The 288,358-nt window shown below is 45.8% G+C and overlaps 2 protein-coding genes across 3 annotated transcripts in view; both read left to right on the top strand.

The window, feature by feature from the left end:
* Nucleotides 1–50,792: 50,792 nt before the first annotated feature.
* On the top strand, nt 50,793–231,322 carry ITGA3 (integrin subunit alpha 3). Of its 2 annotated transcripts, XM_068263982.1 has the most exons (26): nt 50,794–51,285; nt 117,495–117,622; nt 123,236–123,315; nt 131,511–131,760; nt 146,361–146,462; nt 155,541–155,745; nt 158,738–158,931; nt 160,749–160,837; nt 163,626–163,756; nt 166,881–166,964; nt 172,226–172,293; nt 174,423–174,559; nt 180,323–180,469; nt 185,093–185,190; nt 187,329–187,494; nt 190,016–190,084; nt 195,997–196,076; nt 200,895–200,972; nt 203,894–203,996; nt 204,079–204,255; nt 207,932–208,024; nt 211,541–211,651; nt 215,342–215,440; nt 218,875–219,000; nt 222,857–223,009; nt 229,015–229,104. In XM_068263982.1, the coding sequence occupies exons 1-25, from the start codon at nt 51,128–51,130 to the stop codon at nt 222,965–222,967; spliced, it is 3,084 nt and encodes a 1,027-aa protein (XP_068120083.1). In that variant the 5' UTR covers nt 50,794–51,127; the 3' UTR covers nt 222,968–223,009; nt 229,015–229,104. The 2 variants fall into 2 exon arrangements, with proteins under 2 accessions (XP_068120082.1, XP_068120083.1); XM_068263981.1 differs by lacking the exon at nt 222,857–223,009 and having other exon boundaries at nt 50,793–51,285; nt 229,015–231,322.
* Nucleotides 231,323–281,039: 49,717 nt separating this feature from the next.
* Nucleotides 281,040–288,358, top strand: part of SLC25A39 (solute carrier family 25 member 39) — a 53,512-nt gene continuing 46,193 nt past the window's right edge. Inside the window, exon 1 of the mRNA XM_068262081.1 lies at nt 281,040–281,171. The gene's annotated coding sequence lies outside the window, so the exon portion shown is untranslated. The remainder of the gene's footprint in view (nt 281,172–288,358) is intronic.

Below are 288,358 nucleotides of genomic sequence, written 5' to 3' on the forward strand. Positions count from 1 at the left end.
GCCCACAGTCTTTCCCTGTGTACTGTAGTATATACTGTATGTTCCATCTCACATGTTGTCTGTGATGGAGCTGCGCAGGTAGTGATGCTGCGATTGGGAGGACAATGCAGCGTGGATATGTTTCTGCACCTGTTAGTTTGTAGTGTGTCAGTGAATTGGATGGGGTGCCCACATAGGCTTTCCCTGTGTACTGTATTATATACTGTATGTTCCATCTCACACATGTTGTCTGTGATGGAGCTGCGCAGGTAGCGGTGCTGTGATTGGGAGGACAATGCAGCGTGGATATGTTTCTGCACCTGTTAGTTTGTAGTGTGTCAGTGAATTGGATGGGGTGCCCACAGTCTTTCCCTGTGTACTGTAGTATATACTGTATGTTCCATCTCACATGTTGTCTGTGATGGAGCTGCGCAGGTAGTGATGCTGCGATTGGGAGGACAATGCAGCGTGGATATGTTTCTGCACCTGTTAGCTTGTAGTGTGTCAGTGAATTGGATGGGGTGCCCACCTAGGCTTTCCCTGTGTACTGTAGTATATACTGTGTTCCATCTCTCACATGTTGCCTGTGATGGAGCTGCGCAGGTAGCGGTGCTGTGATTGGGAGGACAATGCAGCGTGGATATGTTTCTGCACCTGTTAGCTTGTAGTGTGTCAGTGAATTGGATGGGGTGCCCACCTAGGCTTTCCCTGTGTACTGTAGTATATACTGTATGTTCCATCTCACACATGTTGTCTGTGATGGAGCTGCGCAGGTAGCGGTGCTGCGATTGGGAGGACAATGCAGCGTGGATATGTTTCTGCACCTGTTAGTTTGTAGTGTGTCAGTGAATTGGATGGGGTGACCACCTAGGCTTTCCCTGTGTACTGTAGTATATACTGTGTTCCATCACACATGTTGTCTGTGATGGAGCTGCGCAGGTAGCGGTGCTGCGATTGGGAAGACAATGCAGCGTGGATATGTTTCTGCACCTGTTAGTTTGTAGTGTGTCAGTGAATTGGATGGGGTGCCCACCTAGGCTTTCCCTGTGTACTGTAGTATATACTGTGTGTTCCATCTCACATGTTGCCTGTGTTGGAGTTGCGCAGGTAGCGGTGCTGTGATTGGGAGGACAATGCAGCGTGGATATGTTTCTGCACCTGTTAGTTTGTAGTGTCAGTGAATTGGATGGGGTGCCCACCTAGGCTTTCCCTGTGTACTGTAGTATATACTGTGTGTTACATCTCACACATGTTGCCTGTGATGGAGCTGCGCAGGTAGCGGTGCTGTGATTGGGAGGACAATGCAGCGTGGATATGTTTCTGCACCTGTTAGTTTGTAGTGTGTCAGTGAATTGGATGGGGTGCCCACCTAGTCTTTCCCTGTGTACTGTAGTATATACTGTGTGTTCCATCTCACACATGTCTGTGATGGAGCTGCGCAGGTAGCGGTGCTGTGATTGGGAGGACAATGCAGCGTGGATACGTTTCTGCACCTGTTAGTTTGTAGTGTGTCAGTATATTGGATGGGGTGCCCACCTAGGCTTTCCCTGTGTACTGTAGTATATACTGTGTTACATCTCACATATTGCCTGTGATGGAGCTGCGCAGGTAGCGGTGCTGTGATTGGGAGGACAATGCAGCGTGGATATGTTTCTGCACCTGTTAGTTTGTAGTGTGTCAGTATATTGGATGGGGTGCCCACCTAGGCTTTCCCTGTGTACTGTAGTATATACTGTATGTTCCATCTCACATGTTGTCTGTGATGGAGCTGCGCAGGTAGCAGTGCTGTGATTGGAGGACAATGCAGCGTGGATATGTTTCTGCACCTGTTAGTTTGTAGTGTCAGTGAATTGGATGGGGTGCCCACCTAGGCTTTCCCTGTGTACTGTAGTATATACTGTATGTTACATCTCTCACATGTTGCCTGTGATGGAGCTGCGCAGGTAGCGGTGCTGTGATTGGGAGGACAATGCAGCGTGGATATGTTTCTGTACCTGTTAGTTTGTAGTGTCAGTGAATTGGATGGGGTGCCCACCTAGGCTTTCCCTGTGTACTGTAGTATATACTGTGTGTTCCATCTCACATGTTGTCTGTGATGGAGCTGCGCAGGTAGCGGTGCTGTGATTGGGAGGACAATGCAGCGTGGATATGTTTCTGCACCTGTTAGTTTGTAGTGTGTCAGTGAATTGGATGGGGTGCCCACCTAGGCTTTCCCTGTGTACTGTAGTATATACTGTATGTTCCATCTCACATGTTGTCTGTGATGGAGCTGCGCAGGTAGCGGTGCTGTGATTGGGAGGACAATGCAGCGTGGATATGTTTCTGCACCTGTTAGTTTGTAGTGTGTCAGTATATTGGATGGGGTGCCCACCTAGGCTTTCCCTGTGTACTGTAGTATATACTGTATGTTCCATCTCACACATGTTGCCTGTGATGGAGCTGCGCAGGTAGCGGTGCTGTGATTGGGAGGACAATGCAGCGTGGATATGTTTCTGCACCTGTTAGTTTGTAGTGTCAGTGAATTGGATGGGATGCCCACCTAGGCTTTCCCTGTGTACTGTAGTATATACTGTATGTTCCATCTCACATGTTGTCTGTGATAGAGCTGCGCAGGTAGCGGTGCTGTGATTGGGAGGATAATGCAGAGTGGATATGTTTCTGCACCTGTTAGTTTGTAGTGTCAGTGAATTGGATGGGGTGCTCACCTAGGCTTTCCCTGTGTACTGTAGTATATACTGTGTGTTCCATCTCCCACATGTGGTCTGTGATGGAGCTGCGCAGGTAGCGGTGCTGTGATTGGGAGGACAATGCAGCGTGGATATGTTTCTGCACCTGTTAGTTTGTAGTGTGTCAGTGAATTGGATGGGGTGCCCACCTAGGCTTTCCCTGTGTACTGTAGTATATACTGTATGTTCCATCACACATGTTGTCTGTGATGGAGCTGCGCAGGTAGCGGTGCTGTGATTGGGAGGACAATGCAGCGTGGATATGTTTCTGCACCTGTTAGTTTGTAGTGTGTCAGTGAATTGGATGGGGTGCACACCTAGGCTTTCCCTGTGTACTGTAGTATATACTGTATGTTCCATCTCACATGTTGCCTGTGATGGAGCTGTGCAGGTAGCGGTGCTGTGATTGGGAGGACAATGCAGCGTGGATATGTTTCTGCACCTGTTAGTTTGTAGTGTGTCAGTATATTGGATGGGGTGCCCACCTAGGCTTTCCCTGTGTACTGTAGTATATACTGTGTTACATCTCACATATTGCCTGTGATGGAGCTGCGCAGGTAGCGGTGCTGCGATTGGGAGGACAATGCAGCGTGGATATGTTTCTGCACCTGTTAGTTTGTAGTGTGTCAGTATATTGGATGGGGTGCCCACCTAGGCTTTCCCTGTGTACTGTAGTATATACTGTATCCTCCATCTCACATGTTGTCTGTGATGGAGCTGCGCAGGTAGCGATGCTGTGATTGGCAGGAGAATGCAGCGAGGATATGTTTCTGCACCTGTTAGTTTGTAGTGTGTCAGTGAATTGGATGGGGTGCCCACCTAGGCTTTCCCTGTGTACTGTAGTATATACTGTATGTTCCATCTCACATGTTGTCTGTGATGGAGCTGCGCAGGTAGCGATGCTGGGATTGGGAGGATAATGCAGAGTGGATATGTTTCTGCACCTGTTAGTTTGTAGTGTGTCAGTGAATTGGATGGGGTGCCCACCTAGGCTTTCCCTGTGTACTGTAGTATATACTGTATGTTCCATCTCACATGTTGTCTGTGATGGAGCTGCGCAGGTAGCGGTGCTGCGATTGGGAGGACAATGCAGCGTGGATATGTTTCTGCACCTGTTAGTTTGTAGTGTGTCAGTGAATTGGATGGGGTGCCCACCTAGGCTTTCCCTGTGTACTGTAGTATATACTGTATGTTCCATCTCACACATGTTGTCTGTGATGGAGCTGCGCAGGTAGCGGTGCTGTGATTGGGAGGACAATGCAGCGTGGATATGTTTCTGCACCTGTTAGTTTGTAGTGTGTCAGTATATTGGATGGGGTGCCCACCTAGGCTTTCCCTGTGTACTGTAGTATATACTGTGTGTTACATCTCACATGTTGTCTGTGATGGAGCTGCGCAGGTAGCGGTGCTGTGATTGGGAGGACAATGCAGCGTGGATATGTTTCTGCACCTGTTGGTTTGTAGTGTGTCAGTGAATTGGATGGGGTGCCCACCTAGGCTTTCCCTGTGTACTGTAGTATATACTGTATGTTCCATGTCACATGTTGTCTGTGATGGAGCTGCGCAGGTAGCGGTGCTGTGATTGGGAGGACAATGCAGAGTGGATATGTTTCTGCACCTGTTAGTTTGTAGTGTGTCAGTGAATTGGATGGGGTGCCCATCTAGGCTTTCCCTGTGTACTGTAGTATATACTGTGTTCCGTCTCTCACATGTTGTCTGTGGTGGAGCTGCGCAGGTAGCGGTGCTGTGATTGGAGGACAATGCAGCGTGGATATGTTTCTGCACCTGTTAGTTTGTAGTGTGTCAGTGAATTGGATGGGGTGCCCACCTAGGCTTTCCCTGTGTACTGTAGTATATACTGTATGTTCCATATCTTACATGTTGTCTGTGATGGAGCTGCGCAGGTAGCGGTGCTGTGATTGGGAGGACAATGCAGCGTGGATATGTTTCTGCAGCTGTTAGTTTGTAGTGTGTCAGTGAATTGGATGGGGTGCCCACCTAGGCTTTCCCTGTGTACTGTAGTATATACTGTATGTTACATCTCACATGTTGTCTGTGATGGAGCTGCGCAGGTAGCGGTGCTGTGATTGGGAGGACAATGCAGCGTGGATATGTTTCTGCACCTGTTAGTTTGTAGTGTGTCAGTGAATTGGATGGGGTGCCCACCTAGGCTTTCCCTGTGTACTGTAGTATATACTGTATGTTCCATCTCACATGTTGCCTGTGATGGAGCTGCGCAGGTAGCGGTGCTGTGATTGGGAGGACAATGCAGCGTGGATATGTTTCTGCACCTGTTAGTTTGTAGTGTCAGTGAATTGGATGGGGTGCCCACCTAGTCTTTCCCTGTGTACTGTAGTATATACTGTATGTTCCCTCTCTCACATGTTGTCTGTGATGGAGCTGCGCAGGTAGCGGTGCTGTGATTGGGAGGACAATGCAGAGTGGATATGTTTCTGCACCTGTTAGTTTGTAGTGTGTCAGTGGATTGGATGGGGTGCCCACCTAGGCTTTCCCTGTGTACTGTAGTATATACTGTATGTTCCCTCTCTCACATGTTGTCTGTGATGGAGCTGTGCAGGTAGCGGTGCTGTGATTGGGAGGACAATGCAGAGTGGATATGTTTCTGCACCTGTTAGTTTGTAGTGTGTCAGTGGATTGGATGGGGTGCCCACCTAGGCTTTCCCTGTGTACTGTAGTATATACTGTATGTTCCCTCTCTCACATGTTGTCTGTGATGGAGCTGCGCAGGTAGCGGTGCTGTGATTGGGAGGACAATGCAGCGTGGATATGTTTCTGCACCTGTTAGTTTGTAGTGTGTCAGTGAATTGGATGGGGTGCCCACCTAGGCTTTCCCTGTGTACTGTAGTATATACTGTGTTCCATCTCACACATGTTGTCTGTGGTGGAGCTGCGCAGGTAGCGGTGCTGTGATTGGGAGGACAATGCAGCGTGGATATGTTTCTGCACCTGTTAGTTTGTAGTGTGTCAGTGAATAGGATGGGGTGCCCACCTAGGCTTTCCCTGTGTACTGTAGTATATACTGTGTGTTCCATCTCCCACATCTTGTCTGTGATGGAGCTGCGCAGGTAGCGGTGCTGTGATTGGGAGGACAATGCAGCGTGGATATATTTCTGCACCTGTTAGTTTGTAGTGTGTCAGTGAATTGGATGGGGTGCCCACCTAGGCTTTCCCTGTGTACTGTAGTATATACTGTGTGTTCCATCTCACACATGTTGTCTGTGATGGAGCTGCGCAGGTAGCGGTGCTGTGATTGGGAGGACAATGCAGCGTGGATATGTTTCTGCACCTGTTAGTTTGTAGTGTCAGTGAATTGGATGGGGTGCCCACCTAGGCTTTCCCTGTGTACTGTAGTATATACTGTGTGTTCCATCTCTCACATGTCTGTGGTGGAGCTGCGCAGGTAGCGGTGCTGTGATTGGGAGGACAATGCAGCGTGGATATGTTTCTGCACCTGTTAGTTTGTAGTGTCAGTGAATTGGATGGGGTGCCCACCTAGGCTTTCCCTGTGTACTGTAGTATATACTGTGTGTTCCATCTCACATCTTGTCTGTGATGGAGCTGCGCAGGTAGCGGTGCTGTGATTGGGAGGACAATGCAGTGTGGATATGTTTCTGCACCTGTTAGAGTGTCAGTGAATTGGATGGGGTGCCCACCTAGGCTTTCCCTGTGTACTGTAGTATATACTGTATGTAGCATCTCACATGTTGTCTGTGATGGAGCTGCGCAGGTAGCGGTGCTGTGATTGGGAGGACAATGCAGCGTGGATATGTTTCTGCACCTGTTAGTTTGTAGTGTGTCAGTGAATTGGATGGGGTGCCCACCTAGGCTTTCCCTGTGTACTGTAGTATATACTGTATGTTCCATCTCACATGTTGTCTGTGATGGAGCTGCGCAGGTAGCGGTGCTGCGATTGGGAGGACAATGCAGCGTGGATATGTTTCTGCACCTGTTAGTTTGTAGTGTGTCAGTGAATTGGATGGGGTGCCCACCTAGGCTTTCCCTGTGTACTGTAGTATATACTGTGTGTTCCATCTCACATGTTGTCTGTGATGGAGCTGCGCAGGTAGCGGTGCTGTGATTGGGAGGACAATGCAGCGTGGATATGTTTCTGCACCTGTTAGTTTGTAGTGTGTCAGTGAATTGGACGGGGTGCCCACCTAGGCTTTCCCTGTGTACTGTAGTATATACTGTGTGTTCCCTCTCTCACATGTTGTCTGTGATGGAGCTGCGCAGGTAGCGGTGCTGTGATTGGGAGGACAATGCAGTGTGGATATGTTTCTGCACCTGTTAGAGTGTCAGTGAATTGGATGGGGTGCCCACCTAGGCTTTCCCTGTGTACTGTAGTATATACTGTGTGTTCCATCTCACATGTTGTCTGTGATGGAGCTGCGCAGGTAGCGGTGCTGTGATTGGGAGGACAATGCAGTGTGGATATGTTTCTGCACCTGTTAGAGTGTCAGTGAATTGGATGGGGTGCCCACCTAGGCTTTCCCTGTGTACTGTAGTATATACTGTATGTAGCATCTCACACATGTTGTCTGTGATGGAGCTGCGCAGGTAGCGGTGCTGTGATTGGGAGGACAATGCAGCGTGGATATGTTTCTGCACCTGTTAGTTTGTAGTGTGTCAGTGAATTGGATGGGGTGCCCACCTAGGCTTTCCCTGTGTACTGTAGTATATACTGTATGTTCCATCACACATGTTGTCTGTGATGGAGCTGCGTAGGTAGCAGTGCTGTGATTGGGAGGACAATGCAGCGTGGATATGTTTCTGCACCTGTTGGTTTGTAGTGTGTCAGTGAATTGGATGGGGTGCCCACCTAGGCTTTCCCTGTGTACTGTAGTATATACTGTATGTTCCATCTCACATGTTGTCTGTGATGGAGCTGCGCAGGTAGCGGTGCTGTGATTGGAGGACAATGCAGCGTGGATATGTTTCTGCACCTGTTAGTTTGTAGTGTCAGTGAATTGGATGGGGTGCCCACCTAGGCTTTCCCTGTGTACTGTAGTATATACTGTGTGTTCCATCTCACATGTTGTCTGTGATGGAGCTGCGCAGGTAGCGTTGCAGCGATTGGGAGGACAATGCAGCGTGGATATGTTTCTGCACCTGTTAGTTTGTAGTGTGTCAGTGAATTGGATGGGGTGCCCACCTAGGCTTTCCCTGTGTACTGTAGTATATACTGTGTTACATCTCACATGTTGCCTGTGATGGAGCTGCGCAGGTAGCGGTGCTGTGATTGGGAGGACAATGCAGCGTGGATATGTTTCTGCACCTGTTAGTTAGTAGTGTGTCAGGGAATTGGATGGGGTGCCCACCTAGGCTTTCCCTGTGTACTGTAGTATATACTGTGTTACATCTCACATGTTGTCTGTGATGGAGCTGCGCAGGTAGCGGTGCTGTGATTGGGAGGACAATGCAGCGTGGATATGTTTCTGCACCTGTTAGTTAGTAGTGTGTCAGGGAATTGGATGGGGTGCCCACCTAGGCTTTCCCTGTGTACTGTAGTATATACTGTGTGTTACATCTCACACATGTTGCCTGTGATGGAGCTGCGCAGGTAGCGGTGCTGTGATTGGGAGGACAATGCAGCGTGGATATGTTTCTGCACCTGTTAGTTTGTAGTGTCAGTGAATTGGATGGGGTGCCCACCTAGGCTTTCCCTGTGTACTGTAGTATATACTGTATGTAGCATCTCTCACATGTTGTCTGTGATGGAACTGCGCAGGTAGCGATGCTGTGATTGGGAGGACAATGCAGCGTGGATATGTTTCTGCACCTGTTAGTTTGTAGTGTGTCAGTGAATTGGATGGGGTGCCCACCTAGGCTTTCCCTGTGTACTGTAGTATATACTGTATGTTCCATCTCACATGTTGCCTGTGATGGAGCTGTGCAGGTAGTGGTGCTGCGATTGGGAGGACAATGCAGCGTGGATATGTTTCTGTACCTGTTAGTTTGTAGTGTGTCAGTATATTGGATGGGGTGCCCACCTAGGCTTTCCCTGTGTACTGTAGTATATACTGTGTGTTACATCTCCCACATGTTGTCTGTGATGGAGCTGCGCAGGTAGCGGTGCTGTGATTGGAGGACAATGCAGCGTGGATATGTTTCTGTACCTGTTAGTCTGTAGTGTGTCAGTGAATTGGATGGGGTGCCCACCTAGGCTTTCCCTGTGTACTGTAGTATATACTGTATGTTCCATCTCACATGTTGCCTGTGATGGAGCTGTGCAGGTAGTGGTGCTGCGATTGGGAGGACAATGCAGCGTGGATATGTTTCTGTACCTGTTAGTTTGTAGTGTGTCAGTATATTGGATGGGGTGCCCACCTAGGCTTTCCCTGTGTACTGTAGTATATACTGTGTTCCATCTCTCACATGTTGTCTGTGATGGAGCTGTGCAGGTAGCGATGCTGTGATTGGGAGGACAATGCAGCGTGGATATGTTTCTGCACCTGTTAGTTTGTAGTGTGTCAGTGGATTGGATGGGATGCCCACCTAGGCTTTCCCTGTGTACTGTAGTATATACTGTGTTCCATCTCTCACATGTTGTCTGTGATGGAGCTGTGCAGGTAGCGATGCTGTGATTGGGAGGACAATGCAGCGAGGATATGTTTCTGCACCTGTTAGTTTGTAGTGTGTCAGTGAATTGGATGGGGTGCCCACCTAGGCTTTCCCTGTGTACTGTAGTATATACTGTATGTTCCATCTCACATGTTGCCTGTGATGGAGCTGTGCAGGTAGTGGTGCTGCGATTGGGAGGACAATGCAGCGTGGATATGTTTCTGTACCTGTTAGTTTGTAGTGTCAGTGAATTGGATGGGGTGCCCACCTAGGCTTTCCCTGTGTACTGTATTATATACTGTATGTTCCATCTCACATGTTGTCTGTGATGGAGCTGCGCAGGTAGCGGTGCTGTGATTGGGAGGACAATGCAGCGTGATATGTTTCTGCACCTGTTAGTTTGTAGTGTGTCAGTGAATTGGATGGGGTGCCCACCTAGGCTTTCCCTGTGTACTGTAGTATATACTGTATGTTCCATCTCACATGTTGTCTGTGATGGAGCTGCGCAGGTAGCGGTGCTGTGATTGGGAGGACAATGCAGCGTGGGTATGTTTCTGCACCAGTTAGCTTGTAGTGTCAGTGAATTGGATGGGGTGCCCACCTAGGCTTTCCCTGTGTACTGTAGTATATACTGTGTGTTCCATCACACATCATATTCCATCTCACATGTTGTCTGTGATGGAGCTGCGCAGGTAGCGGTGCTGTGATTGGGAGGACAATGCAGCGTGGATATGTTTCTGTACCTGTTAGTTTGTAGTGTGTCAGTATATTGGATGGGGTGCCCACCTAGGCTTTCCCTGTGTACTGTAGTATATACTGTGTGTTACATCTCACATGTTGTCTGTGATGGAGCTGCGCAGGTAGCGGTGCTGTGATTGGGAGGACAATGCAGCGTGGATATGTTTCTGCACCTGTTAGTTTGTAGTGTGTCAGTGAATTGGATGGGGTGCCCACCTAGGCTTTCCCTGTGTACTGTAGTATATACCGTGTATTCCATCTCACACATGTTGTCTGTGATGGAGCTGCGCAGTTAGCTTGTAGTGTCAGTGAATTGGATGGGGTGCCCACCTAGGCTTTCCCTGTGTACTGTAGTATATACTGTGTGTTCCATCACACATGTTGTCTGTGATGGAGCTGCGCAGGTAGCGGTGCTGTGATTGGGAGGACAATGCAGCGTGGATATGTTTCTGCACCTGTTAGTTTGTAGTGTGTCAGTGAATTGGATGGGGTGCCCACCTAGGCTTTCCCTGTGTACTGTAGTATATACTGTATGTTCCATCTCACATGTTGTCTGTGATGGAGCTGCGCAGGTAGCGGTGCTGTGATTGGGAGGACAATGCAGCGTGGATATGTTTCTGCACCTGTTAGTTTGTAGTGTGTCAGTGGATTGGATGGGGTGCCCACCTAGGCTTTCCCTGTGTACTGTAGTATATACTGTGTTCCATCTCTCACACATGCTGTCTGTGATGGAGCTGTGCAGGTAGCGGTGCTGTGATTGGGAGGAGAATGCAGCGTGGATATGTTTCTGCACCTGTTAGTGTGTCAGTATATTGGATGGGGTGCCCACCTAGGCTTTCCCTGTGTACTGTAGTATATACTGTGTTCCATCTCACACATGTTGTCTGTGATGGAGCTGCGCAGGTAGCGGTGCTGTGATTGGGAGGACAATGCAGCGTGGGTATGTTTCTGCACCTGTTAGTTTGTAGTGTGTCAGTGAATTGGATGGGGTGTCCACCTAGGCTTTCCCTGTGTACTGTAGTATATACTGTATGTAGCATCTCACACATGTTGCCTGTGATGGAGCTGCGCAGGTAGCGTTGCTGTGATTGGGAGGACAATGCAGCGTGGATATGTTTCTGCACCTGTTAGTTTGTAGTGTCAGTGAATTGGATGGGGTGCCCACCTAGGCTTTCCCTGTGTACTGTAGTATATACTGTGTGTTACATCTCACATGTTGTCTGTGATGGAGCTGCGCAGGTAGCGGTGCTGTGATTGGGAGGACAATGCAGCGTGGATATGTTTCTGCACCTGTTAGTTTGTAGTGTGTCAGTGAATTGGATGGGGTGCCCACCTAGGCTTTCCCTGTGTACTGTAGTATATACTGTGTGTTCCATCTCACATGTTGTCTGTGATGGAGCTGCGCAGGTAGCGGTGCTGTGATTGGGAGGACAATGCAGCGTGGATATGTTTCTGCACCTGTTAGTTTGTAGTGTCAGTGAATTGGATGGGGTGCCCACCTAGGCTTTCCCTGTGTACTGTAGTATATACTGTATGTTACATCTCACATGTTGCCTGTGATGGAGCTGCGCAGGTAGCGGTGCTGTGATTGGGAGGACAATGCAGCGTGGATATGTTTCTGCACCTGTTAGTTTGTAGTGTGTCAGTGGATTGGATGGGGTGCCCACCTAGGCTTTCCCTGTGTACTGTAGTATATACTGTATGTTCCATCTCTCACATGTTGTCTGTGATGGAGCTGCGCAGGTAGCGGTGCTGTGATTGGGAGGACAATGCAGCGTGGATATGTTTCTGCACCTGTTAGTTTGTAGTGTGTCAGTGAATTGCATGGGGTGCCCACATAGGCTTTCCCTGTGTACTGTAGTATATACTGTATGTTCCATCTCTCACATGTTGTCTGTGATGGAGCTGCGCAGGTAGCGGTGCTGTGATTGGGAGGACAATGCAGCGTGGATACGTTTCTGCACCTGTTAGTTTGTAGTGTGTCAGTGAATTGGATGGGGTGCCCACCTAGGCTTTCCCTGTGTACTGTAGTATATACTGTATGTTCCATCTCTCACATGTTGTCTGTGATGGAGCTGCGCAGGTAGCGGTGCTGTGATTGGGAGGACAATGCAGCGTGGATACGTTTCTGCACCTGTTAGTTTGTAGTGTGTCAGTGAATTGGATGGGGTGCCCACCTAGGCTTTCCCTGTGTACTGTAGTATATACTGTGTGTTCCCTCTCTCACATGTTGTCTGTGATGGAGCTGCGCAGGTAGCGGTGCTGTGATTGGGAGGACAATGCAGCGTGGATATGTTTCGGCACCTGTTAGTTAGTAGTGTGTCAGTGGATTGGATGGGGTGCCCACCTAGGCTTTCCCTGTGTACTGTAGTATATACTGTGTGTTCCATCTCTCACATGTTGTCTGTGATGGAGCTGCGCAGGTAGCGGTGCTGTGATTGGGAGGACAATGCAGCGTGGATATGTTTCTGCAGCTGTTAGTTTGTAGTGTGTCAGTGAATTGGATGGGGTGCCCACCTAGGCTTTCCCTGTGTACTGTAGTATATACTGTATGTTCCATCTCTCACATGTGGCCTGTGATGGAGCTGCGCAGGTAGCGGTGCTGTGATTGGGAGGATAATGCAGCGAGGATATGTTTCTGCACCTGTTAGTTTGTAGTGTGTCAGTGAATTGGATGGGGTGCCCACCTAGGCTTTCCCTGTGTACTGTAGTATATACTGTATGTAGCATCTCACATGTTGTCTGTGATGGAGCTGCGCAGGTAGCGATGCTGCGATTGGGAGGACAATGCAGCGTGGATATGTTTCTGCACCTGTTAGTTTGTAGTGTCAGTGAATTGGATGGGGTGCCCACCTAGGCTTTCCCTGTGTACTGTAGTATATACTGTGTTCCATCTCACATGTTGTCTGTGATGGAGCTGCGCAGGTAGCGGTGCTGTGATTGGAGGACAATGCAGCGTGGATATGTTTCTGCACCTGTTAGTTTGTAGTGTCAGTGAATTGGATGGGGTGCCCACCTAGGCTTTCCCTGTGTACTGTAGTATATACTGTATGTTCCATCACACATGTTGTCTGTGATGGAGCTGCGCAGGTAGCGGTGCTGTGATTGGGAGGACAATGCAGCGTGGATATGTTTCTGCACCTGTTAGTTTGTAGTGTGTCAGTGAATTGGATGGGGTGCCCACCTAGGCTTTCCCTGTGTACTGTAGTATATACTGTATGTTCCATCTCACATGTTGTCTGTGATGGAGCTGCGCAGGTAGCGATGCTGTGATTGGGAGGACAATGCAGCGTGGTATGTTTCTGCACCTGTTAGTTAGTAGTGTGTCAGGGAATTGGATGGGGTGCCCACCTAGGCTTTCCCTGTGTACTGTAGTATATACTGTATGTTACATCTCACATGTTGCCTGTGATGGAGTTGCGCAGGTAGCGATGCTGTGATTGGGAGGACAATGCAGCGTGGATATGTTTCTGCACCTGTTAGTTTGTAGTGTGTCAGTGAATTGGATGGGGTGCCCACCTAGGCTTTCCCTGTGTACTGTAGTATATACTGTGTTGCATCTCACATGTTGCCTGTGATGGAGCTGCGCAGATAGCGATGCTGCGATTGGGAGGACAATGCAGCGTGGATATGTTTCTGCACCTGTTAGTTTGTAGTGTGTCAGTGAATTGGATGGGGTGCCCACCTAGGCTTTCCCTGTGTACTGTAGTATATACTGTGTGTTCCATCTCTCACATGTTGTCTGTGATGGAGCTGTGCAGGTAGCGGTGCTGTGATTGGGAGGACAATGCAGCGTGGATATGTTTCTGCACCTGTTAGTCTGTAGTGTGTCAGTGAATTGGATGGGGTGCCCACCTAGGCTTTCCCTGTGTACTGTAGTATATACTGTGTGTTCCATCTCACATGTTGCCTGTGATGGAGCTGCGCAGGTAGCGGTGCTGTGATTGGGAGGACAATGCAGCGTGGATATGTTTCTGCACCTGTTAGTCTGTAGTGTCAGTATATTGGATGGGGTGCCCACCTAGGCTTTCCCTGTGTACTGTAGTATATACTGTATGTTCCATCTCTCACATGTTGTCTGTGATGGAGCTGCGCAGGTAGCGATGCTGTGATTGGGAGGACAATGCAGCGTGGATATGTTTCTGCACCTGTTAGTTTGTAGTGTGTCAGTATATTGGATGGGGTGCCCACCTAGGCTTTCCCTGTGTACTGTAGTATATACTGTGTGTTCCATCTCACATGTTGTCTGTGATGGAGCTGCGCAGGTAGCGGTGCTGTGATTGGGAGGACAATGCAGCGTGGATATGTTTCTGCACCTGTTAGTTTGTAGTGTGTCAGTGAATTGGATGGGGTGCCCACCTAGGCTTTCCCTGTGTACTGTAGTATATACTGTATGTTCCATCTCACATGTTGTCTGTGATGGAGCTGCGCAGGTAGCGATGCTGTGATTGGGAGGACAATGCAGCGTGGATATGTTTCTGCACCTGTTAGTTTGTAGTGTGTCAGTGAATTGGATGGGGTGCCCACCTAGGCTTTCCCTGTGTACTGTAGTATATACTGTGTGTTCCATCTCACACATGTTGCCTGTGATGGAGCTGCGCAGGTAGCAGTGCTGGGATTGGGAGGACAATGCAGCGTGGATAAGTTTCTGCACCTGTTAGTTTGTAGTGTCAGTGAATTGGATGGGGTGCCCACCTAGGCTTTCCCTGTGTACTGTAGTATATACTGTGTGTTCCATCTCTCACATGTTGTCTGTGATGGAGCTGTGCAGGTAGCGGTGCTGTGATTGGGAGGACAATGCAGCGTGGATATGTTTCTGCACCTGTTAGTCTGTAGTGTGTCAGTGAATTGGATGGGGTGCCCACCTAGGCTTTCCCTGTGTACTGTAGTATATACTGTATGTTCCATCTCTCACATGTTGTCTGTGATGGAGCTGCGCAGGTAGCGGTGCTGTGATTGGGAGGACAATGCAGCGTGGATATGTTTCTGCACCTGTTAGTTTGTAGTGTGTCAGTGAATTGGATGGGGTGCCCACCTAGGCTTTCCCTGTGTACTGTAGTATATACTGTATGTTCCATCTCACATGTTGTCTGTGATGGAGCTGCGCAGGTAGCGATGCTGTGATTGGGAGGACAATGCAGCGTGGATATGTTTCTGCACCTGTTAGTTTGTAGTGTGTCAGTGAATTGGATGGGGTGCCCACCTAGGCTTTCCCTGTGTACTGTAGTATATACTGTGTGTTCCATCTCACATGTTGTCTGTGATAGAGCTGCGCAGGTAGCGGTGCTGTGATTGGGAGGACAATGCAGCGTGGATATGTTTCTGCACCTGTTAGTTTGTAGTGTGTCAGTATATTGGATGGGGTGCCCACCTAGGCTTTCCCTGTGTACTGTAGTATATACTGTGTGTTACATCTCACATGTTGTCTGTGATGGAGCTGCGCAGGTAGCGATGCTGTGATTGGGAGGACAATGCAGCGTGGATATGTTTCTGCACCTGTTAGTTTGTAGTGTGTCAGTGAATTGGATGGGGTGCCCACCTAGGCTTTCCCTGTGTACTGTAGTATATACTGTATGTTCCATCTCACACATGTGGCCTGTGATGGAGCTGCGCAGGTAGCGGTGCTGTGATTGGGAGGACAATGCAGCGTGGATATGTTTCTGCACCTGTTAGTTTGTAGTGTGTCAGTATATTGGATGGGGTGCCCACCTAGGCTTTCCCTGTGTACTGTAGTATATACTGTGTGTTCCATCTCACATGTTGTCTGTGATGGAGCTGTGCGGGTAGCGGTGCTGCGATTGGGAGGACAATGCAGCGTGGATATATTTCTGCACCTGTTAGTTTGTAGTGTGTCAGTATATTGGATGGGGTGCCCACCTAGGCTTTCCCTGTGTACTGTAGTATATACTGTATGTTCCATCTCACACATGTTGTCTGTGATGGAGTTGCGCAGGTAGCGATGCTGTGATTGGGAGGACAATGCAGCGTGGATATGTTTCTGCACCTGTTAGTTTGTAGTGTGTCAGTGAATTGGATGGGGTGCCCACCTAGGCTTTCCCTGTGTACTGTAGTATATACTGTGTGTTCCATCTCACATGTTGTCTGTGATAGAGCTGCGCAGGTAGCGGTGCTGTGATTGGGAGGACAATGCAGCGTGGATATGTTTCTGCACCTGTTAGTTTGTAGTGTGTCAGTATATTGGATGGGGTGCCCACCTAGGCTTTCCCTGTGTACTGTAGTATATACTGTGTGTTACATCTCACATGTTGTCTGTGATGGAGCTGCGCAGGTAGCGATGCTGTGATTGGGAGGACAATGCAGCGTGGATATGTTTCTGCACCTGTTAGTTTGTAGTGTGTCAGTGAATTGGATGGGGTGCCCACCTAGGCTTTCCCTGTGTACTGTAGTATATACTGTATGTTCCATCTCACACATGTTGCCTGTGATGGAGCTGCGCAGGTAGCGGTGCTGTGATTGGGAGGACAATGCAGCGTGGATATGTTTCTGCACCTGTTAGTTTGTAGTGTGTCAGTATATTGGATGGAGTGCCCACCTAGGCTTTCCCTGTGTACTGTAGTATATACTGTATGTTACATCTCACATGTTGTCTGTGATGGAGCTGCGCAGGTAGCGGTGCTGTGATTGGGAGGAGAATGCAGCGTGGATATGTTTCTGTACCTGTTAGTTTGTAGTGTGTCAGTGAATTGGATGGGGTGCCCACCTAGGCTTTCCCTGTGTACTGTAGTATATACTGTATTAGAGTGACCAGACGTCCCGGATTGCCCGGGACACGTCCCGGATTCGGGGTCCGCTGTCCCAGGCTTAATGAGGTCCCGGGAAACGTCCCGCTTTCAGCAGCGGGACGTCCCGGCCTCGGGACTCTGGCCACTCTCTCCTCAATGAACTGGCAGCGGCGTCTATAGACGCCGTGCCAGTTCATTGCCCGCAGCCCCGCTCCAGCCTCCTCTTCCGGTGTCTGTTTCCGACACCGGCAGGCGAGCAGGGCTACGGCAAGATGGCTGCCGAAGCCCTGTACTGGAGACCTATTTGTGTCACTAGTACAGGGCTTCGGGCGCCATCTTGCCGTAGCCCTGTCAGCGCGGGAGAGAAGAGCAGGAGGAGGAAGACGGTCCCGGGACGGAGCAGCGCGCCAGAGGCCGGACACTTCTGCCAGGTGAGTAAATGCTTTCTTTTCCAGGTGAAATGTTTGCCCGCATTAGGTTTCTTTTCCAGGTGAAATGTTTGCCCGCATTGTTTCTTTTCTGGTGAAATGTTTGCCCGCATTGTTTCTTTTCCAGGTGAAATGTTTGCCCGCATTGTTTCTTTTCCAGGTGAAATGTTTGCCCGCATTGTTTCTTTTCCAGGTGAAATGTTTGCCCGCATTGTTTCTTTTCCAGGTGAAATGTTTGCCCGCATTGTTTCTTTTCCAGGTTAAATGTTTGCCCGCATTGTTTCTTTTCCAGGTGAAATGTTTGCCCGCATTGTTTCTTTTCCAGGTGAAATGTTTGCCCGCATTGTTTCTTTTCTGGTGAAATGTTTGCCCGCATTGTTTCTTTTCTGGTGAAATGTTTGCCCGCAGTGCGTTTCTTTTCTGTCGAAATGTTTGCCGCATTGCGTTTCTTTTCTGGTGAAATGTTTGCCCGCAGTGCGTTTCTTTTCTGGCGAAATGTTTGCCGCATTGCGTTTCTTTTCTGGTGAAATGTTTGCCCGCAGTGCGTTTCTTTTCTGGTGAAATGTTTGCCCGCAGTGCGTTTCTTTTCTGGCGAAATGTTTGCCTGCAGTGCGTTTCTTTTCTGGCGAAATGTTTGCCCGCAGTGCGTTTCTTTTCTGGCGAAATGTTTGCCGCATTGCGTTTCTTTTCTGGTGAAATGTTTGGCCGCAGTGCGTTTCTTTTCTGGTGAAATGTTTGGCCGCAGTGCGTTTCTTTTCTGGCGAAATGTTTGCCCGCATTGCGTTTCTTTTCTGGCGAAATGTTTGCCCGCAGTGCGTTTCTTTTCTGGCGAAATGTTTGCCCGCATTGCGTTTCTTTTCTGGTGAAATGTTTGGCCGCAGTGCGTTTCTTTTCCAGGTGAAATGTTTGCCCGCACTGCGTTTCTTTTCTGGTGAAATGTTTGGCCGCAGTGCGTTTCTTTTCTGGTGAAATGTTTGCCCGCAGTGCGTTTCTTTTCTGGTGAAATGTTTGGCCGCAGTGCATTTCTTTTCTGGTGAAATGTTTGCCCGCAGTGCGTTTATTTTGTACTGACATGTTGCCCGCATTGCGTTTATTTTGTACTGACATGTTTGCCCGCATTGCATTTATTTTATACTGACATGTTGCCTATTGCGTTTATTTTCTGGTGTCCGGGGTAACTGTTACTGCATTTATTATTTAATGGTCATAGATGGCTATGTTTGCTGCTTTGTGGTTACGGTATACTATTAGCATCACACAGTTTATGCACACCCATGATACAAAGTCTCGTTTGTCCACATCATGGCGTAAACACTGCTTTCTTATGCCTCGCTGTTACATCATTACGTTAGCTCCGCCCATACAATGTCATGGCCACGCCCATTTTTTCGGAGTATATACTGTGTGTAGCATCTCACATGTTGTCTGTGATGGAGCTGCGCAGGTAGCGATGCTGCGATTGGGAGGACAATGCAGCGTGGATATGTTTCTGCACCTGTTAGTTTGTAGTGTGTCAGTATATTGGATGGGGTGCCCACCTAGGCTTTCCCTGTGTACTGTAGTATATACTGTGTGTTCCATCTCTCACATGTTGTCTGTGATGGAGCTGCGCAGGTAGCGTTGCTGTGATTGGGAGGACAATGCAGCGTGGATATGTTTCTGCAGCTGTTAGTTTGTAGTGTGTCAGTGAATTGGATGGGGTGCCCACCTAGGCTTTCCCTGTGTACTGTATTATATACTGTATGTTCCATCTCACACATGTTGTCTGTGATGGAGCTGCGCAGGTAGTGATGCTGTGATTGGAGGACAATGCAGCGTGGATATGTTTCTGCACCTGTTAGTTTGTAGTGTGTCAGTGAATTGGATGGGGTGCCCACAGTCTTTCCCTGTGTACTGTAGTATATACTGTATGTTCCATCTCACATGTTGTCTGTGATGGAGCTGCGCAGGTAGTGATGCTGCGATTGGGAGGACAATGCAGCGTGGATATGTTTCTGCACCTGTTAGTTTGTAGTGTGTCAGTGAATTGGATGGGGTGCCCACATAGGCTTTCCCTGTGTACTGTATTATATACTGTATGTTCCATCTCACACATGTTGTCTGTGATGGAGCTGCGCAGGTAGCGGTGCTGTGATTGGGAGGACAATGCAGCGTGGATATGTTTCTGCACCTGTTAGTTTGTAGTGTGTCAGTGAATTGGATGGGGTGCCCACAGTCTTTCCCTGTGTACTGTAGTATATACTGTATGTTCCATCTCACATGTTGTCTGTGATGGAGCTGCGCAGGTAGTGATGCTGCGATTGGGAGGACAATGCAGCGTGGATATGTTTCTGCACCTGTTAGTTTGTAGTGTGTCAGTGGATTGGATGGGGTGCCCACCTAGGCTTTCCCTGTGTACTGTAGTATATACTGTGTTCCATCTCTCACATGTTGCCTGTGATGGAGCTGCGCAGGTAGCGGTGCTGTGATTGGGAGGACAATGCAGCGTGGATATGTTTCTGCACCTGTTAGTTTGTAGTGTGTCAGTGAATTGGATGGGGTGCCCACCTAGGCTTTCCCTGTGTACTGTAGTATATACTGTGTGTTCCATATCTCACACATGTTGCCTGTGATGGAGCTGCGCAGGTAGCGGTGCTGTGATTGGAGGACAATGCAGCGTGGATATGTTTCTGCACCTGTTAGTTTGTAGTGTCAGTGAATTGGATGGGGTGCCCACCTAGGCTTTCCCTGTGTACTGTAGTATATACTGTATGTTCCATCTCCCACATGTTGTCTGTGATGGAGCTGCGCAGGTAGCGGTGCTGCGATTGGGAGGACAATGCAGCGTGGATATGTTTCTGCACCTGTTAGTTTGTAGTGTGTCAGTGAATTGGATGGGGTGCCCACAGTCTTTCCCTGTGTACTGTAGTATATAATGTGTGTTACATCTCCCACATGTTGTCTGTGATGGAGCTGCGCAGGTAGCGGTGCTGTGATTGGGAGGACAATGCAGCGTGGATATGTTTCTGCACCTGTTAGTTTGTAGTGTGTCAGTGAATTGGATGGGGTGCCCACCTAGGCTTTCCCTGTGTACTGTAGTATATACTGTGTTCCATCTCACACATGTTGTCTGTGATGGAGCTGCGCAGGTAGCGGTGCTGTGATTGGGAGGACAATGCAGCGTGGATATGTTTCTGCACCTGTTAGTTTGTAGTGTGTCAGTGAATTGGATGGGGTGCCCACCTAGGCTTTCCCTGTGTACTGTAGTATATACTGTATGTTCCATCTCACATGTTGTCTGTGATGGAGCTGCGCAGGTAGCGGTGCTGTGATTGGGAGGACAATGCAGCGTGGATATGTTTCTGCACCTGTTAGTTTGTAGTGTGTCAGTGAATTGGATGGGGTGCCCACCTAGGCTTTCCCTGTGTACTGTAGTATATACTGTATGTTCCATCTCACATGTTGCCTGTGATGGAGCTGCGCAGGTAGCGGTGCTGTGATTGGAGGACAATGCAGCGTGGATATGTTTCTGCACCTGTTAGTCTGTAGTGTGTCAGTGAATTGGATGGGGTGCCCACCTAGGCTTTCCCTGTGTACTGTAGTATATACTGTATGTTACATCTCACATGTTGTCTGTGATGGAGCTGCGCAGGTAGCGGTGCTGTGATTGGGAGGACAATGCAGCGTGGATATGTTTCTGCACCTGTTAGTTTGTAGTGTCAGTGAATTGGATGGGGTGCCCACCTAGGCTTTCCCTGTGTACTGTAGTATATACTGTATGTTCCATCTCACATGTTGCCTGTGATGGAGCTGCGCAGGTAGCGGTGCTGTGATTGGGAGGACAATGCAGCGTGGATATGTTTCTGCACCTGTTAGTTTGTAGTGTGTCAGTGAATTGGATGGGGTGCCCACCTAGGCTTTCCCTGTGTACTGTAGTATATACTGTATGTTCCATCTCACATGTTGTCTGTGATGGAGCTGCGCAGGTAGCAGTGCTGTGATTGGGAGGACAATGCAGCGTGGATATGTTTCTGCACCTGTTAGTTTGTAGTGTCAGTGAATTGGATGGGGTGCCCACCTAGGCTTTCCCTGTGTACTGTAGTATATACTGTGTGTTCCATCTCTCACATGTTGCCTGTGATGGAGCTGCGCAGGTAGCGGTGCTGTGATTGGGAGGACAATGCAGCGTGGATATGTTTCTGCACCTGTTAGTTTGTAGTGTGTCAGTGAATTGGATGGGGTGCCCACCTAGGCTTTCCCTGTGTACTGTAGTATATACTGTATGTTCCATCTCACACATGTTGCCTGTGATGGAGCTGCGCAGGTAGCGGTGCTGTGATTGGGAGGACAATGCAGCGTGGATATGTTTCTGCACCTGTTAGTTTGTAGTGTGTCAGTGAATTGGATGGGGTGCCCACCTAGGCTTTCCCTGTGTACTGTAGTATATACTGTATGTTCCATCTCACATGTTGTCTGTGATGGAGCTGCGCAGGTAGCGGTGCTGTGATTGGGAGGACAATGCAGCGTGGATATGTTTCTGCACCTGTTAGTTTGTAGTGTGTCAGTGAATTGGATGGGGTGCCCACCTAGGCTTTCCCTGTGTACTGTATTATATACTGTATGTTCCATCTCACATGTTGTCTGTGGTGGAGCTGTGCAGGTAGCGATGCTGTGATTGGGAGGACAATGCAGAGTGGATATGTTTCTGCACCAGTTAGTTTGTAGTGTCAGTATATTGGATGGGGTGCCCACCTAGGCTTTCCCTGTGTACTGTAGTATATACTGTATGTTCATCACACATGTTGTCTGTGATGGAGCTGCGCAGGTAGCGGTGCTGCGATTGGGAAGACAATGCAGCGTGGATATGTTTCTGCACCTGTTAGTTTGTAGTGTGTCAGTGAATTGGATGGGGTGCCCACCTAGGCTTTCCCTGTGTACTGTAGTATATACTGTGTGTTCCATCTCACATGTTGTCTGTGATGGAGCTGCGCAGGTAGCGCTGCTGCGATTGGGAGGACAATGCAGCGTGGATATGTTTCTGCACCTGTTAGTTTGTAGTGTGTCAGTGAATTGGATGGGGTGCCCACCTAGGCTTTCCCTGTGTACTGTAGTATATACTGTATGTTCCATCTCACACATGTTGTCTGTGATGGAGCTGCGCAGGTAGCGGTGCTGTGATTGGGAGGACAATGCAGCGTGGATATGTTTCTGCACCTGTTAGTTTGTAGTGTGTCAGTGAATTGGATGGGGTGCCCACCTAGGCTTTCCCTGTGTACTGTAGTATATACTGTATGTTCCATCTCCCACATGTTGCCTGTGATGGAGCTGCGCAGGTAGCGGTGCTGTGATTGGGAGGACAATGCAGCGTGGATATGTTTCTGCACCTGATAGTTTGTAGTGTGTCAGTGAATTGGATGGGGTGCCCACCTAGGCTTTCCCTGTGTACTGTAGTATATACTGTATGTTCCATCTCACACATGTTGTCTGTGATGGAGCTGCGCAGGTAGCGGTGCTGTGATTGGGAGGACAATGCAGCGTGGATATGTTTCTGCACCTGTTAGTTTGTAGTGTGTCAGTGAATTGGATGGGGTGCCCACCTAGGCTTTCCCTGTGTACTGTAGTATATACTGTATGTTACATCTCACACATGTTGTCTGTGATGGAGCTGCGCAGGTAGCGGTGCTGCGATTGGGAGGACAATGCAGCGAGGATATGTTTCTGCACCTGTTAGTTTGTAGTGTGTCAGTGGATTGGATGGGGTGCCCACCTAGGCTTTCCCTGTGTACTGTAGTATATACTGTGTTCCCTCTCTCACATGTTGTCTGTGATGGAGCTGCGCAGGTAGCGGTGCTGTGATTGGGAGGACAATGCAGCGTGGATATGTTTCTGCACCTGTTAGTTTGTAGTGTGTCAGTGAATTGGATGGGGTGCCCACCTAGGCTTTCCCTGTGTACTGTAGTATTAACTGTATGTTCCATCTCACATGTTGTCTGTGGTGGTGCTGCGCAGGTAGCGATGCTGCGATTGGGAGGACAATGCAGCGTGGATATGTTTCTGCACCTGTTAGTTTGTAGTGTGTCAGTGAATTGGATGGAGTGCCCACCTAGGCTTTCCCTGTGTACTGTAGTATATACTGTATGTTACATCTCCCACATGTTGCCTGTGATGGAGCTGCGCAGGTAGCGGTGCTGTGATTGGGAGGACAATGCAGCGTGGATATGTTTCTGCACCTGTTAGTCTGTAGTGTGTCAGTGAATTGGATGGGGTGCCCACCTAGGCTTTCCCTGTGTACTGTAGTATATACTGTATGTTCCATATCTCACATGTTGTCTGTGATGGGGCTGCGCAGGTAGCAGTGCTGTGATTGGGAGGACAATGCAGCGTGGATATGTTTCTGCACCTGTTAGTTTGTAGTGTGTCAGTATATTGGATGGGGTGCCCACCTAGGCTTTCCCTGTGTACTGTAGTATATACTGTATGTTCCATCTCACACATGTTGTCTGTGATGGAGCTGCGCAGGTAGCGGTGCTGTGATTGGGAGGACAATGCAGCGTGGATATGTTTCTGCACCTGTTAGTTTGTAGTGTGTCAGTGAATTGGATGGGGTGCCCACCTAGGCTTTCCCTGTGTACTGTAGTATATACTGTGTGTTCCATCACACATGTTGCCTGTGATGGAGCTGCGCAGGTAGCGGTGCTGTGATTGGGAGGACAATGCAGCGTGGATATGTTTCTGCACCTGTTAGTTTGTAGTGTGTCAGTGGATTGGATGGGGTGCCCACCTAGGCTTTCCCTGTGTACTGTAGTATATACTGTATGTTCCATCTCCCGCATGTTGTCTGTGATGGAGCTGCGCAGGTAGTGGTGCTGTGATTGGGAGGAGAATGCAGCGAGGATATGTTTCTGCACCTGTTAGTTTGTAGTGTGTCAGTGAATTGGATGGGGTGCCCACCTAGGCTTTCCCTGTGTACTGTAGTATATACTGTATGTTCCATCTCCCACATGTTGTCTGTGATGGAGCTACGCAGGTAGCAGTGCTGTGATTGGGAGGACAATGCAGCGTGGATATGTTTCTGCACCTGATAGTTTGTAGTGTGTCAGTGAATTGGATGGGGTGCCCACCTAGGCTTTCCCTGTGTACTGTAGTATATACTGTATGTTACATCTCACATGTTGTCTGTGATGGAGCTGCGCAGGTAGCGGTGCTGTGATTGGGAGGACAATGCAGCGTGGATATGTTTCTGCACCTGTTAGTTTGTAGTGTGTCAGTGAATTGGATGGGGTGCCCACCTAGGCTTTCCCTGTGTACTGTAGTATATACTGTATGTTCCATATCTTACATGTTGTCTGTGATGGAGCTGCGCAGGTAGCGGTGCTGTGATTGGGAGGACAATGCAGCGTGGATATGTTTCTGCACCTGTTAGTTTGTAGTGTGTCAGTGAATTGGATGAGGTGCCCACCTAGGCTTTCCCTGTGTACTGTAGTATATACTGTATGTTCCATCTCACACATGTTGTCTGTGATGGAGCTGTGCAGGTAGCGGTGCTGTGATTGGGAGGACAATGCAGCGTGGATATGTTTCTGTACCTGTTAGTTTGTAGTGTGTCAGTGAATTGGATGGGGTGCCCACCTAGGCTTTCCCTGTGTACTGTAGTATATACTGTATGTTACATCTCACATGTTGTCTGTGATGGAGCTGCGCAGGTAGCGGTGCTGTGATTGGGAGGACAATGCAGCGTGGATATGTTTCTGCACCTGTTAGTGTGTAGTGTGTCAGTATATTGGATGGGGTGCCCACCTAGGCTTTCCCTGTGTACTGTAGTATATACTGTGTTACATCTCACATATTGCCTGTGATGGAGCTGCGCAGGTAGCGGTGCTGCGATTGGGAGGACAATGCAGCGTGGATATGTTTCTGCACCTGTTAGTCTGTAGTGTGTCAGTGAATTGGATGGGGTGCCCACCTAGGCTTTCCCTGTGTACTGTAGTATATACTGTGTGTTCCATCTCTCACACATGTTGTCTGTGATGGAGCTGCGCAGGTAGCGATGCTGTGATTGGGAGGACAATGCAGCGTGGATATGTTTCTGCACCTGTTAGTCTGTAGTGTGTCAGTGAATTGGATGGGGTGCCCACCTAGGCTTTCCCTGTGTACTGTAGTATATACTGTGTGTTCCATCTCTCACACATGTTGTCTGTGATGGAGCTGCGCAGGTAGCAGGTATTGGGAGGACAATGCAGCGTGGATATGTTTCTGCATATTCCCATGTGTAACCCTCCCTGACGCACATCCTGCACTTATATAATAAGAGGCCTGGGGCACTGCTGGCATCCTGTCTGCATGAGCTAGCAATATTACCATTACATGAATGGAGGAGGCAGATCTCATCCTCTTCTCTTCTTTATAGTGGACCTGAACTCAGAACTTCCTCTCTGCTCTAAAAAATAAGCAACAGCATAATAACCTTTCAACAAAAACATTTATTTGTTACAGCTGATACAAATCCTGCAATAAATCCGCAGTGTGTCTACTTCCTGCTTTCATGGAAGCAGACCCAAGGTTAACATCCTGTGTTTACAAATTAGCTGCTCTGCTGAGGCAGCCAGCTGACACAGCTGAGAGATCAAATACATTACAGTTCTGATTAGTCACAGATGAGGGAAAATTGGACAGGCTAAACTCTTTCAATACATATAAGGTGCATTTCTCTATTTTTCTTCTGTCATGTTCAAGAGTTCAGGTCCACTTTAAAACGGATCCGAGATGAAAAACTAACTATAACAAGTAACTTTTCTATATATATATCAACTAAAGTTTAGACAGCAAATCTAGCTGCAAGCAGTTTCAACAGAATATGATTATTTCTTCCTGTGATACAATGAGGGCAGCCATGTTCTGTTTGTAAATATTACACACAGGCAAGCTTATCTGCATCTTTAGCCCTCAGCCTGTGAAAAAAACCTAATTCCCCCCCCTCTCCTCCTCCCTCCTCCCCTCTGCCTCTGAAATCCCTTGCTAGTAACACCTCCCCCTCCTCCTGCCCAGACTGAGCTCCCATAAGCCATTGCTACTGTCTGAAAATGGCAAGGCACTGTGAAAAAGCTGTGGGCGGGGCTTGTTTAGTTTATAGGGAATTAAAACAAACAAAGTATTTGGCTTGAGGAATGCCCTATAAACTATAGGAAAGGAACACAATTATGCAATGAGTAAAAGTTTTATCTCTGATCCACTTTAAAGGAAATCTGATAAGTCAGAAAGCAAAAGTCCATTCTCACCTGGAGAATCCATTCATTACAGTCATTTTAGAGAGTGGGAATATGGAGACTATTTACGTGGTGTCATATGAAAACCGCCTGCTCAGCCAATACTCTGGTTACACTGGGCCTAATGCCTGAACTTATGGTAACCTTGCCGTGTGCAGCTAATGCCAGCTTGGTACTGCATGTGGTGGAATTAGCCTAATGCAAGCATTGCTTTGGTAGTGTGTGTACAGCACATATTATGCCACTAGTTGCCATAGCAACGCAGAACTTTGTTGGCATTGGTAATGGTAATTGCTGTGTACTACCTACGCATGCCAATATTACTGTAGGTTCGTACTTATATACCTGATATTTAACTCTTTCAGGCAGAGAAAGAAAAAAAGGAACACAGCCTAGTTATCTGTGTGCTAGGCACTGTACATACCCATGTCTATCTCATCATGTCACATGTCACTTCGGGTATCCTTTAAAGGCATACCCATGAGATGTGCTCGGAGTCTTTCTTGTGAATAGATCCCCTTTATAACACCGGCCTCCGTCCATCAGATTGTGCACTCTATGCAGTAACACCAGGCAGGATTTGTAGGATGAGGTCAGAGGTAATTTGCTGATGAATACATAGCATGCACTCTGATCACTTACACTCCGTGTGATAAATTCATATCAGCTATTTAGATGCAGCAGAGTCACCCCAGGATGCAGCCTCTAATGCATTCACTCTGTTAGTAGTGGCCCTGCCGCTGGCCCGCAATCACTCTGCAGCTCACAGAGGAGGAAGAAGCACTCTGTACAAGAGATGATGTATTATCCTGCTGAATAATGATACTGCTGAATAATGTACTCTAAGTAACTGGAGCATTTATATATAGCCAACATGTTAAGCTGGCCTGTCATAGCCTAGTAAATGGCACTCAAAGTGACAGCTTTAGCATCACAGAGGACATTGGGGCCGTGCAGGATAAGCAGCAGAGGAAGGAAATATGCGGTCTTCTTATATTTTGTTTGTTTTCAAGATAATACAAGACAAAAAACATTTATATTGTGCTTTTCTCCTGGCGGACTCAAAGCACTTGAGCTGCAGCCACTAGGGGGCACTCTACAGGCAGCAGCAGTGTTAGGGAGTCTAGCCCAAGGACTCCGCACTGAATAGGTACTGGCTTAACAAACAGGAATGCGAGATTTGAACCCAGGTCTCCTGAGTCAGAGGTAGAGCTCTTAAAGGGACTCCGAGCACCTCTCATGGGCATGCCTTTAAGCCAGACGACTTCCAACAAAGTCGTGCTATGACCCCTCTGGAGGAGCCTCTTGCAATGGCCATGCGTGTCACTTCCTCTTCCTGCTTCATTCAGTGATGCACTTCTTTAACAGAGAAAACAGGGGTGTTCTGGAAGTTATAACCTATCCAAGATGGCAGAAGCGATTTTTAAATTGAAATCGAATGAAAACTATTTGGTGTAGAACGGCGATTCAGGCATCAAATGAAAGAGGAGAGCACAAGCTACAGAATGGTATGCATCTTTAAGTACTTTGCAGTAATGGTCGGAGTCTTAAAGTATATTGACTAGATTTTTCTTGGCTCAACCTGGGACAGATGGGGGGGTGCTAGTGCCGCACCAAAAAATGAGTGTCCATGACCACTGTGGGAAAATGGGCGTGTCCATGATATGATGTGGGCGGAGGAAACTTTATTGTAATTTTGAGACAGTGGGCCAGAGTTTCCTTCCAAAACACAGGCAAAGTGACCCTAAAGGTACTTAGGCAATTTCCCCAAACACAAGTGCATCCATCTGAAAATGGCGCCTGCGAATAATGGCGCACGGTGTTGCCGCTAATCCGTTTGCCGCTTATCGCTATTTAACGTTAAAGCCTTATTGTTATTTAACGTTAAAGCCTTATTGTTATTTACCGTTAACACACAGAACCCTCTCTGTACCTATCCCTAACCCCTAAACCCCCCTGGTGGTGCCTAACCCTAAGACCCCCCCTGGTGGTGCCTAACCCTAACCACCCCCTGGTGGTGCCTAACCCTAACCACCCCCTGGTGGTGCCTAACCCTAACCACCCCCTGGTGGTGCCTAACCCTAACCACCCCCTGGTGGTGCCTAACCCTAAGACCACCCTGGTGTTGCCTAACCCTAAGACCCCCCTGGTGGTGCCTAACCCTAAGACCCCCCTGGTGGTGCCTAACCCTAACCACCCCCTGGTGGTGCCTAACCCTAACCACCCCCTGGTGGTGCCTAACCCTAAGACCCCCCTGGTGTTGCCTAACCCTAAGACCCCCCTGGTGTTGCCTAACCCTAAGACCCCCCTGGTGTTGCCTAACCCTAAGACCCCCCTGGTGGTGCCTAAGCCTAAGACCCCCCTGGTGGTGCCTAAGCCTAAGACCCCCCTAGTGGTGCCTAACCCTAAGACCCCCCTGGTGGTGCCTAACCTTAAGACCCCCCCCCCCAGTGGTGCCTAACCCTAACCTTGACAGTGTTACATTAAATCCATTCCCCGTTTTGCAGTTAAATAACATCTGCAGTTTGGCTTATGTAGGGCGCTATTAATAAATAACGTTAGTGTGTGCCACTATTGATAAATAACGTTAGTGTGTGCCACTATTGATAAATAACGTTAGTGTGTGCCGTTTTTCTTCTTTTTTCCCTGTGCGCCATAATTATGCAGTACTAACGATAAATAGCGATAAGCGTATCTTTTTAATGCGGCGCCATTGTTATGCATAGGCGCTGTGCGCCATTATTCACTGATCCCAAGAAAGCAAAGTTCCCAAAATGATGTGGTGAAATGGGAGATTTGCATGGATGTCAGTCCATGACATGACTATGTACTCTGTAAAGTGCTGCAGAAGATATAAGTGCTACAAAAATACATAATGATATGGCGGGACATTAGACTATGACTATGAGCGGGATTAGAATGTGAGCTCCACCTAGGACATGACTGCATTCTCTGTAAAGTGCTATGTTATATGCCAGTGCTATTTAAATACATAATAATATCGTAGGGCATTAGACTATAACTATGGTCAGATTAGATTGTCTAAGAAATCTGCAGAAGCTGTTGATGCTACAGTACTAGCATAAGATTTAATAATCCCCCAAAATGCCAAATGCTGCAACAATAACCCCAAAGTTTCAAATGAAGTCTCATCAAATAATAACTGCAGCAGCCGTTATCTCTGACACAATTGCAATAACCATTACCTGACAACTGAAATACAACTACCTTTACCTCTAACACATGAAATGCAGCAGAAAACGATTACTCCGACTCCGCAAATGGTAAATGAGGCAATCATTATGTAGACAGCCTGTTTCAGGCTTTTGGCCCTCATCAGTACATGGCAGGGATTGATATGGCTGTGTGGGATAGGGGCCTGGACCAGTACAACAGAGTAACCAAGCAGCTAGGGGTGACCCAAACCACTAGGAATGTATAGGGGGGTAAGAGACCGAAAAGCTCTATCCCATACAGTCATATCAATCCCTGCCATGTACTGATGAGGGCCAAAAGCCCGAAACAGGCTGTACATGTTGGGTTAATGTGGCTGTGTAATATTTAAAGCTATAGGCTTGCTATACACCAGCAGTTCTGGATGCTTGTCTTGCTTACAGGGGCGAAAGGAGATAATTTGCATATTCAGTAGCAGTGCATTGTGGGTAACCACAAATGTTCACTTATAGCTGAAGTATTGCAAATGTCCTTCTGTTTTAAGAAGGCAAAGTTCACCAAGTATTACCTAAGGAGAGGGAAGGTTCTGGGTCCTAGAGCCTTCCTGCTCTTCTCATGGTCCACTCGATCAATTAAACAAACTATCTATTCTAAGTCTGCAAATGCCTGGCTGAACAGGTGGTTTTTCAGTGTGGATTTGAATAACTCTAGGGATGGGGCTGTCTTTACTGGGTGTGAATGGGGATTCCAAAGGGTAGAGGCAGCATGACTGAAAGCTCTGGCTCCAAAGGTTTTGAGGCGAGTGACCAAGTTTACGGATCCTGCTGATCTGAGGTTATGAGAGGTGTGGTTCAATTTCTGCAAGTTCTTCATGTACCCAGGGCCCAAATCGTGAAGAGATTAGCATGTCAACAGTCCAATCATGAAGAGTAGTCTCCATTTTACAGGTAGCCAGTTCTGTGAGCGAAGAATCGGAGTAATGTGACAGTGGCGAGGCTGGTTTGTTAGCAATCTGGCAGCAGCATTCTGAGTACAGCATAAAATGAGATGAGAAGAGGGAATGTGACTCTAACTACTGGCAGCTTTCTGTGGGCAAAGTGCTGAAACATCCCTCCAACCACCAGGGTCCCCAATAGGTCCAGCATCCACCCAGAGTCAGCTGTAGGCGGAGCAATGCTTTATTAAAGGGGCACTATGGCAAAATATTGTAAAATATGCGCAAACGTAGACCAATAAGAAGTACGTTTTTTCCAGGGTAAAATGAGCCATAAATTACTTTTCTCCTATGTTGCTGTCACTTACAGTAGGTAGTAGAAATCTGACAGAAGTGACAGGTTTTGGACTAGTCCATCTCTTCATAGGGGATTCTCAGCAAGGCTTTTATTCTTTATAAAGATATTCCCTATAAAGGATTTAAACAACGATGCTGGCCAGCTTCCCTGCTCGCTACAGAGTTTTTTTTGGCAGATGGACGGAGCAACTGCCATTCACTAAATGCTTTTGAAAATAAATAAATCCCTGAGAATCCCCCATGAAGAGATGGACTAGTCCAAAACCTGTCGATTCCTACTACCTACTGCTACTGTAAGTGACAGCAACATAGGAGAAAAGTAATTTATGGCTCGTTTTACTTTGGAAGAAACATACTTCTTATTTGTATATGTTTGCACATGTTTAACATTGTACAATTTTTCACCATAATGCCCCTTTAAGCCTCTGTGTGTACAAAGCGCTATGACTGCTCTGCGGCTGCTTTGTACAAGGTGCCATTAAGATCTCCTTCCCATTCCATATTCATGAGATGGCTCTATTTATAATTCCGCAGCCACATTAAAGTTGTGAAAACAACATCTCAGAAATCACAGTTCATTGATTGGTCTCCAGCCCATCGTAGCTTGCTGAGTGTTTGCGCAGGCAGCATAAAGTGTCACACACATGTCTGCCACATCTGTAGACCTCTCGCTGGGAAGCCATCCTAATTAGGAGCAGAAGAATACAAACTGTATGCAAACTATCACTGATTTCGCTTAGTCTGAAGCCCGGTACACCCTTTCCATTCTGATTGATCAATCGCTAGCCAATTTTGCAGAGGGATGATGGTCTCTCGCGGGTGGGACCACAGCACAGTCAATGGGCCAAACACTGCACTCCATCAGACGCAGTGGCTACTGATCGAGTGCAGTGATTAGCCCATGAGACCATTGGCGCCAGTTAGGAAAAGGAGCAGTGGGTGGCTGTGATTATTGGCCTGTCTGCATGGGCGTAACAATAGACCCTGCAAGGGATGCAGCTGCAGGGGGCCCAGAAGCCTCAGGGGGCCCTGTCCTGAGAGACTAACAACTAAGAGCAAGGAGAGAAAAAACTTTCTGCTCTCTGCACAATTGTTCTAATGACTGCCTCTGCTCAGCCACTAATAACGAATCATACAAAGTTTTGTAGACAAAGATTTTTAGACAGTCCCTATTCAGTGTGCAGGGGGAGGGGGCCCCACTCAAAGTTTTGCAGGGGGGGCCCAGTGATTTCTAGTTACGCCCCTGCCTGTTTGGTGTGGTGCCCGATTGGTCGTGTACCAAAGCTTTCTCTCTGACTGGCCATGGTGATCTCTCCAGTGTGTATGTGTGTGTGTGTGTGTGTATATATGCACGCGTGCACGCACACACTATATAATGTGTGTGTATATCAGCGTTTCAGGGGGGGGGGGGGGGTTGATTGGCGCATCCTCCAAAGTTTGCTTCAGGCAGGAGAAAGTCTAGAACTGGCCCTGTTTACATCTGGCAGCGTTCTGTCAGTGAGAGTTATGCTCCTGCAGTGTTGGCACCTCACAGGCATCATCCTGCAGCAACCAGTTCTTCAGTACATTTTTACATTTCCCAGCCGTGTCTTGTATAGAGAATTCCGCACGATTACCAAACCCGCCAGAGATTCATAACCAGTGTGTAAGAACAAAGATAATAAAAGCTGTCCATTAGTTCTCAAATAATTATGATAAAATATTATCTCCTGAATAGGAGTATCTGCAACTTGGATACTACTTATAGCACATATAATCCTGGTACACATTTGTAAATCTTGCTAGCGGTAGTTAGTGATGGTCAATTAATCGTTACTAATCCCAGCTTGTGTACAGATTGCATGCAAATTGTAAGCAATTTGGAATTAGGCCAATCCAAATAAGGGCATTTGTAATAATAATAATAATAATAATTTAGTATTAATACAGCACTGATATCTAGAGTATATACAGTATAGTCTTGTCACTGACCGTCCCTCAGAGGGGATTATAAACTAGGCCAGGAGTCAGGAACCTTTTTGGCTGAGAGAGCCATAAACTCCACATATTTTAACCACTTGAGGACCACAGTCTTTTCGCCCCTTAAGGACCAGAGCCTTTTTCTCCATTCAGACCACTGCAGCTTTCACAGTTTATTGCTCGGTCATACAACCTACCACCTAAATGAATTTTACCTCCTTTTCTTGTCACTAATACAGCTTTCTTTTGCTGCTATTTGTTTGCTGCTGCGAGTTTTAGTTTTTATTATATTCATCAAAAAAGACATGAATTTTGGCAAAAAAAAGACTTTTTTAACTTTCTGTGCTGACATTTTTCAAATAAAGTAAAATTTCCTATACATTTGAGCGCGAAAGTTATTCTGCTACATGTCTTTGATAAAAAAAAAACCATTCAGTGTATATTTATTGGATTGGGTAAAAGTTATAGCGTTTACAAACTATGGTACCAAAAGTGAATTTTCCCATTTTCAAGCATCTCTGACTTTTCTGCGCACCTGTCAGGTTTCATGAGGGGCTAAAATTCCAGGATAGTACAAATACCCCCCAAATGACCCCATTTTGGAAAGAAGACATCCCAAAGTATTCAGTGAGAGGCATGGTGAGTTCATAGAAGATTTTATTTTTTGTCACAAGTTAGCGGAAAATGACACTTTCTGACAAAAAAAAGAAAAAAAAAAAGTTTCCATTTCTTCTAACTTGCGACAAAAAAAAATGAAATCTGCCACAGACTCACTATGCTCCTCTCTGAATACCTTGAAGTGTCTACTTTCCAAAATGGGGTCATTTGTGGGGTGTGTTCACTGTCCTGGCATTTTGGGGGGTGCCTAATTGTAAGCACCCCTGTAAAGCCTAAAGATGCTCATTGGACTTTTGGCCCCTTAGCGCAGTTAGGCTGTAAAAAAGTGCCACACATGTGGTATTGCCATACTCAGGAGAAGTAGTATAATGTGTTTTGGGGTGTATTTTTACACATACCCATGCTGGGTGGGAGAAATATCTCCGTAAATGACAATTGTTTAATTTTTTTTACACACAATTGTCTATTTATAGAGATATTTCTCCCACTCAGCATGGGTATGTGGAAAAATACACCCCAAAACACATTATACTACTTCTCCTGAGTACGGCGATACCACATGTGTGGCACTTTTTTGCACCCTAACTGCGCTAAGGGGCCCAAAGTTCAATGAGTACCTTTAGGATTTCACAGGTCATTTTGAGAAATTTCGTTTCAAGACTACTCCTCACGGTTTAGGGCCCCTAAAATGCCAGGACAGTATAGGAACCCCACAAATTACCCCATTTTAGAAAGAAGACACCCCAAGGTATTCCGTTAGGAGGATGGTGAGTTCATAGAAGATTTTTTTTTTTTGTCACAAGTTAGCGGAAATTGATTTTAATTGTTTTTTTTCACAAAGTGTCATTTTCCGCTAACTTGTGACAAAAAATAAAATCTTCTATGAACTCACCATACTCCTAACGGAATACCTTGGGGTGTCTTCTTTCTAAAATGGGGTCATTTGTGGGGTTCCTATACTGCCCTGGCATTTTAGGGGCCCTAAACCGTGAGGAGTAGTCTTGAAACCAAATGTCGCAAAATGACCTGTGAAATCCTAAAGATACTCATTGGACTTTGGGCCTCTTAGCGCACTTAGGGTGCAAAAAAGTGCCACACATGTGGTACCGCCGTACTCAGGAGAAGTAGTATAATGTGTTTTGGGGTGTATTTTTACACATACCCATGCTGGGTGGGAGAAATATCTCTGTAAATGACAATTGTTTGATTTTTTTTTACACACAATTGTCCATTTACAGAGAGATTTCTCCCACCCAGCATGGGTATGTGTAAAAATACACCCCAAAACACAATATACTACTTCTTCTGAGTACGGCGATACCACATGTGTGACACTTTTTTGCAACCTAGGTGCGCTAAGGGGCCTAACGTCCTATTCACAGGTCATTTTGAGGCATTTGGATTCTAGACTACTGCTCACGGTTTAGGGCCCCTAAAATGCCAGGGCAGTATAGGAACCCCACAAGTGACCCCATTTTAGAAAGAAGACACCCCAAGGTATTCTGTTAGGAGTATGGTGAGTTCATAGAAGATTTTTTTTTTTGTCACAAGTTAGCGGAAAATGACACTTTGTGAAAAAAAAAACAATACATATCAATTTCCGCTAACTTGTGACAAAAAATAAAATCTTCTATGAACTTATCATACACCTAACAGAATACCTTGGGTGTCTTCTTTCTAAAATGGGGTCACTTGTGGGGTTCCTATACTGCCCTGGCATTTTAGGGGCCCTAAACCGTGAGGAGTAGTCTTGAACCCAAATGTCTCAAAATGACCTGTGAAATCCTAAAGGTACTCATTGGACTTTGGGCCCCTTAGCACAGTTAGGCTGCAAAAAAGTGTCACACATGTGGTATCGCCGTACTCAGAAGAAGTAGTATAATGTGTTTTGTGGTGTATTTTTACATATAACCATGCTGGGTGGGAGAAATATCTCTGTAAATGACACATTTTTGATTTTTTTTACACACAATTGTCCATTTACAGAGAGATTTCTCCCACCCAGCATGGATATGTGTAAAAATACACCACAAAACACATTATACTACTTCTCCTGAGTATGGCGATACCACATGTGTGACACTTTTTTGCAGCCTAGGTGCGCTAAGGGGCCCAACGTCCTATTCACAGGTCATTTTGAGGCATTTGTTTTCTAGACTACTCCTCACGGTTTAGGGCCCCTAAAATGCCAGGGCAGTATAGGAACCCCACAAGTGACCCCATTTTAGAAAGAAGACACCCCAAGGTATTCCGTTAGGGGTATGGTGAGTTCATAGAAGATTTTATTTTTTGTCACAAGTTAGTGAAAAATGACACTTTGTGAAAAAAACAATAAAAATCCAATTTCCGCTAACTTTTGACAAAAGATAAAATCTTCTATGAACTCATCATACACCTAACAGAATACCTTGGGGTGTCTTCTTTCTAAAATGGGGTCACTTGTGGGGTTCCTATACTGCCCTGGCATTTTACGGGCCCAAAACTGTGAGTAGTCTGGAAACCAAATGTCTCAAAATGACTGTTCAGGGGTATAAGCATCTGCAAATTTTGATGACAGGTGGTCTATGAGGGGGCAAATTTTGTGGAACCTTTCATAAGCAGGGTGGCCTCTTAGATGACAGGATGTTTTGGGCCTGATCTGATGGATAGGAGTGCTAGGGGGGTGACAGGAGGTGATTGATAGGTGTCTCAGGGGGCGGTTAGAGGGGAAAATAGATGCAATCAATGCACTGGGGAGGTGATCGGAAGGGGGTCTGAGGGGGATCTGAGGGTTTGGCCGAGTGATCAGGAGCCCACACAGGGCAAACTAGGGCCTGATCTGATGGGTAGGTGTGCTAGGGGGTGACAGGAGGTGATTGATGGGTTTCTCAAGGTGTGATTAGAGGGGGGAAATAGATGCAAGCAATGCACTAGCGAGGTGATCAGGGCTGGGGTCTGAGGACGTTCTGAGGTGTGGGCGGGTGATTGGGTGCCCGCAAGGGGCAGATTAGGGTCTAATCTGATGGGTAACCGTGACAGGTGGTGATAGGGGGTGATTGATGGGTAATTAGTGGGTGTTTAGAGGAGAGAAGAGATGTATACACTGCACTTGGGAGGTGATCTGATGTCGGATCTGCGGGCGATCTATTGGTGTGGGTGGGTGATCAGATTGCCCGCAAGGGGCAGGTTAGGGGCTGATTGATGGGTGGCAGTGACAGGGGGTGATTGATGGGTGGCAGTGACAGGGGGTGATTGATAGGTGATTGACAGGTGATCAGTGGGTTATTACAGGGAATAACAGATGTAAATATTGCACTGGCGAATTGATAAGGGGGGGTCTGAGGGCAATCTGAGCGTGTGGGCGGGTGATTGGGTGCCCGCAAGGGGTAGATTAGGGTCTAATCTGATGGGTAACAGTGACAGGTGGTGATAGGGGGTGATTGATGGGTAATTAGTGGGTGTTTAGAGGAGAGAAGAGATGTATACACTGCACTTGGGAGGTGATCTGATGTCGGATCTGCGGGCGATCTATTGGTGTGGGTGGGTGATCAGATTGCCCGCAAGGGGCAGGTTAGGGGCTGATTGATGGGTGGCAGTGACAGGGGGTGATTGATGGGTGGCAGTGACAGGGGGTGATTGATAGGTGATTGACAGGTGATCAGTGGGTTATTACAGGGAATAACAGATGTAAATATTGCACTGGCGAATTGATAAGGGGGGGTCTGAGGGCAATCTGAGCGTGTGGGCGGGTGATTGGGTGCCCGCAAGGGGTAGATTAGGGTCTAATCTGATGGGTAACAGTGACAGGTGGTGATAGGGGGTGATTGATGGGTGATTGATGGGTAATTAGTGGGTGTTTAGAGGAGAGAATAGATGTAAACAATGGATTTGGGAGGTGATCTGATGTCGGATCTGCGGGCGATCTATTGGTGTGGGGGGGTGATCAGATTGCCCGCAAGGGGCAGGTTAGGGGCTGATTGATGGGTGGCAGTGACAGGGGGTGATTGACGGGTGATTGACAGGTGATTGACAGGTGATTGACAGGTGATTGACAGGTGATCAGGGGGGATAGATGCATATAGTACACGGGGGGGGGGGGGGTCTGGGGGGGGGGTCTGGGGAGAATCTGAGGGGTGGGGGGTGATCAGGAGGGGGCAGTGGGCAGGGGGGGGGGATAAAAAAAAAATAGCGTTGACAGATAGTGACAGGGAGTGATTGATGGGTGATTAGGGGGGTGACTGGGTGCAAACAGTGGTCTGGGGGGTGGGCAGGGGGGGGTCTGAGGGGTGCTGTGGGCGATCAGGGGGCAGGGGGGGGGAAATCAGTGTGCTTGGGTGCAGACTAGGGTGGCTGCAGCCTGCCCTGGTGGTCCCTCGGACACTGGGACCACCAGGGCAGGAGGCAGCCAGTATAATAGGCTTTGTATACATTACAAAGCCTATTATACATATGTGCAGCGGCGATCCGGGTGGTAGTAACCCGCCGGCGCTTCCGAACGGCCGGCGGGTTACTACGAGCGGTGGGCGGAGCCAGTCCCCGGCGGCTGATCGCGTCACGAATGACGCGATCGCCGCATAGCCACTCCCGCAGCCGCCCCCGCCGATGGGCGTATTGCGGTCGTTTGGGCCCGGACTTTGCCGCCGCCCATCGGCTGGGGGCGGTCCTCAAGTGGTTAAAATGTAATTCCGTGAGAGCCATACAGTATGTTTCAAACTGGCACAGTGCGCATCTTCAGCAGAGGGCTCACGCCCCTGTTGCCATGGTGATGTGTATACAGTTGATCCGCCTGGCAGCGGAAGTGTCGGACACATCTTCAGCTTCTCTTTGGTTTTAGCAACAGCAGCAATTTCCTCAAGAACCAGACAGGAGAAATGCAGACTAACAGCTTGTACAATTAGCTAGCTGACTTGGGGGTTGATTCACTTTGTAGGATGAGATCCCCACACTTTGGCCCAATAGGATGGCTGTCAAGTGACTGACAGCCTATTGGGCCAAAGTGCAGGGATCTCGTTCTACAAAGTCACTGGACCTGACAGGGTCCAGAGTGGGACAATTGGAGCAGCTGTTGGTTTTGGGGGTGGCGTGAGTAAGTTAGTAGTGCATGCTACAGGAGTAGTGTGCCTACTTTGAGAATGTTACTTGCGCTGCCACACTAAGCTGTGCTGCTTGAGCAGTGTAGCTTAGTTAATCAACCCTTACTGATTTGTATGTGAGCCAGATGTAGCCATCAAAGGAGCCACATCTGGCTCCCGAGCCATAGGTTCCCTACCCCTGTGCTAATTGCCACCATAGTCATATGTTTCTTGTAGTGTAGTGGCCTGCAATGGCACAATGCAGATTTTTGCGCACTTATAAATGTCAAAGGTGATGTCCACTGGCATGTAAAGAATACCAGAAACATGCATTGCTTTTAAAGGGCAAGCAGCAAAAAGTTTTAAAACTTAGTTGGTACGCTCGTATTTAAAGCGGGTTTGTTACCATAAAAATCGCATTTCAACAGCAACTGGTCTGAGGGCCAATTCACACTTGATCGCAAAAAGCTAGCGCTTTTGCTAGCATTTTGCTATGGCGATTTTGCACAATTAATGTGAACAAAAATCGCCATTTACACACGATTTTTTCACGATCGCGTTTAGCGCTTCTATAGTACTGAAACGCGATCGCCAGGAAATCGCCTGAAAATGGTGCAGGCCACGCGTTTGCGTTTAGCGGTTTTGGGTGATTTGCGGTGAGTAGCGCAAATCGCCCAAGTAAGAACAGGCACATAGGATTTCATTACACTAGTGCTTTCAAAAGCGCTAGCGTTTGAACATTTTGCCGAAATCGCCGGCAAAACGCTCAAGTATGAATGGGCCCTTAGTGTATTAACCTCCCTGGCGGTAAGCCCGTGCTGAGCACGGGCTATGCCGCGCAGGGGGATTTCTCAGGCCCTGCTGGGCCGATTTTGCTAATTTTTTTTTTTTGAAGCATGCAGCTAGCACTTTGCTAGCTGCGTGTGCCCTCTGATCGCCGCCGCTCTGCGCCGATTGCCCGCCGCTCGCCGCGCACCCGCAACGCCCCCCCCCCCCAGACCCCATGCGCTGCCTGGCCAATCAGTGCCAGGCAGCGCTGAGGGGTAGATCGGGTCTCCGAATGACGTCACGACGTCGATGATGTCGGTGACGTCATGCCGCCCGTCGCCATGGCGACGGGGGAAGCCCTCCAGGAAATCCCGTTCTTTGAACGGGATTTCCTGATCGGAGATCGCCGGAGGCGATCGAAGAGGGCGGGGGGATGCCGCTGCACAGCGGCTATCATGTAGCGAGCCCTGGGCTCACTACATGATTTAAAAAAAAAAAACCACAAAAAAAAAAAACTGCTCTGCTGCCCCCTGGCGGTTTTTAATAGACCGCCAGGGGGGTTAAGTGATAAAGATGCTAATCCTGCATTCAAAACTTTCAAAACTTTTTCTGCTGTTATGATTTGGAGTTATCACATACTTAAGGAGCACTGGCCCTTTATTAGCCAGTGCCAAACAGTTGCATGCTGGGTGTTCTTTTTATCTATAATATATTCCTCCTCTTCCATTTATTTCCTTGCCTAGCTGCATATCTGAAACACGATCCCCTGATCACTTGTGTTTACAAGCAAGGCTGAGGTGACTCAGTGATTGGAGGAGAAAAGAAAAAAAGTAAAGGGCAGAAATGACATCAGGATTTAGCCTCAAACTGTGGGCAAAATACATGGTTCCCACCAGGAACAGAATTCTCTTCATTTACTATATAACATTCACTGAAATCAAATAGTATGGCTAATCCTACTGCTTTAAGCCCTTGTTCAGGGTCTTTTTTTTGTATACATTTTATGTGGAATATAGCATAATTTGCAATGTACAAGGTTTCTGCATTGCACATAAACCAGTCTTGTGTTTTTTTTCTTTGTATTATTGCCTTGCTTACTGCATCTGTGAACAAAAGTTTTACAAGAATAGCAAGTTAAAAAATATAAGTCACTGTATATTAAGAAATGATTGATATTTCCCATGTAATTTGTTCAGGTTGTTTGGCCCACAATGAGCCTGCTAGTGATCACCAGTGCTGCTCGGAACCCCTTTTCAAAATCCGGTTCAGATTCGGATCTGGATACCCAGATATCCGATTCGGGTCGGATATCCGATTTCAAAAATTTCCGATCCGATGTCCGGGCAAATTTGGATATCCAGATAGAAAAACCGGAAGTGGCCTTTAAATAGCTTTAAAAACGTTTTTTAGGGTATATGAGGCATGTAGCATCATTATTTTGTAAAGGGGAACACTAATTGATGATGTGGGGACTTAAAATCCCCCCCCCCCCCCCAAAAAAAAATGGCTGTCAATTAACATGAGGCCTAGATTCCAGACAGCGGTCGTGCAGCCCACATTGTGTCCAAAGTCCAACCGCACAACTGGGACATGACAGTTTTCAGCCAAGACACCTCCAAAAACATTACGCATATATTTATGTTAAATATAGGTGGTATCAGTGGCCTGTGGCACCCTGGCCTGGCGGTGGGAGCTGCACAGGCAGCAGGAGCAGGGCAATGCAGCAGCAGAAGGTGTAACGTGTGCCAGGAGCATGCCGGACATGTCACATGGCACTTACCAGGTGCCACGTGACACGTGCCAAGTGATAGTCAGACAGCAGAGGAGAAGACACTAGTGCACACTAACTGTCACACTGCCACTGCTCACAGCACAGCAGTACTGTAGTAAGCTAACACAGTAGTACTACTACTCTAACAACTACTAGCACTGACTGCAGTACTACAGTACTAACTACACAATAACACAGTAATCCTATCCCCTAATCCCTAACCTAACCTATACCTAAGGCTAATAGCTGGCCAGCAGGCAGCAGCTGGCCTGGTCTGTGCACAGCACACACACAGACACATAGCAGCTGCCTGCAGCACACACTCTGACTGTCACACAAATGACATCAAGCTAATTAATGATTTAACAATAGTGTGGTGATAGTGAAGGGGTTTATCACTGTGTACAGCCCTTGCTAGGCCACCAGCACTGGAGCATGTCTCTCAGTGAGCATTCAGCAAGCAAGGACGATATGTCTCATCATGGCAGCCCTCCTTATTATACAGGGGGGCTGGCCAGTGTTCCTTTCTGTGATTGGGTGCCAGGGTTTAGGCTGGGAGCCCTCTGATTGGCTCAATGAGGTCAGGTGGGGCTGGCCAGAGTTCCCTTCTGTGATTGGTTGCTAGGGCTTCTGCTGGAAGCCCTCTGATTGGCTCCAGGATGTCATCTCCTTAGTTACAGTATTTCGGATCCGGATATCCACAATATCCGCGTTATGCGGCCAGACATCCGCAGATACCTAGACGGATTTCTAGAGAAATCCGGAATCCGATCCGGATAGCGTAAAACAGTTCTGATATCCGGGTTACCCAGATATCCGAAATCCTGATGAGCGGCCCTGGTGATCACCTTTACTACTGGCAGATGAAAAAAAGCTAGTCAGCACCAGCTGCCATTATTGATAACCACACCCACTAACAATGGGATGGGATAAATGGTTGATATGTTATATAGGCACAGAGGGAGATACTGCATGCTTGGCAGTTGGAGACATTTATTTCTTCACAATGCAACAAGGCTCACAGACAGGAAACTGTCAGTGTCATGGCCCTGACATCACACTGTGGGAGGGGTTTTACCCCAATATTGGCCACGTAGACCCCGCTGATGATCTATTAGAGAAAAGGTAAAGATTTTTCATGGAAAAGTTGGTATCAGCTACTGATGGGGGATAAAGTTCAATCCTGAGTTGAAGTTCCTTTTTCATTTTTCCATACTTTCACCAGTGTGTTTATGAAAAAGTTAAATAAAAGAGCAGCAAAGAGTGGCGTCGTCTTCTAGGCAGGGCAGGTGATTAAGTACACATGGCAGTGCTGGCCACAAGCAGTAAATCTCTGTTAGCAGTGGGAGGCGAGACAGGTAATTTGGGTTCTGCCCTCGCGATTTGGGGCTGCCATAGACAGTAATGTGAATAACCGCTATAGCAATGCTCACTGAGTAATTTGGGCAAAGTGCAATAAAAACAATAGCCGGAGCCCAAATTACACAGGGAACAAAATTGTTAGGTTATTAGTATGGGGTATAGTTTTTAAAGGGACCCCGAGCACCTATCATGGGTCCTTTTTAAAGAGACTCCGACTGTGACGAACATTACGGAAAGTCGTGCGCAAGCGCCAACGATTTTCGTATGGTCGTGCACAATTGCTGTCAGTCATGTGTCAATGTACAATAGATGTCCTTTTTCCTCTCTTCTTACTGAGAGCAACAGTAACCTTCCCCCACATCCTGTGTCAGGAAAGAATGTCACAAGTGGCCAGCTCTCCTGGGCAGAAGCCATTTGGCCACTCAGCTCATCTCCCCCAAGCCAGCTCAGACTGGCTGAAATAAAAATTCCCTCCAAGCTCATAGCCTCAAACAAAGGGAACGTTAATTTATTAATTCAAAATAGGTTTGGCACAGCAAGACAAAAATTACATTTCCTGATACCTAGAAATCAGTTCTATCATACACAGGAATTGCAATTTTCTAGCTGTTAGGGATCCGTAGGAAAACCACTTTATCCGGCCTGCGTAGAGCGAATGCGACAGACTAGGCATGTATAGCCTCGTTTAATACAGGGTCGCAAGCCTCTTATGAATATAGTCTCGGATTTGTGATGCGCCAATCTGGGGCGGAGTCACACCGGTTATTATTAATAAATTGGTACATTTCTTGCTCTGAGTCTGAGGGTGGCAACCTTGCCTCCAGGAGATAACCCTGACTTAAACACACCTACTTTCCAGGTAGTGACAGCCCCAAACTCAGGTCCTATAAAAGTGGGGCGGGACCAAACCTGCCCAGTTCTCCAAATTTCATCGACCAGGAAAGTCCAGGCATGCGTTCCAAGGAGAACCGCCGCATGCCGTGTGTTCAAAGGACTCTTAACCTGAATGCCTACATTTAAACTGGACTCTGTTTCTTCATTCTTCAAATGGACTGCTCAGCATAACTAAGTAAGAATTTTCTGATTTTATTCCCTTTTATTTTTAAGCTCTGTGTGTATATGTTAATTGGTGTATATAACTATATGTAATGCATTTTTGTAAACGTTTTAAAAATCGTTAAGCGGTTATGACCTGTTGCTGAACATACACAACCGTACCTATTCTCCTGAAATCGCTACGCTGTGTTTAATAGAAGTATACACTTATAACCCGCATGCGAGAACCCGGCCCAGATATAACGATCTGACCCAGGTTCCTGCATACTGCTAGGGGTTACTAAAGCGTTCTCCAAGTCCTAGTATAATTACAGTAGCGGGCTGTGTAACTCGCTTGGTGGCAGATCTTTGAATTGTATGTGTGTGGTGAATTCGTTAGTGGCAGAACGCTCCCTCCATTAGTCAGTTCATCAAATTGCGAACGCGGGTTACCCTTCGTGATGAACAAATGACAGTGTGAGAGGATTTCTGACGCTGATCGATTTACCCCATCCGCAGACCGGCCTTGCGGTCTGTGACACCGACCTGTACTGCAAAGTACATAAAGATGCATACCTTTCTGTAGCTTGTGCTCTCACTTTCATTTGGTGCCTAAATCACCATTCTACACAAATAGTTTTTTGTTTGATTTCAATTTAGAAATAGTGGCTGCCATCTTGGCTATGTTATAACTTCCGGGTCACCCCTGTCTTCTCTGTTAGAGAAGTGCATCACTGAATGAAGCAGAAAGAGGAAGTGACACGCATGGCCATTGCAAGAGGCTCCTCCAGAGGGGTCATAGCACGACTTTGTTGGAAGTCGTCTGTCTTAAAGGCATACCCATGAGAGGTGCTCGGAGTCCCTTTTATATAGGCAGCAGGCGAATAGCTACAGCAGCAGGATGAGCAATGAGCAGTGTTCGGCTTCATCCTGCTCTCTAATTTCCCTGCACCCTTTTTATATGAGTGTATGGAGGAGGCGGACTGGATCAGGTGATCTGCTTTATGCTGGGGAAGGAACTAACAGTTTCCGGACAATAAAAAGCTACTGGATGCAGACTGATAGATGCAATATAGCTGCTTTCAATATAGATTTACTGCAAAAAGAACAGATGCGCTATTAACCATGTCCCCTCCCGCAGGATGAGTATCTATGTCCCTGTCTCACTTCACTTTAGCTCCCAGGGACGTAGATGCTCGTCTCCGTGTTGACAAGCGGTGCGCGTGCGCACATGCACGCCCACGGCACCGTGCAGTAGTGTACAGATTGAATGAGAACATTTTCATGAGGTGATGTGCGAAACCTTCGCTCCATCTACCCCTGCCAATATTTATAAAAGAGGCAGAAACCCTCTTTTCTCCAATCTTAGTATGCATGCATGCTATTTAGCAGATATATTATGTTTTAGTAATAATAATTGTCTTTTGTGGGGTTGGCAAAAATTAATGAGCTCAAATCTGTGAAAACTCCCCAGATATTTTAGCGTAATGCCTTTTCTACCTCATATTTCTACTCTATTATTTTTGCATTGCGCAGAATATGAGGAAAGCAGCCAACCCATCCACCCCCACCCACCTTCCACAAAACAAAACAAAAAACTGGACATGGGCGATATATAAAGGAAAGGTGGATACAAAAGCATGGATGAAAACACCATAGAATTAGCAAAGTACTGATAAACATTGCTGATACTCTGCTTATTGGGTGTCGGCACAGTAGCGCAGCAGATAACACTGAATTTGTGCCAGGACACGATCATTTCACATAACTTCTCCCTATATTTTCACAGCTTACTTCTGGATGTTCTTCCACATCCCTAAAACATACCCATAAATGTAATGGCTTGTCCCAAGATTGGGCTGTGATGGACATGTGACTATGTCGGGGATTACCTTGTGAGCTACTCTGATAGACAGTAACTGTATGGCCACCTTAAAGGGGTTTTGTGGGGGCCGGGGGGGGGGGGGGAGAGTTGCTGAGGGTAAAAACAGACACTTACCTGGGGCTTCTATCAACCCCCTGTAGCAGTCATGTCCCACGCCGTCCTCCTCCGATCCGCCGTTTTCTGCCGTCGGCTCCGGTCTAGCACGGTATGCTTTCCAACTGCGGTTGCGTTGAGCACGCATTATTCGGCTGTGTTAGATGAATAATTGCCCGGTGCCGGCGGCAGGGAACGGCCGATCAGAGGAGGACAGCGTGGGAAATGACTGCTGCAGGGGGCTGATAGAAGCCCCAGGTAAGTGTCTGTTTTTACCCGCAGCACACCCCCACATAACTCCTTTAAGGCCCCGTTCACATCACAAACGCGGATGGCCATGCGTGCGGAACGCAACGCGTACGAACGCACGCCATCCGCGTTTGTGTGCGTTGCGTGGCTGATCCCATCACTGAAAAGTGAATTGGACAGCCATGCGTTTTTACAAAAAATGCATGCAGCATGCGTTCCCGGACCGCACAGGTCCGGAACGCATGCAGTGTGAACATCAGACATTGCACTCTATGCAATGTCTGATGTCGTGCGTATCGGCCACCTGCACGCGTTTCCAAAACGCGGCTGGAAACGCGTGCAGTGTGAACGGGGCCTTAGGCCCTTTGCTAACTTGTGTGCTGCAGATGCAGTTCTGCCAAAGTGTGCTGGCTAGAGTGATGAGGACTCCGCTACGGTTATACTCTGCAGGGGCCACAGGGATCACTGTTAGCTTACACAGGGGAGAGAGACCGAGTAGGGGGTGGTGGTGGAAATGTCTAACAGTACTGTGTACCGTGTTTCTCCGAAAATAAGACACTGTCTTATATTAATTTTTCAGAGGATGTCTTATTTTTGAGGAAGCACTGGTAGTTTTCCTATACAAACTGTGTATATACTGCATGCCATGCTGAAACACAAGCAGCATACACAGAGCTAGTGGTTTGCAGATATTGGCTCTCACTTACAAGAAACTGATTCTGCTGCTCATGTGGGTAAGAGTCTATTTCTTGCAGGCAGAGAACTCTGTCAGGCTCCCCAGAGCTATGATAGGATAAGCTGTGTGTCCTGGGAAGAGGTGAAGTGCTGCTGATGCTTATCAGGACAGATCAGGAGGGCCGGCTCCAACAACAACACAAATTGCCTGACACATATAAAGGACTGTAGAACTCACATTATACTGCTGCTCTCCTGTATCCAGGCTTTGTATTGAGCGTGACTTGCTGGTGTCATGTGGGCTGCTCCTAGGGCTTACATTCGGGGGATGTCTTATATTTCAAGCATGCTAGGAATTCCTGCTAGGGCTTATTCTCAGGGGATGTCTTGATGTCTTACTTTAGGGGAAACATGGGAACAGACCATAACCATATAAATACAAAATAAAAATTGCACAGATCCCATCTTATACTGTTTTGATTCCCTGTCCTGTACTGTAAGCTGATGAAGGCCGTGATATTCACCAGCGATTATTTTTTTCACGCTCTACAACTGTCACTTCTTCATGTATACATATGTACTATGTAGCCACCAATCTATATTTGTATAGTGCTCTATGCAGTGCCACAGAAAATGATGTTACTGTATGAGTATAGTAAGGCAGGGGTCACACTTGCGCCAAAGTATTTTTTGTGCGATTTCCAGTCTTCCAGCACTTTGCGATTGCATTTTTGCATATTGCAGCAAATTACATTGTAATTGGGAACTTGTACATCGTGTAGAAAAAAAGCAGTAAGCTGTCAGATTTTAAAACCTAGGAAAAAATGCGCAAAGAGAAAGCAAAATTCCAATATCTGAATGATTTATTTCTGATTGTGATCATTTGCTTTTTTTCCTTTTGCCGCAAAAATGCATGCGATTTCAGCAGGTGTGGCCTTACCTCACACTTGTCTGTAAGTTTTCTGTGTGCGCTTTTTTTGCATGCAGTTTTGCACACCGTGTGTGTCTGTATGGGGTAAAACTTGCATGTAATTGATAGAATAAACGCACATTGCTGCACTGCACTGTCAGTTATGTTTTCTGAATGCGAAAAACACATTCAAGTTTGAAGTAGCCCACTGAATATGGCTTCCACTTGTTGCAAAAATGTACCCGTCGGGCCAGGGCCAGATTTACCATAAGGCACGGTAGGCTTGTGCCTACAGGCCCCTGAGGATGGAAAGGCGGCTCACACCCCTCCCCTAGTGATTCCCTCCCACTTTAAAGAGACTCTGTAACAAAAAAAAGTTCCCCTGGGGGGTACTCACCTTGGGAGGGGGAAGCCACAGGGTCCCAATGAGGCTTCTCCCTCCCCTGTAGTTGCAGGCAATCCAGCCCTGGCTCCCCCCAAGTATCCGGCAATCCTGGCTCGACAAGGCTTGGTATATTCTCCTTCCCGGCTCCAGTGGGGGCGCTGTTGCGGCTCGCAGGACGGAGATTGGCGAAAATAGCCGATCTCTGTCAGAGCGGCCCGACAGCGATCTGCTATTTCTGCCCATCTCCAAGCAGAGAGCCGATACTGCGCCTGCGCTGGAGCTGGGAAGGTAAATATTTACATCCCCTCCATTCCCGGAGCTTTTTGGCCACTGCCGTGGGACACAGGAGGACGGGGGAAGCCTCAATAGGATCCGGAGGCTTCCCCCACCCGAGGCGAGTACCCCCCAGAGGAACTTTTTGTTGTTACAGGTTTTCTTTAACTATGCAGAGTGTAAATAGGAGGTTATTTACCTGGGTCTCGGGCTCTCGGCATTCCACTGACCAGATCTCCCTTCAGTTGGGGGCACCTCTAGCTAATTAATACTGAGGATAGCTTTGGCTACCCAATACTAAGGAGCACTTGTAGCAACCTATGATGGGCAAGGGAAGTAAGGGAGAAGTGACAGCTTGGCCAGCCAGCACACTTGGGGTGCAGTTCAACAGGGGTTTGTAAGGTCATGGAGGGCGGAGTCTGGACTGCCAGGGCATCTGTGCCTCCCGTGATGAAAATCTGGGCATGCGTCTGGCGCATTTTTGCAAGCTCCGCCTAAAGCATGAAGCTGAGCCTATTAAGGACAGATTCCGCTTCCACTTGTTAGAAAAAAATAAAATGGGACCTGTATGCAGCATTGCGGCAAACAGAACTTGCTGCATTTTTCCGGACAAACTGATGCACTACCTAGGGGCGTGACTAGAAGGGGGTAGCCCTTGCGGCCGCAGGGGGGGGGGGGGGGGGGGCAACAACTAACCTTCCCTTCCTCCGATACAAGGGAAAATACTTCACACCCATAACAAGTGTGGCCACAAGAAAGGTCATGATGGTCACACTTGTTTTATGACCCTTGTGAGATGGTCCCCCAGGCCACGAAGGGACACCAAGGGGGAGGCAAGGGGAGGGGTGTGAATATTGGGAGGGGCTATTAAAGTTTAACTGGGGGATCCATGAATTATAGTTACTGCCCATAGCCACCTATAGTGCAGCACATCCGCCCCACCCAGGTGCGCGCATGACGCTGCAAAAACGGTGTGGTCCAAGAACCGTCTGCTCCGCACCAAACATCCCTCGCAAATGGGAACCGATCCCAACAATGGTTTTCCTTTGCAGAAAATGTGCACAAATGCAGACAAGTGTGAGGCCTTGTTCAGACTATATGTGTTGCTGTGCGCATTTCAGCAGCGTGTATAGTGTGCGACGCGCAAGAACGGTAGCAGGGCACAGACAGCCCTTCTGCAATTCCCATCATATGCGCTGCTGCATGCATTTTTCAAGAATCTGACCTATTCACTGTAGTGAATGGGATCAGCAGCGCAGATGGCGTGCAATCGTACGCGTTGCGTTCCAATCGCACAGCCATCTGCGCTAAATGATATGAACGAGGTCTGAATGCCTACCTAATAACAGAACAGCCAGGAACTAAATTCTGGAGTTCATCATACCTCCCAACTTTTTGAGATGAGAAAGAGGGACACTTAAGCCACGCCCCTGATCACACCCCCATCACAACCCTAGTCACACATACCATAAAGATTTCATAAGAAAAATGTTGTTTTATAATTCAGACCACACTGGTGCTTTCTATCCTGGTTCATTTTTCTTCATATTAACATTTTACAATTAGTAATATATCAATTTAAAGGATATATATATATATATATATATATATATATATATATATATATATATTTACATAGAAAGAGGGACAAAGTCCTGAAAGAGGGACAAATGAGGAGGAAAGAGGGACACTTGGGAGCTATGCCTAATAGCAGTAGAGCTGGGAACTAATTTCTGGAGCTGATGTACATACAGGGATGCAAACTAAACAATACATGGCTTATTAGGAGGCTGATCTCTACTCCAGGAGTAACTCCAGAGTAAAAATAACAGTATACTGCACATAAACTATGAATGGCTGCTGGATTGTGTAAAACGGCAGTGTTTAGCTGAGGCTGGGTATTTGGACAGCTTTGTGTGTGCTCAGTGTGGGAGAGCTATTTGTAGTGTGCTACTTTTCAGCTTGTAGTGTGAGAAAGTTGGAGTCCCCCCTCCTCCTCCCTCTGCTCCCTCCTCCCCCCCCCCCCCCCCCCCCCCCCCCCTCCTCCATAGTTCCCAGCACAGGCAGGTGCAGGGGGGCGGCTCTCTGCTGCAGAGATCTGTACCGGGTTTAAAGGGACAAGTTCACCGGAAGAAAAAGGGAGAGAGAGGGCAGCCTGGCAGGGAAGGGAAGAGAGGGCACAGCCTGGCAGGGAAGAGGAGGGGGCACTGCCTGGTAGGGAAGGGAGGAGGGGGCACTGCCTGGTAGGGAGGAGGGGGCACAGCCTTGCAGGGAAGGGGGGGGGGGCACAGCCTGGCAGGGAAGGGAAGAGAGGGCAGCCTTGGCAGGGAGGTGAGGGCAAAGCCTGGCAGGGAGAGGGCACTGCCTGGCAGGGAGAGGGCACAGCCTGGCAGGGAGGTGAGGGCACAGCCTGGTAGGGAAGAGGGGGGGCACTGCCTGGCAGGGAAGGGAGGGCAGTGGGCACAGCCTGGCAGGGAAGGGAGGAGAGGGCACTGCCTGGCAGGGAACGGAGGGCAGTGGGCACAGCCTGGCAGGGAGGGGAGAGTGCACAGCCTGGCAGGGAAGGTGAACTTGTGCTGCTGGGGGGAGTAGAGGGAGGAGAGGGGCAGCCTTGGTAGGGAAGGGAGGAGGGGGCACTGCCTGGCAGGGAGGAAAGGGCACAGCCTGGCAGGGAGGAGAGTGCACAGCCTGGCAGGGAAGGTGAACTTGTGCTGCTGCTGGGGGGAGTAGAGGGAGGAGAGGGGCAGCCTTGGTAGGGAAGGGAGGAGGGGGCACTGCCTGGCAGGGAGGAGAGGGCACAGCCTGGCAGGGAAGGTGAACTTGTGCTGCTGGGGGGAGTAGAGGGAGGAGAGGGGCAGCCAGTGATGTTGGTGGGTGGGACAGGCAGGCAGTGCATGGACAGGAGGAGGGACTGATAAGGGGACAGGCAGAGGGAGGAGAGGGACAAGGCAATCACACAGGTCTCTGCACTGCTGGAGGTGACACGGATCCACTACTAGGAAGCAGCACTAGGCAGGCAGATCCACCATCGGGATCCAGCAGCGACTGGCTGGGAATACATTTGGGATCACCACTGAGCCGAGTGGGACGAGCGGGTAGAATCCGAGCTGCGGGACACAAGGCTGCGCGCTGGCACCAAGGCTGATCCGCGTGCCCGGGACAGGATCAGCACCAGGGACAGAACCAGAGGATGGGTCCGCTGATGGTCCTCCTGGGGCTGTGCTCGGCATGTTCTGCCTTCAATGTGGACACTCAGGTGCCGGTGATCAAGCAGGCGGGGGCAGCGGAGGGGCTGTTCGGCTTCTCGGTCTCCATGCACCAGCAGACTGAAGGGGAGAAGCGATACCTGTAAGTAACTTGCCTTGTGCTGGGGTGAGGTGGAGGCAGATTACCTCCTTATTGTATGAAAGGGCATTGCCCAACCATCACTTGTGCTGCTGCCTAGTGTGTGAGTAATACTATCTCCTATTCTGGTGACATGTACAGGTGTAGGACCAGGAGAGGGATTGGATCAGCACATATAGGACATCATGGGCATGTGCTAGTGTTTCTTAAAGGACACCCAAAGCGAACATAAACTTATGAAATAATTGTATCTATCTTCCTTCTCCTAAAAATGACTTTTTAAGATATTCCACAGTTTTATTTTATGTTTAAATCTTCTTTTTCTAAGTTTTAACTGTTTTATTGTTTTTGCTCATTGACACATTCATTGAAGTATGCCAGAGCTAAAATCTATGAACTACTGACCCTTTTTATCTCTTTCCTGCTCTCAGAAGCCATTTTCTGCTAGGAAAGTGTTTTATAGTTATCAGTGAGGGTCACGCTGTAGTCGCTTCCTGTCTGAGTCAGGACTGAGTCAGCCACTTACATACCTGATAGTTAAAGAGACACTGAAGCGAGACTAAATCTCGCTTCAGCTCTCATATGTAGCAGGGGCACGTGTGCCCCTGCTAAAACGCCGCTATCCCGCGGCTGAACGAGGGTCCCTGACCCCCCAACCCACCCCCCGCAAACCTTGGTTGCAGACTTGGTCGCTGATTTTGCTTCCTGGAGTCAGGGCTGACGGCTGCAGCCCTGCCTCTCAGCGCCGTCTATCAGACGCACATCGCCGCCTCTCCCCCGCCCCTCTCAGTGAAGGAAGACTGAGAGGGGCGGGGGAGAGGCGGAGATACGCGCTGACAGACGCGCGTGGGGCAGGGCTGCGGCGGTTAGCCCTGCCCCAACCAGGAAGCGCTCCCCCGCTGCACCGAGGGGATTTGGGGGATCAGGGACCCTCGGTAAGCCGCGGGATTGCGGCGTTTTAGCAGGGGCACACATGCCCCTGCTATATATGAGGTCTGAAGCGAGATTTAGTCTCGCTTCAGACTCTCTTTAACTCTTTCAGGCAGAGAAAAAAAAAGGAACACAGCCTAGTTATTTGTGTGCTAGGCACTGTACATACACATGTCTCTCTCATGTCACATGTCACTTCGGGCATCCTTTAACATTGTATTGGTATGTACCCCTTTTAGAACCCTGTGCTCATCAAGTACCCCCTAGCATAGTAAACATCACAAGTACCCCTTGCCAAATATATATTTAATCCTAGTACATGATCATTGGTGCTAAACTATTTCCAAGCATTTACTATTGCTTTTAATTAGCTAAAACACTCATTTGGTGTTGTTTAAGATTTCTAAATTTCTAAAACTCTAAATTTGTTATTTTTGGTTAAGTTTATCAAGCCTGAGTACCCCCTGGAACCATCAAAAGAACCCCCTTGGTACGCGTACCACACGTTGAGAACCACTGCTAGGGTACATGTGGAGGACCTTAATAAAGATGTAGAACAAGGATAGGGTATGTGCACAGGTAAGGGATATGAGCAGAGGGTGTGTACAGGTGTATAATGCAGGGCAGGGGGTATGTGTACATATGTGAGATATACAGAGGTGTATGTAATGCATTTGCCCATAACTGTGAAAAATGAAAAGATGTGTTTGTGTGAGATAAGGGATTGTGTGTACATTCAGCTGTAAGACTAGTTCAGTGGTATATGTAGAGGTCTGGCATAGGGCATGGTTATGTGTACAGATGTGAGATGGGTGCGAGGGATACATGTACATGTATTAGATAGGGGCAGGAGTATAAATATACATATGTGAGATAGGGGCAGGGGTATATACCTGTGTCAGATAGATTCAGGGGTCTATGTACCTTATTAGATAGGGGCAGGATTATATATGTACAGGTGTGAGTATGGGTAGGGTAGGGGGTATATGTACATGTGTCAGGGACAGAAGTATATGTACTTGTTTTAGATTAGAAGCAGGGATATATATGCAAAGGGATCAGATAGAGGTAGGTCTATATGATCAGATAGGGAAAGGGGTATATGTACGTACAGGTGTCAGGGAGAGTGATATATGTACAGGGGTCAGATAAGGACAGGGGTATATGTACAGGTGGGCAGGAGTACACGTACAGGTGTCAGATAGGAGTATATGTACAGGGTCAGATAGGGGTAGGTGTGTATTTACAGGTGTCAGATAGGGCAGGGATATATGTACATGTGTCAGATGAGGCAGAGGTAAAAGTACTAGTGTAGGCTGTTGGCAAGACTATCCTAAGACTATAACTATAGGAAATTTTGCTGGATTTGCACATTTAGGTGTGTATTCCCACAGCCTAGGAGATTCCATACAATGGCATTGAGAGATCTACCATTGGTACCTCAAGGGCAGGGCCGGCCTTTGCTATGAGCGACCTGTGCGGTCGCTCAGGGCGCCGTGCTCTCAAGGGCGCATGTGCCCTGTCGCCCCTCGCCGCCCCGCTGTCTCCCGGTGTCCTCTCAGTCTGTCTTTAGAGCAGGACTACAAGAAAATGGCCGCCGACGTCCACAAATGCAGACGGAGCTAGTCTACTTTAGGGGACCCACCGCAAATCCCCATAGAGAATTTGAGCTGCGCTGAAAACGGAAATAATTTCCGCTTTCAGCTCGTACAAAACCCCTTAAGTCATATATGTACGGATAGCTGAGAATCAGCTCTAACGAATGGTGCCACTTTCGGTGGGGAAAAAACGAAACTCACTCTGTACGAGGCGCCGAACGCCCGCTATCGCGGCTCTATCGGCCATCTTACTTCTGTGCTGGTAATATTTTTCTCTCTCCTCATTGGAGGGATTGTTAGCTGGGGGCGTGCCAGAACAAAACAAGCAGCTACCGGCTACAGTTCCCGGCCAGGCAGGTAGTTGCCATGCTGTGGATGTATGGACACTGCAGCCCGCTGCTCATTGTGGCTCTCACTATTCGTGTCAGTTCTCATATAACTATGCTGCTGACAGTGTAGTATTGTTATACTGCTTTATGTAAACAAGTATATCCAGCTCGGGGAATAGTCAACTTTAGGGGACCCACCTTAGACAAATTTACCTCAGTGATATACCATTACAAAGCTCAGAAACAGTTCGTGGACCAATGGGAGCTAGTCTACATGTAGTCACGCCCCCCCAGCACCAGCATTTCTCCAATCAGGATGAAGCACACATCAAAGCAAATGGCTGCTACAAACGGAAGCGCGGCGTTTCGGGGCTATTTATTTCTCCACTATGTATCACAGCCTGAAAAGGTTAAGATATTTCAATAGAGGAGATCCCGAGCTTTCTAACGATATAGCACATGTGGGGGTAGTGGCTGCGGGAAGGCGGACATTCGTTGCAGTATACACGGAGGTCAATTTGTCTATGGGGATTTGCGGTGGGTCCCCTAAAGTAGACTAGCTCCATGCAGACAAACGGCGGCCATTTTCTTGTAGCCTGCTCTAACTACAGATGGAGCAGGGAGAGAAGAGTGACGTCGGCGCTGGATGTCAGGTGAGTCAGTCTCTGCCCGGCCCGCTGCCACATAAAGGAGGGGGCATACTGGGGCAAGCTACCTACGCTGGGGGCAAGCTACTTACACTGGGGGCATACTGGGGCAAGCTACCTACGCTGGGGGCAAGCTACCTACGCTGGGGGCATACAGGGGCAAGCTACCTACGCTGGGGGCATACTGGGGCAAGCTACCTACACTGGGGGCATACAGGGGCAAGCTACCTACGCTGGGGGCATACTGGGGCAAGCTACCTACGCTGGGGGCATACTGGGGCAAGCTACCTACGCTGGGGGCATACAGGGGCAAGCTACCTACGCTGGGGGCATACAGGGGCAAGCTACCTACGCTGGGGGCATACTGGGGCAAGCTACCTACGCTGGGGGCATACAGGGGCAAGCTACCTACGCTGGGGGCATACAGGGGCAAGCTACCTACGCTGGGGGCATACTGGGGCAAGCTACCTACGCTGGGGGCATACTGGGGCAAGCTACCTACGCTGGGGGCATACTGGGGCAAGCTACCTACGCTGGGGGCATACTGGGGCAAGCTACCTACGCTGGGGGCATACTGGGGCAAGCTACCTACGCTGGGGGCAAGCTACCTACGCTGGGGGCATACTGGGGCAAGCTACCTACAGTGGTAGCATACTGGGGCAAGCTACCTATGCTGGGGGTATACTGGGGCAAGCTACCTACGCTGGGGGCATACTGGGGCAAGCTGCCTACGCTGGGGGCATACTGGGGCAAGCTACCTACGCTGGGGGCATACTGGGGCAAGCTACCTATGCTGGGGGCATACTGGGGCAAGCTACCTACGCTGGGGGCAAACTACCTACACTGGGGGCAAGCTACCTACGCTGGGGGCATACTGGGGCAAGCTACCTACGCTGGGAGCATACTGGGGCAAGCTACCTACGCTGGGGGCATACTGGGGCAAGCTACCTACGCTGGGGGCATACTGGGGCAAGCTACCTACGCTGGGGGCATACTGGGGCAAGCTACCTACGCTGGGGGCATACTGGGGCAAGCTACCTACGCTGGGGGCAAGCTACCTACGCTGGGGGCATACTGGGGCAAGCTACCTACAGTGGTAGCATACTGGGGCAAGCTACCTATGCTGGGGGTATACTGGGGCAAGCTACCTACGCTGGGGGCATACTGGGGCAAGCTGCCTACGCTGGGGGCATACTGGGGCAAGCTACCTACGCTGGGGGCATACTGGGGCAAGCTACCTATGCTGGGGGCATACTGGGGCAAGCTACCTACGCTGGGGGCAAACTACCTACACTGGGGGCAAGCTACCTACGCTGGGGGCATACTGGGGCAAGCTACCTACGCTGGGAGCATACTGGGGCAAGCTACCTACGCTGGGGGCATACTGGGGCAAGCTACCTACGCTGGGGGCATACTGGGGCAAGCTACCTACGCTGGGGGCATACTGGGGCAAGCTACCTACGCTGGGGGCATACTGGGGCAAGCTACCTATGCTGGGGGTATACTGGGGCAAGCTACCTACGCTGGGGGCAAGCTACCTACGCTGGGGTCATACTGGGGCAAGCTACCTACGTTGGGGGCATACTGGGGCAAGCTACCTACGCTGGGGGCATACTGGGGCAAGCTACCTACGCTGGGGGCATACTGGGGCAAGCTGCCTACGCTGGGGGCATACTGGGGCAAGCTACCTACGCTGGGGGCATACTGGGGCAAGCTACCTATGCTGGGGGCATACTGGGGCAAGCTACCTACGCTGGGGGCAAACTACCTACACTGGGGGCATACTGGGGCAAGCTACCTATGCTGGGGGTATACTGGGGCAAGCTACCTACGCTGGGGGCAAGCTACCTACGCTGGGGGCATACTGGGGCAAGCTACCTACGTTGGGGGCATACTGGGGCAAGCTACCTACGCTGGGGGCATACTGGGGCAAGCTACCTACGCTGGGGGCATACTGGGGCAAGCTACCTACGCTGGGGGCAAGCTACCTATGCTGGGGGCAAGCTACCTACGCTGGGGGCAAGCTACCTACACTGCTGGGGGCAAACTACCTACACTGGGGGAAACCATGCTACTACACTAGGGGAAACTGTACTAGCTACACTGAGGGCAGCTATGCTACCTATATGGGGCAACTATACTACCTACACTGGCGGCAACTATGCTACCTATATGGGGACAACTATGCTACTTATGGGGGGGGGCAACAAAATCCGGTTTCGCTCAGGGCGCTGTGAAACCTAAGGCCGGCTCTGCTCAAGGGCAAGACACTCCATATCACTTTGGATAAGCTAGGCAGCTTATTTGGCTCAGAGGTAGTTTAGACATGTAATCACACTTTAATAAAATTGTTTGAAGAGAGAACAGGTAATCCCTTTGCCAACGGAGGACTTGTTCATTGCATGGACAGAAGTACTGGTATAATTGCAGTTGGCAATGATCATGGCATACAGGGGCCTTCACAAATGTGTGACTTTGATTGATTTGTCCAAATAATTGGGGTGCCTAGACCTTGCTATGGTGATATGGGCAGAAGAGGTGGGACACTTGGAGGGAGTTTAGTGTAGAGGCTCCCGAAAGTAGAGCTAAAGGGTAGGAACACCTTAGGCAGAATCGCGTATGCGTTTTCCACTATGTGCTATGGAAACCGCATATGCGATTCTGCCTAGTGAGTTCCTACCTTTAGAGGTGTGAGACATGGCATTTTGTGTGTTGGTGGCATAAGCAGGTGTACACCACAGTTCCTTTACACATGGAGGTGTAATACAGGCCAGGTGGATGGCAATCCAGTTGACTAACCTAGGTTTTTAGCAGCATCTTACTAACTATTCCAATGATAACTATTCTTACTGACTTTCTTTGTTAGTAACATTTCCCAAAGTCTAATAGCTTTGTGTGGCCATCATTAGAATGGGATTTCAGCAATGGATGGCAACATTAATAGGAAACCAAGCAGTATGCCTGGGGTATAAAGAGCTCCTTAGAATGCTTTGAGGCCTAAACTGGTGATTCTTTTCAGGTAAGGATGTATTTGGGATTAGGCTAAGCCATAATGTTAGTAAGAGGCATTGATGGAATTTTTATACCAGCTGAGAACACTGACAGGAATACACTTTAGTGTGTAGCATAGATAAGTAGGACCATATCTGTTCCTTATGTTTAAATGGTGGGCACAAGTGGTTAAATATCTAAAGATGTTCCGTATTAGGGGGCATAGGTAGCGGTATATCTGAAGCTTATCTGCAAATGGTGGAAATAAGTGGTGGAATAGCCAGGGCTGAGGAGTTGAGGAGTGGGAGCAATTTTTGGGTACCTGGAGTCGGAGGTTTTTATAGGACGGAGGAGTCGGATACATTTTGTTTTGAACTCCACATCCCTGGTAAGTATTGGACTAAGGAGTGGGAGAAATTTGGGGTACCTGGAGTCGGAGGTTTCCTAAACGGAGAAGTCAGTTAGTCAAATGATTTTTGTGCTGACTCCACAGCCCTGGGAATATCTAAAGATCTTCTGTCTCTGGGCCCGTTTCCACTAGGGGCGAATGCGTCCTGAATCTACACCAAATCGGCAGGTGAGTCGAGCGAGGAAACGCTGTCTATACCTTCAAAGGTTTGCTCTCTGAATTGTGCTGTGTTGCGATTCTGGATAGCATGCTGCAGATTTCTGCTGCATGCATCCAAAACCCTACAGCCGTGCATGGCGCTCATCACTTCAAGTGCTCGGCAAGAGGCTTGCCGGCTAGTGGGAACAGGCCCTTAAGGGACATGGGTAGCAGTATGTCTGAATCTTATCTACAAATAGTGGAAATAATTAGTGGCGTATTGAAGATCTTCTGTATTGAGGAACAGTGGCATATCTAAAGTTTATCTAGAAAAAAAATTCTTTATATTAGGAGTCACAGATTATATAACTGAAGATAATCTAGAAATGGGGGCATCCGCAGTCTCATATCTGTAGATTAGCTATATTAGGGGTGTAGGTTGGGTTGTAGCTATGGCTTCTATACACATGGATGGTACAAGTGGTTTTTGAAATCTTCTGTATTGGAGGTAAAGGTATGGTTGTTAATGAAGCTCGTCTACATTAATATGTCACTATAGTGACGTATAGTAGAATGCTGTGAATTATTCAGGATAGCCACTTTTACGATAATTTTCCTGGTTTCTGCATCAAACACTTCCTATATCTATATATTGCTGTATATTGGTATGTAGTTCCGCCCTCCCAGTGTTGTCACAGCCGAGGCTGATTAGCTATGCCCCACCCCAGGCCAGGTATTATGTCTATTGGCTTCAGAACGCTCAGTAACCAAACATTCCGCTGAGCTAAAAAACGTAAATCGGGGTGAGGAAAAGTTGTACGATGGGCAAACACTGACAAAATAATTTATGAATACTGTAATAAATAAAATCGTATCTTTTACCTTATTTTCACTATAGTTCCTCTTTAAAGGGAACCTGAACTGAGTAAAATTATTTAATATAAACACATGACGTAGCTGCAAATGAATATTACAGACTTACCTCACCCTCAGCTCCTCTCAGAAGCTCACCATTTTCTTCTTACAGTGATCCCGTCCAGTTCTGACAAGATTTTGTCAGAACTGAAATATATCAGCAGCTGTCAGTTACAACTGAATGTGCAAGGTAATGTCCGTGTCTCCCTATGGCTCAAGTGGGTGATATTACAGCGTAACAGTGTGCTGACCCGGAAGCTGTTATGGGATAATGGCCATTTTAAAAAAATGGAGGACGGAGAATTCCATTGATCACAGTGGGCAAATGGGACGCAGGAGAAGAGAGAGAGATTGATGAGCAGACTACACAGGAGGGAAGTATGACCTGTGTATGGTTATTTTGACTTTTTATTTTCAGTTCAGGTTCTCTTTAAGGTCCTGGCTATTTGTTTATTTTCACTGCAGTTCCTCTTTAAGGGACACAGGAAGCGGTTGTTATGGAGTTGTGCAAGTTCTTTCTCTACAGCAGAGTGAGGCCAATATTGCTATTATTATTATTCCTACAGCGCTGACATGTCATCTTCATGATATTTGATATTATTCTGAGGAGCAACGCTAGTAGAAAGTCTATATTACAAATAGATGTGTAGGATATAATCAATAACTAACCCTTTAATAATGACAGTGTACACGGTTACGTTTAGAGCGATTTGCTGGCCATTTTTACAAATCAGACTTTCTTATATATGAACTGTAGTGAAAATGACATTATTAATTGCATATTTTGTACAATATTAATATATAAATGATTTAGTCAGTGTTTGCTCATTGTAAAATCTTTCCTCTCCCTTATTTACATTCTGAAATTTACTACTGATGGCGACCTCTTTAGTCCTGCCAGGTGATTTGTGTAGAATGTTCATTACTTAGGCCACAAACCCACCAGGAGCGATTGCCTGAGCGCTTTGCGATGTGAAAGCTCTTGCTAATGTAATGCTATGGGGTGTGACCAGAGCAGGGACAAGGTTCTCCAGCACCCAAGGCTGAGACACCAAATTGCGCCCCTCCATCCCTCCCACCCCAGCCCTCAAACATTGATTGCTATTAGACTAAGAGGGCCACAGGGCCCACAACCTCCCCAACACCTTACTATCTAGTTATCTGGCGTGCAGTCACTGCTATGTATCCCCTTTTCTATTTCTTTCTGCTTCATACACAATTAGGAATGACAGCTGAATGAATTGTGCGCCCCCTCCTACACTGCGCCCTGAGGCTGGAGCCTCTCCAGCCTATGCCTCGGCCCGGCCCTGGGTGTGACCCTATTTGAGCAATGTGATTTTATAAAAATCCCCCATAGCGTTGCATTAGCTAGAGCTTTTTCAAATCACTAGTGATTAGGAAACGTTCCTATTGGGTTTCTGGCCTAATGCTACGTACACACATGCGACAACGATCGTTCGTTGAGAACGACGAACGAACTTTTAATCGATGAATGAACGACCTAAGTAAAGATAGTTTTAAAAGGTGTGTAACGATCTGATCGTTAGAACGAACGTTACATCACGTAAAGCAACTATTGCGCCTGCGCATAAAAATGAGAAGTTTCACAGAGAAATAGCGAAATGCGCATGTCAAGCCTAGTACGAACGACCGTTTCCAACGATGTACTACTTTTGCAAACGATCGTCGTTGGTTAAAATCCGCCGAGACAGAACTTTCTTTTGTAGCGATTTGGCTCGTTCGTCGTTTGCCTTAATAGTCGGTGGTTCGTTTTTTGTAACGATCGTCGTTGGTAAAGATCGGGGGAACGATCGTTACAAACTACTATAGTCGCATGTGTGTACGCACCTTAAGACTTTGCACAGAGGGAGATATTGCTTACTTGACAGTTGAAAAAAACTGTAATTTCCCACAATGCAACAGGGTTCTCAGATAGCAAACTGTCAGGACCATGGTCATGACATCACACTGTGGAAGGGGTTTCACCACAATATCAGCCATACAGACCCTCCGGATGATCTATTCAAGAAAAGCAATAGATTTCTCATGGGAAAGGGGGTATCAGCTACTGATTGGGAGGAAGTTCAATTCTTGGTTACAGTTCCTCTTTAATATCTCTTGGGAACATATTTGTATAATGTACAATTTATTGGCCATTATCCTTTTATTTAAATAGCGCCTGCATATTACGCAAAGCTAAGGGAAGTAACTGACAAAATGAGATAAATAACATCTCTGACAAGACATTAAGTGAGTGGGATATGGAGGCTGCCATACTTATATTCTTTTAAACTGCCTGGCAGTCCTGCTGGTCCCTTTCCTCTAATACTTTTAGGCACAGACCCTGAACAAGCATGCAGCAGATCAGATGTTTCTGACAAAAATCTGACTAGATTAGCTGCATGCTTGTTTCAGGTGTGCGATTCAGATACTACTGATGCTGGAATGATCATCAGGACTGCCAGGCAACTAGTATTGTTAAAATCTATTAACCCTTCGCACTCTCGCATGCAAATGTTCAAACAAATGCATTCACAGATTCACTCATCCAGGCACAACTGTTATCCCTACAGCTAAGTTAAAAGCCGGGGTCTTAGTTCACAGAAGAATGCATTCTTATGCTTAGTCACCTATACTGCGCAGAAGTACCCAGGTAAACATAGGTGTCCTAACTCTGGCCCTGTAACATGCATAGTGCAGACATGCAAACACATTCATTGCATCAAACCTATCTAGGGATTAGGAGCACACATCCTAACTTCCTCTCCTGGGACAGACAGTGCATCTTACCAATCGCACAAGGGAGCTAACGTTATGTGTCCATGTGCACCATGCACATACACCAGCATAAGCTGTCTGCATGCTGACAAACACATACAGGGGAAGGAGGGAGTGCACTGAATTAGACCCTAGCCACAGGGGTCAGTAACAAGAAAAAATGTGTTTGCATGTCTGCACTATGCATGTTACAGGGCCAGAGTTAGGACACCTATGTTTACCTGGATACTTCTGCGCAGTATAGGGGACTAAGCATAAGCATGCATTCTTCTGTGAACTAAGACCCCGGGTTTTAACTTAGCTGTAGGGATAACAGTTGTGCCTGGATGAGTGAATCTGTGAATGCATTTGTCTGAACATTTGCATGCGAGAGTGCGAGGGGTTAATAGATTTTTGCTGTTTTCTAGCCACACCCCCTTCAGCACCTCCCTTTCCTTAATAACTTATTTAATGTCCTAACTAGATGCGATGTGCCTGGATATATGTATTTTTTTCTAGTATTGTTAAAAAGGAAATAAATATTGCCGTCTTTGTGCCTCTCACTTCATGTTCCCTTTAAAGCGGGAGTGTCAGCATAAAAATCAAATTTCAGCAGCAACTGGTCTGAGTGTATTAAGTGATAAAGATGCTAATCCTGCATTCAAAACTTTCACAACTTTTTCTGCTGTTATGATTTGGAGTTATTACATACTTTAGGAGCACTGGCCCTTTAGTAGTCAGTGCCAAACAGTTGCATGCTGGGAAATATAATATATTCATGCCCTTCCCTTTATTTCCCTGCCTAGCTGAAACATGATCCTCTGCTCACTTGTGTTTACAAGCAAGGCTGAGGTGACTCAGCAATTGGAGGAGAAAAGAAAAAAAAAGTAAAGGGCAGAAATGACATCAGGATTTAGCCTCAAACTGTGGGCAAAAGACATGGCCCCCACCAGGAACAGAATTCTCTTCATTTACTATATAACATTCACTGAAATAAAAATGTGGACAGTACAGTACATGTTATGTAAGTAGATCAAGTATTTATCTACTTATATATGTGTTTATTTTCCCTGGCATAGTATGGCTGATCCTACTGCTTTAAAATTGAGAAGTGTTTGTCCTAAAATAGCTTTATTTCACATCTCTAAAGTGGCCACAGCAGTTGTCATAGCAGTCAAATAAATCCCTGGTAACCAGGTAGGGAGGAGGCAGATTAATGGGGATGTGATGCTGTAAATATAGATGCCCTGTAGGCCTTTGTGCTGTTAAACTGACAGACGTCTGACCAATAAAGTTTAATTGTGCGCAGAGAAGAAGGTGTTAAGAGGCTGTGATTTGCTGCACAGGTTTATGTCAGTGACACCATTGCAGTTTATGGAGTGTGGCTGGCCAGGAAGAATAGATCCTGGCAAGGCTTGCAGTGAAGGGGTTAATCTGCGATGTTCTGCGAGGGGGGAGGAGCAGGGTGCGCAATCCTCTGCCTGCTGAAAGGCCTGACTTTCCTCCTCTGCCTTTGTTCATCACACCTGCAGATAAGAAAGTTTTCTATTCCTGCAGGGCGGGGTGTGCAAATATGTGTGCGTGTAGCGTGATGGTACACATTGACCCAGGCAGGCAGTGTACAGCAATATACAGTGACAAATCACAGCGCCCGCACCCTCTGCTGCTTTACTTGTAACACTAGAGTGGCAGGTGAAACCTAAACAGGCTGATCCGTAGCCAGGACTTTAACCTCCTTGCCGGTCTAATTCCCGCCGGCAAGGAGGCAGCGCAGAACTTTCTTTAAATTTTTTTTTTCTCGAATCATGTAGCGAGCCCAGGGCGACCGGGCGGGTGGATGTCGGGACGTCACAGGGAATCCCGATCCACCCCTCAGCGCTGCCTGGCACTCAGGGCCGGCGCCACCATTAAGGCAAAGTAGGCAGCTGCCCCAGGGCCCCAGAGCTTGTAGGGGCCCCCAGTGGCTACAAGAGGAAAAAAAAATTTCAAATCGGACTTATAGTTTTTGAGAAAATCGATTTTTAAAGTTTCAAAGGAAAAAAAAAACACATTTAAAGGGACTCCGAGCAGTGCAGAAACTATGGAAAGATGCATATCATTTTAAAGCTCTCTTTCTCCTCTTTCCAATGATATATAAACCGCCTCCCTACGCCTTTTAGTTTTCGCTATTTTCGCGATTGAAATTGCCGCGGCCGCGATTTCAATCGCGAAAATAGAGAAAACTAAAAGGCGTAGGGCGATGATTTAGGTGTCGCCAGAAAGAGGAGAAAGAGAGCTTTAAAATGATACCCATCTTTCCATAGTTACATTGTATTACACAGGGCGACTTTTTCCTAAAGTCAGCAGCTCCATTCTGCTGAATGGAGCTGCTAACACTGGGGAAAGTGTCGTCCTGTGTAATACAAGTAACTATGGAAAGATGGATATCATTTTAAAGCTCTCTTTCTCCTCTTTCTGGCGACACCTAAATCCGGCCGCGGCAATTTCAATCGCGAAAATAGTGAAAACTAAAAGGCGTAGGGCGGCGGTTTATATATCATTGGAAAGAGGAGAAAGAGAGTTTTAAAATGATATGCATCTTTCCATAGTTTCTGCACTGCTCGGAGTCACTTTAAAAACCTGCCGACTTTAATGGTTAATAGCAAATCCACTAGAAACCCTAAATTTGCAGGATATGTTAAGGAGATCATTGGGAATAAGAGGAAAAAACAATTTTTCAAAAAGACCTTATAGTTTTTGAGAAAATCGATTTTAAAGTTTAGAAGGAAAAAAGTATAGTTTTAAATGCGGTAAATGTAACTTTTAGTAGCAAACCTAACGGTAGTGTCATTTTACATACATCAAACGAAAGCGCAATAAATTTCCTGACGGGGTTTCCAGGAGGTCCATACGCAGCCGCAGCGCTTTGGCCAGGGATCGCTATACAGCCGCAATATGGCTGTATGAAGATCCCTGGCATTTTTTCCTATTTTCCCAATTTTTTTTTATGTTTAGAGTGTGGGAATTTAAAAAAAAAAAAAAATTATGTGGGGTTCCCCCTCCTGAAACTTTTTAACCCCTTGTCCCCCATGCAGGCTGGAATAGCCAGAATGTGGAGCTCTGACTGATTGGGACTTCACACCCTGACTATACCAGCTGCAAAAAAGGTCCCCTAATGCCGATTTTTCTTCTGGGGTATATGTTGGGGGGGCCCCCCAGGTTTATTTTGCCCTGGGGCCCCATTGTTGCTTAAACCGGCCCAGCTGGCACTGATTGACCAGGCTGCGCAGGGGTATGGGGCGGGGTGGGGGGGCGGCTCGACGCGGCGGGTAACGACGGATCGTTGACGAGCGGCGACGATCGAATGTTACAAGCAGCTAGCAAAGTGTTAGCTGCATGTAACAAAAAAAATATTATGCAAATCGGCCCAGCGGGGCCTGAGAAATCCTCCTGCGCAGGTTACCCCGAGCTGAGCTCGGGATAACCTGCAAGGAGGTTAAAGAGAACCTGAACTGAAAATAAAAAGTCAAAATAACCATGCACAGGTCATACTTACATTGGTGTAGTCTTCTAATCATCTCTCTCTCCTCTCCTGCGTCCCATTTGTCCACTGTGATCAATGGAATTCTCCGTCCTCCATTTTAAAAATGGCCATTACCCCCTAACCGCTTCCTGGTCAGCACACTGTTAAACTGTAATATCACCCACTTGAGCCATAGGAAAACATGGACATTACCTTGCACATTCAGTTGTAACTGATAGCAGCTGATATATAACTGACAGCAACTGGTATATTTCAGTTCTGACAAAATATTGTTAGAACTGGAAGGGTGAGCTTTTGAGAGGAACTGACGGTGAAGGTCAGTATGTAATATTCATTTGCAGCTATGTCATGTGTTTATTTTAAATAATTTTCTGTGCTTCAGGTTCCCTTTAAAGGACAGCTGAAGAGAGAGGTATATGGAGGCTGCCATATTTATTTCCTTTTAAACAATACCAGTTACCTGCAGTCCTGCTGATCCTCTGCCCTAATACTTTTAGCATGCAACAAGCATGCAGCAGATCAGGTGTTTCTGACATTATTGTCAAATCTGACAAGATTAGCTGCATGCTTGTTTCTGGTGTTATTGACTGCGTCTAATCTTGTCAGATTTGACAATAATGTCAGAAACCCCTGATCTGCTGCATGCTTGATTAGGGGCTGTGGCTGAAGTATTGGAGGCAGAGGATCAGCAGGGCAGCCAGGCAACTAGAATTGCTTAAAAGGAGATAAATATGGCAGCCTCCATATACCTCTCTCTTCAGTTTTCCTTTAAAATGCACCACATTTCTGGAAATATTGTACTTCTTAGCTGCAGTATAAAGTCCACTTTAATGGGGGTATCTCCCCTACAGCTGGGGTCTTGTATAACACTTGAGTAACTGTGTGGAGTGATGGAACAGGCGCAGGCAGGAGCAATGCCCAGGCAAGCTGATATCGCTCCTTATGTCATTCAGCGATCTCCTTGCTTGGGAGGTAACCACTAAATAAATATTCAGGCTCGCAGGGGATTACAGCATGTTGACTGGCTGATATTCATACACAATGGAACACTTCGATTTCTTCCATGGATGTAATGCACAAATGCCGCCGTCTGGGATTCGTGAGAATGTTTTACGCAATTCCTCCCTCCTGTTTACACCCGAAGCGAAAATAAACTAAAGAAATAAATGATTGTATTTATCCTCCTTCTCCTAAAAATTACTTTTTAAGATATCCCACAGTTTTATTTTATGTTTAAATCTACTTTTTAAGTTTTAACTGTTATATTGTTTTTGCTCAATGACACATTCATTGAAGTATGCCAGAGCTAAAATCTATGAACTATTGACCCTTTTTATGTCTTTCCTGCTCTCAGAATCCATTTTCTGCCAGGAAAGTGTTTTATAGTTGGAATTTCTTACCAGTGCGGGTCACACTGTAGTCACTTCCTGTCTGAGTCAGGACTGAGTCACCCACTTACATACCTGATAGTTAACTCTTTCAGGCAGAGAAAGAAAAAAAGGAACACAGCATAGTTATTTGTGTGCTAGGCACTGTACATACCCATGTCTATCTCATCATGTCACATGTCACTTCGCGTATCCTTTAAAGTGGACCTGAACTCTTGCACAGGGGAGAAGGAATACGTATAGAAATGCACCATGTATGTATTTAGAGAGCCTGTCTAATCCCCCCCCGAACTGTGACTAATCACCACTGTAATTTGATCAATTAGCTGTGTCCGTTCAGGAATCTTTGCCACGGCAGAGCAGCTAATTTGTAAACACAGGATGTAAACAATGTCTGCCTACAAGATAGACACAGTGCAGATTTATTGCAGGATTTGTATCAGCTGTAACAATGGTTTTCTTTAAACGTTATTATGCTGTTACTTATCTTTTAGTGCAGAGGGAAGTTCTGAGTTAAAGTGGATCCGAGATAAACTTTTACTCATTGCATAATTGTGTTCCTTTCATATAGTTTATAGGGCAAGCCAAATACTTTTTTTGTTTTGTTTTAATACTCTAATTCCCTATAGACTAAACAAGCCACGCCCACAGCTCCTTTTTTGCCTTGGCACTGTAGCAAGGGCTTATGGGAGCTCAGTCTGGGCAGGAGGAGGAGGTGTTACTAGCCATTGATTTCAGAGGCAGAGGGGAGGAGGGAGGAGGAGGGGGGGGGACTGAATTTACACACAGGCAAGCTGATAGCATCTCCAGCCCTCAGGCTGTGACAATGTGGCAAACAGAACCAGGGCTGTGGAGTCGGTACAAAAATCTTCCAACTCTGACTCCTCAGTTTATGAAACCATCAACTACGACTCCGGGTACCCAAAATGGCTCCGGCTCCTCGACTCCGACTCCCTAGTCTAACACTTACCAGGGCTGTGGATTTTTTTACAAAATCATCCGACTCCGACTCTCGATTCCGACTCCTCAGTTTATGAAATCACAGACTCCGGGTACTCAAAATTGCTCTGACTCCAACTCCGACTCCACAGCCCTGAACAGAACATGGCTGCCCTCATTGTATCACAGGAATAAATAATCATAAACTGTTGAAGCTGTTTGCAGATAGGTATGCTGTGTAAACTATCTAAACTTTAGATAATATATATATAGTCAAGTTACTTGTTATAGATAGTTTTTCATCTCGGGTCCGCTTTAAGGCCCATTTCACATGGGCAGCTGAAGGCGGTGAATCCTCCGCCTGTCATCTGCTCTGATGCACCCGCCTTGTGCCCGGGAAGTACTCGGTATGAGCAGTTAGGGCTGGTGCACACCGAGCGGCTTTTTCAGCGTTTCTGCAGCCGCTTGCGGCTGCGGATCCGCTTGGTCAATGTATCTCAATGGGGTGGTTCACACCAGAGCTGGAGTCGTTTTGCAGAAACGAAAAATGCCGGGGTGAGGCATTTTTTGGATTGCGGGTGCGTTTCTGCCTCAATGTTAAGTATAGGAAAAACGCAAACCGCTCTGAAAAACGGCACTTCAGAGCGGTTTTGCAGGCGTTTTTGTTACAGAAGCTGTTCAGTAACAGCTTTACTGTAACAATATATGAAATCTACTATACTGAAAACCGCAGCAGCAATCCGCAAAACGCTAGCAAAACGCCATAGAAAAATAAAAAAAGCGTTTCAAAATCTGCTAGCATTTTGCGGATCTGCTAGCGGTTTTTGGTGTGCACCAGGCCTCAAAAGGCGTTCATCTCATGGAGGCCACACTCACAGCCACACTCATGTAAGGCCATGCAACTGCTACGCGTGTCAAATGCCGGCATGTGGGGTTACAAACACTGCCATTCAGACAACCATTGCCAGCAGGCTTGTCCAGACACCTAAAAGAATAAACAATAACCATGAGAAGGAACCGCAGAACAGAGGTTATAAGCAATGAGTCACCCTTATTATCAAAGGCAGTGATAAAGGCCGACATTCGTGTGCCGTACCCAGCGCACCCTGAACTCCAATCGTAAAGTGACACTGCAGGAATACTGAAACTTAAAAACATCCAGTCAGGATAACCACTAGAGACACGCCTTTGATAATAAATGTGACATATTGCTTATATACTCTGTTTGTTTGTGGTTGCACAGACACCTCTGTCTCTAAGGCCACACCCTCATTGATAGCTTCAAGAGACTCTGTAACAAAATGTTCAGCCTTATTTCTTCTATCCTATAAGTTCCTATACCTGTTCTAATGTGGTCTGGATTACTGCAGCCTTTTCTAGTTGCACTGTCTCTGTAATATATCTTATCATCTTTTCTTTGTCAAACTTTGTCGACCCAGGGAGGAATGGGCTGCCTCTGCTGTGTTAGGGAGGAGTTATGCACGCCCCCTCCACGCCCCCTGCAGGCTCTGTGTGTGTACTTTGTTAATCCCTCACAGACAGGTCTCTGCTCTCAATTTCAGCTTGTCTGACGGGGAAGGGAGCTGCCTGTCACATGCTGAGAAACTGTGAGAATCCCTCACTGGAGTGCAGATGATTCCCTATGCAATAAAAACTTGTAGTATACTGTAACATGATGTATGGGGGGGGGGGGGCATAATAATTGGGGGAGAAGGTCCACAAGATGGCCTTCCACCATGGACACATCAGGTTTAGTATATTTTTGTCCCTGTTTTTTGTCCTGTAAACCTGGGTGCGTCTTATGGTCTGAAAAATAACGTCAATTAAGGTTTTTACACTGTCAGCCTTTATGCAGAATTAGTGGAATACTGATTACAAATCCAATATGATTGTGAAGCTATAATGCTTGCTAGCTTGGCTTTAGCAGACATTGTGACCTTCTCCCGAACTCCTCTTTGCTGGATAGACTTAGTAGTTTAATGAGGACCTGAAGTGAATCCAGATAGTTTCATCCACTATTCTATCCTTTCACAGGAGTCCGTCAGGGCCCATTTCCACTATCACGAATTCGCATGTGTTTTTCACATGCAAATTCGCATAGCTTATACGAGTGGATGGGGCTGTTTCCACTTGTCAGGATTCCTTTGCGTTTTTCTGTGCAGAAAAAATCTGCATGGCAGAGCCATCAGAATTTGCATACCGCATACCGCTATGCGAATCGCATACAATTCGCATGCGGTTTGGGTATGCGAATTTTCATGCGAATTCGCATAGAAACAATGGAAAAATCACACCAGCACTGCCATGGTTAAAATTGCATACATCATCATCCATGCGAATTCGCATGAAAATTCGCATAGACCCGCATGCGAAATTCGCATCCGCATGCGAATTTTTCCTGCGACGATTCCCACCGCACAAGTGGAAATGCAGCCTAAGACCCGGTTCACATTAGCGTTCGCTATCCGGATTTTCCGGATCTGATCCGGACCGTATACTGTACAAACGGAACGTACGTTCCGCATAGCAATGTAAAGTCTATGCGGACGTTCACACGCGTCCGTTCCGTACAGCCCGGAGCCGGATCGGATCCGGACTCCGGACTCTTTTCCAACATGCGCTATTTTTTGGGTCCGGATCTCCGGCCCACGCACCCGGACCGGAGCCGGACCTGAGCCTGACAGCACCTTTAGGAACACAGAAACCAATGGGAAACGGAAGGCACAGAACACACTGCCTACAAAAACCTGACGTTCTACCCCACTTCCTATGCGTATCCAAGCGGCCATTTCGGATGGGGACACATGGGCCAAGCATGTCTGAAGTGGAGCAGCAGTGACAGACGTGCTGGAGCTGTTTGGCAGAATGTCGGAGGTGGAGGTGAGGCCTACAGCGGAGGAACCTGATTCTACACATGCACCAGGTGCACCTTCTGCTGACCCCAACATTTTTTTCTTTAAATGTAACTATTTTTTGCCCACGGATCCGGATGGCAGCCTGATGCATGCCTGATACAAACGGACCGGATCCGGATCGGAACCGTACGGTTCTGATCAGGATCAGGTCAGGATCCGATCAGGATCCGGTCCGTTTATTTGCCAAAACGCAAGTGTGAACGGGGCCTAAGGTAAGCTTTTTTACCTGAAGCTTTCACCCTCTGGTACAGCACCAGGAAAGTTGCAGTGACATCCAACTATTGCAGCAAACCGATTGACAGAGCGTCACCTTGCTGCTCATGTGCTCTCTCCTAATCCCCTTCCTTCCACTGAGTCGTGCTGTCCTCTCTCAGCATTCAGCATTCAGAGCAGCAGCCTTGTTAGCTGAAATCAGTGAGGTGGGAATGACTCTTCAGGGGTCGGTAATGATCAGGCGAGCAGCGAAGGGGCACAGCACTGTTCAATCCACTGCAAAAGTCAGAGTTCAGGGAGGATTCACACTACAAGAGCTCTTTAAAGGGGAACTGCAGAGAGAGGTATATGGAGGCTGCCATGTTTATTTCCTTTTAAGCAATACGAGTTGCCTGGCAGCCCTGCTGGTCTATTTGGCTGAAGAAGTGTCTGAATCACACCAGGAACAAGCATGCAGCTAATCTTGTCATATCTGTCTAATTTATCAGAAACACCTGATCTCCTGCATGCTTGTTCAGGGCCTATGGCTGAAAGTATTAGAGGTAGAGTATTAGCTGAATAGCTGGGCAACTGGTATTGCTTCAAAGGAAATAAATATGGCAGCCTCCATATACCTCTCACTACAGTTCTCCTTTAAAGGGGAACTGAAGAAAGAGGTATATAGAGGCTGCCATGTTTATTTCCTTTTAAGCAATACCAGTTGCCTGGCAGCCCTGCTGATCCTCTGCCTCTAATACTATTAGCCATAGCCCCTGAACAAGCATGCAGCAGATCAGGTGTTTCAGACTTTAAAGTCAGATCTGACAAGACTAGCTGCATGCTTGTTTTTGGTGTTATTCAGATACTACTGCAGAGAAATAGACCAGCAGGGCTGCCAGGAAACTCGTATTGATTAAAAGGAAATAAATATGGCAGCCTCCATATACCTCTCTCTTCAGTTCCCCTTTAAGGGCCCATTCACACTTGCTGATCGCAAAACACTAGCGATTTTGCTGGCGTTTTGCTCTGGGGTTTTTTGGTGATTAACGCCCCAAAAAAATCACCATTCACACCTGGCGATTTTTTTAGCGAACGCGCTTTGCGCTTCTATAGCATTAAACCGCAATCGCCGGGAAATCGCCTGAAAATGGTACAGGCTACGCGTTTGCGTTTAACGGTTTTGGGCGATTTGCGGCGATTAGCGCAAATCGCCCAAATGAGAACGGGCCTATAGACTTTTATTACCCTAGCGCTTTGAAAAGCGCTAGCGGTTCTGAATGGGCCCTAAGGGCGTTTTTACCCTTTTTTCAAGTGCAGGCGATTTTCAAAAACGCTTGTGCAATGATTCCCTATGAGAGAGTTCACATCTGAGCGGTTTGTTTCCGATCTGCTCAGCAAAGCGTTGCCTGGACCATTTTTGAGGGTTTTTGCTATAATGCAAGGTATAGGAAAAACGCAAATGGCTCACAAAATCGCTTTGTGCAGTGATTGCATTCACGTTTTTAAGAATAAATGCATTTATTGTATTTATTCTTTTCCGGATCAAAGAGTTCACTTTCTGACTTGCGTCAGGGAGTGAATTAAAAAAACGCTCTAGAAAAGCACCTAGAAAAGCGACTTTAACAAAAAACGCACAGCCCACCTAAGCGCCGGGAATTGCAAAAAAATAAAATAAAATATAGCGTCAAAAAAAGCCCAATGCGAACGTTAAGGCAATCGGAATGCAATGTGAACAAGGCCTGAGCGCTGGTGACTTGAAAAGCTCTTCCAAATGCAATGCTATGGCGGATTTTTACAAAATCACATTGCTCCAGTGTGAACACACACATAGGATAACATTAGCAAGGGCTTTTACAATCACAAGAAAGCCCAGAACCAGCAGCGGACATGGGCAGGTAATGTGTACTGCGCTGGGCACCAGGAAGGGGCACATTGGACATTGGGGGGGGGAGGGGGGCAGCGTCGGGGGACTAGTCGTGTTCGTTGCTCATCTCAATACCGCTTGCCGTTACCGCTGTGCACCCGAATGACTAAGAGGGCTCTACATCTTGCACAATGTGCGATCGACATGCTCAGCCCGAAGTTGGTTGCATCGTCGATTTGGGCATGCACTTGGCTGCACCGATTTTTCATCCAATTTGATGGCAACTGATCGACCATCTGATTCGATAATTATTAAGTCAATAGATGTATGGCCACCTTTACTAATGAATCTCCCTGAGCGACTTCTGTTTACATTTCACCGTGTCTGGTGTCCACTTGTCTATTCCAAGTTCAAGTTCCATTTCAGCTGCGCGGATGTAAGGGAATGGGTTTCGTTTTGCAAAACTCTGATACAATTATATACAAACAAGCACTAGGTTTATTGTGATGGGAAATCATTTCAAAATAAAAAGTAACAAACAATAAACGTCGCCCTTTTTGTGCCCTTATGAATAGTATATTAGATCCTAATAAGCTAAATCCGGCTCACAAATGAATCCGTGTCACTTGTAATTCAATAAAGTAAATTTATCTCAATAATCCAGACTTCAAAGAGAGCTTCAGAGGCTGGCTTTGCCAGGACCACGTGAGCGGAGATCGCACAATATGTTCCGGGAAGAGCTGGAATCACAACCTATAGCTGGAGCAGGTCTACAATGTTACCGCTAATACTTGCTGAGAAGCTGATATGTTTAGCGCCGCTACTGGGTAAAAATGGCAACATTCTGCTGGTTCTGTAGTTATTTATCTGATGGCAGCAGAAAAAAGGGTACCTTCCGTAGGCTTCATGTAGAAGAATTGCTAGGAAATGACTTTCTTGAATATCTGCTGACAAAAAAGACTAGTCTGTCTTTCCTGACCAGACTAAGGCTACTTTCACACTGGGACGTTGCGTTTTGATGTGACGTTAAAGTCGCAACGCAAACTAACAACGCAACGTCCCAAAAATGTCCCAATGCAACTCTATGCCCTGTTATCGTCGCACACAGTAGAGCATACAGGTAATGAGAAGTATGTTTCCAGGTCATTACTGAGCATGTGCAAACAGTCCAACGCAGCTAATAACGTGTATAACGCACAGCATGCAGCACCTTCTAATAACACTACACGTTACACACAACACAACTCTATGCCCTGTTATGGTCGCATACAGTAGGCATACAGGCAATGAAAAGTATGCTTCCAGGTCATTACTGAGCATGTGCAAACAGTCCAACGCAGCTAATAACGTGTATAACGCACAGCATGCAGCACTTTCTAATAACGCTACACGTTACACACAACACAACTCTATGCCCTGTTATGGTCGCATACAGTAGGCATACAGGCAATGAAAAGTATGCTTCCAGGTCATTACTGAGCATGTGCAAACAGTCCACCGCAGTTAACGTGTATAACCCACAGCATGCAACACTTTCTAATAACGCTACACGTTACACACAAACGCAGTGTGTGCACTGTGACTGTTGCACAGACTTAGTACTGCTGTGTGTTAGTCTGCGTTAAAACTTTTTTTAACGTGTGACTTTACCGTCCCACTGTGAAAGAGGCCTAAGGGCCCGTTCACACTGCAGAACGCGGACCGCAACGCATGCGGACCGCAACGCGTACGAACGCACGCATGTCCGCGTTCGTATGCGTTGCGTGGCTGATCCCATCACTGAAAAGTGAATGGGACAGCCACGCGTTTCAGCAAAATCTGCGTGCAGCATGCGTTCCCGGACCGCACAGGTCCGGAACGCATGCAGTGTGAACATCAGACATTGCACTCTATGCACTGTCTGATGTCGTGCGTGTCAGCCTCCCGCACACGTTTCCAAAACGCGGCTGGAAACGCGTGCAGTGTGAACGGGGCCTAAGGGTCCTTTTCCACTGCAAAATGCAAAAGCATGCGTTTTTTATGCGTTTGCGTTTTTCTGATTGCCAAGTGTTCTTGATTTTTGGAAATAGATACTAGTGGTTAAATCAATACAAAACGCAAACGCATTTCTATGCGTTTTTCATGCGTTCCTATACTTTACATTGAAACGCAAAACGCATCATAATCGCACAGACATGCGTTTGTGTTTTTGTTTTTTGTTTTTTTATCGGAACGCAGCAGTGGAAAAGGCCACCCAAGATTCTTATTTTAAACAGGCTGCACTTAAGAATCGCCAAACTTATGCGTTTTGCGTTTTTTGCAAAAACGCAGCTAGTGGAAAAGTTCCCGTGCCGTTTCACACGGACACTTGGCGGGTGTTTACCGATAGCGCCAGGTGAATGGGAGTGTTTGTATAGCAGGACGTGTATTGATTACTGCCGTTTGCGCGAACGCGGCGTTCCAATCTTGATTTACCCTGTCATTTCAGGCGACGCCGGCAAAAGGGATGCAGCTAGAAGCCCGTGTGAACCCGGCCCTTAAAGGGCAATTGAAGTGAAAAGAATATGGGGGCTGCCATATTTATATCCTTTTAAACAATGTTAGTTGCCTGGCAGCCCTGCTGATTTATTTGGCAGCAGTAGTGTGTGAATAACACCAGAAACAAGCATGCAGCTAGTCTTGTCAGATCTGACAGTAATGTCAGAAACACCTGATCTGATGCATGCTTGTTCAGGGCCTATGGCTGAAAGTATTAGAGGCAGAGGATAAGCAGGACAGCCAGGCAACTGGTATTGCTTAAAAGGAAATAAGTATGTCATCCTCCATATACCTCTCACTTCAGTTGTCTTTTAAAGCGGACCTGAACTCAGAACTTTCTTTCTGCTCTAAAAGATAAGCAACATCATAATAACATTTTAAAGAAAAACATTAATGCCATGAATATTTGAGCAAGAGTGGAGGAGATGCTCAATTCCAAAGCTACGTACACACAATACAACTTTTTGTCAGATTAACGGGTTGAAATGATAATTTCCAACACTTTCTCCTGATCAATAATGGGAACGATTTTCCGATCACTACTGCACAAATTGATCTCGTTATTGGGAAGCAGATCGGACCTGACAGAAATGATCGTGTTTATCTGATGGAAAATTGCATTGTGTATGCCTAGCATTTGATTCTGATTGGTTGCTCTGAGCACCTGCTTTTACTTTTGCATCTAATTTGCTCCAACTTTCCTTGCGCTGGCTTTGATGTGAAGTAGTAGCTTTTAAGTTACTTGGACACTTTATATTGTTGTTCCTCAAAATGATCAAAATATAGTTTTGGACTGATTGGTGTATATATAGATAAAAAAGGTCAATAGTTCATAGATTTTAGCTCTGGCATACTTCAATGAATGTGTCATTGAGCAAAAACATTAAAACAGTTCAAACTTAAACAGTAAATTTAAACATAAAATAAAACTGTTGGATATCTTAAAAAGTCATTGTAGTAAAAGGAGGATAGATACCATCGTTTATATCATGAGTTTATTTTCTCTTTGGGTGTCCTTTTAATGTGTGCATTGTCTAACCATGTGTTTCCCTCCCCCTTACTGGGTAAATAGTTTGTGTTCCAAAATCAATACATAATCTGCAGAAATAGTGGCCCATTTCTGGCAACCATTGGACTGCCAGTGTTAAAAAATAGTCCCCTCCATATTTTTATGAATCAGTGGCTTAGAAAACCTTTTTTTTTTTATCAGTCATTTTGAAAATGAAAGCGAGCATCTCACTGATTGCTCCGGGTTGCAATATTACTTTCCTTTGAGCTAATCTTTATAAATGCTCTTCATTACATCTTCTGGATATTGGATTTGGTTTCTCGGTATTGATATACTGTACTATGTGCATTAGGGAGATACAGACCGTCTGAACAGACAGCTTATTAGCATGAGAGACGGTAGTGAATGCAGATGAGCTGGCAGCTCGATGGACGGACTAAACTGATCCATGCCTAATGCTGGGTACACCCGTTACGTTTTTTCGTACGATAGATGGCTCAGATATAGGGTGACCAGACATCCTCCAAAAGGAGGACATGTCCTCTTTTTTTTTAGCATGGTTTCCTCTGTCCTCCAGGCAATCCAAAAGTTCATTAAAATGTCCTCCTTTCACAGAATCCGAAACAGAGTTGACTGCATTTTACTTGTTACATATGTGATATACATATGAGATATGAGATACATATGCGTAGGGCCGGGCCGAGGCATAGGCTGGAGAGGCTCCAGCCTCAGGGCACAGTGTAGGAGCGGGCACACAATTCATTCAGTTGTCATTCCTAATTGTGTATGAAGCAGAAAGAAATAAGAAAAGGGGATACATAGCAGTGACTGCAAGCCAGATAACTAGATAATAAGGTGTTGGGGAGGTTGTGGGCCCTGTGGCCCTCTTAGTCTAATAGCAATCAGTGTGAGACAGCTGGGGTGGCAGGGATGGAGGGGCGCACTTTGGTGTCTCAGCCTTGGGTGCTGGAGGACCTTGTGCGATATACTGAGATTGAGCAGACTTCGGCTTCCGTTACCAGGTTATCAATATTTATAACCACTGTTTATATTCTAGTTCCATCCGACAGCGCAACTAACCAATATTTTTTGTAACGTGTCAAATGAAAAAGAAACAGATGTCTAAAACAGAGAAGTTGCAAGTTTTCTGATTGTCGCAAGACAAAATGTCCATGTTTTCCTAATCAGATAGATAAATTCCGTCATGTCCGATATTGCTCCCGAACGATTCCGCGCTCGAGTTCTCATAGCGGTGAATGGAAAAAGATACGGAAAACGAATGAAGTTCAGTCCTTAAAATTCCTATTTTTTTAAGTTTTTTGGGGGGGGTCTGGATTATAAATGGAATACTGGGGCCCTGTGTGGTATCCAGCAGCAGCCAATCAGATTTAAGCTTGCTGTAGTCACCAGAGCCCTTAGTTGCTGTAGGCCACTGCACTTGCTTGTTTCATATCTTACCACTGCATGATAGTTAGACGAGGTTGTGTATTGTGGAAATAGATTTCATTCTGCGCATTTAATCTGGAAAATAGCCTTTTAGAGCTGTGAGGGCTGAAGTCAGGGAGTCTTGCTGGCTCTCTGCGTATTACCTGTCAGTAGGAGTGGAATTTATATAGCATGTGTATAGGTGTGTTGTTCTGCCCTACTTCCCATTCCACATTCTTCAGATTCCTCAAGTGAGCGCTGGGCTGTTATTTGCAAGACATACCTCATCTCTTTACAAATCTGTACCCTGGGGGGGCAGAATTCATTCATTCCCCCTTCAGCTATAGAGAGCCTGCACAAGTCTCTAGTCTGGAAGCTTCTCTGAGTGTGGGAACAATAGGATTAAATCTGCCATGGATCCCAACAGTGCAGGCCGCCCGGCTAATCTCCAGGCTCTGTTCTTATGCGGACAACAGAAACGCTTTCATTAATCTTTTTATTTTATTCATTTAAGTATTTATAATGTTCTAATTAATGTTATGTTCTTTCTATATTCTGTATTTATATAGCACCTACATATTCCACAGCACTTAGCAGTGTGGTTATAAAGTCATATAGTAAAGCTAAGCACCGACGGGCAGATCACGGCCAGAAGGATCAGGGTTCTCTGCCAACGAACGACCGTTCCCCAATCCATGTGGCTGAATCTGCAAACGTTGTTTACGCCGTCGTAAACGAATTATAGCAGCAAAGTTATTGAGGATCGTAACTATCCTCTGCCATTTGATCCAACATGGAGGTCCTTTAAAATTATTGCCGCTGATGATAAACATCGTTTAGCAAATTTAATGATGTTGCACAATATTGTGGAAAAAAGTACAGACTGTCCCTCAGAGATGCTCCCATATAGTCCTATACAGACTGTCCCTCAGAGTGGCTCCCATATAGTCCTATACAGACTGTCCCTCAGAGAGGCTCCCATATAGTCCTATACAGGCTGTCCCTCAGAGAGGCTCCCATATAGTCATATACAGACTGTCCCTCAGAGAGGCTCCCATATAGTCCTATACAGACTGTCCCTCAGAGAGGCTCCCATATAGTCATATACAGACTGTCCCTCAGAGAGGCTCCCATATAGCCCTATACAGACTGTCCCTCAGAGAGGCTCCCATATAGTCCTATACAGACTGTCCCTCAGAGAGGCTCCCATATAGTCCTATACAGACTGTCCCTCAGAGAGGCTGCCATATAGTCCGATACAGACTGTCCCTCAGAGAGGCTGCCATATAGTCCGATACAGACTGTCCCTCAGAGAGGCTCCCATATAATCATATACAGACTGTCCCTCAGAGAGGCTCCCATATAGTCCTATACAGACTGTCCCTCAGAGAGGCTCCCATATAGTCATATACAGACTGTCCCTCAGAGAGGCTCCCATATAGTCCTATACAGACTGTCCCTCAGAGAGGATTCCATATAGTCATATACAGACTGTCCCTCAGAGCGGCTCCCATATAGTCCTATACAGACTGTCCCTCAGAGAGGCTCCCATATAGTCCTATACAGACTGTCCCTCAGAGAGGCTCCCATATAGTCCTATACAGACTGTCCCTCAGAGAGGCTTCCATATAGTCCTATACAGACTGTCCCTCAGAGAGGCTCCCATATAGTCCTATACTGACTGTCCCTCAGAGAGGTTCCCATATAGTCATATACAGACTGTCCCTCAGAGAGGTTCCCATATAGTCCTATACAGACTGTCCCTCAGAGAGGTTCCCATATAGTCCTATACAGACTGTCCCTCAGAGAGGCTCCCATATAGTCCTATACAGACTGTCCCTCAGAGAGGCTCTCATATAGTCATATACAGACTGTCCCTCAGAGAGGTTCCCATATAGTCCTATACAGACTGTCCCTCAGAGAGGCTCCCATATAGTCCTATACTGACTGTTCCTCAGAGAGGCTCTCATATAGTCATATACAGACTGTCCCTCAGAGAGGCTCTCATATAGTCCTATACAGACTGTCCCTCAGAGAGGCTCCCATATAGTCATATACAGACTGTCCCTCAGAGAGGCTCCCATATAGTCCTATACAGACTGTCCCTCAGAGAGGCTCCCATATAGTCCTATACAGACTGTCCCTCAGAGAGGCTCCCATATAGTCCGATACAGACTGTCCCTCAGAGAGGCTCCCATATAGTCATATACAGACAGTCCCTCAGAGAGGCTCGCATATAGTCCTATACGGACTGTCCCTCAGAGAGGCTCCCATATAGTCATATACAGACAGTCCCTCAGAGAGGCTCGCATATAGTCCTATACGGACTGTCCCTCAGAGAGGCTCCCATATAGTCCTATACTGACTGTTCCTCAGAGAGGCTCTCATATAGTCATATACAGACTGTCCCTCAGGCTCCCATATAGTCCTATACAGACTGTCCCTCAGAGTGGCTCCCATATAGTCATATACAGACTGTCCCTCAGAGAGGCTGCCATATAGTCCGATACAGACTGTCCCTCAGAGAGGCTCCCATATAGTCATATACAGACAGTCCCTCAGAGAGGCTCGCATATAGTCCTATACGGACTGTCCCTCAGAGAGGCTCCCATATAGTCATATACAGACAGTCCCTCAGAGAGGCTCCCATATAGTCCTATACAGACTGTCCCTCAGAGAGGCTCCCATATAGTCCTATACAGACTGTCCCTCAGAGAGGCTCCCATATAGTCATATACTGACTGTTCCTCAGAGAGGCTCTCATATAGTCATATACAGACTGTCCCTCAGGCTCCCATATAGTCCTATACAGACTGTCCCTCAGAGTGGCTCCCATATAGTCATATACAGACTGTCCCTCAGAGAGGCTGCCATATAGTCCGATACAGACTGTCCCTCAGAGAGGCTCCCATATAGTCATATACAGACAGTCCCTCAGAGAGGCTCGCATATAGTCCTATACAGACTGTCCCTCAGAGAGGCTCCCATATAGTCCTATACAGACTGTCCCTCAGAGAGGCTCGCATATAGTCCTATACGGACTGTCCCTCAGAGAGGCTCCCATATAGTCATATACAGACTGTCCCTCAGAGAGGCTCCCATATAGTCATATACAGACTGTCCCTCAGAGAGGCTCCCATATAGTCATATACAGACTGTCCCTCAGAGAGGCTCCCATATAGTCCTATACGGACTGTCCCTCAGAGAGGCTCCCATATAGTCATATACAGACAGTCCCTCAGAGAGGCTTCCATATAGTCCTATAGAGACTGTCCCTCAGAGAGGCTCCCATATAGTCCTATACAGACTGTCCCTCAGAGAGGCTCCCATATAGTCCTATACAGACTGTCCCTCAGAGAGGCTCCCATATAGTCATATACAGACTCTCCCTCAGAGAGACTCCCATATAGTCATATACAGACTGCCCCTCAGAGAGGCTCCCATATAGTCATATACAGACTGTCCCTCAGAGAGACTCCCATATAGTCCTATACAGACTGTCCCTCAGAGCGGCTCCCATATAGTCATATACTGACTGTCCCTCAGAGAGGTTCCCATATAGTCATATACAGACTGTCCCTCAGAGAGGCTGCCATATAGTCATATACAGACTGTCCCTCAGAGAGGCTCCCATATAGTCCTATACAGACTGTCCCTCAGGCTCCCATATAGTCCTATACAGACTGTCCCTCAGAGAGGCTTCCATATAGTCCTATACAGACTGTCCCTCAGAGAGGCTCCCATATAGTCATATACAGACTGTCCCTCAGAGAGGCTCCCATATAGTCATATACAGACTGTCCCTCAGAGAGGCTCCCATATAGTCATATACAGACTGTCCCTCATGCTCCCATATAGTCATATACAGACTGTCCCTCAGAGCGGCTCCCATATAGTCATATACAGACTGTTCCTGGGAGAGGCTCCCATATAGTCATATACAGACTGTCCCTGGGAGAGGCTCCCATATAGTCATATACGGAGTGTCCCTCAGAGAGGCTCCCATATAGCCATATACAGACAGTCCCTCAGAGAGGCTTCCATATAGTCCTATACAGACTGTCCCTCAGGCTCCCATATAGTCCTATACAGACTGTCCCTCAGAGAGGCTTCCATATAGTCCTATACAGACTGTCCCTCAGGCTCCCATATAGTCCTATACAGACTGTCCCTCAGAGAGGCTCCCATATAGTCATATACAGACTGTCCCTCATGCTCCCATATAGTCATATACAGACTGTCCCTCAGAGCGGCTCCCATATAGTCATATACAGACTGTTCCTGGGAGAGGCTCCCATATAGTCATATACAGACTGTCCCTCAGAGAGGCTCCCATATAGTCATATACGGAGTGTCCCTCAGAGAGGCTCCCATATAGCCATATACAGACAGTCCCTCAGAGAGGCTTCCATATAGTCCTATACAGACTGTCCCTCAGGCTCCCATATAGTCCTATACAGACTGTCCCTCAGAGAGGCTTCCATATAGTCCTATACAGACTGTCCCTCAGAGAGGCTCGCATATAGTCATATACAGACTGTCCCTCAGAGAGGCTCCCATATAGTCATATACAGACTGTCCCTCAGAGAGGCTCCCATATAGTCATATACAGACTGTCCCTCAGAGAGGCTTCCATATAGTCCTATACAGACTGTCCCTCAGAGAGGCTCGCATATAGTCATATACAGACTGTCCCTCAGAGAGGCCCCCATATAGTCATATACAGACTGTCCCTCAGAGAGGCCCCCATATAGTCATATACAGACTGTCCCTCAGAGAGGCTCCCATATAGTCATATACAGACTGTCCCTCAGAGAGGCTCCCATATAGTCATATACAGACTGTCCCTCAGAGAGGCCCCCATATAGTCATATACAGACTGTCCCTCAGAGAGGCTCCCATATAGTCATATACAGACTGTCCCTCAGAGAGGCTCCCATATAGTCATATACAGACTGTCCCTCAGAGAGGCTCGCATATAGTCCTATACAGACTGCCCCTCAGAGAGGCTCCCATATAGTCATATACAGACTGTCCCTCAGAGAGGCTCCCATATAGTCCTATACAGACTGTCCCTCAGAGAGGCTCGCATATAGTCATATACAGACTGTCCCTCAGAGAGGCCCCCATATAGTCATATACAGACTGTCCCTCAGAGAGGCTCCCATATAGTCATATACAGACTGTCCCTCAGAGAGGCTCCCATATAGTCATATACAGACTGTCCCTCAGAGAGGCTCCCATATAGTCATATACAGACTGTCCCTCAGAGAGGCTTCCATATAGTCCTATACAGACAGTCCCTCAGAGAGGCTCCCATATAGTCATATACTGACTGTCCCTCAGAGAGGCTCCCATATAGTCCTATACAGACAGTCCCTCAGAGAGGCTCCCATATAGTCATATACAGACTGTCCCTCAGGCTCCCATATAGTCCTATACAGACTGTCCCTCAGAGAGGCTCCCATATAGTCCTATACTGACTGTTCCTCAGAGAGGCTCTCATATAGTCATATACAGACTGTCCCTCAGGCTCCCATATAGTCCTATACAGACTGTCCCTCAGAGAGGCTCCCATATAGTCATATACAGACTGTCCCTCAGAGAGGCTCCCATATAGTCATATACAGACTGTCCCTCAGAGAGGCTCCCATATAGTCATATACAGACTGTCCCTCAGAGAGGCTCCCATATAGTCCTATACAGACTGTCCCTCAGAGAGGCTCCCATATAGTCCTATACAGACTGTCCCTCAGAGAGGCTTCCATATAGTCCTATACAGACTGTCCCTCAGAGAGGCTCCCATATAGTCATATACAGACTGTCCCTCAGAGAGGCTCCCATATAGTCATATACAGACTGTCCCTCAGAGAGGCTCCCATATAGTCATATACAGACTGTCCCTCAGAGAGGCTCCCATATAGTCCTATACAGACTGTCCCTCAGAGAGGCTCCCATATAGTCCTATACAGACTGTCCCTCAGAGAGGCTTCCATATAGTCCTATACAGACTGTCCCTCAGAGAGGCTCCCATATAGTCATATACAGACTGTCCCTCAGAGAGGCTCCCATATAGTCATATACAGACTGTCCCTCAGAGAGGCTCCCATATAGTCATATACAGACTGTCCCTCAGAGAGGCTCCCATATAGTCCTATACAGACTGTCCCTCAGAGAGGCTCCCATATAGTCCTATACAGACTGTCCCTCAGAGTGGCTCCATTATAGTCATATACTGACTGTTCCTCAGAGAGGCTCCCATATAGTCATATACAGACTGTCCCTCAGAGAGGCTCCCATATAGTCCTATACAGACTGTCCCTCAGAGAGGCTTCCATATAGTCCTATACAGACTGTCCCTCAGAGAGGCACCCATATAGTCCTATACAGACTGCCCCTCAGAGAGGCTCCCATATAGTCCTATACAGACTGTCCCTCAGAGAGGCTCACAATCTGATTCCTTCTCTAGCTTTGTGACCATCACAGCCTAGGACCATCTTTTGGGGAGAGACAATTAACGTATCTGTATGGTTTCAGAATGTGGGAGCAGGGGTGTAGTTTCAATACACTGGGTCCTCAGCACAGTTCTGCAGGCTGGGCCCCCCAACCACCCTTCCCGTCACTGCATGTCATGTGATGGGCATTGGGAGCCGCATGACGTGGCAACTGTGAGGAGTACCTGTCTCGCTGCTGGAATGTGGTAAAGTATGACGTTCTTCTAGCTCATGCATAATGCAGCATGCGAGCATACAGTGCATTTATCAAAAGATTAGTCGCACATATCCTAACGCTCCTCTCCTGGGGCAAGATTATGCATCAGAACTAACCTCATAAGGCCGGCACAGCATACTGTGTAATGCTGACAGTAGGTACAGGATAGAGAGGACACTGGAATTCACTCTGGCCACAGGGATTATAAATTACAGAATCTTCCTAATTGGAGGTGCTAAGGGTTAATCCCATCCATCTTAGGATAGTGTTCCTGCAAGTCCGCTACCCAGGTTGGAAGAAAACTGGACCTACATGGAGTCAGAATGTCAGTCTGTTAGAGATAAGCCGACTTTTCAGTGATGAGTGCATTTCGAGCGCACTTATTATTATGTAACTGGCCTGTGTGCATGTTTAAAGAAAAGGGAGAAAAAGCTATACTTGCCTCTGGTATTTCTGTGATTCTCTTCAAAACAAACAAGGTTGTTCCCTGTTCCAGCCAGCTGAAGCTAAGTGGGTATAAAGGAACTGTCTCTGCTGTAGTGCATGGGACCAGAACTGGGTCCTTTGCAGACCCACAGTTTCAGCTAATTTTCAGACAGTAGGTATAGGCCCCAACAGGGCGGATGACAGAGATCCTTAAAGAGACTCTGTAACAACATTTTCAGCCTTATTTCTTCTATTCTACAAGTTCCTATACCTGTTCTAATGTCGTCTGGATTACTGCAGCCTTTTCTAGTTGCACTGTCTCTGTAATATATCTGATCTTCTTTTCTTTGTCAAGCTTTGTCGACCCAGGGAGTAATGGGCTGCCTCTGTTGTGATAGGGAGAAGTTATGCACGCCCCCTGCAGGCTCTGTGTGCTTTTACTCCTCACAGACAGAGCTCTCTGAGGGGGAAGGGAGCTGCCTGTCACATGCTGAGAATTGTGAGAAATCTAGACTGGAGTGCAGATACAGTGGGTTGCAAAAGTATTCAGCCCCCTTGAAGTTTTCCACATTTTGTCACATTACTGCCACAAACATGCATCAATTTTATTTGAATTCCACGTGAAAGACCAATACAAAGTGTTGTACATGTGAGAAGTGGATCGAAAATTATACATGATTCCAAATATTTTTTACAAATAACTGCAAAGTGGGGTGTGCGTAATTATTCGGCCCCCTGAGTCAATACTTTGTAGAACCACCTTTTGCTGCAATTACAGCTGCCAGTCTTTTAGGGTATATCTCTACCAGCTTTGCACATCTAGAGACTGAAATCCTTGCCCATTCTTCTTTGCAAAACAGCTCCAGCTCAGTCAGATTAGATGGACAGCGTTTGTGAATAGCAGTTTTCAGATCTTTTCAGATCTTGCCACAGATTCTCGATTGGATTTAGAGCTGGACTTTGACTGGGCCATTCTAACACATAGATATGTTTTGTTTTAAACCATTCCATTGTTGCCCTGGCTTTATGTTTAGGGTCATTGTCCTGCTGGAAGGTGAACCTCCGCCCCAGTCTCAAGTCTTTTGCAGTCTCCAAGAGGTTTTCTTCCAAGTTTGACCTGTATTTGGCTCCATCCATCTTTCCATCAACTCTGACCAGCTTCCCTGTCCCTGCTGAAGAGAAGCACCCCCAGAGCATGATGCTGCCACCACCATATTTGACAGTGGGGATGGTGTGTTCAGAGTGATGTGCAGTGTTAGTTTTCCGCCACACATAGCATTTTGCATTTTGGCCAAAAAGTTCCATTTTGGTCTCATCTGACCAGAGCACCTTCTTCCACATGGTTGCTGTGTCCCCCACATGGCTTGTGGCAAACTGCAAACGGGACTTCTTATGCTTTCTGTTAACAATGCCTTTCTTCTTGCCACTCTTCCATAAAGGCCAACTTTGTGCAGTGCATGACTAATAGTTGTCCTATGGACAGAGTCTCCCACCTAAGCTGTAGATCTCTGCAGCTCGTCCATAGTCACCATGGACCTCTTGACTGCATTTCTGATCATCGCTCTCCTTGTTCGGCCTGTGAGTTTAGGTGGATGGCCTTGTCTTGGTAGGTGTACAGTTGTGCCATACTCCTTCCATTTCTGAATGATCGCTTGAACAGTGCTCCATGGGATGTTCAAGGCTTTGGAAATCTTTTTGTAGCCTAAAGGTGGGTACACACTTCAGATAAAAGTCTTTGGAAAATGAAAGATAACAGACCAATTTTACCACCTTCCATGTAGTATGAGAGCCATACTCTACACAGTCTATTCTATGGAGCTGCACTCCCCATCAGACAGAAATCTTTGCAAGATGCTGCACACAAAGATGCTGTGTACATGCAACAGATCAGTATCTGCAAAAGATCTGTTCCTGCAAAAGATCTGTTCCTGCAAAAGATCCGTTCCTGCAAACTGCATTCATAGTCTATGATATCTGCAGATCTCATACACACCTTGTTTAAAACAGACAATTATCTATAGATCAGATCCACCAGGTTGGATCTTCAGATCGGCAGATAATTGTCTGATCTGCAGATGAATGTCCAGTAAACAAGGTGTGTATGAGGATCTGCAGATGTCATAGACTATGAATGCAACTTGCAGGAACAGATCTTTTACAGGGATTGATCTTTTGCAGATACTGATCTGTTGTATGTGTACAGCATCTTTGTGTGCAGCATCTTGCAAAGATTTTATCTGATGGGGAGTGCAGCTCCATAGAATAGACTGTGTAGGTGTGGCTCTCATACTACATGGAAGGGGGTAAGATTTCTGTCTGATGGGGAGTGCAGCTCTATAGAATAGACTGTGTAGGTGTGGCTCTCATACTACATGGAAGGGTGGTAAGATTTCTGTCTGATGGGGAGTGCAGCTCCATAGAATAGACTGTGTAGGCATGGCTCTCATACTACATGGAAGGAGGTAAGATTTCTGTCTGATGGGGAGTGCAGCTCCATAGAATAGACTGTGTAGGTGTGGCTCTCATACTACATGGAAGGGGGTAAGATTTCTGTCTGATGGGGAGTGCAGCTCCATAGAATAGACTGTGTAGGTGTGGCTCTCATACTCCATGGAAGGGGGTAAGATTTCTGTCTGATGGGGAGTGCAGCTCCATAGAATAGACTGTGTAGGTATAGCTCTCATACTACATGGAAGGGGGTAAGATTTCTGTCTGATGGGGAGTGCAGCTCCATAGAATAGACTGTGTAGGTATGGCTCTCATACTACATGGAAGGGGGTAAGATTTCTGTCTGATGGGGAGTGCAGCTCCATAGAATAGACTGTGTAGGTGTGGCTCTCATACTACATGGAAGGGGGTAAGATGTCTGTCTGATGGGGAGTGCAGCTCCATAGAATAGACTGTGTAGGTGTGGCTCTCATACTACATGGAAGGGGGTAAGATGTCTGTCTGATGGGGAGTGCAGCTCCATAGAATAGACTGTGTAGGTGTGGCTCTCATACTACATGGAGGGTGGTAAGATCTCTGTCTGATGGGCAGTGCAGCTCCATAGAATAGACTGTGTAGGTGTGGCTCTCATACTACATGGAAGAGGGTAAGATTTCTGTCTGATGGGGAGTGCAGCTCCATAGAATAGACTGTGTAGGTGTGGCTCTCATACTACATGGAAGGGGGTAAGATTCCTGTCTGATGGGGAGTGCAGCTCCATAGAATAGACTGTGTAGGTATGGCTCTCATACTACATGGAAGGGGGTAAGATTTCTGTCTGATGGGGAGTGCAGCTCCATAGAATAGACTGTGTAGGTGTGGCTCTCATACTACATGGAAGGGGGTAAGATTCCTGTCTGATGGGGAGTGCAGCTCCATAGAATAGACTGTGTAGGTGTGGCTCTCATACTACATGGAAGGGGGTAAGATTTCTGTCTGATGGGGAGCTCAGCTCCATAGAATAGACTGTGTAGGTGTGGCTCTCATACTACATGGAAGGGGGTAAGATTTCTGTCTGATGTGGAGTGCAGCTCCATAGAATAGACTGTGTAGAGTATGGCTCTCATACTACATGGAAGGGGGTAAGATTTCTGTCTGATGGGGAGTGCAGCTCCATAGAATAGACTGTGAAGGTGTGGCTCTCATACTACATGGAAGGGGGTAAGATTTCTGTCTGATGGAGAGTGCAGCTCCATAGAATAGACTGTGTAGAGTATGGCTCTCATACTACATGGAAGGGGGTAAGATTTCTGTCTGATGGGGGAGTGCAGCTCCATAGAATAGACTGTGTAGGTGTGGCTCTCATACTACATGGAGGGTGGTAAGATCTCTGTCTGATGGGCAGTGCAGCTCCATAGAATAGACTGTGTAGGTGTGGCTCTCATACTACATGGAAGGGTGGTAAGATTTCTGTCTGATGGGGAGTGCAGCTCCATAGAATAGACTGTGTAGGTGTGGCTCTCATACTACATGAAAGGGGGTAAGATCTCTGTCTGATGGGGAGTGCAGCTCCATAGAATAGACTGTGTAGGTGTGGCTCTCATACTACATGGAAGGGGGTAAGATTTCTGTCTGATGGGGAGTGCAGCTCCATAGAATAGACTGTGTAGGTATGGCTCTTATACTACATGGAAGGGGGTAAAATTGGTCTGTGATCTTTCATTTTCCAAAGACTTTTATCTGACGTGTGTACCCACCTTTAGCCTGCTTTAAATTTCTCAATAACTTTATCCCTGACCTGTCTGGTGTGTTCTTTGGACTTCACGGTGTTGTTGCTCCCAATATTCTCTTAGACAACCTCTGAGGCCCTCACAGAGCAGCTGTATTCGTACTGACATTAGATTACACAGGTGCACTCTATTTAGTCATTAGCACTCATCAGGCAATGTCTATAGGCAACTGACTGCACTCAGATCAAAGGGGGCCAAATAATTATGCACACCCCACTTTGCAGTTATTTATTTGTAAAACATGTTTGGAATCCTGTATGATTTTCATTACACTTCCACATGAAAGACCAATACAAAGTGGTGTACATGTGAGAATTCCAATAAAATTGATTCATGTTTGTAGCAGTAATGTGACAAAATGTGGAAAACTTCAAGGGGGCCAAATACTTTTGCAACCCACTGTAATTAACTATGTAATAAAAACTTGTAGTATACTGTAACGGAGCTGACAGCAGCAGATCAGTGGACAGGCTTTCCAATGAGTGGGTTTACACATGTCCGATTTCACCGGGAATTAGTTTGTCTGTGATGTTACCCCGATGGACAAAACCGACCAGCACAATTATTTTCGGACAACAGATGTATTGCCATTCATCCAGTAGAATGGCACACATGTCACTTCTGTGGACCTCCAATGCATTTCACCAGATCTGGACTATTCAGATACGCCGCCACTCTTAGTCCATCTGACCTAGCTTGAGCCGACCCTAAAGAACATGCCGTTTTCTTAGGGTAATAGTTATCAGACTGTGTTTTTTGTAGTGAATGGAATAGAACGTCTGGTATGGGAACTTTCGTTGATGTTTTCGGCGTTCACAGGTTTTAGTCAAGTCAAGAATTTCAGACAAGTAAGAACCTGCGCGCCTCCAAATGTGTAAATTACAATGACAAGAGAATTCCAATCTCTCTAGATACTTTCAGCCATCATTCAAGTATTTACAAGGCGGTTGTGTCAGTGTTACGTTACATGCTTATCTCTAACCGCCCACCTCCTGAAAGATGCTGTGGTGTCTGTCTATTGACTTCTCATATCTAGCGCTACGTGTTCCGTTTCTTCTGTATTTGAGTTCTGAATAGTACTGGTTTGCCTTCCTCTATTTTACTCTATGCATTTCTTGTTTCTCGCTGTTGTAGGTGTCTATATATATATATATCAGTGAGTCATCATCTGAGAACAGCTGCTGAGATATCAGCTCTACATGTAGTCTACTGATAGCATTCAGTCAGAGAAGACTGATTGATAATACTGTATCAGGCCTTTATCTCAGCATAGGCCTCTTTGCAGATGAATATTCCTACAAGTTGCACCTGGCTCTCCTGACTTTTTGTGTGTTCTTTCGTAGCACCAGCAAAATGCCAGGATAATTTGAAGTTACAAATTTAGCCCCAGTCCCAGTCCTTCATCCTAAATGTCCCATCATTCTCCACCCCCCCCCCCCCCCCCCCCCCGGAATTCCCTCCAGGTAAACTTGTCCCAAACTTGCTTGGCTCTCTGTATTGTACACACCAGACCCTGTTCCTGCAGCTTCAGACTGCATACTTTTTGTTGGTTTTGGGGAAGGCTGCCTCCATCATGCCCTGGTCCGTCCATCCCCCTTAGCCACCTGCTGGGAGTATTAGGACAATCGGCACATTTTACATGAACACCATGATGGTGGGCAAGTGGGCAAGTTGTGCTGCCACATGTTAACCTTTCACTAGTGCAGGCTGGGGAATACCTGGCTTGGGTGAGAAAACACAACCACTTGGCCCGCAAGGTGTGAAGCAGGTGGATTTGGCACTCGGCGCCAAAGTTGGGTGCCGCTATCGCACTAAAGCTAAAGGTAATTTGAGGTTCCAGCAATCGTCAGACCCTTAATTACTTCTCCCTCCAAGTTGCTACGACTCGGAAGGGGAAAAGCATGTAACTCTGCTGGGTAATTACAGTAAGGCCGGGGGGCGCCGTCATTCACCCTGGGCCCGACTCACTGGTGGTTGAGCTATACGTATGAAGAAAAACTGGGTAAAATGAGTGCCAAGACGCTTGTGTGAATGAGCCCTGAAGCTGCCAGAGGGTTTGCCGATTACTCCAGTTACTTTTAAAGGGATAACATGGGCTTCTAAAGATGCGATTCGATGCCAACACGTTTCCATCATTTGTAGAACATTTCTAGTTGTCTTGACATGTTGTTCTGAGTCACACGCCTGGATCTAGAGAACACACAGAAAAAAACCCACTCTGCACACCTCTTCTGAGTTGGTAACCGAGAACTGGCCAAGCACTAAGAAAGTAAGACATTTTTTTTAAAGTTGGCCATGGTACCTTCTGTATTCATCTCTTTCAGGTTTACTTCAGGCAATCTATTTTATGTTAGTATCTCTCCTCGCTCTTTTCTGTATCGTGAACCTGTTTCGTTTCTGGACCTGCACCCTGCCAATCTTTTCCCAGGGATGGTTTTAAGGCAAAAGGGGCTTTGGGCAAAAATAAACGAAAGGCCCCTTACATTTTTATACTGTACTGACAGTAAATGCAGAGGTCACAAGTTTACAATCTTCCGGGCCCCCTAAGTAAGCTTGGTGACCTGGGCAGTTGCCTAGTTTGACCCTACGGAAGCACCAGCCTTGCCAATTCCTGTCTGCTGTTTTATGAACCCTATCCACCCCAGTGTTCTCCCCAGAATTTTTTTTCAGCCGGGTGGCATGAAAAAGTAGCCGGGTGGGGCGTGATAACAGAATGCAGGCGCTTCTCTGCATACAGCAGAGGAGAAGGTGAGCTAATTGTGGTCACCAAAACTAGCCAGGTGGAGCACCAGGCTAATAGAGCCTGGAGAGAACACTGCCACTCTGAACCTAATCATGATTTTCCTTGTCTGCATGAATTGCGCCATTCCTGTTCATACCTGCAGCAACCCTTACCTCACCCTTGCAGTGCGTTCTTCTCACTTCTGTCCTGTGTGTGCCGGCCCCACTATCATAGTCAGCTGTCACTGGCAGGGTCACATGACACCAAGGTCCTACTGCCATGCTGCCATCTGTGACAAAACTGTGTGGTTGCTTCCCAGTGGGTACCTTTTTTGTATCTATAAACTGCTTTTTCCTTTACACTGCATGCCGCAAGTAGGAGCACATGGCTGGACTGAGCACTGCTGCTTCAGATTGCAATGGAAAATCCCTCGGGGCAGTTGGTTTGATTTTCAGTTGTTTCCTGTTTTGCAACACAATAAGTCTTGCAACTGACTGTAGAGTCATATGACTGTATCTGCAATGCTGGTTCCCTATCAGATCTGTAATTCATAGGATCTATTCACATGTATTATTTTGCAACTGATGTTTTAGACACATTGTGGTCTGTAAATTTAAAGGGCACTTGGGTATTAAAGGGGAACTTCTGCCTAAACAAACATACTGTCATTAAGTTACATTAGTTATGTTAATTGAAATAGATAGGTAATATAATCTCTTACCCACCCTGCTTTAAAAGAACAGGCAATTGTTTGTGATTTCATGGGGGCAGCCATCTTTGTCATAGGGGCAGCCATCTTTTTCATGGGGACAGGGAGCATGAGACAGTTCCAACTGTCCTGTGTCCTGATCACCCCTCCCAGCTGCGCGCGCTAGGCTTCAAATCTCAAATTCAAAATTTAAAAAAGAAAAAAATTCTCCAAAACTGCAGAAGGAGAACATCAGAAATCCCATCATGCTTTGCTCAGCATCAGGGGAAGAATGCCTGGGCAGATTTCTTCTGTGCGGCTAAAAATGCGGCTTGGGTAAGAAAAACAAAATTCTGATGCTGTGTAACTGATAAAGAAACACCAGGCCTTTCCAGTGCTGCTGAGTAGATTTTTAGTCTGGAGGTTCACTGTAAGCCAGAATGGTTTGTCTACAGTGACTGAAGAGCAGCTGTTGCTTCTTGAATCCGCTGCTCCGCTCTATCTGCAACGGACGTCCGTGCAGTGGTGCTGCTCCCTGGCCAGTTGGAGAACAGGAGGGGTATCCACAGACTCACTGATGCAGAGGAGTGTAAAGCTCCATACACATGCACATGCTCAATCACCGTCTTTTAAAAAGTTAAACGACAGATGTCACGTGTAGACGTGCGGACGACTGAGTGAGAAAATAGATAAGAAACTGCAAACCACAGATAAGAAGAGGCTGAATCATTCCGGTTGTCGGATTGATTTTTAAAACGATTGGGGGAGAAGTCGTTTGAAACTTGGTAATGCGTACAGAAATCTAGAAACGTTTATGCTTCAGCCAAAGTCGTTCTGTCTCTCCGGAAGTTGCGTTGCAGCTCATTGCTATGTTTGTTATTGATTGCATGATGTGCGGACGTTTCTACATTATGGGTGGACGTCCTTTTGACTTTTTTTTCTTGTGATAGACTTATTTCTTTATTTATTGCTTTGGTGTTCTCATTTGGCATTTTGAAGTATTTGTTTTTTCTTTCACTGTTTATAGTGAAATTACAATGTAATTATACAATGCAACGTGTCACTATATATATATATATATATATATATCTCTATATATATATATATATATATATATAGATATATATATATATGAACTTTGTTATACGTGAAATACCTCCTATAATACGTTTTAAATTCCTTTCGGACGTATCACGGCGTGTCGTACAAAACGCAAACAGGAAACTCGTCATGACGTACGGAGTTTGTCCGCGACAGCGATCGCTTTGCCATCAGGTATGTACAATTATCGACAATGGTAAAAAGACATCACTATGGAATTTAAACGATATGGATATCAGGTGTCTTTAGACAGGTTGCCAGTTTTGTCATGCGGTGTGTATTATTGTTGCGTACACGTCACGGTGTATCTTTTTGTCGTTTAAATTTGTCTTGTCGTTTGTACTGAGTGTCTTTGGTTGGGCGTGTATGGGACTTAAAAACGCTGTTGTTCCCTGGATGAGCTGACTTGAGCTCTAGTGGCATATTTTAATTTTATAGTAATTACGGATTTTTCCCATACTGCAGCATTAATGTTACATTGAGCCACTGTTGCCAGTCAGATCAGCTGTTGATGGGCAACTTTAATTGCTAAGCAGCACAGAGTGGCCAGATCAGTGCTGCCACTGCAGATGGGGGTGGAGCAACTGGTTCAAGACGAATCGGCTGCTCTGCAGTCACAGTGTACCATCGAAAGTCCGAAACTGCACAATATTTCTAGGTAAGTGGATTGGATTCCCATAGAAGCTCATGTAGGAAACACACCTTGTACAGTGGGAGACATGGCAGCGCTTTCAAACAGAAGTTATACCTGTATGATCAATCTGCATGGATGTGCAGAGCTCCAGGAACTGGACAATATTACACACCTAGCACTCACTACAGGCAAAGGGGAAGGGGGGGGGGGGGGGTGTTAGCCTCAGTAAATAATGTGTGCACAGATTATTACCTAATAGACTTCCCCACGGTGATGACGGATCCTCCCTGGGAAGGCCTAACACTAGTCTAGCAATAAAAACATAATATTCCTTGTGCTGCTAATCATAAATGGTATAGCTTCAGTAAATAATGTGTGCACAGATTATTACCTAATAGACTTCCCCACACTTGCTCCACACTCAAAGTGGTCCACCAGTACACATTCTGCACTGCCTGCCGTGGCTGGCTATTGAAGATCTGTTTCTAGTGTGGGCCGAGCCTTATTTGCACGTGTGTGTGTGTGTGTGTCGTCCGTCCTTATGCAGAGCAGTGATTGAAGCAATCATGATGTGCTTTCAGCTCATAAGCTGGTGGCTAGCACTCATTGTCTGTGCGTTATCTTTATGACCTATGGCCCTTGCACATTCCTTCACCAGTGCATGACAGCTGTGAGCACATAGTCAGATAATGAAAGCTGTAAGGAAACAATAGTGGATAAGACATCAAAAGCTCTGTGCAGGCATTTTTCCCCTCTAGCCTTTCCTTCTTCCAGAATTGTGACTCAGAAAATATTAACATAATAGCCGGGCAACTAGCATTTTTTTGAAAAAAGGAATAAAGATGTCCATACAGCTAGCGTTCTCTCTCTGATCTAATGGAATCAGAGAGAGATCTGTTGTCTGCCCATATAATTCGAGAGTCTGCCTCGAGACTCCGTGTCTGCATCCTGGCCGTGTCCCCCATGTGCGCTGCACGTGGCGCATGTGTGCGGACAAGACCGGTAGCTGTTGGACCGTCGTGGCAGTACACAACGTCACAACTACGTAGTGCGCATGTCCTAGTCGCCGGGCAATGCCTGCGCTCTCCTCACTGACCCGACCAACTCAGAAGTAGCTACTGGGGGCCTTTAGAACATAACTGAGGAGAATGGGGGAGTGGCAGGCATGAGGAGAGCTTCCTACACATGCCTGTTACCCTCGTTTTTAAATGTTTTAACAGTGCTAAGATATCCTTTAAAGAGGACCTGAGGCGGTGCGAGTGGGGGCAGATGAGACCCATGTTCCCTGCCTCATGACATGCATCTGTCCCCCCCCCCCCCCCCCATGCTGCTCTCTGCCCCCGCCCTACCGCCATGCTATAGCCCCCCGAAATTAGCAACAATGATTGGAGGCTGTTTCGGAGGGTAATGGGAAGAAAGGGATTCCCGGCTCAAAACTCACACTAGGGCAGTTCCTGTAGGTTTTCTCCAACTGCCAGGGGGCAGCTGTCTCTCCCTGGCCACGCCCCCTGCCAAATCTCTCTCTCCTTCCAGCGTCACGACCCCAGAGGTCACAAAAGCGAAAGTCGGTCATAGCTGGCCAATGGAGCAGCGTGTATGGCGGCTACCTGATCCAGGTCAGGTAGCATAGTTTTTTTCTTAATTATATGTGACTTCCCACCTCGGGCTCGGACATTTAGAGGGACAGCGGCTGGGGTCCATTGCATTTGTTGATTGTCATGATATAGCACATGCCGTTACTGCTGTGCTCCCAATTGCCCTTGTTAACCTGAGATTTTTCAGCATGGTCAATCTATACATTCAACCTATTTCCAGTTAAAATCAATTGAATTGTCGATCAGGCGTGCTTGTTACACCACCGATTTTCAATCATCAGAAGTTCAAAACTCACAAACCAGCAGAGGTCCAAGTGGTGAGAAGACCCAGTCCATGGGCACTGTGAATGAGTTCATCCAAATCCTTCAATTCTTTTTTCGCCTCATTGTTTGAGAGTGGGAACAATTTGCGATTTCCATAGAACATGTAACAGGGTCCTAGCAGCATTAATTGGATGCAGTAGAATTGTTTTCTTACAAGCTCAAGACAAGAGCTTTACGTTTTTTAGGAGAAGAACATCTGGCGATAAGGAGATTTCTAGGCCTGTGTTATTTTTTGGATTTCTAAGTGAATGCTTCTCCAGAAGTTTGGCATTCCCAAGCCAAGTGTTTAAAGCTTCTATCGACCGCATCACCTCTCAAGCATTGGTTAGGTGTGTGGGTGAAAATATTTTGAAGGTGTTCGGGAGTCCTGTAATAGAATTTAAGGCTTTAGGACTAAGAATGGCGAGATGACTTATGCATGTTTATCTGTTATATTTAGGTATGGGATAGGTGTAGAAGAGGTCTGGCCAGTAGTAGTGAATAAGTCCATACTACCACATGTTGTGTTTTTGTTGTGCAAAACGGGCAGGTCTCGGTTTCGGAGTGGAGATGAAAGGCTTGATTTTAAAATATTGACATTTAGCAAGGTCGAGGGGAAGAGGGGTTTTTAATCTGACCATAGTATGTAATCCGGTTCTGAATTACAAAGTCATTTATTCAAGCACTGATGTTCCACCCCCTTAGTTTTGTCCTGCCCCCAAATAAAGTCTGAATTATCTAGATTTTGCGTTCAAAGGCCCTTCAGTGCTGATGATCGAGATTTAATCTATAGATGTGGGATGATTTTATCCAGGCTTGGCCCTGAACTGAGTATGTGTCATGGGCAGCACGTTGACGTAGCGGTTAGCGCTCTCGCCTTGCAGCGCTGGGTCCCCGGTTCGAATCCCAGCCAGGTCAACATCTGCAAGGAGTTTGTATGTTCTCCCCGTGTCTGCGTGGGTTCCCCCCGGGCACTCCGGTTTCCTCCCACACCCCAAAAACATACAAATAAGTTCATTGGCTTCCCCCTAAATTGGCACTGGACTATGATACATGCACTACACGATATAGACGTATGACAATGATAGGAATTAGATTGTGAGCTCCTTTGAGGGACAGTTAGTGACAAGACAATATATAAACTGTACAGCGCTGCGTAATATGTTGGCACTATATAAATACATAAATAAAAATACCTGTTGGCTTCATATGACTTTGTGATGGTCCCTTTTAATTTTGTTGTCCCCTTCAGTTGTTGCCCAATGTAATGCTGAATACACACCATGCGTTTCCGCGTTCGATGCGTCCGTCGATACGCATCGATTCGATTATTTCCGACATGTCCGATTCAAGCTTCGATGGATCGTTAGGTCGATTTGCCATACTTTACATGTAAAAATCATCGAAATGCGCTCGGAAATGCTCGGTAAATAATCTAATCGACGCGTATCGACGGACGCATTCGACGCGGAAACGCATGGTGTGTATCCAGCATAAGACTTCAAGGTTGCGTTTCCACATCCTGTGACTCCTTGTGTTTTTCTGCAGCGGAAAATCACACAGCACTGCAAGTTTATTGGCTGGCTTCTTTATTATGCAGTTTTTCGCACACATTTCAGCATGCTGTGTTTTTTCCGACACTGCGTCCTTTTCCCATGTAATGATTTGCCATTGAAATCTGAATAAAATAACGAGAAAATTCACTTTCAGAAAAATGCATGCAAAATGTAATATCCATGTGGAAACCCAGCCTATAGACCGGTACACACGCTAGATCAGGGTTCCCCAAACGTTTTGGGTGGAGTGCCGGGTCAACGTACTTCAGACTGCTGCGGGGGCGGAGTATACATAAAATGATGTGGAAGTCTTTGAGGGCCAGACAGTGAAGCATACCCAGGTGACAACCTGCAGTCTGATTGGACAGCAGTGTCACCTGATGTGGAATTTGATTGGAAACCAGCGAATGACTGCTTTCTGGCTTCCATGTGGATGGGAGGTGCCAGCACTGCTATTCTATATGCGGACCACCAATATTTAACGATGTAGCTGACCGCATCTATATGTAATACATTTTCTGTGTGGTGGTCAGTTAAAAAAAGCCTCGGGGTCACATTCGGCTCGCGGGCCTTATGCTACGTACAAACATGCGACAACGATCGTTCGTTATGAATGACGAACGAACTTTTAATTGATGAAAGAACGACATAAGTAAAGTTAGTTGTAAAAGGTGTGTAATGATCTGATCGTTAAAACGAACGTTACATCACGTAAAGCAACTATTGCGCTTGCGCATAAAAATAAAAAGTTCCATGGAGAAATAGCGAAATGCGCATGTCAAGCCTAGTACAAACGATCATTTCCAACGATGTACTACTTTTGCAAACGATCGTCGTTGGGAAAAATCCGCCAAGCTAGATAATTTGTTTTGAACGATCTAGCTCGTCCGTCGTTAGACTTAATGGTCGTTGGCTGCTTTTTTTCAAACGATCGTCTTTTGAAATGATCGGGGAACGATCGTTTCAAACGACTATAGTCGCATGTGTGTACGCACCTTCAGTCTGAGGAGCACTGCGCTAGATTGATGTCACCTGATGGGGATCCGGGCCCGAGGAGCGAGCCTACAGACTGGCGCCGCATTCTGTTGCAATGCGAAAGGGGTGACAGGCTGACAGAGTGGTGCAGATGCTGGATTATCATCAGAGGCAATCGATATCTGCTGCTACAGCCAACGTTAATCTATCACTTGTAAGGGCCTTTAGAATAGGAAAATAGGCCAATCTTTAGGGCAGATCTAGGATAAACAATAGCGCCAATATAAAATAACCTATGCCTGTCTAGTTTTTGGAGCTTTTTTCCCTTTTACAGGCCGATGTTTATGACCTTGCAACTTCTTTATGCACTGAATATATAGTTGTAGGTATCTAGTAATCTGTAAGGGTGCTTCCTCCATGCCCGTCTCTGTAGCCTGCGGCCCTGTCTGCTCCTCTCCTGCTGGGACATGTGAGGACTGGTGATGGAGGAGGCAGGAGGGGTCACTGGAGATATATGTGACTTTTATTCTGATTCGTTTCCTCTGTGCTCATACTGGATTGCCCAGGTTCATGAGCAGGTTAAAGTGAAAATGAAATGAAATTCAACTCATGACACAAACCGTTCCATCTGTGGAAATGATCCTAAATAAGAATTTACTGCACCCCTTCAGGGCTCAGTCACACTAGTGGGCGTTTTTGACATTTTTTTTAAGTGGTTACGATTTTCAAAATCGCCCTGAAAGCGCTTGTGAAATGATTGTCTTTGAGAGAGTTCACAACTGAGTGGTTAGTTACCGATCCGCTCAGAAAAGCGCTGCCGGGGCCATTTGTGAGGCGATTCTGCCTCAATGGAAAGTGTAGGAAAACGCTCACAAAATCGATTTCTGCAGCGATTGCGTGAGCGTTTTTAAGAATAAATACATTGTATTTATTCTTTTCCGGATCAAAGTGTTCAATTCGCTCTGCAAAAGTGCTTAGAAAAGCGCTTTGTAAAAACGTCCAATGCACAGAAAGAAACGTGTCAAAAACGCCCATTGTGGACACCATGCGGATAGAACGCAATGGCAACAAGGCTTATTCTTATTTTAGTTTAACCACTTTACCACTAAAGCCTCATCTACACGGTACAATTTTCCATCGAATCGGATCTATTAGATAATTTCCAACTGGTCTAATCGGATTGCGTTAGATTTTGCAATAGATTTTGGGTACATATCAAAGCAAAATCTATCGCAAAATTGATCTGAAACAATTTGGACGTCTACACACGATGCAATTTCTAATAGATCTGTCTATCTGATGGAAAATTGTGGTGTGTAGACTTAGGTTCTCAACGTGTGGTACGTGTACCCCAGTGGGTACTTTTGATGGTTCCAGGGGGTACTTCTGATGGTTCCAGGGGGCACTCGGGCTTGATATAGTATAACAAATTTAGAGATTTGGAAAAAGATAAATCTTATTTAAACAACACTAAATAAGTATTTTAGCTAATTAAAAGCAATAGTAAATGCTTGGAAATTGTTTAGAACCAATTATCATGTACTACGATTTAATACAGTATTTGTCAAGGAGTACTTGTGATAATATTTACTATGCTAGGTGCTAGGGGGTACTTGGTGAGTACAGGGTTTTAAAAGGGGTACATACCAATAAAATGTTGAGAAACACTGGCGTATATGAGGCGTAGAGTTTTTTCCCCTTATGGACTAGAGCAATTTTCACCTTTTAGCGCTGCTCCCATTCATTCGCCAATAACTTTATCACTACTTATCATGCCTAAATGATCTACATCCTATTTTTTCTGCACCAGTTAGGCTTTATTTGGGTGGTACTTGCTAATAATAATTTTATTGTATATGCATTTTAAAGGAAATGAGAAAAAAATGGAAAAAAAACATTTTCTCTCAGTTTTCAGTGTTTATGGTTTTTAAATAATACATACTACTGTAGTTAAAACCCGCACATTTTAGTAGCCCATTTGTCCCAGTTATTACAATGCTTAAATAATGTCCCTAGTGCATACATAGTAATAATGACCTATTGAACCTCTTATTTATCCCTGCTGTCTGGAATGTGTCAGCCACACAGAAGTTTTGTGACCCCTTATTAGTTATCAGGGAGAATTGCTCCACAGTCCCACTTCATTCAGCTTCAAGCTAGCTCCTTAAAGGGACTCCGAGCACCTCTCATGGGCATGCCTTTAAGACTCCGACCAGTACTGCAAAGTACTTAAAGATGCAAACCTTTCTGTAGCTTGTGTTCTCCTCTCATTTGATGCCTAAAATTCTAAAACAAATAGTTTTCGTTCAATTTCAATTTAAAAATTGCGGCTGCCATCTTGGCTATGTTATAACTTCCGGGTCACCCCTGTCTTCTCTGTTAGAGAAGTGCATCACTGAATAAAGCAGGAAGAGGAAGTGACACGCATGGCCATTGCAAGAGGCTCCTCCAGAGGGGTCATAGCACGACTTTGTTGGAAGTCATCTGGCTTAAAGGCATGCCCATGAGAGGTGCTCGGAGTCCCTTTAATTCTGAATATATTACAGAGCAGAGTTCCCCATTGTGATCATTTCGTGTGAAACCTCATTTGTGTAGCTAAAAACCTTGTTTTAATATCCTGGTCATGTGGCAGGAGGCACCCCAGCTGATTCCATTTCTGATTTGCAATTTTCACTGGATGCTAGGAAGAGAAAACTATAATGCAGGACTTTTTAAAATGACATCAAAATCAGAATTGCATTGGAATCTGATTGGAATCGTGTGTAGTGTAAAAGAACCCTCACTCCCATTACATCCTATGGGACAGAGGCATGGCTCGTCATCCATGGGTGGCATCTCGACAGAAGCCATTGAATCTTGGCCTGTCCACTTGACAGGATGTGACATCACAGTCTATAGGAATAGAGGTGTGGCTATAGGTGATCTGGCAGGTCTCGGAGGCCGAGAGAGGCAAGTATAATGTATATGGGACACTTAGGGCCCGTTCACACTATTGGCGTTTTCCGCCTTTTTTCAAGTGCAGGCGATTTTCAAAATCGCTCACAAAACGCTTGTGCAATGATTCCCTATGAGAGATTTCACAGCTGAGCGGTTTGTTTCCGATCCGCTTAGCAAAGCGGTGCCTGTACCATTTTTGAGGCTTTTTGAATAATGGAAGGTATAGGAAAAACGCAAGTCACTCAAAATCGCTTTATGCAGCGATTGCGTGAGCGTTTTTAAGTATAAATGCATTGTATTTATTATTTTCCGGGTCAAAGAGTTCACTTCCTGACTTGCATCAGGGAGTGAATTACAAAACCACTCTGAAAAATCGCTTAGAAAAGCACTTCTTACAAAATGCAGCGCGCAGTGGAGCGCCGGCAGGGGGAAAAAAAGTGCACAAAAGCGCAAAATGCTTGCGTTTGCGTTTTTAGGTGTGAATGGGGCCTTAATCCTACCACTTGGGGCCCTAGCAAAAGCCAAGCGCTGTAATTAAACCTCTCCACAGCTTTGGCCTGGGCCTCCAGGGGTGCCTGCGGAACCTTGCCATGGCGACAGTCAACAGCCTGTAAAGGAGTGTAGCACATACTTAAAGAATACGCGAACTGACATGTGACATGATGCGATAGACATGTGTATGTACAGTGCCTAGCACACAAATAACTATGCTGTGTTCCTTTTTTTCTTTCTCTGCCTGAAAGAGTTAAATATCAAGTATGTAAGTGGCTGACTCAGTCCTGACTCAAACAGGAAGTGACTACAGTGTGACCCTCACTGATAAGAAATTCCAACTATAAAACCCTTTCCAAGCAGAAAATGGCTTCTGAGAGGAAGAAAGAGGTAAAAAGACAGGAAGTGACTACAGTGTGACCCTCACTGATAAGAAATTCCAACTATAACACACTTTCCTAGCAAAAAATGGCTTCTGAGAGCAAGAAAGAGATAAATGGGAAATTTCTTATCAGTGAGGGTCACACTGTAGTCACTTCCTGTCTGAGTCAGGGCTGAGTCAGCCACTTACATACCTGATATTTAACTCTTTCAGACAGAGAAAGAAAAAAAGGAACACAGCATAGTTATTTGTGTGCTAGGCACTGTACATACCCATGTCTATCTCATCATGTCACATGTCAGTTCGGGTATCCTTTAAATTTCTGTTTCTGACATATAGTTGAATACAGTAAATTATTCAGGATACACACTTTATGTTCATTTTCCTTGTTTTAGCATCAGTAACGCTAGTCTGTATATTGCTGTATATTGGTAGCCCCGCCTTCCCAGTAATGCGTAGCCTAGGCTGTTTTGCTATGTGGTTAAATGATACATTTCAGAATGTAAATCTTGGGGAGGAAAAATATTATAACGGACTGACTGAGTCATTTATATAAAGTAATATTGTAAAGAAAAAAAAAGCCATTTTATTCATGATGAAGTTATTTTCAGTACAGTTCCCCTTTAACATGAATCGGGAGACTGCTGTTCTGTGATAATGGAGGAACTGCTAAATATATCTTTGTGGATTATATTGATGGCTTTTATGTGAAACAGTCTGTTTTTATGTTTAGTGGTCGCCCAATGGTTCCATTACCTGAAATGTTTGTCTGTTTTCACCCTCAGCTGACCTACTGTGCCAGCTTGGTTTATGAGAACAAACAATTACGGTAGCTATTACTGACGTGAATCAATGAAGGAGATTTCTCAGTCGCTTATTTTGCTACTGAGCTTAAAGGAATACTGTGGATCAGAAAAAGAACAAAAACTGACACTTACCCGGGGCTTCTATCGGCCCCCTGCAGTTGTCATGTCCCGCGCCGTCCTCCTACAATCTTTGGTTCCCCGCACCGGCACCGGTCTATTATTCCTTTAACAAGACAAATACTGCTTGCTCCCGCTCGCGTCTCACGGAGCTTACTGCACAGGCGCTGCATGAGGTTTTCTTGTACTGCGCCTCAGCAGTAAGCTTCCGATGACGCAGCGGGAGCAAGCATGTGCGCGGCCACGGTCGATCTTCTGGATCAATTGTACCGGGACTGGCGGCGGGAAACGGGTGATCGGAGGAGGATGGCTCGGGACAGGACAGCTACAGGGGGCTGTTAGAAGCCCCAGGTAAGTGGCAGTTTTTTTTTCTGCTCCACAGAACTAGCCATATGCTGCACTAATAAAGCCTTCCACACACACACACTAGATGATTCTTGAATGAAATGTCCATTCTTGGCCTCTGCCAAGCAGAGGCGACCTTTGGGGGTGGCAAGTGGGGCGATCGCCCCAGGCCCCGCACATGAAGAGGGCCCCGCATGCCATGCCTGCCATACCATGCTCATTTTGGTGGTGGTGAAGGAAAGGTCTACAGAAGTCTAGCTGTTTGTGTTCTGAGAAGTGTGTCATTTACAAATACTCAGATTTTCCTATTTTGTTTTACACACCTTATATTTTGCACCCCCCCCCTTTTATTGCTTAGGTTTTCGTCTTCAGCATGCTTTACTGTACTATGCCATTTGCATTTTTATAATGAATTTCTGCACTGACATGAAGCTTGCCAAATGTCAGATTAAGGTAACATGCAAGAGCCTCAGCCTGAGGGCCCCAGGGGCATTTAGGTCAGTCAAGCATGGACTGGAGCTAGAGGGGGCACAGGCTGGAGCTTCCAGACTGGCTGGGGATTGGTGCTAGGTTTCATGGGGAGCTAGGGATTGGCAGAGGCTGGCTGGGGAGCTAGGGATTGGTAGAGGCTGGCTGGGGAGCTAGGGATTGGTAGAGGCTGGCTGGGGAGCTAGGGATTGGTAGAGGCTGGCTGGGGAGCTAGGGATGGGTAGAGGCTGGCTGGGGAGCTAGGGATGGGTAGAGGCTGGCTTGGGAGCTAGGGATGGGTAGAGGCTGGCTGGGGAGCTAGGGATTGGTAGAGGTTGGCTGGGGAGCTAGGGATTGGTAGAGGCTGGCTGGGGAGCTAGGGATGGGTAGAGGCTGGCTGGGGAGCTAGGGATTGGTAGAGGTTGGCTGGGGAGCTAGGGATTGGTAGAGGCTGGCTGGGGAGCTAGGGACAAAATTTGGTACACAAAATAGGAAGTTGCAGGGCATGCTGGGTTGTCCTTTTTTGCTTCTGTACATTAGTTTAGTCTGAGGGGAAATAAAGAAGCGAAAAAAAGAACAACCCAGCATGCCCTGCAACTTCATTTGTGCGGCAGCGTACCAAATAAGAGTCAGGTAAACTGGGGAATGATCATTTATAAACAAGAAAAGTAATAGAGATTTTAACTTTTGGATTGCCTGGTTAGCATCTGTATTACTTGTTTACCAGATAAAAATAAAGAATTTATTTTTGATTTTCTTTTTTCCAACAATCATTTTTATTGAGTCAGATGCAAGAATTTACACAGGGGTTGACAGATACAGTTCAAGCTTTACCATATACTGATAATCAGGGCCGGGCCGAGGCATAGGCTGGAGAGGCTCCAGCCTCAGGGCGCAGTGTAGGAGGGGCGCACAATTCATTCAGTTGTCATTCCTAATTGTGTATTAAGCAGAAAGAAATAAGAAAAGGGGATACATGGGAGTGACTGCAAGCCAGATAACTAGATATTAAGGTGTTGGGGGCACTGGGGCGCCTCTCGTCTAATAGCAATCAGTGTGTGACGGCTGGGGTGGGAGGGATGGAGGGGCGCACTTTGGTGTCTCAGCCTTGGGTGCAGGAGGACCTTGTCCCGGCTCTGCTGATAATAACAAGTCTGATTGGTACATGTATATGAACAGAAGCATTATAATTACGATTAACCCTTTGTGTGGGGTAATAGTCTGCTAAACGAGTATATATTGATAGTAGAGTGACCAGATTTTTGTGGGTCCAACCTGGGACGGGGAGGGGGGCTTGGGGGGAAGGGAGGGGGGGCGGCGAAAAGTGGGGAGGACTGAGGAGCGTGTAGTGACTAAGACTGGGGGGGGGGGAGGGGGGGCTGTGGCGCACGCAGCATAAAAATGGGCGTGGCCATGACATTGTATGGGCGGAGCTAACGTAATGATGTAACAGCGAGGCATAAGAAAGCAGTGTTTACGCCATGATGTGGACAAACGAGACTTTGCATCATGGGTGTGCAGAAACTGTGTGATGCTAATAGTATACCGTAACCACAAAGCAGCAAACATAGCCATATGACCATTAAATAATAAATGCAGTAACAGTTACCCCGGACACCAGAAAATAAACGCAATAGGCAACATGTCAGCACAAAATAACCGCAATGCGGCAACATGTCAGTATAAAATAAATGCAATGCGGGCAAACATGTCAGTATAAAATAAATGCAATGCGGGCAAACATGTCAGTACAAAATAAACGCAATGCGGGCAAACATGTCAGTACAAAATAAACGCAATGCAGGCAAACATGTCAGTACAAAATAAACGCAATGCGGGCAAACATTTCACCAGAAAATAAACGCAATGCGGGCAAACATTTCACCAGAAAAGAAACGCAATGCGGGCAAACATTTCACCAGAAAAGAAACGCAATGCGGGCAAACATTTCACCAGAAAAGAAACGCAATGCGGGCAAACATTTCACCAGAAAAGAAACGCAATGCGGGCAAACATTTCACCAGACAAGAAACGCAATGCGGGCAAACATTTCACCAGACAAGAAACGCAATGCGGGCAAACATTTCACCAGAAAAGAAACGCAATGCGGGCAAACATTTCACCAGAAAAGAAACGCAATGCGGGCAAACATTTCACCAGACAAGAAACGCAATGCGGGCAAACATTTCACCAGAAAAGAAACGCAATGCAGGCAAACCTTTCACCAGACAAACGCAATGCGGGCAAACATTTCACCAGAAAAGAAACGCAATGCGGGCAAACATTTCACCAGAAAAGAAACGCAATGCGGGCAAACATTTCACCAGAAAAGAAACGCAATGCGGGCAAACATTTCACCAGAAAAGAAACGCAATGCGGGCAAACATTTCACCAGAAAAGAAACGCAATGCGGGCAAACATTTCACCAGAAAAGAAACGCAATGCGGGCAAACATTTCACCAGAAAAGAAACGCAATGCGGGCAAACATTTCACCAGACAAGAAACGCAATGCGGGCAAACATTTCATCAGAAAAGAAACGCAATGCGGGCAAACATTTCACCAGAAAAGAAACGCAATGCGGGCAAACATTTCACCAGAAAAGAAACGCAATGCGGGCAAACATTTCACCAGAAAAGAAGCGCAATGCGGGCAAACATTTCACCAGACAAGAAACGCAATGCGGGCAAACATTTCACCTGGAAAAGAAAGCATTACTCACCTGGCAGAAGTCTCCGGCCTCTGGGGCGCTGCTCCTGGGACCACATTCCTCCTGAAGTCTCCCGCGCTGACAGGCAGAGCAGGGCTACGGCAAGATGGCACCCGAAGCCCTGTACTGGAGACACATAGTCTCCAGTATAGGGCTTCGGCAGCCATCTTGCCGTAGCCCTGCTCGCCTGCCGGTGTCGGAACAGACACCGGAAGAGGAGGCTGGAGCGGGGCTGCAGGCAATGAACTGGCACGGCGTCTATAGACGCCGCTGCCAGTTCATGAGGAGAGAGTGGCCAGAGTCCCGAGGCCGGGACGTCCCGCTGCTGAAAGCGGGACGTTTCCCGGGACCTCATTAAGCCTGGGACAGCGGACCCCGAATCCGGGATGCGTCCCGGGCAATCCGGGACGTCTGGTCACTCTATTGATAGCCTGTAGGGTGCCAGGAGTAGACTTCCTAACCAGTCAATTTCTAACCTTAAAGGCTGACTGGTAGTGGAGTTTCCTTCTGGCTACTTTGTTCAATTGACGCAGTGGTCTGGTGACCTATCAATTGAGATCTGAGTACATGTTGATTCCTATCAGGAACAGGCTTAAGGTAGCCATACACTGGTCGATTTGCCATAAGATTCGACCAACAGATAGATCCCTCTCTGATCGAATCTGATCAGAGAGGGATCGAATGGCTGCCTTTACTGCAAACAGATTGTGAACCGATTTCAGCCTGAAACCGTTCACAATCTGTTGTGGTGGTGGTGATGGTGGTGCTGCCGCCGCTCCCCCCCCCCCCCCCCGCCCGCATACATTACCTGCTCCGCCGGCGCGACTGCCCCCGGTCACCGCTGCTCCGTCTCCGCTCTGGTCTCCGGCCCCGGCATGCTTTACTTCTTCCTGCCCGGCAGGAAGTTTAAACAGTAGAGCGCCCTCTACTGTTTAAACTTCCTGCCGGGCAGGAGGAACTGAAGCATGCCAGAGACCAGCGCGGACACGGAGCAGCGGTGACCGGGGGTAGTCGTGCCGGCGGAGCAGGTAATGTATTGGCGCTCTATTGCGTCGGTCGTCGGGCACTCGAACGCCGCTAGCGACGCGCTCCCTACCCGCGGGCGATCGACGGTAATTTTCCGCACGGAGCGATCGACGGGATCGGACGAAATGGATCGAAATTCGGCGTGTAGCGCGAACGATTGGCAGCAGATTAGATCCCAGTGATCGAATCTGCTGTCGAAACGGCGGCAAATCGGGCCAGTGTATGGCCAGCTTTAGAATATCTATTATCTATTGAAGCAGGCTGTTACTCAGGGATACAGGGTAAGGTAATAAACAGGTATATAAAGTATAACAAAACAGAACAAAACAAAATAGAACTTAGCTTGTGTTCTCAATTACTATTCAGATTATCGTTTAGTGCCAAAGTGATATGTTTACTATATGCATGTACTTATTCATTACTTATTCGTTAAGAGAGGATAGGCCTGGTTTTAGATAGTTTTCCATTATGATGTTACGCTTATATGTCGCTATGAGGTTGGCAAAGTCTAGCTTGTCAGTGGACCTCCAATTGGCAGTTATTGTGCTTTGAGAAGTTAGGAGTAAGTGGCAAACTTGCATACGGTACTTTAGGTCTATTTTTTTTACGTCTATGCATAGTAGTGTCAATTGTGGGGTTAAAGAGACACTGAAGCGAAAAAAAAATGATATTATGATTTGTATGTGTAGTACAGCTAAGAAATAAAACATTAAGATCAGATACATCAGTCTAATTCTTTCCAGTACAGGAAGATTTAAGAAACTCCAGTTGTTATCTCTATACAAAAAAGCCATTAAGCTCTACGACTTTCAAAGTCGTGGAAAGGGCTGTTATCTGACTTTTATTATCTCAACTGTTCCTGGATTATTTACTTTTTCTCTGCTAGAGGAGAGGTCATTACTTCACAGACTGCTCTGAAAGAATCATTTTGAATGCTGAGTGTTGTGTAATCTGCACCTATTATAGAATGATGCAATGTTAGAAAAAACACTATATACCTGAAAATAAAAATATGAGAATATTTTCTTTGCTGCTAATCTTCTAGTAATTATTCATAGTACACAACCAATTCACTATATCATATATTTTTTTTCGCTTCAGTGTCTCTTTAAGTGGAAAAATGGATCCCAATGCTGCTTTATGTAATGTTCTACTGTTTTCCAGAGGTTTGAAACTAATGGGCACTCCCAAAGCATGTGAATTAGACTACCTGTGTATTTTGAGCATTTCCAACACAATGGGGAGGAATCTGCTGAGAAAGTCGCTAGTTTCCTGGGCGTTATGTACCAACGTGTTAAAAAATTTTATGCATTGCTCCCAATGCGAGTTGCATTTGGATAGTTTCATTTTCTTCTTCGTTCTTGTTATTTGATCCACTGATAGGTTGATACCTGGGTCATATGACCAGGTTTGGATATATTTTTCGATGGGGGAACGTGGGCTGGATATGATATCGTTGTACCATAATGATATCCCCCCTTTGACTGGGATAGTTGAGTTTAGCATTGTAATAATCTGGCTATTCATTTCGGGGATTTTAATCTTATTTGACCTCAGGAAACTAGCCATTCTCTGCCATGTAAAGTGGTAAGTTGTGGGAAGATTATATTCCCTTTTAATATCTGGAAAGGATTTGAGAGTATCACCTTTATATAAGTCATTAAGGTTATTAAGACCTGCCACTCTCAGAGGTAATGTGTTAAGGTCTGGTATCATTATTTGTAAAGCAGTTATTGGGATTCTCGGAGTGATATATAAACCTTCGTGTGGTGGATGTTTTAAATAGTATTCCCAAGATAGGAGTGTGGACGTGATGGTTGGGTAAGAGTATTTAATTGGTTTGTATCCGAATGTCATACTCGAGATGAGGTCTCTTGGGCACAACGTTAATATATCTTGTTCCAATGAGACCCACTTTTTATCTTTAGGTTTGGACCACCATGCTTTAATAAAATCTAGATTGCTTACATGGTAGTACGCTTCTATATCTGGGAGGCCTATGCCACCCAAGTTTTTGGGCCATGTCATAGTTTTGTAGGCTATTCTGGGTTTTTTCCCTGCCTTGGTTTTTGATTTTATGCCCGACAGTTACTCCTTAAAAACGTGGCCGTCAGCGATTTCAATTTTAGATGTCAACAAAGCCTCAGTGTTTACATCTTGCTGTGGCCTTTAACATTTTCCATTGATCATCGTTCCTGCTTTCCTTTACCTTTCTCCTCTGTTTGTTTACGCACACCTTCCCCTGCATATAGTACTTCACGCTAACAACTGTCTAATCTTTCTTGCCCTGCAGAGTATATTGTTCCTGTGTTGCGGTATTGCGGGTGTGACTTGGCATCCACCATGCACACACATCAGTGATAAGACTGGCAGGGCTATATCCTGGCCCTGCCCGCGCTGTGTACCCACTTGTCATTGAATAGGAGATAGTCTGTGTATGTTGGCATGGAGTTCTTTTCTTAGCGTACTATTCTAGGTCATCGAAGCTTGGCACGGCGCCCGTGTGACCTGCCTGTGCTCGTCATTGCGCCTGAGCGAGTGTGCGTGTATGAATGGAGGCTGGCACTGCCCGCTGTGTGTGTCACTCAGGGTGTGGCGAGTGTTATCTGCAGTTTCCTCTGATTCACCTCCTACCCCCAGGCATTCCAGACATGCAGGTAGTGAGACTCCTGCTATTAGTCACAGCACAGGCACTTAACCGTTACCCAGCAGAAGGATTATAGGCATCATTAACCCCTTGCAGTGCCACAGGAGCATCATATGACGGCTCCCGGGTAGCAGATATGCACAATTACACTGATGGATGCAAAAAAATCAATTACGCCTCGCTTATACCGGGCTGAAGACAGTCAATTCATTTTGTTAATTTATAAAAACGAAATGGGACACTCCCAGGATTCCACAGGCTTTTAGGTATTAACCCCTGAGTGGCATTTGTATTTAGCTTAAAGCGGAATATAACCCTGCATTTCAACTTTGCTCTAAAACATTATTTACAGTATATTATATGCAACCAGCATTTTTTTTTTTACTAGACCAGCATTGGAAGGGTTACACAGGGCTTTAAAGTCCCTAGAGATTTCTGCAGACGCATCCGAACTTCAGTTAGATACTTTTTGTTTACAAATATGTATCTTTTAAGTGTTTATTGTGACTCATCTCTCTCACTGAGAAGGAGCTTGGAGGACAGCCAAAGAGTGTGTAACTGTTTATCAATAGATACATCTAACTAAATAGAATGTAACTATCTGAACGTCTGCACGGAACTTAAAACCTCTGTGTTTAACCCTTCCAATGCTGGTCTAGTAAAAAAAAAATGCTTTTTGCATATAATATGCTGTAAATAATGTTTTAGAGCAAAGTTGAAATGCAGGGTTATATTCCGCTTTAAGAGAGGGATATGGAGGCTGCCATATTTATTTCCTTGTAAAAAAAATACCAGTTGCCTGGCAGCCCTTTTGATCTTCTGGCATAAGTAGTTTCTAAGTAAAAACCCTGGAACAAGCTCAGTGTTCTCCCCAGGAATTTTTTGGAGCCGGGTGGCATGAAAAAGTAGCCGGGTGGGGCAAGATGGGAGAATGCAGGGCCGGTGCTTCTCTGCACAACTCTGCTTACAGCATAGGAGGAAGTGAGCCGATGACAGCCGGGTGCTCACCAAAACTAGCCGGGTGGAGCACCCAGCTAAAAGAGCCTGGAGAGAACACTGAAGCGTATGGCTAATCCAATAAAACCTGAGTCAGAGTACCTGATCTGCTGCATGCTTGTTCAGGGTCTATGGGTAAAAGTATTAAGGGGCCCATACACTTAACGATTTTCCCGCCGATATACAGCAGATTCGATCACTGTGATCGAATCTGCTGTGAAATCGCTGCGCAAACGCTGACCGAACGATCGATTTCCATCCGAAATCGATCGTTCCGGTCGATCCATCCGTGCGGAAGATTTCGCTCGATCGACGGCGGGTCAGGAGTGCATCGATGGCGGCGTTCGAATATCCGACGACCGGCGCTTGTGGCAATATAATACCTGCTCCGCCGATGCGTATCCCCGCTGTCACCGCTGTTCCTTCTCCACTGGGCTCCAGCAGGCTTCACTTCTTCCTGTCCTGACAGGAAGTTTAAACAGTAGAGCGCCCTCTACTGTTTAAACTTCCCCCGACAGGAAGTAAAGTGAAGCCGGAGCCCAGAGTGGAGAAGAAACAGCGGAGACCGGGGGACTCGCGCCGGCCGGAGCAGGTAATGTATGGGAGCTTCACAGATTGTGATCGGTTTCAGGCTGAAATCGGTTCACAATCTGTTTGCAGGAAAGGCGGCCATACGATCATTCTCTGATCAGATTCGATCAGAGAGGGATCTATCTGTTGGTCGAATCTGATGGGAAATCGACCAGTGTATGGCTACCTTTAGAACACAGGATCAGGTGGACTGCCAGGCAACTGGCATTGCTTAAAGGATACCACAACTGACATGTGGCATAATGAGATAGACATGGGTATGTACAGTGCCTAGCACACAAATAACTAGGCTGTGTTCCTTTTTTTCTTTCTCTGCCTGAAAGAGGTAAATATCAGGTATGTAAGTGGCTGACTCAGTCCTGACTAAGACAGGAAGTGACTACAGTGTGACCCTCACTGATAAGAAATTCCAACTATAAAACACTTTCCTAGAAGAAAATGGTTTCTGAGAGCAAGAAAGAGATAAAAAAGGGGGAAATTCTTATCAGTGAGAGTCACAATGTAGTCACTTCCTGTCTGAGTCGGGACTGAGTCAGCCACTTACATACCTGATATTTACCTCTTTCAGGCAGAGAAAGAAAAAAAGGAACACAGCATAGTTATTTGTGTGCTAGGCTCTGTACATACCCATGTCTATCTCATTATGCCACATGTCAGTTGTGGTATCCTTTAAGAGGGAATAAATATGGCAGCCTCCATATAGCTCTCACCTCAAGTTCCTTTTAAAGGCAGCCCATCAGTATAGCTATATGGCAGCCACCATTGCTGAACTTTTTACAGGTGCAAGACTTGTTTTTACAAATGCAAACTCTAAAGAGCTTTACTGCATATAACATAATACAATAGCTTCTATTTTACAATATTACTTTAGAAATCATTTAGTCAGTGTTTGCCCATTGTAAAATCTTTCCTCTCCCTGATTTACATTCTTAACCCTTTCCAGTCCGCTGTTGGACTTGGTCTGACAATGGATTATTTCCCTCCAGCTCCGATATGGGGCATAGTCTGATGAGGAGTGTAATGGCTGCCACTAGGGGCGCTGTTGTTGAAAATAATGCAAATCAGTCCCTCGTATGACCTCTGCTGGCCCCTCGCTGTGCTTCTGTGCCAAGTAGTATAAGTATTAAATAAGCGCACTTGGGCCCCCCACTGCCTACGTTGGCGCTGGATCTGCTCTGGCATGGCATCAGGCTACTTGGATCATGGAGTCAGACTAAATCCAATACTTTGATCCCCTTCGGGGCCAAGCTGGGCTAAGTAATTGTGAATTAAGCTGGTGTGTGTTCAACGCAGGGCAGAGCTACCAGGGCCAGATTTCTGCAAAGGCGACAGAGGCTTGGGCCTTGGGCGGCTGCAGCTTAAGGGGGCACCTGGACCTGAAATGGGTAGCTACATATGAAAGAGGAGGCTGCACAAGGAGAACACATGGAAAAGGGGAGCTGATGCCCAATAGAGCCGTACATGAAGGAGAGGGGCTGCAGTACATGGATGATACACATGGAATGGGAGGGGCGACACATGGAATGGGTGGGGTGCTGCTGCACGTTAAAGGGGAGCCCTGACATACTTAGGGCAGAAAAAGTATAAATCTGGCCTTGAGAGCTCCTGTGCACACACTAGCGCCAGCCACACCCCCTGCTGATAGATGCTAGTGCGAGGGAGTAGAGAACCACTTCCACCCCCTGCAGCAGGGATAGAAAAAGGCAATAGAAAGAAATACCTGCTCTCCCAGCATGCTCTGAGAGAATTCTGCATACCTAAACAGCCTAGGCTGTGACATCACTGGGAGGGTGGGGCTACTTACCAATACACAGCAATACCTATAGGTATAGGAAGTGTTTCTTATGCTGAAACCACAATAGCTTAACTTCAATTATTTATTTTTAACTATGCCCCCCAAACTTGCAAATTAGATAGTTTTTTTTTTTTTTTTAAATAAAAAGCACAAACCTGGCTTCTGGGAGATAGACGGTAACCTGGCCACACAGGAAAAGAGAGTGCTTGCACAGTTTGGCCCTCCCCATTCTATAAATGGGCCCCTTAAAGGGGAACTTCAGCCTAAACAAACATACTGTCATTAAAGTGGAATATAACCCTGTATTTCAACTTTGCTCTAAAACATTATTTACAGCATATTATATGCAACCAGCATTTTTTTTTTACTAGACCAGCATTGGAAGGGTTACACACAGAGCTTTAAAGTTCCGTGGATAGAAATGCAGACGCATCTGAAGTTTAGATAGATACATTTAAGTAAACACAATGTAACAAGTGTGGAATGTGACAAACACTCTCTGACTGTGCAGGAGCTGGAGGACAGCCAGAGAGTGTGTAACATTCACCACTTGTTACATTGTGTTTACTTAAATGTATCTATCTAAACTTCGGATGCGTCTGTATTTCTATGCACGGAACTTTAAAGCTCTGTGTGTAACCCTTCCAATGCTGGTCTAGTAAAAAAAAAAATGCTGGTTGCATATAATGTACTGTAAATAATGTTTTAGAGCAAAGTTAAAATACAGGGTTATATTCCACTTTAAGTTACATTACTTATGTTAATTAAAATAGATAGGTAATATAATCTCTTACCCACCCTGTTTTAAAAGAACAGGCAAATGTTTGTGATTTCATGGGGGCAGACATCTTTTTGGTTGAAAGGAGGTGACAGGGAGCATGAGACACAGTTCCAACTATCCTGTGTCCTGATCTCCCCTCCCAGCTGCTAGGCAATGAGAACAACAACATCAGAAATCCCATCATGCTTTGCACAGCATCAGGGGAAAAATGCCCGGGAAGATTTCTTTGATGGGGCGGAGCTTAGCTTTTGTGCAGCTAAAAATGAGGCTTGGATAAGAAAAACAAAGTTCTGATGCTGTGAAACTGATAAAGAAACACCAAGCCTTTTCAGTGCTGCGGAGTAGATTTTTAGTCTGGAGGTTCACTTTAACCTTTCTGAAACAGCTGGATGGAGGTTGCCCAAGGCTAAGCTGCGGAGATGCTTCTACCATGACTTGTAATCATGAGCACAGCCGGTTTAGTGGGAACCAGAGAAGCCGTTCACTGTCAGGTGTATTCGCAGACACATTCCCACCGCAAGCTTCTGATGAGGTAAAGCAGACCACCTCCGTCTAGCTCTGTGTCAGGATACAGGGGAGAGAAGGTGTGGGGGGGAGGCAGAGAAGCGGGGGAGAGAAGGTGTGGGGGGGGAGGCAGAGAAGCGGGATGAGAAATGGAGGAGGAGACACCGAATGAAAATGTGAAGAAAGACACCAGGATTATTCTGCAAGATCTGCAATGCCGCATTCTTCTCCTTAATCCTTGGCACGGGATAAGATACCGCACTTATAATGGATGTATATGCTGTATACTCGCAATTTATTACCAGTACAGTCCCAATTAGAACTGGCTGCAGAATCACTGGTTTCAGCCCAACAGTTCATTTTCTTACAGATTGCTTCTCATAAATTTTTTTTTACAATAAAACAATTTAATGGATATGTCATTGACACTAAAACCTTTTTGTAAATTGTTATGAAATTACTTTTTTTATGCTACCATGGCGACAGGCCGCTGTCTGGTGGGTGGTGAAATTTAAATTTTGGCATCCGTATTTCCTTGCACTGTGTTTAGTATGTGAAAGGGGATTATCTGAAGTGAGCTTAATATGGAGGCTGCCATTCTTTAATAATGCCAGTTGCCTGACTTCTGTGGAGATCTGCCTCTTATACCTTAAAGCGGGTCCGAGATAAACTTTTACTCATTGCATAATTATGTTCCTTTCCTATAGTTTATAGGGCATTCCTCAAGCCAAATACCTTTTTTGTTTTGTTTTAATACTCTAATTCACTATAAACTAAACAAGCCTCGCCCACAGCTTTTCAGAGAGCCTTGGCACTCAGTCCCAGGTAGCAAGGGCTTATGGGAGCTCAGTCTGGGCAGGAGGAGGAGGAGGTAAGTAGTCATTGATTTCAGAGGCAGAGGGGAGGAGGGAGGAGGAGAGGGGACTGAATGTATACACAGGCAAGCTGATAGCATCTCCAGCCCTCAGCATGTGACAATGTGACAAACAGAACATGGCTGCCCTCATTGTGTCACAGCAATAAATAATCATAAATCTAAACTTTAGATAAGATATATAGACAATTTACTTGTTCTAGTTAGTTTTTCATCTCGGATCCGCTTTAAAGAGAATCTGTAAAAGAATAAAAAAACAAAAAAACAGCCTGTGAGGGATACTTGCCTCAGGAGGGGGAAGCCTCTGGATCCTAATGAGACTTCCTCTGTCCTCTTCACCCTCCGGGATCCAGCGCTGGCAGCCCCCGAACAGCGGCAATGTAAATATTTACCTTCCGCCCTCCTGCACAGGCACAGTAGCGGCTTTCTGGCACGGAGATAACATACAAACTCTGTGCTGGCTGGAATTGGAACCGGGGACCCAGATCTGCAAGGTGAGAGTGCTAACCACTACGCCATCGTGCTGCCCTACTTTATATAAATACTTCATATAGAACATATATGTCAGATTCCAGCCCGTGGGCCGAATCTGGCCCTCTGAGCCATTCAAACTGGCCCTCAAGTGGTTTTCCCACTTAACATTATGTTTGGCCCACTCTAGGTGAAGCTGTAGATCACCAGAAAGCCATATGGGGAGAGAGAAAGCTCTAAACACTAGGGCAGAGTTTTGCAGAAAACTACACACAATCACAGATGGGGTAATTAGTGTTGCAGCAGAGCTGATTAACTACCTCTGTGGTTTTATACAAAACGTGCACTGTTGGGCCTTGAGGACAGGGTTGGGGAACACTGCACTAGGGAACTGTATAGGGCAGGGAGGACCACCTGGGAACTGTATAGGGGAGGACCACTAGACACCTAGGAACTGAATAGGGGAGGGAGGACCACCTGGGAACTGTATAGGGGTTGGAGGGGGCCTTTAGACCCCCTGGGAACTTTATAAAGGAGGAAGGTGGCCAGTAGAGATTGAAGTTGGCCTGTGGCTAGGTCCCAGAGAACAATTTCAGCCCACTTTGTATTTGAGTTTGACACCCCTGATCTAGAAGGACAACATTTTCCGCTGACTGCTTGCTTTTTAACATGGTGAGCTTTGAGGATCCAGGAAGCTTTCTGGAGCATTGAGAGGCTTTTATCTACTGAGGTATCTAACTTTGTACCCCTTCCCACTTCAGGTTGTGTTTTCAGATCATCATTGATGGATTTATAAATCGCTCAGTAATCTCCTATAAGGACAGTTGGCTAATTATCCCATTTTATATCTTCTACAGGTTATTGGCGGGAGCTCCCCAGGATGCAGCGCCCTCTGGTGTCAATGTCAACAGGACAGGTGCCCTTTATGCTTGCCCTATCTCCATGTCCAAATCTGACTGTTTCCGAGTCTCCGTTGACCAAAAAAGTGAGTTTGAGAGCTGTGATTATTTTAACCCGTAACACACAAAGCTGCCCTGAGCAGGCCTGAATTTGGTCTATAGGCAGTGATGGTTTTGCTGGGAATACACGGCTCGTTTCTGCCGTGCGTTTTTCCTCTCAATGGTTTGGCCACTCGATTCTGCAGTCGATTCTGTTAGCTTCTGCTCATTTTTCTTATCTTTTTCCATTCACTTCTATCAGACATCGAGCAGCAAAAGAGTCGAAAGGGAGATCGGACATGTCGGAAGTTATCTATCGAACCATCTAATCAGCTACAAAACAAACCGTGTATTCCCAGCATTGGACGTATTGCTCAGCCAGTGATTGAAAGCATGTCTGTACACACATCCAATTTTCATTGGTTCATTTTACCACATCAGTGTGAGAGCTTCCCTACCCAATCTGTGAATATGATTCAAAATCTGTTGGCCCTCAAACTACCTTGATGTGGGAAAATTGGCCAAACAAAATGTAATGTATGTATGCACCCTTCGTTTCTACAATTCCCTCCAATAGTCTGACACTGACATTATCTTTGAGCTCTCTGTTCCTCCCTCTTCATTTCTGTAGGAATATATAAATGTGACTTAGGATTAGTCTTTTTTTGTTTTGTTTAAGTCAATGGGAACTGCTAAAAAAATGAAGTAGATACTTACCTAAGGAGAGGGAAGGCTCTGGGTCCTATAGAGCCTTGCTGCTCCTCTCTTGGTCCAAGGCCTTCTGCAAGCCCACCGCTGCTAAAGCTTCTGCGCATGCATGGAGTCAAGTTCCTGCAGGCCAAGTAGCTTGAAGCTGGTGGTGCACACAGAAGGAAGTCATGCATGAGTGGCTACCTGCCGTGCAGAGACCATGCTTGCACATGCGCACTAACACAAGTGCAGCCACAAAAGCATCATCGACAACCCCTTGTCGAGCATGCTTAGAGGGACCCCACACTGGAATGGTGGTCCACAGATGGTCAAAGAAGCTCCTGGACGATACTACCTCCACTGAGGTAAGGCCTGGGTCACACTAGCCTTTTTTGCTGATCGGAACCGGAATGTATTCAGTACAAACGGAACGGATGTGAATGGATCCAATGTTCACCTATGGATCCATTCACATGCGTCCGTTGGTACGGATACGTTCTGTACATTCTAAAAATTGCTGCAGGCCCTAATTTTCCGGACCGTTCTGCCCAGCGGAACGGATCCAGGCAAAAAATGCTGCAGCATTGGGGCAATGGGAAACGGAATGTTTCTTCACACTAGAAGAAATGGACCATACCACGGGGGATGGGGGCATGTGCAGACGCAAATCTAGAGATGGGAGGGGGAGGGAGGGTGCAGCAGCCGGGTGGGTGGGTGAGGGAGGCTTTATACATACCTAATTTTCAGTAGTAGCCGACGGTAGAGGCTTCCGTCTTCTTCTGCGTCATGTGACTACATGTGACTAGTCACATGACGCGCTGTGTAGTCACAGCGGAAGAGGAGGAAGCCTCTACCACCGGCTACTACTGAAAATTAGGTATGTTTTTGCTGAGTGAAAACTGATCCGATCAATCATTGATCAGATCCGTTTTCACTGTGTGAATGGGCCACGGACTGAGCCATCCGGATCCTGTGAAGCGGAGACCAGATCCTCTCACCGGATCCTTTTGGCTAATGTGAACTGGGCCTTAGTATCTCATTTTATTATTTTCACTTTAGGTGCGCTGCCTGGACAATTTTTAATAAATCCAGGCCAGGCTTGCTGGGTGTCCTATGTTCTTCGCTGTTCCTGGTGTTCCACAATCTCCAGACTGTTGCGTGATCATTTTCTGTTTAACGTTACAGCCTTGGAATGTTTTAGGTGCAATTTAATAAAGTAAATATTACTTTTATTATTGTAATGTGAGGAATTCTATGTGTTAGCAGCAGTCCTTCATTGTGATGTGTTGCAGCTGCTGCTGAACGTGTGGACAGCGCCCACATATCTCCAGCAGTAGCCTGGCCTGTGAAGGTCTCTCTGGACAAATGAACACCTCCAGGCTGCTCATGACTTGTCTGGAGGAAAACACTTTCAGCCTCAGCACTGAACTAGAAGCATTGGCTGGTGGATAGAGAAGCCGTGTTTTTTTTTTTTTTTAAACGGATCTGAGATGAAAAACAAACTATAACAAGTAACTTGACTATATATCTTATCTAAAGTTTAGATAGTTTACACATCAAATCTAGCTGCCAACAGCTTCAACAGTTTATGATTATTTATTCCTGTGATACGAGGGCAGCCATGTTCTGTTTGTCACGTTGTCAAAGGGTGAGGGCTGGAGATGCTATCAGCTTGCCTGTGTGTAAATCCAGACCCCTCTCCTCCTCCCTCCTCCCCTCTGCCTCTGACATCTCTGGCTAGTAACACCTCCCCCTCCTCCTCCTGCCCAGACTGAGCTCCCACAAGCCATTGCTACAGTGCCAAGGCTTTCTGGAGAAGCTGTGGGCAAAGCTTGTTTCGTTTATAGAGAATTAGAGTATTAAAACAAAACAAAAAAAGTATTTGGCTTGAGGAATGCCCTATAAACTATATGAAAGGAACACAATTATGCAATGAGTAAAAGTTTCTCTCGGATCCATTTTAAGTTAAACACCAGCTATGATGAATGACTTTGTAATTCAGTTATGTTGGACACCTAAAATGAGAAGCATATGGAAACTACCAGATTTATTTCATTTTAAACTGCACCACGCAGTTGCCTCATAGAGCTCTCACCCCCCAAATGTTGCTCAAGGGACCAAGTACCAATCCCTGTAGGCGACTTCTTTGTTCGTGTGTATGTACCATGAGGTGGAGGAACCTAAGATAGGAAGTTTAACATTCTTGGATCATTCCCCGGTAGTGAATAAAATCAAGTGAAATAATCATACATGGTTACATACAAGTATTTATGAGACCACAAAGTTAGGAAATTCATGGTGGAAAGTGTGAATAAAGGAAAGAGAAATACACTAACTTCATAAGTAACGTGATACAGAGGGGACAATACGGAATCCGTGTGCCAACATCCTCCAGGAATTTACTCAATACATGGATCTCTCGAATCCAAATTGTACACATTAGGCAGCCAAAATCAATTCTTTTCTAGACTCAATAAAAGTGACATCAGAGTTAGATAGGCCTTATCAGTAGAGGAAGTCAGCGTGAAAGAGGAAGTGCCCTGACAGTTTTGCCATAAAATTTTATCTCACCACTATAAACAAACGGTATTACCGGCTTTAACCTTTTAATGGTATAGATTTGACATGTCCTTACCCTCTATTAATAAATAGAGATATAAACATTTTTTTTGCGAAAGATTACTCGCTAACCTTATGGACATATTTAACAAAGAACTTGTAGGTCCATATAAGGCTGTTTTGCCAGCCTCAAAGGGAACCAGGGATAACGTCCACCATGACTGTCATATAGGCGTAATATCATGGGCCAATAGAACAAAAACTCAGTGAATATATTTATTATTATCTAGTATTTATAGGACCGACATCTTCTGCTGCGCTGTACAGAGTATATTGTCTTGTCACTAACTGTCCCTCAGAGGGGCTCACAATCTAATCCCTACTATAGTCATATGTCTATATATAGGCTATCATTCATAAAGCATTCCTGCATGCGGAAATGCTAAAAACAGCCGACTTTACCGAGCACTGAGCAACATGTGTATTCATAAAGGCTGTTTCCGCATGCGAAGCTAACATTTCCGAGCAGAGCGATAAATTACCGCATTGTGCGGTGATTCCATGCGGAAATGTAACAAAATGTCAATTCATAAAAACTTTACGCAGGCGGTATGCGGACAGGGATTACCGCTCCCCTGGATGTAGCGTTAGGCATGCGGAGTACATGTAAGTGAATGGGACAGACCTCCCAAGCAGCAGCAGAGAGAACACCGCACGGAGGGACTCGGCCAGCTTCTCCTGTTTCCACATGCCTACCGACAGCCTACCGCCAGCCTACAGCGGGATATCTCTGCACTCCTATCGCAACAGGCAACATTTTTATGAATGACCACCCAGAAGGCTGAAATACCGACAGCTGTGTTTCCCCGCACGGATTTATTTTACTGACAGCACTTTCATGAATGATAGCCATAGTGTAGAGTATGTATCATAGTCTAGGGCCAATTAACTTATTTCCATGTTTTTTGGATGTGGGAGGAAACTGAAGTCCCAGGCGGAAACCCACACAGACACTGGAAGTGCTTCAAGCCCTGGCTGAGATTTGAACCGGGGAACAAGCACTGCAAGGCAAGAGCGCTAACCACTATGCTACCGTGCTGCCCATGTAGTTAATGTTTGATGTCAAGAAAACCTTTGATTGGGTCTTCTGGGCTTTTTTGAAAACGGTATTAAAGAAAACGACTATGGGGAATCCTCTGTATGGGAAAATCATCATGACATTATTTTCTTCAGTAACAGTCCACTCAGGATTCTGTGGACTTAAAGCAGATTCAATAAACCTGAACAGAGGTACCAGAAATGGTGGTCCTCCCTCTCCGATACTCTTCAACCTTTCTATAAAGGCACGGTCGTTGGCAATAAAAAAAAAACAAAAAAAAACAAAACAAAACAAAAACAAAAAAAAACTTTAGTGTTCACAAGATAAACATTTTTCAGAAACACATCAAGCCTCTGGCTTTGGCTGAGAATGTCCTCCTGTGCCTCCCTCCCCAGAGAATTTTATACCATAGCTATAAATTTAAGAACGTATCCAATTTTGAGGTCAAGCTTCAAACACCGGTTTGAAGAGTATGAATGAATGAATGATTCTGGGATAGCAGAATTGGTGTAACCATGGTTTTTCCATCAAATGTCTTTCCTTTTCTTCCTCTTTAGAGCCACCTTCCTTCACCCTGCTTCTCTTGTTTTTTCCCCCTCTATTTTTTTTTCTTAGCTGTCTTCTCCTGATAGAACAGAGTACCCAAGCAGCTCGGGGCGACCCAAACCACTAGGAATGTATAGGGGGATAAAAGGGACCGAAAAGCCCTCCTACTAATAAGCAATGCTTGGTGGAATTTGCCTTCTTAAAACAGAAGGAAACTTGCAACAATTAAGCTATAAGTGAATATTTGTGGTTACCCACAATGCACCACTACTGAAAATGCAAATTATCCCTTTTCGCCCCTGTAAGCCAGGCTAGCATCCAGAACCGCTGGTGTATAGCAAGCCTATAGCTTTAAATATTACACAGCCACACCAACTACACATGTAGACAGCCTGTTTCGGGCTTTTGGCCCTCATCAGTACATGGCAGGGATTGATATGGCTGTATGGGAGAGGGCTTGGACCAGTACAGCAGAGTAACCAAGTAGCTCGGGGTGACCCAAACCACTCGGAATGTATAGGAGGATAAAAGGGACCAAAAAGCCCTCCTACTAATAAGCAATGCTTGGTGGAATTTGCCTTCTTAAAACAGAAGGAAATAAGTTTTTGTAGAATAAAAAAGTAAAATGTACAAAAGGTACAAGTCACAGATGTTGTTATTGTTCCATGCCCAGTCTAATAAAACCTCAATATTCTTCTTTAACATTCAATAAAGTTTTAAATGCCCGATGTCTAAGAGTATTTGTGTGCTGCTCTTCTGTCTGCAGGTCAACCTGGCCAAAACTTAATTGAGAACATGTGGTTGGGAGTCACTGTAGAGTCGATGGGACCTGCTGGCCGTGTCCTGGTAAGTGAAGGATTCTCTTTTTACTTTTTGCATGATTGTATCTCAAGCTTTGGTACATTTTGCACATTGTATCTCAGTGTACCACAGTGCTTTGTACATCCCACCTTTGTGTACCCTCTGTACTTTTTGCTTCATGGCACCTTCATCCTCTTGGTACGTTTTTGCCTCACTGTACTGTACTATATTCCTGACAAGGTACTGACAAGACAGAAGCTGTCACTTAAATGCCTGAAAATTAACTCTTTCAGGCAGTAAACTGAACAAAGAAAAACAGCCTGGTTATTAAAGATTATTAGTAAACAAAGAGACTAGTTGCGCTGGGCCTAAAGATGTTATCTAGCAGTTTAGCGAATAATAGATAATGTTCAACTTAATGAAAACATTTATCAGAATTTATTCAAAATATACTTATAAAACACAAACTGTCAGTTGTTGCATAAATAAAGCAATTTTTTCATCACAATATTGCATATATTTCATATTCAATGTATATACATATCCACTCACTCAGACATACACATCAACCTACTCCACTCCTATTAAGGATTAAAAAGACATTACAAGTGACACATATTCAGAGCTATCAATAGAGACTATACCATACAGATTTTTTATTTTAAAACCTCTCTATTTTAGTTTTTATCCCATTTTTTATCCCAATTTTTATCTTGATTTTTTTCATGCACATTGGAAGGTCTGTGTATACATCTTTAGGCCCAGCGCAACTAGTCTCTTTGTTTACTATTGATCTATCAGTTTATATGAGGTGAGTGGGTCCCCATATTTAACTAGTTTGCAGCAGGTGAAACAGCACGCTCATAGGAGCACCTCCACAAGCGCCCTCCATATTGCTTATAAACCTTTTGGTTATTAAAGATTACCTAAATTACAAATTACAGTTTGCTTTAAACCAAATAAGTTGCTAAGATATATGAAATCACACAAAATAAAGTGTGATTTTCTCACCCCCAGGGTCCGTATTCCACATATGGTCTTGAAATCCCCCAGTGTGAAATTGGGCCGGGGTGATTTTTTTTTCTTTCCAAACCATAAGTGCAAAGGATGCTGGGGGATTGATGTCATAACTCCACCCTCCATGTCCATGTCATCTAATCAAGGCAGGTAGACAGACATCTGAAATAAGAATTATAGCAAACAAACCTGATAAGACAGGCTGCAGCAGTTCTCCTGTCTCTCCTCTCCTCTCTGTTACACACTGTGAAAAGAGAAGTAATTTGATCCAGGCAGGCAGAGAGCAGGGGAGGGAGGGGCAGGGGAGGGAACCAGGCTGGAGGGGAGGGCACAATACTTTTTCAAGGCTTCAGCATTAAGACAAAGAAGTAAGTGCTACTACAGATGTAAATGTGAGTCTGTTCTATCCACTACGTATTCCTACATATATGTATTACCATTCAAATCTTTATTTTTGGCCGGAGGTGCTCTTTAATCTGTTTTGCACTGAACGTACACGTCTATCTAATCATGTCACCTGTCGCCTCGGCTACACTTTAATACCTCGAGCCTCCTCATACCTCCTTTCATTCTGCACCATGTCGGCTCAGCAGATCTCCCCCTGGCCTGTACTGTGCTTCAGTGAGCACACCATTGTTATTACACTATGCTTAGTTCATTAGCACCTTTGTACTCTAATATTATAACTTTGGCCGATGTGTCATTTTCCTCCTGTATTGCCAAGTACTATCAGGCTTCCTGTATCCTGAGGTTCTCGTATTCTGCATTCACAGCTGCTCCTCTGTGTCCTCTTCCTCCTCCGTCTGCCGCATCAGGATATTGGAAAAATGTCTGACATCTGCAATGCATCATCATTGTCATTGCCGGTTAATGCGAAAAAAAGGGGTTTTGATGAGATTAGCTTAGCTCAGTGTCAGCGTGAATGTGTTTGGGGAATGATAGGACAGTAAGAGCTCTGCTACAGTGGTCCAGGGCTGTCCCGGGCTTGGTCTGTCAGCAGCAGAGCCACAGCCAAGGTGGAGCATTTACCGTTAGCTTTGTTTTGGACAGCAGCAGAGTTCCAACACTGCAGTTACATCAGAAAGCAAGCTGCCTCCATCACTACGTTGGCCTCAATTCTGGTAGCTATGTGAGGTAAATATTTTTTTGTAGGTAAAATACCTCATGCTGTAAAACATGAGGTGAATGTATAAAGTTAGGTAAAACATGAGGTATTTCAGCGGTAAGCATGCAGTAAATAAATAATAGTCCCCTTTAACTGTCTTCCATAAGCTAGTCCATAGGGTAGTCTTTGGAAGGTTTTTTTTTTGTTTTGTTTTGTTTTTATTAGGGGGGGGAAGGTGTATTTGATTATGTAGCAACCTATGAAAAGTATATTTATAAACATCCCTTATTAAAAAAAAATCTAGTAAATATTCAGTTTTATTTCTACTATTCTTTTCTATTGCACAGCCTGAATAGGAGCGACACTAAAACAGAAATAGGAACTCCAGTAAAAACTGCAAAATGCACACAAATTGCCTTTACCTCCAGGTGCAGGCAGGTCTTACACTGATCGGTAAATTATGTGTTAACATGCCACCTAATTTCCACGAGAATAGCTATTTTCGGTAAATTACCTCATGATCTACCTCATAATTTACCTCATGATTTAAAACATGACTAAAACCTACGAGAATTGCTAAATGTCCTTACCTCATGAGGTAAATTACCTCACATGAGGTCATTTGTTTGATAACCCTACAAGAGTTGAGACTGTAGAGATCAGCCTTTCCTCCGCCAGTTCTATACCTACATTGTAAAACAAAGTCACTTTATTGACGAGTTACCACCACTGCAAACATTTGAAAGAACTGCACACCTATAGTTGGTGGATGCTGCATGCAGGATTCTTGGGCAATAGTAAAGCCACAGTCCAAAGGAGGAAGCCACAGGCACAGGTCAGGAACTTCAAGTGAACTCCCATCACACACATAAGCAATTCATCTGACCGTATGACCTAGATTGTTTCAAGGCCTATATGGTCTCCTTTGTCAAGGCATGGGGCAGATAAACCCGTACACCAAAATTGTGCATACTGTACAATAAATAGCCTCTACGTTGAAACCCCCAGACGCTGGCCTAGGCCTGGGCAAACTTGGCCCTCCAGCTGTTAAGAAACTACAAGTCCCACAAAGCATTTGCCTTTGAGTCATGACCGTGGCTGTAAGACTCCTGCAATGCATTGTGGGACGTGTAGTTCCTTAACAGCTTGAGGGCCAAGTTTGCCCATGCCTGCGCTAGCCCCTAGATTTGCGGGAAACGCCCCCAAAAAATTCTGAAAACTGTTTATGCTGTCACCTTAACTTTTGTTTACATCACTCAACCGCAATGCCTCACCTTAAGGCCTCTTGCACACTACATGCAATTCCGACTTTTTTTTTTTTTATTTGATCCGATTTTTGATTCCGATTAAAAAACGTACTGCATGCTGCTACATTTTTAGTCGGAATAAAAAATCGGACATATAAAAAATCGGAATCGCATGTAGTGTGCAAGACACCTAAGTGTTACTTGAGATGTCTGGCGCTGTAACCAAAGTGCTTACTGGCTGGCCAAGAGAGTGGTGTGTGGGCATGTTGTGGGGGATAATGCCCCAACAGGGCTCTCGCCAGCAGCCTTATCAGTGGCTATCGCTGCTGAACAGCGCGGGGACCCGCCCACAAGTACAGGGAAGAGTGCCCGGCACCTTCTGAGCCATGCTTTCCTTTTTCTGGGCAATGCCTCCTTTTCGTTGGAAATGGCAGGTGGCATGGTAAACTGTCCACTGAGCATCCCACAAAACTGTCACCAACGTCACAGCCCTCACATTAGAAAGAAGGTAAGGATTGGTGAGTAGTCCACATGGCCACGCCCCATTTCGGAACAATTAGAGGAATGGATGAATGGTACCTTATGCCACACTCCACTCCCAGAACAAGATTGCATGCCAGAAGATGATGCGGTGGGCCACCTCCAGATGGCTGGTGGGACGAATGGCGATTATTCGTCACAGCTACTGACTGGGTTGAAGTTCAAGCCTGGTTAAAGTTCCTCTTTAAAATCCAGTATTTGGCAGAGTGAAAAACCGATGTGAAATCGAAATTAAACAAAGCTCATTCAACAATGACCAAAATAAATACAAATTCCAAACAATATTTCTAGCTAGTAAGGCTAGGTTCACAGTAGGATGTTGCATTGTTAAGTTGCAACGCAACAAAAAAGTGGTAATGCAGATAAACGCTGCGTTACAGAATACAGTCAATGGAAAGTATGCTTTCCTGTACCTGGTAACGGTTGCGTTTAGAGGTAACGTACTGCAGCAGTGCGTTACCATAACGCTACATGTTACCATGCAATGCTAACGTCGCACTGTGAAAGTCGCATAGACTTTGAATTGCATTGCGGTAAGCTGCGTTGTAACACTTAACCTCCTTGGCGGTAACCCCGCGTGTGACACGGGGTAAGCCGCCGGAGGGTGCCGCTCAGGCCCCGCTGGGCCGATTGACATCATTTTTTTTTTCAAACCCGCAGCTAGCACTTTGCTAGCTGCGTGTTTGGTCTGATCGCCGCCGCCGATGCAGCCTCTACCCGCCACGGATACAGGCCCCCCCCCCCCCGCATACCCCTAGCGCAGCCTGGCCAATCGCCGCCAGGCTGCGCTATGGGGTGGATCGGGACTCCCTGTGATGTCCATGACGTCACTCCATTCGTTGCCATGGTGACGGGGAAGCCCTCAAGGAAATCCCGTTCAGAACGGGCAAGTAGCACCGGCGGCGATCGGAGGGGACGGGCGGACGCCGCGGGGAGAGGGGAAGCATGTAGCTAGCGCTAGGCTAGCTACATGCTAAAAAAAAAAGTGAAAAAAACCCTCCCGCGGCTGCGCAGCCGCGGGAATTATACCGCCAGGGGGGTTAATGCAGCACCGCAACGTCCTACTGTGAAACTAGGCTGAAACTTTATTACAATAGTTAGAATAAATAGCTGCAGAAATGGTGCTTGTATTAGTACCGCAAAGTCCCTGTTATCCGGCACCCACGAGGATTGGCTGATGTCGCAGAAGCGTGTCTTCTGAAGCGTGCCTTCTTGTTGCTTGAGACTCGATGTTAAAAATAGGCCTACCTAATACAGTACAATCCCTGACTCTGGATACATACCATGAACTCTGTATTAAATGTTAAAATGCAGTAACTTAGAGTATATTTACCTTGGGCGAGCCATGGAATCCGATCTTTAAGAACAGCAGAGCCGACAAAAAGCCTAAGAAGTTGCCTTCACCACTGTGAGTGCTGCCTAAGATTTGTTCTGGTTGGTTGAGACTTCTGGTTAGTTGAGTTCTGGATAACTGGGACTCTACTGTAAATGAGTTGCATGCTTTGGGGAATTGGGGAGGGCCTCATCCTCTTGTGTGTTTTATGCATTTGACAACCACTCTAATAATAGAGATGTTTGGAGAGTAAAATCCTATGATCAGCAAAAAGCTCCATACACAACATTGCTGTACGCTGTCATTAACATAATTGGTATCTCTGTATTCGGTCCCCTCTATTTCATCTCAGCGGTAGAAAGTGTTGGCGTTGGCAAAGTGCACTGCAATTAGCAAAGTGTTAATTCAGGGATTTTCTGTTGCATTTAATTTGTGTAACAGGCTTTGATAAATGGAGGCACACCTTTTTAAGTTCAGAGAGCTTTGGCACATAGTGTGGGAGTGATGCATTCTGGGACACTGTGAAAAGGATTCTGGGAAGATGGAGTGGGTTCAGAAATTGATTACATAGTTAAAGTATTATAGCAGTTGTTAAATATATACATTAAGGCTGCTTTCACAGTGGGACGTTACAGGCGCACGTTAGAGCAGCCTGTAACGCAGCCCACCGCACAGCAATGAAAAATCAATGGGCTGTTCACAGTGCACACGTTGTGTTACATTGTAACGCAGCAGGCAAAAACAAAGTGCTGCATGCTGTGCGTTATAAGCGGCTAAGCCGCGTTAGACTGTTTGCACATGCTCAGTAGTGTTGGAGGAGGAGGAGGTCTCCCCTCCTCCGCGGCCAGGCACATTGCTAATTAATACTCACTGCACGTGTGACATGCAGTGTTTACTTCCTGAAGCGCCGCTCTGTGCGGCGATTGGCCGGCGGGACCACGTGATGCCGCATGCGTCCAAGAGTACGCATCACAGGACGCGTGAAGAGCGAGATCTGACGTCCAGCCTCTACCCCACTATGTGTTGCGTTAGGAGCACGTTATGCGACCTTAACGTAGCATCTAACGCGAAGGTCTTAGTGGGAAAGAAGCCTAAAAGTGGATGTATAGTTTGGCTAAACAAAACTGCACCAAATCTCTGTGGATGGTTCTGATTTACCCAGGTTACGGTCTATGCCAAAACATACATAGGGAAGTTTAAAGAGGAACTTTAGCGAAAAGGAGGAATAAAATTAATCAATGCATTGCAAATTGAGAAGTTAAAAAAATAGAAGAGGGATCAAGAAATGATTGATATTCGCCATGTAATTTGTTCAGGTTGTCCACAATCAGCCTGCAGGTCCTCATCTTTACTACTGGCAGACAAGAAAAAAAACTAGACAGTACCAATTACCATTATCTATAACCACACCCCCTAACAATGCAGTAGGCTAAAAGGTTGTTTATTTGTAGATATACATTTGCACAGGGGGAGATATTGCTTGCTTGGCAGTTGGTATTGTGTTACTTCCCACAATGCAACGAGGTTCACAGACTGATGTCATGGCCAAGGTCCTGACAGTGACAGTCATCACACTGTGGGAGGGTTTTCACCACAATATCAGCCACACACACCCCGCTGACGATCTATTTGAGAAAAGGTAAAGCGTTATCATGGGAAAGGGGATGCTACTGATTGGGACGAAGTTCAAGTTACAGTTTCTGAGCACCTTTTTTTGTGTCCTACACATTTTGTCTCTATTACAAGCCATGTCTCCAGGTCAAGTAATGTCATTTAAACTGAAGAAGCTGCCTCTAATTTTTTATAGCTAAAACATTCGATAAATCTATAACACCTTGGTGAATTCAAAATTAGATTTTACTCATGAGGTAAATCATCAAACATTCGATAAAGTGTTTGATAGAAGCGCAGTGAATTGAGGCCATAGTGCTATTTTGCCAACGGTGTACAAATGTGGTCTGTGTCTATGGTAGAGAGGAGGGCTGATGGCACAGTGCACGATGGAGCAACAGTTGGCCTCAGGCCCATGGAGAGTATGGCTGATTTATATCCAATGCTCAACATTGTACAATGCAGATCACAACCAGGCCACCGCTTCTTTAGTCGACTCCCTTCAGGCCGAAGGTTTCGAGCCCTCTCCCCCAAGACATCTAGATGCAGGAACTCCTCCTTCCCCTCTGCTGTCAACATCCTGAACTATCTTTGAACCCTTCTCCCTACAGCCTCCCCCCCCAGCTGTGTCTGCTGGCTGAGGCTATGATAGGATTGTCAAGTCTGACTAGTGGTAAACTACTTAAAGAGACCCTGAAGCGAAAAAAAAATGATGATATTATGATTTGTATGTGTAGCACAGCTAAGAAATAAAACATTAAGATCAGATACATCAGTGTAATTGTTTCCAGTACAGGAAGAGTTGAGAAACTCCAGTTGTTATCTCTATGCAAACAAGCCATTAAGCTCTCCGACTAAGTTAGTCGTGGAGAGGGCTGTTATCTGACTTTTATTATCTCAACTGTTCCTGGACTATTTACTTTTCCTCTGCTAGAGGAGAGGTCATTACTTCACAGACTGCTCTGAAAGAATCATTTTGAATGCTGAGTATTGTGTAATCTGCACATATTATAGAATGATGCAATGTTAGAAAAAACACTATATACCTGAAAATAAAAGTATGAGAATATTTTCTTTGCTGCTAATCTTCTAGTAATTATTCATAGTACACAACCAATTCACTATATCATTTTTTTTTTTCGCTTCAGTGTCTCTTTAAATATAACTTGTCATTACTGCTGTTATGCCTTTGCTGTTGCTATATTATCTATTTGTTACCTCTACCCTAAATTTGATTCTGACTCTGATACGTATTACCATAACAAACATGAGCTTTAAAACCTTCAACCTTTGCTAACCACAAGGTGAATGTAGCAGGAAACGTTCCCACTTGAATAAAAGAGCATGACTTTGGAATGAACGTGTGTCTCTTGTCTGTCCTCACCAGGTGTGCGCCCATCGGTATACGTCAGTGCAGGGCGTCAACAAGGAGGAGCACTACAGGATGATCGGCAAATGTTATGTGCGGGGGAATAACCTGCAGTATAACAGCATGGATGACTGGCAGTCCTACCACAACGAGATGTGCAATGTCAACACTGACCTGGACGGCACGGGCATGTGCCAGATGGGCATCAGCGGAGGCTGCATCAACAACATGCTGTACTTCGGAGCTCCCGGGGCCTACACGTGGCAGGGTGAGCATATGTTTCAGCTGTATTAGGCAAAGCCGCTGTACATTGGTAAAAATCTTAAAGGGATACTGATACTGTCGGGGGAAAATGAGTTGAACCTGTCCGGGGCTTCTGACTTTAAAGTCAGAAAACCACTGCGCCTGCACGCCCGTGTCCTCGCTCCCGGAGTGTACTGCGCAGACACAGACCATACTGGGCCTGCGCTGTGCGCTCTTGATGACATCAGCAGGAGCGAGGACACGGCGACGCAGGCACAGTGGTTTTCAGACTTTAAAATCTGAAATTCCAGAAGTGAACTGGAGGCGGGGCCGGAGCATCGGTGAGTGGCTTCGCCAACACAGGATGTCTGCGGGGGACCGTTAGAAGCCCCGGGTAAGTTCAACTCATTTTTTCCTGACCCCCCCTACAGTATCCCCTTAAACAGACCTGAACAGTATTAGTAAATCAAAGAGACAATAAAGTTGGTCGTACACTTAACCACTTGCCGACCGCACGCTTATACCGTGCGTCGGCAAAGTGGCAGCTGCAGGACCAGCGACGCAGTACTGCGTCGCCGGCTGCAGCCTAATTAACGAGCGATCGCGCGGCTGTAGCCGCGCAATCGCTACGTCACACTCTTCGGCCCCCATGTGACTTCAGCCCGCCGGCCAATCAGCAGCGCCGGCGGGCTGTAAAAATTCAAATCGGCCAATAGAACAGGTATAATACAGTTTGTTTACGTAACAAACTGTATTATACTGCCTGCCTCCCGCTGGTGGTCACACTTAGCGATCGACCACCAGCGAGGAGAGCAGGCACAGTAAGCACACACACACGCACACATTAGGAGCCCCACAGATCACCCGCAGCACCCATCAGACACCCCCCTGTACCCCCCTGCAGCCCGCAGATCAGACCCAACCAACCCCCATATCACCCATCAATCAATCCCTGTCACCACCTGTCACTCCTATCCATCAGAGCAGACCCCCAACTACCCCTTAGGGGTATCTGATCACCCCCCACACCTCCAGATCTCCCCCCGACCCCCCCCCCCCCTGTATACTGAACCTATCTATCTCCCCTGCATCTGTCTATCTCCCCAGTGATCAGCTGCCAATCACCTATCAGTCACCTGTCAATCATCCCTTGTCACCACCTGTCACTGCCCCCCATTAGATCAGACCCCCAACTGCCCCTTAGGGGTATCTGATCACCCCCCACCCCTTCAGATCCCCCCCCCCTCCCCCCGTATACTGCATCTATCTTCCCTGTAATTGCCCGCTGATCAGCTGTCAATCACCTATCCGTCACCTGTCAATCATCCCTTGTCACCACCTGCCACTGCCCCCCATCAGATCAGACCCCCAACTGCCCATTAGGGGCTTCTGATCACCCACCCACCCTTTCAGATCCCTCCGAGACACCCCCCCCTGATCACATCAGCAGTCCATTGTTTACATCTGTTTTTCCCTGTAAACACCCACTTATCACCCGTCAATAACCCATCTATCACCACCTGTCACTCCTATCCATCAGATTAGACCCCCAACTACCCCTTAGGGGTATCTGATCACCCCCCCACCCCTTCCGATCCTCCCCACACCGTCCTAGTTCATTGATTGCGTATATTCTCCCCCCTGCCATTGTGTATCTTATCTCCTGTCTGTAAGGCTTGATTGTGCTTTGTTTGGCTACAATTGTCTCAATTGCACTGTGATTGGCATCGATTGTCGTATGATTGGCTTCGATTGTCACGTAATTGGGCTTCGATTGTCGCGTGATTGGCTTCAATTGCCCGTAATTGGTTTTGATTGTGCCAATTGCCCACTGATTGGCTGTTTTGCCCTGTGATTAGCATCGATTGTCGTGTGATTGGCTTCAATTGTCACGTAATTGGTTTTTGATTGTCACGTTATTGGATTCAATTGGTCCGTGATTGGCTTTGATTGCGCCGATTGCTGTAATTGTGTTGTAATTGTCTCGTGATTGTTTTTGATTATTTGTGATTGCTCTCTGATCCCCAAACCCCCCCCCCCCCCCCCCCCCCCCTCACCATCACTATCCTAGTGATCTAAAAACTTTTTTAGTATCACTAGTGGTAACAAACAGTTAGGCCAGTTATCTAAGCAAAAGGGTTGTTAGTGTCAGTTAGTGCTCAGCCCACTGCACCACAGTCACTAATTAGCGTCATCACTGTCGCTAATCAGCATTGGTACTATATAGTATCTGTAAGTGATTATTAGTGATCACAGTCAGATCTATATTAGGGTCTCTAGGATCCACAAAAAAACGCAGTGTTTGCCCGATCAGACCTGATCGTTCGCCTGCACTGCGTTCAGCCCGCCCCACAGCAGTGACAGAAATTTATTTTTTCTGATCACTGCAAAAAACACTACACAAGCTGTGGCACTGTAAACATCAGTTTTGATTTTTTTTATCTAAACTCAGTGACCACAGCTTTCTACCTCTCAAGTACTCCCTTTCGCTAGGTAGGTGCTCTTTTCCTGGGTAGTCTCAGAGGAATACCTCCTAAATTTAGCAGGCCACCATGGCAAAAAAGAGGTTTTCCAATGAAGACATCTACAGGTACATGGACCAGTCGGATGAGGATGATTGGGTCGACTTATTCGACGAATCTTCGGGTTCAGAGTACGATCCTGTAGACAGCAGTGGCTCTCAGACCGATAGTTCCGATGACGAGGTTGAGGTCCCGGCTAGAGCCAGGCGTACCACACCCCATGTCACTGGACTGCAGGTGGCGGAAGATCAGTCTCAAGGGCAGCAGAGTGGCGCTGATCTGATTTTTCTTGGTGAGGCATGCACCAGCAGCGCAGCATCTCCTGGGCCTATCAACACCAGTACTTCCGCAGAAGACCCTGATGAAGTGGCGGACACCATCCTGGAAGTAGAAACTGGTTCGGTGGTACGTGAATTAAGATCCGATCCGCAGCCACCAAGTAGACGGGCCCGTACTCCCATTGGTTTTCCAGAGGTGCTGGCAAACCCTGATTGGCATTCCCCTGATCCCGCCGCACCCATACTGCCCCCTTTCACCGCCCAGTCTGGAGTCCAGGTGGAGACAGTTGAACTAGGATCGGCCCTAGACTTTTTTGAACTGTTCCTCACCCAGGATCTCCTTGACTTAATTGTGGCTGAGACCAACCTATATGCCACACAATTTATAACCGCCCATCCGAAAAGCTGCCACGCCCAGCCTTTTCGGTGGAAACCACTCCAAGTTTCCGAACTTAAAATTTTTTTGGGCCTTCTCCTCAACATGGGTATTACTAAAAAAAATGTATTGCGCTCTTATTGGTCTACACGCCAAATACATAACATGCCCGTGTTCTCTGCTGCCATGTCCAGGTTGCGATTTGAGATCATCCTGCGCTTCCTGCATTTCAATGACAACGACACCTGTCATGAAAGAGACCACCCAGCTTATGACCGGCTCCACAAAATTCGGCCCCTCATAGACCACCTGTCATCCACATTTGCAGATGCTTATACCCCTGAACAGAACATCTGTGTAGATGAGTCCCTCGTACATTTTACCGGGCGCCTTGGCATCAAACAGTACATCCCAAGCAAGCGCGCCCGGTATGGGGTGAAACTGTATAAGCTCTGTGATAGGGCCACAGGCTATACATCTCGTTTTAGGGTCTATGAGGGAAAAGACTCAAAATTGGAGCCGGTCGGATGTCCTGACTACCTGGGGAGCAGTGGAAAGATTGTGTGGGACTTGGTGTCACCCTTGTTCCAGAAGGGGTACCATCTTTATGTGGACAACTTTTACACAAGTGTGGCCCTCTTTCAGCACTTAAAGTTAGAAGGAATCCGATGCTGTGGCACCGTGCGGCCTAGTCGCCGGGGCTTCCCCCAACAGCTCGTTAACACCAGACTTCAACGGGGGGAGAGGGCCGCCTTGTGTACCGATGACTTGCTCTCGGTGAAATGGAAGGACAAGAGGGACGTTTACCTTCTGTCTACCATTCACACAGACACGACAGTACAAATTACACGGGCAACAGAGGTCATTGAAAAGCCCCTCGCCGTCCACAGCTATAATGCCAACATGGGAGGGGTGGACTTCAATGACCAGATGTTAGGGCCCTATTTAATTTCCCGGAAAACCAGACGCTGGTATAAGAAAGTGTCTGTGTATTTAATTCAATTGGCGATGTACAACAGCTTTGTTCTCTACAGTAAGGCTGGGAGAACTGGATCTTTCCTTCAATTCCAGGAAGACATTGTTTCGGCACTCCTCTATCCAGAAGGTGACAGAGCCCAACCCCCAAATGCAACTAGCCGGCTGCATGGAAGGCATTACGCCTACCCGATTCCCAGTACCCAAACTCAACGCAACCCCAGAAAAAGATGTCGTGTCTGCAGCAAGGCTGGAATAAGGCGTGACTCCCCCGTTTACTGTCCCCGCTGTCCTGACCAGCCTGGCCTATGCCTAGGGGAGTGTTATGAGAGGTACCACGAGAAGGCACACTTTTAGAACCTAGGGAACTACAGACACAGCAGTAGGCACACAAGGGTCTCTCAGTGCTATTTCACACTGGCGCGATGCGTTAGGGCAAATTGCCTAGCAAAAGTCACACTTTGCGGTCCCCCCCTACGCCGGAAGTGCTTGACTTAACGCTAGTGCATGCCTACGTTACTGCGTGGCTTCTGCGGCAATTTGGGTCGGCCCGGAAGTCATGTTAGTCTACGGCGACGCAGTTAATTACTAGGCCGAATGCTACTCTTGTGGTATTCCCTGAAGATCTATTTTGGGCGAGACGGTGCGGCGGGCTCGACCGACCGGATAGGCCAGTATGCAGTGTGAACCCAAACATCAGGTTTTGAGAGATCCAAATACACTGGCCTGCCAGAAACCTCTCCTTTCACTTGGGACAGAATGCATAATGTACTTCGCCACATATCTGTGCGATTTGCACTTTGCACATTGACCCATGGGGGAGGAGAAGTTTATCCTCAGCTCGCAGGTAAAAAAAAACAAAAAAAAAAAAAACAGGTAAGCAAAAAAGTTAATATTTGGTTACCAATGTTATTGTTTGGTTTGAACATATTTAATAAAGTTTAAAAAGTTAATGTTATTGAAGTGCTTTGCTGCTTGCTTGCTTTTTTTTTTTTTTTTTTTTTTTTTTCTTCTTCTCTCTTTTTTTCCAACCGACCAATCAGCTGCAGCACTGATGATGCATCCTGACAGAAGCATTGCGCTTCTGTCAGGTTACACAAAATCGGTGCATGCAGCGCTGTAGGACGAGATTTCTCCTCCACAGTAAAAAAGATACGTTTGCCGAGGCATATGGGCCAAGGTGTGGTGTTGGGGATTCATATGCTTTGGCAAGCACTTTGTATCAAAAAAGAACTCAAGCAATGATTTCTCCATTCACATCGATCAATGTGGATGAATAAATCAGGATTGCCTGGGCATACGAGCTGGTGGGTTTGGATTTTTGGGGTGGCAGCTCCTATGTCCAGGCGGACGCCTTCCCCTCCTTTTTGTTTTGTTTTTTTCGTTTTTCTTCTCTCTTTTTTCTATCCAGACCGACCGACCGACCGACCAATCAGCTGCAGCACTGATGGTGCATCCTGACAGAAGCATTGCGCTTCTGTCAGGTTACACAAAATCGGTGCATGCAGCGCTGTAGGACGAGATTTCTCCTCCACAGTAAAAAAGATACGTTTGCCGAGGCATATGGGCCAAGGTGTGGTGTTGGGGATTCATATGCTTTGGCAAGCACTTTGTATCAAAAAAGAACTCAAGCAATGATTTCTCCATTCACATCGATCAATGTGGATGAATAAATCAGGATTGCCTGGGCATACGAGCTGGTGGGTTTGGATTTTTGGGGTGGCAGCTCCTATGTCCAGGCGGACGCCTTCCCCTCCTTTTTGTTTTGTTTTTTTCGTTTTTCTTCTCTCTTTTTTCTATCCAGACCGACCGACCGACCAATCAGCTGCAGCACTGATGGTGCATCCTGACAGAAGCATTGCGCTTCTGTCAGGTTACACAAAATCGGTGCATGCAGCGCTGTAGGACGAGATTTCTCCTCCACAGTAAAAAAGATACGTTTGCCGAGGCATATGGGCCAAGGTGTGGTGTTGGGGATTCATATGCTTTGGCAAGCACTTTGTATCAAAAAAGAACTCAAGCAATGATTTCTCCATTCACATCGATCAATGTGGATGAATAAATCAGGATTGCCTGGGCATACGAGCTGGTGGGTTTGGATTTTTGGGGTGGCAGCTCCTATGTCTCTCTTTCTTTTCTTTTTGTTTCACATTTTTTGGCAGATATTTGTTCATCCACATTGATCGATGCGAATGAAGGGATGTTTGCCGTTCATTTTTCCTTTCAGCCCAGAATGCACTACCTGTATGCCCAATATAAGGAGTATAGCAGAAATACTGGCCATACATGTAATGATTGCAGAGGCCCTAAAATGCCAGGACAGACCCCACAAATGACCCCATTTTGGAAAGAGGACACCCCAAAGTATTCCGTGAGGTGCATGGTGAGTTCATAGAAGATTTTGTTTTTTGTCACAAGTTAGCATAAATTGTTGTTTTTTGTTTTTTTTCACAAAGTATCCTTTTCTGCTAACTTGTGACAAAAAAGAATTTTTTTTATAAACTCACCATGCCCCTCATGGAATACTTTGTGGTGTCTTATTTTTAAAATGGGGTCATTTGTGGGGTTTGTTAACTGTCCTGTCATGTGGGGGGGGGGCTAAATTGTGAGCACCCCTGTAAAGCCCAAAGGTAGTCATTGCACGTTGGGCCCCTTAGCGCAGTTAGGCTGCAAAAAAGTGCCACACGTGCTATCGCCGTACCCGGGAGAAGTAGACCAATGTGTTTTAGGGTGTATTTTTACACATACCCATGATGGGTAGAAGAAATCACTCTGTAAATGACAATTTTTTGATTTTTTTTACACACATTTGTCCATTTACAGAGATATTTCTCCCACCCAATATGGGTATGTGTAAAAATACACCCCAAAACACATTGTACTACTTCTCCCGAGTACGGCAATACCACATGTGTGGCCCTTTTTTGCACCCTAACTGCGCTAAGGGGCCCAGAGTCCAATGAGTACCGTTAGCATTTCACAGGTCATTTTGAGAAATTTGGTTTCAAGACTACTCCTCACGGTTTAGGGCCCCTAAAATGCCAGAGCAGTATAGGAACCCCACAAATGACCCCATTTTAGAAAGAAGACACCCCAAGGTACTCAATTAGGAGTATGGTGAGTTCATAGAAGATTTTACTTTTGTCACAAGTTAGCGGAAAATGATTGTTAATGGGTTTTTTTACCAAGTGTCATTTTCCGCTAACTTGTGACAAAACATAAAATCTTCTATGAACTCACCATACTCCTAACGGAATACCTTGGGATGTCCTCTTTGTAAAATGGGGTCATTTGTGGGGTTCCTATACTGCTCTGGCATTTTAGGGGCCCTAAACCGTGAGGAGTAGTCTTGAAACCAAATTTCTCAAAATGACCTGTGAAATGGTAACGGTACTCATTGGACTCTGGGCCCCTTAGCGCAGTTAGGGTGCAAAAAAGTGCCACATATGTGGTATCGCTGTACTCGGGAGAAGTAGTACAATGTGTTTTGGGGTGTATTTTTACACATACCCATATTGGGTGGGAGAAATATCTCTGTAAATGGACAATTGTGTGTAAAGAAATCAAAAAATTGTCATTTACAGAGATATTTCTCCCACCCAATATGGGTATGTGTAAAAATACACCCCAAAACACATTGTACTACTTCTCCCGAGTACGGCGATACCACATGTGTGGCCCTTTTTTGCACCCTAACTGCGCTAAGGGGCCCAGAGTCCAATGAGTACCTTTAGCATTTCACAGGTCATTTTGAAACATTTGGTTTCAAGACTACTCCTCACGGTTTAGGGCCCCTAAAATGCCAGAGCAGTATAGGAACCCCACAAATGACCCCATTTTAGAAAGAAGACACCCCAAGGTACTCAATTAGGAGTATGGTGAGTTCATAGAAGATTTAGCTTTTTGTCACAAGTTAGCGGAAAATGATTTTTATTGGGTTTTGTTTACCAAGTGTCATTTTCCACTAACTTGTGACAAAAAAAAAATCTTCTATGAACTCACCATACTCCTAACGGAATACCTTAGGATGTCCTCTTTGTAAAATGGGGTCATTTGTGGGGTTCCTATACTGTCCTGGCATTTTAGGGGCCCTAAACCGTGAGGAGTAGTCTTGAAACCAAACTTCTCAAAATGACCTGTGAAATGCTAACGGTACTCATTGGACTCTGGGCCCCTTAGCGCAGTTAGGATGCAAAAAAGTGCCACACATGTGGTACCGCCGTACTCAGGAGAAGTAGTATTATGTGTTTTGGGGTGTATTTTTACACATACCCATATTGGGTGGGAGAAATATCTCTGTAAATTGACAATTGTGTGTAAAGAAATCAAAAAATTGTCATTTACAGAGGTATTTCTCCCACCCAATATGGGTATGTGTAAAAATACACCCCAAAACACATTGTACTACTTCTCCCGAGTACGGCGATACCACATGTGTGGCCCTTTTTTGCACCCTAACTGCGCTAAGGGGCCCAGAGTCAAATGAGTACCTTTAGCATTTCACAGGTCATTTTGAAACATTTGGTTTCAAGACTACTCCTCACGGTTTAGGGCCCCTAAAATGCCAGAGCAGTATAGGAACCCCACAAATGACCCCATTTTACAAAGAGGACATCCCAAGGTATTCCGTTAGGAGTATGGTGAGTTCATAGAAGATTTTATTTTTTGTCACAAGTTAGCGGAAAATGACACTTGGTAAAAAAAACCAATAACAATCATTTTCCGCTAACTTGTGACAAAAAGTAAAATCTTCTATGAACTCACCATACTCCTAATTGAGTACCTTGGGGTGTCTTCTTTCTAAAATGGGGTCATTTGTGGGGTTCCTATACTGCCCTGGCATTTTAGGGGCCCTAAACCGTGAGGAGTAGTCTTGAAACCAAATTTCTCAAAATGACCTGTGAAATGCTAACGGTACTCATTGGACTCTGGGCCCCTTAGCGCAGTTAGGATGCAAAAAAGTGCCACACATGTGGTACCGCCGTACTCAGGAGAAGTAGTATTATGTGTTTTGGGGTGTATTTTTACACATACCCATATTGGGTGGGAGAAATATCTCTGTAAATTGACAATTGTGTGTAAAGAAATCAAAAAAATGTCATTTACAGAGAGATTTCTCCCACCCAATATGGGTATGTGTAAAAATACACCCCAAAACACATTGTACTACTTCTCCCGAGTACGGCGATACCACATGTGTGGCACTTTTTTGCACCCTAACTGCGCTAAGGGGCCCAGAGTCCAATGAGTACCTTTAGCATTTCACAGGTCATTTTGAAACATTTGGTTTCAAGACTACTCCTCACGGTTTAGGGCCCCTAAAATGCCAGAGCAGTATAGGAACCCCACAAATGACCCCATTTTACAAAGAGGACATCCCAAGGTATTCCGTTAGGAGTATGGTGAGTTCATAGAAGATTTTATTTTTTGTCACAAGTTAGCGGAAAATGACACTTGGTAAAAAAAAACCAATAACAATCATTTTCCGCTAACTTGTGACAAAAAGTAAAATCTTCTATGAACTCACCATACTCCTAATTGAGTACCTTGGGGTGTCTTCTTTGTAAAATGGGGTCATTTGTGGGGTTCCTATACTGCCCTGGCATTTTAGGGGCCCTAAACCGTGAGGAGTAGTCTTGAAACCAAATGTCTCAAAATGACCTGTGAAATCCTAAAGGTACTCATTGGACTTTGGGCCCCTTAGCGCAGTTAGGGTGCAAAAAAGTGCCACACATGTGGTATCGCCGTACTCAGGAGAAGTAGTACAATGTGTTTTGGGGTGTATTTTTATACATACCCATGCTGAGTGGGAGAAATAACTCTGTAAATGGACAATTGTGTGTAAAAAAATCAAAAAATTGTCATTTGCAGAGATATTTCTCCCACCCAGCATGGGTATGTGTAAAAATACACCCCAAAACACATTGTACTACTTCTCCCGAGTATAGCGATACCATATGTGTGACACTTTTTTGCAGCCAAACTGCGCTAAGAGGCCCACAGTGCAATGACTACTTTTAGGCTTTACAGGGGTGCTTACAATTCCGCACCCCCCAAAATGCCAGGACAGTAAACACACCCTAGAAATGACCCGATTTTGAAAAATAGACACTTCAAGGTATTCATTGAGGGGCATGTTGAGTCCATGGCAGATTTCATTTTTTTTTGTTACAAGTTAGCAGAAATGGAAACCTTTTTTTTTTTTTTTTTTGTGACAAACTGTCATTTTCCGCTAACTTGTGACAAAAAATAAAATCTTCTATGAACTCACTATGCCTCTCAGTGAATACTTTGGGATGTCTTCTTTCCAAAATGGGGTTATTTGTGGGGTATTTATACTATCCTGGAATTTTAGCACCTCATGAAACATGACAGGTAGTCAGGAAAGTCAGAGATGCTTAAAAATGGGAAAATTCACTTTTTGCACCATAGTTTGTAAACGCTATAACTTTTACCCAAACCAATAAATATACACTGAATGGGTTTTTTTTCATCAAAAACATGTTTGTCCACATTTTTCGCGCTGCATGTATACAGAAATTTTACTTTATTTGAAAAATGTCAGCACAGAAAGTTAAAAAAATCATTTTTTTGCCAAAATTCATGTCTTTTTTGATGAATATAATAAAAAGTAAAACTCGCAGCAGCAATCAAATAGCATCAAAAGAAAGCTGTATTAGTGAGAAGAAAAGGAGCCAAAATTCATTTAGGTGGTAGGTTGTATGAGCGAGCAATAAACCGTTAAAGCTGCAGTGGTCTGAATGGAAAAAACAGCGCTGGTCCTTAAGGGGGGGTAAAGGCTGAGTCCTCAAGTGGTTAAAGATTGCCACTCGATGTAGCAAATCGATATCAATCAATTCAGGAAAGAAAGTGTGATAATAATCTGGTCCCTGGCCTGTATGACAAGTGCCATCTTCCTTATCCAATAAATTGATTGAAGTCCGCACACAGTCTCCAAAAGTCACCCAAACTTTGTCTTTGTAAAAAAGAGAAAGGATTAAAAGTGCGGCAATCGCAACTATACAGCAAGAAGCGTGTGCTGTACCTGCAATCTCTTACCGCTCGTGCTACGTTCTTCCGGCCTTCTGTGAGACGAAGCACCCTTGTGTATTTTACCATATATATCAGTGGGAACATTAGAGAAAACACTTACCCTGCTCTCTGTTTCATCCTTCACTGCTCAGCCTGCTGTTCTCAGCTGTGATAAGAATCCCGGACTGAGCATTCACTCTGGCTTTGCAGGGAATGATTATAGCTGAGTCATTATACAGTGTTCTCCCCAGAATTTTTTTCCAGCCGGGTGGCATGAAATAGTATCTGGGTGGCAAATAAAGTAGCAATGTGGGGCAGTATGAAGGAATGCAGGGCCAGTGCTTCTGTGCGCAACTCTGCTTACAGTTTAGGATGAGGTGAGCGGATGACAGCCGGGTGCTCATAAAAACTAGCCGTGTGGAGCACCCGGCTAAAAGAGCCTGGGGAGAACACTGATTATAGCAGAGCCACAAGGGGGCAGGCTTGGGCTTGAAAAGACACCAAAGAAGACAGACTCAGCTATAATCTTTCCGTAGCAATGCTAGACTGAGTGCTCAGTCGGGGATTCTTATCAGAGGTGATAACAGTCAGGGCCCGTTTCCACTAGAGCGAATCCGCATGCGTTGTCTGCATGCGGATTCGCATAACCAATACAAGTGGATGAGACTGTTTCCACTTGTCAGTTTTTTGGTGCGTTTTTCTGTGCAGGATTTTTGTGCACGGTAGGGCCTGCAGAATTCGCCTGCGTGAGGAATGCAGGCGATTCGCAGGCTATGTATTTAATAGGGAAAACGCACATGCGTTTTTTGCCGCGATTTCGCGTGCGAATTCGCACGAAAACTAATGCAAATTGAACCAGGCAGTGACATGGTTAAAATCGCTCATAGCCTGCCTATGCGAAATCGCATGCGAAATCGCGGCAAAAATCGCATGCGGAATCGCATCCGCATGCGATTTTGTCAGCGGTGGAATCCCAGCGATTCGCACCGCACTAGTGGAAACGGGCCCTCAGATTAAACAAAGAACAATGAAACAAAGAGCAGATTAGGTGTTTACTGTCATGTTCCCACTGATTTATAAGGTAAGATACAAGAGGGTGCTTCATCTCTGGTTCTCTTTAGGACGTGTGCTCCGTAGCCAATATGGAAGGAAGGAAATTGTAGTATGAATGTACAGAGGAAAGGTACGTGCACCATCCGTCCGTTACTTATGGTGTTTATTGGTCAAAAGGCATCATAAAGGAAGACGTGTACAGTGGTCAATAAAGCGTCACAATCTGACCTGTAAAGCAGTCATGGTGGAGGAGGCGGGTGGCGGGCACTGGTGGAGGGAAGGCGACGGCTGTTTCGTGTCGAAGGACACTTGGTCATGCTGCGTTCCACCTAGGGAAAACAAGATGTTGCGTACTAGGTAAGTAATGGTGCTGCCCTTGACCCCCCACACCCCAGCTGCACACACCATTACTAACTTCCCTTTATGGTGAAGTTCATTTTTTAAAATGGAAAAGTCACTGCTCAGATCCTTTCAGACTGCAATTTTAGCAATTCACTTGTGGTCTTCAATTGTGTTTTCAAAATAAACTCCTGTAAAACCCCTTGGACAGGGCCGGATTTACCATAAGGCACTACAGGCACGTGCCTACAGGCGCCTGATAATGGAAAGGCGGCTCCCTTCCCTCCCAGAGCACCTCCCACCCTCCTTCCCTATGTAGAGTCCTGATGAGAGTGTAAATGAGAGGTTACTCATCCTGCTCTTGGCATTCCACTGACCAGATCTCCCTTCAGCTTGGGGCACCTCTAGCTACTGAATACTGAGAAAACCTCGGTCTACCTAACACTAAGGGGCACCTGTAGCTGGGGCAGTGGAAGTAACAGCTGGGCCAGCCAGCACAATTGTGGTGCAGTTTGGCGGGGGTTTGTAGGTTCATGGAGGGCGGACTCTAAGGTGCCAGGACATCAGTGCCTATAGGCTCCTGTGATGTAAATCCGGGCCTGCATGCATGGAGGGCGGAGTCTAAGGTGCCAGGACATCTGTGCCTATAGGCTCCTGTGATGTAAATCCGGGCCTGCATGCATGGAGGGCAGAGTCTAAGGTGCCAGGACATCTAAACCTATAGGCTCCTGTGATGTAAATACAGCCCTGCATGCATGGAGGGCGGAGTCTAGGGTGCCAGGTCATCTGTGCCTATGGGCTCCTGTGATGTAAATCCGGGCCTGCATGCATGGAGGGCGGAGTCTAAGGTGCCAGGACATCTGTGCCTATAGGCTCCTGTGATGTAAACCCGGGCCTGCATGCATGGAGGGCGGAGTCTAAGGTGCCAGGACATCTGTGCCTATAGGCTCCTGTGGGGTAAATCCGGGCCTGCATGCATGGAGGGCGGAGTCTAGGGTACCAGGACATCTGTGCCTATAGGCTCCTGTGATGTAAATCCAGCCCTGCATGCATGGAGGGCGGAGTCTAGGGTGCCAGGACATCTGTGCCTATAGGCTCCTGTGATGTAAATCTGGGCCTGCATGCATGGAGGGTGGAGTCTAAGGTGCCAGGACATCTGTGCCTATAGGCTCCTGTGATGTAAATCCGGGCCTGCATGCATGGAGGGCGGAGTCTAAGGTGCCAGGACATCTGTGCCTATAGGCTCCTGTGATGTAAATCCGGGCCTGCATGCATGGAGGGCGGAGTCTAAGGTGCCAGGACATCTGTGCCTATGGGCTCCTGTGAGGTAAATCCGGGCCTGCATACATGGAGGGCGGAGTCTAAGGTGCCAGGACATCTGTGCCTATAGGCTCCTGTGAGGTAAATCCGGGCCTGCATGCATGGAGGGCAGAGTCTAGGGTTACAGGACATCTGTGCCTATAGGCTCCTGTGATGTAAATCCTGGCCTGCATGCATGGAGGGTGGAGTCTAAGGTGCCAGGACATCTGTGCCTATAGGCTGCTGTGATGTAAATCTGGGCCTGCATGCATGGAGGGCGGAGTCTAGGGTGCCAGGACATCTGTGCCTATAGGCTCCTGTGAGGTAAATCCGGGCCTGGCCTTGAATATTTGGCAGTAGAATGAGAGATTTGGTGATTCTGGGCCCACTCCTTCCTCCTGCACAGGGTTGGAACAAAGTTCTCCAGCACTAGAGGCAGAGAATCCAAAGTGCACCCCCATTTCCTTACCACCACACACACACACACATATATAAAACAAATAAGCCCCTAAGGGAGGTTAGTAAATAGTGTTGGCATTCGGGAGGGTGAAAAGTCGTTCCTCCATGTGGTGAGTGAGTCCCTACCGCAGCAGATACGCCGCAGCTGCCATAGTGATATGGCGTTGCTGGCTGATGCAATGCATACTGGGAGATGTAGTCCATGAATGCGATTGCCTAGGCTGGGAGTTATAAGCTTCCTGCTGCTTGTGTCCTGCACTGAACATGTTTTTGTTTACTTTCTGCGTTTCAGGGACAGACTTCATTCTTCAGAGAGTAACGACGGATTTTGGAATCGAGGACACTGTTGATATATCATCTCCCAAGGTGGACACTTTAAAGAACATTTACTTAGGTAAGTGATCAGTTCAGCCTTACATTAGCCTTCTGCAGCTGTTATTCATCATTTTGGTCCTCCCTAAACTCATTTACATATTCAAAGTCTCCTGCAATCCTGGCTCGACAAGCTAGATTTATTTACTTTGCCTGGCTCCAGCGGGGGCGCTGTACTGCGCAGGTGCAGGAGACTTGCGCCTGCGCAGTAGAGCGGAGCGACAGCGATCGGCTATTTCCGCCTATCTCCAAGCGGAGAGCCGATATTGCGCCTGCGCTGGAGCCGGGAAGGTAAGTATTTACATCCCCGCTGTTCGGAGGGGCACAGCGAGACCGCCGTGGGACACAGGAGGACGGGGGAAGCCTGGATAGGATCTGGAGGTTTCCCCCAACCGAGGTGAGTACCCTCCACGGGAACTTTTTCTCGTTATAGGTTTTCTTTAAACTTGATGTATAAGGTCGAGACACATATTGTAGATGGTCCAGCAGATTTGTTTCTTTTAAAAAAACCTATTTTTTTTTAGGTGGCACAAGCATGGTACTTTTGCCTAGGTTACCTTTCGCCAGGGTCTAGTACAGAACACGCTGCATGTGAACTTGTTGTGGAAGCTAACATCCTTCATTATTGGTAAATTGGTGCGTCTGTTTTGAATGCAAGAAGTGTATCCTGCCCATAAATTAGGCTCTGCACACCTCTGCTGTTGGTCATTCAGATGCAGCCTCTCTGGAGCTTTTTGACCCTGAGCAGCTCCATGTTACTACGCAGGCACAGCGATACTTGCGCGGGTTCAGCTCGCGAATAAGGAGGAGCGCGATCGCGATCTTCAGGAGGGTCCGAGGCAGGTGAGACTGACTGGACGACGTCGGTAGCCTCTGAAGCATCCAGGGGCTTCTCTTTGCTTAGTTAAGTATCAGAGATTTGCCTTGGATTCTCTTCAACTACTTCCTTACTAAGGGGTTTTTCCCCCTTCTGTACCAGAGCAATTTTCACCTTTCAGCCCTGCTCCCGTTCATTTGCCAATAGCTTTATCACTGCTTATCACAACAAAATGATCTATAGCTTGTTTTTTTTTTTTCAACACGAATTAGGCTTTCTTCTTTTGCTAAGAATTATTTGACTCTAAAGGCATTTTAACAGGAATAATAAGAAAAAAATTGAAAAAAATGCATTATTTCTCAGCTTTTCGACTATTATAATTTAAAAATAAAATATGCTGATCTGGATAAAAAGCACAAATTTTATTTGCCCATTTGTCCCAGTTATTACAACTTTTAACATATGTCCCTAGCACAATGTATGGCGACAATATTTTATTTGGAAATGATGGTGTATTTTTTTCTGTTTCGCGTCCGTCACTAATTACAAGCCTCTATTTCCCTTGGGTAACTATGCATTTTTTTGCAATGTCTTTTTTTAATATATATATACTTTATTTTTTATTTTGGTAACTATGGGGGAGGTAAGGGGTTAATTTTAATAGGAAATCTGTGTATATTTTATTAAATAAATGTATGTAGGTGTAATTTTACTTTTGGTCACTAGATGTCCCTACCCACTTTCATTCCTCTTGTGTACTGAACAATACACAGAGGAAGTTAGGTGTGTATGTGTAGTGTTCTCTATCGTCCATGATCTCGGCATCTCATTAATGCCGTGATCATTGATCACTGGCACTTAGATCAATGATTGGGAACTGTGTTCCCATTCACTGATGATCTGGCTAACAGGCAGCAACGAGAACACATGTGGGAGCGCGCACAAAGGCAATCGAGGCGAGGGCCGTATATCTATGTATGCGCCGCAGGACTTCAGTTCCCACACAGGGGTGTAGATATACGGCCCTCGCTGCGACCTGTGGGGTGTAGATATACTGCAGTGACAGCGTAAGTGGTTAAGTCACAAGTTTCCTGTGTGCTACCCATGATCCTACACTATCATCCCTAATTGCAAACAAGCATTGCAGAAAATAGCCAGGGCTGCCAGATGAACGTTTGATTAGAAAAAATAACAGTAAGGCCAGCTTCACACTGTATACTGGCGTCAGCGGTGCGGTATCGCACTACCAAAATCAGGCCTTCAGGGAAATACCGCATTACTATTACTAACACAACGCCCCAGTGTAAAAGGGCCCTAAAACGTTTTGCTTTGGTATCTTTTCACTATGGCCCCTTGCACGCTGTGTCACCCTCTGTTACTCTTCCATGCCGCTTCCCCCCCCCCCCCCGTAAGGGCCGTGCAAAGTCTTCCCGCCTTGGAGAAGTATCCAAATCGCTGCAATGCTGACGCAAAGTTTGCAGCGCATTAATGCATGATCAGTGCCAACCATTCGGATTACGCAGCCATGCAAGTCAATGGGTGACATAGTAAGGGCTAAACCGTAATAACTCAAATATCACACCTTATCAAAGATCACACCTTATCAAATATCACACCTTATGAAAAGATATCATACCTTATCAAAGTTAACATGCCTTATCAGAGTAGCACAGCGATCACTACAAACTTATGCCTGCTAATTGGCAATGGCACTCGTCCTGCCCTGAGCCCCTGCGGGTTCGTAACGCTCGCTATGCTACTCTGATAAGGCATGTTAACTTTAATACGGTGTGATATCTTTGATAAGGTGTGATATCTTTCCATAAGGTGTGATAACTTTGATAAGGTGTGATATTTGAGGTGTCACGGTTTAGTGAACCAAAGCCTAAAGTGTGCACGGACCAACAGGAATCCCAGTTATGTACTTCCTGTGCAGTAGGGAGTACGTCACCACCCGGGGCGGGCCTATGCAGATGACGCTGACGCCCCATATGAAGCCTAATATCTGCGGTGCACGCATCACAAACCTTAGGTGTGCAAGCTTATAAGTTTACCTGCTTGGCGTGAAATACTCTTCTTAGTATGACTTAAGTCATGAGTTGCCTGTTATCCAGCACTTGTCCCGTCACAATAAGTCTTTATTCAGTCACTTTCTCCTGCCTGGGCGTCCTCACAACCCGCACCCTCATATTAAGTAATCTCACTTGCACTTGTGGTTACATTTTATATCATTTCCTTGGATGGATAAGGCTAAGCCTTGTGGAATGCCAGAGATTTGGTTGGGACTTGTTGTGTGCTGAGTCTCAATGCTCTGAAAATCCACCTGAGTCACTTAGTTTGCTCAGTGCTGTTTGCCTTGTGAGCCCTTTGCCTTCTCCTGCTTTCTTGCCCGCTTCCTGTCACGGGCCAGTGAGCTTATGAATAAACGTGTTACTGTTTGAAGCATACCTAGAAAGGTGTATCCATAGCCTTAGCAGATCATGCAGCTGCTATGGGCTGCAGAAATGCTCAGCTGGGGCCTCCAAAAAATGTAAGATTAAAGGATACCTGAAGTGACATGTGACATGATGAGATAGACATGTGTATGTACAGTGCCTAGCACACAAATAACTAGGCTGTGTTCCTTTTTTTCTTTCTCTGTCTGGAAGAGTTAAATATCAGGTATGTAAGTGGCTGACTCAGTCCTGACAGGAAGTGACTATAGTTGGAATTTATTATCAGTGAGGGTCACACTGTAAACACTTTCCAAGCAGAAACTGGCTTCTGAGAGCAGGAAAGAAGGATCAATAGTTCATAGATTTTAGCTCTGGCATACTTCAATGAATGTGTCATTGAGCAAAAACAATAAAACAGTTAAAACTTAAAAAGTAGATTTAAACCTAAAAAAAACCTGTGGAATATCTTAAAAGGTCATTTTTAGGAGAAGGAAGATAGATAAAATTGTTTATTTCATTCGTTCATTTTCGCATCGGGTGTCCTTTAATTTAATGGCTTTCTCTCGCTCCCAGTTGATTAGCAATAATATAATACAGAACTGACATTTGTGAATACCTTCATTTAGTGTTAAACAGCAGCCACTGAGCTCCTAAACTTCAGCATTCCATGTTGGTTGGCACCCACGGCCTTCTGGGAAGAGAGCTGCATCTTCACCATTTCCTGTAGTCAGGATGTTGGGTGGGGGTGTGATCAAGCTGTCATTCTACTCAACTCCCATTTGGTTCAAGTGTGGTGAGGAGTGTTACTGCACGGGTCTCTTTAGCCCGCAGGTATTTTTCACCTTATGGACAAGATGAATTTTCACATTTCAGCGGTCCTCCCTTTCATTCACCAATAACTTTATCATTACTTATCCCAACAAAATGATCTATACCTTGTTTTTTCAGCCACCAATTATGCTTTCCTTGTGTGGTACATTACGCTAAGAATTATTTTATTCTAAATGCATTATAATTGGAATAAAAAGAAAAAAAATGGAAAAAAATCATTATTTCTCAGTTTACAGCCATTATAGTTTTAAAATAATACATGCTACTGTAATTAAAATCCACACTTTATTTGGCCATTTGTTCCGGTTATTGCAACGTTAAAATAGTATAATGTATGGTGACAATATTTTTTGGGGAAATAAAGGTGCATTTTTTTCAGTTTTACATCCATCACTAATTTTTAGCCCATAATATTACATATTAAAAAAAAATGTATTCCCTGAAGTCAGTAGGTGTAATTTTACTATTTGGCCACAAGATGTCCCTGCTGAGTACTTCCTATTAGCTACAATAATTACACTATAGGAAGTAATTTGTTGCTACATTGCAACTAGGGAAGTGACGCAGGCATCAATGGATGCCTGCGATCACGGTGACCTAGAGGGGAGATTAATGGATGCGAACTTTGTTCCCTTTATAAATCGAACGATCTGTGGCGGTAAGTAGCGGAAATCGGCGAGCGGGAGGAAGCGCGGTGGCGCTATTTAAGAATGAACACTGTTTTTGAACTTAAACAGTGTTCATTCTCGGCAGACATGTATGGATTGCCCCTGCAGCTGTTGCCGATAACTGTGCATTCGCCGACATCTGCCCGCACGATTGCCCGTACAGCCCCCAAGCTGCAGGGGCGTGACTATCTAATCCCTGCGGCTGAAGCAGCTGCCGCTGCGGATGTGTGGCTCACGTCCCAGCGGCAGAAATGGTTAAAGGGAAGGTTCAGGGAGGTGTTAAAAAAAAATAAAAATACTAATCCACTTACCTGGGGCTTCCTCCAGCCCGTGGCAGGCAGGACGTGCCCTCGACGCCGCTCCGGAGGCTCCCGGTCTTCTCCGGTGGATCACCTGACCTGGCCAGGCCGGCTTCCTGGTCGGGCTCTTGTGTGTTCCAGCGTGCGTCTCACGCAGTTAAAAGGAAATTAATATGGCAGCCTCCACATACCTCTACAGTTGTCCTTTAAGGGGCCAGAACCTGCCGGTACTTAAAGGGTTAAAGTATTTACAGGCCTTTTTGTTATGGCACTTTATTGTAACTAGTCTAAAGCCTCCTACACACTCTCAACAAAATTTGTTTGAAACGTCCGACAAGTTGTAGTTTTTGGCATATCGGATGGCAATCATGTGAGAAGTGTTACACAACGATGAGCCACCGATGTCGGGTATTTTGCCTGTTCCATCCGGGGAATCAACTCAGATGACTGTTGGGCAGATATTGTGCAGAGAATGCGGATATGGGTGCTTCCACCTGCGCCAAATATTTAAAGAGACACACAAAGCGAAAAAATTATTACGATAAGATTTGTATGTGTAGTACAGCTAAGAAATAAAACATTAGGAGCAGAGACATAAGTCTAATATTGCTTCCAGTACAGGAAGAGTTAAGAAACTCCAGTTGTTATTCATGCAAAAGAGCCATTGAGCTCCACCACTTTCAAAGTCGCAGAGAGCTCTGTCTTCTGAAGCTTATTATCTCAAGTGTCTGTCACTATATTGTTTTTTTTTCCTGCAGAGAACAGTTCAAAAGTTCACTAGCCAGCTCTGGAAAATCATTTAGAATGCTGAGTCGTGTGTAAACTGCAAATATTAGAGAATGTTTTTTTTTTTTAAAAAAAACCTATATAACTGAAAATAAAAATATGAGAATATTTTCTTTGCTACTAATGTTCTAGTAATTATCCGTACTACACAACCAAAAAAAAAAAAACTGATGGTCTCTTATCAGAGGCTGCAGTTTTTCAGAAAAAAAAGTTCCCGGTCCTCCTCATGCTTCCGGGAAGCGAGAAGCACAAAGGGGAAAAAAAACTCAGTAGTAAAAAAAACTGTAGTAAAACTACATCTACAAACATTTTTGAAGGCAATTGACACACATTATAACAAATTAACTGTTTATTTCCCAACAACAAATAATTACCTAAATAAAGTTTTTAATGGAAAAAAAACCATAAACAGTTACCTAAGGGTCTGAACTTTTTAAATATGCATGTGAAGGGGGTATACTACGAACATTTTTTAAATTATAAGCTTGTAAAAAGTGATGGACGCAAAACTGAAAAAATACACCTTTAATTCCAAATAAAATATTGGCACCATACATTGTGATAAGGACAAAATTTAAATGGTGTCATAACCGAGACAAACGGCCAAATAAAAAACATAGGTTTTAATTATGGTAGCATGTATTATTTTAAAGCTATAGTGGCCGAAAACTGAGAAGAAATGATTTTTTTCCATTTTTTTTCTTAACATTCCATTTATAAAAAAAATAATTCTTAGCAAAATGTACCACCCAAAGAAAGCCTAATTAGTGGTGGAAAAAACAAGATATAGATCAATTAATTGTGATAACAAGTAGGGATAAAGTTATTAGAGAATGAATGGGAGGTGAAAATTGCTCTGATACATAAGGTGAAAAATCCCCGCGGGCTGAAATGGTTAAGGGAGAGGGAGGAGACTTTAGTAAAAAAATAATATAAATATATATATATATATATATATATATATATATATATAGTGGGGTTCCAGCTCCAGGATTTTGTGCGATCAGCCTGTGGGCCGCAGGGGCACAAGACCATCACCCAACCTACTACGGCTCTTGTGTTCCTGCTACAAAAATACTGATGGCAGCATTCATACAATGCATGTAAACAGTGGCGGTTTGGCAGAACCGCATAAGCGAAAGGTCACCCTTAAATACACATGTGGTATCTGAGATGACATCGCCGCCATACACAGTAAATTGAGCAGAGAAACCACAATAATGGAGGAATAATCGCAAAATAAACTCACAAGCACGTGAACCTGAATCCAGACAGACAGGAAGAGCACACAGACAAATCTGGTTATTCAGAGTGACAATACGAGACATTGTAACTGTAAAAAGCGGTGTTTGGTCACATGGCCTGGGCAGAAACCACAATGTATGTCTGAGTACAGATTCAATCAGATCTGTGATAGAAAGCAGATGACCTTGTGTGTGTCAAAGTCATCCACCAGGGAGAACTTCAAATGAGGATTTCTTAAAGAAGCACATTTTCTTCCTTCAATGATTTGATGCTTTACCTAACTGGCCAAATCACTGATTTGTGAGTCAGGAGGCAAGAATTAAAACAGATCTCTTGTATTAAAAGGTCCCCACACCTCCACCAATTGCAATGGAAACAGAGGCGCCAGCAGAGCAAAAATTGATCGTAGGTAAAGACAGATAAAAGTTGGGGGGCAAGGGTGGACTTACGTCCCCAAAACCAAACACAACCACTGTGTATGGTTTAAACAAGATTTAATTTGTACGCCAGAACAAATGCAACGCGTTTCGTGGATCTCTAGCCCGCTTCCTCAGGAAATAATACAGATAGGAGTGACTCAGAAGTTGTGTAGGCAAGTACAGGGCTACTAGCAATATTCAACATTTACATCTGTTGCTGTGCTAGGACCCTTTTACAGTATAAGGCCTCTTGCACACTGCACGCGATTCTGATTCAGATTCCGCTTTTTAATCAGTTTTTACATCCGATTCAGATTCCGATTTGCAGTGTGCAGGGAGCAAACTGAAAATCGGAATCTGAATCGGATGTAAAAACTGATTAAAAAGCGGAATCTGAATCTGAATTGCTTGCAGTGTGCAAGAGGCCTTAGAGAGGTGGAGGAGGATCCATTCCTCTGGACGGTCAAGAGGCTCCCACCTACTGAGGTAATTATCTAACTTTTCTCTTTCCTGACTTCAGGTACCCTATAACTGCAGACTCAGATAGGTGGGTCGGCCAGTTGGCTAGGGAGTGTTTAAGGCAGTGAACACACTACATGCTGTTTTGTGCGTTTTGCCGTGAACGGCAAAATCGTGCACGATTGTAAAGACTATTGAAATCAATAGGCTTGCACGGGAAATGCGTGCGCTGTGTCCGTTCGCGTTTGCCTTCACGTTTTTACCCGCATTTTCTAAACACACAGTTTTCTGCTTTTTCCCGCACGTTGCATGGCAGTATATGGCATGCAAATGCATAAACGCACACGGAAAAACGCATACGGAAAACCGCATACATTAGACTCGAACGCAAAACCCGACGGACCTGGGAAACGCAAGGTAAAACGGCCCTGCAAGTGTGTTCCCTGCCTAAAGCTTTGTGTACACATGTACAAGGACTGCCCCCTGCAGGGATCCGTGCTGTACTGGACCTTCTCTACAACTCCACACTGCGCTCCAGAGCATTGAAGATTGCCATCGACCCCTCACACCCAGGCCCCTGCTTCATCAGTCAGCTACCAACTAGAGGGAGGTTTTGGGCTGTCTCCACCAGAACTACTAGGAATGACAGTATGTTTGTTTAGGCTGGAGTTCCTCTTTAAAGAGTGTTTGTTCCTCTTTAGTCAGTGTTTGCCCATTGTAAAATCTTTCCTCTCCCCGATTTACATTCTGACATTTATTACATGGTGACATTTTTACTGTGGGCAGGTTATGTAGCTGCTGCTAGCTGTTTTGGCTGTTACAGACAGCTGTAAACAGCTAATTCCTGTCTGTGAACCTTGTTACATTGTGGCAGTTTGCCCAGAGTACCGCGGTACTCAGAGCTTCTTGTGGGAGGGGTTTCAGCGCAAAATCAGTCATACAGCGCCCCCTGATGGTCTGTTTGTGAAAAGCAATATATTTCTCATGTAAAAGAGGGTATCGGCTACTGATTGGGATAAAGTTCAATTCTAGGTTGGAGTTTCTCTTTAAGGAATGCCCATCCAATGACATTTCTTGGAGGTTTCCTGTAAATAACTGCCTTGTGTTGGGTGCGGCTCACACGTTGTAATCTCTTCCTCAGGATACTCTGTGAAGCTCGGAACCGGAGTCCTCAGTACAGATTCAGTAACTACCGTCTCTGGAGCCCCTCGCTCTCAGCATAAGGGTGCCGTGTTTCTGTATGACTTTGCCTCCCCGAATCTGCAGCAGAGAATAATCCTAAACGGGGATCAGGTGGGATCCTACTTCGGGAGCGCCATCGCTTTGGCCGACTTCAACAATGATGGGTAAGTGTATTCTGGGTCACATGCTCAAGCCATTTGCCTAGCAGACTGAAGTGAATGAGTTCAGGCAGCTGCTTTACCTAGGTATGGTCTATCACCATTTATGAGCGGATTACTTCAAACCGAAACAGTCCGAGGCAAAGCCAATCAATCTAAAAGTCTGGCTTCTGATCCAGTAGGTTAAATGACCACTCCAACGAAAAAAGAAAGCAGTTAAAATCTGACAGAAAAAAAGGAAGCGGTTAAAATCTGACAGAAGCAACAGGTTTTAGACTAGTCCATCGCCTCATGGGGGGATTCTTTGGGTTTCCTTTGTTTTCAGAAACATTTCCTGAACGTCAGTTTAAAGGATACCCGAACTGACATGTGACATGAGGTAGACATGTGTATGTACAGTGCATAGCACACAAATAACTAGGCTGTGTTCCTTTTTTTCTTTCTCTGCCTGAAAGAGTTAAATATCAGGTATGTAAGTGGCCGACTCAGTCCTGACTCAGACAGGAAGTGACCACATCGTGACCCTCTCTGATAAGAAATTCCAACAATGAAACACTTTCCTAGCAGAAAATTGCTTCTGAGAGCAAGAAAGAGATAAAAAGGGAAATTTCTTATCAGGGAGGATCACACTGTAGTTTTTTCCTGTCTGAGTCAGCACTGAGTCAGCCACTTACATACCTAATATTTAACTCTTTCAGGCAGAGAAAGAAAAAAAAGGAGCACAGCCTAGTTATTTGTGTGCTACACACTGTACATACACATGTCTATCTCATGTCACATGTCACTTCGGGTATCCTTTAACTGCCAAAACCGTAAGATACTAGCCAGCCTCCCTACTAACTTGCATACTATTTTAGCAATTAGACTTAGAAACTGTAATTCAGGAAATGCTTTTGAAAGTAGAAGAAAACCCAGAGAATCCCCTATGAGGAGATGCACTAGTCCAGAACCTGTCGGTTCTGCCAGATTTTAACAGCTTTCTTTTTTTTCTGTCAGATTTTAACTGTTGTCTTTTTTCACCGGAGTGGTCCTTTAACTCATCTGAGTAATGTTGCCTTATCCACCTCTCTGATCTTAATGTGCCTGGTAAGGACATGCAAGAGTACTGTTACCCGCGGGGGAAAAGACTGGATCCCTTGGGCATTGCCAAGCTCTGGACAGACATGTTGCTAGCTTGGAGACTAGCAAGGTGTACTGTTGCTATGGTGAGGGGAGGATGGTCTATGCTTGGTGCACAACAGAGTGGGAGGGACAAGGAGAACAGTAGCATAAGCACCTGTTTTTTGATTGGTTTATATTTTCGTATTTTGTTGACTAAGCACTGCTAATACTGTGTATTTATGTTTTTTATTACTAGCTGGTGGCGCACGCTCTGATGGGTGGGGAAACAGTGTGTGCCATCCCACCACACGCACACCATCCACTCAGTGCCCGGCCAATTACAGCGGGGTGGGGGCGGGGCATGTGCTGATGGACAGACACTGCGCCATGGCCAATCAGAGCAGGGCAGGAGGGTGTGGTATGGAAAGACATACTACAGCCAGTTTGGAAATCAGTATTATAGATGACTATTGTCTAAGAAATAGAGTATTTTCCATATATATTTTTTTATCACAATTTAAATTTAGCAGGAATCAGTAAGTTTTTAAAGGACAACTGTAGTGAGAAGAATATGGAGGCTGCTATATTTTATAGTGGCTGCCATATTTATTTCCTTTTAAATAATACCAGTTGCCTGGCAGCCCTGTTGAACTATTTGGCCGCAGTAGTGTCTGAATTACACCAGAAACAAGCATGCAGCTAATCCTGTCAGATCTGACAATAATGTCAGAAACACCTGATCTGCTGCATGCTTGTTCAGGGCCTATGGCTAAAAGTTTTATAGGCAGAGGATCAGCAGGATGCCAGGCAGCTGGTATTGTTTAAAATAAATAAATATGGCAGCCTCTATATTGTCTCGGCCACCGGAGAGATATGTAGAGAGCGCACTTCCTCTTGCGCAGACTGGCCACGACTAGCAGAACTAACGGGACCTGATACTGAAGCTACGGGCAGCGGAGGACAGCGGCGTGGGAGCGATCCGTGCGTATGGGCCTGGAGGAAGCCCCAGGTATGTATAAAACTTTTTTTAAATTGGTCTCTGGTACACTTTAAGGGCTCCGACTCTAACTATCCAATAATTGCTGCAGACTCCAACTCTACAGCCCTGTGTACCTGGCCCTTTGTGCACTGTTGCCTAAACTTTTCCCATACACCTGTGGAAAACGTACTTAAAGTGGATCCGAGATAAACTTTTACACATTGCATAATTGTGTTCCTTTCATACAGTTTATAGGGCATTCCTCAAGCCAAATACTTTTTTTGTTTTGTTTTAATACTCTAATTTCCTATAAACTAAACAAGCCTCGCCCACAGCTCCTTTTGTGCCTTGGCACTGTAGCAAGGACTTATGGGAGCTCAGTCTGGGCAGGAGGAGGTTACTAGCCATTGATTTCAGAGGCAGAGGGAGGAGGAGAGGGGACTGAATTTACACACAGGCAAGCTGATAGCATCTCCAGCCCTCAGCCTGTGACAATGTGACAAACAGAACATGGCTGCCCTCATTGTATCACGGGAAGAATTAATCATAAACTGTTGAAGCTGTTTGCAGCTAGATTTGCTGTGTATACTATCTACATTTTAGATAAGATGTATAGACAAGTTACTTGTTATAGTTAGTTTTTCATCTCGGATCCGCTTTAACAGGTCCATGTACACTAGCCCATGAATGCCTCAGTGCTCCAGGAGAAGCGAGCATGAGAAAGAGGATCATGGCTTTATAGCAGGTTCTATATGAATAAAATGTATTGTAATGAATCTTACATTATTTGGCAAATGCCTAATACACTAATTCATAGAACTACAACACCCTAAGGCTGCATCTGACACACAATTTCATTATCTGCTTAGTGCATCTCTCTACCATAATACTGACTTGTTCTATCCTCTTTCTCCACAGCTGGCAGGAGATAGTGGTTGGCGCCCCCTATTATTTTGATCGGAAGGAAGATGTGGGCGGAGCTGTCTATGTTTACACCAATGAGGTTGGCAGTTTCACCGATAAGCCCTCTCTAGTGCTGTATGGCCCAACGGGATCTGCCTTTGGTTTTGCTGTGGCAAACATTGGAGACATTAACCAGGATGGATTCACAGGTAAACTCATATTAATAGTAAAAAGGGCAGCAAGAGCTGTTACAGCTACAATAAGGTACTAGGAGGAGGGGCTTGTTAATTGGCCAATGGAGAGTAATAGCAACTCTTCACAAGTCTAGTTACACAGGAAATTCCCATGCCATAAATATACATCAGCGCTACCCAAGTATTTCAGTATTTCAATGTTGTTAAAAATGATCTTTCATTTCAGTTTACAGCCAACTAAGAGTTTCCAAAACGGTCAATAAGCTCGAAATGTCCTCCTTTTGCAACCACGGCAACAGTACTTTGGATTTAAAAATGCCCAGAAACTCCCACTTTGATGCATAAGTAATTAGCTGCACAAAGCAGGAGTGCATGTTACTCTTAAAGGATACCCGAAGTGACATGTGACATAATGAGATAGACATGTGTATGTACAGTGCCTAGCACACAAATAACTAGGCTGTGTTTCTTTCTTTCTCTGCCTGAAAGAGTTAAATATCAGGTATGTAAGTGGCTGACTCAGTCCTGACTCAGACAGGAAGTGACTACTGTGTGACCCTCACTGATAAGAAATTCCAAATATAAAGCACTTTCCTAGCAGAAAATGGCTTCTGAGAGCAGGAAAGAGATAAAAAGAAGAATTTCTTATCAGTGAAGGTCACAATGTAGTAGCTTCCTGTCTGAGTCAGGACTGAGTCAGCCACTTACATACCTGATATTTAACACTTTCAGGTATAGAAAGGAAAAAAAGGAACACAGCATAGTTATTTGTGTGCTAGGCACTGTACATACCCATGTATATCTCATCATGTCACATGTCACCTCGGGTATCCTTTAAGAGGTGCCCAGACATCTAGCGTTGTATGGGCATATTTGACCAACAGAAAGATCTTTCTCTGAACGAATCTAATCATTTTAGCATAAGCTCTCTCTGGAATTGGTCTCATGACGCTGCCTCCCCCCCCCCATATATATATATTCTCCCCTACCTGGGCATTTGTACTTTACCTGCCCGCTGTCGCCCAGCGTGGTGCCCATTCATCTTCTGCTTCCGCATTGCCGCACCCACGTGACTACTGGCATATAGCTCTCGTGGTCGGTGCGTGACATGTGACATCACACACACAACACGCACCACGTGCTATACGCCGGCAGCGAGTGACATGCGGAAGATGGATGGGCACCGCAGAGGGTGACAGCGAGCAGGAAAAAGAATAAATGAACGGGCAGGATGGCACATTTACATTCGGGGGGCAGTGCCGGGGGGTACTGTCGCATTCGTTACTCATCCTGATAACGCACACAGTTACCGCCGTACACCCAATCGACCACGTTAGCCCTAGACTTCCCAGCATGTCCGAACAATATATTCGACTCATTTCAAGTTGAAATTGGTAGAATCGTTGATCAGGCATGCTTGTGGCGGCACCGATTTGCACCCGATTCGATAAGGATTATTGAATTGGATGGTCGATCGGTCGCCAAATCTTCAGCTATATGGCCAGCTTGACTCAACACCTACACTAATCCAGTGGTTGGCAGCAAACCTTGACACGCCCATCTGCTTTATGTGTATGAAGACAGGGAAAGCAAGCTGGATGTATGGAAACATGATAGATAATGCCGGAGGAATCAACGGTACAAAGTCCACAGAGTGGTAGGAGACTAAAGTTTAACTTGCAGGTCTGTTGTTTCCTTGTAACTACCGGATGAAATAAACAAACAAGTCCCTCATCTGCTGGGAGTTGGCCAGGTTTATGTGTTGTGTAAATATTAGATCTTATCCAGTAGAAGGACAAAGTGACATCTAATCACTGTTTTCTTAATGGCAGATCTGGCAGTGGGCGCCCCCTTCGAAGAAATGGGCAAACTGTACATCTACCACAGCAAGTCCAATGGCCTGCAGTCTAAGCCAAGCCAGGTAAAAACACCAGATTAACCTCTCTGTTTAAATCCCTGTATACCCCCTCTAGGATTCGTCATTGTTAGTACAGGCGACTAGGGAACTATGCCATGACTCAGCCAATAAGATGACCCAGAGATCTCAGCACATAATACAGAACTGCCAGCAGAGAGGGAATCTTTTCCTCTGCATTGAGACGTCACTTCACCTCACCCATCTCCTCCCTCTGCTCCCTTCTGTAGGCGGGGTCAGCCTTGTGTTCACTGCAAATGACTGGCTGGTGCTTCTTCCGGCTCCTTCCTGAATACATCTTGTGGATGTCTGATGGGATAGGGGGGAGTTTGGAAAGAACATAGGCTTGTGTTCTGTCCAGTCAAGCAGTATCTGATCCAACCAGTCGGTAATGCTAACATTATTTATATGCAATACACACTATTATGCACCTTGAAAATGTATGTTTTACTCCACAAAATGATTTCACACAATATGCGTTACAAAAACACAAGTTTGAACTATGAACAGGTTGACCAGATTCGACTGGTCAACCTGTCTTTATCTCTAACTATAGATAGCCCACTCCAGGGCCAGTTTTATATCTTAGGAGCGTATCGGTACAAATGTTTTAACACCCTAATATCCTCCCCTTACCAAACTAGCAAATCCCAACGCAAAGGCTGGTGCGACCACCAAAACGGCAGTCTACTGGCTGTCCCCATTCCCTGGCCAGCCTGGCTGTTACCTCTTTTTTTTATATCCTATCCTTTTTTTTTTATATCCTATATCCTGACGATGTATTGGCAAACTGACCACGAGACAAATCTCTCTCTGATCAAATTTGATTGGAGGTAGATATGTTTCCTTTCCATACACCACAGGACAATTCCTGACCAATTTCATTCTGAAATTGATCTGGAATCGGCCTTGTGACACCGAGGCGGCCCTGACGCTGTCCCTCCTAATGGTCAGTGTCAGTCGCCTGATGTACGGCCATTGGCAACCTTTAATTTGTGCTCATGTCTGTTAACCTTGAAATTGGAGTGCACCCATTAACCGGATCTATTCCTTAAAGTGAACCTCCAGACTAAAAATCTACTCGGCAGCACTGAAAAGGCTTGGTGTTTCTTCAACAGTTTCACAGCATCACAACTTTGTTTTTCTTATCCAAGCCTCATTTTTAGCTGCACAGAAGCTAAGCTCCACCCATCAAAGAAATCTGCCCGGGCATTTTTCCACTGATGCTGTGCAGAGCATGGTGGGGTTTCTTATGTTGTTTTTCTCGATTCCTAGCGCACACGGCTGGGAGGGGTGATCAGGACACAGGACAGGTGGAACTGTGTCTCATGCTCCCTGTCACCTCCTTTCAACCAAAAAGATGGCTGCCCTCATGAAAAAGATGGGTGCCGCCATGAAATCACAAACATTTGCCTGTTCTTTTAAGACAGCGTGGGTAAGAGATTATATTACCTATCTATTTTAATTAACATACCTAATGTAAATTAATGACAGTATGTTTGTTTAGGCTGAAGTTCCTCTTTAAAGGGGAACTTCAGCCTAAACAAACATACTGTCATTAAGTTACATTAGTTATGTTAATTAGAATAGATAGGTAATATAATCTCTTAAGGCCCATACACACGTCGGATTTCCACGAACGACGGGTCGTTTGAACGTCCCGTCGTTCCGTCGTTCGCCCGCTAAATCGGGCGTGTGTACAGACTGTCGTTCGCTTGATAAGAGTGAGTTTGAGCGATCCGCCCGGCAAATGAACAGGCAAATGTTTGTGATTCATGGGGGCAGCCATCTTTTTGGTTGAAAGGAGGTGACAAGGAGCAGGAGACACAGTTCCAACTGTCCTGTGTCCTGATAACCCCTCCCAGCTGCACACACTAGGCTTCAAATGTCAAATTACATAGTTATTTTGGTTGAAAAAAAGACATACGTCCATCGAGTTCAACCAGTATAATTCAAAATGTAAAAAAAAAAATATTGCACCAAAACAGCAGAACGAGAACAACAACATCAGAAATCCCATCATGCTTTGCACAGCATCAAGGGAAAAAAGCCCGGGCAGTTTTCTTCTGTGCAGCTAAAAATGAGGCTTGTATAAGAGAAACAAAGTTCTGATGCTGTGAAACTGTTAAAGAAACACCGAGCCTTTTCAGTGCTGCTGAGTCGATTTTTAGTCTGGAGGTTCACTTTAAGATCATCATAGGTGTTAAAGAGACACTGAAGCGAAAAAAAAATGATGATATTATGATTTGTATGTGTAGTACAGATAAGAAATAAAACATTAAGATCAGATACATCAGTGTAATTGTTTCCAGTACAGGAAGAGTTAAGAAACTCCAGTTGTTATCTCTATGCAAAAAAGCCATTAAGCTTTACGACTTTCAAAGTCATGGATAGGGCTGTCTTCTGACTTTTATTATCTCAACTGTTAGAGAAAAAGAAAATTGTTCACAGCCAGAGGAGAGGTCATTAGTTCACAGACTGCTCTGAAAGAATCATTTTGAATGCTGAGTGTTGTGTAATCTGCACATATTATAGAATGATGCAATGTTAGAAAAAACACTGTATACCTGAAAATAAAAATATGAGAATATTTTCTTTGCTGCTAATCTTCTAGTAATTATTCATAGTACACAACCAATTCATTATATCGTATATTTTTTTTCGCTTCAGTGTCTCTTTAACCAACTTGAGTGTAGTCACCTACATTTCCTGACACGCTGGATTACCACATTGTTACTGCATTACCTAACACGTGCAGTAACTCTATCGGTCATTTCTTTGTCGCCATCTACAGGTCATTGATGGTTCTCAGGTTGGCGGTATACCATCCTTCGGATACTCCATCAGTGGTGGACTTGATGTGGATGACAACTCTTACCCTGACCTGCTTGTGGGCAGTTTAGCGGACCAAATTGCTCTACTGAGGTAAATGGACAGTTTAGGAGCCCCTGTATGGATTTATAGCCCTGGATTTACTGCCGCAGCTCTAGAGATCTCCAGGGTTTATTTTTTCTTTTTATGTTTTTGGGGGTGAGGGTGGGAGGTTACATCCAGTCTAGAGTTGCTGGCTCAATTGTGATATATACACTGGAGATTCTGGGATGTTTGTGGAGATATCTTGTAGAGAAAGTCTATGAAGCTGTGATGGATATGACATTGAATAGGAATTTCATTCTTAATCTGTACATACCAATGTTTGGTTTTGTTTTTTAACTGGTACTTACCAGTTAAAAAACAAAACCAAACATAGGTATGTATAGATTAAAGCGGACCCAAACCAAACATTTTTTTAATTCAAAATATTTAGTTGCACCACTCTGACACATGCAAAGATAAATAAACACTCCTTCAAGCCTATGAGCATTTCAGTGCATGCTTTTCACCCTTCTCTTTTCATAACTAGGGTTATACAGGGGGCAGCCATTAGCAATTCCTCCATTGCCGGACACCATCTACTCCACCAGTTTGCCGGATTCTGTCCCGGCAATATGAAAGGAAGGGAGGGGTTTCTCCAATAAATGTAAAATATTTTATATTTGTCATCATGCAGCTGAAAAGAGGCTGCTATTTATTATTATTATAATTAAGAAAATAGATTTTATTTCTGAAATCTTGTATTTTTTAGTTTAGGTCCACTTTAAGAATCTATACATTTGCACCTGAACTCAAAATATGGATGTCTTTGATTTCTTTTTTCAACTTACGGGGTGTAACTAGAGAGGAGCAACCCCTGCGATTGCAGGGGGACCAGAGCTTTGGGGTTCCACAACTGCTAACCTTCCCTTGCTCTGAAACAGGAGACTATACTTCAGATCTGGTGTTTTTGTGACTACACTTGTCACAGGTGTAACTAGAAATCCCCGGGCCACCTGCAAAATACAAGAAACCCGGAGGTCTCCGATCTCTAAGAGGTTCATGCTACTTCCTGTTTGCACAGGAAGTAACATGAAGCACTTACAGATCGGAACCTCCAGCGCGATGGAGGTATGTGTTCAGCCTGCCGCCCACCCGCCCGCTGCCACTAATAATTGCAGGAGGGGAGCGCTGAGGGGAGAACCTGAGGCGGGGCGGCGTCCCCCCTCCCCACCGATGTGCGGCCACGCTCTCTGCTTATGTTGCAACCCCTCCTACCCCCCAAAAAGGGTCTGTGCTGGCCTTAGGGGGACCACGCCCCCCCCACAGGTGCAGGGGTTGCATCCCTTATTGTTACGCCTCTGACACTTGTTATGGGTGTGAAGATCCTGATGGCCACATGTTTTCTGACCCTTGTGAGATGGGCCCCCAGGCTGTGATGGGCACCAAAGGGCGGCAAGGGAAGGGGTAGGAAACATTGGGGGGAGCCACATCAAAGTTTCACTGGGGGGCCTCATGAATTGTAATTACGCCGTCTCTAGTCAGCACTTCATTGATCATCCCTAGTCAGATTGCAAACAATCGCTAATAATGTGGAGTTGACTAAGGGGAGAATAGAGATGCAAATATTACTGCTGGTATTTATACTTCATACAAATTGTAGGCAGCTTGGAATTGGGCCAAATAAAGTGTACCTAAAGGGGGGAAAAGTGCCCCAAATGGGTACTTGTTGGATAGTGTATTGGTTAAGGGCTCCGCCTCTGACACAGGAGACCAGGAATTGAATCTCAGCCCTTCCTGTTCAGTAAGCCAGCACCTTCTCAGTAAGGAGACCTTGGGCAAGACTCCCTCACACAGTTACTGCCTATAGAGCGCCCCCTAGTGGTTGCAGTGCTTGTGCTTTGAGCCCACCAGGAGAAAAGCGTGATATAAATGTTATTTGTCTTGTCTTACTTACCTCAGTGAAGGGAAGATTCTGGATAATCCCCTGTCCACCGATCCAGCGCTGCCCCCCAAACCTCTTCCACAAGGGCTTGTCAAGGAGTGCTTGCGGCCACTCTCCCACCCGAGAACCATCATGGCCGCTCTGCACAGGATGCCTGGTGCGGGCACAATAGCACGCAGCCTGAGCAAATCCATGCTGCTGCACAGGCACACGGCAACCAGCGCAGTGCGGGGTAGCCACTAACCTCCAGTGGGTTCCAGCGCTGGATCCGTGATCTTCAGGAGGATGTGGGCAGCCTCAGGCGGATCCAGAGGCTTCCCTCGACTGAGGTAAGTATCTGACGTTTGCTTTTTTTAAAACGACAGGTGTACTTCAACGACAGCCATCTAGCGTGTGTTTGTAGCTTTAGAAATGCCTCGTAGGGCGGTTACATGAAACCCCAATTCTTTCCAGTGGATAGAGCGAGCAAGGATTAGAATGTATGTCAGGTTTTACTGGTTTTCGAGCTAACAGTGGGGCAGATTTATTAAAGCATTACTGACAGTTTTTTCTTCTAAAACTGTTCTAACCAGCAGAGGAACTGTGCTGCATGATAGTAAGAAACTTTTCAAATCCTGCGTAATACCGTCAGTTTAGAGTGGATTTCTAGAGCTGCACTACAATTAAGAAAAGTGCAAATCCATCCCTAAACTGCTGCAGATAAAGAAGTGCTTCATAGCAGTTCTCCAGATAGTGCAGCAGTGCAGGCTAGACGTGATTTGTGAAGGCTCCTCCCCCTAACTCAGCGCTTGCTGGCAGCAGGTGGGTTGGCTACCTCAGCAACAGCCATTCCCCTCACACACTGCACTGCCTGAGAGACCTTCCTAGCTCCTCTTATTCCTAACCATTTAAGAAGGAATCTGCACTATTTAGTGATTTCTTAGGATGTCTGAGACAGTTCTGCATGGATTTCTAAAAACCTACTACTAATTTGTCTCAGACACTCTTGATAAATGCCCCCCAGTGAGGGGTATTTTCTGTCAGACCAGTGCAGATACTGACCTGGTGGAGGGCGGGCCACTTTCTGGTTCAGTAGGAACTCATGCTTGGTTTTGGAGCAGTAATGCCAGTGCTTTATACCACACAATGCCCACTGACTCCCAGGCAGAGAGTATTCATCATTGTGCTGCATTTCATGTAACAGAGAGCTTGGTTTGTATCTATTGCTGCTGAAATCCTGATCCATTGTCTTTTTTTGTTTTTCTGTCGCAGATCTCGTCCTGTTATTAATATCTCAAAGGAGTTCTCCGTGTCGCCAACGCTAGTGGATCCCAGCAAATGTTCCCCTACTTCCTGGTAGGATTCATTTTACATACGCATTCCAGTGTCTGCCGCCATTATCACTATGCTTTTTCCTCTGTCATGCCCTAGAAAGGTTTTATTTGTATATTGTACATAGTATTATTCCATTTATATTTTGGGTGAGGAGGCTGTACATGAAATTGAAGCCATATGTCTGTTTTGTTTATTGATTAGGTTTTTTTTTTTTACCGCTTCTGGACCTTAGTAAATTAAATCTACACTGTATTTGGGACCTGTTCTCCCTGCCACAGCGGGATTACCGCTACCTTTGATCGCTCCGTCAGCCTGTCAGGAGCTGATTTCGTTGCCTCCTGACCCTGTGATCACTGTGATTGGTTCACAGTGATCACATGGTCAGCAGCCAATTAAATTGGCTCCTGACCAGCTGTCATACCGACAGCAGAGGCTGCAGAGCGAGTGGGCTGCAGTGACAGGAGAGCGGCACGAATGGCGAGAGAATGGGTCTGTGCGACGTGACGTTGGTGAGCAACATTTTTAACGAGAAAGGCTCTGGTCCTTAAAGAGAACCCGAGGTGTGTTTAAAGAATGCTATCTGCATACAGAGGCTGGATCTGCCTATACAGCCCAGCCTCTGTTGCTATCCCAAACCCCCCTAAGGTCCCCCTGCACTCTGCAATCCCTCATAAATCACAGCCGTGCTGTGAGGCTGTGTTTACATTTGTAGTGTCAGTCTCAGCTGCTCCCCCCGCCTCCTGCATAGCTCCGGTCCCTGCCCCCGTCCCTTCCATCCAATCAGCAGGGAGGGAAGGGATGCAGGCGGGGACTGGAGTTCTGCAGGAGGCGGGGAGAGCAGCAGACTGACACTATAGAGATAAACACAGCCAGCTCTGACAAGCTGTTTGTCAGCAGCGTGGCTGTGATTTATGAGGGATTGCAGAGTGCAGGAGGACCTTAGGGGGGTTTGGGTTAGCAACAGAGGCTGGGCTGTATAGGCAGATCCAGCCTCTGTATGCAGATAATATTCTTCAAACCCACCTCGGGTTCTCTTTAAAGAAAATCTGTGGTGAATTTACAGCACATTAAAATAAACATATTACTGTTTCCCCCCTTATTCCCCCTCTTTATTTTTCCTATTTTCGCCGCTCCCCGCTGCCAATAAATAATTTAATAAAATATAATTTTTAAACCTTTGGGCAAGATGGCTGCAATGTAAAGTGCTTCAGGGTCAGTACACAGTCTCCCTGTACTGCTGTGCACCAGAGCTGAGCTGAGCTGAAGCCACAGGAGGCAGATCTCCCTCCCCCTGCTGTCTGGAGCTTGCAGAAAGGTCAGGGATGACTCATCAGATGATGTGCTAGGGGGAGGGGGAGGTAGATAGCAGGGAGGAATGGCTGCTAGACAGTCTGCCTCTTCCTGCAGCACAATAATCGTCTAACTAGAAGAATAATTAGAAAGGAGCAGGAGAGAAACACAGCTGTTTCTACATGAGACAGGGAAAAAAAGATTAGTACTTATGAAAGGAACATATCTCTTCATTTAAAATGCATTTTGAAAAAGGGCCACAGAACCCCTTTAAGGGGCCAGAGACTACTGGTAAGGAAAGGGTTAAGAAATCAATCCTTATTCAATTATTCTCTATATAATTTAAGCATTTTAGCAAGCTACTGTACATTACACTGACATGCCTGTGATTACTGTAGTGGTAGTCTCCCCTGAGAACCTTGCCATATGTCTCACTGGGAAAGTTGCCTTGCATGGCTGTCAGCTGTTACTGAAATGGGAGTGAATGTGCTACAGTCGCTGCATATGCAGAACCAGCATCTCTCCTCCCTGTGGAAAGAACATGTCATTGCAGAGATCTTAGCATAGCTGTAGTGAATAGGATACAATGCATTGTTTCCTTCTTTGGGTAGACTCATGAATTGAGACAAATGGGAAGAGGAGAATTCTGGGTATTTGTAATACCATATTGCCCGGGCCTTCTATACCACACAAAGCAGCTGCAGAATAAAGCTAAATAAAATGTAATGACACTTAGCTACAAATTGTCTTGTATTGTGATTTATGCTATATAGATTTTCATTTTGTGGAGTAAACCATTTATAAGTAGAGTAACCCTTTAAAAGGAACCTGAGGAGAAACATGGAGGCTGCCATAATTATCTCCTTTTAAACAATGAGGTCTGGGACCCAGTTGCAGCGCTCTGGAATCTCCAGCGATTCCAGAAGCGCTAGGCTGATGTTATTTAATGCTGCGATTGTGACTTCCTCAAATAATTGAGAGTCCTGCAGCGTTTCTTGCGACTTTCTCGGAGCAATCCATCAACAGCAAATCACGATCGCATCAGGAAATCTCACTAAAAAAATGGTACGGCTGCCCGCCACTCCCGCTAATCTTTCTGGCCAGTAATGTATCTGAATCACACACCTGAAACAAGCATGCAGCTAATCTTGTCAGACTGTTGTCAGAAACATCTCATCTGCCATATGCTTGTTCAGGGGCTATGGCTGAAAGTATCAGAGGCAGAGGATCAGCAGGACTGCCAGGCAATTTGCATTGTTTAAAAGGAAATATATATGTCAGCTACATCCATCTCACCGTGGGTTTCCTGTAACCTTTAGAGGACCGCTCCACGCCAATTGGCGTGGAAGCGGCGGCAGTCCTGTGGGCTGATCGGCGTGCAGTCCTGGGGGTGGAGTTTGCAGGCAATCACGTGCGCTGATGCTCCGCTCCGGCATCAGCTTCCCATCGGCGATCGCCGCTAGGAGACTGTTAGATGGTTAAACCGCTGTCTATTTACATTGTACAACGCTGCAGTCTAAGGCAGCGCTGTACTGGCAGGGGTGTGACAAGGCTGTCCTCCTGGGAGACACTGGAGGGATCGGCTGATCACAGTGATTGGCTGGGGGAGGGAGGGAGGGCTGGGAAAAAAATGTAAAAAAATTGTAACATTTATTTATAAAATAATCAAATATCTGAGCGGGGAGCGATCAGACCCCACCAACAGAAAGCTCTGCTGGTGGTTAGAAACGGGGGGGGGGGGGGGGGGGGGTTCACTTGTGTGTTGAGTTGTACGGCCCTGCAGCAAGGCCTTAAAGCTGCAGTGGCCTATTTAGTGAAAAATGGCCTGGTCTTTAGGGGGGTATAAGCCTGTGGTCCTTAAAGGGGAACTTCAGCCTAAACAAACATACTGTTATTAAGTTACATTAGTTATGTTAATTAGAATAGATAGGTAATATAATCTTTTACCCACCCTGTTTTAAAAGAACAGGGAAATGTTTGTGATTCATGGGGGCTGCCATCTTTGTCATGGGGGCAGCCATCTTTTTGGTTGAAAGGAGGTGACAAGGAGCAGGAGACACAGTTCCAACTGTCCTGAGTCCTGATCACCCCTCCCAGCTGCACACGCTATGCTTCAAATGTCAAATTCAAAATGTAAAAAAAAAAATTGCACCAAAACAGCAGAACGAGAGCAACATCATCAGAAATCCCATCATGCTTTGCACAGCATGAGGGGAAAACTGCCCAGGCAGTTTTCTTCTGTGCAGCTAAAAGTGAGACTTGTAGAAGAGAAACAAAGTTCTGATGCTGTGAAACTGTTAAAGAAACACCAAGCCTTTTCAGTACTGCTGAGTCGATTTTTAGTCCGGAGGTTCACTTTAAGCGGTTAAAGAACAACTGAAGTAAGAGGGATATGTAGGCTGCCATATTTATTTCCTTTTAACCTCCCTAGCGTTCTGGACGAGCTAGGCTCGTCCAGATACGCCGGAGGTGACCGCTTAGGCCCCGCTGGGCCAATTTGAATATTTTTTTTAAACACGCAGCAAGCACTTTGCTTGCTGCGTGTCTTACCCGATTGCCGCCGATCCGCCGCGATACAGCGCCCCCCCAGCCGAGACCCCGTGCGCTGCCTGGCCAATCAGTGCCAGGCAGCGCTGAGGGGTGGATCGGGTCTCCCTGTGACGTCACGACGTCGATGACATCACGACGTTCGTCGCCATGGCGACGGGGGAAGCCTTCAAGGAAATCCCGTTCAGAACGGGATTTCTGGACGGGTCATTGCACCGGCGGCGATCGGAGGGCAGGGAGGGACGCCACAGGGAGGGGGGAATCATGTAGCTAGCGCTAGGCTAGCTACATGAAAAAAAAAAGTGCAAAAAACTTGAGGCCGCGGGAATCGGAACGCCAGGCAGGATAAACTATATCAGTTGCCTGACAGTCTTGCTAGTCAATTTGGCTGCTGTAGTGTCTGAATAACAGCAGAAACCAGTATGCAGCTAATCTTGTTAGACCGGACAATAATGTCAGAAACAACTGATATGCTGCATGCTTGTTCAGGGTCTATGGCTAAAGGTACTAGAGGCAGAGGATCAGCAGGGCAGCCAGGCAACTGGTTTTGATTAAAAGGAAAAAAAATATGGCAGCCTTCATATCCCTTGCTACAGTTGTCTCACTTCAGTTATATTAAAGCTACAGCTTTAATATATCTTCCAGGCAATAAGAAATCGGCCACAGTGGAATTTTCCAGTCAATTGGTTTGTCCCTGAGTGTGAGAGTAGCTCACCTAATACCCCCCCCCCTCCCCCCCTCTCCACAGGACAGTATATTCTGTGCAGCGGAGCTGAACTGTTAGCAGAGTGTTGCCCAAACTGATTATTTATGATCATTTCAGCTGTCAAAACACAAATGTCTGTCAGAAGCTTTATCCACAGCCCTTTATAGGCACTCGATTGCAGGGATGTTTTGTCTGTGCCGAAGTGCCCAAGACAATAGTGTTTCCACCGCCGAGCTTTACAGTTGGTCTCATGTTCTTTTGATTGTACTACTGAACAAAGAATCAGCAGCTCTGCCCACATAACCCTATATTAACTCCTTCCACTGAGTGGCTTTATGTCATGTGACCACAAATTAAAGCAGGATTCGTAGCCCAAAAGCTTAGTTTTAACCATAATTGTTAACGTTTGGGCACTCAGATGTTTTTTTTTTTCCTAATGGTGTTTGGATTTTTAGTGATGGTCTTCCATTTTTTTTCCTCTTTTGATAATTTGTGACACTGAGGATCTGGCAGCAGTTTATCCTGAAGCCCTCTTAAGATCTGTACTCTTGTCAGACCAATTGCCCATTTCTGCCATATGGTGCATTCCTGTTATTAGATGCTTGCTCTTGTTCTTCCTCCTAGTAAAAGCAAATTACGTTCCTCTATGATCTGCTGTCCTCTCCTTGCTCATACTTATATTTCTCTTTAGCAGTTTTTTTAATCTTCCAACTCATGAATCAATTTGTCCTTCATACAGTATGGATGTCCGCCTCTGCTTTTCCTACATACTGAGCACCGGGAACCCCAAATACAAGAGGAATATCAGTAAGTATTAGTGGTGCTGTTGATTTGACTGTCATTTTAATTTGACCAATAGTCCCCTTTAGGACACTCGGACAGATTTACTAAGACTCTCCTGGGACCAGTTCCTATATTTTTAAATCCTTTGATGAAAAACATAAACTATGGTAATCCTTATGGTAGTGAGACATCTAGTGGCTGAACTGCAGTATGACATATTGCTAAATCCACCATTGCTGAACTTGTTCTGTTTACTAATCTGGTAGGGCCTGTGGCCAGCTCCGACCTGATGCCCCTTCCTCCTGACTGTGTCTGATCTGTCTCCATTTGCCATTCTCACATCGATTCCCAGCCGTTTCAATCACTGTGATCGAATTTGTTGGGAATTTATAGCACAGCAGGTGTTATCGATTGTAAATTCAATCGATTTGTTGCTGAAAATAAATCAAAATTGATTGCACAGGGCAGAAAATCTCAATCATTCGAGGGTGAGGGGGGAGCAGTGGTAGATTGACGGCCCATAATCAGACAGCAACTCTGAAGTTCGATAGATTTTCAGTAGATCTTAACATGAAAACTATTTAAAAAATCTATGTGCTGTGTATGCAAAGATTTGAGCCCTCTCTGTTCAGATTAAAGGGAGCCTAAACTGAGAAGGATATGAATTTTTCCTTTTAAAGCGGGATTGTCACCATGAAAAACAAATTTCAACAGCAACTGGTCTAAGTGTATTAAGTGATAAAGATGCTAATCCTGCATTCAAAACTTTCAAATCTTTTTCTGCTGTTATGATTTGGAGTTATCACATACTTAAGGAGCACTGGCACTTTAGTAGTCAGTGCCAAATAGTTGCATGCTGGGGGTTCTTTTTATCTATAATATATTCCTCCTCTTCCACTTATTTCCCTTCCTAGCTGCCTAGCTGAAACACGATCCTCTGCTCACTTGTGTTTACAAGCAAGGCTGAGGTGACTCAGCGATTGGAGGAGAAAAGAAAAAAAAAGACAGTACAGTTGTTAGTATACACCTCAGTGGGAGTGTCTGAAGACTCTGGGAGGAGGGCAGCTAATGAATACACAATGAGCAAGAGAAGGGAGGGGAGAGGGGGGGAAACAAGAGTCAGGGAGGATATGAGGTCAGTGTTAGCTTGGCAAGATGGCCACTGCCTAGAATAGGATTTTCTGCTTTTCCTTTATAAAATTCACAGGAATCATTACGTGGATAGCACAATACATCTGTTATGCAAGTAGAAGTAGTATTTATCTACTTATATAGGTGTTTTTTATTTCTAGGTTAGCATGGGTGTCGCTTGTTCTTTTAAAATAATACCAGTTGCCTGACTCTCCTGCTGCTCCTGTGTCTCTTATGCTTTCAGCCACAGCCCCTGAACAAGCATGCAGCAGATCAGGTGCTCTGACTGAAGTCACACTGGATTAGCTGCATGCTTGTTTCAGGTGTGTGATTCAGCCACTACTGCAGCCAAAGGGATCAGCAGGACTGCCAGGCAACTGGTATTGATTAAAAGGAAACATCCATATCCCTCTCAGTTTAGGTTCCCTTTAAATAGGGAAAACCCAGGATTGAACTTAATCCTAATCAATAGCCAAAACCCCCTTTCCCATGAGAAATCTATTGCTTTTCTCAAATAGATCATCAGGGACATTTGTATGGCTGACGTTGTGGTGAAACCCCTCCCACAGTGTGATGTCAGGGCTATGGCCATGACAGTTTCCTGTCTGTGACTCTCATTGCATTGTGGGAAATAATAGCTGTTTCCAACTGCCATGCAAGCAGTATCTCCCTCTGTGCATTGAATTCTCAGTAAACGAACATTCTGCAGAGATCCCCTGACAGGACTAAACATGTACTTCTTAATCTGCGCCAGTTTACCGAAGGATTTGCACTTCTCTTAACTGTAGTGCAACTCTAGAAATTGATGCTAAATTGCCACTATTACCTAGGATTTAAGAAGGTTCTTATCATGCAGAACTGTTCTCACTGCTGGTTAGAACAGATTAAGAAGGAAAAACTGTCAGTAATGTGTTGATAAATCTCCCCCAGTGAGACTCCATTACCATAACAAGCAGTAATGCAGTAGCAAGTGATATTGAGGTGTTGCTTTATAGTCACATAATCTTCTGTTTCTGCCACAGCTCTCCAGTACACTGTTGAGGCCGACTTTGACAAACGACCCAGCCGGGTGCGGTTCATGGATGCCCCTGGAGCTGTATACAAGGGCTACTTCTCTATGCCGGACACCAAGTGTCAAAATCTCCAACTTCTCTTACTGGTGAGAGAGACTATTGCCCCTCTGCTTTATCATCAGATATGTATTCTACAGCCAAAAGCAGCAGCACCAGCATTATCATTTACGTGAAACTTGTCAGGCCAAGGGCCATATCACTGTCATTGAGAGTGCTGGGGGCCGAACTGCCAAATTTAAACACAATTGTGCTGCTGATTGCGGCTAGGTACACGAAGCCTGTGACATTTTATCAAATAAAACATTTTCATGTGCAAGTAGGACAGTGGCAGCTGCTAATCAGTGGCTGTTACTGCTGCTGGCATAGTGGCAGTTGCTAATCAGTGGCTGTTACTGCTACTGGCACAGTGACAGCTGCTAATCAGTGGCTGTTACTGCTACTGGCACAGTGACAGCTGCTAATCAGTGGCTGTTACTGCTACTGGCACAGTGGTGGCTGCTAATCAGTGGCTGTTACTGCTACTGGCACAGTGACAGCTGCTAATCAGTGGCTGTTACTGCTACTGGCACAGTGACAGCTGCTAATCGGTGGCTGTTACTGGCACACTGACGCCTCCATACTTCTCCTTATAATGAATCTTGTAGGGTTTTTTTTATTATCCTAACCGCCCCTACCCCTTCCTGTCTTGCATAAGAATAATGTTTAGCTTATTCGAAATTGGAATTCTACCAATTCTGAAAACCGTGCAGGATGGTATAGTGGTCCTACAAATCCAGAATCGAGACCTGCTTGAGGGCAGGTTGGAGAAACACTATGTACCGTGTTTCCCCGAAAATAAGACACTGTCTTATATTAATTTTGGCTCCAAAATATGTTAGGGCTTATATTCAGAGGATGTCTTATATTTGGTGGAAACACTGGTAGTTTTCCTATACAAAATGTATATACTGCATGCCATGCTGAAACACAAGCAGCATGCAGAGAGCTTGTGGCTTGCAGATATTGGCTCTCACTTACCAGAAACTGATTCTGCTGCTCGTGTGGGTAAGAGTCTATTTCTTGCAGGCAGAGAACTCTGTCAGGCTCCCCAGAGCTGTGATAGGATAAGCTGTGTCCTGGGAAGAGGTGAAGTGCTGCTGATGCTTATCAGGACAGATCAGGAGGGATGGCTCCAACACAAACACAAATTGCCTGACACATATACAGGACTGTAGTACTCACATTATACTGCTGCTCTCCTGTATCCGGGCTTTGTATTGAGCGTGACTTGCTGGTGTCATGTGGGCTGCTGCTAGGGCTTACATTCAGGGGATGTCTTATATTTCAAGCATGCTAGGAATTCCTGCTAGGGCTTATTCTCAGGGGATGTCTTACTTTAGGGGAAACAATAGGGTGAGTTTCTGTAATGAACAGTGTGGCCACTAGTGGGCGGTGTTGCAGTTTTTAAAAAAAACCTGACTGCTGCTTCAGACCTCCGTGGGAAAATCATGCTATTACTGTAGGCTTGGTTTGTGGTGCTTCATATGAAACTGTTCTCATCCAGCTACTGAAAGCCCCACAAGTGTTTCCTGTAAATTTTGAGGCTTTCTGAAGTAAATGCTACGAATGTAATGAATGTAAATAAAGCTGAACTGTGTGTTACTATCTCAATAACTGTACAAAATGACTTAATAAGTGAAGTTTTACAAAATATCCAAATGTTTATAGTGGGAACTGTACAGTTCTTCAAATATAATCCAAAGAGGGGAGGTTATATTCCACTCGAAAGCCTAGTACACACTGTCAATAATGATTGGCCAATCACTGACCAATTCTGCCACATCCATGTAGTATGAGGTTCAACCAAAACTGAATACTATGAGCAGATGTTGTAGGTAATGCTACATACACACTTGAGATAAAAGTCTTTGGAAAATGAAAGATCACAGACCAATCTTACCCCCTTCCATGTAGTATGAGGCATACGTTAAAAAGGGGCGCTGGAAAAAAAGGGCGCTGGGTTTTAAACGATAAACATGGATAACGTTTAAAAATATAATGTACTATATTTCGTTTAAAAAGAATGTTTTATAAAGTTATAAATCATTAAATAATGTTCATGAAATCGGCAATTGTGAAAACGTTAATCTTCCGTTTAAAAAGTGAAACGTATAATAACGGTAAAAAAAATTAGTAAGTAACCCTCCCTGTACCTACCACTAACCCCTAGACCCCAGTATTAGTGCCTAAACCTAAGACCCCCCTGGTGGTGCCTAAACCTAAGACCCCCCTGGTGGTGCCTAAACCTAAGACCCCCCTGTGATAAGCATTAATAACGTTTCAAAAAAATATTGTGCAGTTTTTCGTTTAAAAATAATGTAAAAAAAATTGTACTGTTTTTCGTTTAAAAATATTAAAAAATTTATAAATCATTAAATAATGTGTAATCATGAGAAGCAGTTATAAAACATTAAAAGTCTCCGGGCGCCGCTTTTAAAACGTTATTTTTCTCCGGCGCCCTTTTTTCCTGTTGGGCGCCCATTAAACGATATTTATTATGGGAGTGAATGGCGGCGCCCGATTTGTCCACTAGCCTCCTGCGCCCTTTTTTACTGTTACCAGTATGAGAGCCATACTCTACACAGTCTATTCTATTGAGCTGAACTCCCATCAGACAGAAATCTTTGCAAGATGCTGCACACAAAGATGCTGCACACATGCAACAGATCAGTATCTGCAAAAGATCTGTTCCTGCCAAAGATCCGTTCCTGCAAATTGCATTCATAGTCTATGAGATCTGCAGATCCTCATACACACCTTGTTTAACTGACAATCATCTGCATATCTGAAAATCCATCCTGGTGGATCTGATCTGCAGATGAATGTCTGTTAAACAAGGTGTGTATGAGGATCTGCAGTTTTTATAGACTATGAATGCATTTTGCAGGAACAGATCTTTTGCAGATACTGATCTGTTGCATGTGTGCAGCATCTTTGTGTGCAGCATCTTGCAAAGATTTCTGTCTGATGGGGAGTTCAGCTCCATAGAATAGACGGTGTAGAGTATGGCTCTCATACTACATGGAAGGTGGTAAGATTTCTGTCTGATGGGGAGTGCAGCTCCATAGAATAGACTGTGTAGGTGTGGCTCTCATACTACATGGAAGGGGGTAAAATTGGTCTGTGATCTTTCATTTTCCAAAGACTTATCTCAAGTGTGTATGTAGCAACAACATGGAGGAGTCAAAAAACTGGTCATTGATTGGCCAGTCATAATTGTAAGTGTGTACCAGTGTGTAGCAGGCTTTAGAGCAGTGTAGTGGCTGACAGTGTGGCTGAGGCACTACACCCTTGTCTTCTGTCTGTGTCCCTTAGGGTGCATACACACTCCCATTGTTGATTGGTTAATGGTTTTACCATTTAGTATGAGAGTTACCATCACAGTCTGTTCACAGTATTCAAAATCTGTTGGCCCTCATACTATTGAAGACTACTACTACTACTACTACTACTACTACTACTACTTCTCCTCCTCCCCCTCCTCCTCCTTCTCCTCCTCCCCCTCCTCCTCCTCCCCCCCTTTCAATTATTATTGGCCAATAACTGACCAATTTTAACACCTCCATGTAGTAGGAGGGTCAACAGATATTGGATACTCTGAGCAGATTGGGTCAGTAAACTCTCATACGTAACAATAGACCCCACAAGGGATGCAGCCGCAGGGGGCCCCAGAAGGCACAGGGAGCCCCGTCTTGAGAGACTGACAACTAAGGGCAAGGAGAGAAAAAAACTTTCTGCTCTCTGCACAATTGTTCTAATGACTGCATCTGCTCAGCCACTGATAAGGAATTATACAAAGATTTGTAGACAATCCCTATTCAGGGTGCAGTAGGCTCTTCTGTACAACATCCAGCCCCCAACCTCTCTACCCCTCCCCCAGTGCTCTGTCCTGGCAGGAGGGGGCCCCATCCAAAGTTTTGCAGGGGAGCCCAGTGATTTCTAGTTACGCCCCTGACATGGAGGTGGTAAATTTGGTCAGTGATTGGCCAATCATAATTGAAAGTTTGTACTCTGCTTTACCTCTGTCCCCTCCCACACCCCCATCCCTTCCCCTCTAGACAGCGTGTCTGCAAAACTGTTTTTGAAAACCAGTCGTCTAAAGCGATCAACAGAGCTTATTCTGTGCAGCACTTACTGAGCCTGTGTCAGTCATCCTTCCTCCCCGTCTCTATAGCAACTGGTGCATCGCTAGCCTGAAGGGTAGTGACACTTCGGTACAGCTTCACCCCGTCTCTATAGCAACTGGTGCATCGCTAGCCTACAGGGTAGTGACACCTCGGTACAGCTTCACCCCTAAACCGCCATCCGAGGTATCGATCACAATCTCTGATGGATGACAGGGATTCAACTGAACCTTTTTTGCTTTTAATCTCTTTCTATAATATCCCTGTGTCTCTGCGTCCTGCTACGTCCCTGCGTCAGTGCTTTTGAAAGCGTGCGCATGTACTGGCTGATTGTAGGAGCTCTGCGCGCATCCTTGTGGTTGCTATGGTAACAGGGACGCTGTGTGCAGAGCTGATGGTGATTTGTGGCTCTGCCTCACCACTCTAGCGCGGCTCTCGCGTAATGTATCCATTTATTAATCATAAATAAATTAATTGTTCACCCAGCTCTGCCCGCGTCCCTGTGGTTGCTATGGGAACAGGGACGGTGTGGTTGCTATGGGAACAGGGATGCTGTGCGCAGAGCTGATAATAAGTGGCGACTCTCCCTTATGACTCGTGCAGTGTATGAAAGAAAAAAAAACTTCCATCAACTCAGCTCTGCGCGTCCCTGTAGTTGGCATGGTAACAGGGACGTAATGCGCAGAGTTGAGTTGACGGAAGTATTTTTTTTTCTTTCTTACACTGCACGAGTCATAGGGGAGAGCCGCCACTCATCACCAGCTCTGCGCACAGCGTTCCTGTTCCCATAGCAACCACAGCGTCCCAGTTCCCATAGCAACCACAGCGTCCCTGTTCCCATAGCAATCACAGGGACGCACGCAGAGCTGAGTGAACAAAAAATGATTTATTTTTAATGTATGCAATTATTACACAAGAGTCACGCCAGAGTGGTGAGGCAGAGCCGCAAATCACCATCAGCTCTGCTCACAGCACCCCTGTTGCCCTAGCAACCACAGGGACGCGCGCAGAGCTCCTACAATCAGCCGGCACATGCGCACACCTTTAAAAAGAACAAGATGCAAATGCCCTCACACGTAATTTAGAAAAAAAAAACGCATGGCATGTGCAGACGTGTCTTTTTAGAGGACAGCCAGTGCGGGAGTCGCGGCCAGAGCCTAGCGCCCGTTTTTAAACGGGCCTTAGGCCTAGTTATAAATAAAACGGTCTTCTCCATAGCATTGATGTGCAAATGCATATGAAGCAGTAGGGGGCATATAAGTAACTTGGATTTGGGCCAATCACAAATCCATCTGGTTGGCCAGATTCCAAGCTGCAGACAATTTATCTACCGCAATTTGCATGCAAATCAGTATTATTTGCATCCTATTGACTCACCCTAACTATGAACAGCTGTTTACACCCCTCTTTAGGGAAGGGGTATGAACATTTCAGAGACCCCATAAAAGTTTTTCTGGGGGGGTGGCCATGAATTGTAGTAACGCCACTGCACACATGCCGCCACACTTGCGCTGACTGCTCCTGCATGCAGATGGAAGGAGTACATGCCCCTCCCCTGCTCCGCCCCCTTTCTTGCCAGGTGTGAAATGATTGGACAGCTAGTTAGCACTTGTGTCTTGTGTTTGATGAAATCGGGAGCAGTTTCTTAACTTTTCTTCTTCCATGTTTCATTTCCTTCCCTCACAGGACAACATCAGAGATAAGCTGCATCCCATCCACATCTCTCTGAAATACTCTATACTGCCGCGGGACCTGAAGGCCCGGTCTAACGTTGTCTCATTGGACAATTTCCCCGTCCTTAACGAAGACCAGAGTACAGAGCAGATCCTGGAGGTAAGCCAAGTGACCAATATGGCGGCTCTGTAGCGGCTGTTCCATGTCTGTGGTACCGGTATGCTTCCAGCAACCGTACGTTATAATTTAGCCTTTCCTTTTTGATTATTTTTTATAAATGCCTGCAGCTATGTGCCTCTTTCTACCATTATTTGTGTACTTCTGTATATACTATAGGCAGTAGCAGTGTTAGAGTTTTTTTCCACTGGCAGGCGATTTGCGTTAAAATCACAAAACGCGAGTGATTATTAAATCGCTAGGGTTGCTAATTTAACATAGGAATTGCTAAAAGTATTTTCTGCTATTATCAGAATTCCATTTTTGATAAATCGCAATTGCTTTTTGGAGCAATTTTTAAAGCGATTGTGCTATAAAGTTAAACGCAAAATCGAAATCGCAAAACATAATTGATGAAAAATCGCAATCGCTGTGATTTTCTTTTGTGATTGCTAGTGGAAATGGCCCTTAGGGAGTCTTACCAAGGTGTCCTCACTGAATAGGTGCTGGCTTACTGAACAGGAAGAGTCGAGATTTAAACTCTGATCTCCTGTGTCAGTCCTTAAAGGGACTCTGAAGTCTCATAAAAGTAATCTTTTTATTTCAAAAATGTGTTTAAAGGGACACTTAAGTCAAACAAAAAAAATGAGTTTTACTCACCTAGGGCTTCCAATAGCCCCCTGCAGCTGTCCGGTGCCCTTGCTGTGTCCCTCCGATCCTCCTGGCCCAGCCAGCAGCCACTTCCTGTTTCGGTGACAGGAGCTGACAGGCTGAGGACGCGAGTGATTCTTCGCATTCCCAGACACATTAGCACCCTCTATTCTGCTATATGGTATATGATATATGCTATAGCAGCATAGATGGCGCTATTGTGGCCAGGAACGCGAAGAATCACTCGTGTCCCCAGCCTGTCAGCTCCTGTCACCGAAACAGGAAGTGGCTGCCGGCGGGGCCAGGAGGATCGGAGGGAGATGGCGAGGGTACTGGACAGCTGCAGCGGGCTATTGCAAGCCCCAGGTGAGTAAAACTCATTTTTTTTGTTTGACTTAAGTGTCCCTTTAAAGCAGGAGAATCAGCCATACTATGCTAGGGAAATAAACACATATATAAGTAGATAAATACTTGATCCACTTACATAACATGTATTGTACTGTCCACGTTTTGATTTCAGTGAATGTTCTATAGTAAATGAAGAGAATTCTGTTCCTGGTGGGAACTATGTCTTTTTCCCACAGTTTAGGCTAAATCCTGATGTCATTTCTGCCCTTTACTTTTTTCTCCTCCAATCGCTGAGTCACCTCAGCCTTGCTTGTAAACACAAGTGAGCAGGGGATCGTGTTTCAGATAAGCAGCTAGGCAGGGAAATAAAGGGAAGAGGAGGAATATATTATAGATAAAAAGAACCCCCAGCATGCAGCTGTTTGGCACTGACTACTAAAGGGCCAGTGCTCCTTAAGTATGTGATCACTCCATGGGCCTGATTCACAAAGCGGTGATAACTCAGTTATCACGCCTAAAAGACTTTAGGCGTGATAACTTTTGCACTAGCTAAACAGTTATCACATGAAGTGCATTTTGCGGACTTTTGCGCGCGCAATTTGCCGCGATTCGTGCGATCGCGGACTTTTGCGCGCGCAATTTGCCGCGATTCGCGGCAAACTGCGAGCGCAAAAGTCCGCGATCGCGCGAATTGCGGCAAATTGCACGCGCAAAAGTCCGCGATCGCGCGAATCGCAGCAAATTGCGCGCGCAAAAGTTATCACGCCTAAAGTCTTTTAGGCGTGATAACTGAGTTATCACCGCTTTGTGAATCAGGCCCCAAATCATAACAGCAGAAACAGTTGTGAATGCACGATTAGTATCTTTATCACTTAATACACTCAGACCAGTTGCTGTTGAAATTTGATTTTTATGGTGACAGTCCCACTTTAAAGTAAACCTGAGAGGTGGGGGGGGGGGAATTATACATATTTGGGGTTTCCTCCAGTCCCCTTTAGGCTTAGCGCTCCTCCATCGCTCTCCTTCCTCCTGGATCTTCTGCAAAGTCCTCCAGTCTGACACGTGAGCCCCCATCAGATCCAGTTGCCAGGAGTGTTCTGCACCTGGACTGACTGGAGGACTGTTCAGTGCCAGTTGCAGAAGATCCAGAAGGCGGAGGAGGACGGTGAGAGAGCGATAAGCTTGGGAGGGGCTGGAGGAAGCCCCAGGTATGTATAATTTCTCCCCCCTTCGTCTCTGCATTCTGGCTATCCCAGCCTGCATGGGGGACAAGGGGTTACAGAGGCTCGGGAGGGGGACCCCACATCATCTTTTTTTTTTCAGATTTCCCACACTCAGAACGTTCCCCAAAAATAACAATTTTTAATTTTTTTTTAAATATTGTTTCCCACTATCTTTTTAACATATCCTGCAAATTTGGTGTTGTTAGGATGTAAGGGGCCTTTGCTATTAACTGCTGGGAAATATTTCCCACACGCTGACCGGCGGCATTTAAATCGTTTTTTTTCTTTGAACTTTTAAAATTGATTTTCTCAAAAAGTATAAGGTCTTTTTGAAAAAAAAAAAAAAAATTCCTTTTGTTCTCACTGTTCTTCTTAACATTCCCTGCAAATTTAGTGTTTCTATCTTTTAAGGGGGCTGTGCTATTAAACGTTAAATTTGGCAGGCAGACCTTTTCCAAATGGCAGCAAAGCAGGGCTTAAAACGATAAATATTGTTTAATGGTTTTCAATGAGGCGCCATTTTTATAGCGCCCGCGTCTGGCGCCATTTTTCACTGCTCCCGTATAGCAAGCCTATAGCTTTAAATATTACACAGCCACATGTAGACAGCCTGTATTGGGCTTTTTATTGGGCAGCACGGTGGCGTAGTGGTTAGCTCTCTCGCCTTGTAGCGCTGGGTCCCTGGTTCGAATCCCAGCCAGGGCACTATCTGCAAAGAGTTTGTATGTTCTCTCTGTGTCTGTGTGGGTTTCCTCCGGGCACTCCGGTTTCCTCCCACATCCCAAAAACATACGCACAAGTTAATTGGCTCCCCCTAAAAAAAAACAAATTGGCCCTAGACTACAATACTTACACTACATATTATTGACATATGGCAATGGTAGGGATTAGATTGTGAGCTCCTTTGAGGGACAGTTAGTAACAAGACAATATATATATACACTGTACAGTGCTGCGTAATATGTCGGCACTATATACAAAATACTCAATAATAATAAATAATTTGGCAGGTGTAATATTTAAAGCTATAGGCTTGCTACACACCAGCTGTTCTGGATGCTTTCCTGGCTTACAAGGGCGAAAAGGGATAATTTGCATATTATTCAGTAGTGGTGCATTGTGGGTATCCACAAATGTTCACTTATAGCTGACTGATAATACAGCTAAGGAAATTCTCAAAGAGTTGTTTAGAGTCCTACCATCCCACAGTTTCACAAGTGTGAAAAACATAGGTCCTGCCAGTGGGGACATCAATACCTATAATAAAGAGATAATCTTATTTGAATCCTTGTGCTCCATCTAGTGGCAGGAGAAGTCACTAGCATGTGAGAATATCTCCTCTCTCGGTGCTGTGAAATAGTGAAGGAACCACAAGTGTCTTATCTGTGAACTGCCCCAGCCTACTTTTTTTTTAAAGCAAATCTGAAGCAGAAAACAAAGTATGATATAATGAATTGTATGTGTTGTATGGATAAGGAATAGAACATTAGTAGCAAAGAAAACATTCTCATATTTTTATTTTCACTTTTATATAGCTTTTTTTTTTTTCATAACCTTGCATCATTTTGTCACAGTTGCAGTTTTAAAACCACACTCTGCCTTTTTTAAACTACAAAATAAAGCAGAAATAATGACCCCTTGAACTTTGCCGCAGTAAAACCTGATCTCAAGCTGGCTCCCACTGTTTCTTTGCTATTTAAGGAGACTCTGAAGCGAATAAAATTTGCCATTTTTACCTTGTAATTCGCTTCAGAAGTCTCAGCAGAGGTAAACCGCCGCATCCCCGCCGCAAAACAAAGGGTTTAGACCCACTAAATCTCTGGGGAGCAATCCAGGCAGTGCTTCCTGAAAGAGGCAGAGCTCTCTACTGTAGCTCTGCCTCTACTGATGTCATTCGCGGCGGATCGCCGCCTCTCCCCGCCCCTCTCACTCTTCCATCACAGCGAGGGGCGGGAGCGAGGGGGAGATCCACACGGCAATTTACGTCAGGAGAGGCAGAGCTGTAGCTGAAAGCTCCGCCTCTTAGGGCCAAAATGGTCGTGGATGTTTGCCCAGTGATTTGGGGGGTCTAAACCCCTCGTTTTGCGGCGGTTTACCTCTGCTGAGACTTCTGAAGCAAACTACAAGCTAAAAATGGGAAATTTTATTTGCTTCAGAGTCTCTTTAAGTGCTTCAGAAAACAAGGCTGTATTCGACCCAGTGGGTCCAATAGCTCAGAGAAGCTCTTTTGCATAGATAGCTTCTAAAGTTCTTTAACTCTTCCTGTACTAGAAAACAATTTCTATTTCTTAGCTTTACTACATGTACAAATTGATTATCTCATAAGTTTATTTTCACTTCAGGTTCCCTTTAAATCCCTTCATATGATGATCTGCGAACGTGTTGACGTCTTTTTGTGTTGCAGGTTGACTTTCAGAAGGAGTGCGGCGCAGATAACGTGTGCAGGAGTAACTTGCAGATGCAGTACGAGTATCTGGGAGACAACATGGAGTCACTACCGAGGTCTGTTATGTCATTTACCCACTACCTTCATGTTGTGGTTCTCTTCCCTCTTATAGACTCGTTTGACTAAACATAACAACCCACAACAGCCAGATTTAGCTAGTGTAATTTGAGCTCCCAGCTGTCTGCAGGCTGAGTCGAGAGCTAATATGTAAACATAGGAGGTTAACCCTTTCTGTGCCCCCAGCAAACAAGTAACTACACTGCAGCATCTCTGAAGGAGCTCTATAAGCTGTAACTAGGACATTTTTTTCTGCAAAGTTTATTATGCTGTTGCTTATCTTTAGAACAGAGAGGAAGTTCTGAGATAAGGTCCACTTTAATGGGAACACAAGGTTGTTTTAAATAATGCACATTGCCTGGCTGTCCTGCTGATCCTTTGCTTCTAATACTCTTAGCTATATACCCTGGACAAGCATGCAGATCAGTTGTCTATGACCAAGCTGCATGCTTGTTTCAGGTGTCATATCTAGCTTGCTTTGTAAACTCATGTGAGCACAGCATAGATCGCATTACAGCAGCTTCATACTGAACTGCCCTCAGCCAATCAGTGAGGAGCAGAAATGTGAGAGGGGAGATAACCTGTTTCCCTCTCCCTGGCAATGTACTAAATAGAGCCAGGCTGACTGAGATAAGATTTATTACAGCAGAAACTGATTTATGATTATATTGGAATACTAACAATGTGGGGTCAGGTTGTAGACTACATAATAAACGCAGAGCAGTGGGTAAATGGAATTTGATTTTATGGGTGACAATCCCTCTTTAATCCCATTGCCGTTCCAATTGTTGCGGCAAGGGGGCAGCGCAGCACTTTTTTTTTTTTTTTTTTTTTTTTTTTATGTAGCTAGTCTAGCGCTAGCTACATGATAGCTGCTGACAAGCGGCATCCCCCTATCTTCTTCTAATGCCGCTGGCGATCAAGGCAAGCAGGAAATCCCGTTCAGAACGGCATTACCTGCAGGGCTTCCCCCGTCACCATGGCGACAGGGCGGGATGACGTCACCAACGTCATGGTCGTCAGGGGGAATCCGGATCCACCCCTCAGCGCTGCCTGGCGCTGATTGGCCAGGCTGCGCAGGGGTCTGGGGGGAAGGGGGGGGGGCTCGGCGTGGCGGGTAGTGGCGGCGATTGCGTACCACACGCAGCTAGCAAAGTGCTAGCTGCGTGTAGGGAAAAAAAATTATGAAAATCAGCCCAGCAATCCTCCTGCGCGAGTTACCCCGAGCTCAGCTCGGGATAACCGGCAAGGAGGATAAAGCAATCACCAATTTTAGCAATATCGCAAGGAGCTCCTGTTTACCATTAAAAGTCTGTTATTATGCACAACAGCTCCCCCTTTCCCCCAACAAGTTCAGGCATTAAATCCCTTCATTATGTTTCCCATAATATGCCCCCTTCAAGATAAGTGTTGCTATGTGCCCTCACTACAAGTGCAGCTACCATCCCCCCATATTACCACTGCAGCCATTCTCTCCTGTAAGCCATTGTATTCTGCTAACAAACCATTACCAGGTACAGCTGGCAAACTGTAACATTCATTTGTGATATTTCATATGCTATTAATTTACAGTGTTGAGTATATGGATTTTTTATTGCTAAATTCAATACATCAATAATGCAAATATGGTGTAAAAAGCACTGTACATCCCCTTTAAAGATGAACTGAGTCTGTAACCAAGGATTGAACTTGATTACAATCTGTAGCTGATACCCCCATTCCCATGGGAAATCTATACCTTTTCTCCAATAGATCGTCAGGGGGGTCTGTGTGGCTTATATTGTGGTGAAGCCCCTCCCACAGTGTGATGTCATGACCAAGGTCCTGACAGTTTCCTGTCTGTGAACCTCAAAGCATTGTGGGAAATAACGGCTTTTTCCAATTGCCAAGCAAGCAACATCTCCCTCTGTGCATAGAACTCTCAGTAATAAACATTCCGTACAGATTACTTGGCAGAACTAAAGATGTCACCACCAGTGATACATTTTTGGAAAATATGAATCGGGGAGTGGAAAGATTTTACAATGGGCAAAAACTGACTAAATCATCTATAAATGAGTATTGTAAACAATAAGCTATGTCTTTCATCATGTTATTTTCTCTACAGCTCCTCATGAAATCTTTCCCCTCTCCACAGGGTGAATGGGAGTCAGATCCTCCATTATAACCGTGATGTGAAGAAGCTGAACCTGAGACTGGTTGTGACAAACTATCAGAGCCCCACATCTCCAGGGGACGATGCTCATGAGGCAATGCTGAATGTAACCTCTCCCAAAGAGCTGGTCTTCTCCCTTGCCAGGCCAGTAAGTAGCTGCCATGCATGCCAATGTCTCGTGCGCTGTATAGAGTATTGCTGGCGGTCATGTGCACAGTGCAGTACTCAACAGCAATCCATCTGATGGAACTCGCATTTATATTAGTTACTTCATTACCTTAATTTATTTAAGCACTAGAAAGGACTTTGCGCCTGATCCACAAAGCTTTTTTTGTTAAATTATCTCACCTGATTTATTAACTCACAATTTATCTCTCCTTAAATGACTTAACTCGTGATTTACCTCTCCTTATCTAACTTAACTCATGGTTTAGCTCTCCTTATTTGACATAAGTCATGGTTTGGTTCTTATCAGCTCTGATAAAATCCCAGACTGAGCATTCAGTCTGGCTTTGCTCAGGAATCATCATAGCTGTGTCTGTCTTCTCTGATGACTTTTCAAGCCCAAGCCTGCCCCCTTCTGGCTCTGCTATAATGACTCAGCTATAATGATTCCTGAGCAAAGCCAGACTGAATGCTCAGTTGGGGATTTTTTCAGGGCTGTTAACAAGCAGGCTGAGCAGTGAAGGATGAAACAGAGAGCACGGTAGGTGTTTTTTCTAATGTTCCCACTGATATATATGGTAAAATACATGAGGGTGCTTCGTCTTTGGTTCACTTTAATGTAAATAAGGTCATTGTTTGCCCATTGTAAAATCCTTCCTCTCCCTGATTAAAATTCTTAACGTTATCACAAAAAAAAACACGGCATAACTCGCCTCCTCCAGGTTCACGTCGCTTTTTTTTTTTCAGCCCTCTCAGCTCTTCCTTTCCACCTCCGTGTCCTCTCATATCTGTCAGGATTTTCACCGCTATGGCGTGACCTAGAATGAACCCGGAAGTATTTCAGAGTCTGCACCCTAATGGTGAAAATGCCGGCAGATGAGAGTACATGGCGTTTAAAGTACATCAGTACAGGGGGGTGTTCCTAGGAAGAAGAACTGCAGTTTCCTACTCACCCATATTTGACGTTCTAGTAAGTCGAAGATTCCAATTGACTAGAACTGGGACATCAGGGGACACTGAACTGAGAAAATGGTGCTGTGACATATGTACCATTGACGCACCTAGTGTTATCAAACCTCCTCTCAATTCAGGGGTATTTTAAAGAGAGTCTGAAGCAAGAATAAATCTCGCTTCAGCTCTTATATATAGCAGGGGCATGTGTGCCCCTGCTAACCCGCCGCTATCGTGCCGCACAATGGGGATCCCTTACCCCCCAAATCCCCTCCGTCCTCGCCGGGGATCTTTTCTGCATAGAGGCAGGGCTAACCACCGCAGCCCTGCCTCACGCGTGTCTGTCAGCCTCTCCTCCGCCTCTCCCCCGCCCCTCTCAGTCTTCCTTCGCTGAGAGGGGCGGGGGAGAGGCGTCGATGCGCCGCTGATAGACGGCGCTGAGAGGAAGGGCTACAACCGTTAGCCCTGCCTCAAGAGCAGCAAAATCTACGACCAAGTTGGTCGTAGATTTTGCAGGGGTGGGTTTGGGGGGTAAGGGACCCCCGTTTAGCCGCAGGATAGCGGCGGTTTAGCAGGGGCACACATGCCCCTGCTATATATAAGAGCTGAAGCGAGATTTATTCTCGCTTCAGTGTCTCTTTAAATGAGAAGGATATGGAGACTGACCTATTTATTTCCTTTTAAACAATGCAAATTTCCTGGCTGTCCTGCTGATCCTCTGCCTCTGATACTTTTAGCCATAGACCCTGATCAAGCATGCAGATCAAATGTTTCTAACTGGATTAGCCAGATGCTTGTTTCAGGTGTGTCATTTAAACACTACTGCAGCCAAAGAGATCAGCAGAATAGCCAGGTAACCGGTATTGTTTAAAAAGAAATAAATATGGCAGCCCCCATAGCCCTGTCACTTTCAGATCTGAAAGGTATACTATTTGTACCTAAAATTTAGCCTTTACATCGGCAAGTAAAAAAAAAAGAGACTGAAGCGAACAAATATTGCTATTTTTACCTAGTAGTTCGCTTCAGTACTCTCAGTAGATGTAAACCGCCGCATCCCCGAGCCAAAACGAGGGCTGCAGACCCCCCAAATCCCCGGGGACAACCCTGCCGCCGCTTCCTGAAAGAGGCAGAGCTTTCAGCTGTAGCTCTGCCTCTACTGATGTCAATCGCCGCTGATCGCCGCCTCTCCCCGCCCCTCTCAGTCTTCCTTCACAGGGAGAGGCGGAGATCCACACGGCGATTGACATCAGTAGAGGCAGAGCTACAGCTGAAAGCTCTGCCTCCACGGACAGCAAAATCTATGAGCAAGAAAGTTGTGTATGTTTGCCCGGGGATTTGGGGGGTATAAATCCCTCGTTTTGGCTCGGGGATGCGGCGGTTTGGATCTACTGAGACTACTGAAGCGAACTACCAGGTAAAAATAGCAATTTTTGTTTGCTTCAGAGTCTCTTTAATGCAAATGACACTTAAAATCAGATTTTGGAAGTTTGTTCCTGATTATGGCTCATGTCACATGATCTTCTAACTGTCACTTGGTTTCTCTGATCTTGTAGGCTGGAGTCTGTATCTTTGATGGGACGATTATATGCGAGCTTGGCAATCCATTTAGGAGGAACCAGAGGGTGAGTGATTTACAGTCCTCTTGCTACATTCTCAAATTCACAAAAAATGGGAGGAGCCTTTAACTCCTTTTTGAACAATGGGTCCCTTTGGACCAGAACCTTATTTTTTTTTCTTTTTACACTAATTGGCTCACAGTGATCAGGAGCCAATGAACCACATAGCAATTAATAATCAGATATGAATTAACATATTCATAATCAAGCCTAGCTCAACCCCCCCCATCCTAACAGCTCCCCAACCCAATCACTTTCTCCTCATACTACATGTCTAGAGTCCCTGTCTCCCGCTGTAGGCCTCGGCTTATACACGTTAAGCAATAGAATCTATTCCTCGCCCAGGTCCAGTTGTACTAAGCTACCTAATAGTTGTTCTTTAGCATACAAAGCGGTATACATAAACTGTGTCACTAAAACGTTCAAATCCTGTGGCGGCATTGTAGGTAGAAGAAAGGGCTCCCATCGTTGAAATAATTTTTTTGTTCCTTTTTCCTTATTCAGAATGGCTTCCAGTTTATCCAGAAGCTTGACGTGTCGGAGTTCCTCTTTTAGATCCCATAGGGAAGGGGGGGGGGGGGGGGGGTTGGTGGGTAGCATAAATCCAGCTGTTATAAATAGATTTTCAGGCAGCCAGTAAAACCATATGAATGAAGTCATATACTTTCGTTAGCGTGGTAGTATTTTCTGGGGAATTGAAGAGAAGCATAATCGGATTCATGATCAGTTTACATTTCCCCAGCTTGTTAGCAAATTTCATGACCTCTTCCCAGTACGTTTGGATGATTAGGCAAGTCCACACACAGTGTACCATATCAGCTCGTGGGTGCTTACACTAGTTAGGACAATACTCCACATACCCTGGTCTAGGAGATTTATATACAACAATAAAAGCAAATTTAGCCCTGTACATCATCAACAAATGCGATTCCCTCCATCCCACACTTATCATTACTCTCCTTATCTGGTTGTTTCAGCTGTCTTTAGTCAGCGGAGATTTGGGCCAGCCGTGACGGGCTATTGCGTCCCGTGCACGGGAGTTGCTGGCGTTAAAACTACACCTCATCAGCGTCAGGCAGCCACAAGTGCGGCGTAGTTTTAACTACGGCCGGTGCTGAAGCGGTATTGGCCTAAGTTAAAAAGGAAAACATTCTACTGCCTTTGCATTACTTATTGCCTTCCAGTCACCCACATTATGTTAAGCAACAGCATAATAAGGTTTTACAGAAAAACATGTCCTTGTTACAGCTTATAGAGCTCCATCAGAGCTGCTGCAGTGTCTTTCCTTCCTGGTTTGCTGGTAGCACAGAAAGAGTTAACGTGGATCCGAGATGAACTTTTACTCATTGCATAATTGTGTTCCTTTCCTATTGTTTATAGGGCATTCCTCAAGCCAAATACTTTTTTGTTTTGTTTTAATACTCTAATTCCCTATAAACTAAACAAGCCTCGCCCACAGCTTTTCAGAGAGCCTTGGCATTTACAGACATAAGCAAGGGCTCATGGGAGCTCAGACTGGGCAGGAGGAGGGGGAGGTATTACTAGCCAGAGATTTCAGAGGCAGAGGGGAGGAGGAGGGGGAATTAGGGTTTTTTCACAGGCTGAGGGCTGAAGATGCAGATCAGCTTGCCTGTGTGTAATGTTTACAAACAACATGGCTGCTGTCATTTTATCACAGGAAGAAATAATCATATTCTGTTGAAGCTGTTTGCAGCTAGATTTGCTGTGTAAACCATCTAAACTTTAGATAAGATATATAGACAAGTTACTTGTTATAGTTAGTTCTTCATCTCCGATCCGCTTTAACCTCCTGTGTTTACATATTCGCTCTCAACTCCGCAGACAGCTGAGAGCTCACATTACACTAGATCACGAGACAGGCTATTCTCTATAAACACACACAGGGTGGATTTCTCTGTGTTCTCCTCTCCTGTGCAAGAGTTCAGGTCCGCTTTAAACAGTTTCAGCTACCTTTTTATTTGAGACTCTAAATCACTGTTGTAATACTCGGGCGTCGCCTGTACTCTCCGGTGCTCCAGATTCCTCTGTCTTCTCTTTGCTAATTCACTAAACTTTAATTCCCTCTATGAAACATCCAAGCGGTTCAGGGAGGCCAAATCATTTGTTACGTAAGTCAACTCAGAGGAGAAGTAGGAGGACGTGCATCAAACTCCTGTAATAGAAACCTCACTAACTATAAACCTAAAAACGTTCTGGCTGGAGTTCAGCATTAAGTGTCCCAGTTTTCACCTCAAACGCCCAGTCATGCAAGTTGGATATAAAATATATCCATAGTGTATTTTTACAATAAAATGAATGTTTCTGCATCATGTCTGCCATGACCAGTTTCTTATAACCATTGTTAAGCGAGGCTTGATGGGCTCTGGTGAGTTTCCAGAGTACCTGTTATGCTTGATGGACAACCTGTTGACCTTCCCACTGAGGTGAGAGTCCTCCAAGAGCGTAGAGTCTAAGTGCCCACGGGTGTTCACCAGAGCGCCCCGCAAGGGACGATGGGCTTTCAGCTGCCTATTGTTCACCAGGTTATGGTCAAGGAGAGACCCTAACAGTGAGTCAGAGAACAGGAGACACCACGTTGTGGAGCGTAGAACAGAATCGGCAAACAAGGCGTAGTCAGGCGGTCCGGAATCGGGGCAGGGAGAGTTCTATCATAAATGGTTTAACAGGCCAAGGGTCAGGGCAGGCAGAGTTCTCGCACAAACGGTATAACAGGCACGGGTCAGGGCAGGCGGAGAGCAAGCCGAGGTCAAGAACGGGAATCAATCAGAGAAACTAAGCGGGCAGAGTCACAGGAGCTACTGCTAGCAAGCTGCATGAACTGACAGCAATGATGCTCAGGGCTGGTGGGTTTAAATAGCTGCGCATGCGTTCGACCGGACGCATGAACATACTGCACATGCGTAGAAGTACGCGCCTGCGTACAACTGTCCGCATGAGAACGGCTGCAACCATCCGCGCCTGCGCAGAATGCAAAGCGTGATGATGTCACGCCGAAGGGTGTAATACCATGTGACAAACGTAACAAATGCCGGCTCTTCCTGCGTGCGTGAGGAGAGAGTCGGTGAGTATGACAGTACAGTACCTCCAGCAGAATTCAGGTTACTCTTAGTCATTATAAATCTACTCTTTATTGTCCCCTAACAGGGGATCGGCAGTCGAACAGCTGAATAGCTCACCCGGTGACTAGGAAACGACCATTAATCTTAAACCCCGCCCTCCTGTCACTTACCTGAAGCCTCGCTGGGAAGTCCCAAGCTCTTAGGCCACCCCCACCTTTGTTCCCAACACAGCTCAGCGGCCACCAGGCTCCTTGCCAGGCGTGGGGCTCTCTATTTGTAAGCATTTCTGAACTGGAAAGTAAAAGTGAAAATAAACGCACTCGTCATACTTACCTCCCGTGTAGTCTATTCATCAATCTTTCTTCTCACCCACATCCCTCTCCCGTTTATCCACTCTGATCAATGGAATTCTCCATCCTTCATTTTAAAAAAAGGTGATGACCTCGCAACAGCTTCCTGGCCAGCACTCCGTTAACCAGTAATATCGCTTCAGCCATAGGGAATCATGGACATTACCTTGCACGTTAGTTGTGCTTTCAGTTATAACTGACAGCAACTAATATAATTGCTATCAGTTAAAGCCTCATCTACACGGTACAATTTTCCATCAGGTCGACCAGTGATCTGATAAGAAATTGCATCATGTGTAGAAGACCAAATTGTTTCTGATCAATTATGCAATAGATTTTGCATTTCTAAGTACCCAAAATCTATTGCAAAATCTATCGCAATCCGATTGGAAATTATCTAAAGCCTTGTACACACCATGCAAGAGAGATGTGTGGAATAGATAATTTCCGACAAGTCCAATCTGATTTCCAATTGATATGCATAGAAGTGATCAGAAAATCCGATTGGATCTGTTGGAAATCGACCATCAACTCCTCTATCTGATGGGAAATTGCACGGTCTGTACCAAGCATAATAGATTAATCGATCTGACAGAAAATTGTACCATGTAGATAAGGCTTAAAGGGAATCTGAAGCGAGTAAAATTATTTACAATAAACACATGAGGTAGCTGCAAATGAATATTACATACTAACCTCACCGTCAGTTCCTACCAGAAGCTCACCATTTTCTTCTTACAGTGATCCCTTCCAGTTCTGACAATATTTTGTCAGAACTGAAATATACCAGTTGCTGTTAGTTATATATCAGCAGCTGTCAGTTACAACTGAATGTGCAAGGTAATGTCCATGTTTCCCCATGGTTCAAGTGGGTGATATTACAGATTAACAGTATACTGACCAGGAAGCTGTTAGGGGGTAATGGCCATTTTTAAAATGGAGGACAGAGAATTCCATTGATCACAGTGTACAAACAGGATGCAGGAGATGAGAAAGAGATTGAGGAGTAGACTACACAGGAGGCAAGTATGACCTGTGTATGGTTATTATGACTTTTTATTTTCAGTTCAGGTTCTCTTTAAAGGATACCCCAACTGAAATGTGACATAATGAGATAGACACGTGTATGTACAGTGCCTAGCACACAGATAACTATGCTGTGTTTCTTTTTTTATTTTTCTGCCTGAAAGAGTTAAATATAAGGTATGCAAGTGGCTGACTCAGTCCTGACTCAGACAGGAAGTGACTACAGTGTGACCCTCACTGATAAGAAATTCCAACTATAAAACACTTTCCTAGCAGAAAATGGCTTCTGAGAGCAAGAAAGAGATAAAAAAGGGGAATTTCTTATCAGTGAGGGTCACACTGTAGTCACTTCCTGTCTGAGTCAGGACTGAGTCAGCCACTTACATACCTGGTATTTAACTCTTTCAGGCAGAGAAAGAAAAAAAGGAACACAGCATAGTTATCTGTGTGCTAGGCACTGTACATACACATGTCTATCTCATCATGTCACATTTCAGTTGTGGTATCCTTTAAGGATACCCGAGCTGGCATGTGACATGGTGAGTTAGACATGAGTATGTACAGTGCCTAGCACACAAATAACTATGCTGTGTTTCTTTTTTTTCTTTACCTGCCTGAAAGAGTTAAATATCAGGTATGTAAGTGGCTGACTCAGTCCTGACTCAGACAGGAAGTGACTACAGTGTGACCCTCACTGATAAGAAATTCCAACTATAGGACACTTTCCTAACAGAAAAGGGCTTCTGAGAGCAAAAAAAGAGATAAAAAGGGGAATTTCTTATCAATGAGGGTCACACTGTAGTCACTTCCTGTCTGAGTCAGGACTGAGTCAGCCACTTACATACCTGATATTTAACTCTTTCAGGCAGAGAAAGAAAAAAAAATGAACACAGCATAGTCATTTGTGTGCTAGGCACTGTACATACTCATGTCACATGGCATTTCGGGTATCCTTTAAGGCTTTCAGCTTCCTGAGAGACAAGTCTGACAAGATCTAGTCAAAATTGGAAGGAATCATTGTTAGAAGAAAATGGTGAGGTTAGTATGTAATATTCATTTGCAGCTACGTCATGTGTTTATTTTAAATAATTTTACTCGGTTCAGGTTCCCTTTAAGGCTACACTGATGCCTTTTGGTACTGTAATATAATCACATTGCTAACTCAATGCAATTATTTTGTAATGATGATGTAATAAATTGGTACTTTACCTGTCGCGCTGTCCCCCAAGTGTCCACTGTATTTCCGCATTGGCTTCCCACGTGACTGCCAGCGTTATAGCATGTGGGGCGCATATGTGACGTCCCGCTATACGCCGGTAGTCACTTGGGAAGTACAGCGGACATGCAGCAGACGGCGTGACGGGTAAAGTGTTTTAATGCAAGGACAGCGGCCAGGGGTTTCCATCGGGTTCGTTCACGATTTATCGCATGTGGTAATCTTATAATTTTGTTTATTTGTCAGGCTGAGATCGTTATCACCTTTGAAGCCTCTGGAATTGGTTTAAAGACAAGAGAAGTAACTACTGGACTGCAGCTATCCACGTAAGTCACTTTACATGGCCTAATATGGCAAATCCACATAAATGAGAAATGGTGTACAGCATTATAACATCTGTGCTAAACCAACATGGCATAGAGGCATTTATCCAGAGCATCGACTTTGTTCAGGAAGCATCACCCAAAACATGTTACAGTTTAATTGCATTGCTCTACATGCAGCAATTAGATTACCCAGCATCCTCTCTGTCACGGTCATTGTTTTTATGTTGTTATCGACAGTTCTGCTTCCTTCCTTGTATAGACTCTTCTTCCTGGAGACTCTGCCTGCCACACTGCTAAGCTGTCAGCTTCACGAGAGAAGTCCTCACACTGGACAGATACAAGGGTGCATATTCAACCAACCACACAAGGAGCACATGACTATTCTACTGGTACTTACGCCACATAGCGCGTGTTGCACCATTAGCGTGACCTGTGTTGCCTAGGTAATGGACATGTTGGTAGCGTAACAAGTGCTATGCAAACCAGCATAATTCATGTTACCTTAGCAATAGGGTGTTACCTAGGTTACTTGGGTCAATGTAATTGCACACTGTGCGCTATGTCAGGGGCATAAGTACTGGTAAAATGATACGGGCTACCTGTGCATGGCAATTGTACCGCTGGTTGGTGAATATGCCCCAAAGACTATTTGGGTCAGATTTACTAAATTATCTCCGGAAATCTCTAATGCTGGGTACACACGGTAAGATTTTCTGTGCAATTTTGCGAAACCGATCGTACTTCCCGCACAATTCCGCACACGATTCTGCGCTCAATTCTCTTATCTTCATTCCTTTTTCTTATCTTTTTTCCATTCACCGCTATGAGAAATCGAGCACGAAAACGATCGGTAGCAATATCGGACATGACGGATTTTATCTATTGCACGGAAAATCGTACCGTGTGTATTCGGCATAAGGCTCTTTTCACACTAAGGGCTTAATTCGCTAAACCGTGATAACTCACATATCACACCTTATCAGAGATATCACACCTTATCAGAGTAGCATAGGCTCAGGGCAGGACGAATGGCATTGCCAATTAGCAGGCATAAGTTCGTAGGGCTCGTTATGCTACTCTGATAAGGCGTGTTAACTTTGATAAGGTGTGATATCTTCGATAAGGTGTATATTTGAGTTATCACAGTTTAGTGAAACAACCCCAAATGCGTTGTGTTACGCATCCTGAAAAGGAGTATTGCAACGTAACAGTGATATAAAGTTGCATTGCAGCCGACCGCTGTGATGCGATCCGTACAGTACAGCCTACAGTCCATAGACTTTACGCATGTCACCTGGTAAAGCACTGCATGCTGGGCATCACCCTGTCGCAAATCAGCGCACCGCAAAATTATTTTTTTTATGTTTTTTTGTATATTCATACTCACTGTTTGTACTTGTTTTGACGCAAACCAACACAGCAGTTTAAAGGATACCCGAAGTGACATGTGACATGATGAGATAGACATGTGTATGTACAGTGCCTAGCACACAAATAACTATGCTGTGTTCCTTTTTTTCTTTCTCTGCCTGAAAGAGTTAAATATCAGGTATGTAAGTGGCTGACTCAGCCAGGAAGTGACTACAGTGTGACCCTCACTGGTAAGAAATTCCAACTACAAAATACTTTCCTAGCAGAAAATGAGAGCAAGAAAGAGGTAAAAAGGGAAATTTCTTATCAGTGAGGGTTACACTGTAGTCACTTCCTGTCTGAGTCAGGACTGAGTCAGCCACTTACATACCTGATATTTAACTCTTTCAGGCAGAGAAAGAAAAAAAGGAACACTGCATAGTTATTTGTGTGCTAGGCACTGTACATACACGTCTTAATAGTAGAGGTGACTAAACCTCATGGATCTGCATGACTGTGCGTGCTGCCGCATTTATTTCCCATGGACTCACAGTCCCTTGGAATGCTTATATGCAAGGTTTGCAGCACTGCACTTCAATACACAACCAGTCTGTACAGTATATATAATAATGATTAAATGGTCTCATATGTATTTTTTCAAAAATGTTTCAAAATCTTTATTTCAAAAGTTATCAGAACGTTAAAATAGTTGGGGATAGGGAATGATGGGGGTAAGGGAACAGATAAAATCAGTAAACACGTTGCGGAGCTAAATAATCCACTTTACTGGCCAGCTTTCAGATTTAGGAACCAATCATACGTTCATACACACAGACATACCAGAAATGAACAGACTTAATCTAGGGTGGTACCACCAGACTGTGTAGTGCACACTGTGACGATTGATAATGGTTGACTGATCAGTTTTTTAGTAGTCCTAAGCTGTTTGCAGTCAAGCTGTTATATCCCATACAGCGTGTTTAGAGTTCAGTTCAGTTTGTAATGATAAGCAGATGTTAGGCAGATATTAGTGCAGGATAGCTTTAAAGCAGGGAATAGCAAGCAGTTTTCTTATTTGTCAAAGAGTAAGCATAGCAGCTATATACAGTCCAGTATTGCCAACAAATAGCAGTGGGCAGTTATCTCACCACTCCCTCTGATTTCTGTTCTATGTCTATCAGGGCTGTGGAGTCGGAGTCGTGGAGTCGGAGTCGGGCAATTTTGGGTGCCTGGAGTCGGAGTCGGGAAAAAATGCACCGACTCCGACTCCTAATGAATTTGTAACTGTAATTAAAATAGAAAATATGATAAAATGTTCTATTTCTCAGATAATAGTCATTAAAAATAATGTATATATACAGTATATATACAGTAATAGCTGTGCTTAGTCCACAAAAATGAAATAAACTAATCAAAATTAGTTACTTGTGCTGCTTCAATAAAGCAGTCCCTGTATTTTTCAGGTCAGATATACATATCTGATTGTGACTGTATATATGATGTGTACACAGGAATCTCTTATATATACTAAATAACATCTATGCTGTAAGAATAAAGCCTGATGTGTAGCTGTGTCACTAATAGAGATGGTCAACGAGATGGAAATAATTCTGCATTGATGCTGATTTATACAAATGTATGCGCTCTCTGCTCATGAAATCAAATAATTTGATATGTTGTTAAAATTTGGTTTGGTGACTACAAATTAAAGGGTAACTGAGACGGATGAAAAGGAAAGTTTTATACATACCTGGGGCTTCCTCCAGACCCCTTCAGGCTAATCAGTCCCTTGCTGTCCTCCACCACCCGGATCTTCTGCTATGAGTCCTGGTAATTCAGCCAGTCAGCGCTGTCCGGCCGCATGCCGCTCCCACAGCCAGGAACATTCTGCACCTGCGCAATAGTGCTGCACAGGTGTAGTATGCTCCTGGCGGCGGAGTGTGTGCATGCGCACTACGCCCGACTGGCTCAAGTACCTGGACTCATAGCAGAAGATCCAGGTGGCAGAGGACAGCGAGGGACTGATTAGCCTGAAGGCGGCTGGAGGAATCCCCAGGTATGTATAAAACTTTAATTCAATCTGTCTCAGGTTTACTTTGTTACACAGTAGTACTATACTCTACATATGCACTCCCCACAGAGCTGCAGGGAATCCACTGAGAATGCTGTGCACATTGAACACAGAGGTGTTGTCTGTTTACAATCTCCTCATTCCCCTGCAGAGTACCTGCACATCATTCTTACATGTACCCACACTTACATTGCCTAGGGCCTGATAGATGTTCTTTGTTCCGGTTTGTACCTTTTACAAGTACTCTTACCAAGGACTAGTTTTAGTCTAAAGGGAATAAATATGGCAGTCTCCATATCCTTCTCACTTCAGTTGTCTTGTAAAATTCCTGAGCGTTGGCAGTTAAGAGACGAATTTCATGTTACATACTTTTAATCAACAAAATTGTAATATGCAAATTAGAGGAGTCGGAGTCGGAGGATTCCTAAACTGAGGAGTCGGAGTCGGTGGATTTTTGGACCGACTCCACAGCCCTGATGTTGTCTATCTCATCATGTCACATGTCAGTTGGGGTATCCTTTAAACGGGATAGACGACTTAACCTCTTTTCCACTGTACTAAGGGAGGGGGGGGGGGGGGAGTTTTCTTTTCTGTCTGTGTCCAAATGGGGATTTTTTTTAACTTCCTGCGAGTTGTGGTAATGATTACTGAGACAGGAAATCAGGAGAAATCTTCCTAATAAGGACCCAGACAGGAATCAAATCCTGCTTGGTTTTAACCCATCTGAATCCTATCTTCAGTTAAAGCGGACCTAAACCCAGAAGTTCCTCTCTGCTCTAAAAGATACACAACAGCATCATAACCTTTAAAGAAAAACATTTCTTTGTTACACCTGCTACAAATCCTAAAATAATTCTGCAGTGTTTCTACTTCCTGATTCATGGAAGCCGACATATTGTTAACCACCTGTGCTTTCAAACGGCCTTATCCACCATCTCTGCCATAGGCAGTCATGTGACACAGAGGGGAGATCGGATTACAATTGCGTTTAGGCACAAATGAGGGGGAATTAAACAGGCTAAACTCTCTCAGTACATACAGAGTGCATTTCTTGTATTTCTTCAGTCCTGTGCAAGAGTTGAGGTCCATTTTAATATAAGTGTTGCCTGTAATACTGTGGTGCTGATACCTCTGACCTGTAGATGGCACTGCACTACTTGCATTGTTGATAGATTATCTGTACTGTTGTGTGTTGTTGGTTCCTGTTGGTGCATGCTGGAGACACAGAGAAAAGTACTGCTTCATGTAGGCAGCAGCTGAAGCTTGTAAATATACCTAGTTTCAGTTATTCTGCATCTGTGATTACTGAACACACCAGATACTGCATTATATTTATAAGCTATAGCATACAGTGTATGTTTGTGTAACTATAACACAACTTCTCATTTGTTTTCCAGGCTAAGCAAACAGGCCGATCTGGAAGAACAGTTTGCCGACTTCTTGGTAGATTACACGCTGCAAACATCATTATCTGTGTACGTTGTCTACAGTACTTCACTGGCATATGCCTAGTTATAGGAGTTACTGTAAGGTAGCCATACACTGGTCGATTTGCCATCAGATTCGACCAACAGACAGATCCCTATCTGATGGAATCTGATCAGAGAGGGATCGTATGGCTACCTTTACTGCAAACAGATTGTGAATCAATTTCAGCCTGAAACCGATCACAATCTGTGGTGGTGCCGCTGCCTTCCCCCCCATCCCGCATACATTACCTGCTCCGCCGGCACTACTCCCGGGTCTCCGCTCTTCTTCTCCGTCTCCACTCTGGTCTCCAGGTCCAGCATGCTTTACTTCTTCCTGTCTGGGGGAAGTTTAAACAGTAGAGCGCCCTCTACTGTTTAAACTTCCTGCCGGGACAGGAAGAAGGGAAGCATGCCGGAGACCAGAGCGGAGACGGAGAAGAAGAGCGGAGACCCGGGAGTCGCGCCGGCGGAGCAGGTAATGTATGCGGCTCTATTGCGTCGGTCGTCGGGCACTCGAACGCCGCTAGCGATGCGCTCTTTACCCACGGGCGATCGACAGTTATTTTCCGCACGGCGCGATCGACGGGATCGGATGGAATGGATCGAAATTCGGCGTGTAGCGTGAACGATTGGCAGCAGATTCGATCCCAGTGATCGAATCTGCTGTCGAAACGGGCGCAAATCGGGCCAGTGTATGGCCAGCTTAAATAACTTTTGTATACGGTTTTCCCTTAAAGAGGAACTTCAATCAAGGATTGGAATTCATTACAATCAGTAGCTGATACCCCCTTTCCCATGATAATCATTACCTTTTCTCAACTAGATCATCAGGGGGGGTGTTTGGCTGATAATGTGGTGGAACCCTTCCCACAGTGTGATGTCATGACCAAGGTCCTGACAGTTTCCTGTCAGTGAAACTCATTGCATTGTGGGAAATAATGGCTTTTCTCGCTTTGTGCATAGAACTCTCAGTAACAAACATTCCGTTCAGAATATAAATCATAGATAGATAAAGCAGTACTATGAGTACACAGTAGTAGATATACACATAGGTAATCTGAAGGCGCAGGGGAGATAAAGTCTCTTAAAGAAATTCTGTACTGAAAAAACAACCCTCTGGTACTTGCCTCGGGAGGAGGAGGCCTATGCATCCTACTGAGGCTTCCCCCGTCCTCCGGTGTCCCGGCAATCCAGCGCTGTGTCCCCCTGAACAGCGGTGAGCTAAATATTTACCTACCACGATCCTGCACAGGTGTACTAGCGGCTCTCCGTTCAGGTAAGGCGGAAATAGCTGCACCTGATCGTATCCGCTCTGCTGCGCAGGTGCGAGTCCTTTGTGCATGCGTAGTAGAGTGGATACGATCGGGTTCGGAGATTCCCACAACCCCCACCCCATGTTAATGCTTTGTTTTGCTTTGGCAATGCATTTGGTCCTGCCAGTAAAGCTTTTTTGGATTTGGACAGCTTCTCTCGTAGGCTGTACTTATGCCAGTTCTAGTTTACATATATGGAGACAAAGGGGGAGAAAGCGCACTCAGTGTGTAGATTATGAAAAGTGGCCAGCCGGCCGTAGAATGATCTCACCTCAGTGTAGTGCTGGTTAGCCCATATGGGTGTACCAGCTCGCAGGCTTTGTCTGTGTGCAAGCTGTCTTCCACCTTCCAGCACTTTTCATAATCCACACACTGAGTGCGCTTTCTCCCACTTTGTCTCCATATATCCTAGCCATCCTGCACGGAAATTGAGAGCTGCACCAACTATACACAGCACAACTCTGATCGCTCCTCCGGAACCTCCGGAAGTTCAGTTTACTTTACTACAAGTTCTAGTTTACAGGGGCATCATGTAATGACATCCTCAGTGCCAGACTGGGAGCTGGAAAAACTGAGGAAATCCTCCTGCAGGCCAAGCAGCAGTAACCCTGTGTTATCAATCCCAATAGAAACCTGCAGCAAGTCTTCACTGTGAGCAGCAACACCTGATTACTTCTGCTTGGTCAGCAAGTGGATTTTCCAGCTCCCAGTCCGACACTGGACATCCTGGTGTGCATCCTGAATAAACGTATAATAATAATAATAATAATCCAAACATTTGTATAGCGCTTTTCTCCTGTCGGACTCAAAGCGCTCAAGAGCTGCAACCACTGGGACGTGCTCAAGAGGCCACCCTGCAGTGTTAGGGAGTCTTGCCTTGAACTCCTTACTGAATAGGTACTTGACCTAGCCAGGATTTGAACCCTGGTCTCCCATGTCAAAGGCGGTGCCCTTAACCAGTACACTTTCCAGCCACTACACTTCAAGTCTGGAAAAGGTGAACATGTGCCTAGGGGTCTACTGCAAACCTTACACTGCCAGCAGTACGGCACAGAGAATCTGTACTAATATAGGGACACAAAGAGGAGACGGACTACTTTGATGTGTTCACTCAAGTTGGAGTATCGCTCTATATTCTCCAGTGGTCTCCAGCCAATTGGGTCAGTTAGGCCCTGTGTCATTTAATGTCTCCTGAATCTGCACACTCCCCATACTTGGCACCATGGAATTCTTCATGAGTGTCAGAAACGTGTGGCCCATCATCTGTTTTGGTGCTGATGTATTGGAGGCAGAAAAAGGTGGTGGTGGTGGTGGTGGTGGGGGGGGGGGGGTAAAGAGGCGCCCAAGGTGAATAAAATACATTAAAAGCCACTAAAATATAAATAAATGAGGTGGCTTACCTCAAGGATGACACACCCATATAGGAATGGATATTTATTAGCACAGGCAACGCTTTTCGTGGGAACGCGCCCACTTCCTCAGGCTAAACAAACTGCCACTAAATGCCGGTAGCTGGATTCAAGGAGTTTGTAACTTAGCTATATACGATTACTAGTAGGATTTTGCTTTCCACAGAGGACACGTTTTCTAACTAATCTGTGCTTGTATCTCCAGGAAGCCGATTCACATGCAGACCTACTTCAGCGGTAAAGTGGTGGGAGAGTCCGCTATGAAGGCAGCTCATGATGTCGGAAGTCCTGTGGCCTTCACATTTGTGGTAAGAGCTGAAAGTCGAGTCCAGTAATAAGAATGAGATTTATGTGAGGATTAGAAGGATGAGTTTTTGTGTCTTTCTTCAGGTGGAAAACTATGGAGACCCGCTGGAGAACGTGGGCTCTCTGATCCTGGCTGTGGACTGGCCACATGAAGTGACCAATGGGAAATGGCTTCTCTATCCTACAGAGGTCACGGTCAATACAGGAAACGTCACACACTGTCACCCTCCCGGCCATGTGATTAATCCTTTGAACCTCACAGTAAGTTTTATTTTTGTTCCTTTGACACATTAGTCACTAGGGGCGTAACTAGATGGGAGCACTCCCTGTGACTACAGCGGGGGCCAGAGCTGTAGGGTAACCCCAACTACCACTACCCTTCCTCTGATACAGGGGACTATATGTCAGATCAGGTGGTTTTGTGGCTACAACTGTTATGGGTGTGAAAATCATGATGACCACACTTGTTTTATGACCCTTGTGAGATGGGCAGTCAGGCCGTGAGGGTTGCAAGGGGTTGGCAAGGGAAAGTGTGTAAACATTGGGGGGCCCTATCAACGTTTTGCTGGGAAGGGACCCATAAATTATAGTTACTCCTCTGCAGGCCCGGATTTACATCACAGGAGCCTATAGGCACAGATGTCCTGGCACCCTAGACTCCGCCCTCCATGCATGCAGGCCTGGATTTACATCACAGGAGCCTATAGGCACAGATCTCCTGGCACCCTAGACTCCGCCCTCCATGCATGCAGGCCTGGATTTACATCACAGGAGCCTATAGGCACAGATGTCCTGGCACCCTAGACTCCACCCTCCATGCATGCAGGCCAGGATTTACATCACAGGAGCCTATAGGCACAGATGTCCTGGCACCCTAGACTCCGCCCTCCATGCATGCAGGCCAGGATTTACATCACAGGAGCCTATAGGCACAGATGTCCTGGCACCCTAGACTCCGCCCTCCATGCATGCAGGCCAGGATTTACATCACAGGAGCCTATAGGTACAGATGTCCTGGCACCCTAGACTCCACCCTCCATGCATGCAGGCCAGGATTTACATCACAGGAGCCTATAGGCACAGATGTCCTGGCACCCTAGACTCCGCCGTCCATGCATGCAGGCCAGGATTTACATCACAGGAGCCTATAGGCACAGATGTCCTGGCACCTCAGACTTCACTCTCCATAAACCTACAAACACCCGCTGAGCTGCACCCCAAGTGTGCTGCCCGGCCCAGCTGTCACTTCTCCCTTATTTCCCTTGCCTGTCATAGGTATCTACAGGTGCCCCTTAGCATTAGGTAGCGTGAAATACACTCAATATTAAGTAGCTAGAAGTTCCCCCAAGTATTAGGTAGCTAGAGAAACCTCAGTATTAAGTAGCTAGAGATGCCTCTAACTTAAAGTGGATCCGAGATAAACTTTTACTCATTGCATAATTGTGTTCCTTTCATATAGTTTATAGGGCATTCCTCAAGCCAAATACTTTTATTTGTTTTGTTTTAATACTCTAATTCCCTATAAACTAAACAAGCCTCGCCCACAGCTCCTTTTGTGCCTTGGCACTGTAGCAAGGGCTTATGGGAGCTCAGTCTGGGCAGGAGGAGGAGGAAGAGGTTACTAGCCATAGATTTCAGAGGCAGAGGAGGGGAGGCTGAGGGCTGAGATGCTATCAGCTCGCCTGTGTAATGAGACAAACAGAACATAGCTGCCCTCATTGTATCACAGGAATAAATAATCATGTTCTATTGAAGCTGTTTGCAGCTAGATATGCTGTATAAACTATCTAAACTTTAGATATATAGACAAGTTACTTGTTATAGTTTACTTTTTCATCTCGGATCCACTTTAAGGGAAATCTTGTTAGTGGAATGCTTTCAGCAAGCAACCTTCATTTACACTCTCATCAGTACTCTGCATAGGAAAGGAGAGAGAGAGGCACTCAGAGAGGGGAGTGGGCCGCCTTTCAGTCATCAGGCGCCTGTAGCCCTGTTAGTCCCCTTATTTTTGATGAGTGACAAGGAACACCTGATTTGTGGGAAATATGATGACAAAACCATCCGTAGCCATCCTGACTCTGAAAATACATGCTGATTGGTTTAGGCTCCTTTCATACTACATGGAGAACATTGCAGTGCCATTATTCTTCACTCGCGCCCGCAATGGCTTGGAAAAGTTGCACCGCATGTTAACTGTGGGGTGTGACCATAGAGTAGCATGAAAGTAAGCCTCACTGCCACTGTAAATGCGCACATTATTCTGCAAACGCACTGCATCCACTGCATTGCCCTACAGAACCCACTGCAACGCAATCAGTTTGATAGCTCCATAGGATAATCCTTGTGTTTGCGCTGTAATGTTATGATTTTGTCCGTTGTGACGCAACGTAACAAAGAGTGAATTCATTGCCAATAATTTGGTGTAATTCAACCGAGTTAAAGGGGCACTATGGCGAACAATTGTAAAATATGTGCAAACATATACAAATAAGAAGTACGTTTTTTTCCTGAGTAAAATGAGCCATACATTACTTTTCTCCTATGTTGCTGTCACTTACAGTAGGTAGTAGAAAGCTGACATTACCCACAGATTTTGGACTAGTCCATCTCTTCATAGGGGATTCTCATGGATTTATTTATTTTCAAAAGCACTAAGTGAATGGCAGTTGCTCTGTCCAACTGCCAAAAAAACTGTGTAGCGAGGAGGGAAGCTGGCCAGCATCATTGTTTAAATGCTTTTTAGGGAATATCTTTATAAAGAATAAAAGCCTTGCTGAGAATCCCCTATGAAGAGATGGACTAGTCCAAAACCTGTCGGTAATGTCAGATTTCTACTACCTACTGTAAGTGACAGCAACATAGGAGAAAAGTAATTTATGGCTCGTTTTACTCTGGAAAGAAAGTACTTCTTATTTGTTTGTTTGCACATATTTTAAATTTTACAGTTTTTTGCCATAGTGCCCCTTTAAGGATAATTGGTGTTAATTTTTTGCAAGCATGGATTCCTTTGCAGCCACAATATCTGTAGGTGTGTCCAGGGCAGCAGATATTGCCCCACCCTCCCAGACACTCCCTGCATTGCAAGCAGGCGTGGCCTCACAGAGCCCCTCCCTCAGGCAGGTTCCAGACTGTTTGTCAAACAAAACAATAAGTCCATCTTTAGCCACAAGAATTAGGTTCACATCTGCGATTTTGCCAAAAAGGATCCGGTGAGTGGATCCGGTCTCCACTTCACCGGATCTGGATGGCTCAGTCCGCGGCCCGGTTCACATAGTAAAAATGGATATGATCAATGATTGATCAGATCCATTTCTCTCAGCAAATACATACCTAATCTTCAGTAGCAGCCGGCAGTAGAGGCTTCCTCTTCTTCCGCTGTGACTAGTCACATGACGCGGAAGTAGACGGAAGCCTCTACCGCCGGCTGCTACAGAAGATTAGGTATGTATAAACCCTCCCTAGCCCACCCGCCCGGCTGCTGCACCCTCCCTCACCCTCCCGTCGCTAGATTTGCATCGGCCCCTGCCCCCATCCCCCGTGGAACGGTCCGTTTCTTCACTAGTGTGAAGAAACGTTCCGTTACCCATTGCACCCAATGCTGCAGTATTTTTTGTCCGGATCCGTTCCGCTGGGCAGAACAGTCCGGAAAATTAGGGCCTGCAGCATTTTTCAGATCCAGAGACCGGAACGTATCCGTAGCAACAGACGCATGTGAATGGATCCATAGGTTACCATTGGATCCTTTCACATCCGGTCCGTTTGTAGAGTATACGTTCCGGTTCCGATCTGGAAAAAAAAACCGCAAATGTGAACCGGGCCGATGTGCAGTGTGATCGGTTAGAAATAGTATTTTAGTTGTCACATTGACAGAGAAATTGTAGTCCTACTTTTAAACCTCTTGCTATTCCTACACATCGGTTTATGTTTTGCCTTTCAGCTGTCGGACGGAAGGAGACGCAGAGATCTTTCAGACCTGATAGATGTCCAGACTCTGGCAGCTACTAAACGAGAGAAGCCAAACACTCAACTGGTGGGTGATTGTTCTGAACGTACTGCTTCAAAATGAAACTACCAATTCACATACCGATCCCCTTGTTAATTAACAGTAGCCATATGGAGCCAGAATACAGTGGTTTGCAAAAGTATTCGGCCCCCTTGAAGTTTTCCACATTTTGTCACATTACTGCCACAAACATGCATCAATTTTATTGGAATTCCACATGATAGACCAATACAAAGTGGTGTACACGTGAGAAGTGGAACAAAAATCATACATCATTCCAAACATTTTTTACAAATCAATAACTGCAAAGTGGGGGGTGCGTAATTATTCAGCCCCTTTGGTCTGAGTGCAGTCAGTTGCCCATAGACATTGCCTAATGAGTGCTAATGACTAAATAGAGTGAACCTGTGTGTAATCTAATGTCAGTACAAATACAGCTGCTCTGTGGCGGCCTCAGAGGTGGTCTAAGAGAATATTGGGAGCAACGACGCCGTGAAGTCCAAAGAACACACAAGACAGGTCAGGGATAAAGTTATTGAGAAATGTAAAGCAGGCTTAGGCTACAAGAAGATTTCCAAAGCCTTGAACATCCCACGGAGCACTGTACAAGCGATCATTCAGAAATGGAAGGAGTATGGCACAACTGTACACCACCAAGACAAGGCTGTCCACCTAAACTCACAGGCCAAACGCTGATCAGAAAGGGGGCCGAATACTTTTGCAATTCACTGTCCTTTGTTCCATAAAATAACAAATCAGACTACCAGTGGTGGGCCAAAATTTCACATATGCGAAATTCCACATCGAAATTTGCAACTACGCATCGTAATCATAATGCGAAATTTCAGGGAAAATCGTAATTAATTTCGTATGTAATAGTAATGTTTCATAATTTTGCTTAATTTTTCATGTAATTTTCGTGAAAGTTCGGATAATTTTTGTGCCGAATTTAGTGGTTAATAGCAAAACCCACATACGTGCTGTTGCTACCAACATTGCTACATATGTTAAGGAGAATATTGGGTTCAACTCAAAAAAGAAAGAATTTTTTTAAAAAGACCTTGTAGTTTTTGAGAAAATCGATTTTAAAAATGCAAAGAAAAATGTTTTTTAAATTGTCATTTTTCTGAGTTTAAAAACATTTTTTCTTTGCATTTTTAAAATCGATTTTCTCAAAAACTACAAGGTGTTTTTGGAAAATTATTTTTTTGTCTTGTACCCACTTTTCTTCTTCACATATGTAGCAATTTTGGTGTCAATAGCATGCACAGTCGGCGCAAAAATTAGGCAAATTTGTATGCGAAATTACGAATGACTATACGAAATCAATTGAATGTACAAATAGTAATTACGTATAAACTACCGTATTTTCCGGACTATAAGACGCACTTTCTCCCCCAAAAGTGTGTGTGGGGGGGTGGAGTTAGTGCTTCTTATAGTCAGAAGGCTGCGATCCTATTCTTTCCCCGTGTCTCTCAGCCTTGTCTACTTCCTGCATGTCATGAGCTCACCTACATGCCATAGGATTGGGGCTGAGAGACACGGGGAAAGAATAGGATTGCAGCGCTGGACAACAGATAGCAGAGAGAGACGATGTCCAGCTGTGCAGGGAGTCAGATTACTCACTCGCGGTTATCTGAGTTCAATGCTTTAACTGAAGATGACCACAGTCAGCACACTTGGAATAAGCAATGGTAGGAAAAATAATAACACAGCACACACTGAATGGTATGAGAAATAACAGCACAAAGCACAAAATGGCACAATAGGCATCAAACAGTAGCATTACTGATATGTGTACCATATAAATACTACCTCATTCCTATGTGATCTTATTTTACACATATATATATATATATATATATATACACACACACACACACTGTACACACTGTACACACTGTACACACACACACTACATACATATACACACACACACACACACACACACACACACACACACACACACACACACACACACACACACACACACACTGTACACACACACCACACACACACACACACACACACACACCACACACACCACACACACCACACACACCACACACACACACACACTGTACACACTGTACACACACACACACACACACACACACACACACACACACACACACACACACACACACACACACACACTGTACACACACACCACACACACACACACACACACACACACTGTACACACTGTACACACACACACACACACACACACACACACACACACACACACACACACACACACACACTGTACACACACACCACACACACACACACACACACACACACACACACCACACACACCACACACACCACACACACACACACACACACTGTACACACACACACACACACACACACACACACACACACACGTACACACACACTGTACACACACACACACACACTGTACACACACACACACACACACTGTACACACACACACACACACACACACACTGTACACACACACACACACACACACACACACTGTACACACACACACACACACACACACTGTACACACACACACCACACACCACACACACACACACCACACACACACACACACACACACACTATACACACACACACACACACACACACACACACACACACACACACACACTGTACACACACACACACACACACACTGTACACACACACACACACACACACTGTACACACACACACACACACACACACACACACACACACACACACACACACACACACACACACACACTACATACATATACACACACACACACACTGTATTGCTCACACTTCCAAGCCATTTCTCTATATGTACATATTATGAGGTGCTGGACATCCACACTGTGTTCTGGTGGTTGGATGTGCTGCCTGGTTTAGTGACAGCTTATCATGCAACACTGCAGCATTCCACTTACAGGACCATATCCATTACTTGACAGACCCTGCCACCCATTTCGCTACAATAATTGTAGATCCTTGGCATCCTCCTGATTGCAGCAGCTCCCACATTATCCAGACAGCATATATAGTATGTGCACGCAGCCATCGCTGTAACTGGGAGCTTTATAAGACGCCCCTGCACCATGAATGCACCAAGTTTAGTATATATCCTTTTTTTTTCTGTTTTTTGTCCTCTAAACCTAGGTGCGTCTTATGGTCCGGAGCGTCTTATAGTCCAAAAAATACGGTAAATTGCGAAAATGTACAGGAAAATTTGAGTAATCGTAATTAGCTGATTGCGAGCATTACTGCAGACTAGATCCAGCGGGTCCTCTTTATAGAGGCAAAGATGTTGTTTTGTTTGCTTTGATAAAGGGGGCCCTCTGTGTCTCTGAAAAAAAAAGATTTTTGCATGATTTGTACATTTCTGTAAAAAAATGATCTCAACAATATGCTGTGCTGTGGACATCTGACCACTGTTGATATGCCAAAGGTCCTGTATTACCTCTGGTTCCCAAAAAGATGAGGTCCCCTGTGTTTTGGTTGTTTTTTTTTGTTAACTATAAATTGCATGTGCTGTGTTTACAGAAATGTGGAGCGGGAGCGAACTGTGTGCGCTTCGAGTGTCCCCTGGATAACATGAAGAAGACTGCAGATATCACAGTGAGGGGGAGAGTATGGAATGGTACATTCTTAGAGGTAGGTCTGAGGTTTAGAGCATGATCCTTCACCAAATCACTGTCACTGTAACTGTCTCAGGTAGAAAGGTATCAGGCCGGCACCATCTGTCGTATTAATGCTCTTTTATTGATTAAAGTTGCAATACAGCCATAATTGCGACGTTTCGAAACTCCAGCTTCTTTCTCAAGCTATGCTGAATGTCAACTGCATCATATCCACTCACAACAATGCTTTATATAGTACACATGTGAAGGATCTAGCCAATAGCGTGGGTAAATACCTCTCAACCAATCACTACGGTACCAAGTCAGACCTGATTGGGAACTATGCTACTGGTATCCCATTGGACTCCCTTATGAGGCCACTTCTCTCCAAGTGTAAATCTGCTAGTCACAGCGGCTATAGACACTTCAGCACCACACTACATACATGTGTGACATCCCTTAATCTGAAACGTAGTACTTCGGTAGGGTGAATTATATCCTCTCCCCTGATTACGGAGTTGCAGTGAACGAAATTCAGACATGGGAAAGTACCCCTACGTAATCCTCCTGATTATTGTTGCAATTATGGCTGTATTGCAACTTTAATCAATAAAAGAGCATTAATACGACAGATGGTGACGGTCTGATACCTTTCTACGCAAGTTTGTTCTGGGGTGCTACCAGACCTGACCGAGGCACATCAACTGCCCACGAGAGGAGAGGCGCTGCATTAGATCTTTACTATGCAGCTGTCTCGGGGACATCCCCGCCTAGGTTTACAGTTGGACATTGCGTTGCCCTCCCTGTATAACAGGAACACAACGGAACAAAAAAGTTGCACTGCATGTTATGCAAATTTTAGGTGGCATATAGTGAAGCTTACAGTCAATGAAATGTATGCTTTACTGCCTCTGTTAGAGCACACGTTTTGCAGCAACACACTACATGCAGAATCCTAACACAATACATGCACTGTGAACGCTCCATAGACTTACTATTGCAGTGCGTCTTTATGCATTAAAGAGAATCTGTACTGTGAAAATCTTACATAAATAAAAGTACCAGCCTGTTTCCTGTCTTCTCCTAGCCCCCTCTGTGACATTTTCGCTGCTCCTGCTGCTTTCTTGGTGATAAAATCACTGTTTTATTCATTGTTTTTGTAAACCATGAAGATGGCCGCCAAACAGAAAATGCATCATCAGAGCAGGTGCCTGTTTGCAGAGGCTCCTCTCAAACGTGACTTGACTGCTGGAATGTTACTCCCACTTGTTGCCTTGGCTGCTTGTGTGGGCTGATCTTTCTGCACTCACAGCTGTTCACAAGGTCACAGACACGCTGGCTGTGACTCATACACACAGCACACACACAGAGCCTGCAGGGGGCGTGGGGGAGGTGTGCATAACTTCTCCCTATCACAGCAGAGGCAGTGCATTCCTCCCTGGCTCGACAAGCAGGGACGGATCTAGGGGGGGCAGGCGGGTCTCTTGCCCCAGGCGCAGTTTGTTGAAATTTTAAAAAGGCGGCAAAATGAATGGCAGTTTAGGCGCCAAAACCTGACCTTTAGGCGCCAAAACCTGACCTTGCCCCAGGAGCAACTTGGTCTAGATCCGTCCCTGTCGACAAGGCTCGACAAAGGAAAGAAGATCAGATCAATGCTGGTTTCCAATCTGAAGGACAGTATTGTTCGCTTTCTCAGTCGGAAGGGAAGATGGGTTAAGGCAGGGATGTCCAACTCCAGTCCTCAAGGGCCGGGGTCCTCACACATTTAGGGCACAGGGCAAATTATTAGATGGAACTGATTCAGGAAAGGTGTGCATCATCAAGCAGAACAGGTTTCCCTGCCCATCGTATACACAGGCACTGATATGGCCCTGGAGGACTGAAGTTGAACACGTGTGGTGAGGGTAAAGCAATATTTAAATGGAGGTTTTAGCTGGGATTAGGGAAGGCGTGACTGCGAGGTCCTTGGAGGGTTTTTGCCACAAAGGAATTTACTGGTGGTGAGTGTTAGGCATGGCAGAGGGGGAGGTTAGGCTTAGCTGATGTGTGTGAACTTAAGTCTGCAGAAAGAGCTAATCTTTCCAGCTTGCATGCAAATTGCATGCAGCTTGAGATCGGGCCAATAAAATCCCAATTCCAAGCAGCATACAATCTGCTTTAAATTAGCGCAAATCCAGAATTAACACCATTTTATCGACCAACAACCATCTCCAAGGTGGCAGAACGTTCTCACAACATGTATTTATCAAGGATAACTGAATTTTCTAACGCAGGGAGCTCACATATTGAGTGCATTTTGCGGCACTTCAGCACTGGCCATTATAGTCAATTGCCCACTCGTTTGTTCATGTTTTGTGTTCGCGTCTTTTGCCACAATTTTAACCACTTCAGCCTACAGTGTTGTTTCACCTTATGTATCCGAGCAACTTTCACCTCCCAATCATTCGCCAATAACTTTATCACTACTTAGCACACTGAAATGATCTGTATTTTGTTTTTTCTGCCACCATTTAGGCTTTCTTTGGGTGGTACATTTTGCTAAGAATTATTTTTTTTCTAAATCCATTTTAACAGGAAGTTAAAAAAAGAAATGGAAAAAAAATCATTATTTCTCAGTTTTTGGCCATTATAATTTGAAATTAATACATGCTACCGTAATTAAAACCCATGCATTTTATTTGCCCATTTGTCCCGGTTATTACACCGTTTAAATTATGTCCCTATCACAATGTATGACGCTGGTATTTTATTTTGAAATAAAGGTGCATTTTTTCAATTTGCGTCCATCACTATTTACAAGCTTATCATTTTTAAAATTATAGTAATATACTCTCTTGACATGCATATTCAAAAAGTTCAGACCCTTAGGTGTCTTTTTTTTTTTTTTTTTTTATTAAAAATTTTATTTGGGTAATTTTTGGTGTGGGAGTAAACCGTTAATTTTAAATGTAATATTGTGGGTTTGTTTTAATAAAAAATGCATGTGGGTGTAGTTTTACTATTTAGCCACAAGATGGCCACAGTCAAACAGTCCTGAAAGTGAACGATCTCGCTTCCAGGAACTACAAGGAGGATGGGAAACTTTTTCTTTGTGCAAAAAGACTGCAGCCTCTGATAAGAGACCGTCGATTTTTCTTCCGGGGACTTAGATCGATGAATGGAAACTATATTCCCATTCATTGATCTGGGGGCTATTGGAAGGCGGCGGGAGCACGCCCGGCACAGTGGCAGCAGCACAGTCTATCTGGACGGATATATCCATCCAGATAGACTTAAGTGGTTAAACGGCACAGCAGTGCTTTTTTCCTGCATGGGATGTGCTTTCCCGAATTCTATACATTTCGCTGCAGTCTGAAAAATAACAAGTTATCGTGAAAAATTCCATGCGGAAAATGCAATCGAAGGAGTGCAGAGCCCCCCACCCGGAAATGCCAGCGACATCACTGACACCAGTGTGCTCCCATCTGCAATCATTTGTTTTTCAGAAGTGCAAACTTGGCTCTCCAGCTGTTATAGAACTACAAGTCCCACAATGCATTTGCCTTTATGAATCATGACTGTGGCTGTCAGACTCCTGCTATGCATTGTGGGACTTGTAGTTCCTTAACAGTTGGAGGGCCAAGTTTGCAGATCACTCGGCTAGGCTGTAGATAGACCCTTTGCATTGTGACATAGAGTTTGCTTTTCTTGTTATATTATTATTATTATTCTTTTTTGCAATCAGGATTACAGACTGGTGGACAGAGTGTGGGTGGAGGGGACAGCAGAACTATACCTGAAAACCAACATTCCATCTATAAACATGCAGACGCATCATGTAATGGTATGTATCGCTAGGTAACATTGCCTGGACTGACTCGCCTTGACTGGCCGGTAGTTTATTTATTCATGCTTAGATGCTTACAGTGTAACTTTTAGGCCGGTTTACACCCGAGGAAAGGTTTGTGGTGCAATGCACCACCCCCATCGTACTGACCTATCAAAAACTAGATTCATATGACCCTGCGGCGCCAACAGTGCCGCTCGCAGCCCCTCCCGCACCCGGTGACGTACTCCTTGCTGGACAGGAAGTACATCACTGGGATTCCTGGCTTCCCCGTTGTATTTGTGTTTTCCCACACATGTGCGCCGCCCACGCAAACAAATGTAACGTTTTTGCACCGCCCATTGACTTCCATGCTTTCCACTGCGGCAGAAGTTATGCTGTAACATGCTGTTGACTTTGCTGCGGGACGCGAACATCTGAAGCAACGTGGCGCAGTTAGTGTACTGGGCCCCATAGACTTTCATTGCTGTTACGTTACCCTGCATGCAGAAAGAATAACGCAACACAAAGAATGTGGCCTAAGGTGAAAGGGGCCTTAAAGTGAACCAGAGACGAAGCACCCTCATGTATTTTACCATATATATCAGTGGGAACATTAGAGAAAACACTTACCCTGCTCTCTGTTTCATCCTCACTGCTCAGCCTGCTTGTTATCAGCCCTGATAAAATCCCCGACTGGGCATTCAGTCTGGCTTTGCTCAGGAATCATTATAGCTGAGTCATTATAGCAGAGCCAGAAGGGGGCAGGCTTGGGCTTGAGAAGACATCAGAGAAGACAGACTCAGCTATAATGATTCCTGAGCAAAGCCAGACTGAATGCTCAGTCAGGGATTTTATCAGGGCTGTTAACAAGCAGGCTGAGCAGTGAAGGATGAAACAGAGAGCAGGGTAGGTGTTTTCTCTAATGTTCCCACTGATATATATGGTAAAATACATGAGGGTGCTTCCTCTCTGGTTCACTTTAAAGGGAATCTGAAACGAAAGGGATATGGTGTCTGCCATATTTATTTCCTTTTAAACAACACCCGTTGCCTGGCAGTCCCACTGATATATTTGGCTGCAATACGGTATGAATCGTACAACAGAAACAAGCATGTGGCTAATCAGTCAGACTTGGGTCAGAGCATCGGATCTGCATGCAAGTCTACGGCTAAACATATTAGAGACAGATAGCAGGACAGCCAGGCAATTTGAATTGGTTAAAAGGAAATGCGTATATCCGCCTCTATATCCCTCCCACTTTGTGTCCTTCAAGAGCGCAGCGAGAAGAAGGCGGAGTTGTGATTTTACTATGAACCAAAGCACCCTTCCCTCGGGCAATGTATGTTGAAGGATAAGTGTATTTATATTATAAATGAGCCACATCAATCCCAGATTCCCCCCCCATCCAATACTGCTGCTAAAGAACGATATTGATTTTACTTCCTCGAAACAAATGTGAGACTCCCCTGGCTGCCTGTTTACAAGCACTTTGTAAACACACCCCACAGTCCCACAGCAGTGCTGCTGATCCGCCTGCCTTCCTGGCCGCTTCTTCTGCACATCTGTTATCTGCACATCAGGTCTGGTTATTGCCACATGTACTCCATTCAGACAGACCCATAGAATGATCACCTTGTCATACATATCCGCAGTGCATTTTCTGGCCACATGGGGTCACTATTTTCTGTGATGCTCACTACTGTGTCCCTTTTCCTACTTATGCAGTAGATGAGGATGCCCATTGATTGATTAAAAGATGGATAAGGACACGCACAATACTGAGCAGTGGCCACAATGAGGAGGAGGTAGTCTATTTAAAGTGGACCTGAACTCAGAATGTCCTCTCTGCTCCACAAGATAAGCAACAGCTTAATAACTTTTCAACAAAAACATTTTTGTTACAGCTGATACAAATCCTAAGATAAATCTGCACAGATTTTACTTCCTCATTCATGGAGGCAGACATATTGTTAACAGCCTGTGCTTTCAAATGGGCTTATCTGCCATCTCTGCCATAGGCAGTCATGTGACACAGGGGAGAGATGAAATTACAGCTTGTGATTAGACACAAATGAGGGGGTATTACACAGGCTAAACTCTCTAAATACATACAGGGTGCATTTCTCTATGTTTTCCTCTTGTCCTGTGCAAGAGTTCAGGTCCACTTTAACCACTTGAGGACCACAGTGCTAAACCCCCCTAAAGACGAGGCTGTTTTTTGTGTAATTGGCCACTGCAGCTTTAAGGCCAAGCTGCAGGGCCGCACAACACAACACACAAGTGATCCCCCTCCCCTTTTCCCCCCACCAACAGAGCTCTCTGTTGGTAGGGTCTGATCGCCCCCCGAAACCCCACCCCCACCTTGGGGTTTATTATTTTTTTTATCAATATTTATTTTTATTTTGTTTATTTTTTTATTCATTTCTTTCTTCTTTTTTTTTTAAAACCCTCCCACCCCCAAGCCGGCCAATCCTGGCAATCCTTTTGCCTATGAAAGCCGATCGCTCTCTTGTCCCCCAGGGGGATAGCCGTGTCACACGGCTGTCCCCAGTACAGTGCTGCTGCTGATCGCAGCGCTGTACATGTAAATAGACGGCGATTACGCCGTCTAACTGTCTTCCTAGCAGCGATCGCCGCTCGGAGACTGAAGGCGGGGCGGAGCTCTGCCCCCCGAGCAGGAGATGCGTGCGCATCATGCGCGCGATCTCCTGCAAATTGCAGCCCCAGGACTTGACGCCGATCGGCGTTAGGCGGTCCTGGGGTGCCGCTGCGGCCACGCCCATGGGCGTGGAGCGGTCTTAAGGTAGTTAAAGGATACCCAAAGTGACAAGATGAGATAGACATGTGTATGTACAGTGCCTAGCACACTAATCACTATGCTGTGTCTCTTTTCTCTTTCTCTAAAGTAAGTGGCTGACTCAGTCCTGACTCAGACAGGAAGTGACTACAGTGTGACCCTCACTGATAAGAAATTCCAACTATAAAGCACTTTCCTAGCAGAAAATGGCTTCTGAGAGCAAGAAAGAGATAAAAAGGGGAAATTCTTATCAGTGAGGGTCACACTGTAGTCACTTCCTGTCTGAGTCAGGACTGAGTCAGCCACTTACATACCTGATATTTAACTCTTTCAGGCAGAGAAAGAAAAAAAGGAACACAGCCTAGTTATTTGTGTGCTAGGCACTGTACATACACATGTCTATCTCATCAGGTCACATGTCACTTCGGGTATCCTTTAATGAAAAAGTAGCATCCTAGTAGAGATTCATTCACTTCCTGTCACGCCATCAGTAACAGGAAGTAAAGGTATCAAATCCCCACTGTCCAAATCCTTCCCCACGCTCTTAAGAATGCTTTGCTTATAAGTCCTGCTTGTTTGAAGAATTGTACTTTACACACTTGGACAAAGTCTGACTATTTCGTACCCCACCCTCTTTCTTTGTGCCTGTTAGTTCTCAGTGGCTATAGACTCAGAAGTAGAGGAGTTGCCGCCAGCTGAACTACCTCTGTGGTTGATCATTGTTTCGGTGGGGTCCGGAATCCTCCTCCTAGGAGCTATAATTCTTTTCTTGTGGAAGGTAAGCAATGAAAAAAAAAAAACGAAGCAAAACCCTCATTTCAGAGCGATCTATTGTTGTTATGCTGCAAGATTAAAGGACACCCGAGGTGAAAAAAAAAACCTAATGAAGTAAACCATTGTATCTATCCTCCTCCTCCTAAAAATGACTTGTTTTAAGATATTCCTCGGTTTTATTTTTTATTCAAATCTACTTTTTAAGTTTTTACTGTTTTATTGTTTTTGCTCAATGACACATTCATTCAAGTATGCCAGAGCTAAAATCTGTGAACTATTGATCCTTTTTATCTCTTTCCTGCTCTCAGAAGCCATGTTCTGCTAGGAAAGCGTTTTATAGTTGGAATTTCTTATCAGTGAGGGTCACACTGCAGTCACTTCCTGTCTGAGTCAGGACTGAGTCAGCCATTTACATACCTGATATTTAACTCTTTCAGGCAGAGAAAGAAAAAAAGGAGCACAGCATAGTTATTTGTGTGCTAGGCACTGTACATACCCATGTCTATCTCATCATGTCACTTGTCACTTTGGGTATCCTTTAATGTATTAATACATACCTTCCAACATTGTGAGATAAGAAAGAGGGAAAGTTTAAGACACACCCCCTGCCACACCTCTAACCACACCCCCACTACAGCCGTTGTCATGCATATCACAAAGAATTCAGAAACAAAAGATGTAGTTTTATCATTCAAACCACACTGGTCCTTTCTATCATCCTTCCTTTTCTTTAATTTTAACATTTACAAATATCAATTTAAATGATGAGAATAAAGTTTCAGATAAACACATTTTTCAGTAGAAAAATACATACATTTACATAGATCTGTCATCAGTCCTGAAAGAGGGACAAATGAGGAGGAAAGAGGGACTGGGGGACTGGGCTCCCAAAGAGGGACTGTCCCTCCAAAAAAGGGACAGTTGGGAACTATGTTAATGTGTGATGCTAGGTGTCTGTATTTTCGTATGAAGTGTAGCTGGCAGCAGTAGTGTGCTGTCCATTTAACTCAAACACTCGGAGACTATGGTCACTATATAGAGAGCAGTGCCGGTTCAAGTAACAGTGGAGCCCCCCTGGGCAAAATTTACCGGAGGGCCCCCAACAAACACCCCTTCCCCCTTTATTGTAGCCAAATATTCCCCCCATGCCTCTTGAGCCGGCTGCTGAACCACTCCCCATCACCTCATCACCTCCTAACTTAAAGGAAACCTGAGACAAAGTGAAATTAAGTTTTATACTGACCTGGGGCTTCCTCCAGCCCCCTCCGCACTGATCACTCTCACGCCGTCCTCTTCCACCGCCTCACTTGCTCCATAGAAGCCTCGTTTGCTTAGCCTGGTCAGGGCACACTGTACCTGTGCAGTACTACTGCGCAGGTGCAGAATGCTGCCAGCCACGGGAGTGCGGACGGGGGAGAACTGCGCCTGCACTGACTGGCCCCAACTTGCCAAGCTAACGGCTTCTACAGAGCAAGCGAGGAGGTGGAGGAAGATGGCGTGGGAGCGATCGGTGCGGAGGGGCTGGAGGAAGCCCCAGGTATGTATAAAACTTATGTTACTTCGTCTCTGGTTCACTAAGCTCCCTGGGGCCCCTGCAGAGTCTTTGGCAAAGTAGCGTCTCACCTGTGCTGACGGGAACGCTCCTCCATGGCTCCATGCACTCTCCTGCTTTCCTCCTCGCAGGGGCCCCTCTCCTCGGGGACCCGGCACATGGTATTATGTAATATGCTGTGGGTCACACATAAGATGGAGATGGGAGTGCACAGAGTGCATGGAGCCACAGACTGACTGAGGAGAAAAACCCGTCAGCACAGCACCAAAGACTCTACAGAGATCCCAGGGAGCAAGGTAACACCTTGGGGGCCTGTACAGGCTCTGGGGCAGTGCCGACCCCGATAGGCAGCCTGTATTTGCCTGTTTTCGGAGCACTTTGTAATGTAATTTGTGGCCTGCTATTGGTGCAGTGGTTGGTCCTGATGAGCATATGGATGGCAAGCTTACAGCCATCATCACTAGTAACCCTTATTCTAGTACCGTAAAGACATCTGAGCACCTTCTTAAAGTGGACCCAAATTAAAAATACAAGATTTCAGAAATAAAATCAATTTTCTAACTTATAATAATAAATAGCAGCCTTTTTTCAGCTGCCTGATGACAAATATAAAATATTTTACATTTATTGGAGGAACCCCTCCCTTCCTTTCATATTGCCGGGACAGAATCCGGCAGACTGGTGGAGGAGATAAAAAACAAAACACAGGCTGCTACTGATGATGTCACAGGGGAGGTGATCTCAGCTTGTGTGAGATTTCACATAGACCACGCCCCTGTGAGGGAGGGTAGCTGATGACAAACACACCCATGATCTAAAACCTCCTCCTAAGCTCAGAAGTAATGGCTGCCACCTGTATAACCCTAGTTATGAGAAGAGAAGGGGGGAAAAGCATGCACTGAAATGCTCATAGGCTTGAAGGAGTGTTTATCTTTGTATGTGTCAGAGTGGTGCAACTAAATATTTTGAATTAAAAAAATGTTTGGTTTGGGTCCACTTTAACAAAATATATAAAATGAAATAGGGTGTGCTGTAGGAGGTTTGGCAGGCATTACTTATCCTCAGGGTGCTGTTTCCTGGCCCCCTTTCTTTAGGGTGGAATGTATCATCTCCAAGGAAGACCGCAGATGCCGCAGGTTAAAGTTCTTGCTGGTGTTACACGCCCTCAAACACCGCAATGCCTATGGGGAGATGTAGTCCCTTAAAGGGAACCTTAACTGGTGGGAAAAAAAATTCACTTACCTGGGGGCTTTCCCGAGCCTCCTGCAGCCGTCCTGTGCCCGCGCCGGTCCTTCAGGTGCCCTCCGGTCTCCCTCCGCGGCTAAGTTTCGTTATGCGGACGCGCTTTACGGCTCTTTACGACGGGGAATGCGGAAGAAGAGGACACTTTGCCTGAGGACGACTGGCAGTCGTCCGAAAGCGAAACTTAGCCACGGAGGGAGACCGGAGGGCACCGAAGGACCGGCGCGGGCACAGGACGGCTGCAGGAGGCTCGGGAAAGCCCCCAGGTAAGTGAATTTTTTTCCCCCACCAGTTAAGGTTCCCTTTAACATCATGAAATGTGCTCCCTTCAAAGGACTACATCTCCCAACATGCATTGCTGCGGCTGGGGGCGTGTGACACTGCCTGGAGCTTCAAACTTGCAGCTGCTGCTCTGCCTGGAAGAAAATGGATGCACCATAAAAGATAAAAGCTTGGGAGCAGCTTCCACCAAAGGCAAGTTTTGCCTAAATACACGCATTTAGTTATTACAGCCATTCAGAGATGACAAATAGTCGAAGTTATCTTCACAGCCAATACATATTGTTATGCCTATGGACATGAAGGGGTTAAAATTTCCCAAATCTCTATAGTGGTCCTAGAGTACGGACATCTGGATCACAATAGTAGTTTGGTGTTTTTTTAGAGTGTTTTTTCCTTTCAAGCAGTCACCATTGAAAACCAATGCATCCAAGCATCTTAATATTTTGGGTAATGTGACTTTCTCCACTAAAAACTAAACATTTTTGTTTCCGCTCCACCAACTGTATTTTCTTTACCTATCCTGTCACGTTTTAGCTGTTTTTTTTTTTGTTTTTGTTTTTTTGTTTTTTTTAAGACAACTGTGGATTTTCACCTGACCTATTTTTACTGTCGCTAATCTATTTCGGCTTTCACTGACCTAAGACTCTTTTTCACAGTGGCTCTAAGTGAGCTATACTTTCTCCCAGATACTATTATCTAACTTTCCACTCTTCTATTAACCTCTGGAAGAACTCTTAAAATGTTGCCTTCACTGAATGGTCCCTACCCCTCTCCTGCCTTGTAGTGTGGATTCTTCCGGAGGGCCAACACTCGCGCCAAGTATGAGGTCAGAGGTCAGAAGGCTGAAATGAAGTTGCAACCATCAGAGACTGAGCGGCTAACACAGGATTCTTGAAAACTGCCTCTGACCAATGACCCCCCCAGCCCAGCCCCTCGGGTAACCAAACAAGACCAGCCTAGTCTTGCCGTCCTCCAATGTCTTCTGTATATATGTGTTGGCCTTCTTGTACCAACTTGAAATGTCTGATAACTGTTGTTGCAGTCTGTTTAGAAATCAAATTGTTCTTCTTTTTTTAGAGTATTCCTGTTTTTAATGTTGCCTTGCCTGTATAGTTTTCTGTGTACTTTCTTCGCTTCCTAAACATCCACCTCTGCTTAATCAAACGTATTCATCCTCTTCTAGTTTTCCAATAGTAACTCTAACTCTCTAACTGCAATCTTCCTTCTACCTGCTACTCATCACACGTGTCTAATTTAAAACCAAACTCTGCCTGATCGTATTTTCCTTCCTACTTCTTATCTAACCCAAATCTCCTCATCTTCTCACCCACTCTTCACCACATCTAAGCCTGCTCTCTAAATTATTTGTTCTTTAAGTACAACCCCATCTTCTAAAACCGCTTTCCAAGTAAAAAAAAAAACTGCACACCTTTTCCATACAGTTTGGTGATCTATTAAGTCATTTCTTTCTGAATTTGCAAAATATTGTTGTTGTTTTTTTACCTTCTGTTAAATCCATTTCCACCTTCTAATTTCTTTCTCATATTTTTTAACCCATCTTTACTTTCTCAGTTACTGTCTTCAGCAAGTCCTCTAAAGTCTAAATCATCCCCCACATCAAACTTTGCCTTACCTCCTGTCTGTTTCTTGCCCTGTGATTGTCTCCTTTTTTTTCATCCACTCTTTACCACCTCTTCTACCTTCTCATCCACTCTTCACCACATCTCCGCCTTCTTCCTTCTCATCCACTCTTCACCACATCTCTGCTTTCTTGCTTCTAATCCACTCTTCACCACATCTCTGCTTTCTTGCTTCTGATCCACTCTTCACCACATCTCCGCTTTCTTCCTTCTAATCCACTCTTCACCACATCTCTGCTTTCTTGCTTCTGATCCACTCTTCACCACATCTTTGCTTTCTTGCTTCTGATCCACTCTTCACCACATCTCTGCTTTCTTCCTTCTAATCCACTCTTCACCACATCTCTGCTTTCTTGCTTCTAATCCACTCTTCACCACATCTCTGCTTTCTTGCTTCTGATCCACTCTTCACCACATCTCCGCTTTCTTCCTTCTAATCCACTCTTCACCACATCTCCGCTTTCTTGCTTCTGATCCACTCTTCACCACATCTCTGCTTTCTTGCTTCTGATCCACTCTTCACCACATCTCTGCTTTCTTGCTTCTAATCCACTCTTCACCACATCTCTGCTTTCTTCCTTCTCATCCACTCTTCACCACATCTCTGCTTTCTTCCTTCTCATCCACTCTTCACCACATCTCTGCTTTCTTGCTTCTGATCCACTCTTCACCACATCTCTGCTTTCTTCCTTCTAATCCACTCTTCACCACATCTCTGCTTTCTTGCTTCTAATCCACTCTTCACCACATCTCTGCTTTCTTGCTTCTGATCCACTCTTCACCACATCTCTGCTTTCTTCCTTCTAATCCACTCTTCACCACATCTCTGCTTTCTTGCTTCTGATCCACTCTTCACCACATCTCTGCTTTCTTGCTTCTAATCCACTCTTCACCACATCTCTGCTTTCTTGCTTCTAATCCACTCTTCACCACATCTCTGCTTTCTTGCTTCTAATCCACTCTTCACCACATCTCTGCTTTCTTGCTTCTAATCCACTCTTCACCACATCTCTGCTTTCTTCCTTCTCATCCACTCTTCACCACATCTCTGCTTTCTTCCTTCTAATCCACTCTTCACCACATCTCTGCTTTCTTGCTTCTAATCCACTCTTCACCACATCTCTGCTTTCTTCCTTCTAATCCACTCTTCACCACATCTCTGCTTTCTTGCTTCTAATCCACTCTTCACCACATCTCTGCTTTCTTGCTTCTGATCCACTCTTCACCACATCTCTGCTTTCTTCCTTCTAATCCACTCTTCACCACATCTCTGCTTTCTTGCTTCTGATCCACTCTTCACCACATCTCTGCTTTCTTGCTTCTAATCCACTCTTCACCACATCTCTGCTTTCTTGCTTCTAATCCACTCTTCACCACATCTCTGCTTTCTTGCTTCTGATCCACTCTTCACCACATCTCCGCTTTCTTGCTTCTGATCCACTCTTCACCACATCTCCGCTTTCTTCCTTCTAATCCACTCTTCACCACATCTCTGCTTTCTTGCTTCTGATCCACTCTTCACCACATCTCCGCCTTCTTCCTTCTCATCCACTCTTCACCACATCTCTGCTTTCTTGCTTCTAATCCACTCTTCACCACATCTCTGCTTTCTTGCTTCTGATCCACTCTTCACCACATCTCCGCTTTCTTGCTTCTGATCCACTCTTCACCACATCTCTGCTTTCTTCCTTCTAATCCACTCTTCACCACATCTCTGCTTTCTTGCTTCTAATCCACTCTTCACCACATCTCTGCTTTCTTGCTTCTGATCCACTCTTCACCACATCTCTGCTTTCTTCCTTCTAATCCACTCTTCACCACATCTCTGCTTTCTTGCTTCTAATACACTCTTCACCACATCTCTGCTTTCTTGCTTCTGATCCACTCTTCACCACATCTCCGCTTTCTTCCTTCTAATCCACTCTTCACCACATCTCTGCTTTCTTGCTTCTAATCCACTCTTCACCACATCTCTGCTTTCTTCCTTCTCATCCACTCTTCACCACATCTCTGCTTTCTTGCTTCTGATCCACTCTTCACCTCATCTCTGCTTTCTTCCTTCTAATCCACTCTTCACCACATCTCTGCTTTCTTGCTTCTAATCCACTCTTCACCACATCTCTGCTTTCTTGCTTCTGATCCACTCTTCACCACATCTCCGCTTTCTTCCTTCTAATCCACTCTTCACCACATCTCCGCTTTCTTGCTTCTGATCCACTCTTCACCACATCTCTGCTTTCTTGCTTCTGATCCACTCTTCACCACATCTCTGCTTTCTTGCTTCTAATCCACTCTTCACCACATCTCTGCTTTCTTGCTTCTGATCCACTCTTCACCACATCTTTGCTTTCTTGCTTCTAATCCACTCTTCACCACATCTCTGCTTTCTTGCTTCTAATCCACTCTTCACCACATCTCTGCTTTCTTCCTTCTCATCCACTCTTCACCACATCTCTGCTTTCTTGCTTCTGATCCACTCTTCACCACATCTCTGCTTTCTTCCTTCTAATCCACTCTTCACCACATCTCTGCTTTCTTGCTTCTAATCCACTCTTCACCACATCTCTGCTTTCTTGCTTCTGATCCACTTTTCACCACATCTCCGCTTTCTTCCTTCTAATCCACTCTTCACCACATCTCTGCTTTCTTGCTTCTAATCCACTCTTCACCACATCTCTGCTTTCTTCCTTCTCATCCACTCTTCACCACATCTCTGCTTTCTTGCTTCTGATCCACTCTTCACCTCATCTCTGCTTTCTTCCTTCTAATCCACTCTTCACCACATCTCTGCTTTCTTGCTTCTAATCCACTCTTCACCACATCTCTGCTTTCTTCCTTCTCATCCACTCTTCACCACATCTCTGCTTTCTTGCTTCTGATCCACTCTTCACCACATCTCTGCTTTCTTGCTTCTGATCCACTCTTCACCACATCTCTGCTTTCTTCCTTCTAATCCACTCTTCACCACATCTCTGCTTTCTTGCTTCTAATCCACTCTTCACCACATCTCTGCTTTCTTGCTTCTGATCCACTCTTCACCACATCTCTGCTTTCTTCCTTCTAATCCACTCTTCACCACATCTCTGCTTTCTTGCTTCTGATCCACTCTTCACCACATCTCTGCTTTCTTGCTTCTAATCCACTCTTCACCACATCTCTGCTTTCTTGCTTCTAATCCACTCTTCACCACATCTCTGCTTTCTTGCTTCTAATCCACTCTTCACCACATCTCTGCTTTCTTGCTTCTAATCCACTCTTCACCACATCTCTGCTTTCTTGCTTCTAATCCACTCTTCACCACATCTCCGCCTTCTTGCTTCTAATCCACTCTTCACCACATCTCTGCTTTCTTGCTTCTAATCCACTCTTCACCACATCTCCGCCTTCTTGCTTCTAATCCACTCTTCACCACATCTCTGCTTTCTTGCTTCTAATCCAATCTTCACCACATATCTGCTTTCTGATCCACTCTTCACCACATCTCCACCTTTTTACTTCTCATCCACTCTTCACCACATCTCCGCCTTCTTTCTTCTCTTCCACTCTTCACCATATCTCCGCCTTCTTTCTTCTCATCCACTCTTCACCACATCTCCGCCTTCTTTCTTCTCATCCACTCTTCACCACATCTCCGCCTTCTTTCTTCTCATCCACTCTTCACCACATCTCCGCCTTCTTTCTTCTCATCCACTCTTCACCACATCTCTGCCTGCTTTCTTCTCATCCACTCTTCACCACATCTCCGCCTTCTTTCTTCTCATCCACTCTTCACCACATCTCCGCCTTCTTTCTTCTCATCCACTCTTCACCACATCTCCGCCTTCTTTCTTCTCATCCACTCTTCACCACATCTCCGCCTTCTTTCTTCTCATCCACTCTTCACCACATCTCCGCCTTCTTTCTTCTCATCCACTCTTCACCACATCTCCGCCTTCTTTCTTCTCATCCACACTTCACCACATCTCCGCCTTCTTTCTTCTCATCCACTCTTCACCACATCTCAACCTTCTCATCCACTCTTCACCACATCTCCGCCTTCTTCCTTCTCATCCACTCTTCACCACATCTCTGCTTTCTTGCTTCTCATCCACTCTTCACCACATCTCTGCTTTCTTTCTTCTCTTCCACTATTCACCACATCTCAACCTTCTCTCTGAATTCTCCCTTTTCCTTAAACATAACATCAACTTTCAAAATAAAGTACCAAAATATGGAGCTGCAATTCTTATTACTCTCCAAAACATACGTATATGGTTTTTTGCCCTTTACTAGCACCTTTTTATTACTTCTCTTCCTTCTGCATCCCAAACACCTCCTCTCTTTGTTTCTTGCACTCTTCATATTCAATTAGTTCACCATGCTTCAACCTTGCAGCCACCTACAGTACCTATTTAATTGCCATAGTCTACCTCAATTTCAGTGTCTTAACTTTCTTAAAAAACACATCACAACTTGCTTTCCTATTTTCTTTTTTCTTCTTTGTGATATTCATTTGCCTATGCCAACTTCCTAGGCTTTTCTTGGGCCTCTGCTATTCAAATTTCCTCTGTAGCTTTGCATCCTTTAGAACCACCATCTTTAATCCCAACTGTCCTCTATGTAGGCCTTAGCGGCAGTGGGATCACGTAAGCAAAGCAGCACCGCACACAAGTGTGCCCATCAGACAGTGCTGTCTGTTGGTTAAGGGCTTAGCCTCTGACACAGGAGACCAGGGTTCGATCCTTGTCTCTTCCAGTTCAGTAAGCCAGCACCTATTCAGTAGGAGGTCTTGGGCAAGACACCCTAACACTGCTACTGCCTATAGAGCGCGTCCTGGTGGCTGTTGCTCTGACGCTTTGAGTCCACCAGGAGAAAAGCGCAATATAACTGTACTGTGTCTTGCCTGTATCTTGATGTACTTCCATATTGCACGCTGCTTGCTGGAATAAGCACGGCACTATAAAAGATTGCACAAACCCTCACTCCTGGATTTCGATTTCCTTCTCTCACACGTTTACATTCATTGCAACAGTGTTTCTTGCTACCTTGCGTTTGTTCTTCTCTCATTCTCACTTCCATCTCTTGTCCATCTATATGTTAAATGCATAATTGGTAACTCTCCTTTTGTCATGTCCTGCTCCATATCCTACTTTTTGCTTTCACGTTTCCCATCCATTGAATAATTTTCACCTGCCCTTCCTACTCTTTCACCACTCCCCATCTTCACCTGTCTATTAGATTTGCCTCATTTTGGACTCTAACTCTTGCTTTTTTTTTTTTGTCCCACTTGCTTCCTCCCCTCCCGGACTCTGCAATCCTTCAGGTTGGGTTTTTCCAGCGTGTCAGGCACTACAGTCTCCGACAGACTCACTACGCTGTGTGTGTCCGCCAAGAAGACCGGCAGAAGCTTTGTGGCAGGCTACCACACAGCCAGAGGCACTGGGTCACGACCTGGAAGGAGACCGCCAGATACTACTGAAGGACAAGAGTATTTGACTGCCAACACCCAACCTAGAGCTGGACTCTTGTCTTCTTGTGATAGCAATCACTTAGCCAAACTGAAATCTGGGGACATTGGAATGGGGGTGTATACTTTGCTTTATGGATGAAACCATATAGAAAGAACATTTATTTTATCATGCGAGAACAATAATAAAAAAAAGACTACTAGTTTACATGACACTGGAATAGGTAAGTGCCATTTTCTCATGCCACTTGCCGACGAAGAGATGCACCAAGAGATCTTAAAATGAATCTCGACAACTCTGGGACTGCGGAGATAGATTTCCTTTCTCCAAAGTCAAGTTGTAAAACCTTTTATCATGGATTTCATTATTTCAGGACAATGACGGTTGCAACTTTTCTTTTGAACATTGAAACGGGAAAGGAGCAGATTATGACCTACTGATGAAACGAGATGGTACGGATCACCTGTGACACTGGAACACGTTGGGGGCAGATTCATTTGGGACACTGGACTAGAGGCATGGCCAAATAGTCATGGTACCCAGTTTTAAATGACCTTACACTATGACACTGGAAATAAAAATGAATTATCTCTGGAAACAGGTTCAGAAGACTGTGTGGAACTCAAAGAGACCTCGGAACCATAGTTTGTAACACTGGAGGATGTATTACTGTGTAACACTGGAAGACCCGTTTCCATTGGAACATGGCATTAAAACAAGCAAAACTGGAAGGAAAACAAAGCTGCCCTTTTAAGTGAAGCACATCCGGCTACTGAAATGTACTTGACTCTGCTTTTCCAAACTTGTTAGCAAAGCATTATCATGGGGCATTGGCCCGACTGCAGAATGTCTAAAGGCTGCTGTGGACAACGGAGTTTAACCTCAAGCATGGCTGCTAATACTCTACAACACATCAGCCTTTCTGGCAGTTCACTAGGCTTGGTCAGTGGAATGCAAATTTCTGGTTCACAAGCAAGTTGTATGAAGCTTGGACTTGGGCTAAGCAAAATTGACTTGGTTCAATTCCAAGCTGCATGCTAGCCAGCAGTGGCAGCTCAAGCTTCAGATTTTTTGGGGGACACACAAAGGGGGCTCGATGTCTGGCTGGTGGGGCCCAATTGGGTGATCAAAATAGATGTTTGCATGGCGAGCTTTAGATATTTTTTGAGTAACTCAGATTATAAAATTAAGGCAAACTAGTTCAGCAATGATAGGAACCAAAGGTAAACATCACAAACAGAACTTAGGAGCAGAGCAGATTGTCCAGATGATGGTGCTACTATGGAATAAAAGTTACCTACAAATGTACTTGGCTAGTTGGCTGGCATGCTTTAATCCGTTTGTGCTAGCAAGCTGCTCCTGTGTGGACAGATCAAAGACAAATCATTCCAACCCCAGCCTGTGTCTTAAGACTCTACGCATAAGGGCAGAGGGAAAAGGCAGGAGGGAGAGAAACACTGTGTGCAATTCCTTGTCTTAGTAGCTAAGTATTGCTGAAGACTAGAGCTTGTAGTTTACAGACAGAAAGTTTTAAATCAGGATAATACTATTTATGGGCTATTTTAAAAGAAAGACATTAAAGAGAACCAGAGACGAAAGCACATAATAGATTTATACATACCTGGGGCTTCCTCCAGCCCCATCAGCATGGATCGCTACCACGCCGCCGTCCTCCGCTACCTCTATCACCGGTACCGGGTCCCGTCAATTCCGCCAGACGCGGCAAGTTGTACGCATCCGCAGGGACTCCCTCCATCTCGCCGGCGCCTGCTTTACGCACGCGCCTGCACAGTACGGAGGGAGCACACTGCGCTTGCGTCGACTGGCCCTGACTGGCGGAAGTGACCGGCATTAGAGGCGGCGGAGGACGGCAGCGTGGGAACGATCCATGCTGATGGGGCTGGAGGAAGCCCCAGGTATGTATAAATGTATTATGTTGTTCGTCTCTGGTTCTTATTAAGCTTTCAGCTAGTAGGCATTCTTCAGACTCTGGGAGATACAATCAGAAGGAGGTAGAGATATTTTATTTTTGTGCAAATATAAGTGTCATCCAGATACGTTAATTACAAGCTAGGATTGTGAGGTATTTATGGCAAATGGATAAGACCCTTGGTTTACTTAAAGGAAACCAGAGATTAAAATTAAAATAAGATTTATACATATCTAGGGGGCTTCCTCCAGCCCCCTCCGCACGGACCGCTCCCACGCCGCCATCCTCCACTGCCTTCAGCTCTGGTACCGGGTCCCGTTACTATGGCCAGTCGCGGCCAGTCTGCGCAAGAGTAGTGAGTAAGCTACGCAAGTCTCCAGCGGTCGCTCGAGAGATATGTAGATGGCACACTTCCTCTTGTGCAGACTGGTTGAAGTAACGGGACCCGATACCGGAGCTGAAGACAGAGGACGACGGCGGCGTGGGAGCGATCCGCATGGAGGGGGCTGGAGGAAGCCCCAGGTATGTATACATTTTTTATTAATTTTCAGCTCTGGTACACTTTAACACTTTAATAGACTAAAGAGAGTTTTTGGTAGACCATATCCTGTTTACCTGTTCAGTGTGTGCTGCTGGATACTTGACACCGTTAACTGCATGTTACTGAGTGTGTGTGTGTGTGTGTGTGTGTGTGGGGGGGGGGGGCAGTGATTCCTAAGGGGGGCCGGTGCCCCAGTGTACCGCCGCCACTACTAGCCAGGATTATTTGCACCTCATTGACCATTCCCAGTTGCCAGTCCGGGTTTGACAGGAATAGGTCGGGGCTTGTAACACTGGATGACTTCACCACTACTTATCATCACCTATATTGCACATAATAATGTACCATGCACCATGTCTGGAGGAATATTGGAAGATATATTTTGTTTGTATAAACACAATAAAAATACATGTATATCATATCTGTCATAAACTGCTTTTTGAAGTGGAGCTAAACCCACGTTGTCTTTATTCATTTATTTATTTTCTTTTGTTTTATCCAAGATTTTATTTGGATGGCCAACTTGAAAATATTTAACAATATTCACCTGTTTGTTCAAAGCAGTCTTCTGTCCTTTAACCCAGACACTATCTTTAAAGCACACCTGAACTGAGAGGACTATGGAGGCTGCCATATTTATTTACTTTTAAAGCAGTAGGATCAGCCATACTATGCCAGGGAAAATAAACACATATATAAGTGGATAAATACTTGATCTACTTACATAACACATGTATTGCACTGTCCACGTTTTGATTTCAGTGAATGTTATATAGTAAATGAAGATAATTCTGTTCCTGGTGGGAACCATGTCTTTTGCCCACAGTTTAGGCTAAATCCTGATGTCATTTCTGCCCTTTACTTTTTTTCTTGTCTCCTCCAATCGCTGAATCACCTCAGCCTTGCTTGTAACAAGTGAGCAGGGGATCGTGTTTCAGATAAGCAGCTAGGCAGGGAAATAAATGGAAGAGGAGGAATATACTATAGATAAAGAGAACCCCCAGCAGGCAACTGTTTGGCGCTGACTATTAAAGGGCCAGTGCTCCTAAAGTATGTCATATCTCCAAACCATAACAGCAGAAAAAGTTTTGAAAGTTTTGAATGCAGGATTAGCATCTTTATCACTCAATACACTCAGACCAGTTGCTGTTGAAATGTGATTTTTATGGTGACAATCCCGCTTTAAACAATGCAGATTGCCTGGCTGTCCTTCTGGGCTTGCTTCTGTCTCCAGTACTCTTAGCCATAGACCCTGAACAAGCTTGCAGACTGAAGTCTGACTGGATTAGCTGCATGCTTGTTTCAGGTGTGAGGTTCAGACACTACTGCAGCCAAAGAAAACAGCTGGACTGCCCAGCAACTGGAATTGTTTAAAAGTACCAAAATATGGCAGCCTCCATATACCTCTCGCTTCAGGTGTCCTTTAAGGGGTGATTATTCTTGTTACCTTCCAAACTTCCACTCAGAATGAAATGATCCAAATACATTGGTTTGTAGGCAATTGTGTGCAGCAGAACAGCTGTGACCCTCCCTGAAGCCTGTGTGTAATGTTCTGAGGTCACCAGACCATGGCTGCCATTTCTTGCTATAGTGTGCCCACCCCACCCCCATCCACCACTTTCCTGCAGTCGCCCCCTAGTGCTGAGACACCTGACATCAGCTCCATCTGCCTTGTGAACTTGGATTGGATAAAGCGGACCCAAACCAAACATTTTTTTTTATTCAAAATATTGAGTTGCACCACTCTGACACATACAAAGATAAATAAACACTCCTTCAAGCCTATGAGCATTTCAGTGCATGCTTTTCACCCTTCTCTTTTCATAACTAGGATCATACAGGTGGCAGCCATTACTTCTGAGCTAAGTAGGAGGTTTTAGATCATGGGTGTGTCTGTCATCAGCTACCCTCCCACACAGGGGCGTGGTCTATGTGAAATCTCACACAAGCTGAGATCACTTCCCCTGTGACATCATCAGTAGCAGCCTGCGTTTTGTTTTTTATCTCCTCCACCAGTCTGCCGGATTCTGTCCCGGCAATATGAAAGGAAGGGAGGGGTTCCACCAATAAATGTAAAATATTTTATATTTGTCGTCATGCAGCTAAAAAAAGCTGCTATTTATTATTATACGTTAGAAAATAGATTTTATTTCTGAAATGGTATTTTTGATGTGGGTCCACTTTAATAAAGATTTACTAAAGAAGTAAAGAACTTCTGTAGCAGTACTGAAGAGAAGCAGAAACTGAGTGAATTTGTGCAGGTCCTCGGCGATCCCTTCACTAGGGAGGAGATCGTCCTTGGCCTATAGAGAAGGTGAGACCGGGAGCCCTTATGGTGCAGTATCGTTAGGATAATTGTAATAACAGATAATGTGGGTAGTGTATACTCACAAAGATGGGTTGCACTTCTGCAACAGACGACCGTGCATGCGGAAAGAAAATGGTTCCCGCTCTGTGTCCTGGAACCTTCTGGAACTGGGTGGTCGCTCTCCTCCTCTGGTCCTGTGCATTGGTGGACGAAGCCACCCAGTGGTAGGGGTAGCACCTCAAAGAGGTGTGGGGTACACTAGGTGAAGCACGTTGCTGTGTAACAATATTATAGTAGTAATAGAAGGAGGTCTCTTACCTCCCAAGAAGACTCACATAGGTGGAATAAAGAAATCTTTATTAAAAAGAGTAAACGGTTATACTGTAGACCATGCATTTCACGGGACTCAGCCCGCTTCCTCAGGTCAATAAAACAGATAAACTTAAAGCGGACCCAAACCGAACATTTTTTTTAATTTAAATTATTTAGTTGCACCGCTCTGATACATACAAAGATAAATAAACACTCCTTCATGCCTATGAGCATTTCAGTGCATGCTTTTCACACTTCTCTTTTCATAACTAGGGTTATACAGGTGGCAGCCATTACTTCTGAGCTTAGTAGGAGGTTTTAGATCATGGGTGTGTTTGTCATCAGCTACCCTCCCTCACAGGGGCGCCGTCTACGTGACATCTCACACAATCTGAGATCACCTCCCCTGTGACATCATCAGTAGCAGCCTGTGTTTTGTTTTTTATCTCCTCCACCAGTCTGCCGGATTCTGTCCCGGCAATATGAAAGGAAGGGAGGGGTTCATCCAATAAATGTAAAATATTTTATATTTGTCATCATGCAGCTGAAAAAAGGCTGCTATTTATTATTATTATTATTTAGAAAATAGAATTTATTTCTGAAATCTTGTATTTTTAATTTGGGTCCACTTTAACTGATAGCACATTGTTTTTTTCTATGTGCTCCCGTATCAGTTAAGGTTATCTGTTTTATTGACCCGAGGAAGCGGGCTGAGTCCCGTGAAATGCATTGTCTACAGCAGGGGTCTCAAACTCAATTTACATGGGGGCTGCATGAGGCAAAGTCAGGATGAGGCTGGGCCACATAAGGAATTTCACAATCGCGGCGCATCGCTGTTCTGCCCACCCCTCTCACTCTTCCTTCACAGAGAGGGGTGGGCAGAGGCGGCGATGCGCCGCGATTGACGTCAGGAGGGGCAGAGCTGAAGCTGAAAGCTCTGCCCCTTCCAGGAATTCCTATGGATTGCCTCCCGGGCAATTTAGATCGTTTAGCGGCGGGGATGCGGTGGATTACTTGGGAGCACTGAAGCGAACTATAAGGAAGCTTTTGCCGGCGAGGGCCACAAAACATTGTATCGAGGGCCGCAAATGGCCTGTGGGCCGCGAGTTTGAGACCCCTGGTCTACAGTATAACTGTTTACTCTTTTTAATAAAGACTCCTTTTTTTCCACCTATGTAAGTGTTCTTGGGAGGTAAGAGACCTCCTCCTATTACTACTATAATATTGTTACACAAATATATTTTTGGGCCCCTCCACCAACGTGCTTCACCTAGAAACTGAGTGAGACTGTCTGTATCTCCTGCTGATGGAAATCTCCCAGAATACATCATTAGGCGCTGCTTTGTAGACATAATCACATTCCTGAGAGCCCAGTTGCAGGAAATTACAGTAATGGAATAAAAGCTAGATCACGAGTGTGAAGCAAGTCATTTTAGTGTGTGCGCTGCGCCTGACCTGTGCGCTGCCATAGACTTCAAGTTATGTCTGTCTGTGCAGCAGTGTCATTTGGGTGCCGGACCTTAAATTACATCTTCCTCTGAGTTGCGATGACTTGGAGAGGTAATAGTAGTTAACGCTTCCCAGAATTTGTGCGGCAGCAGGGTGAGCTGTCATCTGGTTCACTCTGCACCAAAATGACAGGCGGCGAAAACAAATGTACGCCACTAGAACTGCTACTTGCTGATGATCTAATTCTATGCCAAGGTCAGATCTTGGTTGTAGGCAGTGCTGCTCGGATACCCCTTTTCAAAATCCGGATTGGAGTCGGATCCGGATACCCAGATATCCGATCTGGGTCGGATATCCGAGTTCAAACTTTTCTGATCCAAATCCGATATCCGACCTCAGTATCCGTCCGGATTCGGATATCTGGATAGAAAAAACGGAAGTGGCCTTTAAATTGCTTTAAAAATGTTTTTGGGGGTAAATGAGGCATGTAGCATCATTTTTTTTTAAAGGAAACACTAATTGATGATGTGGGGAATCCCCCCCCCCCCCCCCCCAAAAAAATGGACTCGGTTCCAGACAGCGGTCGTGCAGCCCACATTGTGTCCAAAGTCCAACCGCACAACTGGGACATGGCAGTTTTCAGCCCAGACACCTCCAAAAAATTACGCAGCAATTGTGTTTTGGGTTTTAATATAGGTGGTATCAGCACAGCAGCTGTGGCCTGTGGCACCCTGGCGGTGGGAGCAGCACAGGCAGCAGGAGCAGGGCAATGCAGCAGCAGCAGGTGTAACATCTGCCAGGAGCATGCCGGACGTGGCACTTGGCATGTGGCACTTGGCAGTGGCATGTAGCACTTGGCAGTGGCACGTGGCACTTTGCACTTGTCACGTGGCACTTTGCACGTGGCATTTGGCAGTGGAACTTGGCATGTGGCACTTTGCACTTGGCATGTGGCACTTTGCACGTGGCACTCGACACTTTGCATGTGCCAAGTGCCACGTGCCAAGCCAGACAGCAGAGGAGAAGACACTAGTGCACACTAACTGTCACACTGGCACTGCTCAGCAGCACAGCAGTTTTGTAGTAAGCTTACACAGTAGTACTACTACTCTAACAACTACTAGCACTGACTGCATTACTACAGTACTAACTACACAATAACACAGTAATCCTATTCCCTAACCTAACCTATACTGTAGCTAAGGCTAGCTGGCCAGCAGGCAGAAGCTGGCCTAGTCTGTGCACAGCACACACACAGACACATAGCAGCTGCAGCAGCCATGCAGCACACACTCTGACTGTCACTCACTGAATGAAATCAAGCTAGCTGCTACCTAATTAACAATATAACAATAGTGTAGTGATAGTGAAGGGGTTAATCACTGAACAGCTTTAGGTTTATAACTGTGTATAGCCCTTGCTAGGCCAGCAGCACTGAAGCATGTCTCTCAGTGTGCATTCACAAGCAAGGATGAGATTTCTCATCATGGAAGCCCTCCTTATTATACAGGGGGGCTGGCCAGGGTTCCTTTCTGTGATTGGGTGCCAGGGCTTAGGCTGGGAGCCCTCTGATTGGCTCAATGAGGTCAGGTGGGGCTGGCCAGGGTTCCCCTCTGTGATTGGTTGCTAGGGCTTCTGCTGGGAGCCCTCTGATTGGCTCAATGATGTCATCTCTTTAACTACAGTATTCGGATCCACGGATATCCGGCGGATTGATATCTGGATTTGAGCCCAGGTATCCGGAATCCGAATCTGGTCGGATAGCTGAAAAAAGGTAGGGAGTTCCATAGTTTTGGAGCAGCTCTTGAGAAGTCCTGGAGGCGTACATGGGACTGGTTGATGCGGGGGGTGTCATGAATTTTATTTCCAGCTGGCGGAACAGCCGGATAAAAAGATAAACAGACTATTTATTTAAAGTAACCCCGCAGTAGGTCGCTGCTGTACAGTATGCAGACATGGTGTCACAGCAATAGACTGTCAGTGAGATGCAGTTAGTCCAGCTTGCTTTTCATGCAAATTGTATGCAGCTTTAAAGCAGGATTGTCAGCCGTAAAATCAAATTCCATTTACCCACTGCTCTGTGTTTATTATGTAGTCTACATCCTGTCCCTACATTGTAATCATTCCAATATAATCATAAATGTTTCTGTTGTAATAAATCTTATCTCAGTCAGCCTGGCTCTATTTGGTACATTGCTGGGGAGAGGGAAGTTTGTCATCACCCCTCCCACATTCCTACTCCTCACTGATTGGCTGAGGGCAGTTCAGTGTGACGCGAAGCAGAGAAGGGATATTCACCTCACCCCTCTGCAGAAGCTTCTGAAATCTAATCTATGCTGTGCTCACATGTGTTTACAAAGCAAGCTAGATATGACAGTGCAGTTTCTACAGAGCTCAGTGGGGAGGAGGGCTGGCACTTTTTATGACATTTTAAGCAGGAGGAAAAAAACAGTAAGGGAGAACATAACATCAGGATTGGCTTTAGTCAGAAGCAGTAAAGATGGAAAATGCCTGGAACAGTTTTCTTTTTATTTACTATATCAAATTTACTGAAATCAAAATGTGGACAGTGCAATAAATATGTTTTATATAAGTAGAACTAGCATTTATCTACTTATATATGTTGGGGGGGGGGGGGGGGGCTAGGATAGTATGGCTGTCTCTGCTGCTTTAAAATGGACCAATTTATCACTCTTCCTGTTGTGATTCAATGGGCCTGATTCACAAAGCGGTGCTAATCCAGTTAGCACGCCTGAAAGACTTTAGGCGTGATAACCATTGCACCACGCTGGTGAAAAGCCAGTTTAGGCGTGATAAGTTTAGATACGTTTAGATCGCGCGCAAAGTCCTGCACGCAAAGCAGCGCCATTAAACTCTATGCGAAGTGCACCAGACTTTGCTAGCGCAAAACTTTTGATCAGCTGTGCACTGCGGTGCTAACCCAGTTGGTGCTTAAACTTATCACGCCTAAACTTATCACGCCTAAACTTATCACGCCTAAACTTATCACGCCTAAACTTATCAAGCCTAAACTTATCACACCTAGGGCTCGATTCACAAAGCGGTGCTAACAGTTAGCACCCTGGTGAAAAGCCCTTTATCATGCCTAAACTCAGTTTAGGCATGATAAGTTTAGGTGTGATAAGTTTAGGTGTGATAAGTTTAGGCATGATAAGTTTAGGTGTGATAAGTTTAGGCATGCTAAGTTTAAGCGCCAACTGCGTTAGCACCGCAGTGCACAGCTGATCAAAAGTTTTGCGCTAGCAAAGACTGGTGCACTTCGTATAAAGTTTAATGGCGCTGCTTTGCGTGCGGGACTTTGCAAGCGATCTAAACTTATCTAAACTTAGCATGCCTAAACTTATCACACCTAAACTTATCACACCTAAACTTATCACGCCTAAACTGGCTTTTCACCAGCATGGTGCAATGGTTATCATGCCTAAAGTCTTTTAGGCATGCTAACTGGGTTAGCACCGCTTTGTGAATCGAGCCCCTAAACTTATCACACCTAGGGCCTGATTCACAAAGCGGTGCTAACAGTTAGCACGCTGGTGAAAAGCCCATTATCATGCCTAAACTCAGTTTAGGCATGATAAGTTTAGGTGTGATAAGTTTAGGTGTGATAAGTTTAGGTGTGATAAGTTTAGGGGCTCGATTCACCAAGCGGTGCAAAGTGTTAGCACCGTGGTGAAAAGGCCCTCTTCACGCCTAAAGTCACTTTAGGCATGATAAGAAGGGCTTCGCGCGAAGTTTCCGCGCGTAAAGTTTTGCGCGCGCTCCCGCGTGCGTGCGCGCGAAGCGCCCCGCACTTCGCGCGATGCGCCCATTAAACCCTATGGGACTTTGCGCGCGCGCCTGTGCGGGTGCGCGCGCAAAACTTTGCGCGCGATAACTTCGCGCGAAGTGCAGGCAAAAACGGTGCTAACTCAGTGGTGAAGAGGTCATCACGCCTAAAGTCCTTTAGGCGTGCTAACTGGGTTAGCACCGCTTGGTGAATCGAGCCCTAGGTGTGATAAGTTTAGGCATGATAAGTTTAGGTGTGATAAGTTTAGGTGTGATAAGTTTAGGCATGATAAGTTTAGGTGTGATAAGTTTAGGCGTGATAAGTTTAGGCGTGATAAGTTTAGGCGTGATAAGTTTAGGTGTGATAAGTTTAGGTGTGATAAGTTTAGGTGTGATAAGTTTAGGTGTGATAAGTTTAGGTGTGATAAGTTTAGGTGTGATAAGTTTAGGCGTGATAAGTTTCGGTGTGATAAGTTTCGGTGTGATAAGTTTAGGCATGATAAGTTTAAGCACCAACTGGGTTAGCACCGCAGTGCACAGCTGATCAACAGTTTTGCACTAGCAAAGTCTGGTGCACTTCGCATAGAGTTTAATGGCGCTGCTTTGCGTGCGGGACTTTGAGTGCAATCTAAAGTTATCTACACTTATCATGCCTAAACTTATCATGCCTAAACTTATCACACCTAAACTTATCACGCCTAAACTGGCTTTTCACCAGCGTGGTGCAATGGTTATCACGCCTAAAGTCTCTAACTGGGTTAGCACCGCTTTGTGAATCGAGCCCCTAAACTTATCATGCCTAAAGTTATCACGCCTAAAGTTATCACGCCTAAACTTATCATGCCTAAACTTATCACGCCTAAAGTTATCACGCCTAAACTTATCACACCTAAACTTATCACGCCTAAACTTATCACGCCTAAACTTATCACACCTTATCTGATCATGCCTAAACTTATCACGCCTAAACTTATCACGCCTAAACTTATCACACCTAGGGCTCGATTCACAAAGCGGTGCTAACCCAGTTAGAGACTTTAGGGGCTCGATTCACAAAGCGGTGCTAACCCAGTTAGAGACTTTAGGCATGATAACCATTGCACCACTCTGGTGAAAAGCCAGTTTAGGTGTGATAAGTTTAGGCATGATAAGTTTAGATAAGTTTAGATCGCTTGCAAAGTCCCGCACGCAAAGCAGCTCCATTAAACTTTATACGAAGTGCACCAGTCTTTGCTAGCGCAAAACTTTTGATCAGCTGTGCACTGCGGTGCCAACGCAGTTGGCGCTTAAACTTATCATGCCTAAACTTATCACACCTTAACTTATCATGCCTAAACTTATCACACCTAAACTTATCACACCTAAACTTATCATGCCTAAACTGAGTTTAGGCATGATAAAGGGCTTTTCACCAGGGTGCTAACTGTTAGCACCGCTTTGTGAATCAGGCCCTAGGCGTGATAACCATTGCACCACACTGGTGAAAAGCCAGTTTAGGCGTGATAAGTTTAGGCATGATAAGATAAGGCGTGATAAGTTTAGGCATGTTAAGTTTAGGTGTGATAAGTTTAGGCGTGATAACTTTAGGCGTGATAAGTTTAGGCGTGATAAGTTTAGATACGTTTAGATCCAGCTCAAAGTCCCGCACGCAAAGCAGCGCCATTAAACTCTATGCAAAGTGCACCAGACTTTGCTAGCGCAAAACTTTTGATCAGCTGTGCACTGCGGTGCTAACCCAGTTGGTGCTTAAACTTATCACGCCTAAACTTATCACACCTAAACTTATCATGCCTAAACTTATCACACCTAAACTTATCACACCTAAACTTATCACACCTAAACTTATCACACCTAAACTTATCATGCCTAAACTGAGTTTAGGCGTGATAAAGGGCTTTTCACCAGTGTGCTAACTTTTGGCACCGATTTGTGAATCAGGCCCTATAAGTCTCCAAAGATCCCAATAGGAGACAACGATCTTCCTCACCCTTCCCATGTGATTGCTGCAGGCTTTAGTATTGGTGCAGAGTCTATGTAATGATGTCACAAGGGGGTGTGGTAGAGCAGGGGAACCCATTGGGTGAATTATGATCTACCGGTCAATCACAAAGGACTTCTGGGTAGACCCCACACTGCCTGGAGCCCATTTACACTTCTAAACGCACATCGCAATCCCCTAGTGATTGTCATCGTGATTTTGCATTACTTGTTTCGATGACTGCATTTTGCGATTCTCATTCTACTGAATACGAATCGCGATGCAATCAGCTGGAAAACGTTGCATGCAGTCTGTTTGTGGTCGGCGATAATCGCAAATGCGCCACAATCGCTGCAGTGAGAGTAATCCCAGAGGAATACTTGTGCAGCAGAGCTTTGCTGATCGCCGGTGGTCAGAAAAGCGTGAAACGAGCCGTGTATGCCCGGCATAAGATTGGCAAGTGGTGGGGAGGGTGTGGCTGGTCCTCCAAACCAGGATGAGCACTACTTACTTATTATTCACATCTGTGATCGGTTATCAGAACATCAGGTCTGATTGTTTGTCTAATAACAGTCAGGCAAGTCTGGTCGAGACTGGATTAGAGAGAGCAGATGTGGCGATAACATCACAGAACTTTACATAAGACCACAGATATGCAAGTCATGCTGGCACTACAGGTATGAGCACTGCTGGATGTGTTTGGAGGGATTAGGGAGAGGCATAGGGAGGCTGTCATGCTAGGTACACACCATACAATTTTCTGGCAGATTTACCTGCCAGATCGATTATTTTTTATCGATTTTCATAGAACTGAACAAAGATTGATTAAAAAAAAAGATCGGAAAATTGAAAAAATCAATTGAACTTCAGATCGGACATGTTGGAAATAATCGATCTGGCAGGTAAATCTGGCAGAAAATTGTACGGGGTGTGTACCTGGCATTAGACAAGTAGACAACAGTCTCAGCAAATTATTCATCTATCTGCCAGTTTCAGTAACAACTGTGGAATGTCTGCATTTTTATAAGTACATTTAAAGTGTACCTGAGATGAGAAGTGTTTCGGGTACCATACTTACCTGGGGCTTCCTCCTTAAAGTGAACCTCCGGACTAAAAATCTACTCAGCAGAACTGAAAAGGCTTGGTGTTTCTTTAACAGTTTCACAGCATCACAACTTTGATTCTCTTACACAAGCCTCATTTTTAGCTGCACAGAAGAAAACTGCCCGGGCTTTTTTCCCCTGATGCTGTGCAAAGCATGATGAGATTTCTGATGTTGTTGTTCTCGTTCTGCTGTTTTGGTGCAATTTTTTTCTTTACATTTTGAATGTGACATTTGAAGCCTAGCGTGTGCAGCTGGGAGGGGTTATCAGGACACAGGACAGTTGGAACTGTGTCTCCTGCTCCCTGTCACCTCCTTTCAACCAAAAACATGGCTGCCCCCATGACAAAGATGGCTGCCCCCATGAAATCACAAACATTTGCCTGTTCTTTTAAAACAAGATGGGTGAGAGATTATATTACCTATCTATTCTAATTAATATAACTAATGTAACTTGATGACAGTATGTTTGTTTAGGCTGAATTTCCCCTTTAAGGCCGCTCGTCCCTCGCCGTCTCCCTGGGTGGCTGCTGTCTCCCACAATAGCGCCTGAATGCCTGGCTGAGTTGCGCTTCATTTCATATGTGCAGCCTGGCCAGGCCCCCCCCCCTCCCCCCCCCCCCGTCATGCTCCCACAGCTGGAAGCGCCTTGCCACAGCAGTGCAACCACGCAGGCGCAGAAAGCTCTCAGGGACGGGAGCACGACGGGTGGAGCACGTCTGGCCGGGCCACACATGCGCAACGAAGCGCATCTCGGCCAGGCATTCAGGCGCTATTGCAGGTGACAGGAGCCACCCGAGGAGAGGGTGAGGGGCGAGCAGCCTCAGGGTGGGGGTGGGGGGGGGCTCAAGGAAACCCCAGGTAAGTATGGTACTCGAAACGCTTCTCATCTCAGGTGACATCTAACACCTGACGTTAGAGAAATATGGAAGCTGCCATATTTATTTCCTTTTAAACAATTCAGTTGCTTGGCTGACCTGCTGATCCTCTCCCTCAAATACTTTTAGGCTAGGTTCACATCACAGTGCAGTGTAACAGTCACGTTGCTACGTAGAACGTCGCATTGTCATTTGCATTACAAAAGCAATGCAGAGTTCACAGTACGGTCACAGTGTGGTCGTTGTGGTGCGTTTTGACAGAGTGTAGTATCCTAACGCCCTGCGGTGCTAAACGGTGACATTGAAGCATACTTTTCATTGACTCTATGCTTCACTCGGATAACGTGCTGCGCTGCTTTCCCCTTGCATTGCGAAACCTAGCCTCCGGCCTAGTTCACAGTGGTCAGTTGTGTTGCTGAATAATTGTGCATGCCAACTGAACTCACTGACCATACAGTTCTATGGGCCTGTTCACATCACTACGTTGTAATGGATTACGTTCTTCTAACTGGCTGCATGCAGGATTTGTATTAGTCTGGTTCAGTTTCTATCGCAGTTCACACACATTATAACACATGTGTTGTGCAACTGATCACTGTGAATCCAGCCTAAGCCATAGACCCTAACCAAGCCTGCAGATCAGATGTTTGACGTTACATTTGCCTCCTGCTTGTTTCAGATGTGTGATTTAGGCCCAGTGCACACCGAGCGGTTTTTGGAGCGATCCGCCGGCCGCATCCGCCTATAAAAACGCTTGTCTAATGTATTGCAATGGGATGGTGCACACCGGCGGTTTGCGGTTTTTGCCAAGCCGCAAACGCGCCTCCTGCTGCGCGTTTGCGGATTTCGGAAGCGTTTCGTCCTCAATGTAAAGTATAGGAAAAACGCAAACCGCACTGAAAAACGCTACTTCAGAGCGGTTTGCCAGGCATTTTTGTTACAGTAGCTGTTCAGTAACAGCTTTTACTGTAACAATATGTGTAATCTGCTACACAAAAACGCACCCAAAACCGCTAGGTATGTTTAGAAAACCTCTCTAACATGCCTAGAATCGCGCTGAAATCAGCTCCCAAAACCGCTAGCGTATTGGGGATCTGCTAGCGGTTTTGGTGTGCACTGGGCCTTAGACACTACTGATGCATTCATGCAAATGCAGTAGCAGTAGTACTGGTGAGTAGTTTAAAGAGGAACTCCAGTGTGATAATGTAATTACACTGAAATAATGTAATGAAAAAAAAGGGCTTCATTTTTACCATCATTATGTATAAATGATTTAGTCAGTGTTTGCCCATTGTAAAATCTTTCCTCTCCCTGATTTACATTCTGACATTTATCACATGGTCACATTTTTACTGCTGGCAGGTGATGTAGCTGCTGCTTGCTGTTTTGGCAGTTGGAAACAGCTGTAAACAGCTATTTCCCACAATGCAACAAGGTTCACAGACAGGAAACTGCCAGGAGTACCATGGTCCTCAGAGTTTCTTGTGGGAGGGGTTTCACCACAATATCAGTCATACAGCGCCCCCTGATGGTCTGTTTGTGAAAAGGAATAGATTTATCATGTAAAAGGGGGTATCAGCTACTGATTGGGATGAAGTTCAATTCTTGGTCACGGTTTTGAAGATTGCTAGGGGAGAATCTGGTGGGTTAAGCGAAGTTCCCAATGCCAGATGTATTGTGGATCTCCGCGAACAAACGATTTTTCCCCAGTCCATTTGACAGAATCACGGTAATGAAAAACGGACGGGCCGTGAGCGATCATTTAAACGATCGTTTTAATTTTCCGCAAAAGTCCATTGAAATTTGCGGAGATCTGAACGCTCTGTTGCGCCGTAATTCAACATGACAGCCATTCCAAATGAACGATCGTCTTGGGTAACTAATTTTTGTTAAACGATCTTACGAGATATCGCCATAATGATCATTTGTCCTGAGAAATTGCACGAAAAATAGTGCGATGGATATGGACCTGAACATTTGTACAGGGCAGAAGGAAAACATGGAGAAATGCACTTTGTATGTATTTAGAGAGTTTAGTCACAGATGAGGGGGAATTGGACAGGATAATCACAGGTGTAATTTGATCTCTAAACTGTGTCAGCTGGTTGGCAAGGCAATTTCTAAACACAAGGGGCCTGATTCACAAAGCGGTGCTAACAGTTAGCACGCTGGTGAAAAGCCCTTTATCACGCCTAAACTCAGCTTAGGCATGATAAGTTTAGGTGTGATAAGTTTAGGCATGATAAGTTTAGGCATGATAAGTTTAAGCACCAACTGGGTTAGCACCGCAGTGCACAGCTGATCAAAAGTTTTGCGCTAGCAAAGTCTGGTGCACTTCGCATAGAGTTTAATGGCGCTGCTTTGCGTGCGGGACTTTGCATGCTATCTACACTTATCTAAACTTAGCACGCCTAAACTTATCACACCTAAACTGGCTTTTCACCAGCGTGGTGCAATGGTTATCACGCCTAAAGTCTCTAACTGGGTTAGCACCGCTTTGTGAATCGAGTCCAAGATGTTAACTCTATGGGCTTGATTCAGTAAACGGTGCTAACCCAGTTAGCACGCCTAAAGACTTTGGGCGTGATAACTCGGGCCTGATTCACAAAGCGGTGCTAACAGTTAGCACCGTGGTGAAAAGCCCTTTATCACGCCTAAACTCCGTTTAGGCATGATAAGTTTAGGTGTGATAAGTTTAGGTGTGATAAGTTTAGGTGTGATAAGTTTAGGCATGATAAGTTTAGGTGTGATAAGTTTTTAGGCGTGATAAGTTTAAGCACCAACTGGGTTAGCACCGCAGTGCACAGCTGATCAAAAGTTTTGCGCTAGCAAAGTCTGGTGCACTTTGCATAGAGTTTAATGGAGCTGCTTTGCGTGCGGGACTTTGCAATGCGATCTAAACTTATCTAAACTTATCATGCCTAAACTTATCATGCCTAAACTTATCATGCCTAAACTGAGTTTAGGCATGATAAAAATGGTTATCATGCCTAAAGTCTCTAACTGGGTTAGCACCGCTTTGTGAATCGAGCCCCTAGGGTGCTAACTGGGTCAGCACCATTTACTAAATTTACATAGCGCAAAGTCCCACACTGAAAACTTTGCGTGCCCACAGCGCGGTGTGCGCGAAATGTCGCATCGCGGTGCGACGAAAACGGTGCATTGATGCGCCTATAAGATCGCATTGCGTGCGACTTTAACGCCACATGGTGCGACATTAAAGTCGCACCCAATGCAACCTTATAGGCGCATCGGGTGCGCTGTTTTTGCGGTGCGTGCGCAAAGTTTAGCACCCTAGTTATCACTCCTAAAGTCTTTAGATGTGAATTTATCATGCCTAAACTAACTTTAGGCATGATATAGGGCTTTTCACAGGCGTGCTAACACTTATCACGGTTTACTGAATCGAGCCCTTTGTCTGCATCCATGAAAGCAGGAAGTAGACATGCTGCAGATGTATTGCAGGATTTATATCAGTTGTTACAAAGAATTGTTTTCCTTCAGGCTAGTGACACACCAGGACGTTGCGTTTAGGGGACGTTATAGGGCACATATCGTGCTCCTAACGCAAGGCCTGGTGCTCTCTGGTGTGGACGTCAGAGTAAGCCGCGTTGTGCAGCTCACTCTGGCGTCCGTGATGCGTACTCTTGGACGCATGCGGCATCACGTGGTCCCGCCCGGCCAATCTCCGCACAGAGCGGCCGCTCCAGGAAGTAAACACTGCACGTCACTGAGTGCAGTGAATATTAATTAGCCATGTGCCCGGCCGCTCTCCCCTCCTCCCCAACATGACTGAGCATGTGCGCACAGTCTAACGCGGCTTAGCCACAGAGAACGCACAGCATGCAGCACTTTGCTGCGTTACAATGTAACGCAACGTGGGCAGTGTGAACAGCCCACTTGTGTTACATTGCTGTGCGTTGGGGGAGCGTTACAGGCTGCACTAACGTGCGCCTGTAACGTCCCTGTGTGCAAGAAGCCTCAAAGGTCATTATGTTGTTGCTTATCTTTTTAAGGAAGAGAGGAAGTTCTGAGTTTAGGTCCGCTTTAAGAAGTGTCTTCAGAAACACTCTGTGCTGCTGTATCAGCAGTAGTAGATAGATTCCATGGGGTAGTGACTGCGCATGCTGAAAGAGCCAGGGCACATCACTTGGACTAATTATTTAATTCACACAGCCTGGTTTCATAAGCAGTTTTGAGCATTAATATATTTACTGTCCACATGACTGATCCGAACACAGCCATGTGACATCAGCATTTTCTTTTGTAACTTAAACAGCCAGTCTAAGCTTGCCCAGCCTGTGGTAATCCTGTGTTTTCTGCTGCCTTACAGATGATGTATGCAACGGGTAGAACAACACAGGCATAGCAATAGTCTAATAGCGAGAAGGGATGTGGGGTATTGGCCCTGCCTGTTGGGTGTCCTGTGTTCTGTAACACGGTGACCACCAGACTCTTGTACTGAAATCCAGTGGCAGAGCTGTGATCGAGGGATGGTAGGATGGAGGATGCACGTATCTAGTGTCTGGAGAAAGCAATGGCTTCTTCCAGATGCATAGCTCCCAACTGTCCCTCTTTCGGAGTAACAGTCCCTCTTTGGGAGCTCTGTCCCTCTTTCCTCCTCATTTGTCCCTCTTTCAGTACTTTGTCCCTCTTTCTATGTAAATTATATATATTTCTCTACTAAAAATGTGTTTGATTGACTCTAAACTTTATTCCCATTAGAGATGTCGCGAACCTCCGATTTTCGGTTCGTGAACCACCGCAAAAGGTTCGGTTCGCGAACCTCCACAAAAGGTTCTGTTCGCGAAAAAGTTCGCGAACCGCAATAGACTTCAATGGGGAGGCGAACTTTGAAAATTTGAAAAAATTCTATTGGCTGGAAAAATGATAGAAAACATGTTTCAAGGGCTCTAATACCTGGAGGCTCTCCCTCTACCAGGGAATTATACTATTTCAAAAACCAGTTTACATACTATAGCTGGGAATCGAACCTGGGTCTCACTGTGTGGTGGGCAAGCACCCTAACCGCTGTACCACAACAGTACTAACTGAAGCTGGCCTAGAATTTACTATTTATGCTCAATGCAATAGAAACATTAGGGCCCATATGCAATTCACTTTTTCTCCTGAGTTTTCTCCTAGGAGATAATTTTTTATTTTCAATTTAAATTAACTTTTTAGCACTTTGCAAATGAAAAAGTACCAAAAAGTAGGTGAGAAAGTACTGCCAAAATTATTTTGAGCATTTGTTTTCTTGCTGGTGGTGTAAAATGTACTTTATTTACAAGTTATGAAAATATCACTTAGGAGAAAACTTAGGTGAAAAAGTGAATTGCATACGGCCCTTGGTTGCTTAAAGGGAACCTTAACTGAGAGTGATATGGCTGTTTCCTGTAAACAATACCAGTTGCCTGGCAGTCCAGCTGATCTCTGTGACTGCAATAGTGGCTTAATCACACCCTGAAACAAGCATGCAGCTAATCCAGTCTGACTTCAGTCAGAGCACCTGATCTGCATGCTTGTTCAGGGGCTGTGGCTAAAAGTATTAGAGACACAGGATCAGCAGGCGATTCAGGCAACTGGTATTATTGTAAAAGGAAAAATCCATATCCTTCTTCGTTTAGGTTCCCTTTAAGGATTTGTAGCATAAAAGCCAACTCACATTGGCTGGGATTTGAACCCGGGTCTCACTGGGTGGTGGGCAAGCACCCTAACCGCTGTACCACAACAGTACTAACTGAAGCTGGCCTAGTATTTACCATTTATGCTCAATACAAGAGAAAAAGTAGACAGTAAGCCAGCACCTATTCAGTAGGAGACCTTAGGCAAGTCTTCCTAACACTGCTACTGCCTATAGAGCATGCCCTAGTGGCTGCAGCTCTGGTGCTTTGAGTGCGACAGGAGAAAAGCGTGATATAAATGTTATTTGTCTTGTCTACTTTTTCTCTTGTATTGAGCATAAATGGTAAATGCTAGGCCAGCTTCAGTTAGTACTGTTGTGGTACAGCGGTTAGGGTGCTTGCCCACCACACAGTCAGACCCGGGTTCAAATCCCAGCCAATGTGAGTTGGCTTTTATGCTACAAATCCTTAAAGGGAACCTAAACGGAGAAGGATATGGATTTTTCCTTTTAAAATAATACCAGTTGCCTGAATCGCCTGCTGATCCTGTGTCTCTAATACTTTTAGCCACAGCCCCTGAACAGGCATGCAGATCAGGTGCTCTGACTGAAGTCAGACTGGATTAGCTGCATGCTTGTTTCAGGGTGTGATTCAGCCACTATTGCAGTCACAGAGATCAGCTGGACTGCCAGGCAACTGGTATTGTTTACAGGAAACATCCATATCACTCTCAGTTAAGGTTCCCTTTAAGCAACCTAATGTTTCTATTGCATTGAGCATAAATAGTAAATGCTAGGCCAGCTTCAGTTAGTACTGTTGTGGTACAGTGGTTAGGGTGACTTGCCCACCACACAGCTAGACCTGGGTTCGATTCCCAGCTATGGTATGTAAACTGGTTTTTGAAATATATAATTCCCTGGCAGATGAGACCCTCCTCCCTCCGGTAGGGGAGGAGGGGAGGTGGGAGGAAGCAGCTGTCCCTTAACTAATTAGTGTAGGCAGACAAGTGAGTGAAATGGCATAAGGACCTTGCTTGGAGGAGGGAGGGCCTCCAGCAGTGAGAGCAGTGTGTTTGGTAATAATGTGACTGCTGACTGTGATGTAGAGGGTCAAAGTTTTGCTCAATAGAGCATTATGGGGCGAATCGAACTTCCGCAAAAGTTCGCCTGGTGCAGGCGAACGCGAACCCCCAAAGTTCGCCTGGAACCGTTCGCCGGCGAACAGTTCGCTACATCTCTGATTCCCATCCTTTAAATTTATATATTACTAATTTTAAAATGTTAATATGATGGAAAATGAGCCAGGATAGAAAGGTGTGGTTTGAATTCTAAAACATATTTTTCTTATGAAATCTTTATAGTATGCATGACTAAGGGTGTGATGGGGGCGTGACCAGAGGTGTGGCTTAAAGGAGTTATCAGGGAAATTATACCAAATGAGCTTTACTCACCTGGGGATTTCTCCAGCCCCTTGTAGCCGACTGTCCCACGCCGCCATCCTGGGCTCCCCGCATGGTGCAGAGGCCGACCCTGAGGTGAATACACCTTTGGGGATCCTTGGAAACACTCGGGTCACTTCAGGAAACACTCTGGGTCACGTGTTTCCAAAGCCTTCTGAGGGTTACCAGAGGCGGCAAATTCAAACTGGGGACAGCAGGGGGAACGAGGAGACCAAGGACTGTAGGATCCAGAGCTTTCCCTTCCTGTAGGCAGGGCAGCCATCAGGGGGGGGGGACAACTGACACTGCAGTGAGGGGCCCAGGGCTTCTGGGGGCCCTGGGCCCCCCAAAAGCGCTGGAAAGGCCGCATGTGCTGGCTACGGTCCTGTGGCTCACTAACCAGCACACCGCGTTCCAGCACTGAGAGAAGAGGGACATCAGCGCTTGAATGTGGGGAGCAGATGAGTGAGCCCGCTACAGCGGACTTTCTATACCGGGGCACCACCTATATTTGGCTACAGGCTATCTATACTGGGGCACCACCTATGCCTGGCTACCTATACTGGGGCTGGAACCAGCTGTACCTAGCTACCTATACTGGGGCACCACCTATACCTGGCTACCTATTCTGGGGCACCACCTCTACCTAGCTACCTATACTGGGGCACCACCTATACCTGGCTACCTATACTGGGGCACCACCTATACCTGGCTACCTATACTGGGGCTGGAACCACCTCTACCTAGCTACCTATACTGGGGCACCACCTATACCTGGCTACCTATACTGGGGCACCACCTATACCTGGCTACCTATACTGGGGCATTACCTATACCTGGCTACCTATACTGGGGCTGGAGCCACCTATGCCTAGCTACCTATACTGGGGCTGGAGCCACCTATGCCTAGCTACCTATACTGGGGCACCACCTATACCTGGCTACCTATACTGGGGCTGGAACCACCTCTAACTAGCTACCTATACTGGGGCACCACCTATACCTGGCTACCTATACTGGGGCACCACCTATACCTGGCTACCTATACTGGGGCATTACCTATACCTGGCTACCTATACTGGGGCTGGAGCCACCTATGCCTAGCTACCTATACTGGGGCTGGAGCCACCTATGCCTAGCTACCTATACTGGGGCACCACCTATACCTGGCTACCTATACTGGGGCTGGAGTCACCTATGCCTAGCTACCTATACTGGGGCACCACCTATACCTGGCTACCTATACTGGGCCACCACCTATACCTGGCTACCTATACTGGGGCTGGAGCCACCTATGCCTAGCTACCTATACTGGTGCACCACCTATACCTGGCTACCTATACTGGGGCACCACCTATACTTGGCTACCTATACTGGGGCACCACCTCTACCTAGCTACCTATACTGGGGCACCACCTATACCTGGCTACCTATACTGGGGCACCACCTATACCTGGCTACCTATACTGGGGCTGGAGCCACCTATGCCTAGCTACCTATACTGGGGCACCACCTATACCTGGCTACCTATACTGGGCCACCACCTATACCTGGCTACCTATACTGGGGCTGGAGCCACCTATGCCTAGCTACCTATACTGGTGCACCACCTATACCTGGCTACCTATACTGGGGCACCACCTATACTTGGCTACTTATACTGGGGCGCCTATAGCTTGCTACCTATACTGAGGGCACCTGTACCTGGCTAACCTATACTGGTGCACCACCCATACCAGGCTACCTATACTGAGGGCAACTATACCAGGCTACCTATACTGGGGCGTAATCTATAGTTGAATACCTATACTGGGGCACCACCTATAGCTGGCTACCTATACTGGGTGAACTAATACCTGGCTAGGGCAGGGGGACGAGCTGAGACAGGTGACAAGAGGTAACACGGGGATAAAAGAGGCACGGGGAGAAAAGAGATGAGACGGGAACATGAGGTCATACAGAGGGACACAAAAGAGGCACAAACTGAGGTGAGACAGAGGGGGACAAAAGAGGCACGGGGAGAAAAGAGATGAGACTGGAACATGAGGTCCAGAGCCGGGACAAGGTCCTCCAGCACCCAAGGCTGAGACAGCAAAGTGCGCCCCTCCATTCTGCCTCCCCAGCCGTCACACACTGATTGCTATTACACTAAGAGGCCCCTCCCCATCCCTCCCACCCCAGCCGTCACACACTGATTGCTATTACACTAAGAGGCACCACAGGGCCCACAACCTCCCCAACACCTTAATATCTAGTTATCTGGCTTGCAGTGACTGCCATGTATCCCCTTTTGTTATTTCTTTCTGCTTCAAACACAATTAGGAATGACAGCTGAATGAATTGTGCGCCCCCTCCTACACTGCGCCCTGAGGCTGGAGCCTCTCCAGCCTATGCCTCGGCCCGGCCCTGATGAGGTCACACAGAGGGACACAAAAGAGGCACAAACTGAGGTGAGACAGAGGGGACAAAAGAGGCACAGGAAGAAAAGAGGGGGACAAAAGAGAACGGGTAAAGGATAGGAACGGATATACAAGTCCCTATCTCATTTGTCAACCAGGGACTACCTGTATTTTGCTAGTATTTGGCTCCACCCACAACATGCCATAGGCACACCCACTTTTTGTCGCATCACGCTGTACATGCAGCTTTCTTCAGTAGCGGAGCCATGTACATTTTTCGCTGCAGCACACTTCGCGCGTGTGCACGGGGGCGGTGTGGCTGGTGGGCGGGCCCAGCAACCAGTGGGTGGGCCCAGGCCTGATGATGTGTGAGGGGCCCCAACATTTCTGATGGCGGCCCTGCCTGCAGGTGAGTATGTGACTTTTTTTTTTCACTACACATTTGCTTTAAAGAAAACCTGTAATAAAGAAAAGTGCCCGGTGGGGGGATAACTTATCATATGAGGGGGGAGCCTCTGGATCCTAATGGGGCTTCCCCTTCATACATAGAAGAACCGGGGAAGCCTCGTTAGGATCCAGAAGCTTCCCCCTCGAGAGGTAAGTACTCCATAGGGGGACTTTTTTCCCTTGCAGGTTCTCTTTAATTAACTATACTACTTATTTAGGTGAATTTCTATATCGGGGCAAACCCGGGATTTTCAAGGAGGGAGGGATTCCTGAAAGGTCTTAGCGACACACAATACAGTATAATAATATGGTAGGACATCCATCCTGCTGGGTACACATAATGCAATTTCCCGTCCGGCTGACAGGATCTCCCAATTATTTCCTAATTGTCCAATCTGCTCCCGATCAACAATGGGATCAACGGGATCGATCAGGAGCAGTTTGGATACAGATAATAATGAGGACAGCCAACATTGCTAATGAAGGGGAAAGTGAAGCATTCACACAGCAGGGCTGTGCTCATACCTGACTCTGTTGAAGGGAACCTTACCTAAACTGAAAACAATGTGGATTTTTTCTTTTAAAATAATACCAGTTACCTGACTCTCCTGCTGATCCTGTGTCTCTAATACGTTCAGCGACAGCCCCTGAACAAGCATGCAGATCAGGTGCTCTGACTGAAGTCAGACTGGATTAGCTGCATGCTTGTTTCAGGTCTGTGATTCAGCCACTACTGCAGCCAAAGAGATCAACAGGAGGATGCCAGGCAACTGGTATTGTTTAAATGATTTATTTATTTATTTATTGTATTTATAAAGCGCCAACATATTATGCAGGTTCCCTTTAAAGGGGAACTGAAGTAAGAGGTATACGGAGGCTGCCATATTTATTTCCTTTTAATCAATACCAGTTGCCTGGCAGCCCTGCTGGTCTATTTCTCTGCAGTAGTATCTGAATAACACCAGAAACAAACATGCAGCTAGTCTTGTCAGATCTGATTTTAAAGTCTGAAACACCTGATCTGCTGCATGCTTGTTCAGGGGCTATGGCTAATAGTATTAGAGACAGAGGATCAGCAGGGTTGCCAGGCAACTAGTATTGCTTAAAAGGAAATAAACATGGCAGCCTCCATATACCTCTCTTCAGTAGAGTTGGGCCGAACCTCCGATTTTAGGTTCGCGAACCGGGTTCGCGAACTTTCGCGGAACGTTCGGTTTGCGTTAAAGTTCGCGAACCGCAATAGACTTCAATGGGGATGCGAACTTTGAAAAAAAAAAAAAAATGCTGGCCACAAAAGTGATGGAAAAGATGTTTCAAGGGGTCTAACACCTGGAGGGGGGCATGGCGGAGTGGGATAGATGCCAAAAGTCCCCGGGAAAAATCTGGATTTGACGCAAAGCAGCGTTTTAAGGGCAGAAATCACATTGAATGCTAAATGACAGGCCTAAAGTGCTTTAAAGCATCTTGCATGTGTATACATCAATCAGGTAGTGTAATTAAGGTACTGCTTCACACTGACACACCAAACTCACTGTGTAACGCACCGCAAACAGCTGTTTGTGTAGTGACGGCCGTGTCACTGAACAGAACAGGTATACAGTGGCGGGTTCACAGAACAGGTATACAGTGGCAGGATCACTGAACAGGTATGCAGTGGCAGGATCACTGAACAGGTATACAGTGGCGGGTCCACTGAACAGAACAGGTATACAGTGGCGGGTTCACAGAACAGGTATGCAGTGGCAGGATCACTGAACAGGTATGCAGTGGCAGGATCACTGAACAGGTATGCAGTGGCAGGATCACTGAACAGGTATGCAGTGGCAGGATCACTGAACAGGTATGCAGTGACAGGATCACTGAACAAGTATGCAGTGACAGGATCACTGAACAAGTATGCAGTGGCAGGATCACTGAACAGGTATGCAGTGGCAGGATCACTGAACAGGTATGCAGTGGCAGGATCACTGAACAGGTATGCAGTGGCAGGATCACTGAACAGGTATGCAGTGGCAGGATCACTGAACAGGTATGCAGTGGCAGGATCACTGAACAGGTATGCAGTGGCAGGATCACTGAACAGGTATGCACTGGCAGGATCACTGAACAGGTATGCAGTGGCAGGATCACTGAACAGGTATGCACTGGCAGGATCACTGAACAGGTATGCAGTGGCAGGATCACTGAACAGGTATGCAGTGGCAGGATCACAGAACAGGTATGCAGTGGCAGGATCACAGTACAGGTATGCAGTGGGCTGAGGGCTCACTGAACAGAACAGATATGCAGCCAGGAAAAGCTAAGCCTAACTAATCTTTCCCTAGAGACAGACAGCAGCTCGCCCTACTCTCTCTAATGCAGGCACACGAGTGGCCGTAATGGCCGCCGCTGCCTGCCTTATATAAGGGGGGTGGGGTTTCAGGGGCTAGTGTAGCCTTATTGGCTACACTGGGCCTGCTGACTGTGATGTAGAGGGTCAAAGTTGACCCTCAGGTGCATTATGGGGCGAACCGAACTTCCGCAAAATGTTCGCGTGCGGCATCCGCACGAGAACCACCTAAGTTCGCGCGAACCACGTTCGCCGGCGAACCGTTCGGCCCAACTCTACTCTTCAGTTCCCCTTTAAGTTCCCTAGAGCTGCTCCATGCTCTGTACACACACTGCTGCTCCATGCTCTGTACACACACTGCTGCTCCATGCTCTGTACACACGCTGCTGCTCCATGCTCTGTACACACGCTGCTGCTCCATGCTCTGTACACACGCTGCTGCTCCATGCTCTGTACACACGCTGCTGCTCCATGCTCTGTGCACACGCTGCTGCTCCATGCTCTGTGCACACGCTGCTGCTCCATGCTCTGTACACACGCTGCTGCTCCATGCTCTGTACACACGCTGCTGCTTCATGCTCTGTACATACACTGCTGCTCCATGCTCTGTACACACACTGCTGCTCCATACTCTGTACACACATTGCTGCTCCATGCTCCGTACACACGCTGCTGCTCCATGCTCTAAACACATACTGCTGCTCCATGCTCTGTACACGCTGCTGCTCCATGCTCTGTACACACGCTGCTGCTCCATGCTCTGTACACACGCTGCTGCTCCATGCTCTGTACACACCCTGCTGCTCCATGCTCTGTACACACGCTGCTTCTCCATGCTCTGTACACACACTGCTGCTCCATGCTCTGTACACACGCTGCTGCTCCATGCTCTGTACACACACTGCTGCTCCATGCTCTGTACACACGCTGTTGCTCCATGCTCTGTACACACACTGCTGCTCCATGCTCTGTACACACACTGCTGCTCCATGCTCTGTACACACGCTGTTGCTCCATGCTCTGTACACACGCTGTTGCTCCATGCTCTGTACACACGCTGCTGCTCCATGCTCTGTACACACACTGCTGCTCCATGCTCTGTACACACACTGCTGCTCCATGCTCTGTACACACGCTGCTGCTCCATGCTCTGTACACACGCTGCTGCTCCATGCTCTGTACACACGCTGTTGCTCCATGCTCTGTACACACGCTGCTGCTCCATCCAATGTTAACTGTAGCCTGGAAAGAAAGGGGGCTGTGCTGTGAGCTGCAGTATGCCTGCAGATATTCTGGTTTTTCAACTTGTGCCTGTCCCCAGATACTGCACCGGCCCTGGTCTGATGGGGGATTCTGGGCAGCTGTAATCCCCCCCTGCGTTTGCCTATGTATATGGTATATCATTGTTTTTTCAGCTCAAAACTTTTATAATATATTAACTGCGACCAGTTCAAGAACCCCCTGAGCCCAACTAGAGTACCCCTCGGGGTAAATATACCATGTTCTGAGAGCCTAGGAATTAGTAAATAGGAAGATGAGACGACAAGTAGAATAAAGACAGCAAAAGAAGCAAGCGCGGGATAAAAAGTTGAAATCTGGGGAAGTGTTACAGCCACACCCACCGTTCACCACGGCATGCAGCTCTACCTGATAGAGTTCAGTTAAGGTGTGGCGCCCAGGCCTGCCTGAAGCCTTTTACTAATCTAGCCACACCCTGGGGTGACTTGTTACAGTACAGCACCTATATTATATACCTATATGAGGAGCAATATTGTTCTGCATCATGAGTAATTCTGCAGAGGTCACATACAGACTAAAAACTGGGGCACACTGGAAAGCTAAGACACTAGAAAGAAAACCAGAATGCCGGGATATACTTAAAGTGAACCAGAGATGAAGCACCCTCCTGTATTTTGCCATATATATCAGTGGGAACATTAGAGAAAACACCTACCCTGCTCTCTGTTTCATCTTTCACTGCTCAGCCGGCTTCTTATCAGCATTGATAAAATACCCCTCTGAGCATTCAGTCTGGCTTTGCTCAGGAATCATTATTCGTTCTGAATCTGTTCTTAAGTTGGAACATTGTGCCATTTCTGTCCCCTGTACCTCCTCTGTGCCTCCAGTGTCCCCCTCTGCCCTTTTATACAACTTGTTTATACAGGTTTAAAGTGGAACTGTAAATACTTTTTAAACACACTGTTTCACTTACCTGGGCCTTTAGCAAGCCCCCAGCAGCTGTCCTGTCCAATCCTCCATTCTCCCGCCACTGTTCCATTCCGTACCTCGACTTGTAAGTCGAGGCCAGCGCAGCCCTGACAAGTGTATCTTTTCTTGGCGTTCCCCTCTGCAATAGCGGTGAAGGCGAAGAAAGGATACGCATAGCAAGAGCCACGCAGGAGCAGTGGCCCGGCGGCAAAACCGAAAGTAGCTGGCGGCGGGCGAACGGAGGCTCGTGGAGGACCAGCGCGGGACAGGACAGCTGCTGGGGGCTTGCTGAAGCCCCAAGTAAGTGAAACAGTCTGTTTAAAAAGTATTTACAGTTCCCCTTTAAATGCCATTTTTTCTTTGAATTTCTTAAAATCGATTTTCTCAAAAACTACAAGTCCAACGTGAATTTTTTTTCACTTGTTCCCATGGAAACACAGAATCCATGCCGTTTGTATTGGCGGGTCGTTTGTAAGTCGGGCGTACATAAGTTGGGCGTTCGTAAGTCGGGGACTACCTGTATACTATGGGAAAACAGGGACATTGGGAAGCTGGGAACACTGTTAGGCGCTGGAATGCTGGAACATCAAAGATACTGAAAAACTGGGACACATACACATTGGAAAAAGCGCTTGTGCAATGACTCCCTATGAGAGAGCTCACATCTGAGCGGTTCGATTACGATCCGCTCACCAAAGCGCTGCCTGTACCATTTTTAGGGCGATTTGCCTATAATGGCAGCTATAGGGAATTCGCAAAACGCTTGAAAAAGCGCTTTGTATAGCGGTTTCCTGAGCTCTTTTAAGAATAAATACATTGTATTTTTTCTTTTCTGGGTGAAAGAGTTCACTTCCTGACTGACGTTAGGAAGTGAAAAAACAGAATCGCTCTGCAAAAGGGCTGAGAAAAGCGAAAAAATCGCAGCCTGCAGGTAAGTGCCAGTAGGCGCGAAAAAAATGCGCAAAAAAATGCAAATACACTGGCGTCAGCGATTTCGCTTTTAGATGTGAACAAGGCCTTAGGGGGTACACTTATTCCTTGCAAACCCCTTCCACCGCTAGGACCCCTGGAAAAAAATAAACAATAACACCAGTTGTTACCACTGCACGCAGGCGCAGTAGCGTCTTTCCCCTCGGGCTCCGGCGGAGGTGTCTGCGCAGTATAGAGCGGACCCAATCAGGCGCGGCAAATTCCGCTGAAGCCCGAGCGGAAGGCCACTACTGCAGCTGCGTGCTTCAGCAAAAAAGAGGATTTTTGGAGGTCCCGACGCTGGATACCCTCTGCTGAGGAGGACAGCAGAAGCCTCTTGCCAAGCAGGCAGCGACGCTGGGATGATTTCCAATAGATTTACCAGTGAAATCTTTAGGCAATCTGTCTGCAGTGTGTGGGCAGCCAATAGACCTCTCTTAGGCCTCAGATTCAATCAGAGAGGGATGACAGGTGTGCGGCCACCTTTACAGTCCTGAATTAATAACCTAAATATTATTATGCCTGACACTGCAGGTTTTTCACCTCTGAGCTACTCAGACGGCAGTAAATATATCACGTTAATCATTTTCATAATAGTGTAGTAATTGGGAACAAAGGTGTTCCGAAACGTATCTGCTAAAAGTTGGGTTGAATGCTTCGTAGTACAGGAAATGTAACCTCTGCTGTGACCTCTATTAATAATTATCGTTTTTCCTCTGAAAATACTGTTTACATACACTATGCATTAAAGGGGTGTGTGTGTGGTGTGTGTGTGCGTGTGTGTGTGTGTGTGTGTGTGTGTGTGTGTGTGTGTGTGTACAGTGTGTGTGTACAGTGTGTGTGTGTACAGTGTGTGTGTGTGTGTGTGTGTGTGTGTGTGTGTGTGTGTGTGTGTGTGTGTGTGTGTGTGTGTGTGCAGTGTGTGTGTGTGCAGTGTGTGTGTGTACAGTGTGTGTGTACAGTGTGTGTGTACAGTGTGTGTGTGTGTGTGTGTGTGTGTGTGTGCAGTGTGTGTGTGTGTACAGTGTGTGTGTGTACAGTGTGTGTGTGTGTGCAGTGTGTGTGTGTGTGTGTGTGTGCAGTGTGTGTGTGTGTACAGTGTGTGTGTACAGTGTGTGTGTACAGTGTGTGTGTACAGTGTGTGTGTGTACAGTGTGTGTATGTGTGTATGTATGTGTATAATAGTGTGTGTATGTGTGTATGTATGTGTATACAGTATATGTGTGTGTGTGTGTATGTGTATGTGTGTGTGCGTGCGTGCATGCGTGTGTGGGAAGGGGGGTGTCAAACTTAAGCAAGGTTTAAGCGTTTCTAAATCAGCACCAAACCCTTAGCAGAACACTATTTCTATAAGTATTATCAGGGCCCATTCACATTTGAGCGTTTTGCCAGCGATTTCGGCAAAACGCTCAAACGCTAGCGCTTTTCAAAGCGCTAGTGTAATAAAACCCTATGGGCCCATTCTTACTTGGGCGATTTGCGTTAATCGCTGCAAATCGGCCAAAACCACCAAACGCAAACGCGTCGCCTGCACCATATTCAGGCGATTTCCCGGCGATCACGTTTCAGTGCTATAGAAGCGCTAAACGCGATTGTGGAGAAATCTCTGCACTGTCCAGTGATTTTTTTTTTTCCACGTGAAATTGCGGAAAAATCACTCCCGCAAAACGCCGGCAAAAATCGCCGGCGTTTTGCGCTTCTAAGTGTGAATGGGGCCTGACTGTGCCTTTATAGACGGCTGCGATCTTCTGCATTGCTTTATAGAGTACATAGTCCTATGCAGGGTATTCTTTAAGCTACACAGCTCTCGGGCATGGGCGTAACAATCACCCCTGCGACCCCCACCATTTTTTTCCCCGACTTTAGCAGTGAATAGCACAGCCCCCATACAAGCTATTGACACCAAAATTGCTACATATGTTAAGGAGAATAGTAGGTACAAGTCCAAAAAAAAGAATTTTGCAAAAAAGACCTTGTATTTTTAAAATTGAGTTTTTCAAAAACTATAAGTAAAAAATGTTTTTTAAACTTAGAAAAAAGACAGTTTAAAAACCATTTTTCTTTGCATTTTTAAAATCGAGTTTCTCGAAAACTACAAGGTCTTTTTGAAAAATTCTTTTTTGCGACTTACACCCACTATTCTGCTTAACCTATGTAGCAATTTTGGTAGCAATAGCATGTATGAGGGGTTTGCTATTAACCTCTAAAGCCGGCACAAAATATTGCGAAATTTCGCAAAAAAAATTATGCGAAATTTTGAAATATTACTATCACATACGAAATTAATTAAAATGTTCTCCGAAATTTCGCATTACGATTACGATGCATCATTTCGGCCCACCACTGATCAGAACCTCTCGCTTCCTAAAACTTACATAGGTACCGTAAAACAGAACTTATTTTTTCCACCGTCTCTATCCATTTTGCTGGCTGCTGTAACAATGAATGTCAATCATACCCCTATAACATCAGTTCTCCAAGCACATTGCTCAGGTAATATTTAATTCCTGTCTTATTTATTCCTCACAATAACTCTCTAACCACCTCCTCCCATCTCTTATGTCTTGCTTCAGACCCTTTCTCACCTAGGCCACTACTAAAATGCTAATACATGCCCGAATAGTACAGATAATCCTCAAAAAACAGGCAAGTTACGAATGTCCCACCGATACAAACCTGGTGCGATAATGTTTATGCAATACATAACAGTGAGAATGCACTGCTGCATGCTTTTTTCTCCACTTTACAGAACTGTCCATTCAGTTTATTGAATGGGCAGTGCTGCAGTGGAGAAAAACGCGTGTGCCATCTGTTTCTGCCACACAAGCAACTGTGCGTTGCTTGTGTGGCAAAACAGCATAACGATGTGCATAAACCCTTACAGCAGCCCAGCAGCTTTACCATGTGATAGAGATGGTTGCACAGCTGTTAACTGTTGGGGAACCGTGTTGCAGAGCTATGTGAACGCCTTCCATCTGAGCAGATTTTTGGAGATCCTCGATGTCTGTCGCATGATTTTCATAACTCCACTTCTTCCAGCCAATTCTTTTCCTGGTTGTCCTACACGTCCGTTGCATGAGTGCCTTTAACCCTCCTGGTGGTATGAAAAACTCCGCCAGGGGGCAGCGCAGCAGTTTTTTTTATTTTTTATAAATCGTGTAGCGAGCCCAGGGCTCGCTACATGATAGCCGCTGCTCAGCGGCATCCCCCCGCCCGCTTCGATCGCCTTCGGCGATCTCCGATCAGGAAATCCCGTTCAAAGAACGGGATTTCCTGGAGGGCTTCCCCCGTCGCCATGGCGACGGGGCAGGATGACGTCATTGGGAGTCCCGAACCACCCCTCGGCGCTGCCTGGCACTGATTGGCCAGGCAGCGCACGGGGTCTGGGGGGGGGGCGCGCGCTGCATCAGATAGCGGCGATCGGGCGGGGGCCGGCGGCGATCAGAGCGCTGGCGCAGCTAGCAAAGCGCTAGCTGCGTCCAGCAAAAAAAAAATTATGAAAATCGGCCCAGCAGGGCCTGAGCGGCACCCTCCGGCGGCTTACCCCGTGTCCAGCACGGGGTTACCGCTAAGGAGGTTAAGGGGTCTTTCACCTCAATTAAATATACCTAAAGTACCTTAGTTTCCTTGGGGTCAATTGATAACCTCCAATTGATACAAAAACGGCAAAGCCATCAGCAATGCAAAATCCAAATTCCACAACAATCAGATGGTAGGTTGTCTAATAATCGTATGAATTTTTAAAACAATCTATGTTGACCACTACCCTCTTCCCCTGAAATTAAGACATCCCCTGAAAATACGCCCTTGCAGAAATTTCACGCATGCTTGAAATGTAAGCCCTACCCTGAAAGTAAGCCCTAGTGGCAGTATGGGTAAAAAGTATGGCAACTTGTTTTTCTTCTGGAGCCGATGGTCTCGCGGGCATGACCATGGCTCTGTCATTGGGCCAATCACTGCACTTGCTGCTACTCATGATCTTCTCCATAAGCTGAAAATTAGGGACACAGCAGCATGGAGCTGGTGGAAAGAAGAAGATGCAGGGGGGCATCGTAGGACATGGGGGACACCAGGAGGACAAGGGGGACACAGGACACAGGGAGGACGGGATAGAGAAGGACACAGGTAAAGAGGGGGACACTAGGAGGGCACTAAAGACACAAAGGGGAACTTGTGTGTTCATAGAAATATAAGACATCCTCTGAAAATAAGTCCTAGCTAGTGTTGGGCGAACACCTAGATGTTCGGGTTCGCGAACGTTCGCCGAACATCGCCGCGATGTTCGGGTGTTCGCGACGAACTCCGAACATAATGGAAGTCAATGGGGACCCGAACTTTCGTGCTTTGTAAAGCTTCCTTACATGCTACATACCCCAAATTAGCAGGGTATGTGCACCTTGGGAGTGGGTACAAGAGGAAAAAAAAATATTTGAAAAAGAGCTTATAGTTTTTGAGAAAATTGATTGTAAAGTTCCAAAGGAAAAACTGTCTTTTAAATGTGGAAAATGTCATGTTTCTTTGCACAGGTAACATGCTTTTTTTCGCCATGCAGTCATAAATGTAATACAGAGAAGAGGTTCCAGGAAAAGGGACCGGTAACGCTAACCCAGCACCAGCAGCAGCACACGTGATGGAACAGGAGGAGGCGCAGGAGGAGAAGGCCACGCTTTGAGACACAACAACCCAGGCCTTGCATGAGGACAAGAAGCATGCGGATAGCTTGCTTTGTACCACCATGCAGTCATAAATGTAATACAGATAAGTGGTTAAATAAACAGGGACCACGCGGCAACGCTAACCCAGCAGCAGCAGACGTGATGGAACAGGAGCAGGCGCAGGAGGAGAAGGCCACGCTTTGTGAGACACAACAACCCAGGCCTTGCATGAGGACAAAAAGCGTGCGGATAGCATGCTTTGTACCGCCATGCAGTCATAAATGTAATAAAGATAAGTGGTTCAATAAACAGGGACCACGCGGCAACGCTAACCCAGCAGCAGCAGACGTGATGGAACAGGAGCAGGCGCAGGAGGAGAAGGCCACGGTTTGTGAGACACAACAACCCAGGCCTTGCATGAGGACAAAAAGCGTTCGGATAGCATGCTTTGTACCGCCATGCAGTCATAAATGTAATAAAGATAAGTGGTTCAATAAACAGGGACCACGCGGCAACGCTAACCCAGCAGCAGCAGCACACGTGATGGAACAGGAGCAGGCGCAGGAGGAGAAGGCCACGCTTTGTGAGACACAACAACCCAGGCCTTGCATGAGGACAAAAAGCGTGCGGATAGCATGCTTTGTACCGCCATGCAGTCATAAATGTAATAAAGATAAGAGGTTCCATAAACAGGGACCGGCAACGCTAACCCAGCAGCAGCACACGTGATGGAACAGGAGCAGGCGCAGGAGGAGAAGGCCACGCTTTTTGAGACACAACAACCCAGGCCTTGCATGAGGACAAAAAGCGTGCGGATATAGCAGCAATGCTTTTTGCCGCCATGCAGTCATAAATGTAATACAGATGAGAGGTTCAATAAACAGGGACCGGAAACGCTAAACCATCCCAGATGTTCATTGGTCATGTTACTTGGTTGGGGTCCTGGAGTGTTGCGTAGTCGTTTCCAATCCAGGATTGATTCATTTTAATTTGAGTCAGACGGTCTGCATTTTCTGTGGAGAGGCGGATACGCCGATCTGTGACGATGCCTCCGGCAGCACTGAAACAGCGCTCCGACATAACGCTGGCTGCCGGGCAAGCCAGCACCTCTATTGCGTACATTGCCAGTTCGTGCCAGGTGTCTAGCTTCATGCCCGGTTTCAGGTCCAGCGGTGCCAGCCACAAATCCGTCTGTTCCTTTATTCCCCTCCAAATTTCCTCCCCTGTGTGCTGCTTATCCCCAAGGCAGATCAGCTTCAGCAACGCTTGCTGACGCATGCCAACAGCTGTGCTGCACTGCTTCCACGATCCTACTGCTGCTGGTGCTGGGTTAGCGTTTCCGGATGAGGTACAGCTTTGAGATGCGTTGGAGGAGAAGGAGTCAGAGAGGTAGGTGCTGCTGTTGTTATCCAGTGGGAGGGACAGCGGTGCAGCTGTTTGCGGCGTGGGCAACACCCGCGCCGTAGCAGGTGAGGAATCGCTGCCAGGCTCCACAAGGTTCACCCAGTGCGCGGTAAGGGAGATGTATCGACCTTGGCCGAACGCACTCGTCCAGGTGTCAGTGGTGAGGTGAACCTTGCAGGCAACGGCATTCTTCAAGCTTCGGGTTATTTTGCTGACCACGTGCTCATGCAACTCAGGCACTGCAGAGCGCGCAAAGTGGTAGCGGCTGGGAACCACGTAACGTGGGATGGCCACTGACATCATGCCCTTGAAGCTGTTTGTCTCCACCACTCCATATGGCAGCATTTCGCAGGCCAGAAGCTTGGCTATGCTGGCTGTTACTGCCACGGCCCGGGGGTCATTTGCTGGCAATTTCCTCTTGCGCTCAAACATCTCCGAGACAGACAACTGAACCGTAGGGCTGCACACCGAAGGGCTGTTGGTTGTTGTGTTTGATGAACACTGGGAGACCTCAAGAGCACTACTCCGGAAAGTGACAGTGTCAGCGTCGTATGATGTTTGTGAATGTTGTGAACCACGCAATGGCTGGGCTACTGCTGCTGCTGAGGCGGGTCTGGTGGTGAGTCTGGTGAACCCAAGGGCGGCAGTGTTGCTGGTGGTACCCTGTCCTGCCGCGTTTGCCCACAGAGTGGGATGTTTGGATAGCATGTGGCGGCTCATGCTGGTGGTGGAGAGGTTGTTAATACTTTTCCCCCTGCTCAGGCGGGTCTTGCACACCTTGCAAATCGCCATGGTAACATCCTCAGTGCAGTCTTCAAAGAAAGCCCAGACTTTGGAGCACCTGCCTTGCTGGCGATTTCTGTTTGCGCCTCTTTTGCCTCTCACTTGAACTTCCACGCTTGTGTTGCCTGAAATTGCGCGCCGCCTACCTTGTGGCACAAGGCGAACTCGTGCAGCAGTGGGTTCTTCAACAGACTCATCTGTGCTTCTGCTACGACGGCGATGTTCTCGTTCACAAACAAAATCTGGGTCTATGTCCACATTGTCCATACCCTCCTCTTCCATCTCCTCAAACTCGTCATATGTCATTGTGGGGGGCCGCCGCCGTGGAGTAGAGCTCCCCAGAACAACCTCTGCGCAGCTCACTCCAACGTCGTCTGGTTATCTGGCAATTGTGTGCGTGGTGTCACTGCCGGTTGTGTCAGCTTTGTGCCCACTGGCTCCTTGTAACTGGCTGAGGACTCGGACCTCGTGCGTGATGTGCTGGTGCTGCTTAACCCACTGCTGGACGCTTGAGAGGTCATCTAAGTAATTATCTGGTCCTGTTCTTTTGGATCTGTGAGGGTGGTTGTCCTGGACAACATGGGCGGTATTGAGTGGGTTTTCTTGGGTGCTCCCCTGTGGCCTGTACGTGAACCGTCAGGGGAAACACCTCTTCCCTTGCCCCTCCCTCTTTCACCGGATTTCTTCCTCATTTCACTTATCCTTAAAGTACACGCTGACTGGCAGCAGTACAGTGGCAGTACAGAAATGCTATACAGTGGTGGGTGAGCGGTGTACCACTATTGCCAGCAGCGACACAGAGCACGATGCTATACAGTGGCGGGTGAGCGGTGTACTACTGTTCCCAGCAGACACAGAGTGGCAGTAAACACAATGCTATATAGTCTGCTATATAGTCACCCCAAACGGGGTGATGTTCTGCAGAACCCGAACAGTGGCGAACACTGTTCGCCCAACACTACTGGGAACGCAGATTTTAGTACCTAAACACACGATACAACATGTTTTCCAGGGTCGGACTCTGAGGCACATACAGATGGTCCCAATCATCATCCTCATCATACAACTCTTCTCCTGAGTCTGACCCACCCACCACCTCTGCCACCCCAACATCCCCAGACACAGACCCCTCATCGTCCTCAACATTAACTTGGGATGCTGGCCTGAGCCCGACCTCCTCCTCCACATCAGGCCCCATCATCTCCTTAATGGCAGCCCTCATTAATCGCTCTGGCGCCGGACCGATGGACACAACGTTCTCCTCCGGGGAGGGCTGCTGCTGACCACTGGCTGCTGGGGTGGATGTTATAGCTTGCGTGGGGCGTTGGCTGTTGCTGTTGTTGGGAGTGCTGCTCACAGCGGAGGTCTCTGAGGAACTCATGGTGAGCTCATATAGTGGTTGACGGTGAGTGGAGTATTACTGATCCCAGCAATATACACACTGACTGGCAGAGTACGCAATGCTATATAGTGTGGCTGAGCGGTGTACACAGAGTGGCAGTAAACACAATGCTATATAGTCTGGTTGAGCGAGCGGTGTACTACTGTTCCCAGCAGAATCAGAGTGGCAGTAAACACAATGCTATATAGTGTGGCTGAGCCGTGTACACAGAGTGGCAGTAAACAATGCTATATAGTCTGGCTGAGCCGTGTAAAAAGAGTGGCAGTAAACAATGCAATATAGTCTGGCTGAGCCGTGTACACAGAGTGTCAGTAAACAATGCTATATAGTCTGGCTGAGCCATGCACACAGAGTGTCAGTAAACAATGCTATATAGTCTGGCTGAGCTGTGTACACAGAGTGGCAGAATACAATGCTATATAGTGTGGCTGAGCCGTGTACACAGAGTGGCAGTACACACAATGATATATAGTCTGGCTGAGCGGTGTACACAGAGTGGCAGTACACGCAATGATATATAGTCTGGCTGAGCGGTGTACACAGAGTGGCAGTACACACAATGCTATATAGTCTGGCTGAGCCGTGTACACAGAGTGGCAGTAAACAATGCTATATAGTCTGGCTGAGCCATGTACACAGAGTGTCAGTAAACAATGCTATATAGTCTGGCTGAGCCGTGTACACAGAGTGTCAGTAAACAATGCTATATAGTCTGGCTGAGTGGTGTACACAGAGTGGCAGTATACAATGCTATATAGTGTGGCTGAGCCGTGTACACAGAGTGGCAGTACACACAATGATATATAGTCTGGCTGAGCGGTGTACACAGAGTGGCAGTACACGCAATGATATATAGTCTGGCTGAGCGGTGTACACAGAGTGGCAGTACACGCAATGATATATAGTCTGGCTGAGCGGTGTACACAGAGTGGCAGTATACAATGCTATATAGTGTGGCTGAGCCGTGTACACAGAGTGGCAGTACACATAATGCTATATAGTCTGGCTGAGCCGTGTACACAGAGTGGCAGTAAACAATGCTATATAGTCTGGCTGAGCCATGTACACAGAGTGTCAGTAAACAATGCTATATAGTCTGGCTGAGCCGTGTACACAGAGTGGCAGTACACACAATGCTATATAGTCTGGCTGAGCCGTGTACACAGAGTGGCAGTGAACAATGCTATATAGTCTGGCTGAGCCGTGTACACAGAGTGGCAGTACACACAATGCTGTATAGTCTGGCTGAGCGGTGTACAGTACACAGAGTGGCAGTACACACAATGCTATATAGTCTGGCTGAGCGGTGTACACAGAGTGGCACTGGCAGTACACACAATGCTATATAGTCTGGCTGAGCTGTGTACACAGAGTGTCAGTAAACAATGCTATATATAGCGTGGCTGAGCGAGGTACACAGTGGCAGTACACACAATGCTATATAGTCTGGCTGAGCCGTGTACACAGAGTGGCAGTAAACACAATGCTATATATAGCGTGGCTGAGCGAGGTACACAGTGGCAGTAAACAATGCTATATATAGCGTGGCTGAGCGAGGTACACAGTGGCAGTACACACAATGCTATATAGTCTGGCTGACCCGTGTACACAGAGTGTCAGTAAACAATGCTATATATAGCGTGGCTGAGCGAGGTACACAGTGGCAGTACACACAATGCTATATAGTCTGGCTGAGCCGTGTACACAGAGTGGCAGTACACACAATGCTATATGTAGCGTGGCTGAGCGTTGTACACAGAGTGGCAGTAAACACAATGCTATATATAGCGTGGCTGAGCGAGGTACACAGTGGCAGTAAACAATGCTATATATAGTGTGGCTGAGCGAGCGGTGTACTACTGTTCCCAGCAGCGACACACAATGACTGGGGGGGACCCTGGCTAGCGTGGCTGGAGAGCGAACTACCCTGCCTGCCTACCCAAAGCTAAACCCACAGAGAAATGGCGGAGATATGACGTGGTTCGGGTATTTACTTACCCGAACCACGTGACCGTTCGGCCAATCAGAGCGCGTTCGGGCCGAACCACGTGACCCGTTCGGCCAATCAGAGCGCGTTCGGGCCCGAACCACGTGACCCGTTCGGCCAATCACAGCGCTAGCCGAACGTTCGGGGGAACGTTCGGCCATGCGCTCTTAGTTCGGCCATTCGGCCGAACGGTTTGGCCGAGCACCGTCAGGTGTTCGGCCGAACTCGAACATCACCCGAACAGGGTGATGTTCTGCAGAACCCGAACAGTGGCGAACACTGTTCGCCCAACACTAGTCCTAGCACATCTTTTGGCACAAAAATGAATATAAGACAGTTTCTTACTTTCAGGAAAACACAGTACAAAACTTTTCAGGAAAGTGGTTGGTCAATTCTGTCAAAATCTGATTTGATCTTTTGCATCAGGATTTCCATCACAACGTGTCAGTTGAACAGTCAAAGGTCTGACATGGTGGATTGTCTACACCACGGCTTCCCAACTCTGTCCTCAATTACCACCAACAGTACATCTTTTGCAGAAAACCACAAACATGCACAGGTGAGGTAATTCATGTCTCAGCAGAGCTCATTCACTACCTGTGTGGGGTTCCACAAAGCATGCATTGTTGGTGGTGCTCGAGGACAGAGTTGGGAAGCCCTGGTCTACACTACCATCTTGACTGTTTAGCAAAATAAACCAGATAAGCAGCCATCTAGTAACTGGAGGTGGGTGGTGCCCAATAAGTTAAAGGGAACCAGAGACGCCAGCGTTTAAAAAAGAAACAAGATTTTATACATACCTGGGGCTTCTTCCAGCCCCATAAGCCTGCCACGCCGCCATCCTCCGCTTCCTGGAACGCCGGTACCGGGTCCCGTCACTTTCGGCGGACGCGGATAATTATCCGCATGCACAGGGGCTCCCTCCATACTCGTACGCTTGCGGCTGCGCAGTATGCAGCCGCACGCGTAAGGGTATGCCGGGAGCCCCTGTGATGCGGACGATTGGCCGCGTGCTGCCGCCGACTGGCCGAAACTACAGGACCCGGGACCGCCGGATACAGGAAGCGGAGGACGGCGGCGTGGGAGCGATCCGTGCGTATGGGGCTGGAGGAAGCCCCAGGTATGTATAAATTATTTTTTCTGGGGCCTCTGGTTCCCTTTAAGATTTGGGGCCTTGAATGCGGTCTTCTAAAGAGAAACCCCAAAGCCAGGTTCACATTGGCATAGTCCACTTTCTCAGATTTGGAGCATTTGCAGCTGCCAGGGTGCTTTGCAATCTATGACGAACATATATATGTGCAGAGGGGAGGGGAGCTTCCCAGAAATAAAATAGCCTTGTTGTTTCCTCAGTTAAATAACCCTTTGTTCAAAAGACAGTGACATAAGCAGCAGTAACCACAAAAGAATATCAGGTTTTCCCAATACCCGGGTGATAGCGCCAAGAAAACAAACCATAGCTTCCAACTACAAGTGGATGTGCATGAGGATTACATGCAATCATTTTGTTATTTATAAGAGGACCATACACTCACCTAAAGGATTATTAGGAACACCTGTTCAATTTCTCATGAATGCAATTATCTAATCAACCAATCACATGGCAGTTGCTTCAATGCATTTAGGGTTGTGGTCCTGGGCAAGACAATCTCCTGAACTCCAAACTAAATGTCAGAATGGGAAAGAAAGGTGATTTAAGCAATTCTGAGCGTGGCATGGTTGTTGGTGCCAGACGGGCCAATCTGAGTATTTCACAATCTGCTCAGTTACTGGGATTTTTATGCACAACCATTTCCAGGGTTTACAAAGAATGGTGTGAAAAGGGAAAAGCATCCAGTATGCAGCAGTCCTGTGGGCGAAAATGCCTTGTTGATTCTAGAGGTCAGAGGAGAATGGGCCGACTGATTCAAGCTGTTAGAAGAGCAACGTTGACTGAAATAACCACTCCTTACAACCGAGCATAGAGCATCTTTGGGATGTGATGGAACGGGAGCTTCATGCCCTGGATGTGCATCCCACAGATCTCCATCAACTGCAAGATGCTATCCTATCAATATGGGCCAACATTTCTAAAGAATGCTTTCAGCACCTTGTTGAATCAATGCCACGTAGAATTAAGGCAGTTCTGAAGGCGATAGGGGGTCAAACACCGTTTTAGTATGGTGTTCCTCATAATCCTTTAGGTGAGTGTAGGTGGCCTGGGATAGTCTCACTTCCAACCACTTCAAACATCCAGTGGACAAAGACTTTAAAGTTGAACTCCTTGTGGCTTCTCTACAGCCATAGAGCTTGTCCATTTTCAAGGACAATTAACCTGGTGCACTATCAGCCGGTAAAGTTGCTGTGTGCAAGAACACTGCTCATCAATTCATTAGCAACTTCAATAGAGTTATCTTATTTGAGATAAGTGTGCTGCTTTAGACCTCTGTCGGCAGAACTCATCGTGCTGTAAATTCTTGGAATGCTTTGATCTCTGTCTACTAGCAGAAAATAAAGCAAAATTCCTCTGTTATTGTCTCACACTGCCTCCTAGTGACCAATGGCCATAAATACACGTTACAGCAGTACTAATTAGCCGCAGGGAAATGTAACAAATAGGAATTAAAAATTTTTGCTAAAATAAATTGGCCTGCAGCACTTGCAAGCCTCTAAATAAATTGGCTGCTAAAGGGAAGACTTATTAGCGCCACACATGCTACCGGGTTAACGTGCTATGGCGATGCGCATTAAACTGTGCTTTACTATAGCAACACACACATTGACCCTGTAACTTGCGTGAAGTTACTGGTTTAGCAGGCGGTGTTCGTGCAACATTAGTAACAGTAAAAGTGCAGTCCGCTGCCTGCGCATGGCAACCTTACTGCTGGAGAGTGCTTTGGGCACAGTGTATGAGTGGGCTAGAAATACATTATGACCAACAAAATGTACAGCGTATTATGTAGAAGACACAAAAGGGAGAGAACTGTGCCTCTGTGAGCTTATAGTAAAGCAATATGGAGCAAACAAGAGCTGGGGCAATATATTTATTTATTTATTGTATTTATAAAGCGCCAACATATTACGCAGCGCAGTTCCTCCACCTTGAAACACCATCTTGATCACATCTGTGCCAGCTTGAGGATATGCTGGCATCCACCTGGTCTGAACTCTGAACTTTGAACTGAAACAAAAGGAACTCTACAAGTTTTTCACACAAAAGGACATCTTTCCACAAATCCTAAGTATTTTCTCCCTTTTTATTTCATACTGGCTATTAATGTTTCAATAATTGTTGATTTTAATAATTTTCTGTATATATTAATTATTTATATTGCACGTAAATAAAGACTTTATCAAAGTCGTTTACTGTTCCGCTACACCTGCTATACAGCCATACACAGGAACTGAACTCAGGTCTCTGAGGAGTCGCTACTATTATTGATATCTAGACAGAATACAGCGTGTTTTAACCGTTTTATTTGCAGGATCAGACAGTCAGTCGGGTCCACTGGCCCATACCAGTGGTGGTGGCAGATAAACCCTGAAATAGTGTGTAAGTTGTAATTACCGTACCTCACAGGCTCCCTTCTAGTCGGGCTGCTGCCCAAATTCCGTCGATTTCCGTGCACCGATTGCGACCACAGTTTGCATGGACTGATTGGAAGGCAAATTGCGTTCCGACCACTAGGGCTCCTGTGATATATAAGGTATATGCGTTTTCTATGCATTTTCAAACCTGCGTTTTTTAACCTCCCTAGCATTCTGGATGAGCTAGGCTTGTCCAGAGATGCCGGAGGCCACCGCTCAGGCCCTGCTGGGCCGATTTGAATAATTTTTGTTTAAACACGCAGCTAGCACTTTGCTAGCTGCGTGTTTCACCGATCGCCGCCGCTCCCCTCCGATCCACCGCGTAATAGGGCCCCCCCCAGACCCCGAGCACAGCCTGGCCAATCAGTGCCAGACAGCACTGAGGGGTGGATCGGGACTCCCTATGACGTCACAACGTCGATGACGTCATTCCGTTCAACGCCATGGTGACGGGGAAAGCCCTCAAGGAAGTCCCGTTCAGAGCGGGATTTCCTGACGGGCATAGGCGCCGGCGGCGATCAGAGGGGAGGGAGGGATGCGGCAGGGAGGGGGGTATCATGTAGCTAGCGCTAGGCTAGCTACATGATTAAAAAAAATAATTAGGTATAAAAAACCATGCGCAGCCGTGCGGTTGCGAATAATCAGAACGCCCAGCAGGTTAAAAACGCTGGTTTTGTTGCATAATATTCATAGACGCATCAAAAACGCACATAATGAAAGTCAATGGGAATGCAATGGTATGCGTTTTCCTGCCTTCTCCATGCGTTTTTCCTCCCAAATATTTTTTTTCCTGTATTTCCGCTTCCTGTTGTCTTCCTAGTGATTTGCATAAATAGTAATATAAAAACGCATGGAAAACGCATACAAAACGCATATGCGTTTTGTATATGAGAACCGCAAATGCATTAAAACGCATGAAAAAACGCATCGCAAGCGCAACAAAAGCGCTGTAAAAACAAACAAAAAACCTCACACAGCATTAACATAAAACATGACACGCTATGCTATTCCCAACCTGAGTCACACTACAGTGTGACCCTCACTGATGATAAATTCCAACTATAAAACACTTTCCTAGCAGAAAATGGCTTCTGAGAGCAGGAAAGAGATAAAAAGTTGAATAGTTCATAGATTTTAGCTCTGGCATACGCAGGGCCGGTCCTGGACTTTCTGCTGCCTGAGGCAAAGATCGTGAAGGCGCCCCCCTATAATACTGTGGGGAGGGGTGGTTATTAGGGGCACATATAGCCAAATGAACCCCTAATTACCCCCTACCAATATTATAGCCATAATACTTAGGGGAGGGGGGCAGTGCTTGAGCAAATGCTCCAGAGCCTGTAAGTGCTGCTGGGCCCTGCTAGGTCTCCTCCTGACTTGTCTCAGGGTCTGGAGGGGGGGGGGGGGGGCAGGTTACTTTTGCCCAGGGGCCCCATTGTAGCTAGAACCGGCCCTGCAGTCTACTACCACATTCCAAATAAATATACCACCAGTCAGTGTCAGTCTGACTACATAACATTAGAAAATACAAAAAAGGAATCCGACCCGACCGTGAAGAGCAGCCAGGGGCCAGAACCAGAGCCTGGGGCAGCCGCAGCAAAGTGACTCACCGGGGATGGTGGGGTCCGGCGACGACGATGGCGGAGGGCAGGCCAGGTGTCGGGCACGAGCCAGCATCCATCTTGCGCTGGCGGGCAGAGGGCAGCGAGCTTGCTCCTCCATCTCTCGCTGACGGGCAAGGCCGGGGGGCAACGGCGGGCTCATCATTGTCACGGCAGCACTCAGTGACCGTGACTATCATGGCGATAGCGGGCGGCAGGCAGCGTGACTCCTCCAGTCACTTCCGGTCCTGGATTCTGCAGGCGGAGCGGAGGCAGCGCAGCGGTGCAGCTAGGAAAGCCTCACAGAGGCCTAGTAGGCGGCAGACCTCACCTCGGACTCGAAAGTCCGGCATGGTGGGTGGGCGTGGGCGGCACGTCACGCAAGTGGCAGGGCTGGCGTCACTGTGCACACAGGGTGATGGTCACTCACCGATTCGGTGTGCTGCGTGCTGCCACTGCCAGGCAGGGAGACTTCACTGTCTGCAGCGCAGGCAAATTGAGGCGGGCGGCAGCGGTAGCCGGTAGGTAGCACACTCCAGTGTGACCAGTCAGTCTCTCCGGAGAGGCGGTAAAAACCAGGCGCAGGCACTTCCTCTTAATGCCTGGTGCCGCCCCTCCACTTCCTGCCGCCTGAGGAACCCGCCTCACCCCGCCTCATGGGCGGGCCGGCCCTGGGCATACGTCAATGAATGTGTCATTGAGCAATAAACAATAAAACAGTAAAAACTTAAACAGTAGATTTAAATATAAAATAAAACTGTGGAAAACCTTTAAAAGTCATTTTTAGGAGAAGGAGGATAGATACAATTGTTTATTTCATTCGTTTATTTTCACCTCAGGTGTCCTTTAATTTGTTGGTATAGGGAGCAGTGCATAACCCTGAAAGGCTTTGTGTGACAGAGGTGCGTTAGGGTCCTTTTACACTGAGCAGGTTACATTGTAGCAAGAACCACACATTAGATGCGTGGTTCAGCCATTACAGTACACATACAGTAAATAAAAGAATACTTCAAAGCGGGGGCATTTTTAGGCATAGGCCTTACAGGCCACTGCCTGGAGTGCCATTGGTCCTGGGGGGCGCCATGCCCCTGATTAAGCCTGCCCCCTGAACTAAGCCCTGCCCCAGAACTAATCCCCACCTCCCGAATGAAGCCATGCCCCCATGGGTTTTTGTACCTCCCTCTGTCTACTTTTGTGCCTCCTTCTGTTGCCTTGTGCCACCTTCAGTCCCCCTGTGCCCCCTCTGCGTGTCCAGAGATGGATTAAAGTGAAATGGTGCCCTAAGCAAGCAACGACTTTGGGCCCACGCTTGATGGCCGCCTAGCTTTTTTGGCAAGGTTTGTTGGGGGCAGGGAAGGTCGTAGGCAGCCAACTTCGCTACGCTGGAACTACGCATATTTTTACGCAAATACGCTTCGCAATCTACGGCTCCGAAATCAGCCACTTCGCTACGTTAGCATACCGAAGACTACGCATTAAAATACGCAAGCTTCACGTATTGCGTAGCGTAGTTGATGCGACCGCTTATGCCCTTATGCGGAAACATCCGCAATAATCTGCTAACTATGCGCATACACAAACTAATTTAAGCATACATTCCAACATCCAATGCGGAATTGTATGCGTATAAAGGACAATAAAATTTCTGCGCATGCGCAATGACCCATATAAATGCAGTTACCGCACGCGTAGTTGACTTCGCAATACATACGTCAACTACGCGTAGCGGGCAAAGCTACGCATAGCGGGACTACGACTACGCGGAAATGCGTAAGTGTAGTTCTTAAACTTCGCCTACGAACTACGATGCGTAGTTGCGTACTACGACGCGTAGATTCGCTGGCTGGCGCTGGCGTAGTTTACGAACAACCCTGGTTGGGGGTTAGCATAAACTGGCCCACTAGACTCTCTGCAGGCCCCAAGCACCTGTTGCCTTGTGGATGATCCAGCTCTGTGTGCATCCCTCTGTCCCCTTTGAGTCTCCCTCTATCCCCTTGTCTGAATATCTGTATCCGTCCCCGTCCTGTGCGCCCCCCCCCCCGAGTCCAGTATGAAAAGGCAGAGTATAGCCCAGCAGAAGCTGTGCTCTGCCCTCCCCTCTGGAGTCCAGTGCTGTGCCTGTGTGGCCATCCTGTCTGTCTCCTGCTCCCTCTAGTTCTGGCTCTCCTTATGTAGCATGTAATCACACTACATGCAGTAGACGATGCTGGGCACTAAGGCAAGTGGTGGGCAGGTGGAAGCACAGCACTGAATGAGAGCACAGCTTCTGCTGCACTATAATCTGCATTTACACACTAAGCTGGGGCAGTGCAGGAAGGGGATGGGGACAGACAGGATGGTACCAGAGGCACAGCACTGGACTACAGCAGGGAGGTGAGAGCACAGCTCCTGCTGCACTATAATCTGCATTTACACAATAAGCTGGGGCAGTGCAGGAAGGGGTTGTGCAATGAAATGCAACAGGATCGGCAGGTTGTTTGTATCTCAGGGACTCCCTGTATTATTATCTATCCGCCCAATGCGGCACATGGTCTATATTCTCAAGTGTGTGGGTGTTTTTTCGGGGGGGGGGGGATGTTGGAGCAGGACTTCTTGCCTGGCGTGACAAAGAGGCTAGAAACATCCCTGCTTCACTGCCACTGCGAATGTGCGTGTTACCCGATAAATGCAACTCCATTGCAACCAGCTGCACTGCACTCAGCGTGAAAGCGCCATAGGAATATCATTGCATCACATTGTGATGATATTGACTGTTGTGACCAAACATAACAGACCTATTGTGAAATGAAAATTCAAAGGTAGAAAGTAACCTGCGCTGTACTGGTACTAAGAAGGTGTAAGGATGCTGCTCCTTTTAGCTGGGTGGCGCCAGTAATCCTAGGTAACAGAAGAAGAGAAAACGGAGCGCTCCTTGGTGCATTCACTTTTTAATCTTGAAAAACACGCAACATAAATACACTTACAGTGTGTTGATGAAAAGTGCGCTTGTCAGGCCTGCGGGCGGTCCTCTCTCTGCTCCTGTGCCTGGCCGGGACAGCAAGAGCGGTGGTATCGGCGGGAGTGACACGCGGTGGGCGGAGCCTGGTGCGCTGGAGCCGTAGTGACGTCATACGGCTCCAGCGCACCAGGCTCCGCCCACCGCGTGTCACTCCCGCCGATACCACCGCTCTTGCTGTCCCGGCCAGGCACAGGAGAAGAGAGAGGACCGCCCGCAGGCCTGACAAGCGCACTTTTCATCAACACACTGTAAGTGTATTTATGTTGCGTGTTTTTCAAGATTAAAAAGTTAATGCACCAAGGAGCGCTCCGTTGTCTCTTCTTCTATTGTGAAATGACCCTTCAGTATTTTCTTGACCACTTTTAAAATGTATGCATAATAGCATATTGGTATTAGGGGCAGATCAGATGAACGGCCAGCATCCCTCCATATCGTTTAGCACTAGTGTTGCCACTGTTCGGGTTCGCCCGGATTTCGGAGCAGCTGGCAGGGCTACGGTAAGATGGCCGCCCGAAGCCCTGTTCTGCAGACTTCGGGCGGCCATTTTCCCGTAGTCCTGCTCTCAGCATGCAAGCAGGAAGTCTCGTCGTGACGTCGGGAAGGAAGAGGATCGTGGGCGCGGGCGCTGCGCGCCACAAGGAGGTCAGGACAGGAGGTCGGAAAAGAAGGTCTTCTTGCTGTAGGTGAGTAAATGGGTTTTTCTTTTCTTTTTCAGGTGGTGCTGATTGTGGTCAAAACTGCTGAGGAAGGATTGTGCATTTTGGGGTCATATCTGCTACGGATTGTGCATATTGGGGTCATTTCTGCTACCGATTGTGCATATTGGGGTCATTTCTGCTACCGATTGTGCATTTTGGGGTCATATCTGCTACCGATTGTGCATATTGGGGTCATATCTGCTGCGGATTGTGCATATTGGGGTCATATCTGCTGCGGATTGTGCATATTGGGGTCATAGCTGCTACGGATTGTGCATATTGGGGTTATATCTGCTACCGATTGTGCATATTGGGGTTATCTGCTACCGATTGTGCATATTGGGGTTATATCTGCGACCGATTGTGCATATTGGGGTCATATCTGCTACCGATTGTGCATATTGGGGTCATTTCTGCTACCGATTGTGCATATTGGGGTCATTTCTGCTACCGATTGTGCATTTTGGGGTCATTTCTGCTACCGATTGTGCATATTGGGGTCATATCTGCTACCGATTGTGCATATTGGGGTCATATCTGCTACCGATTGTGCATATTGGGGTCATATCTGCTACCGATTGTGCATATTGGGGTCATATCTGCTGCAGATTGTGCATATTGGGGTCATATCTGCTGCGGATTGTGCATATTGGGGTCATATCTGCTGCGGATTGTGCATATTGGGGTCATATCTGCTGCGGATTGTGCATATTGGGGTCATATCTGCTACAGATTGTGCATATTGGGGTCATATCTGCTACCGATTGTGCATATTGGGGTCATATCTGCTACCGATTGTGCATATTGGGGCCATATCTGCTACCGATTGTGCATTTTGGGGCCATATCTTCTACCGATTGTGCATATTGGGGCCATATCTGCTACCGATTGTGCATATTGGGGCCATATCTGCTACCGATTGTGCATATTGGGGCCATATCTGCTACCGATTGTGCATATTGGGGTCATATCTGCTACCGATTGTGCATATTGGGGCCATATCTGATAACGATTGTGCATATTGGGGTTATTGAACATGTTTTTTGTTCAAATCTGCTCACATTACGTGTATTTTCTTGAGAAAACCTGCACAATTATGTGAATTTTCTGGGGAAAGGGTCACCAAAACTTGGGCCCACTGTCTTTGCGTTGCACTTTTCAAGGGAACCCGAGGTGAGAATAATATTGAGGCTGCCATATTTATCTCCTTTTAAGCAATACCAGTTGCCTGGCTGCCGTGTTGGTCCTCTGCCTCCTATTCTTTCAACCATAGACCCTGAACAAGCATGCAGCAGGTCGGGGGTTTCTGACAATATTGTCAGAACTGAGAAGATTAGCTGCATGCTTGTTTCTGGTGTAATTCAGTTCACTACTACAGCCAATAGATCAGCAGGGCTGCCAGGCAACTAGAATTGTTTAAAAGGAAATAAATATGGCAGCCACCATATCACTCTCACCCTGGGTTCACGTTAAATTACAGTTAGCCCCGCCCTCATCCGGTCATGACCACGCCCATTTTTTCGCCGCGGCGCGCTTCGCGAGCCGCAGGTTGTAGCCACACCCATTTTTTGCTTGTCAGCTCCCGTGGAAATTGGTCCAGCACCTGCATAGCACCCCCTAAAAAAAATTCCTGCAGGCCGCCACTGCCCTCTCCCCAACCGAAAGTGCAGCCAAATAGTAAAAAACCCTCCCTGTTCACTCACATAAACCGCATGCAGGAGCGTGTGTACGTTTTTCCTGCTTCCAAATGCTGCTTTACAGCAAACACTCTCTGCTGCCATTCGCCAGCTCCCGATCACATGACCCGCATGGGGTTGGGGACCAAGTGGGCCCCATGTTATCATTTTTATTACAATTATTTTCGCTGGAGTTCCTCTCTAAAGATGCATAGCTCCCAACTGTCCCTCTTTCGGAGGGACAGTCCCTGTTTCTATGTAAATATATATATTTCTCTACTAAAAATGTGTGTTTGATTGACTCTAAACTTTATTCCCATCCTTTAAATTGTTATATTACTAATTTTAAAATGTTACTATGAAGGTAAATGAACCAGGATAGAAAGGAACATGTGCGGTTTGAATTATAACACAACATATTTTTCTTATGAAATCTTTATGGTAGGCATGACTAGGAGTGTGCAGGGGGCGTGATCAGGGGTGTGGCAGGGGCGTGGCTTAAGTGTCCCTCTTTCTCATCTCAAAAAGTTGGGAGGTAAGAAGATGGTCAATGCAATCTATTTACATGCAGCTTTGATCTGACAATATTTAATTGGTCCATTTCCAAGATATGTATATGCCAATTTCCTTCTGTTTTAAGAAGGCACATTCCACCAAGCATTGCTTATTAGTAGGAGGGCTTGTTGGTCCCTTTTACCCCCCTATACATTCCTAGTGGTTTGGGTCACCCCGAGCTGCTTGGTTACTCTGTCAAGCCGTATATAATATCTGTGTAAAGGTGGCCACACACGACAGAATAAAATGATCCGATTTTACAGTAATTCGATAAAAACGATCGTATCTCTCGAAATAATCGAAAGCTGTTTTTTCATTCGACTGAAAAATCCGATCGGATTTCCCATTTTTTTTTTAATTTAAATCGATCCGGAGTGCCAGATATTTCTCTTCAATTTCTACTAAAGATTGTATGGTGTGTGTTACATTGCCAATTTATTCATATACACACTCTAGCAATTTTCTCTGAGCTTCCAATCAGTTTTATCATAATTGGGGAAAAAATTGAACATAGGTGTGTGGTACATTGGTCAGAGTTTTGAAATGTTACAGTCAGAAAAATTGATTGCAATTCTTAAATTGAACAGATATTTAAAAAACTGTATGGTGTGTGGCCACATGCAGGCTGTCACTGGTATATGGAGATGTCACACACACACACACACACACACATATGGGGCTACAGAAGTGTACAATGCTGCAGATGTCAGTTTGGCTGCAGTCCCCCCCCCCCAGCAGCAGCACTGACACTATATACTGCTGCTGGCCCAATAACTAGGTGAGAGGTGAGCACGTGGCTGCTCTTCCTGCTGGCTGCGCCCCGGTGCATGCTGGGAGTAGGCTGGTAAAGGGAGAGGGGCGTGGCTTGGTGGTGATTGACAGGTTGTTGTGATCGCGGACCGGATTTGCCCGGCGAGCGGCAGAGATCGGAGATGCGGCCCCCGGGAGCCCCGATGCTGCAGCTGCTGCTTCCCCGGCGGCCCGCGGAGCGAGGGTGAGATGCCTGCTGTGGGGGGAGGGGAGTAGCCGGTCTATGGGGGGGACTATGTGCTGCTGTCACTGCAGAGGTGCTGGGCTGCCTGCCAGGGGACATCTACTCCATATGGGTGACCATCTCTCATTGCTTCTCTTACATCACACATTACTGCACTACCAGGCTACTATATATCATGTGTAGCCATATATTATATATACTGAATATATATATATATATATATATATATATATATATATATATATATATATATATATTTCTTACTGGAATATTTTTATTTATTATTATTTACTTATTCAACATTAGAATGTTTGACGCCTTATTTTTTCTGTAATGAAACAAACATGTATTCTGATTATTGCTATTTAATTTAGCACTGGAACATTTTATTAAATATTGTTACTTTGTTTGTATTGCACGGACACGTTTTAGCATTATTTTACAAACCCGACTGGCTCGAACAACTGTACATCATGTGAGCCTCCACGAGGGGCGTATATAAATATACAGTAGAATCTTGTTATAGTAAACTCTGATATAGTAAACCTCTGGCTATAGTAGTCCTCAGGTCTCTGCGAATGTATCTGTATAAATATACAATGTACGTCCCATTCTGATATAGGAAACCTCTGTTAGGGCTCTTTTCCACTTGCAATCGCTAGCGTTAGCGCTAAACGGTAGCGATTGTGATTCAGCAAAATCCTTTTTTTTTTCCCGGCGATAGCGTTTGCAATTTTGTTATGCACTGCAATCGCAGTAGTGGAAATAACCTACCGCGATTCCTATGTTATGTAGCAAACCCTAACGATTTTAAAATCGCTAGTGATTTGCGCTTTTGCGATTCAGCAAACGCAATCGCGCTAGTGGACAAGGGCCCTTAAAGTTTACTACTTTTCCTGCTCCCTTGGAGTTTACGTATTGATTGTACTGTATACATCACTTGCGCTCGCATACGTGCGCACACTTTTTTCGACTCCTTGCTTTAAGAAATCATGGAACAATTCATATCACTGTTACTCAGCAGCTGTCACAATAGAGAATAGGATCCTGTTATAGTAAACCTCTGATATAGTAAACCTCTGGCTATAGACTATGCCTGTAATACAGTACAATCCTTTTATAGTAAACTCCAGATCATCTGGCCAAGTAGTTTATTATATCAGAATTCGTCATACATTGTATAGTTATGTGGGCGCTTGGTTTACTATATCCAGAGGTCTACTGTATCAGAGTTTATTAGGACGGGATTCTACTGTATACAGTGTACAGTTTATAGTAAACACCAAGTTACCAGGAAAAGTAGTTTACTATATCAGAATTGGCCATACATTGTATATTTATGCAGACGCGGTTGTTTGGACCTGTGGACTGAAGTATACTACATCAGAGTTTACTTGGCGTAAACTAGATTCTAAGATATCACAAATTCTGATATAGTAAACTGCTTGGGCAGGTCCCTTGACGCCTGCTAGAAGGGGACTTTACTTTCTGTATAATATTCAGCCACTCTGGGCCAATTTATGGGAAGTGTGTGTTTTCGGAAAGGGGGGAGTGCCTGGAGAAAGCCCGTGGGAATACAGGGAGAACATACAAATTGCATGCAGATAGTGCCCTGGCCAGGACTTGCAGCTCTGATTTTTGAGAGAGAGATTTTTTTATTTTTTTTTTCATCCATGATTATCTCAAGAAAAATCTAATGTTAGAATGGGCGTCCCCCAACAATGTTGTAGTTATATTTTCTGTAATCTCGTTTGATGCACCCTATGCGCCTGGCCACTCTTGTAGGAACCCCCGCAGGGTGCCTTCTGTTAAGCAGGCAATGCCCTCATAAATTTATATCTTCTATACATGGCCAATTCAATTACTCTGATCGAATCGGTGAGAAATCCATGCAGCATTTGGCCTGATCAAGCAATTAATTTCCATCCAAAATCCCTTGAGTGGGTCAGTCGGTCCAGGAGGAAAATTTCGGTCGGTCAGTGGCGGATTCGTAGCGTGCCACTAGCAGTGTTCGATTCAGTGACTGACAAAGGTACTGTCAATAGCAGGGCTGAGGAGTCTGTCGGGGCAATTTTGGGCACCCGGAGTCGGACTCGTGGTTTCAGACACTGAGGAGTCGGAGTCGCATGATTTTTGTACAAAATCCACAGCCCTGTTAAGTATTAGACTAAGGAGTCGGAGTCGAGGAGTCGGAGTCTGAGCAATTTTGGGTACCCGGAGTTGGAGTCGGAGTCGTGGTTTCAGAAACTGAGGAGTTGGAGTTGGAACATTTTTGTACCGGCTCCACAGCCCTGGTCAATACTCTGCCGCACAGCTGGTGACTACTTCTCCTTGGTGTCTTCTTCACTGCCGTGTCTCTGGGGGGGCCTGTGTGACATAATGCAGGGGATAGACACTAGAACGTATGAGAGGAATCGGCGCCGGTAGACTTGGGCGCAGGATACAGCCGGAATAATGCTGATCCTGCTGCTGCACAAGTTCCGGCCACGTTAAATACTATTCCCCCTCCAGGCCGCCATGGATGGTGGGGAATGATGTAATTCGGCTTCCAGCTATTGCTGGAGGGCGAATTATTGTGTTTTTCAAAAGTAACTTCAGCTCAGTCTTCTGACAGCGCTGAAGTTACTCACTGTGCCTGCTATAGCTGTAATTCCTATTACTGCCTATGGTGGCGCCGGCTGCACCCAAGTCTCCTGTGCCAGATTCACAGTGTTAGACACCAGAAGCCTCTAGTGGTCACAGTGCCCCTAGTGTCTGTCCCCGGCATTACATCCCACATAAGCTCAGGGACACAGAAGTGAAGAAGACTGAGAAGCAGAGACCAGGACTACATGGGCGCGTTGGACGGGGGAGGGTTTGGTACTTGGCAGGGACACAGATTTTATGCTGAAATGGATTGAAAATCTGTGTGCAGTGTGTGGAGTCAGTGATGGATCCTCTCTCTGATCAGATAATGATCTGCTGGCCAATATCGTCCAGTGTACGGCCACCTTTAGTCCACCTCTTTCCAGGCTGAAAATGGTTACAGATCCCTTCAGAGGACAATCTAGTAGTGTCTGCACTTTGGCTTTGCCCACCATGCTGTCATTTTGTGGTCTTGTTAACTATACTCTGTATTTTAGTTTGCTTTTAAAGCGGTAGGATCAGCCATACTATGCCAGGGAAAAAAACCCACAAATATAAGTAGATAAATACTTGATCTACTTACATAACACATGTATTGTACTGTCCACGTTTTGATTTCAGTGAATGTTATATAGTAAATTACGAGAATTCTGTTCCTGGTGGGGGCCATGTCTTTTGCCCACGGTTAGGCTAAATCCTGATGTCATTTCTGCCCTTTACTTTTTTTCTTTTCTCCTCCAATCGCTGAGTCACCTTAGCCTTGCTTGTAAACACAAGTGAGTAGGGGATCATGTTTCAGATAGGCAGCTAGGCAGGGAAATAAAGGGAAGAGGAGGAATATATTATAGATAAAAAGAACCACCAGCATGCAACTGAACTGAACATTAACTGAACTGAACTGAACATTAAAAGACAAAATAAACATACACAAGTCATACTTACCTCCCGTGTAGTCTACACCTCAATCTCTTTTTCCTCTCCTGCGTCCTGTTTGTCCACTGTGATCAATGGAATTCTCCGTCCTCCATTTTGAAAATGGCCGTTACCCTATAACAGCTTCCTGGTCAGCACACTGTTAAACTAACATCGCCCACTTGAGCCATAGGGAAACATGGACACATTAGTTCTCCTCTCAGCTGTAACTGACAGCAACTGATATATAACTGACAGCAACTGATATATTTCAGTTCTGACAAAATCTTGTCAGAACTGGAAGGGATTATTGTCAGAAGAAAATGGTGAGCTTGTGAGAGGAACTGATGGCAAGGTAACTATGTAATGTTCATTTGAAGTTACCTCATGTGTTTATTTTAAATAATTTTAGTCAGTACAGGTTCTCTTTAAGTATGTGATAACTCCAAATCATAACAGCAGAAAAAGTTTTGAATGCAGGATTAGCATCTTTATCACTTAATACACTCAGTTGCTGTTGGAATTCGATTTTTATGGTGACAATACCGCTTTAAAAATCCTTTAAAAAAACCTTTTAAAATAATCATGAAATATTAATTAAAAGAAAAAGTATCCCTGTAATATGTCAGTGCTGTGTAATGTGTGGACATGATAAATACAGTATTTTGTTCTGTCCTGGGACAGATTGTCTGCCTGACATCCTGTGTGTGGCGTGGTGCTTTTAATATCCGGACTGATTGTGCTGCATTTGAACTCTGTTTATAATGGTACTGTTTGTACTCTGGTGGTTTTAGCTTCCTGTAGAGAACAGTTTGGGACATAAGTGAAGTTTTTCTTTTTTTTTCTTTTTTTTTCTTTTTGCTGGCTGTGTTTGTTTTTGATATCGTCAGAATTCTTTCATTTAGTGCTGCTAAAATCCTGTGCTGGTTGATGCTTTCCATTAAAGCCAGCCACACAATCTGTAATGCTAGGTACATACGTTTTTTTCGGCAGATAGATGGGTCGATAGATAAATTCTGTCATGTCCGACATTTTTTCCGAACGTTTTTCTGGTCGATTTCAAATAGAAGTGAATGGAAAATGATAAGAAAAAATAAGAGGAGCGGAGACTCGATCGGATGGAAAATCGCCCGAAAGAATGCACCGTGTGTACCTAGCATGACATATGCCTGATTGAGTGAGCAATTGATATCTCCTTGTTTGGGAATATCAGATCTATCATTCTGTACCACTTGATATCGATGAGATAACAATGCAACATCAAATTCTGATCAGAAGGTAACTATTACTTTTGTACCACTTAAAGCGGAATATAACCCTGCATTTCAACTTTGCTCTAAAACATTATTTACAGTATATTATACGCAACCAGCATTTTTTATTTTTTTTTACTAGACCAGCATTGGAAGGGTTACACAGGGCTTTAAAGTCCCTGGAGATTTCTGCAGACTCATCGGAAGCTGACATAGATACATTTTGTTTACATAAATGTATCTAAGTGTTGAATGTGACTCATCTCTCTGACTGAGAAGGAGCTGGAGGACAGCCAAAGAGTGTGTAACATTTATCACTTGTTACATTCTATTTAGTTAAATGTATCTATCTGAACTTCTGCATATCTCTCCACTGAACTTTAAACCTCTGTGTTTAACCCTTCCAATGCTGGTCTAGTAAAAAAAAAATGCTTTTTGCATATAATATGCTGTAAGTAATGTTTTAGAGCAAAGTTGAAATGCAGGGTTATATTCCGCTTGAATGTAGTACAAAGCTAGGCAAACACTGATTGCATACTATTCCTGCCCGCACTTTATAAAAGAACAGCCCTCCTCGATTGACAGTGAAGTGAGTGATGTGGTGGCTGACGTGTTTATTTCCTTTTAAACAATGCAAGTTGCCTGGCTATACTGCTGGCTCTCTATCTCTGATATTTTAAGGCATAGACCCTAAACAAGCATGCAGCAGATCAGGTGTTTCTGACTGAATACTGGCTATATTAGCCACGTGCTTGTTTCAGGTGTGATCCAGACACTACTGCAGCCAAAAAGATCAGCAGGATGCCAGTCAACTGGTATTGCTCCTTTCAAAACATCAAACAGGTGTGCTTAAAGGACCTCTGTCGCGAAAATCTTAAAATTTAAAATAAATGTAAACATATACAAATAAGAAGTAGGTTTCTTCCTGAGTAAAATGAGCCATACATTACTTTTCTCCTATGTTGCTGTCACTTACAGTAAGTAGTAGAAATCTGACATTACCGACAGGTTTCGGACTAGCCCATCTTCTCATAGGGGGGTTCTCAGGGTTTTCTTTATTTCTAAAAGCACTTAGTGAATGGCAATTGCTCCGTCCAACTGTCAAAATAGTGTCCAAACAAACTAAGAGCCTGCGCTTACTCAACCGCGTAGTGTAGCCTGTATACTGCTAAGCAGGATTGACAGCAACAGTGAACTGGGATAGCAGAAAAATAGAAAAATGTGCCGTCACTCCACAGGCTGTAATATATAACACTTTATTGTTCCAAAAAAGACACACATGGGGGTAGCAATAAAACCAATTAAAAACACTGGAGCGCTCCTGCTACAGACATTCCACGTTCCTCACACTCAATCCACCACCCATACAGCGGTACCGGTACCTCTAACTGGTGTCTAAACTGCTGTGGGGGGGGGGGTGTGTGTATCATCCTGAGCGGGATCGTGGGCAGTCCGTGGGCGTCATAGCTGTCAGCTGGGGACAGGTTGATTACCAAGAAACAACATTGGGTAGTGTGTAATCTTCACCCGCGTATGCGGGACTCACCACTCTTCATCCAACTTGTGTCTTGCGGTGGCTGCTGTGCGCACAGCTGGGGCTGACTTGACTTCACCGGTCCTCAATCCCGAAGGGAGAGGCTCCCGGCCACAAGATTCCCAATCGGGCCAGCACCTCCAACAAAAAGTCCCTGCTGAGAGACGCTCCTGAACGCTCCAGAGCAGCTGCGGGTTGTAACCCCGCCCACCTACGCGTTGCGTCCGCCCTCTGCGAACTTCAACTGGGTGTAGCTGTTGAGAGGAAGAGCACTCCCCCTTAAGACTGCGCGTCAAGCTGGTTTCTGTCACAAACAGCCTATCACTTCCTCTTCCGTCTGCAAAGTCCAGACTTCCACTTCACACTCTGTACGCACAACACAGTACGCACCATTATATGCAGATCAAGGCATCAACACAGGTATGGTCAACATGGGGGCATACTTGCAGACTGAGCAAACATGCAGGCCCCTAGGGACATGCTTCCAACCTGAACAAGTGAATAATATACTGTCCCATAACTAACATTAAGAGTAAAGTAGGTGAATATATGGGCTAAGTTCCATCCAAAGTCCTAGAAAGGCGCTGTAACCCCAGGAAAGGGATGGGGAGGAGAGTCTTTTTAAAGGAAAGGACCAAAGTCCAATTCATTGTTCAAACCGGCAGGTTCTAAGGCGTTTAGCATATAAATCCAACGGCTTTCTTTTTGTAGGAGGATTTTTTCTCTATCACCACCTCTTCCTTTATTGGGCAGTCTGTAAATGCCCCTGAATCTAAGACCAGTTGGGTCACTCCCATGTGCCGCTCCAAAATGCTCCGCCACTGTACTCCTAAATTCCCCATTATCCTGTATCCCGCATCTAA

Source organism: Hyperolius riggenbachi, chromosome 12 (assembly GCF_040937935.1).
Source record: "Hyperolius riggenbachi isolate aHypRig1 chromosome 12, aHypRig1.pri, whole genome shotgun sequence".
NCBI classification, from domain to species: Eukaryota; Metazoa; Chordata; class Amphibia; order Anura; family Hyperoliidae; genus Hyperolius; species Hyperolius riggenbachi.

Bases quoted from the DNA above. Each gene is read 5' to 3' on its own strand.
- ITGA3 (XM_068263981.1), top strand. From the start codon at position 51,128: ATGGGTCCGCTGATGGTCCTCCTGGGGCTGTGCTCGGCATGTTCTGCC. The intron at 166,965-172,225 runs GTAGGATTCATT...TCCTTCATACAG, and splicing joins AAATGTTCCCCTACTTCCTG to TATGGATGTCCGCCTCTGCT. The intron at 203,997-204,078 runs GTAAGAGCTGAA...GTCTTTCTTCAG, and splicing joins CTGTGGCCTTCACATTTGTG to GTGGAAAACTATGGAGACCC.